The sequence below is a fragment of the Erpetoichthys calabaricus genome, chromosome 14 (assembly GCF_900747795.2).
Source record: "Erpetoichthys calabaricus chromosome 14, fErpCal1.3, whole genome shotgun sequence".
Classification (NCBI taxonomy): domain Eukaryota; kingdom Metazoa; phylum Chordata; class Cladistia; order Polypteriformes; family Polypteridae; genus Erpetoichthys; species Erpetoichthys calabaricus.
Window position 1 is genome coordinate 100,664,739 of NC_041407.2, and position 230,854 is coordinate 100,895,592.

Below are 230,854 nucleotides of genomic sequence, written 5' to 3' on the forward strand. Positions count from 1 at the left end.
ACCATAAGCACTGGTGATGTCTTACAGATGTGTTGGTAATTTGGACTTTGGAGAATTAGAAGTGAATATGGAGCACTGCATCACTCTTGGTAATGGCCACCCTTGTGCGCCATGCTATGCACTGCAATAACCCCCCCATGAAGTTGTAGTCAGTTCAAAGCAATGAAGTGGGGTGGTGGTGGTGGGCCGGGGGGGGGGGGGGGGGGTTGAGGTACTCCTCATGAATTCCCTAACTCACTTCACACCTCATCACTCTTCTTTACACATCTCATATTCAGCATGAAGGTTACAGTTCCTGTTTGTGTGGTGGGAACGCAACACATGAAAGTGGCCAGGGACCACAAGTGTCTGAGGGTCTGCATCATACAGAAACTCATTGGTTCCTGAAAGCAAAGTTCCCACGGTGGGGGAAATGAATGCTAGATATGCGACACTGGCTGACTAGAGCATCAACGCACCATTCCAACGGGATGCCACAAGTATACATTTGTGTTGGTCGGTGATCTCATGCAAGCTTCACGCGTCTATCTATCTATCTATCTATCTATCTATCTATCTATCTATCTAATCTATCTATCTATCTATCTATCTAATTCCCATTATCTGTGTAATAAGAAATAAATTGACTCCAAAACCATCAAAGAGTTGGGGTGGTTGCCCCATATAATGTCCGACGGACTTTGCTGAGAAAATTGATAAAGTTGGATAATAACCAAAACATTTGACATTTTACAGTACTGTGAAGGTGGTATGTATACATAAAAAATGGCTACAGGATGTGACGTGGCAGGAAATGACATCACTGCTGTGTGCTAGAAGTGATGTCATCATTAGGAGCCGGAAGTGATGTCACCATTGTGGGACCTGCAAGTGACGTCGTCTTTTTGAGTCGGAAGTGCAACTGACGTGGAATGGCCATTTTGAAAACCCAGAAATGGTGGATGTAAGAAAAAAGTCTTATTTGTCTTTTTTGGGTGTGATGAAAGAGAAAGAGAGATGTTAATACTCGAAATCAACCCTTCATCTCGTGGTATATCACTCACCTTAGGGCCTGTTGGCTGCCTCCTAAGCGCATGTGTGTGACATCTGTTAGGGCTCATGTCACATATATATTGTCCCGACCAGAAGAGGGGAAGGTTCCTTACCCAGATTTCCAGGTGGATGGACATGTATCCCAACCGGATGTATTCACAATACCTTCACTGGCCGGGATTAACGGGAAGGATAGGGAAAGACTGCATCTAGGGGCTGTTTATTCCCCCAAGAAGCTAGATGGCAGCAGTCCTGGATATCAATACCCGTTCAGATTCCAGCAGGGAATGCCAGGAATTGTAGTCCAGTAGCACAGCCCTGCTGGACTCTGTGGGTGCCACAAGAGGGCGCTGCAGGGAGTTACACTCCATCTGTTTGGGACTTTGCACAACCTGGAGGTGCAGCAAACAGGCGACACCCTGACACCGGAAGTATTCCTGGGTCCAGGTGAGCCGGAGCTGGGAGCGGAAAAATGGGCAACACTCAACTGGATGAGTAGCAGTGCGGTGGAGAAAGAGGGAGGGAGAAAGAAAGAGAAGGAAGAAGAGACAACACTTGTTTAATTGTTATACAAGTGACAAACTAAAGAGCTCAGTGACTCTGAATGTGGCCCTGTCATAGGAGGCCACCTGTGCCACAAGTTGCAATGTCAAATTTCTGTTCTGCTACATCTGCCTCGGTCGATATAAAGTGGAAGCATCGAGGAGCTACAACAGCTCAGCCTTGAAGAGGCAGACCACCAAACTCACAGCGCTGAAACACATAAATGATATCACCCATGTCAGAGTTCCAAAACTGGCCCCTGGAGCAGGCATCAGGGCGGAAACTGGGCACCTGGAGCTTCATGAAATGGGCGTCTGTGGTCAAGCAGCTGCACACAAGGCTATGTTCAATCTGGGCAATGCCAAGCATTGGATGGTGTGCTGGGAAGCGCTAGAGGCTGTGGAAACGTGGAGTGATGAACTACGCTTCACTATCAGGTGGTCTGTTGGACAAGTCAGGGTTTGGCAGATGCCAGGAGGGTGCCACCTTCTGGACATGTGGTACCTACTGTAAAGCTTGCTGGAGGGGGGATAATGGCAGAGTTCGGGCTCGGCCCCTCGGTCCTACTGTTGATGCTACAGCAGACAAAGACATCTGAGACAATCGTGTGCTTACAGCTTGGTGGCACCAGTGTGTGAAGGACCCTCTTCTGTTCCAGCATGACCAGGTCTATGATGACCTGGAGGAACTGCATGACCTCACACCAGAGGTGGATCTAATATCACGGGGGGTTTGGTCCTTGACGGCAAGGGGCCTTTTCACGATGCTGCATTCCCCACCCCAACACCCCCCAACCCATTGATGAAACAACTTACCATCCGCCCTACGAAATCACAAGGGGGACCCAGCAAGCTGATCAAACGATCAAGTGTCCATGTCATGAAATCGGGTTTGGGAACGAAATAATGGAGGGTCTACGCCAAATTAAGTGAAATAAACTCTCTGCTAGGGAGCTGTAATCATGTAAACACCCAGGGGTCTGTATTCTGTATGGGGTGGGGGGTCTTAACCCACCTTTGGGATGAATTGGAATGGCCAGGACTTCTCTTCCAACATCAGACCTCACAAATGCTCTTTGGGCTGAATGGGCTCAAGTTCCCACAGACAGACGCCAGACTATTGTGGTATGAAGTGTACAGGATGTTGGTGGGGTTGTGGTTTTGGAATGGGACCTCCAACAAACTCATATAGGTGTGATTGTCAGGGGTCCACAGACAGACAGTGAACGTGGGTCTGAATAAATGTAAAGTAAAATTCTCAAGCCATCATAATCCAATTCAAGGTCGCTGACTTTATTCAGTCAGGATTGGGGGTCCTGGACAGGATGACAGTCTACCGCAGGTCCTTGTCTCACACACACTCAAACGGGGCCATCACAGAGTCGCCAACTGACCTAACCAACACGCAGGGGTGACCCTACCATAAAGGGTAAGAAGGGGGTCACCTTGGGTGGCAAAGTTGACGAGGGTGGCATTTATAACCCCTAACGCTCTCCAATGTGTAACATTGTACTTGAAACACAAAGGGGGCAGCTCTGCCATATGTCATGGACACCAAGCATGGGGTGGGAATTCCAGCCAGGATGGTTCAAGGGTCCTTACCTGGTGGTCGGGAGGCTAGTTTAATGGAAGGATAGAGTTGGGGGGGCACTAATTGCATGGACTATTTGCTCCCCTGATGTAATAGGTGGTAGTCTCCCTGGCTATGGTGCCAGCATGGATACCCGCAGGGCAGGCTGGGAATTGTAGTCTTGTTAGACAGCCCTGCTGGGTTTTATAGGGGAACTGCAGGGACAAACCGTTCCAACTTTAAGGAACTTCTGCCTGACCCGAAGTGCTTCCAACCTGCAGTTGCAGTAACACCAGAAGTACTCCTGGGTCTGGCATAAAGGAAGCCAATCGACCACATCCAGATGAGTTGGAGTCGGGAGAGGAGCTGGACAACACTCTCCTGGAGGAGTGAGAGGAGAGGGAGAAGGAGATAAGGAAGAAAGAGAAAGAGAAGAAGAAATTGTGCTTGTGTCTGTGAAGGTATTTGTTAAATTATTATGTGAACCAGGACTTGTGTTAATGCAGTTGTGCTTGGGGCTTGGGGGCTCAGCGACGCCCCCTACAGGTTACACCTGCAATAAGAGATGTAAAGTAACTGCCTTCAACATGTTCACCTTCTCCTATAGGGCAGCAAATAACCCTCGAGTAGGTGCCGCCTGCACTTCTGAGGATGTAAGAGAAAAATCATCACTTCCATGAGGAGAACTTGCAGAGTCTACACAGACGATGACTGGGAGTGCAGCAGGACGAATCTGTCTTTACCAGAAGGAACCGCGGGCTTCACAAAAATCACAAGTACCAATCGGACAAGTTTCTAAGCCACTTATTTAATATCGGGGAGGCTGGTAGTCGAGTTTGAACACAACTCCAATCCATCCTAGGACACACACAAAATAAAAACCAACCGAACCTGCTCTAGAACGCCGAATCGATGATATGGCGGCGCTAACTACTGCGCCACTCTACCCGTCTGCCTCCAAACCTACGCTGGAAAGGTTACATTTATTCGGAATTAACGGCACGATTTTCCTTCATCGTGCAGCCCCTCCAGTCCTGAATCGGATTCCAAATTTTTTAGAATAAAAATGTCTTTGCTTTTTTTCCATCTCTGTTTGCCAGTTTAAGGGCATTGGATTTTTTTAAAAATATTTATTTATTTGCGCTTGTGCTTGGTTTTTCTTGATACCAAAAATAATTGAAACAGGAAATGCTCCACTTTCGGATGATCTCATCTGAGAACAAAATGAGGAACGCGACTGTACAACACTGGCGGAGCTCCTGCTATACAAGCCACACAATGCGACACCATCTTCGTCAAGTCACCTCAGACGTGGGACGGGACTGCGACGCGAGCAGCCAAGCGTGAATAAACCAACACGCTGAAAAACACGCCTCCGCCATCAGCTACACGGAAGACAATATATGCCATTGTCAAGCAAATACAGCAGCGTGGTGATGAATCGGATGGGAAAGAAAGAAAAGTAAAGTAAAAAAAAATAATTAAAGAAAAAAAAGACGCTTGCAATGTAGGACCGGAACGCAAGCAGCGAAGCTTGTGAAGAGAAGAGCCGTCAGCACGACCTGCCTTCAATTCGATCGACCAGTCAGTTATCCAGACTTCCTTTTCTATTAAAACTGCCCAGTTTCCAGTACTTAATGAGTTCACGCACGTCGAAACTCACAGGACATTCACACGCAGAAAAGCTTTTAACTCTCGGAAACGCATTACGACTCTTAGGAAGAGGACCGTTAGCTGTCACAGAGCATTCCATCCACCCATCCATTATTCAACCCGTTATATCCTAACTACAGGGTCACGGGGGTCTGCTGGAGCCAATCCCAGCCAACACAGGGCGCAAGGCAGGAACACATCCAGGGCAGGGCGCCAGCCCACCGCAGCACAGCGCGTTCACGCTTATTTATTTAAAGGTTTGGATGAAGTCCGTGCGAAGGTGGAGAGGCTGACCTGGACGGGACGAGCATTTTTCACGCGGTACACTCGCACCTCTGACTCTTAAACTGAGCCGCCTAGGGGGCGGTTATCGGAGGGGGCACAGTTTACGGAATGTAAACTGGAGAACTTTGAGGGGCGCGGTATAAAAAACTGAAGCAGCGCACTCTCCGGAACCACTCAGTTAAGCGCCTTCAGACCGCAGAGTATGCGGCTCCCTGCAGTTCGTCCATCAGCCAGCAGAGGACACCCTTGACTAACCGCAGGTTTTATTTCACTGCAACGCGGGTCTCCCATCAGCGCCTTACAGCTTTAAATAAATCAAAGGCAAAAGCGGAGCAGGGCTGCTCGGGAAAACATGAAATGATTTATTATCGCGGTGCACCGCAAACACGAGAAGGAGAAGGGGCGATGTCAGCGGGGAACTGCGGAGAGAACACAAAGGCAAAAGTTAATTCCCTTTTCTTTTTCTTTCTTTCTTTCTCTCCTTCTTTCTTTCTTTCTTTCTTTCTTTCTTTCTTTCTTTCTTTCTTTCTTTCTTTCTTTCTTTCTACAAACCTTTGTGTTTATTTTTCTGTTCAGCTTAACAATTTGGTCCTTAATGACGACCTAACTAATAAAAGAGTAAAAGAAAAGAAAAGCACAGTGACCGACATGCGACTCAAGGGGCACAGATGATCAGTGCAAGTGAATCCGAGATGAAGCGCAGAAACCGATATGACGTCAGACTACTGACCGATACACCATGCAGATTAGTGAGGGCGGAGTTACAGCCAACACGCGACTCCGTGAGGAGAGCTGAATAACAAAACGGACAGGCCACTGATGGAGGAGCGATGGGCACAGGAGCCTGAGGGAACGAAGGCCCCTCACACTAAACTCAAAGACGCATAAAACATGACTAAAAAAACAATGAACCATTATAATTTACCCGGGTCAAAGTTATTGGGCAAATTAAACATCAGCAGGTTCGTTTTATTATTTAAAGTATTTTGAGTTATTTTTACTTCATGTCTGCAAAACTCAACATCAGCAAAACCAAGTCACGGGTAATGACGTCCTTGACATCATCTACAACTCTGTGATGGCCAGTGTGGTGAGCTGGGGTGGTAACATCACTTGAAGAGGGGACCCCCAAATCAAGAAGCTGATTAAAAAGGCGAGAATGGACTGACAAGATTGAGTGTCTGATAGATAGATAGATAGATAGATAGATAGATAGATAGATAGATAGATAGATAGATAGATAGATAGATAGATAGAAAGGCACCATATAACAGATAGATTGAAAGAAAGGCACTATATGACAGACAGACAGACAGATAGATAGAAAGGCACTATATGATAGATAGATAGATAGATATGCACTATATGATAGATAGATAGATTGAAGGAAAGGCACTATATGACAGACAGACAGACAGATAGATAGATAGATAGATAGATAGATAGATAGATAGATAGATAGATAGATAGATAGAAAGGCACTATGTAATAGATAGATAGATAGATAGATAGATAGATAGATAGATAGATAGATAGATAGATAGATAGATAGATAGATAGAAAGGCACTATATGATAGATAGATAGATAGATAGATAGATAGATAGATAGATAGATAGATAGATAGATAGAAAGGTACTATATGATAGATGGATTGAAAGAAAGGCACTATATGACAGATAGATAGATAGATAGATAGATAGATAGATAGATAGATAGATAGATAGATAGATAGATAGATAGATAGATAGATAGAAAGGCACTATATGATAGATGGATTGAAAGAAAGGCACTATATGACAGACAGACAGATAGATAGATAGATAGATAGATAGATAGATAGATAGATAGATAGATAGATAGATAGATAGATAGAATGGCACTATATGATAGATAGATAGATAGATAGATAGATAGATAGATAGATAGATAGATAGATAGATAGATAGATAGATAGATAGGCACTATATGATTGATAGATAGATAGATAGATAGAAAGGCACTATATAATAGATAGATAGATAGATAGATAGATAGAAAGGCACTATATGATAGATGGATTGAAAGAAAGGCACTATATGACAGACAGACAGATAGATAGATAGATAGATAGATAGATAGATAGATAGATAGATAGATAGATAGAAAGGCACTATATGATAGATAGATAGATAGAAAGGCACTATATGATAGATAGATAGATAGATAGATAGATAGATAGATAGAAAGGCACTATATGATAGATGGATTGAAAGAAAGGCACTATATGACAGACAGATAGATAGATAGATAGATAGATAGATAGATAGATAGATAGATAGATAGATAGATAGATAGATAGATAGATAGATAGATAGAAAGGCACCATATAATAGATTATTTTAGTGTAGTTGGCAGGATAACAGATAGACAGAAAGATCTGAAAGGTACTATATACTAGCTAAAAAGGCACTATATAATAGATATATTATTTTAGTGTAGTTACCAAATTTATATGGTGAATGCCCTTCAGAGTGGTCTGACGTGTTATCCAAAATTATCCCCAGCTGGTACAGTTGGTTCTTACTTTGCCCATCTGACCAGCCACTTCACTTAGAGGGTTTTCCACGCTAAGATACATGTTGGTTATGGTTATGTTCGACAATTTGCACTAAGCGATGTCAGACAGAAGTACGCCTCCTGGTAGTTCTGATTACTTGAACTGACTACTAGGGGGCTACCTTGAGTGTTTTGAGTTATATCAGCCTGGAGTTTGGCCCCCCTGGTGGTGGTTTAAATTTATGCCATTTAGGGCAGAAGTGTCTTGGGTAACTTGGACTATGCCACACTGGAGTGGGCCCCCTCATGGAGCTCTTTACTTGGGTCAGTTACTGGGATGCTCCCTTGAGTGTCCTGAGTTATAACTAGCCTGGAGTTCGCCCCCTAGTGGTGTTGTTACCTTAGGCTGTTTACTGCAGAAATGTCTTGGGTAACTTGAGTTATGCCAGAATGGGGTGTGCCACCTAATGGTGCTTTTTTACTGAGGTTGATTGCTTGAGAGCCTCCAGAGGCTGAGTCTGAATGGCACAGGGTGTAAAGGCCTGATTGTGATTGTTCAACTGAAGTGTAAGCGCCATACCAAAAAGGTGCCAGCAGCCGTTGCCCATACCCTCCTACAGTTAGAGGGCATTTCCTCACGTAAACACTGCTGGACATTTAAGTGTGATAACAAGGCCACTGGTTTCCAAAATCCTTTTTAGAAAGTGAGTCTTTGAAGAGCAGATGGTGGAGATGTCATCCTGCCATTGGCACTTTTGCTGCCAAGCTCGCTCTCCATCGTTTCGCCACTTTTCTTTTCTTTTAACTCCTAGGCATCGAGATAGAGGAGATGGCACTGTGCTCTTGGAAGCCCTGAGCGACTGTGATGGATGGCTGAGCCCACTTCTGCCTGTGTCCCGCTGGTGTTGTCAGACCCAGAGCCGTTAGGGCTGCGTCGAGATCCATCTCCCAGTGCTGGGAAATCGTTCATCATCTGTGCCATCCGGCCTCCTGGGGGTCCGCATTGGGTAGCTGCTGTTGTGTGCCGCTCTGCAGATTGTTCCAAATCGGAGTCTATTTTAATCACACAAATGCAGCCTCAGCAAAAACAAAGTAGTTCGACTGGGAAACTGCAGACCCTCCATTTTTGCCGCAGTCATTCAGGGAAGAATATTTATGGGATAATCTGCATGTGGACTAATAAGCTGGCACAAGTGGGCACAGGATAAACCAATTATTGATTTCAGGGCAAACCCCATAACTATCAAGTTTGCTCTAAAATTCACCATGCTTGATAAGAAGACTGCAGGAGAAACATGAACTTTCAGGACCACACAGGTTAATGTGTTAGGTGTTTCATGGTGGGGGGAGGGGGTTCAGACCCCCATCTCCATCCATGTGTGGTTTATCTATGGCAGTTTCTTGATGCCACAAAGCACTTGATTTGTTCTCACACGTCGTAGGGCTCTGTATTATATTTTGGAGATCTTGAATGTAACCTTCACAGACTTTTAGGTGTTCCTTAGGAGCAGGTGCAGGGCAACCAGAACCCGTACTGTCGATGGGCTCTGAAATCTTAAGGCTAGGAGACTTTAAGAGGGTCCTGAAATATGAGGTGAAATCTTGAAATGTTGGGTGGTCTTTACTAGGAAGGGAGCAAACTGATCCATATTTTGTGAATCCAATGAAGGATGAACCTCGAACCTCTGCAGGTTGGTGTTTACCAGAGTCAAACAAATATGAATGTAACGTCATATTGAAGTCAATTAAGCACAAATTAAACACCTTGGTCGCTCATTTAACCAGGATCTGAACACCCATGTGGACAGGGTCTTATGGTCAGCTTTCTGAAATGTAAATACGAAGTTCTGAAATCTCAGGTGCTCTTTAGGAGCAGGCACAGGGTGCCCACAGCCTGTGTTGTTAATGGGACCTAAAAATATTACCGTTTAGGGTTTGCATGCCAGCCCTGGAACATTACTGTCAGGCTTTCTCAAATGGAACTTTGAAATGCTGACATTTTAAGTGTTCCTTAGGAGCAGGAAATGGGCGCCCACAATCTGTATGTTTGATTTGCTCTGAAATCATTGAATTATGAGAAGGCAAGTTGGCCACTGAGTATTACCGTCACTGTATCTGCAAATGTAAAAAATGACATCCAGACATTTTAGGTGTTTCCCCTAGGAGCAGGTGCAGGGGGTCCAAAATCGATATGCTTGATGGGATCAGAAATCTACCAGCTAAGAGACTACAAATGGGTCCTGGATAATTACAGCCAGGTTATCTGAAATGTAAAGGTGAAATCCTGAAATATTTTGGTACTCTTTAGGAGCAGGCACAGGGTGCCCATAATCCATTTGGTCAATGTTGCAATTTAGGGTTTGCCTGTCAGCCCTGGAATATTATGGTCAGGCTTTCTCAAATGGAACTTTGAAATGTTGACATTTTAGGTGCTCTTTAGGAGTAGGAGGTGGGTGTCCACAACCTGTTGTGCTAGATAGTCTCACAGATCTTAGAGCTAATTTAGTGTAAGTGGCTTCTGGAATCTTAAGAGTTGGGCCCTCTGAAATATAAAGGTGAAATTCTGACATTTTAGATTCTCCTTAGGAGCAGGCGTTGGGCGCCCATAATCTGTATGTTTGTTGTGCTGTGGAATCTATGAGCTAAGAGATGGTTAATGGGTCATTGAACATTACAGTTGCTGTATCTGACATTTAAAGGTGAAATTCTGACATTTCTGGTGCTCCTTAGGAGCAGGCGCTTGGTGCCCACAATCTCTATGCTTGATGTACTTTGAAGGCTGATGCAGAACAATTTGTTTAATCCATTTTGTTTGAAGATAGGCGCTTATTTTCCCTTTTTGGCACCAGGCATCATTTTGCCACGCTATACGGCTCTGGCAGAGACACAAGTGCAGCATGCAACACCCTTTGATTGACTGAGGGAAGACGCTTTTCTCACTCCTCAGGTCACAGCACAGTACAACACACCACAGTACAAGTCTCAGTTCTTTACTTATCTCTCTGCCCGTTTGCCTGTCTGTCTGTCTGTCTGTCTGTCTGTCTGTCTGTCTGTCTGTCTGTCTGTCCTTCAGCCTCCACTCCTCCCGACTCTGACCCCCCCGAATGGAGTGAGGCGGCTCCTTTTATTTAGCTACTTGAACTGCTCCAGGTGGCTCACCAGTCAGACCTGGAATCCCTCCCAGGTGTGGTGGAAGTCCACTGTAGGGCTCTGCAGCTCCCCCTGGAACCTAAAAGGGTTGTACCAAATTCCAAATCCCAGCATGCCCTGTGGGAATCCAGTAGGGCTGCCCTCTAGTGTTCCTTACAGATGCCCTTTCTCCCGTGGTCCTTCCATCCAGCTGGTGTCCCAGTCGGGTAATGGCCATAACCACCCATCACACCTTGAAATGCCGACAAGTGCCTTTGGGGGTGGGGAGCATGGGGATTGGGTGGGGGTCCAGAATCTGTATATTTGATGGGTTCTGAAATCGTAGAACTGAGACAGTGCAAGTGGGCCCTGGAATGTTAGAGTCAGCCATTCTGAACGGGGACATTTGAAGTCATCAACTTTTAGGTGCTCTTTAGGAGGAGGAGGAGGGCGTTCACAATCTTTTGCACTTGATATCCTCTCGAATTTTAGAGCTCGGCGACTATAAGTTGCTCCTGGAATGTGATGCTCTCTGAAGCGAAAAGAAAAGCCCTGAAATTTTAGGTGCTCTTGAGGAGCAGGTGCTGTTGTGATTCACTCACCCTAAGACATGTGAGGTCTTCAAAAGCACCACAGATTGTTATAAAGAAACTGCTAAAAACCCAGTTTCTAACTGGGAATTTTTGTAGCTACTGTACTCCTAATAAATTATACATGCACATAATTATCATGTTCTTCGTGGGTTTGCAGACATCAATAATCTCTAATTTCCGACTGATCGAGGCAGCACACAGTCACCTGTGATGCTCAAATAAAGGCGGGTGCCCCAGCCATCCATGAGACCCTCGGCGTTGAATCCTCCAGGACAGTGTTTGTCAACCACTGGGTAGCGAGTCGCTTTTGGGTCACGAGCTGCCATTGTTTATAATGGTAGAGTGTCGCCAAGTGGGTCGCACAGTATTTTGTGCCGGGTCTCCCCGCTCGGAAGATCACACTCAGCAACCCATCCAGTTCGATTTACCAAAGTGGATTCTAAAGGACACGGGTAACCAATGTAAGGACGCTAGGACTGGTGTGATGAGCTCTGATTTTCTGTTTCTGGCGAAGATTCTTGCTGCTGCATTCTGGACTCTCTGTAACCGACTGATGACTTTCTTCGGTAGACCAGTTAGGAGTGCATTTCAGTAATCTAGTCACCGAAAAACAAAACGTCAATTAAGTTCTTAACATTTTGGACTATTTTCCTTAAATGAAAAATGCAGTCCTGGTAATCTGGTCAATGTATGTGTTATGCCTGGCCGAGATGCCTCTTCTCTGGGAGGACCGGGGAAGCAAGCCTGGTCAGCACAGTACCCACCTCCAGAATGTTAGATGGTATCCCCCCCTGGGTTGCAGTGGTGCCTAGGACTCTCGCAGGGCTTCATGGGAGTTGCTGCCCTGTTGGGATTCATGGGTGCCACCAGGGGGTGCTGCAGCTGCTGCTGAGCCCTTGAGAGGAGCTCTTCTGTCACACTCAGGAAGTGCTGCCAGAAAAATGTCATCAAGTACCTGGAGCACTTCTGGGTGGGCTATAAAAGGAGCCACTACTCCGGGAGTCGAAGTCAGAATGAAGAGGAGCATGAAGCTTGCCAGGCAGAGTGGAGGAGAAAAAGAAAAGGAAAAGAATTGTGTTTTTTGGTATCGTGCTTGTGTTTGGGACTCTGGGAACAGGGAAGGTGTTGACCACAAATGAAAAAACAGAAAAGAAAAACTTGTGTGCTTTGAACCCGTGTCCATCACCTGTCCGTGTCAGGGCTGGCCTTTACAGTATGATATAAGGGTTAGGGTTAGAGTCCAGGGTTACACCTACATTCCTTACTTCAGCCTGTTCGGAATCACGTTAACGTCTAATCGGTACTTCTGGGTCAAGTCACAGTTTATATTTCTGCGTGGCGTTTCATGTGGCACATGTTGGTGGTGTTCGTAGCCACTGGCCCATTAAAATGTGGGCAGTTGTTGCCAACTAGGATCTCCGCTCCTCCTGCTACCTCATTTCTGAACGTATTTGTCCCTCACAGTCTCTTCACCCATTTGACGACCTCCAAACCGACGTTAGTCAAATGTTTCGCTCCTGGAATTGCCCGCCATTTGTGGGGTTGCAATGCAGTGTCATAAAGATGTGTGTAATTTTCACAGTTCTACTGAGAAGTCTTTTCTCAATCTGCGACCACGTTAGTTCGGAACATCGGAAAAACGAACGGAAACGCGTTACCCAAACTGGCCAAGCAGAGTTAGAGGGGTCTGCGTGGGGTCAGTTTTTGAGGAGGTGCACGTCGGGCGATGGCTAAGTATAAATCAGTCTTTAGCTCCACCCTGGGCTTAATGCACAAGTTTAACCCTTAAACTGCCACCTTGGGGGGTTAATGCACAACCAAACGAAATAATTTTTTGCTGCATTTTTTAAGGAAACGTCACAATTCACAAAGAAAAAGTGACATTTTAATGGAGCCCATATTTTTTTCATGCAAAGAGCATCACAATTACTGCAGTGCTGATCATTGTACACATTGCCAATGAACTGTAAAAACGATAAAAAAAAAAATGACTGGTACAATCTATTATGATATGTACAAGGTGCAAGTTGAACCATTGATGCCAACTGCTGGCAGGCTAGTCTAGTGCCAATCCCAGGGACAGTGAGGCTGACTCACTAGGGGGTGCCAGTGGTCACGAGCTGGCTGCTGATCAGCTCTGGGAAGCAACTATAGCCGGCGCTGGCGGTTTAAGGGTTAATCCAGACCCTCACTATTTCCACTTTTGCCAACCACTAAGATTTCAGATTTTTTTTTCCTTATTTAGCTTCAGGAAATGACGACTCCGCCCTTCAGAAATACAAGTAAGCCATTGGATCGGAGAGCCCAGAGCCGCAGGGTCATCGGGTCACTGTAGGGAAGTAAAGCTGCGTGTCGTGTGCAGAGCTCTGGTAGCCCACCCTGTGGTTTGATGTATTCTGACCTACCTGGAGAAGGCAGATTAAAAAATAAGAGCGGGTCCCAGGATGGATCCTTATGGTACCCCGTATACAAGTTGGTGGATCTCCGAGCTACGATCACCACAGCTGTGTACTGAAACCAGTTTAAGAACCACCCCCATCAGAGAGAGAGACTCACCCATTAACGAAGGCAATTAATAAGAATGCTGGGGTCTATAACGAGACAGATATGTCACTCCCATTAACCCCCAGGTCATTCACCAGTTTAACCAGTGCAGGTTCTGTGCTGTGATTGGTCCTAAGACCTGACTGAAATGTATCAAGCATAGAATTTTGTTGCAGTATAATGTTGTGAGGCTCAGGGTCCTGCCGAGGTGGGCTCATCAGCACAGTTCTGTCTCCTATAATCATGTTTTCCTATCCTGGCAGGTTGAGGTCTATTACCGTCGGTTGACCCCATGTGTGGGGTGCTTAATTCCTGCTTGGCGCTCAGTGCCACCATCAAAACTCTGCCCCCCACCCCACCCCTAAACCTCAGTGATTCTGCACTATATTAAGGGTGGTGGTGGTGGAGCCAACAGAAGGGTAGGGGTGTTAAGAGCTTGCACCCGGACCCCATCCAGATAAAGAGCCCACCAATCACCATCAACCCCCCCCACCTGAAACCATCCTTTGTAAAGAAAACACACAAACAGCCCCCAAACCATCCTCTACAAATGACTAACGCAACGCACTATAGCATAGGGTGGGCTTGAGAGTGGAGTGTGTGTGGGGGGGTCACCCCGATCAAGCTGATTGGGGGGGGTCTTGTTACCCCGCTCTTACTTTATTTCATCTCAGTCCATTTCCCCCCCTCCAAACATGGTCTCCGAGCCCCCCGATCTCCCTGACAGATGAAGCAGCGCATACAATTTTCAGGTACAATAGCTGCCTTTGTCCCCCCAATTAAAAATAATACGTTGCCATTAACAAAGAGGAGCGACGTACAAGTCGCTCCAGACAGCTGGTACTTGTAACTGTAAATGAGAGGAGCAGATGTTACAGTTTTATGGCGCTGCCGTGCAATTAAATCTGGCATTCGTTCTGATTTGAACAAGAACTGATAATTATAGCAAATATGGAAACATTTCATGGACTGACAGGACACGCACACCGAGTGAAGAAACGGCTTTCCATCTTTCTCTGCACGGGTGCGGCTTTGAGGGTCCTCGGGCGGCAGGGTGGTGCAGTGGTTAGTGTGACGTGGTGCCTTGCTTTTTGAGTTTCCGTAATTTTTTTTTTTTTTTTTTTATCTGGTTGTCCATTTCAAAGGCCGGCGTGTTAATTAACTGGCGACTTTCGAGTTCCTGTCTTGCCCTAATTCAGTTTAACTGTGAATTGGATTAAACCGGTTTGGTAAAAGTGTCACTGAGCTGTAAACTCGGCGTATACCTGGGATGAGCTTCACTACAGACAGAAGTCCAGCTTGGACGTCTGAGTGAGCCGAGTTCAGATCACACATCCCGTTTATTATCGACAGGGCTGAAGAAAGATACGTGTGGTGTCCATCCATGGCCGGCTCTACCATTTATACGAGCAAGACGGTCACCTACACTTCAAAATAAATGACGGCTCCTTCATAGAATTTGACTTTATTGTGTGGCTGTGTGACAAAAAGAAATGTGGCGTGCAGAAGTGGGCGGCAACAATTCAAAGATGGGGGCGTGGCACACTTAAGGGACAGGAAGGGGTGTGTTTAAAATTGTAGCCCCGCCTCTGATTGTGCAAGTGCAGAATCAACAGCAGAATCTGTAAAGTTAAAACTTAACTAATGTGCGTCTTTGTTTCGTAATAACGTGCTTGCTGTTTAGCAACGTATGTCCGACGTCATTTCTGGTATGAATTTTTATTTCCCGCAGACATTTTCTTCTAAATGCTGCTCAGCTATGTTTATTAAAATTGGCTCCGTCTCATTATTCATTTATTTTTAAAAGTTAGCAGCAGCGCCCCCTCTGGATCCGGGGTGTTACTACATATTTGGGAGTAGCTTGGGGGTGGGCATGCATGCTGCCATTATGATAATTCACATGTAACAAAACAAATGTTAATTACAAATATACAAAAAAAATTAAATAATAAGATGTTAGTTTACAGAATCACAAGTGAATGAGAATTGTGCCACCCACTCGGTCACATGACTCGTGTACCAATAAAATGGGTCGAGACTCCTGAGTCAAGCGGTCTTCGCTTCATGTATCCACGGGGGTCACACATGTGCGTTAGCACTGGTCCATAATGCAGCTTTGAGAGGCAGAGCTCGATGGCCGCTCCGTCCAGGGCTGCTCCAGCTGTTTGAGTTTTGACACGTAAATGTTAGGAAAGCCCCCCCAAAAAATTAAGATTATATTAAAAAACATACCTTATTATGTTTATGAAGTACATTTGATTATAATGGCTGGCAGGAGCAGATCAGGGGAGATGACAAGGGGGACCCCCCCACCAGCTCAATGAAATGTATGAATATCTGCTAGTTTAAAAAGGAGGAAGCCCCTAAACAAGCCCCTCTGAGACGATTCATCAAGGGGGACAAAGCTCAATGAAACATAGGAGTATCCTCAAGTTGAAATGATAAAGGGGGACCCCCTCTCCACATTCGATTAAACAATTGAGTATCAATGAGTCAAAATGATTTTGGGTGGCGGGGTGGCAAAGCGATCGAGTCTCACAACAAAATCAAAGTGAGAAACTCCACGCTGCATTAAACGAGCATCGGGAAAAATTATAAGGAACCAAGTCACCGAGGAGCCCGTGGTGTGTGGGGGTCTCAATCCGGCCTCGATAGCTGAAGACAGAGGAATGTGAAGGCTAAACGGTGAACCTCCATTTTGAAAAAAGGTGGATGGGTATCTCACATACCTCTCATGACATACGTGAACCGATGCATCGACACCCAGCCGTCTATCGTTACGTGACTAAATGTTTACTTATAGCGTCTGCTCAGCTCTCGTCACTCAGTCACGTGATGTGCGCCTGCTTAACACCCCCCCCCGCCCCCCCAGTGTACCTCTGTTACTGGACCACCGGACCGCATGTGAATGATGAGGCCGACTTCAGCAGCGAAACAACATCATTTTTTTTTTTTGGAGTGGTGGGTATAAGATTCCATAGTTTGGCTTTGCAAAATAAATAAATCAATAAACAAATAAATCACAAAACTGTGCCAAACCAGTAAAAGTCACATCATTAACCCCGTAAGACAAGCGCTTAGTAAACTTTAAAAACTTCTTTCTTCCTTCCTGTACTTTTAGCTCTCACAAACTTGAGGCTATGCTGACAGGGGACTACAACTCCCATCAGTCAGCAGCAGTGCGCCGGGGCTGATGGGAGGATGTTGGTATAATGTTGTCACCGGCCAATGCAGGACCCCCATCTGAGAGTGTGTTATGATTAAGGGCTGCATTTTGGGGGTCTTACAGCCTTTTTCTATAGTAGACGCCATTTAGGGGTCAGTCAGACGGGATGAAAGGTCAGCAGTTGCGCTTTATTCCGATCTGTGGAAAACTCTTTGTGTCATTGATTTTTTTTTTCATGTCTTGCCTGGTTTTCCACTTTATTCTGACTGTGATCCTTGACACACGTCTGGGTTTTAGGCGCCTCGTTTTTATTTTATTTATTTGCCGTTTTTGAACACAACTCCCGGCTATCTGTAGCTATAGCATTTTCTTGGCTAACTTGGGTCATTGTCATTGTCAGCGGAGGGAGTCCACTCAGTCCTTCAAGCCCATTTGTTCATCTAACAGCACATCTGTCTCAGTATCTCATCCAGATATTATAAATGAGACCCCAGGTAGGTGAACTCAGGGGCCCCTTCCAGCTCGTAGTCAATGATGCTGATGGACGGGTTTGGCGTGATGGAAGGGTGGGATTTGGACCACCGGACAAGGACAGTGGCGACTGCTCCACGCTGGCCACCACTGTGCTGCTTGCGGACACGTGACAATAACTCTGACTGTCCTGTTTCACCCAGCATGGCTCCACTTTCTGGGGTTCAAGGTGGTGCTCTAGTTGGTTTCCTGTTATTCTGTACCATTTATTGTCATTAAAGTTTATTTTGTTCATTATGGACATTTTACTTTGTGTTTGTAAATGAATGTGTCCCTTGGGTTTTGTGGGTGGCTCCCCAAGGGGCGGGGCCACCTGCCAATCACCACCAGAGATGGCCCTGAAGCCTATTTAAGGGAGGGCCTTCCCATGATTCCTGGCAGTTCATCCGCACTCACTAGTCAGTGGAGAGTTTTGTGAGTTTCTGTATCTTTGATATCGCCTTTTGTTTTTTCTGGATTTCGAACTTGTGCTTTGTTTCTCGACTTCGCCCACGAAGACCACGATTTTCAGCATCTGTTTTGGGACCTGCTCACTTGTGGATTGCATTCCCTATTCAGACAATTCCTTGTGCTCTACGGTGCTTTGTCATCGTGATAGCACAGGTACCATAAACACTTTCCAAAGTTGCCCACTAGAGGGGGTAAATACCATCAAAAAACCCCAACTAAATAACTAATGGGCCAAAAACAGATCTTTATTAAAATAAAAGGTTTATTTTTGTCAGAGGGTCTGCAATATACAAAGGTCATGTTTCAGCCAGCATTTTCCCGCTGGCTGTCAATCACAGTTGTGTTTCTTGTCTTTTGTGTTTAATTTCCATCCATCCATCCATTATCCAACCCGCTATATCCTAACTACAGGGTCTCGGGGGTCTGCTGGAGCCAATTGTGTTTAATTTTGTATCACTTATTTGTATTAATGTTTCTTCCTATGTGTGTGTTGGGAAAAGGGGTGTGGCCTAGGTTATGACCCTTGAGTTTTGTGGCCACCTGCCAATCACTGCCTAGGAACAGCCCTCCAGCCTAAAAGGGGCCAAGAGAATTCTGTATAAAATTAAAAGGTTTATTTTCACAGGAGCCTGTACAGACACAAAGCTCCCGAAGAGCACAAAGAATTTCCTGAAAAACAAGTAGTACAAGAGTGTTGTACCATATTGGCCATCATGGATGTACAAGAATTCAAGCAAAATGACCCCTCTTATTGGCTAACTAGAGTGATTACAATTTGCCAGCTTTTGAGGCAACCCAGGCCCCTTATTCAGGCAGGATGTCATTAACCTCAGACAATCCTCTTGTTTAATCTCAGATGACATTCAAGTGTCACAAAACCTCTAGGATCTCGTGTTGAGCCAAGAGGGGGAGCGGACCACAAAGGCCGATCCTCTTGTTTAATCTCAGTTGGCATTCAAGCGTCATGAAGCTAATAGGATCTCGTGTTGAGCTAAGGGGGGAGCGGACCACAAAAAACCTAAGATTAAATCTTGCCTGAAGAAGGGACAGCCTGAGTTGCCTCATAAGCTGAAAAGCAAGGAAAAAACGCAGTAAACAGAGTCCCAAAACAATTCAAAAATGAAGAGCAGAGATTTCAAAGTAACAATAAAAACAGTCCCAACGCAAAATCCAGAGGTGAGGTCAAAAACAGAGCAAGGGTTCAAAATCCAGAAAATCACAATGCAAGAATAAAAACACAGCACACCCCAAATGAACTGCCAGGAACTCTGGGAGGCCCACCCTTAAATGGGCTAGAGGGCTGTTCCTAGGTGGTGGTTGGCAGGTGACCCCGCCCCTTGAGGGATCCACCCACAAAACACAAGGATCATAACCTAGGCCACACCCCTTTCCCAAAACACACAAAGAACGTAACTTTAATACAAAATTAAATACAACAGACAAGAAACACAACTGAATAACATCCGGTTTGGGGTTCTGGGGTTATAGAAATGCTGGCTGAAACATGGCCTTTGTATGTTGTGTGGTCTTTGGAAAAACACATTTTTATTTCAATAAGGATTTGTTTTTGGCCCATTGGTTATCTAGTTGGGGTTTTTGTCAGTGTTTTCCCCCAACTCTGGAAAGCTTTTTCGGTACCTTGTGCTTCTGGAGGCTCCCTCAGACCACGGCACCGACGACACAACTTTTTTTTTTTTTTTTTTTTTAATCAAACCAAAACTTTACATTTTTGAAAAAGCCAACGCTGTTGTACACCTGCATATTGCCACGATGATAAAACGGAAGGAAACATTTTTTTTTAGCACATGCCAAGCTGGCAGAAGAAGAGAACGACTCAGGCTGGCGTTACTAATTTTTCCGGTTTTTTTAACATTTTTTTCAAGCCCACTTTAAGATAGATAGATAGATAGATAGATAGATAAATACTTTATTAATCCCAATTGGAAATTCACAAGGCCCCATAAATCTAATTTCAGGCCTTAAGCGCATCGAGTAGCAAGGACAGCGCTCTATAAATGTAAAGAATTGTCATTATTTGTAACAACGATAAACCAACTTTGAATCCCCTTCATGACATCATCAAATTCAGCTTCGGTCTGATAATATGGAGATGAGCCCCATCCCCCCCCCACCCCCCCACACCGCTGGTCCCCCAACTGCAGATGCTTTCTGCGCTCCATCAGCAAATTCATAAATTGCTATTTTAATTGTGGCAAGTTTTTACTTTAAATCTAACTATCTGTATTTAATTAAAAACACATTTAAACAGACTCAATTGCAACCTGTAGCCCTCCCTGACACCCCCCGTCTTGCACACCCACCTCCTTTCTCTTTGCCACTTTTGCAATTTGCGACACAATGCGTCTCCATTCAAAGCAGGCCCACCTCATTCTGCCACCACACCCCCCATCCATGGTTTAAAATACCGAGCCGAGCAGTAGCAGGATGGCGTCATTTATCTGAGCGCGGCATTCGGTGCCACCATTACCTCTGTGCCATATCAATCAGAGTAAAGTTAATTGAAGCTGGAGTCCTCACAATGCGTGTATGAAGCTCTGGGGCTCAATTAGCCCCCCTCTCTCAGGGCTGCCTTTAAATGGTTGATGTGTCCCAAGAATGACGATGATGAACGGCCGCAGCAGGCGTAGTTGCCAGTCCCAGTGTGGCAGAGGTTGCTCTTCCGTGAAGTGCCGCCTACCTGCCAGCTGCTGAAGTGATGAAGTAGTCAGTTGTGAACTCCTAGGTCTTTGGGGTCCGCTCCCCCTCCTCGACTTAACACAAGATCCTAGAAGCTTCATTAAGCTTGAGTGCCATCTGAGATTAAACAAGAGGATCGTCTGAAGTTAAACAAGAGGATCTGCAGCAGTGTCAGAGCTTCAGTCCCTGGCCTTATCTCCACTTTTACCGTACATCTAAGCTTCCTGGTGTGGCACCGTATATACAATGAAGTTTGATCTACTGCCACATCACAGGGTGCCCTATATGGCACCTCTTCTCACTTGGAATGATGCCCTGGAGGCACACACATCCAAAATTGATGCATGTAGGAGCTACTAAAGTGAGACAATCAAAGAATGAAGTTAGCAAGGGGGAAACAGAAATGGTCTTGAACCGCTGGCCACCCGGTGGAGTAGCCTCACATACTTGCCCACCAAGCACTCTCTTTCTGCTCTCATCTTTCTCGTCTTTCTCTATGTCCTTTGACTCTGGTTTCTTCTTTCTAATTTATTGCATCTTCAGGTGGCTTTCCCCCCCCCCCCCCCCCACTCTTCAGGTCAACTCACCTGGTAGCAAGGTAGATCAGTTGACGGGCCCTATTGCATGGGGGGGGGGGGGTGCAAGGAACATTTGGCAGAACCCTAAGTAGTGGAAATCTTCGATTCGCACCTCCGGATGAATTTCTCTTGCATCCCAAGAGAGATAAAGTGGCCTTATCTCATGCGCTGGGTGTTGGGCAGGGTTGTGGGGTCCGGGCAGGGTTGTGGGGTCCAGCGGCTATGGGGCATCCGTTGGTGAAGTGAGATTCACTGATCTTGACTTTGCTGATGATGATGTGATCTTCGCAGAGTCAATGGAGGCTCTGATCGGGGTTCTCAAGAGACTGAGTGAGGGGTCTGAGGGTCCTGATAAAGAGCAACATCCAGGTCTTTAATGACATCCTGGGCACAGGAGTGTGTCTGTCTGCGGAGAGTGTGTCACCTCATTGAGGGGTTTACTTACCTTGACAGTGACATTCATGTGACACCTATGAAGTCAGTAGACGGATTGGGAGAGTATGGGGGGTCCTGAGGTTGCTGGAAAGGGCTGTGTTGGATCCTGATATCTGCAAAATGACAAAGGTCCATGTCTTGAGTCCTGGGGTTCCGGTCTTGTGAGACATGAACGCTATCCAGTGATTTGAGATGAAGACTGGACTCCTTTGGTGTCTCTTCAGAGGGTCTTTGGGTCCTGCTGGTTTGATTTTGTGTTGCTCATGGAGTCCTTAATGAGGCACATGACCTGCATTGTGATGGAGCGTCAGTTACAGCACTATGGGTATGTGGCACGATTCCTCATGGGTGGTCCACCTCACAGGATCCCCATGGGTGAGGACCAAGCCAGGGGGACACTCATGTAACACCTGGCTGCAGTAGAAAGAGGGTCATTTCTGGAGGGTGGGACTGGACTGCGTGTTCATCTCGGGGGTTGGCAACTGGGATTCTGAGCCGTTTTGTTGTGTGGTGGGTGTGGCAACGTGCTGTACCAGTGCATGACCCCAACCTGCCCTGACCCGAGAGAGGTTGCAGACATTGAACTTGAATGGGCCGTGTTCCATATCTCCATGGCCGAGGTAGCTGAGCTGGGCTGTGGCTGTGAGGTTGTTGGGGCCTGTTGTGTTGGCCATCTTTGAACCCGGTGGTGGTGAATGCCAGCAATAAAGTGTGCCATCAGACCTTTTGAGCTCGGCTAGCTTGTGAGACATTGAAGGGACGGACTGACGGTTACCAACAAGCCAAGTGGAACACATCAATGGTAAATGTTGAAGCAAAAACTTAGGCATTGGAGGAGTTTGGTGAGGAGATGGATAAAGACTTCTCAATTGGCATCAAAGCGATTCTGGAAAACTGTCAGGTTAACTCAGGAGGGGAGAGGAGAGCTTCAGCCGTGCTGTTGATAGCAGGGTTGGAGTGCTGATGACCTCTTCTAGAGATATAGTTGGGCAGCGGGAAGGGGTGTACGAGAACCTCCTAAATCCCATGGATAGGTAGGTCTTCCTTAGGGTCAGAGGACTCCAAGGGTAACTCACTCACCCATCACCGGATCTGAAATCACTGAGTTAAATAGGTCGGTGGCAGGGACCCAAGGGTGGATGACATTCACCCAGAGGTCCTGAAGGCTCTGGATGTTGTTTGGTTGGCCGTTCAACACTGCGTGGAGGTCGGGGTCAGTACCTCTGGATTGGCAGACTGGGGTGGTGGTGGTGGTCAGTTTCTTTAAGAAAACAGGAACTAGGAGGGTGTGTTCCAACTTTGGGGGACCACACGTCTCAGCTTCCCTAGGAAGGCCTAAGTCAAACTTCTTAAATGGAGGATCCAAACTTTGGATTCATGAGGAGCAACGTGGATATCATCCCAGTCACAGAACACTGGACTATTTTTATATCTTTACTAGGATTCTGGGTGGAGGGGGCTGGATGGGTTGGGGGGTTCATGGAAGTAAGGTATGCACCACCAGTCTACGTGTATTTTGTGGATACCACCGTGTACCTCAGCGTATCCTGTGAGGGGTCCCAAAGGAGTGTGGGGCACTCTCGGTGGGCTTGTGACTGTCAGCGCTGTTGTCCTTTGTCGCCGATTCCATTTATAATTTTTATGGACAAAATTTCGAGGCACAACCAAGGGGGTGGACGGGGTCCTGTTTGGTGTCCTCAGGATCACATCTCTGCTTTTTTAGATAAATAAATAGGAAAGGTGCTATAGGACAGTGTGATGAATGGCCAGGACCATTACCCGGTTGGAATGCCGGCTGGTTGGAAGGGCCGAGGGAGAGACCCTCTGTGGGACAGTATCCTCCCCAAGACACTAGAGGGCAGCCCCCCCTGGGTTGGTACTGCACCACGGGTCCCCACAGAGCATGCTGGGGGTTGTGGTTTGGAGCACCCCTGTTGGGTGCCACCAGGGGGTGCTGAAGCTGCAGAATTTCAAGGCACAACCAAGGGGAGGACGGGGTCCTGTTTGGTGACCTCAGGATTGCATCTCTGCTTTTTTGCGGATGCTGTGGTCCTGCTGGCTTCATCAGGCTGTGCACTTGGAGGGGGGGGTTTGTGGTTGAGATGAGGATCGGCACCTCCAAGTCCGTGGTGGTCATGGTCCTCAGCTGGAATGAGGTGGAGCGCCCTCTCCAGGTGAGCCTCGAGTGGAGGAGTTTTAAGTATCTTGGGGGTCTTGCTCCAGAGTGAGGGAAGTTGGGAGTGAGAGATTAGTAGTAACGTCTCCAGTGATGTGGACATTGTACCAGTCAGCGGTGGAGAAGAGTGGGCCGAGCCGAAAGACCAAGCTCTCAATTTAGTGGTCAATTGACATTCCTCCCCTCACCTATGGTCACGAGCTGAAAGAAGTAGATGGGGGATAGAAGCGGCAGGAATGAGCTTCCTTCACATTGGGGGGAGGGGGTTGGGGGGGGGGGTCCAGGCTCAGCCTTAGAGAGCTCAAACTAGAGCTGCTGCTCCACCGCACCCAAAGGAGCCACTTGAAGGGGTTTGATTAGAACGCTGTTGGTTTTGGGGGGAGTTTCAGAATGAAACCCACCTACAAATTGGGAATCCTTTGCAATGGGTTTAATGATTTGGATTTGTGCCCCCCACACCAACACACACACATTCGGCTCGATATATTCAGGTAGAAAAGTGAACACAATAAAACGAGGCACAGCCAGGCTTACCAAAGTAGAGCATTTAATCGTTGTGCATGCGTCGAAGTCCGTGTGTACATTCCGCATGCCTGGGCAGCCGACTAACGAGGGCACAGGAGAGAGCCGAGAGCTGGTACTGGGGCAGACCCCCCCCCTCCACCCAACCCCAATAAACCCTGAACAGTGCTGGGGTCATCAAGAGACAGATGAGGAGGGTGGGACCGGGACAGAGTACGGTTCACAGTGGGCCGTATGTCTAGAATGACCACATGCACTTTGATTATCGTGTCCTCAAAGGTAAGGGTGGCCCCCAATTCTTAATGGCCCTACACAGGGATGCGTAGAAACACATTTATATACACGAATTACAGGAGTCATATCGGTTTTATATAAAGTGCAAAGTGAGCTAAATAACAGAAATGTACACATTTACAAATAATAATTAAAAAAAAACATGTCCGATAATACAATTCCCATTGGCGGCCCGTCCAGGGTTTGTTCCTGCCTTTGCCCCCAATGCTGCCCGATTAGTTGCTGACTTTGCACAACCCTGAAGTGGACAAGTGGGTGAGAAAATGCGTGGATGTCTGGACCCGTCCCTCACTAAACACTTGAATGCCTTTGTGTTTTAGTGGGCGCCGCCATTTTGGATATTGGTTTCTATGCTGCGATGACTTGTTGCTAGGGGGTGTGGCCTTCAAAAGTGGCCTTATTATTATTACTATTATTACCCCGACGCCCTCATCCAGGACCAATTACAACATTTGAGGTACAGCTGGTGCACAGGCAGGTGAAGTGGCTCATTCATCAGCACACAGCGTTGCTAGTTGGACTGGACCCCCACAACCTCGGGGTATGAAGTCCAAAGCCTTCACCGGGATGCCACACCGCCCGACACGTGATGACATCATAGACGTGACAGTGTAAAGGGCGCCGTCTACCAGGATTGTGGATTCACCCAGACAGCTCTAAAGGTGGTGTCATGGCGTCGGTATTCAGACGACTCGCAGTTTGGATTAGCATTCGAGCTTTGGTGCGCCTTAAGTTTGTCTTCCTGACTTTGACCCTTTGCTTCAGTTCACAAACTTTGCTTTCATCTCCTGGTCTTTTTGTCCCTTTTTTTTAGTTTTTCTGCCATTATCTTGCTGACAGAACAGCAGCAGGTCTGAGATACCACAGCATAATTGCTGGGACATCAAATTTTCGATAAGACCCCAAGTGGTGGGTGTGGCGACGTGCTGTACCAGTGCATGACCCCAACCTAACCTGACCCGAGAGAGGTTGGGGACATTGAACTTGAATGGGCTGTGTTCCATCTCTCCATGGCTGAGGTAGCTGAGCAGGGCTGTGGCGGTGAGGTTGTTGGGGCCTGTTGTGTTGGCCATCTTTGAACCCAGTGGTGGTGAATGCCAGCAGTAAAGGGAGCCATCAGACCTTTGGAGCTCGGTTAGCTTGTGGGACATCGTAGGGACCTGACCGTTACCAACAAGCCAAGTGGAACGCGTTGATGGTAAATGTTGAAGCGAAAACTTAGGCGTTAGAGGAGTTTGGTGAGGAGATGGACAAAGACTTCTCAATTGGCCTCAGAGAGATTCTGGAAAATCGTCAGGTTAACTCAGGAGGGGAGAGCAGAGCTTCAGCCGTGCTGTTTATAGCAGTGTTGGAGTGCTGATGACCTCTTCTAGAGATATAGTTGGGCAGTGGGAAGGGGTGTTACGAGAACCTCCTAAATCCCATGGACAGGTAGGTCACCCATCACCGGATCTGAAATCTCTGAGGTAGTTAAATAGCTCGGTGGCAGGGACCCAAAGGTGGATGACATTCACCCAGAGGTCCTGAAGGCTTTGGATGTCATTAGGTTGTCCTGGCCGTTCAACACTGCGTGGAGGTCGGGGTCAGTGCCTCTAGATTGGCAGACCGGGTTGGTGGTGGTCAGTTTCTTTAAGAAAAGGGAACTAGGAGGGTGTGTATCAACTTTAGGGGAACCACACGTCTCAGCTTCCCTAGGATGACCTAAGCCAAAGTTCTGGAAAGGAGGGTCCAAAGTTTGGAGTCAGGAGGAACAAGAACACAGAACACTGGACTCTCTTTATATCTTCACAAGGATTCTGGGGGTGGAGGGGGGGTTCATGGAAGTACCGTATGCCCAACCAGTCTACGTGTGTTTTGTGGATACCACCGTGTACCTCTGTGTATCCAGTGAGGGGTCCCAAAGGAGTGTGGGGCACCAGGTCTGCTGTTATGGACTATCATTGTCCCTGGTGTGCTGTGCATTGACAACAGTTAAATCAGACTTAGTCTCGCTGAACTTGCGACTTTGTCAGTGCTGTTGCCCTTTGTCGCCAATTCCATTTATAATTTTTATGGACAGAATTAAGGCACAACCAAGGGGGTGGACGGGGTCCTGTGGAGTGACCTCAGGATAACCGCTCTGCTTTTTGCGGATAATGTGGTCTTGCTGGTTTCGTCAGTCTGCGCACACCTTGGGGTTGGGTTGTGGTTGAGTGTGAAGAGATTGGGATGAGGATTGGCACCTCCAAGTCCGTGGTGGTCACGGTCCTCAGGTGGAAAGAGATGGAGCGCCCTCTCCAGGTGAGCCTTGAGTGGAGGAGTATCTTGGGGGTCTTGTTCCCGAGTGAGGGAATCTGGGAGTGGGAGATCAGTAGTCACATCTGCAGTGATATGGACATCTTACCGGTCAATTGTGGGGAACAGTGGGCCGAGCCAAAAGACCAAGCTCTCAATTTTTTAGATTAATATATAGGAATGGTGCTATAGGATAGATAGATAGATAGATAGATAGATAGATAGATAGATAGATAGATAGATAGATAGATAGATAGATAGATAGATAGATAGATAGATAGATAGATAGATAGATAGATAGATAGATAGATAGATAGATAGATAGATAGATAATGAAAGGTGCTCTATAAAGGACAGATACATAGCAAAGGTGCTATAGGATAGATAGATAGGAAAAATACAGTACTAAGACAGACAGATAGATAGAAATGAAAGGTGCTATACAAAAGACAGATAAATAGGAAGGAACTTGTGAAGGAACTTCCTGTCTGGGGACTTCTGTCACTGTCTGGACTCATCTACTGGGGTAAGAAACACAGAAAAAAAAATAAAGTTTTTGGGGCGGTGTTTCACTTTAAAAGTCCTTTTTTTTTTTTTGGGCCCGAGTAGGCCTTGAAGCCTGCTATTTGAGGTTAGAGGCCAGGCTGCTTTTGGAGCTGGTGTAAGATGTTTTGAGGCCTGCACCCCCAGTTTTGGTCATTTGTGAGAGTTAAGGAGACGTGAAGGGCCAGGAGATGATCAATTAGTTGGAGAAGGAATAGCGAGGGTCAAAAAATCCCAGGAGAACAAGCAAGAATGTGCAACCCGCACAAGAGGGCGGAAAAAAAATGAAAAGGGAATCAGAAAAGAGACACGAGCCTCAGCCTCAATTAGGGATGACGAGCACTAAAGAGAAGGGGAGATTTGAAAATGCAGATGTCGCAACATTAATATGTGATGTCACGCGACACCACAGGCAAGACTGATGTGGCTGTGCGATCGATAAGACGCACCTCGTAAATAATGAAAATCAAGATGGCAAAAACAGATTGTTAAAAATGATCTAATAGACCTGTGGTGGGTTGGCACCCTGCCTGGGATTGGTTCCCTGCCTTGTGTCCTGTGTTGGCTGGGATTGGCTCCAGCAGACCCCCGTGACCCTGTGTTCGGATTCAGCGGGTTGGAAAATGGATGGATGGATCTAACAGACTGAAACTGTATACGTATAAAAACCCAAAATGACTCAGAAATGCACTCTTGTGAAAAGGTAAGTACACCCCATGAGATGTTTGGTCTTTCCTAACATATGCGGACATAAGATTTGATCTCAAGATAAAAGTCATATAATAGACATCAGGCCTTGTGTACAATTTGAACTCCACTCTCTACTTTTAAATGAAAAGTCGCTGAAGTGGCAAAAGAAATTGGTAACCGTGCTGCTGCAACAAAATTCGATGCGCCTGAGAAACTGATGAGAGATTGGAGGAGAAAAGAAAATGTAAAACAAAATTTATAAATTTAAGTGTCGTATTTTTGAACGGGCGTATAAGTCGGGTTTTTTTGGGTTTCAAGACCCGCCTTATACGCGAGTATACACGGTATTTAAACCTTAAGAGATTTAGTTTGGTTTGCTCTTCTGTCACAGAGGTGCGTCCCATCACCGTGCTGAGATCCAAAGAGCTCTCTGAGGCCTTCCGAAAGAAGCTTCTAGACCGGTGATTCCCAACGTGGGGCGCGTGCAATTTGATTTTTTTAGGGGGGCAATTCGAGAATTTAGGTACGTTAATTTGTAAAATGAAAAAAAAACAGAAATTCACTATTAAAAATGATAGAAAAAAATAAACAATTTTTATTTTTTACAGAGACATTTATATATTTATATAAACATAGAAAGGGATGGTGAAGAACCCTTTAATTTATGATTTTACAACCGGCTTGGGTTTTTCTACTTAGAAATCGTTTTCACCATTAAAATAGCATGAATTGTAACAATGATTATAACATTTTGAAATATAACAAAAATATAAAATGATCAAAATATTACAGAAAAAGCTGTCATTAAAAGTTATTTTATATTTATAAATATCACGGCTCTTATTATATGTTGTCAAAACTGTACTTGTATACCAGCTGTATTTTTGTATTACTTCATATTATATTATTTTTTTTAACAATTTCTTAGTTAGGGCGACACGGTGGCGCAGTGGTTAGCGCTGCTGCCTCACAGTAAGGACACCCGGGTCCCTGCGTGGAGTTTGCATGTTCTCCCCGTGACTGCGTGGGTTTCCTCCCACAGTCCAAAGACATGCAGGTTAAGTGCATTGGTGATCCTAAATTGTCCCTAGTGTGTGTGTGTCCCCTGCGGTGGGCTGGCGCCCTGCCCGGGATTTGTTCCTGCCTGGCGCCCTGTGTTGGCTGGGATTGGCTCCCGTGACCCTGTGTTAGGCTATAGCGGGTTAGATAATGGATGGAATTTCTTAGTGATTTCTTCCACTATCCTTTCCCTCTTCTGTTTCCATGTTCGTTGTTTAGACCAAATGAATGACATTATGGGCTTCCTCCACGTGGGTAGGACTTCACTTTTCGAATAGGTAATAAGAAGAATAAGGTGTCTGTTACAGTGGGGGGCATCATGATTTGAGAGAGGCCTAGGTGGGCCATGGCCAAAAAAAGGTTGGGAACCACTGGTCTAGACGCTTAGGAGTCTGGGAATGGATTTTAAGAAAGATTTCCCAACAAATGCAAATCAATCATTCCACTGTCTAGAACAGGGGTCTTCAATCCCAGTCCTGGAGGGCAGCAGTGGCTGCAGGTTTTTGTTCTAATCTGGTTGCTTAATTGGTCCCAATGTGTGCTTGGTGTTTGTGGGTGTATGTGTCCTGCGGTGGGCTGCCACCCTGCCCAGGGTTTGTTTCCTGACTTGTGCCCTGTGTTGGCTGGGATTGGCTCCAGCAGACCCCCCGTGACCCTGTAGTTAGGATATAGCGGGTTGGATACTGGATGGATGGACGGTTGCTTAATTAGAAAGCAATTCTTGCCAATAATTTAATGTCATGGCTTGTTAGTGCTTTAACTCTGCCATATCAGGTCGTTCTCATATTTCCTTTCTAAGGATATCATCCAAATGATTTGAAGGGTGAAACAGAAGAGTAATTCTGAGTCCTTCACGTATTTAATTAAACCCAATAGTGCATGATATTTACACACAGGGTGCAAATGGTAACCAGCTAAATGGAGAAATGCTGGTCTCCTTTGTCATTTGCATGGTATTGCTAATTAGGAGCCATTAAAAATCAAGAATAGAGCTGTTTAAGACTAAAATACGTGATAAGTGTTCAAAATCTTAACGAGCGAGACAACTAAAGTGAAGCAGGAGTGTCACTTGAGCAATAAGGGCTTCTTATTAAGCAAAAACCTGCTGCCACTGCGGCCCTCCAGGACCGTGATGGAGGACCCCAGGTCTAGTAGATCATCATACAAGCAAAGGCGGCTGCAAACAACTTCCAGTTTGTCCAGGCCAGGCCATCCCAGCGGGCTCAGCACCCAAAGAAGAACACAAGACTCGACAAAAAAAAAGTCCCTAAGAACTCCAGAAGTTCATCACAAGACCTCCAGGTGGTAGCCATGGCCATTGTTGATATCAATGTGCATTGCGTGAACATTTAGAAAGAGGCTTCACAAATTTGATGGGCCTGGTGAAAACCAAAAAAGAACATCAGGACAAGACTAAACACCCAAGCAAAGACGGGCTCTGGACAGACCAGGCCACAGCACCAGAAGACACGTGTGGTGAAAAACCAGAGACAACCTTTGACCAGAAGAACCATCCTAGAATCCACTTGGAATTCTTCATTGTACCAGAGGGGGGGGGGACCTGAGGATCACGTGTGACCATCTGTCAGAACACCGAAGCTCAATCCAAAGTGGACACTGGGACAGGACCGTGACCCTAAACACACCAGCAAATCCACCAAGGAATGTCGGAAAAGAGAGAAATGGAGGGCTTCTGGAGTTCTGGCCAAGTCCAAACCAGGGGGTCTGAATCCAATCCAGATGCTGGGTGGGTGTGAGGGTTTGAAAACGGGTTGTGCCCGCAGGACCCTCCTCAAACATCACACAGCCGAAGGAATTCTGCACAGAGGACTGGGAACGAGTTTGTCTATCAGTCGATGTCAGACACGGCTAGAATGTGATAGGAAACGCTGATTGAAGGGGGCAATGGCAGCTATTAGAGGTGGGGTTTTAGGTTTGGTGGCATATCTGCTCATTTTTCAATGAGTAAATTATGACAAATTCAAATTTTCATTTTTTTCCCCCCAATTGCATCACCTTCTACTTCAGTGGTTCTCAAACTGTGGGGCGGGCCCCCCTAGGGGGGCATGAAGTAACAAAAAGTGGGGCGTGAAGATGTGAAAAAAAGAAAACAAGAATCGAAAATATGAAAACTACATCTATTGAAACCAAAACAAATGAACTTAAACTACATTCTGATACTAGAAAAATAAATATAGAGTTAGATAAATGTCGATAAAAGTTAAGTAGGTATAATAAAATATGCATCTATGATATATCATTAATTAAAAAAGAACAAATTGCTATTAGTGGGCTCCTTTCAAAAAATGTTGGGGGGGGGGGCGATTAAAACTGTTATGAAAACTCGGGTCGCAAATACTTAAAGGTTGAGAAACGCTGATCTACTTAAAGACGCTTTTTAAGTGAAGATCAAATCCTGGAATGTCCGCAAATGTTACAAAAAGAATAACCATGTCGTTGGGTGCACTTACTTTTTCACAGACGTGCACACATATACAGTTCGGTCCATAAATATTTGGACAGAGACAACTTTTTCCTAAATTTTGGTTCTGTACATTACCACAATAAATTTTAAATGAAACAACTCAGATGCAGTTGAAGTGCAGACTTTCAGCTTTAATTCAGTGCGGTGAACAAAACGATTGCATAAAAATGTGAGGCAACTAAAGCATTTTTTGAACACAATCCCTTCATTTCAGGGGCTCAAAAGTAATTGGACAATTGACTCAAAGGCTATTTCATGGGCAGGTGTGATCAAGTCTGTCGTTATGTCATTATCAATTAAGCAGATAAAAGGCCTGGAGTTGATTTGAGGTGTGGTGCTTGCATGTGGAAGATTTTGCTGTGAACAGACAACATGTGGTCAAAGGAGTTCTCCATGCAGGTGAAAGAAGCCATCCTTAAGCTGCGAAAACAGAAAAAAACCATCTGAGAAATTGCTACAATATTACGAGTGGCAAAATCTACAGTTTGGTCCATCCTGAGAAAGAAAGCAAGCACTGGTGAACTCAGCAACGCAAAAAGACCTGGACGTCCACGGAAGACAACAGTGGTGGATGATGGCAGATTCATTTCCATGGTGAAGAGAAACCCCTTCACAACAGCCCACCAAGTGAACAACACTCTCCAGGTGGTAGGCGTATCGATATCCAAGTCTACCATAAAGAAAAGACTGCATGAAAGTAAATACAGAGGGTGCACTGCAAGGTGCAAGCCACTCATAAGCCTCAAGAATAGAAAGGCTAGATTGGACTTTGCTAAAGAACATCTAAAAAAGCCAGCACAGTTCTGGAAGAACATTCTTTGGACAGATGACACCAAGATCAACCTCTACCAGAACGATGGCAAGAAAAAAGTATGGAGAAGGCGTGGAACAGCTCATTATCCAAAGCATCATCTGTAAAACACGTTGGAGGCAGTGTGATGGCTTGGGCGTGCATGGCTGCCAGTGGCACCGGGACACTCGTGTTTATTGATGATGTGACACAGGACAGAAGCAGCCGAATGAATTCTGAGGTGTTCAGAGACATACTGTCTGCTCAAATCCAGCTAAATACAGCAATCAAATTGATTCATGATACAGATGGACAATGGACCCAAAACATACAGCCAAAGGAACCCAGGAGTTTATTAAAGCAAAGAAGTGGAAAATTCTTGAATGGCCAAGTCAGTCACCTGATCTTAACCCAACTGAGCAGACATTTCACTTGTTGAAGACTAAACTTCAGACAGAAAGGCCCACAAACAAACAGCAACTGAGAGCCGCTGCAGTAAAGGCCTGGCAGAGCATTAAAAAGGAGGAAACCCAGCATCTGGTGATGTCCAGGAGTTCAAGACTTCATACTGTCATTGCCAGCAAAGGGTTTTCAACCAAGTATTAGAAATGAACATTTGATTTCCAGTTATTTAATTTGTCCAATTACTTTTGAGCCCCTGAAATGAAGGGATTGTGTTCAAAAAATGCTTTAGTTGCCTCACATTTTTATGCAATCGTTTTGTTCACCCCACTGAATTAAAGCTGAAAGTCTGCACTTCAACTGCATCTGAGTTGTTTCATTTCAAATTCATTGTGGTAAAGAACAGAACCAAAATTAGAAAAAAGTTGTCTCTGTCCAAATATTTATGGACCTAACTGTAGAAACGTGAATACATACTATAGATATTTGGGCTTGAAGAACTGTTTTGGCCTTCCATTTTGGTATTTTATGGCAGGACATCACAAGGCAAGTGCCAGCTGGGCAGGATTTCACCCGATGGAGTCACATGGGGTGGACAGGACAGATATGAATGGAGAAGACAAGATGGAGGAGATGCGTCGAGGCAGCCAAACCCCCTAGCTAAAGGGGGACAGTGACGGAGGAGACAACGACGACATGGTTTAATCGGAAGTGTGCCTGCTCTCTAAATGGTAAGTGACAGAGGAGTTGAAGACAACTCTAAACTGGAAGTGTGCCCCGTCTCTACCTGATAATTCTACTGACGTCTAAATCATTTTAACAAGGGGGGGTTTTGAGCCAATCACATTCGCCCACCATCTTTGTCGAGGCACTTCACTTGAAAGCGTGACTGATACAACCAGAAAAGTCTCCAAGTTTAGGGGCTGGCACGTCTTCTCTGTGACAAGCTGGGCTAGTCGGGTTCGTCCCCCTGGCACCAGCGGGACGTGGCTGACATTTCCATTGACAGAACCTCAGTCATGCGTGAGCTCCAGGGAGCCGTTAATTAAAAGTTTACGTCCAAAAGGGACCGTGCTGAGGAAGAGACCCCAGACAAGATGTGGCGCTCGTTGACATGCAGTTAAAGGACGATGTGCCAGTTTCGTTGTGGGGGGATCAGGCAGGAGTTCACATGGATGAGACTCGGCATCGCAAAAAAAAAAAAAAAACAAAAGAAAACGTATGGAACGAAACTGTTAAAGAAGTGGAACAAAAACTGAAGCCTCGCCAATTTTTCTAGGCGACGTTCTTTGGGATGCTTTAGCGTCTCTAACAAAATGGCAGTTAGGTCGCTCAGTCCGTGGTCTCCAGACTCCAGAAGATCTCGGCGTCCAGCGTCTGGGTGCCCACGCTGGAGCGCCGTGACTGGCACACCTCTCTGTCTTCTATCAAGTCCGGAGGATTGAGCAGCAGCAGCCTGTCCCATGAGCCCCGTTGTGTCAGTGGGGCTTCCTCCCCTGTCGGAGTGGCGCCCCCCAGCCCCGGTTCACAGTTTTCTGTTGAACCCTGAGAAGCCAGCGAAGTCTTAATGGTGGTCGTACTGGGGCATGGTGCAGTTCTTGGGGTCCCGGGGATGCCAGAGTTGAACGACACAGAATGGGCAGGGCTAGAGCCCACCAAGTTGTTCTGTCTGGGGCTGAGGGTCCCACACGGAGAATGTTCTTGTGAGGAAGCCGCATTTGAATATGGGTAGTGGAGAGGGGTAGACAGGTGCTGGTGGGCAGAGCTGGTGGTGATCAGTGTGGAGTGGACCGGTGTTGGCGTGCTGGATTTGGAAGGCTGGGAGAGACTGAAGTCCATAGATGTGGGCAAAGCCAGTGTGCCACCCGAGGGGCTGGTGAACACTGGCACAGCAGAGCTGGAAAAGACGGGGTAGGCTCCCGCCGGGCTCAGTATGGCTGTGTGAGTCCTGACGTGCCGCATTGAGAAAGGCGAATTTGGAACACCTCCATGAGGGTCTGCTCCCTGGCTCATGGTCTGCCCCTCTCCATAACAAGGAGCGTGAAGGCACGGCGTCCTGGGACTGGAGGGAGGCTGCAGTCCATCCGCCTCCTTGGTTGCCATAGCGGGGGCCCCGTGGTTCCACAAAGCTCCCTTTCCGCAGCTCATTGGTGGGTGGGCCGAAGTGCTGTGAGGCGGAGAGGGGACCATCTTGACACCGTACTGGTAGGACGACAGCGCTGAGGTGTAATGCTGCACAGCCAGCTGCGCCTGCACCAGGTGAATCATGTGATGAAGCTCCTTGCTCAGCTGGGAGACCTCGTTGTTGAGACGGTCCATCTGCGGGAAAGGAGCAAAAAAAGACGAGGGCGTTAGGGACAATTCGGACGAGCCCATCAATCCACGACCATGCAAAGGTCAGGAAAACCTTGGAGCGACTGGTGTTAGTTCATTTGAAGGACATCACCGCTCCCCTGTTGGACCCCCTTCAGTCTGTCGAATGAGCAAACACATCAGTGGATGATGCAAGTCAGGATGGATCTTCGCTACTCGTGTCTCATTTGTTATTTATTTTGTGGATATTAGAAGTGCCTATGCAAGAATGGCATTTGGGGGTTGGCAAGTGGGGCGACCGCACCTAAGGGGGCCCCGCTTTTGAGGTCCGCATGTCCCGTTCGAGTGGATTTGTCAAGGTGGAGTGGTGGCTCTGAGGCTAGGGATCTGCACTGGTAATCGGAAGGTTGCCGGTTCGAATCCCGTAAAATGCCAATAGGGACTCTGCTCTGTTGGGCCCTTCAGCAAGGTCCTTAACCTGCAATTGCTGAGCGCTTTGAGTAGTGAGAAAAGCGCTATATAAATGCAAAGAATTATTATTATTATATTCTGCAATAATATTTTGATAAAGTTTGCATGTTATCTTGCAAAAAATGTAGCTGAATACTGTAATGAGAAGGGCAGCATGGTGGCGCAGTGGTAGGCGCTGCTGCCTCGCAGTTAGGAGACCTGGGGTTCACTTCCTGGGTCCTCCCTATGTGGACTTTGCATGTTCTCCCCGTGTCTGCGTGGGTTTCCTCCCACAGTCCAAAGACATGCAGGTTAGGTGCATTGGCGGTCCAAAATTGTGCTTGGTGTGTGTATATGTGCCTTGAGATGGGCTGGCGCCCTGCCCAGGGTTTGTTCCTGCCTTGTGCCCTGTGTTGGCTGGGATTGGCTCCAGCATTCAACTGTATAAAACACACACACACACACACACACTGTACATAACAGAGTCGGCCTGGAATACCATTTTTACAATCAAACTTGCCAAAGTACCCTGCATTGCCCAGGTGTCAACACATATACACGTACCTATGGGGGCCCAGCAGGCTCACATAAACACACACACACACACACACACAGTAGAACAACAACACACTCACACACACCCCCAGTGACCTAGCATACACAAACAGGGTCCCACACACTCAAACGCACACACACCTGCAACCAACCGGCCCGATACACACACACACACACACACGCACACACACACACACACACACACGTCTAGGTGCCCAGCCTGCCTCTCTCTCTCTCTCACAAGCACACATTTCCCTTGGGGTCCAGCATGTCCACACACTCTCACACACAAACAGGGATCCAGCACAGTCAGACCACCTCTCTTTCAAACTCGCTTTCACACACTCACACACACACACACACACCTAAATGCCAAGCAGGCTTACACACACACAAACACACACCCCCTAGCTTTCCAGCAGCCCATCATGGTCACACCCACACACACATGTGCACCCTCTCACACATGCACTCAGTGACCAAGCAGTGTCTCTCTCTCTCTTTTTCACACACACCCACCCACCCACCTTTGCCCCCAGAGGCCCACACCACCACATACCACACCCCCCACTGGCGAGTTCTTCAGTCACACATCTCTCAATGGCTCCTCTGCATGCCGCCCTCGCCCGAAGTATTTATTTTTAGCAGGACACTGGCACACAGGTAAAAGGTGACAGGTGCGCTGTTATTTAATCTTGTAATTGGGACAGTCGGCTCCTTTTAATAGAATATCAACACCCTCAGGAGAAAAATCTCAAAAAAAGGAGTGTGTGCGCGTGTGTGTGTGTATGTGTGTGTGCATGCGTGTGTTTGTGTGTGTGTGCGCGTGTATATGAGCGCGTATGTGTGTGTGTGTGTATGTGCGTGTGTGTATGTGCATGCATGTGTGTGTCTGCGTGTGTGTGTGCGCATGTGTGCACGTGTGTGTATGTACGCATGTGTGTGTGTATGTGAGCGTGTGTGTGCACGTTTGTGTGTGTGCATGTGCGCGTGTATGTGAGTGCGTATGTGTGTGTGTGTGTATGTGCGTGTGTGTATGTGCATGCATGTGTGTGTCTGCGTGTGTGTGTGCGCATGTGTGCACGTGTGTGTATGTACGCATGTGTGTGTGTATGTGAGCGTGTGTGTGCGCGTTTGTGTGTGTGCATGTGCGTGCGTGTGTGTGCGTATGTATGTGCATATGTATGTGCGTGTGTTTGCGCGTGTGCATGTGTGTTTGTGTGTGTATGTGTGTGTGTGCGCGTGTGTGTATGTGTGTGTGTGCGCGTGTATGCATATGTATATGTGTGTGTGTATGTGTGTGTGTGTGCGAGAGAACATTTCCTGAATCGGCTGAAGTGGCTGTCAGATTTGCAGCTTAATCTGGAGCTCAAGTCCATCTGCCAAGTGGGATAATGAAAAAGAAAATAGAAGGGGAATGGAGTGTGATGTGCGCGAGTAGAAGACCTGAACAAGGACGCTCCGCAGCTTCGTGAAGTGATTTCAGGTTTAATCTCTGGCAGTTGACGGTGCCGCTCTGCTGCCATGGTAATTTACCGCTGTAATATCCGACTTTAGGCAGATCTTCGGTGTATTTGTTCGTTCTTAACACGTCTGATTTTCCTCCTCACTTTCTTTCTCTCTTTCCAAACTAAAAGCAAACGTGCAGGCTGCTCCCGAGGTCAGGCTAAACCCAAATCCCAGACGCTTAAGGCCTGCACCCGTATTCCTAGGCAGTGTAACTCGATTAGATCTCCACACACACACGAGAACACTGGCATTACACCCGAGCAGAGAAGGGTGTCATATGAGACTCAATCAGTGCGACCTCGTAGGCCTGCTGCTGCTGCTGCTGCGGAGTCTGATTCTGGTCGATCCTGCAGGCCTGCACTGGTATTTTCACCGAGGTTCATCTTGTCGCGTCTCACACAGGCCTCACAATTTACCTTAGTTGTCGACTCGAGATGACATTTCAAGTTGCGCCTTAGGAGTCTGAATTGGACTGACCAGTTGAGATCTTACTGGTGTGCAGAACTCACATATCAACTGACGTTGGGGGGGCTCCTTAGAAATCAGTTTAGATACTGGGCCACTGGGGCCCTCCAGGACCAGATTTGGACACCTTTGTGTGATTTCGCTGGATCTTGCAGGCCTGTTGCGGTGTAACGGCTCTGCGCTGGGGAGTGGAGCAGGTGTGAGTGATCCTACTGAGAAGACGGGTTGGTGTGAGGATGTCAGCCAATCTCGTGTTGCCTCGCCAGCACATGGCAATCTGCGCCACCACCGCCGGATCAAAGCACCGTGATGTCCCTACAGTGATGGATTAAAGGTCAGATGTCCACATGATCGTCATCATCAAGTTCTTCCATGAGAACTCTGAATACAATGAGGACTGACTGAGGTCATTGATGTTAGGTAGAATGCCCAGAGGGGGCTGGGTGGTCTCGGGGACCTCGGACCCCCTGCAGATTTTGTTTTTTTTTTTTTTTTCCAGCCGTCTGGAGTGTTTTTGTGTTTTCTGTCCTCCCTGGCCATCAGACCTTACTTTTATTCTATGTTAATTAGTGTTCCCTAATCTTATTTTCTTATTTATTTTGTCTTTTGTCTCTTTCTTCATCCTGTAAAGCACTTTGAGCTCCATCATCTGCATGAAAATGTGCTCTAGAAATAAATGTTGTTGTGCGGACATTCTGATTGTTTTATTATCGGCCTGGGGTGGCAATCAGGCGATCGCACCTGGCAACCGCTCCCCGGCATATAAAAGGGGAGCGCAGGACAAGAAAAGAAAAATAAAAACAAGGAGAAGAACAAAAAGGAGATCAGAGGGTCAAGCTCAAGTGTGAGACAGTGAGGCAGACAGCCATGAGGTGGAGAGCCATGGAGAGAAGGTGTGGCTGGCGCTCGGAGCTGTGGTGATGGCGGACATGTGCTGCTCACTGAATTAAATCCGGCAAGGCAGCGGGAGTGCGAGACTGAGGTTCGGATGGGGAGCCTTTCTGTGCCTATGGAAGTGAAGGATCCGAACCTGGGTGCGGATTGGGAGCCCTGCTGTTCGGGCATGGCTGTGGGATGATGGAAGGCTGTGTCTGTCCATAGCTGCATGGTGCGGTCCGGTTAAGCTGAGGAGACGTCAGTTAATGGATGGCACTGGGGCTCATGTCTTAATGGACAGCTTCCTGCACTCGTTTCTAACCTCGTTTTAATGGATTGTTTTGTAGGACTGATTTTAACCTCCACTAGCATCTCGTGTTTTATTGGATTCTTCATGTATTGGACTTTTTGAGCACTTTGCTTTAATAAAAGCACTAGAGCACTGCTACGCCATCCCCTTGCATTGAGCGTGTTTGTCCTCATCTGCCCGGCTCATCCTGATCATGACTATCGACAGGTGGCGGGTTACAGAGGCTCCTGGTGGGATCTGGTAAGCATGGGGCCTCACAGTCTGAAGCTTTATCTCCAGGGAGGTTCAATCGATCAGATCCCACACACACCTTACCATAAACTTCATTCTGTTAGGTCCTACACACGAGTCCCTACGAGCCTGAACTGACATCAAATTATAAGTAGAGGGTTACCTCCTGGCTCAGCCGGCTCAATCAAAATGAAATCTTCAGTAATGTCCTCTGACACGGGATCAGTCTGATTTCACAGGGGTAGGACTACGTTAGATCTTGCTGACCTACGGTGGCATTGCCAGGGAGTTTAATCCTATCGGATATCACGAATACCTTACGTTTACCCTGGTTATTGACTCCATTTTAAAGAAATACCTTCTGCGCCTGAATAAGCCAGAGATTTTAGAAAGACTGACCAAGTCAGGTGTTACTGGCCTGCAGAACTCACCCAAGCCTGTAACCACGATAGATAGATAGATAGATAGATAGATAGATAGATAGATAGATAGATAGATAGATAGATAGATAGATAGATAGATAGATAGATAGATAGATAGATAGATATGAAAGGCACTATATGATAGATAGATAGATAGATAGATAGATAGATAGATAGATAGATAGATAGATAGATAGATAGATAGATAGATAGATAGGAAAGGCACTATATGATAGATAGATAGATAGATAGATAGATAGATAGATAGATAGATAGATAGATAGATAGATAGATAGATAGGAAAGGCACTATATGATAGATAGATAGATAGATAGATAGATAGATAGATAGATATGAAAGGCACTATATGATAGATAGATAGATAGATAGATAGATAGATAGATAGATAGATAGGAAAGGCACTATATGATAGATAGATAGATAGATAGATAGATAGATAGATAGATAGATAGATAGATAGATAGGAAAGGCACTATATGATAGATAGATAGATAGATAGATAGATAGATAGATAGATAGATAGATAGATAGATAGATAGATAGATATGAAAGGCACTATATGATAGATAGATAGATAGATAGATAGATAGATAGATAGATAGATAGATAGATAGATAGATAGATAGATAGATAGATAGGAAAGGCACTATATGATAGATATGAAAGGCACTATATGATAGATAGATAGATAGATAGATAGATAGATAGATAGATAGATAGATAGATATGAAAGGCACTATATGATAGATAGATAGATAGATAGATAGATAGATAGATAGATAGATAGATAGATAGATAGATAGATAGATAGATAGATAGATAGGAAAGGCACTATATGATAGATAGATAGATAGATAGATAGATAGATAGATAGATAGATAGATAGATAGATAGATATGAAAGGCACTATATGATAGATAGATAGATAGATAGATAGATAGATAGATAGATAGATAGATAGATAGATAGATAGGAAAGGCACTATATGATAGATATGAAAGGCACTATATGATAGATAGATAGATAGATAGATAGATAGATAGATAGATAGATAGATAGATAGATAGATATGAAAGGCACTATATGATAGATAGATAGATAGATAGATAGATAGATAGATAGATAGATAGATAGATAGATAGATAGATAGATAGGAAAGGCACTATATGATAGATAGATAGATAGATAGATAGATAGATAGATAGATAGATAGATAGATAGATAGATAGATAGATAGATAGATATGAAAGGCACTATATGATAGATAGATAGATAGATAGATAGATAGATAGATAGATAGATAGATAGATAGATAGATAGGAAAGGCACTATATGATAGATAGATATGAAAGGCACTATATGATAGATAGATAGATAGATAAATAGATAGATAGATAGATAGATAGATAGATAGATAGATAGATAGATAGACATGAAAGGCACTATATGATAGATATGAAAGGCACTATATGATAGATAGATAGATAGATAGATAGATAGATAGATAGATAGATAGATAGATAGATAGATAGATAGATAGATAGATAGATAGATAGATAGATAGAATACTTTATTAATCCCAAGGGGAAATTCACAATAAACATGGAGTCTGACCCTGTTGAAGCTTTCGGACCTGCAGCTGTCCCTACATGGAGCTTCATTCTGTTAGGTCCTACACACGTGTCCCTACGAGCCTGAACTGACATTGTCAAATTACAAGTAGAGGGTTACCTCCTGGCTCAGCCGGCTCAATGCAAATGAAATCTTCAGTAATGTCCTCTGACACGAGATCAGTCTGATTTCACAGGGGTAGGACTACGTTAGATCTTGCTGACCTGCGGTGGCATTGCCAGGGAGTTTTACCCAGTCGGACATTGTGCATACCTTATGTTTTACCCTGGTTGCTGACTCCATTTTCAAGGAATACCTTGTGCGCCTGAATAAGCCAGAGATTTTAGAAAGACTGAGCATGTCAGGTGTTACTGGCCTGCAGAACTCACCCAAGACTGCAACCACCACATGAGTGTGGGAAGGGGCACAATGGAAATTCAAACCAGTTAGACAATGTCGACCTTCAGCTACACCAGGACGGAATCTGACCCTGTTGAAGCTTTTGGACCTGCAGCTGTTCCTACATGGAGCTTCATTCTGCGTGTGACCCTAACGAGCCTGACATCGTCACGTTACAAGAAGATGTTACCTCCTGGTTCAGCCGGCTGATGCTCTGTCTCACTTCCTCCGTCTCCGCCAGTAAGATCGAGTTCACTTTATTTGCATCTGTGGACGAAGCAACAGGACACCAGTGAGCCTTGCTGGGTGGCACATGGGGGTTGGCATCGGTTCAGGTTTAAGGTTCACTCTCATCACAACACTCAGGCACCCCCATTACCTTTGACTCCACTGTCCCCAGAGGCCTTGCTTGTGTTGTGCTCCACATTGAAGTGAAACGAGTGCATCTCAGAGGTTCTCTGGTTGTCTTCAATCCCATCCACAACTCTGGGGAAACAAAAATGGAAGGGAAAGAAAATGAGAATGCATCTTTGGAGTAGCACATGGTATTTGAAGATCAGGTAGAGTCGGATCTGTTGCTGTTGGACTATGTGCTGGATCAAGCAGGCCAGAGCGCGGGGTCACTCGGGGTCAGCTACCTTCTGAGGACTGTAAGAAAGCAGGGCAGTCAGGCTAACATACTCCTGGTTGAGGAAGAAGAGGCCATTGACCGGGATCAGTCCAGTCCAGTGACTGCAGGTACAATGTGCTCCTGATGTGGGAAACGTGTGGCCAGTGGGCAGGGTCAGTTAGGGTCAGTCTAGTAAGTGGGAGTGGTCGGCCAGAGTAGGTGCACTCCACAAACCGAGTGTGCAAGGGCACACAATGGGCACCAGCTTCAAAAAATGAAGGGCAAGCAGGCCATGGCGCAAAGCCAACCAATACTAATGTACCCCTGAATCAGGAAACGTGGGCAATGCAGGCCAATGCAGAGGATCAGTCTTTTCCAAGGAGGGCAGGACAAGCATGTTGACATGGAAAGCCAAGCAGCATCAACATGGCCCTGATTTAGGAAACATGAAACGCAGGCCCGAATGTAAGCAGAAAGAGCCCCTGCTGTGACTCTCGAGGGTGACAGTGCGATAAACACAACTCCGGGCAGCTGACCGTCTTCTCAGCTTCCCACCCCCCTGAGATGACCGGCTGATGCTGATGGTCAAGAGTGAGGCGAATCAGTAGGAGACGGGACAGAGGGGATCACAAGGGGGAGCGTGACACTGAAAAGAGGGAGCGAGAAATCCTGTGTGTGTGCGCGTTCACTGGAAACCCACACAGACAGAAAAAGGAGGGTCCAGGGTGGGAGGCAGAGGGTGCATGAGAAAGGCTTGTGTTTGTTACCCGATGACAGCTTCAATTAAACTATAACACCAAAGACAGACAGACAGATAGGCAGGTAGGTAGGTACGCCTGTGAAAGACACTGGAGAATAGAGAGAGACATGGAAGAGACCCGAAATAATAGATATGTGAAAGGCACTATATAATAGAGAAAGACAGATGTGAAAGGGTACAACAAAATAGAAAGATATGTGAAAGGCACACATAACAGAGACATGTGACAGCCATCAAATAAATGATTGTTAGATATGTGAAAGGCACTATATAACCAAAAGATAGATGTGAAAAACACATTATATAGTACAGAAAGAGGGAGTTATGAAAGTCATATAGTAGATAGAAATATGAGAAAGGCATTAAAAGATAAAGAGAGATGTGAAAAGAATTATATACAGTAAATATACACTACCTGCAAATTTAGAGAAAGAGAGAGATTTGAAAAACACTAAATCATAAAGAGAGATGTAAAATTCCTGTAAAAAGAGATGTAAAAGGCACTGTATGATAGATAGACAGACAGACAGATAGACAGACAGACAGACATGAAAGGCACTATAGATAGATAGATAGATAGATAGATAGATAGATAGATAGATAGATAGATAGATAGATAGATAGATATGAAAGGCACTATATGATAGATAGTTAGATAGATAGATAGATAGATAGACAGACAGACAGACATGAAGGGCACTATATGATAGATAGATAGATAGATAGATAGATAGATAGATAGATAGATAGATAGATAGATAGATAGATAGACATGAAAGGCACTATATGATAGATAGATAGATAGATAGATAGATAGATAGATAGATAGATAGATAGATAGACAGACATGAAAGGCACTATATGATAGATAGATAGATAGATAGATAGATAGATAGATAGATAGATAGATAGATAGATAGATAGATAGATAGATAGATATGAAAGGCACTATATGATAGATAGTTAGATAGATAGATAGATAGACAGACAGACAGACATGAAGGGCACTATATGATAGATAGATAGATAGATAGATAGATAGATAGATAGATAGATAGATAGATAGATAGATAGATAGATAGATAGACATGAAAGGCACTATATGATAGATAGATAGATAGATAGATAGATAGATAGATAGATAGATAGATAGATAGATAGACATGAAAGGCACTATATGATAGATAGATAGATAGATAGATAGATAGATAGATAGATAGACATGAAAGGCACTATATGATAGATAGATAGATAGATAGATAGATAGATAGATAGATAGATAGATAGATAGATAGATAGACAGACAGACATGAAATGCACTATATGATAGATAGATAGATAGATAGATAGATAGATAGATAGATAGATAGATAGATAGATAGATAGATAGATAGATATGAAAGGCACTATATGATAGATAGATAGATATGAAAGGCACTATATGATAGATAAATAGATAGACCGGCACCCCAGAAGCTCATGAAGTTCTCAGCCAGTGCCTACTGAGGACACACACACACTTTGGCTGCTGACACCCTTTGCTCCTCCCTCCCGGCTTTACACAAGTATATAAAATCAATAAAGAATATCCTGCAGATTCCCAACTGACTTTTCTCTCAGATTAAGAAAGCCCGCGTTTCGGGTGAGCTGGGCACTTTGGGACGCTGCGGCTGACACCACAGAGTGGCAGACTGAGGGTGATGACAGTCAGAAGTGCAGGGCTCTGACAGACACAAAAAACAAGGAGACCAAGCAAAGAGCCACAAAGAGATGCCCAAGGGGTTTGGATGCACGTTTCTAGCCAATGCCAGTAGGCCCCTCTATGAGTCTCCAGCTGCAACACCGTGCATGCCTGAGGTGCCATCCTATAAATGCCCCTTTTGTATCGCTCTCCATTTTCATGTGCTGCCTGGCACTGCAACTTTTGTCATTAGTGACAGTCACTGAGTGGATGAGTCCCCGCAGGAGGCGCAGCGTAGCGCACATCGATGGCTTGTTAAGCCGCCACTGACAGCCCTGCCAATCCATTTAGCGCTGCGGTGAGTAAGAGCCGGCAGGAACCATCAGGGGCCAATTACCAGGCATCACAGATAATAAGTTGTCAGTGGCAGGCGGTCCTGCTGCATTTGCAGTCTTTAGTAGGAGGACTAACAATCGCCAGGGTTGTAGGGTCAGGTCAACAAACCACCAACTACCGGACTCAATCTTGAAAGGTTTTGTTACCAAAAATGCCAGCCTTGAGATGAGCTCGCTAGGGATCAATGGGATTGAATGCAATTCAACATGTTTGCACCTCTAGAGGGCGCTCAAGCTCAGTCACTGTTCTTTTATTGTTATTCCTCCATTAATTTCATAAGCTGCTGCCCATTGAACAAAGTTGCTACCAACCCTGGACAAGGCAGCAGCCCATCGCATGACTTTTGACATTCACCAGTCTACCACTCTCATCTAGCTACAGCATTCAACTACCCAAAGTGAAGAACTTCATCAGTGGTCTTCCCACTTTACTACCTGGGGCTGAGGTCCGGGGGTCCAAAACAGTTCACTGAGGGAATGAGTAGCTTGGCAGGTTTGCGCCCATTGCAGGCCTCGACACAGGGGCCCAGCTCGTCTTTCTTGCTCTGCTGTGGTGAAGGGCTCCGACCGCGGTGTCCACTGACCGGTGACCGGCAGGTGCGGCGCAAGGCATTGAACTGCCTCAGCTCATCGCCTAACAGGTTGCCCAGGGAGCTGCGACGCACTGGGCTGTTCAGACTGGGCAGAAGGATCTTCCGGCGTGTTCTGCTAGAAGGCGAGAGGTGGAAAAGCTCATCATTGTCATCTTCATCCTCTACAATGGATGGCAGCTTCTTGGTGTCACCAGCACAGCTGGAATCTAGGCGTGGCTGTGGGAGAAGAGAACATGGAGAAATATGTCAGGGTGAAGGGGAGAAAAATGGAGGGGCCATCACATCTGTGCCGCTCATGGGCACCCTCACTACTCTAATGGCAAAGACCCCATCCCAGACTGACAAGAAAAAGCACTGAAGTGAAACTAAAATGAAATGGGAGACCGGGCTACGGGGGCCGAGGATCTGCTAAAGCACCATGACGCCCCCCACCCTTTAAAAAAAAAACAAACAGACAGGCAAGAAACAGGATGGAAGGACTTGAAGGAGCACAGCTTGGCCAGCATCACTGAGGTGGCACACTCAACGGGTAAGATTATGTGATACAGTATACATGGATAGAGCCTGTGACATTTAAGGTTATATATACAGACAGAGCCAGTGTTTAGAGATACGCTGATACTAAGAAAGGCGCTATATTTAAAATGGACTCAGACATACAGACATCTCTGGCAACCTTTAGAAACAGAAAGTGAGAGCGACAGGCAATGTAATGTCAGCCTCTGACCAGCTTTAAGTGGGCTACTGTTGTACTGAGCTGGACACACAGACAGATCGGAAAGGCTCTATGTAAAACAGATGTGAAAGGCACTATATGAGATAGATAGATAGATAGATAGATAGATAGATAGATAGATAGATAGATAGATAGATAGATAGATAGATAGATAGATAGATAGATAGATAGATAGATAGATAGATAGATAGATAGATAGATAGATAGATAGATAGATAGATAGATAGATAGACGCGTGAAGCTTGCGTGAGATCACCGACCAACACAAATGTATACTTATGGCATCCCGTTGGAATGGCACGTTGATGCTCTAGTCAGCCAGTGTTGCATATCTAACATTCATTTCCCCCACCGTGGGAAATTTGCTTTCAGGAACCAATGAGTTTCTGTATGATGCAGACCCTCGGCCATTTGTAGTCCCAGGCCACTTTCATGTGTTGCATTTCCACCACACAACAGGAACTGTAACCTTCATGCTGAATAGGAGATGTGTAAAGAAGAGTGATGGGGTGTGAAGTGAGTTACCCCCACTTTATTGCTTTGAACTGACTGCAACTTCACGGGGGGGTTATTGCAGTGCATAGCGTGGCGCACGAGGGTGGCCATTACCGAGAGTGATACGGTGCTCCATCTTCACTTCAAACTCTCCAAAGTCCAAATTACCAACACATCTGTAAGACATCACCAGTGCTTACAGTCAACCAATCGGCACAATTCATCGCCCGAGACACACCCACGATGATTCCTGGTTGAACAAATAGACATAGCCAGGAGGAGGAGCTACAAAAAAGGGATCAGGAAGTAGAAGTGGTCCGAGTCCATGTGGTGGGAATTCTACAAAAGTTCTTGAGTTTCTAAAAAGTTCCTGTGGTAGGAAAAGAGCCTAATAAGTGAAGACTCTGCTGATGGATGAAAAGGTGAGCCGACTATTACTGACTTTAAGAGGACAATAAAGGAGAAGGTGGGATGTCAGACTTGTTGAGCACAACCAGTAGATAGATAGATAGATAGATAGATAGATAGATAGATAGATAGATAGATAGATAGATAGATAGATAGATAGATAGATAGATAGATAGATAGATAGATAGATATTTATATAGTAGCTGAAAATGAAAGGTACTATAAAATAGATGAATGGGAAAAGCACTGTGTATGTAGATGTAAGGCACTATATAGACAGGCATGAAAGGCATTATATTTAGATAGGTAGATAGGGCAAGCAGTGTTGTAGATATGAAAGGCTCTATATAATGGATGTGAAAGGCACTATATCATAGATGGTTATCAATGGTACTGTATAACATATATATGTATATAAAACAAATTGATGTGATAAACCACAAATGACAGACAAATGAAAGGCGCTATATTTAGCTACATATAAAGTTCTTACTCTTTTTGCTCATTCTCGTATATTTTAGCATGTTTGCCCAGATTCACATTATGAGGCCATATTCATGCTCTGACCCTGTGCAGTGTACTCATGTCTCAAACTTATCGTGTTGGCTCAATGTCCAAGTCAGTCTGTGTCTAGATAAGAAAGCTTCTACAACACTTTGGGTGGTTCGCCTGTCTGTTGGGTGTCTCTCTCTGTGTGGGGTCTGCATCTGCTCCCCGTGTCTGCATTTTCTGTTCTACTCAGTCATCATAGGGGGACGTGTTATGTGAACTGGCAGTTCCAAATGGGCTCCATGTGCATGAGAGGACCTTGTAGTAGGCTGGCAGCCATGCCCAAGGTTACTTCCTGCTACACGCCTGAAGTTGCCAGGATTGCCTGTGCCCCTCAGTTGGATTGTTAAACTTCTGGACGCTGATATTATTCTCCCTTTAAAACAGGGTGCTGACGCCTTATCCAGTAAAGGCACGTCTGGTGAATCCTCCTGCCTCAGTACCAGAGAACGCCACGTGCTCTCAGTTCAGCAGAACAATAGCTTTGTCTGCGGTTCTAAATTGAGACGCTGCCACCCATCAGCACACATTCTGCCTCATCGGTAATAAGTGGAGCGGCTCGGACGTACTTCCTACGTGCTGGGCTGGAATATTCCCCGCTTAACTCTGCTGCCATTAATAAAAAGTGACAGTCGACTGCAGATGAGGTGCAGAAGTAGACAACCTTTGATATCACCTCACTGGCCACCCACACTGGATACAAAAATTACTTGGTACTAAAGGTGGACATTAAGCCGCTTGAGAAATAGTGGTGGAGAAACTTACCTGAGAGAGGCGTGGAGATCTCAAAAACCTGGACAGACCCTGAAAAATACAAAAGATAATCCTGGGCTCAGTCTCAGATACACCCTGAGGCTTTGCAAGCACTAAGAGCCACAACGGCACTCACACCCATCAATCCGCATCTCAGGCCGGTCCTTCCATCCACTCACAGACAACACACCAAGCTGACAGCCCACCTTGTGTCCCAGTCCATACCTTGATCAGTCTTTAATTCCATTCTGTGTTCAGATACACTACAGGTGAGATTATAAACTGACATTTAGCCTGGTGTACTACGCCACTCTGTCAGGAAGCTTTGAGAGACTAGATTGCAACTTATGTCCCTCAGAGATTTAAGGGAAGACCCCCAGAGTTAAACATACTGTAGGAGCTCACAGAAACCCGAGCATTTAAAAGGAATCGCTTTAATAATTCTGGGAAAGCCCCGCATTTAAGATCAGTACAGTGCCAAAGACTTCAATGCCATCTGTGAAGTAAATATGTTGCGTGACTTAATGAGTCAGAATTATTGAAATGATGCAAGTTAAACTTAACACTTAGGGAGACCCTTGACAGGAATCAGATAGGGCACCAAATAAAAATGGAGACTGAAGAGTAACGGGCCGCCTAACCAGCACAGAGGGGTCTACAAGAGCTGAGGGAGCCCTCCATGTTTAGAAACGTCTGACAGGCCTCAAGTGTAACTAAATAACACGTTGACTGGATAAGCCTTGCATCAAAATAAATCAAATTAGAGACAAAAATCCTCATCTTCAATAATTAATAATTAATTGTTTAATAATGTATAATAATTGATAATCACATCTGACAATCCTCACATTTAATATGCAACAATTAAACATGGCAATGCTCACATGATCATACTTAACTAAACAATATTCCTCATAATTGCATATACTGTGAAATAATTACATCTTGTGACCCTCACATATAATATAAAAGAATTCGACCTGGCAATCCTCATGTTTAATATGCACCAATTAAACATGGTAATGATCACATGATCATATTTAACTCTCAATATTCCTCAGATTGCATATAGTTTGAAATAATTCCATCTGGCACCCTCATATAAGCACTGCTGCCCCGCAGTAAGGAGACCCAGGTTCGCTTCCCAGGTCCTCCCTGCGTGGAGTTTGCATGTTCTCCCCGTGTCTGCGTGGGTTTCTTCCGGGTGCTTTGGTTTTCTCCCACAGTCCAAAGACATGCAGGTTAGGTGCATTGACAAATCTGAATTGTCCCTAGTGTGTGCTTGGTGTGTGTGTGGCGCCCTGCCCAGGGTTTGTTTCCTGCCTTGCGCCCTGTGTTGGCTGGGTTTGGCTCCAGCAGACCCTTGTGACTCTGTAGTTAGGATATAGCAGGTTGGATAATTAATGGATGGATGGATGGACCCTCATATATAACATAAAAGAATTCTACCTGGCAATCCTCACGTTTAATATGCACCAATTAAACAGGGCAATGCTCACATGATCATATTTAACTCACAATATTCCTCAAATTGCATAGACTGAAATAATTCCATCTGGTGACCCTCATATATAATACAAAATAATTCTACCTGGCAATCCTCATATTTAATATGCAACAATTAAACATGGCAGTGCTTGTATTTAACTGACTACATGAAAATCCTCACATTGAATGTAGAATAATTCCATCTGTTGATGCTCATACGTAATACAAAGTCATTTTAACTGACAATCTTCGTGTTGAATACATAATAATTGCATCTGATAATCCACATATTTAACATTCAATTTTATATGAGAATCCTCATGTTTAATGTGCTTTAATCATATATGGGAACACTCCTGTTTAATATACAAAAGTTATATCTCATAATCCTCATATTTAATATGAAATAATTACACCTCATAACCCTCATATATAATAGAAAATAACTGCATCTGACAGTACTCATATTTAATGTGAAATAACTGCATCTTAGAACCATCATATTTCATATAAAATGACTATATCTGACCTTACTCATACTTAAATTACATCAGAAAATCCTCATATTTAATTTATAATTACATCTAATAATCCTCATGTATAATAGACAAATTATACCAGACAGTCCTTATATTTAAAATTTTACTAAATATATCTAGAAATTCTTATATTTAATATAAAATAATATCTGACAATCCTCATATTTGATAAGAAATAGCTACATCTGATATCCCTCATATTTAATATAAAATAACTATCTGACAGCACTCATATTTAAATGCACAATAATTACATTGTATATCTGGGAATTCTCTTATTTAATGTACATCTGACAATCCTCATATTTATTATACAAAACTTATATATGGAATCCCCATAACTAACATATGATAATCATATCTGGCAATCCCCCTATTGAATGTTTGATACTCAGATTTATTTTACGGTAATTAAATCTGTGAATCCTCATATTTAATGTACAATGTAAAGTACAATAACAACATATGATAATCCTCATATTTAATATATAATCATAGGTGGCAACCATCCTTTGTATTATGCAGTATTAATGCTTTACAGTCGTCAAATTTAAATTTACAATAATCAAGATGGTGCATCACAAAACATTTTTAGTAATAAAATGCACTGGATTTGTCTTTCCAATAGATGGTGGGTCACAAATATTAACACTGCTTTTTGGGATCCCATACAAAATTGGCATTAAACGTTAACGGTGATTATTTAATATTGATTACTTAGATTTTAACCATCTTAGATGGGTCGAGAGAAAGTGCAGAGGTTGGGAGCGTGTGGAAACAGGGCATTACCGCAACCACCACACAACAAACCACCTGGATTTGGACCCTCAGCACTACACTGAAACAGTAGCACAGTTAATATTTAAATTAAAAGAATACATCTAAATTAAGTAAAAAAAAAGACTTATATTGAGCCCTTAACCCACAAATTGTTAAAGTCTCTTTAAACACCACAGCACCAAACTGGGGCAAAGCTTATCACAGTAGACAGAGGTGAGAGCCAGCAGTGACTGGCATGCCAGTCCACTAGAGGGCACCCTTCTAAGTGTTTGGGTTTATATTGGCTCATTAATATAAAAACTACTGTGGGAGGAAACCCATGGCAGCACTGGGAGAACAATCAAAATACCACAGAAAAGGCGTGTCGAGGTCCAAATTCCACAGAAGGGTATAATTTAATGCTCAGTGATCAATTATGGAAACCTAACCATAACCCTAAGTCTAACCTCTTTACAAAAATATAGCAAAACAAACCAACAAACAATGCCAGCAGGGTGAGAACAGAGTGGCCATCAGACACGCTCAGTCTCTGATGCTTTTGAAGTAGCCAATACTACAAACTGGCTTACTGGCGCAATTCAGGTTACACACCAGTGAGTTCTCATGTAATTCTGTGAGATCCGTTGAGCCCCTCAGTGCCATGAACTTTAAAAGGCAATGGCAGTAACAAATGATAAGAAAAGAGAACTCTGCCCACATCTCAGGTGCTTCAAGGGTACTAAATCAGTTTGATCCATCATAGGTGGCATGGTGGAACAGTAAGTCGCCACAACCAGTCGCTCTCTGAGAGGACATCTGCATTTTCTCCCTGTAGTCCTCCCTCAATGACCATTGTAACTTGACTCTATGTGGGGGACTTAGGATGGACTGGCACCCAGCACAGCATTGATTCCCACCTTATGCCCAATGCTGCTAGGATAGCCCCTGTCCCCCTTTACCATGAATTGGATTAAGAAAGAATTAAAATGGCAGGTTATATTATATTGTCCTGTATCACATGACCCACTCTGACTAACAGCCAATCAACATGCAGGGAAATCTAACATTAAGACACAGGGTCTCAAAGCCCAGTGGACAGAAGTTCAAGAGTCAGTGCAGTTAAACATACCACCCCGTGCCCACTCTCTCACCTCGGCCTCGCTGCCCTCACGGAGGTTGTAGGTCAGGTTGTGGTGGATGTCAGCGGTGAACTTGCTGGCATACTCTGGGTAGAGCTCAAGCACGTCACGCAGGGCCTGCACGCTGATGTACTGGAGGTCACAGTAGGTCAGGGCCTTCACGTCCGCGTTGGTCTTGATCACCTGGTCTTTGGTGGGCAGGTCAGCTCCAATTAGGTCACCTTTACCTGGATGTCACACAGAAGGTAGAGAGCATGTGACAGGAAGCAGAAAATGCAACAGTGGATGGCACAAACTGTTTAGTAACTTGCAGTGTGTGTAAAAGGCGCTATAGAAGGCAACGGGAGATTGTTCTGTGGAAACATTTGGACAAAGGCCACCGAGAAGGGTGCTATATTACTGCCCCATAAAGTATATTGTGAAAACATACTGTGATGGACGGCCGGCAGCTCATCCCACCTGACACACCCAAGATGCTAGATGGCATCTTCCCTGCAGCCTAGCAGTGCCCCGGATTCCCCAGGGCACCATGGGAGATGGTGTTTGGCTTCACAACCCTGCTGGGTACCGTGGGTGCCACTGTGTGACGCTGCAGGGAGACGCGGGGATTTTCATTTCTCATATAGCCCGGAAGAACTCCCAAGTCACGGAGACGGAAGAACAGAAGTACTTCCAGGCTGAAGAAAAATGTAATTCACCATCAAGAGAGATGTGGGGAGAGCAAACCAGATGAACAACTTCTTTAACAGGTTTGACCACCCTAACCCACTCTCACCTCGGAGTACTGCACCCTCCACACATCCTTCTGCTGATACCAGCATAGGAGAGACATCCCCACCCACAATCACAGCAGCGCAGGTGAGCAAAGAGCTGAGGAGACTTCGTGCCAGCAAAGCAGCAGGTCCAGATGGAGTATCGCCACGACTGCTGAAGGTCTGTGCGTCGGAGCTGGGGAGTCCTCTACAGCGCATCTTCAACCTGAGCCTGGAACATTGGAGAGTCCGGAGGCTTTGGAAAACATCTTGCATCACCCCAGTCCCAAATGTATCACATCCTAGTGAGCTGAATGACTTCCCACTTGTCGCCCTGACGTCACATGTGATGAAGACCATGGAGAGGCTGCTGCTTCACCACCTGAGGCCACAGGTCCGCCACACCCTCGACCCTCTGCAGTTCGCATACCAGGAGAAGGTGGGAGTGGAGGATGCCATCATCTACATGCTACACTGATCCCTCTCCCACTTGCACAGAGGCATTGGTGCTGTAAGAATTATGTTTCTGGACTTCTCTAGCGCTTTCAACACAATCCAACCTCTGTTCCTTAGGGACAAGCTGACAGAGATGGGAGTAGATTCATACCTGGTAGCATGGATTGTGGACTATCTTACAGACAGACCTCACTATGTGCGTCTTGGGAACTGCACGTCTCACATTGTGGTCAGCAACACAGGAGCGCCACAGGGGACTGTACTTTCTCCAGTCCTGTTCAGCCTATATACATCGGACTTCCAATACAACTCGGAGTCCTGCCACGTGCAAAAGTTCGCTGATGACACTGCTATCGTGGGCTGCATCAGGAGTGGGCAGGAGGAGGAGTATAGGAGTCTTATTAAGGACTTAGTTAAATGGTGCGACTCAAACCACCTACAACTGAACACCAGCAAAACCAAGGAGCTGGTGGTGGATTTTAGGAGTCCCAGGCCCCTCACGGACCCTGTGATCATCAGAGGTGACTGTGTGCAGATGGTGCAGACCTATAAATATCTGGGAGTGCAGCTGGATGATAAACTGGACTGGACTGCCAATACTGATGTTCTGTGCAAGAGAGGACAGAGCCGACTATACTTCCTTAGAAGGCTGGTGTCCTTCAACATCTGCAATAAGATGCTGGAGATGTTCTATCAGACGGTTGTGGCGAGCGCCCTCTTCTACACAGTGGTGTGCTGGGGAGGCAGCATAAAGAAGAGGGACGCCTCACGCCTGGACAAACTGGTGAGGAAGGCAAACTCTATTGTAGGCACGGAGCTGGGCAGTTTGACGTGTCTGGCGGAGCAACGGGCGCTGAGCAGACTCCTGTCAATCATGGAGAATCCACTGCATCCACTGAACAGGATCATCTCCAGACAGAGGAGCAGCTTCAGTGACAGACTGCTGTCACCGTCCTGCTCCACTGACAGACTGAGGAGATCGTTCCTCCCTCACACTATGTGACTCTTCAATTCCACCCGGGGGGGTAAACGTTAACATTATTCAAAGTTATTGTCTGTTATACCTGCCTGGCACTCTCCACCTTGCACTTTTTAACTTGCACTGTGTTTTTATCAGTATGCTGCTGCTGGAGTATGTGAATTTCCCCTTGTGGATTAATAAAGTATCTATCTATCTATCTATCTATCTATTACAAAATCAACCGGAATGTTCAAGCAAATTATAGAAAAAAACCTGATCTAAATCCGTTAAGGAGTTCTCTCATGAAAAGCAGAAAGACAGACAGACGTTGGATTATATACAGTAGAGTCTCGCTTATCCAACCTTCACTTATCCAACATTCTGTATTATCCGACGTCCCACCGCAAAAAAAAACAAAAAAAAAAACATTCGCAACAACAACTGCAAGTTGCGAGCGTAGTCTATTTTTTGTTGCCAAGTTCATTTTTTTAGTTAAATTTTTCTGTTCTTTCGCGCGTGCATCTCTCTCGTGTGTGCGTGAGTCTCTCTTGCATGTGTGTGTGCGTGTCTCTCTCTCTCTTGTGCGTGTGTCTGTCTGTGTCTCTCTCTCGCTGCACAGGGAGAGACTGAACACGTGCGGAAATCATCAGCGCGCACAAACCGAAAGGGAAACTGGCTTGTTCCTATACCGAGTGTGTGGTTGTGCACAGAGGCAAAAGTTTGGCAAACTTTTTGGTCATAACCCGATTTGTACGTGTTCAGAGATGTTCATGAACTGATGTTCCACTGTATTAGGCTCGTAATGTGTAAAATTATAACATAGTTTGACGTTTAATATGCTCTTTCTTAACACCTCCCATTATCCGACATTTTCGCTTATCCGACGTTCTGCCGGCCCATTTATGTCGGATAAGCGAGACTCTACTGTATATATACAGTGGTGTGAAAAACTATTTGCCCCCTTCCTGATTTCTTATTCTTTTGCATGTTTGTCACACAAAATGTTTCTGATCATCAAACACATTTAACCATTAGTCAAATATAACACAAGTAAACACAAAATGCAGTTTTTAAATGATGGTTTTTATTATTTAGGGAGAAAAAAAATCCAAACCTACATGGCCCTGTGTGAAAAAGTAATTGCCCCCTTGTTAAAAAATAACCTAACTGTGGTGTATCACACCTGAGTTCAATTTCCGTAGCCACCCCCAGGCCTGATTACTGCCACACCTGTTTCAATCAAGAAATCACTTAAATAGGAGCTGCCTGACACAGAGAAGTAGACCAAAAGCACCTCAAAAGCTAGACATCATGCCAAGATCCAAAGAAATTCAGGAACAAATGATAACAGAAGTAATTGAGATCTATCAGTCTGGTAAAGGTTATAAAGCCGTTTCTAAAGCTTTGGGACTCCAGCGAACCACAGTGAGAGCCATTAGCCACAAATGGCAAAAACATGGAACAGTGGTGAACCTTCCCAGGAGTGGCCGGCCGACCAAAATTACCCCAAGAGCGCAGAGACGACTCATCCGAGAGGTCACAAAAGACCCCAGGACAACGTCTAAAGAACTGCAGGCCTCACTTGCCTCAATTAAGGTCAGTGTTCACGACTCCACCATAAGAAAGAGACTGGGCAAAAACGGCCTGCATGGCAGATTTCCAAGACGCAAACCACTGTTAAGCAAAAAGAACATTAGGGCTCGTCTCAATTTTGCTAAGAAACATCTCAATGATTGCCAAGACTTTTGGGAAAATACCTTGTGGACTGATGAGACAAAAGTTGAACTTTTTGGAAGGCAAATGTCCCGTTACATCTGGCGTAAAAGGAACACAGCATTTCAGAAAAAGAACATCATACCAATAGTAAAATATGGTGGTGGTAGTGTGATGGTCTGGGGTTGTTTTGCTGCTTCAGGACCTGGAAGGCTTGCTGTGATAGATGGAACCATGAATTCTACTGTCTACCAAAAAATCCTGAAGGAGAATGTCCGGCCATCTGTTCGTCAACTCAAGCTGAAGCGATCTTGGGTGCTGCAACAGGACAATGACCCAAAACACACCAGCAAATCCACCTCTGAATGGCTGAAGAAAAACAAAATGAAGACTTTGGAGTGGCCTAGTCAAAGTCCTGACCTGAATCCAATTGAGATGCTATGGCATGACCTTAAAAAGGCGGTTCATGCTAGAAAACCCTCAAATAAAGCTGAATTACAACAATTTTGCAAAGATGAGTGGGCCAAAATTCCTCCAGAGCGCTGTAAAAGACTCATTGCAAGTTATCGCAAACGCTTGATTGCAGTTATTGCTGCTAAGGGTGGCCCAACCAGTTATTAGGTTCAGGGGGCAATTACTTTTTCACACAGGGCCATGTAGGTTTGGATTTTTTTTTCTCCCTAAATAATAAAAACCACCATTTACAAACTGCATTTTGTGTTTACTTGTGTTATATTTGACTAATGGTTAAATGTGTTTGATGATCAGAAACATTTTGTGTGACAAACATGCAAAAGAATAAGAAATCAGGAAGGGGGCAAATAGTTTTTCACACCACTGTATATATATATATATAGAAATTAACCAAATGAATCAGAAAATTTAAACAAGTAGTTTTAAAAAAATCTAATCAGTAAAGTTAACCGAAATGCCCATCACTATTCCTTAAACAGCAAGCTTCCACCTGTCGACCCCTGTGCTGTGCAGGTGACTGCTGGGAATTGAAGTCCTCTTCGCAGCTCTGCCATCGGCTCATCCTCACGTCAACACAATGTCCTCAAATAAACTTTACCACAGTCACCCGATTGCTAATTTAAGAGAATATCTTTCTTTATCTGGTCTTAATTGTTTAACTTCTTGGCAAACGTTCTTGTTTAAATGGATGGTCAGATTTTAGGTCACATGACCGTTTTGTGTAGCCAGACGTTCTCATCACCGGGCTAACCTGCTGCTGATTGGCTAATGAAAAGTCGAATCTGGAGACACAGGAGCTTTAGCACAGGGTGCTAATAGCAGGCAGACACCTGAGCTGCACAGACTTAAAATCTAAAATGGCTGCTGACCGTGTCACTAATGCGTACATTGAGATTCATTTTATAAAAAACACCTAACATTTGACAAACAAAATCACAAAACACAATTTTAAATAACTAAAATGTAATAATTTGATAAAAAGTAAGTTTTCACTTTCAAGTAAGTTTGTGTTTTTTTTTTTTTGGGTGTCCCCCACTCAGGACAAAATGCAACTACTGTATGCCAAAATATCATTGCTTTGTAGTGCCTTTCACACGGTTATCCTACTGCCAATGGCCCAAGAAGCCAATGGAACAGCTACCATAATACCACTGGCCCACAGAGTAAATGCAATGCCAATGAGGTGCCAGTGCAGCACCTATCACTGTCCTGTCAGCGATCCTTGTGTCACACCACATCCCTGTGCCAAGATGATGCCCACTTACCTAGGATGGCCAGAACCATGTTGTCTTTGAGGACCTCGAGAGAGCCGGAGCACACAAAGTAGTTGGCCTGCAGAGCGTCCCCCTGCCTGATGAGGTACTCGCCCGGGGCACAGAAGGACGTCTTGATGTGCAGGGACAGGGAGCGCAGGCAGCCGCGGCTGGCCGACTCAAACAGGGGCAGCTGCAGGATGTCCTTGTTGAGGTGCATGGCAATGTCGGCCCGCAGCTCGTCTGGGAAGTCGTGCAGGAGCTGTGCGGGAAAGGGGACAGAAGGAGAGAGATCAACCACCGACCGGGATGGTCAGCCAGAGCCCTGTGGCTACTCACCCGTCTCACCTCGTTGGCATCGATGCCATTGTTGACAGACCAGGTGGTCTGGAAGTACTCCAGCATCCTCTGTTTGAGCTGTTGGGGGAGGCGATGGACCCGGATGAAGTCTTTCAAGTCCTTCATGCGCGTGTGGTAGAGGGAGCGGCGCGAGTACATGCGCTGGATTATCGCTGTTACGTTGCCAAAGACCACGGCGTGCATCAGAGCTGGCGAGAAAAGAGGGAGGGAGGGAGGAAAGCTTAAGAGAAGCGTTGGAGTCATTAAACAAACAGGAGCTGAACCCCTCAACCCGACCCTCTGTAGTCGAAATGAATGAGGAAAGGGGCAGCAAGCCAGTGGCCCAGCCTGGCAAAATGGCATAGGTTGTGGCAACCCTAATTGTAGCTGGTATCTTGGGGTATATGCACACCAGACTATTTAGAACGTACAGTGCTGTGGAAAAGTATTTGCCCCCTTCCTGATAGCCTCAATTGTTTACGGCTGTCACAACGAATGGCTTCTGATATTTAAACGCATTGTAATATTAGATAAACAAAAAGTTACCCAATATCTGTATTATACGTGTGAAAATGTAATTGTTTCTGTAAGAGACAGTCGGCAGCTCAGACCAGCTGGGACGTCCCGAGAATGGAAGGTTTGGGGAAGGCAGCAACTTTTGGACACTGCCTCCCCCAAGACGCTAGATGGCAGCTCCCCTGGAGTGTATTGATACAGTACCCCAGATTCCCGCAGGGCACCATGGAACATGTAGTTTTATACCACAGCCCTGCTAGGTACTGTGGGTGCCGCTGCAAGAGAACCTGGGGAGTCTGATTTTCCCCACAGCCCGGAAGTACAAAGTCACGAGGATGGAAGCCCTGAAGTACTTTCGGGCTGAATAAAGAACTGGGATTCTCCATCTGACCTGGAAGTGCTGGCAAGTCATGTGGGAAGAAGAACAGAAGCACTTCTGGGTCAAGGACTATATAAAAAACTTTTAGACAAGCTTCACCCGAGACGCTAGATGGCAGCTCCTCTTGAGTGTAGCGGTACCCCGGATTCCCACAAGGCATTCTGGGACTTGGAGTTCGCTATCTCAGCCCTGTTGGGTACCGCCAGGGTGTGCTGTAGAAGGACCTGGAGAGTCACGCTTCCCTTATAGGCCAGAAGTACTAGGAAGTCACAATGACGGGAGCCCCAAAGTACTTCTTGGCTGATTAAAGAACCTGAATTCTCCATCTGACCCAGAAGTGTGGCAAGTCACATGGAAGTAAGAACAGAAGCACTTCCAGGTGAAGTACTAAATAAAGGACTGCTGAAAACCCAGCGGGTGGCACGGTGGGTAGCGCTGCTGCCTCACAGTTGGGAGACCTGGAGACCTGGGTTCGCTTCCCGGGTCCTCTCTGCGTGGAGTTTGCATGTTCTCCCCGTGTCTGCGTGGGTTTCCTCCAGGCGCTCCGGTTTCCTCCCACAGTCCAAAGACATGCAGGTTAGGTGGATTGGCGGTTCTAAATTGGCCCTAGCGTGTGCTTGGTGTGTGGGTGTGTTTGTGTGTGTCCTGCGGTGGGTTGGCACCCTGCCTGGGATTGGTTCCTGCCTTGTGCCCTGTGTTGGCTGGGATTGGCTCCAGAAGACCCCTGTGACCCTGTGTTCGGATTCAGTGGGTTGGAAAATGGATGGATGGATGAAAACCCAGCAGGCAAGCCGGAGTCAGGTGGAGGTGTGGAACAGATAGAGAACAGAGAGAATTGTGATTATGATATTTATTTACTTGTGTTATTGAGGCTGTGGTACTTGGGGAGCACTGTTTAAAGAAGAGAACTACAGTAATCCCTCCTCCATCGCGGGGGTTGCGTTCCAGAGCCACCCGCGAAATAAGAAAATCCGCGAAGTAGAAACCATATGTTTATATGGTTATTTTTATATTGTCATGCTTGGGTCACAGATTTGCGCAGAAACACAGGAGGTTGTAGAGAGACAGGAACGTTATTCAAACACTGCAAACAAACATTTGTCTCTTTTTCAAAAGTTTAAACTGTGCTCCATGACAAGACAGAGATGACAGTTCTGTCTCACAATTAAAAGAATGCAAACATATCTTCCTCTTCAAAGGAGTGCGTGTCAGGAGCACAGGCTGTCAGAAACAGAGAGGAAAGCAAACAAATCAATAGGGCTGTTTGCTTTTAAGTATGCGAAGCACCGTGTTGCATGTCGTTTCAGGAAGCAGCTGCACAAAAGATAGCAACGTGAAGATAATCTTTCAGCATTTTTAGACGAGCATCCGTATCATCTAGGTGTGCGAACAGCCCCCCTGCTCACACCCCCTACGTCAGGATCAGAGAAAGTCTGCGCAAGAGAGACAGAGAAAAGTAAGCTGGGTAGCTTCTCAGCCATCTGCCAATAGCGTCCCTTGTATGAAATCAACTGGGCAAACCAACTGAGGAAGCATGTACCAGAAATTAAAAGACCCATTGTCCGCAGAAATCCGCGAACCAGCAAAAAATCTGCGATATATATTTAAATATGCTTACATATAAAATCCGCGATGGAGTGAAGCCGCGAAAGGCGAAGCGCGATATAGCGAGGGATCACTGTATTAAAATAACTTCTTGGTGCTTTTACCTGGTGTCCTGAGTGTCTGACTGTTGGGTTTAAAGGGGTAACAGTGCCACCTAGAGTCCACACTTCCTTAGTCAAGCAGCTGTCCAAGTAACAGATAATAAGACTTAGCTGACTGAGATCATTTATTGTGTAAAATGTTCAAAAGCAGAGGATACTAGGAAGGGGGCAAATACCTTTTCACAGCACTATGACTCAATGTAAACTATGGAGTGAGTTGGAGTGAGCAATGATATGGAAGTCCCAGACACGGCGAGAAGGGTATGAGGCCTCAAAAAAGAGCCAAAAAAGCAGGCTGGTGCCCCACCCAGAACAGATGTCGGCCCAGAGCACCAGACCATAAAATCTAATGGTCAGGTTCGGCCTATACGGGCCTAAAAGAGTTTTTTTTTTTTTTTTAAGCTTCAAAAGAATAATAATAATAATAATTCTTTGCATTTATATAGCGCTTTTCTCACTACTCAAAGCGCTCAGCAATTGCAGGTTAAGGACCTTGCTGAAGGATCCAACAGAGCAGAGTCCCTATTGGCATTTACGGGACTTGAACCGGCAACCTTCCGATTGCCAGTGCAGATTCCCTAGCCTCAGAGCCACCACTCCACAAATACCCTTAAAGTCCCCAAATACCTCAGAGTCTCTGGCTTTTTAGAGACAAATTTCACCAAAAAAAATCTTTCTAAAGGAAAAATATTTATAAATGGAATGCGAAATATATTTAAAAAAAAAGAGCAAAAGGGAGTTGCGGAAAAGGCAATCCCAGGCAAAAAGTCCCAAATCACGACCCAAAAATCCAACAAACAGAGCAAAAATAATCACCAGGCCAAATACATCCAAACAGCAAACCATAATCACAAATGACTCACCAAGAAACTGAATGAACAACTGCCGAGACCCTCTTCCCTGCCAGAGGGAGGACTACAGTCATGTGACAAAGTAAATACACCCCAAGAACACAGCGAAACATTAGGTCTTCATACAAACAGTGCCAATGGATAAAGGTGATATACTTGAATAGAAACTCAAGGAACATTTACCTTTTCAACAATTTCTTCAACAGAACGTATCAATAGATGTAATGGTCCACCGGGGAAAAAAGTAAGTACACCCTTTGGCCTCAGAAGCTGGCATTGCCCTCTTTAGAAGATTCGACTTCTTGTAGGCATTTTGCATAACTGCCCACCAGTTCCTGACATCGACTCGTGATATTTTTCCGCCAAGAGCGGCGTTTGGAGGTGGCAAGTTGGGCGACCGCTCCAGGCCCCGCACCTAAAGGGGGGGCCCTGCTTTTGAGTTCGAGTGGATTTGTCAAGTTATATCCTCCAGTTTATACTGTATATATCTGAGATGCTTCTAAGAGGAACCCCCTTAAAATCCCTCTTCAAGGTCAAATTCTGTAAAATGTACATCTTTGAAAACATCACCCGAAAAGGGTCGCCAGTATAACCCCTTCCTAAAATAGGTAAAGCCTATCAGTCGCTGGGTTGGCTTCTCCTATCTATAGAAAAAGACATTGCAGATCCAGATTAGAACACGAAGATCTCATCAACGACTTTTCCAATCGGAAGGCAAGAAAAGTGGATTTTCATCTCTGAACCTGGAAACCGGTAAAGAGATTTCATGATGATACCTCTACCTTAATTTCACACTTCCTGTCGAACACACTTGTGGCAAGCGGCTGGGGGTGGTACCCAGCCGGGATGCCCAGAAGAACCCTGTAAGCCCTCCTTCCAGACCACAAGGGGGCGACCGCCCTGGTGGCTTCGGGAACCACGGGAACAGAGCTTAGAAGCTCAACCCTATAAGGGCCCATGGTCACCACCAGGGGGCACCCAGCTGCCTGAGGAGCCCTGGCCCTCAGCACTTCCGCCACACCTGGAAGTGCTGGGGGGGGGAAGAAGACCAGGGACACCCGGAGTGCTTCCGGGTGCAGAGCCGGCACTTCCATGGCACTACACCAGGGAGTGCCAGCAGTCGCTCATTGGGAGGCACCTGGAAGCACTCAGGGTGGGTTTAAAAGGGGCCGCCTCCCTCCATTCGATGGCTGGAGTCGGGTGGAAGAGGATGGAGCTCGGAGGAGAGGAGTGGAGGTGGACCAGGAGAGAGAGAGAGAGGGATTTGAAAGTCCTGGACTTGTGGGTGACTGGTGCTGGGGCACTGGGTTGTATGTTGTTTATAAACTGTAAATATGAATAAATGTGCGTGTGGTGTCAAACCTACGGTGCCTGCCTGTCTGTGTCCGGGCTGTTCCCCACACACTGAAACTCACATTTAATTTGTAGGCCATAAACAAAATATTAATGCACAAATACCCGGCTGACATGACATCAATGTGAGTTATGACTGTGACGTCCTGCAAATCGAGACTCAGCGTATTTGGGTGTTTTCCTAGAAGAGGCCCTGCTAATTTCCGTATGACACCGCATCGCATTTCACACTGTTCTATGGTATTGTCATGAATTATGAATTGCACTTTTTTTAATACGGGCTGCACGGTGGCACAGTGGGTAGCGCAGCTGCCTCGCAGTAAGGAGACCTGGGTTCACTTCCCGGGTCCTCCTTGCGTGGAGTTTGCATGTTCTCCCCCTGTCTGTGTGGGTGTCTCCCCACAGTCCAAAGACATGCAGGTTAGGTGCACTGGCGATCCGAAATTGTGCTTGGTGTGTGTGTCCTGCGGTGGTCTGGCACCCTGCCCGGGATTGGTTCCTGCCTTGTGTCCTGTGTTGGCTGCGATTGGCTCCAGTGGACCCCCGTGACCCTGTGTTAGGATATGACTGGATAATGACTGACTGCCTTTTTAAATAGATTATATCGTTATATTTTGATAAAGTCCGTGTGTTATTTTGCACAAATTTAGCTGAATACTGTAATAAAAAAATCTGGTGTATGTTAACATTATTTTTATTAAATTCGTGCGGAAGTTTATACAGTCCACACATACCGGTAACCGGCAATGCCCCGCACACCCCTAAGGCCGCCTCTGCACTCTGCCATGCAAAGTTCCTTCAGTTGCAAGAAGTGTGTGGGTTTTCTTGTGTGTTCTGCTCATTTCAAATCCCTCCCCCCCCCCACACCAAAACAATTCAAGGGTTGATTCGGTTCATCTGGACGTAGTTCTTTTCCAGGGAGATACGTTACATCACTCATCCAAGTGACTTCCTCGGTCTCAGTTGACTGCAGGTTTCTCCAACCTTATAAACAGTACCTTGGCATAATGACCGAAACTCGCACAAGTTGACTAACAATGGGCCGTGTGATCAATGACATGCAGATTGTCCATTGGTCAATGGCCATGAGTGCCATTCACAGAGAGTTGGGGAATGGCAGCAATCACAGCATTGTAAGATGGTGGAAGATGTACCCTTAGGCCCCCTCCTCGGTTCAGAGATGGTCGTTCCTTTTTCACGTAAATCAGCGTTTCTCAACCTTTAAGTATTTGCGACCCGAGTTTTCGTAACAGTTTTAATCGCGCCCCCCTAACGTTTTTTTGAAAGGAGCCCACTAATACCAATTTGTTCGTTTTAATTAATGACATACATGTATCATAGATGCATATTTTATTATACCTACTTAACTTTTATCAACCTTTATCTAACTCTATATTTATTTTTCTAGTATCAGAATGTAGTTTAAGTTAATTTGTTTTGGTTTCAGCAGATGTCTTTTTCATATTTTCGATTCTTGTTTTCTTTTGTTCACATCTTCGCGCTCCCCTAGGGGGGCCCACCCCACAGGTGGGGAGAACCACTAACGTAAATGTCCTCCTTGACTCCTCGCTCAAACCAGTGTTCCTCCCTGTCCAGGATGTGCACATCTTCATCACTGAACGAGTGACCACTGTCCTGTAGGTGTACGTAGACTGCGGAGTCCTGGCCTGACGAGGTAGCTCTTCTATGTTGTGCCAGTCGTTGTTTGGTTTCCCCGATGTATAATTCACGGCAATCCTCTTGGCATGTAACTGCGTAAACTATATTACTCTGTCTGTGCCGGGGCACCCGATCCTTGGGGTGGACCAATTTTTGTCATAGCGAGTTTCGGTCATTATGCAAAGGTTGTTTATAAGGTTGGAGAAACCTGCAGTCCACTGAGACTGAGGAAGTCACTTGGATGAGTGATGTAACGTATCTCCCTGGAAAAGAACTAGGTCCAGATGAACTGAATCAACTTTCTAGAAATTTCCTTACCTGGATAATTGATCATGCATCAAGATATACATTTCAATGGGATTCAACTCAAGGTTCTGACTTTGCCACCCCATAAACCTACAGTTCTCCTTGCTGGATTTGCTAATCTGCTTTGAATCCATTATTGTGCATATCCGGTTCAACTTCAGTCTTTGGACAGATGGCCTTATGTTCTCTTCAGGTACTATTTGACATGTTACAGGGTTCAGAGTCGACTCGGTCTGCGCAGACTGCCCAGGCCCTGACGTAGCAATGCAGCCCTCAAACCATAACATTTTCACCACCATGGTTCACAGTTGGCATGTGGTTCTTCTCCTGAAATGCTGTCTTTGGTTTACACCAAACATGTTGACTGCCTCCAAACAGCTGTATCTTTCATTCATCTATCCACAGCACTGTTCCAGAGGGCCTGGATGTTCAATGGCAAACTGAAGTCTTCCGGTCTCGGACAGCAAAGTCTTTTCCTGGTACACACACCTCACATACAGGACAGATTAATGCCATCTCTTTTTACTGACGGTAGATTCATGCACTTTGACAAATTAGATCCTGCAATTACCTTTTGGGTCACTTGGAGATTTCTTTTAGTATCAAACGGGACATTTCGTGGGCTGAATTGGCTGGGCTGGGCAGTCCTGCACAAATTAGCAGTGGTTTGAAATCTTGGTCTCCTGTGAATTATTATCCTTCTAGTGGAATGATTGATTTCAAATAAGTTGGCAATGTTTTTTTTTTTTTTTAATTCCTTAGGCATCCACAAACCTTCTTTCTGAGGGGCCGAGAGTAGATCTTGGCATGTTGACTCCACGCATGTCAATACCAAGGAGAACACCAGGATGGGTCGGCTCCACCTGCATACCCTCTGAGGAGGTTCTAATCATTGGCACCTTATCTGGAACCCCTGATTCTTTAATGAAGTTGAAGTGGTGATAAATGTAGGGGTGTACTTACTTATCCCATATGACAAATCTGCATTTTTGTAAATTTAGATCATGAGAGTGATTACACCATGTCAGTTTGATGGGTCATTTTCTTTCAAGCATATACATAAGGGGGACGTGCAGAGCTGTCGTAACTAAAGGGGGATAAAACTGATGAGCCACAGCATGAAGTTATGGGACAGAGTAGTGGAAGCTCAATTAAGAAGTGAGGTGAGGATTAGTGAGCAGCAGGATGGTGTCATGGCAGGAAAGAGCACCACAGATGAGATGTTTGCTCTAAGGGTGTTGATGGAGAAGTTTAGAGAAGGACAGGAGGAGTTGCATTGCGTCTTTGTGGACCGGGAGAAAGAATACGATGGGGGGCCTCGAGAGGAGTTGTGGTATTGAATGAGGAAGTCGGGAGTGGCAGAGAAGTACGTAAGAGTTGCACAGGATATGTACGAGGGAAGTGTGACAGTGGTGAGAGCTGTGGTAGGAGTGACGGAGGTGGGATTACAACAGGGATCGGCTCTGAGCCCTTTCTTATACCCAATGGTGATGGACAGGTTGACAGACGAGATTAGACAGGAGTCCCCATGGACTGTGATGTTTGCTGATGACATTGTGATCTGTAGAGATAGTAGGGAGCAGGTTGAGGAGACCTGGAGAGGTGGAGATATGAGAGGAGAGGAATGAAGGTCAGTAGAAACAAAACAGAATACATGTGTGTGAATGAGAGGGAGGTCAGTGGAATGGTGAGGAGGCAGGGAGCAGAGTTGGCGAAGGTGGATGAGTTTAAATATTTGGGATCAACAGTACAGAATAATGGGGATTGTGGAAGAGAAGTGAAGAAGAGAGTGCAGGCAGAGTGGAATGGGTGGAGAAGAGTGTCAGGAGTGATTTGTGACAGAAGGGTATCAGCAGTGAAAGGGAAGGTCTACAGGATGGTAGTGAGACCAGCTGTGTTATATGGGTTGGTGACGGCGGCACTGACCAGAAAGCAGGAGACAGAGCTGGAGGTGACAGAGTTAAAGATGTTGAGATTTGCATTGGGGGTGACGAGGATGGACAGGATTAGAAATGAGGACATTAGAGGGTCAGCTCAGGTGGAACTGTTGGGAGACAAAGTCAGAGAGGCGAGATTGCGTTGGTTAGGACATGTGCAGAGGAGAGATGAGGAGTATATTGGGAGAAGGGTACTAAGGATAGAGCTGCCAGGGAAGAGGAACAGAAGAAGGCCTAAGCGAAGGTTTATGGATGTGGTAAGAGAGGACACGCAGGTGATGGGTGTAACAGAACAAGATACAGAGGACAGAAAGATATGGAAGAAGATGATCCACTGTGGCAATCCCTAATGGGAGCAGCCGAAATACCTGTAGACACTGTTTGCATGAAGATCTAATGGTTTGCCTGTTCAAATATGTTAAAAAAATTCAGCAGTTTCCATGGGGTATACTTACTTTTTCATGTGACTGTAAGTGGCAGTGACATCACGGTGGTCCCGCCTCCTGGGGTGACATCCACAGAAATCACAGAATACAAGAGATTATAGGACTATATATAGTGCTGATGCCACATGGGCTGGACGGGCATCCCGGCCAGAAGAGGGGATGGTTCCTTACCCGGACTGGAGGCACCTAATAGGCAGATAGGATTAGACCCAGAAAGGATGGACGGACAGCCCACTCGAAAGGAAACACGTGATATCATGGATGTTAGGTAGAATGCCCAGTAGGGGCTGGGTGGTCTCGTGGCCTCAGAACCTCTGCAGATTTTGCTTTTTTTTTTCTCCAGCCGTCTGGAGTTTTTTTTTTTTTTGTCCGCCCTGGCCTTACTTTTATTCTATGTAAACTGGTATTGCCTAATTTTCCTATTTTTTTCTTGTTTCTTCTCTTTCTTCATCCTGTAAAGCACTTTGAACTACATCATTGGTATGAAAACGTGCTCTAGAAGTAAATATTGCTGTTGTTGTTGTTGTCCCTGGGGGCTTTTAACCCCCAAGGCTAGATGGCAGAAGCCCTGGGATATCAGTGCCCAGTGGGAAGCCAGCAGGACATGTAGTCTGGCAGAGCAGCACTGCTGGGGTCACTGGGTGCCACAAGAGGGCGCTGCAGGGAGACTAACTCCTTACTGTAATGGACTTTCATCTGACCTGGGAGTACTTCCATTAGGCAGTGGCCCTGGCACCGGAAGTACTCCCAGGTCCTTTAATAAAAGGGACTGCACTCCCTTACCCAGGCGAGTCAGACCTGAGAGGAAGAAAGGCAACACTCAACTGGAGGAGGGCAGTGCACTGGTGAGAGTACTGTGGAGATTATTGTGTACTGTGAAGAGAGAAACCTACTTGGTGGTATTGTGGAAAGAAAAAGGTGGAATAAAACATACTTTATTTGAACCCAGGACTCTGTGTGTGCTTGAGTTGGGGGTTTGGCCCATTGACACCCTGGTTTCCATCACAATAGATACTAAATAATAATGAAAAACATAACAATAAAAATACATAATTACAATAAACAGAAGAAAAATGACGATTTCAAATAAAGATGGCACTAACATCAGCTGGGTCACACATAATAAGGTGGACTGGGCATTTACCTCCAATCAGCATGGTACAGATAGAGAAGATCTTCTCAGCGTCCGTGTTGGCGCATACGTTTCCAAAACCCACGCTCGTCAGGCTGCTGAGAGTGAAGTAGAGGGACGCAATGTAGGCGCTGCGGATGGATGGCCCCCCTAATGAGTTATTGATGTACGGGGACTCCAGTCTCTTGCCCAGCTCATGTAGCCACCCTAAGAAAAGAAAGAAAGAGAAAGGAAATGAGCTTCAAAAAAAAAAAAAAACTCCACCCGTTCAAATGAAAAGCTCTGCTTCTGCACCGGTCACTTTGGTTGCGTTTCAGGGTCCAGGGTCCTCTCACCGCCTCCCCCGAGTGGGCTTTAAATGTCTATTATGTTATCAATGCGGATTGTTTAGTTCTCATGGGTCAAAGTGCGTTCTCCTATATTTTGAGGTGGGGGCCCACCTGCCCATCACTGCAGGGGTTTGCGTTTAACCCTATAAAGGGTGAGGAAAATACACAGTCCCTTGCGGTTCATTGAATGCACTTACGGTGGTGAGGAGTTCTCCTGTGTTTACTGCTTTACATAATTTGCGAATTACCGGATTTTGTACCTGATGTTCTGTTTTTGACTTGTGGAAATATTTGGACCCTGTAATTCAGAATAATAAGTTTAATGTCACTGTGCTCTGTACAAAAAATTATTTTATAAATCCACTCACATGGACAGGCCAGGCTAAAGTTAGCACACAGGGGCTCTCAGCATTTAGAAGTGCTAGGCAAGCATTTGAAGACAGAAGGGGACAACTACGAAAATGGGCATTGTACTATTTCTGTATGTCAGAGATGAAATTGAATCCTCTCCTTGCCTTGTTTGGAACCTAAGTAAGGGCCTACACGTGGAGGAACCAGTATAAAAGACTTGGACAGCAGCCACATACTTTGAAGGCAATGGACTGATGGAAGATTACGTCGTCCGTCCTGAAAACCCTTCCAGCGCAACGATGGAAACGGCAGACTGTATACATCGAGATCCCACCTTGATAAAAGTATTGTCATTTGGCTTCCTCCGTTTGTAGTGCCGCGTAAATCTCAGTAAAGAAAGCGAAGTTATTGTCTCCTATGTGATTTCTTACCACCATATCACTATGGGAGGGATATCCATCTATCCATCCATTATCCAACCCGCTATATCCTAACTACAGGGTCACGGGGGTCTGCTGGAGCCAATCCCAGCCAACACAGAGCGCAAGGCAGGAACAAACACCGGGCAGGGTACCAGCCCACTGCAGGGCACACGCACACACACACACCAAGCACACACTAGGGACAATTTAGGATCGTCTGCCTTATTACTTCTCCATTATCCCAACCATATTCACCTGGCCTAATCTCCTTCATCCAATACTCCTCTCGTTCTGGCACTGTGAAATAGAGCAGGAAAGAAAAACAGTCTGATCCATGAAACATGGAAGGTTAGGAAGAAATGTTGCCAAGCCAAAGGGTAGAACTAAAATCAAGAGCTGGGATTCGCTTGGTAGAAACTCATACCAAACTTTGACAAAGTATCCACAAACTGGCACAAGTCACTCGTAATGTTGACTTACTGTATATACGCCACCACCCTGTCATCTGGTTCATTTTTAATAATTATTGGGAAGCCATTTTATTAAAGTTATACAGTCATATGAAAGAGTTTGGGAACCCGTATTAATTCTTTGGATTTTTGTTTCTCATTGGCTGAACTTCCTTTTAATATCTGACATGCCTTATGGAAACAGTAGGATTTCAGCAGTGACATTAAGTTTATTGGATTAACAGAAAATATGCAATATGCATCATAACAGAATTAGACAGGTGCATAAATGTGGGCACCCCAACAGAGATATGACATCAATACTTAGTTGAGCCTCCTTTTGGCCTCTAGACGCTGTCCTCCTATAGCCTCTGATGAGTGTCTGATTCTGGATGGAGGTATTGTTCACCATTCTTCATACAAAATCTCTCCAGTTCAGTTCAATTTGATGGACAGCCTGCTTCAAATCATCCCATAGATTTTCGATGATATTCAAGTCAGGGGACTGTGACGGCCATTCCAGAACATTTTACTTCTCCCTCTGCATGAATGACTTTGTAGATTTCCAACTGTGTTTTGGGTCATTGTCTTGTTGGAATATCCAACCCCTGCGTAACTTCAACTTTGTGACTGATGCTTGAACATTATCCTGAAGAATTTGTTGATATTGGATTGAATTCATCCGACCCTCGACTTTAACAAGGGCCCCAGTCCCTGAACTAGCCACACAGCATGATGGAACCTCCACCAAATTTGACAGTAGGTAACAGGTGTTTTTCTTGGAATGCGGTGTTCTTCTTCCGCCATGCAAAGCACTTTTTGTTCTGACCAAATAACTCAATTTTTGTCTCCTCAGTCCAAAGCACTTTGTTCCAAATGAATCTGGCTTGTCTAAATGAGCATTGGCATACAACAAGCGACTCTGTTTGTGGCGTGAGTGCAGAAAGGGCTTCTTTCTCATCACCCTGCCATACAGATGTTCTTTGTGCAAATTGCACTGAATTGTAGAACGATGTACAGATACACCATCTGCAGTGAGATGTTCTTGCAGGTCTTTGGAGGTGATCTGTGGGTTGTCTGTAACCATTCCCACAATCCTGCTCATATGCCGCTCTTGTATTTTTCTTGGCCTGCCAGACCTGCTGGTTTAACAGCAACTGTGCCTGTGGCCTTCCATTTCCTGATTCCATTCCTTACAGTTGAAGCTCACAGTTTAAACCTCTGAGATGGCTTTTTGTAGCCTTCCCCTAAACCAGGAGACTCAACAATCTTTGTTTTCAGATCTTCGGAGAGTTGCTTTGAGGATCCCATGCTGTCACTCTTCAGAGGAGAGTCAAAGGGAAGGAAGCACAACTTGCAATTGACCACCTTAAATACCTTTATATCTCAGGATTGGACACACCTGTCTATGAAGTTCAAGGCTTGACGAGCTCATCCAACAAGTAATCAGCATTGAGCAGTGACAGGCATTCAAATCAGCACAATGACAAGGGGACCCACATTTGTGCACAGCCAGTTTTTCACATTTGATTTCATACAACTAAATACTGTGTCACTAAAAATCTTTGTTCTGAAAACACCGCAGTACTCAGATGTTCCTAGGAAATGAAACACAGACCACTGTTCTCTTTTTTGTTGAATTATTATGTAGGCAGAGAGGGGATCCCAAACTTTTTCATATGACTGTGCATCCAACTGGTGGTTCTATTACACCTGAAATCTGAAGGTGACACTTATTTTATCTTACAAGGTCTCAGTCAATGTTACGTTTTAGCCAGGGCTCCGTTCTTAGCTTATGTTTATATTTCTTTCCCTTGTCTTTACCACTTATTTCTCAGTTTGAATGATTTATTATGATTGTTTCTGTTCTTATTGTTATGATCATTTATCATTTAGTCTCATCTCATTTTCTGTTATGGTGGAGTGGTGGCTCTGAGGCTAAGGATCTGCGCTGGCAATCGGAAGGTGGAAGGGTAGAATCCCATAAACTCCCTTGAGCAAGGAAACTCCTTAACCTGCCACTGCTCCGTCCTGGGTGTGATGTTAATAGGCATCCAGTCCTGCATGTAGACCCTCCAACCTGAAGAGAAGAACCTGGGGGTTGGTGGCAGAACTCCAGCCACCAAAAAAACCTCCCACTGGTCCCATTCCATCTGAACTGGTGTGGTGCTGAGGGGTCACCCGTCACATGGCTGCACTCAGGTCCTAATCTGGGGTCCTGAGCTGGTTTGTCATGTGGTGACATGCTCATGCGCCTGCTCCTAACCTCTCCTCTCATTTTCTTATCTGCTTTTCATATTATTAGGTTTCGCTGATAGGGTTCATATATTATTGTTTTATTATTATGTATAAGAATAATTGTATACTTTTATTTTTTTAAACGTCTTTCTGTTCCTTGTGTTTTCGGGGTGGAACCTTCCAAGTGGTCGGTCCACACTGTCCATCACTGCTAGGGACAGCCCCCACCAACCCCATAAAAGGAAGGCTGGGGAGTAGAGTCCTCAAGGTTCATTGTATGCGCTTTGGTGGAGTTGTGAGTTTCACTCGTATGCAGATGACACCCAGTTATACCTTCGAATGAAGGATCAAAGATGAAGATCTTGACGAAGATCAAATGAAGTTTCTCCAATGTTGTCTTTAATTAGTTAATTAAAGGAGTGGATGGATGAGAACTACTTGTCTTTAAACAGAGATGTTAATCATTGGAGGGAATGACGCTGATCACAACAATATTCTGTCATCATTTAACTCAGTTGGAATCCCCATTAATTCTACTGAATCAGCCTGCGATCTCGGAGTTATCTTTGACTCTAGCATGTCATTTAAAGCACATACAGTTCGGTCCATAAATATTTGGACAGAGACACCTTTTTTCTCATTCCGGTTCTGTACATTACCACAATGAATTTGAAATGAAACAACTCCGATGCAGTTGAAGTGCAGACTTTCAGCTTTAATTCAGTGGGGTGAACAAAACGATTGCATAAAAATGTGAGGCAACTAAAGCATTTTTTGAACACAATCCCTTCATTTCAGGGGCTCAAAAGTAATTGGACAACTGACTCAAAGGCTATTTCATGGTCAGGTGTGATCAAGTCCATTGTTATGTCATTATCAATCTAGCAGATAAAAGGCCTGGAGTTGATTTGAGGTGTGGTGCTTGCATGTGGAAGATTTTGCTGTGAACAGACAACATGCGGTCAAAGGAGCTCTCCATGTAGGTGAAAGAAGCCATCCTTAAGCTGCGAAAACAGAAAAAACCATCTGAGAAATTGCTACAATATTACGAGTGGCAAAATCTACAGTTTGGTACATCCTGAGAAAGAAAGCAAGTACTGGTGAACTCAGCAACGCAAAAAGACCTGGACGTCCACGGAAGACAACAGTGGTGGATGATGGCAGAATCATTTCCATGGTGAAGAGAAACCCCTTCACAACAGCCAACCAAGTGAACAACACTCTCCAGGGGGTCGGCGTATCGATATCCAAGTCTACCATAAAGAGAAGACTGCATGAAAGTAAATACAGAGGGTGCACTGCAAGGTGCAAGCCACTCATAAGCCTCAAGAATAGAAAGGCGAGATTGGACTTTGCTAAAGAACATCTAAAAAAGCCAGCACAGTTCTGGAAAAACATTCTTTGGACAGATGAAACCAAGATCAACCTCTACCAGAATGATGGCAAGAAAAAAGTATGGAGAAGGCATGGAACAGCTCATTATCCAAAGCATCATCTGTAAATCACAGTGGAGGCAGTGTGATGGCTTGGGCGTGCATGGCTGCCAGTGGCACTGGGACACTAGTGTGTGTTGATGATGTGACACAGGACAGAAGCAGCCGAATGAATTCTGAGGTGTTCAGAGACATACTGTCTGCTCAGATCCAGCTCAATGCAGTCAAATTGATTCATGATACAGATGGACAATGGACCCAAAACATACAGCCAAAGCAACCCAGGAGTTTATTAAAGCAAAGAAGTGGAAAATTCTTGAATGGCCAAGTCAGTCACCTGATCTTAACCCAATTGAGCAGACATTTCACTTGTTGAAGACTAAACTTCAGACAGAAAGGCCCACAAACAAACAGCAACTGAAAGCCGCTGCAGTAAAGGCCTGGCAGAGCATTAAAAAGGAGGAAACCCAGCATCTGGTGATGTCCAGGAGTTCAAGACTTCAGGCTGTCATTGCCAGCAAAGGGTTTTCAACCAAGTATTAGAAATGAACATTTGATTTCCAGTTATTTAATTTGTTCAATTACTTTTGAGCCCCTGAAATGAAGGGATTGTGTTCAAAAAATGCTTTAGTTGCCTCACATTTTTATGCAATCATTTTGTTCACCCCACTGAATTAAAGCTGAAAGTCTGCACTTCAACTGCGTCTGAGTTGTTTCATTTAAAATTCATTGTGGTAATGTACAGAACTAAAATGAGAAAAAAGTTGTCTCTGCCCAAATATTTATGGACCTAACTGTATTACAGAGTTGTCCAAATCATGTTCTTCCAACATAAAAATATTAAGGCGCTTTCTAAATAAACAGGATTCTGAGAAACTCATTCATAGATTTATTTCTAGTAGGATTGACTACTGCAATGCGGTGTTCACTGAATGTTCAAACTGTTCTTTATACAGCCTCCAGTTAATCCAAAATGCTGCTGCAAGAATAATTACAAGAACAAGAAAATGCGAACACATAACTCCAGTTCTTAAATCCTTACATGGGCTCCCGGTTAAGTTTAGGGCAGATTTCAAAATCCTCCTTTTATCATATAAAGCATTAAATGGCTGAGGTCCGGCTTACTTGTCTGAACTTATCATGACTTACAAATCAAAGCGCACGTTAAGATCTCAAGATGCCGGTCTGCTTATGATTCAGGAATTAATAAAATAACAGTGGGAGGTCGAGCTTTTAGTTACAGGGCCCCTAAACTGTGGAATGGTCTGCCTGCTACTATAAGAGATGCCCCTTCAGTCTCAGCTTTTAAATCCCGGCTGAAGACTCATAACTTCAGTTTAGCACACCCCGAGACTGCTTCTCTGTTGTTAGTCGTTATGATAGTTAGAATTTGTTACTGACCCTCACCTATTCGGTTTCTCTTCTCAGTACTCAAATGTGCCACTTGGTGTCACGGCCCACCTGCCAAGTTGTTTTGCCTGCCTAAGGTAAAGTCATCCCTGATGGAGGATCGCAGGAATCTTGGGAAAGAGGGGTCCTTTCATCGGATTGGCTGGCCCAGCACTGACTCAGCTGTGGAATGGCCAATAGGGGGAGGCAGCTTGATGCATGAGGTCTCCAGGACTCCGAACAAATCCAAATCATATTATGTGATATCATCTACTGTTGAATTCTGGTCTGTACCTGTAATATTTTTATTTTTATATTGTATTGAGGATTACTTGTGTTTTGTTCTGTGTATTTTATTGTATTGACCCCCTTTTTTTTGACACCCGCTGCACGCCCAACCTACCTGAAAAGGGGTCTCTCTTTGAATTGCCTATCTTGAGGTTTCTTCCGTTGTTTTTCCCTACAAGGGCTTTTTTTGGGAGTTTTTCCTCGTCATCTTAGAGAGTCAAGGCTGGGGGGCTGTCAAGTGGCAGGGCCTGTTAAAGCCCATTGCGGCACTTCCTGTGTGATTTTGGGCTATACAAAAATAAATTGTATTGTATTGTGACTCTCTTCTGTAGGCATTGCTCTTTTTGCTGAAATTTTTTTCTCCACTTTATTTAGGGTTTTGAATTTTGTGTTGGGACTTGCTTGTTTTCAGATTGCCTGTTTGGCAACTCCTTTAGACTCTTTTGAGTATTCCGCTATATTTTCTGATTTTGTAAAAAAAAAAAAAAAATCCCCCTTTTATAAAGATTCTTTTGTTGCCCATTTCCCTACAAGCCAGGGGCTTTATAGTAATCCTCTCCCTTGTGAAGCACTTTTGATTATTTTTGGGGACTTTGCCTATATATTTTTGAAGTTTTGTAGTAAAATCCCATTTAGCCCACTGCCAGGCCGAAACCAGGCTGTAAAGAAGCAGCTCAGGCCGTCCTAGGGTGTGCCTCATCTGGGCAGGCTAGTTAGGATTCTGGTTACATTTTGGAGGCCTCACACCACTTTGGCTGCATGCACATCAGTAAACATTTGAAAGTGGATTTGCTGCTATATAAAGTCCAATTTTATTTCTCGCATATAATTAAGCACACAGTGCAAATGATATTGAAATGATTATTTACAGAAGCCAAGAAAAAATGAAATAGTTCATCATTAATAGCAAAGCCACAACCCCGTAAACACACACAAGAATTTCTGGCTTGGACAATTAAGAGAGCTGCTGCTGTTTTTTAAAAGGCTTGTAGGTGCCAGTGTTCAGGAAGATAATACTGACATTTTTTGAAATCACAGACTGCTTCTATTAAGTTTTAAATTTTTCTCAAATGAACTATAAAGGACCCAACACATTTTCAAATGAATTTACAGGACCCTTAAGCGTCTTACTTAACTATTTTACAAAGGGATTTACAGGACACCTGAAAGCAACTTCTATCTAAATACATCCGCTTTCCTTCTTCCTTTTGACCAATAATTATCCGTTCTGTCTTCTTGTACCAATAGTTTATAACTTTAACGCATGTGTCTTGTTATCCAAGTACTTTCTGGGGCTTTTATTTTAAAATGGTCAGACATTTAAGTTAATAGTGAAAGAAGATGACAACAACAGATCGCAGAGATACATAGAAGGATCAGAGCTACTGGGCATGGCAGGGCCTCCTGTCTCCTACAACTCCTCCTGCAGTCTCCACCTCATTCCTGATCTATTAAAGTCCTCCATTGTCCACTCTGACTCTGCCCACAGTCCCCACCATGACGCTCATCCAATCTCCATTCAGCTTCATCGCCACTCAATCCCACCCCACTTTGACACTGCTTCCTGTCTCTTCCAGCTCCTCTAACAATCTTCATCCTTGTTCTCAGTGGTGTCCATCTTAATCCTGATCCATTAGACTCCTCCCCTAATCACTATAACTGCCTTAGTCCAGCCTGACTCCACCCACATGATCCATCTTGACACTCACTCAATTTCCATCCAGCTCCGCCCCCATCTTAATCTTATTGTTGCCAGGACTTCACCCACAGTATCCACCATGACAATGAGCCCAAGTCTCCATAATCCTCCTGAGGCAGATCTTCATTGGCAGTCACTCTCCCGTCTGCACTATGACTCCCACCAGACAACAAGCTCATTCCCCATCCTGATGCTGCCCTATCCAGCCTCCTTCAACACCTACTGCAATCTCCATCTAGTCCTCAGTGGTCTCCATCTCCTTCCTGTCCCATTTAATTCCTTCCCCAATCACTAACCCCAGTCTCCCCTAACCAGTCATTGGCTTGACACACACCCAGTCACCATTCAGCTCTGCCCCTGTCTTCATCATATACTTGTTCAGGTATCTGCCCTGACTCCACCCACAATGTCCTCCTCCTCTTCATTCAACCCCACCCACCATCTCCACCCTATGTCTAATGACCACTGCACAAGATGGAGAAAGGCCACGCTAGGGGTCACTGTTGCCCCTTTAAACCCAACAGACAGAGGCACAGGACACAGGTTAAAGACAGACAGACAGACAGACAAAGACAGACAGATAGATACTTCATTAATCCCATGGGGAAATTCACATACTCCAGCAGCAGCATACTGATACAAAAAACAATATTAAATTAAAGAGTAATAAAAATGCAGGTAAAAACAGACAATAACTTTGAATAATGTTAACGTTTACCCCCCTGGCACCAAAAAGATATTTATTCAACTTTTCTTCCTATATAGTGCCCTTCAAGCACCACAGCCACAATACACAGGCAAGTAATAATAAAAATACACACTATACTTCTCTCTTTTCTCCTCCACCTCCTCCCGACTCGCTTGCTGGGTCTTCAGCAGTCCCTTATGTAACTCTTGACCTGGAAGTGCTTCTGCTCTTCCTCCCATGTGACTTGCCAGCACTTCCGGCTCAGATGGAGAATCCCAGTTCTTTAATCCATAGACATATATAGACAGACACCACATTCACGGTGTTGCCCAGTCGACATGATACGTCAGCGTGTACGCCATATTGCGAGTGGCAAAAGTGCCATTTAAACTAATACAGGTAGACGTGGAAACCGGGTTTTCTGATGAAAAAACAGTAACGTTTAAAACAGTATCGTTTACATACAACAGATTTTGGCGAATCGTTTACATGCAATTATTTATATCCATTTATACACTAATAATGGCAATTATTAAATAATAATAATTATTATTATTATTAAATAATTCCTCCCATATAAGTAACATTTCTCTGACTGCCTCCTTCCATCTCCAAAACATTTCTAGACTTTGTCCTGTTCTGATGCAGCACAGTACTGAAGTATCGGTTAATGCCAGAGTCACCTCACGTATAGATCACTGTAATGCTATTCTGTCTGGCATCCCACAAAAATGTATCCATCACTTACAACTTCTTCAAAATTCTACTTCCAGGATAATAACCTGCTGTTCTAAATCCACTGACCATATTACACCAATTCTCTCTCAACTTCACTGGCTCCCTGTTAACTACCGATTACAATACTAAATACCGCTCTTAACATTTAAAGCTCTCCGCAGTCTCGCTGATCTCCTCCAGACTTACACTCCTCTCAGTCACTCAGATCCTCATCTGCAGTTCGACTTTCTGTACCGCACATCAGACTCAGTTCTACAGGAGTTCCAGCGTCTCTCATTGAGCTCCTCAACTCGGGAATTCTCTTCCCTCTCATATCCATCAGCTCGATTCAATAACACATTTTAAAACTGCCCTCAAAACTTATCTTTTCAAACTGGCATACCAATTGTGAATTTTGCACGGTTACTGCCAGTTATCTTTGTTTGTCTTTCTTTTAACAGTGAAATGATACACTCAATGACAAAAAGAAACAATTGTATTGTATACAAATTGGCTTAATAATTTCTGAAAACATTTCACCCACTCCTCTCTCAATCTCTCTCACACACACACACACAATGTGGTTACTTAAATATATAAAGATTTGGATCTAAAATCCATGAAACAGAACTGTCTTACTTTTTCCGTGTGTTGCCACTCTGTAATTTGAGAGTATTCAGTCTGGCAATATGGTGCAGCCTTAGTTTGTGGAAGACAAACACAACTAAAGACATGAGCATAAAATGATGGTTGTCAATTTCAAACTGTGTTTCCTCGATGTGCTCCTTGAGAAAAAACACATCATCTGAACCAATCTCAGCCCGAACAAACTGACTGATCAAAGATCCACTGACAGCTTGTCCTAATGTTGACTGTCGGATAACACGCTCAGCTACTTTGACCACCTTGACTGGACCCTCAGAAGGAATCATCAGACCTCCTTTGTTTTTTAATGTCAGTGAGTGGTAGCTTTGATCATATGACGCCGGTACAGCACCTGTTACCAAACTAGCACGGCACACATCACAGGACAGCTTTCTCAAAATCCTGTCTAAGGGCTACCTGACCTCCCACTGCTTCCTGAGGGGGATTTCTTTGGGAAACTTTCAAAGTTTGAGAAACGTTAACAGCTAACAACGATCTACATAGTTAGTGACTAAATACGTTTAGCCAAAATGTTGTTTGGAGGCTCACTTGAGCACATAAATGCATAGCCTGGCGTAGCTAAAGTTAAGATTATAAAACGGGATTTTCTAATGGCCAAATATAACCGAAACAATTGTTCAGCTTTACCTATGAAATGTAATCCCTGTGATCTGGTTTGGAGCGTACAGCAGTTTGTACAATCCCAAGCAGCACATGCGTGAGGCGTCTTTATCGATTACTTCACTCCACAGTACTCGCAATATGGCGGCGACGTTGATGTACGATGCTGCTGGTCATGCGGCGTCTAGCAATTCTATGTCTATGCTTTAATCAGCCCTGAAGTACTTTGGGTCTTCCGTCCTCGTCTGACTCCCCAGGTTCTCTTGCAGTGGCACCCTCAGTACCCAGCAGGGCTCTGGTATAAAACTACATGTCCCATGGTACCCTGCAGGAATCCGGGGCATTGTTACACTGCAGGGAAGCTGCCATCTAGCGTCTTGGGGGAGGCAGTGTCCAAAAGTTGCTGCCTTCCCCCATCCTTCCATTCTCGGTGTGGCCCAGCTGGGCTGAGCTGCCGGCCGTCTCTTACAGAAGCAATTACGTTTTCAAGCACATAATACAGATATTGGGTAATTGTTTTTTGTTCTTTATTTCACCTGATACGATTTCTCGTATTAGGAATTTGTTAGTTTTCGCATACCCCTTGGGGTCAGAGCGCAGGGTCAGCCATTGTACAGCACCCCTGGAGCAATTACAGGTTAAGGGTCTTGCTCAAGGGCCCAGCAGAGTCGGATCTCTTTTGGCAGTGACGGGGATTCGAACCGGCAACCTTCAGGATACCAGCACAGATCCTTAGCCTCACAGCCAATATTACAATTTGTTTAAATATCAATATGACTTTGTACTTCCGGGTTATGGAGAAAATCTGACTCCCCAGGTTCTCTTACACCCAGAGTACCCAGCAGTGCTGTGGTATACAACTACATGTCCCATGGTGCCCTGCAGGAATCCGAGGCATTGCTACACTGCAGGGAAGCTGCCATCTAATGTCTTGGGGGAAGTATTGTCCCAAAGCGGTTGCCTTTCCCCCATCTTTCCCTTCTATGAGCGTCCCGGCCAGGTTGAGCTGCCGGCCATCTATTACACTGTATGCACCGATTGCCTGGACCGTTGGCATCTACAGTGTCCCCTGGATGCATAAGGAGTCCAAAGACCCTTAAACCAAATCGAGCGGGACAAGCGCAGCTTGGCCGCTGCGTGGCATGTGTCACTTCTCGCTCGGCTGCGTTCCGTGGGAGTCGCATCTGAGGGTGGCAGCATGTCAGAGAGTAAGCCAGCTGGCTGCAGGTATAATTAGCGCCTCTCCATGGCAGATAAACAACGAAGGGAGAAGAAGCTGCATTTAATTATCCTGTCTGACCCACATATGGAGACAGTGACAATGGGAGCCATCCAGCGGGGCCCCTCGGCACTCTGAAGCGCCTGTTTATAATTACAGAGTGCCGGATGAGTGCAGCAAGGCTGTGCAATTAGCAGCTCGGTAAACTTAAATAATTCTAAAGGTTAAGTCAGTCAATGTTAAGCTGAGAGCGAGCCAGCGAGGGGGGCTTCAGATCACAGGAATGGGGGGGGGCGGTGCAGGTGAAGGGCAGCAGTGGGCCATTTACAGATAGAAAAGGTCCCCAAGTACCCAGAGAAGTGCCCAGGTAGCAACAGATGGACAGACTGACTGGCATTTCTCTCCGGGTCTCATGTCTGTGACTTCTTTGTGTTGGCACTCTGAGTCATCTCGCTTTGGATCTGCAAAATTCCTCAAATGCCACCATCAGAAAATGTCGCTGAAATTGAACCTGAAAGTAAATGGCACACAATGTGGATGTGCGCGAGTGTGCTGCACGGTACAGTCAGAAAAACGGGGGGGGGGGGGGGGGGGGGGGGGGCAACAAAAGTGCAGGAATTATTTGGCAGGGGCCAATTTAGCATCGCCAGCCCACTTACCCCGCATGTCTTTCAAAATAGTTAACCCCGTCTGTGAACATCTGAATAATCACAGCATGTGTACATTTCTAAAAAAAAAAAGGTGTTTATTTTGCCATAATTAACATAATTGCAATAAGCAGACAACCAAAAAATATTTCTGTCATTACAATAACATTACTTATGTCATTTCAATATCTGTTCATAAATTCCACATTTTAAATCCATTATGGTATGTGAGATTTAGACCATACTGTAACTTTATATTATAAACAATAGGTGATATGTGATTTGGAATACAATGTAAATTACAATAAACTGGAATGTATGAAAAAATAACTCCAGCCTTCATGTCGTTACACTGGCTTCCAGTTACGTTTAGGGCCGATTTCAAAATCCTCCTTCTCACATCAGAACTTTAGAACATTCCGGACGAGGACAGGCCATTCAGCCCAGCAAAGCTCGCCAGTCCTAACATCAAGTTGAGTTTTGAAGGTCCCTAAAGTCCTCCTGTCTACCACACCACTTGGTCGCTTATTTCACGTGTCTCTGTGTGTAGAAAAACTTCATAACGTTTGTGTGAAATTTACCCTTAAGTTTCCAGCTGTGTCCCCGTGTTCTTGATGACCTCATTTTAAAGTCACCGTCTCGACCCACTGCACTAATTCCCTTCATCATTTTAAACACTTCACTCAGGTCTCCTCTTCATCTCCTTAAGGCTCAGCTCTTTTCATCTTCCCACATAACTCATCCCCTGTAGTCCTGAATCAGCGTCATCGCTCTTCTCTTGACCTTTTCTAGCACTGCTATGTTCTTTGGACACCAAAACTGCACCCAGGACTCCAGATGAGGCCTCACCAGTGTGTTATAAAGCTGGAGCAGAACCTCCTGTGACTTGAACTCCACACATCAAGGCGCTATATAACTTGACATTCTGTTAGCCTTCTTAATGGCTGGAAGTTGATCGTGTCGCGTCCACTATGACTCTTCTCATAAGGTATTGTCGCAGTTGAGGTATTTATCCACCTCTTGAACCCTCAGGTACGACTCCAAGCACCAGGTAAAAGTCTAAGACTTCTTTATTTTCTTATTACACAGTGCACAAAGCACCCTCCACTCCACACTACTCATATAAACCAATAAACCAAATACAAATATCAATCCTCCACTCCCAGACACTTCGCCACCCTACCTCCCAGCTCAGCTCGGTGTCTGGGCTTTCCCAGAGTCCTTTATACCCCCTGACCCGGAGGTGTTCCTGTTCCATTACCCATAAGTCCTTATTCCTTCTGGGTCAGGGTAGAAGTCCTTTTCTTCAACCTGGAAGTACGTCATCTCTCCTGTTCACGTGACCAGGACGTACTTCCAGGTTATAGGGCACATATGAGTCCACGGGCCTCCCGACAGCGACTCCCAGTGGTCCCCAAGGTATCCAGCAGGGCTGTGTATAAAAACTACATAGTCCATGAGGCCCTGCTGGAATTCGGGGCACGTCCATGCTGTCGGGAGAGTTCCTCCTGGTGGCCTGGGGGTGAGGGCCAGAATATGAAGCCGGCAATCCATCACAGTATGTTTTCAATTTTCAGACCTCTCATTGTGGATTCAAATGTAACATTTTTACTTCCTTTGTGTAATACTTAATATTAATTTACATTAAATTTCATCGGCCAAAAATCTTCCCAAGCCTGTCTGCTCTTCAAGTCCCCGTGTAATGATTCAGCAGATTCGAGATTATCTGCCGCTCCACATATCTTGCTATCATCTGCAAACTTAACCTGCTTGTTTTTTATATTTGTATCCAAATTATTTATATCTCTCTATTATATAACAAATCCTGCGATGAAACGAAACTTTTTTGAAGAGATTGTTTTCAAGTCCCACCGTCCTCTCAGTGGCCCACGCCCGCGGTCCTCTCACCTCTGATTCGTGTGAATGCTTTTGACAGACATGGTTCTTGCTCTCTCAGTTATTATAAATTTTACGTTTTCCTCACTTTAAGTTCCCAATTAAAGAAGACGTATTAAGTCCAAATCTTAATGAGTACACGGGCAATCCTAGCATCGAGAAACGATGAAGTCAAATGAATTAAAGCGAAAATTGTCGGTCGGTTACACGGCAAATTGGTTAAATGCGTATCAATAGACTATGATGGAACAGTTGGTGGTGATGGCGCAGAAGATGAAAACATCAACTTACAATATCACGAAGAATATCTACAACCATTAACAGCGTCTGGTCTTCCACCGGCCGAATTACTGTTGAAAGAAGGATCTAGTGTAATGTTATTGCGTAATTTATGTCTGAGTGATGGGCTATGCAATGGAACAAGATTAGTTGTATTCAAAACTGATCGAACAATTCTGACATGTAAAATATTAACAGGCGACAAGAACGGTGATGTAGTCCATCTTCAGAGGATAACATTAGGCACCAAAGGAGATCTTGTTATGCCATTCGTATTAAAACGTTTACAGTTTCCTGTTAGCATATCTTTTGCAAAGACAACAAGTCACAGGGGCAAACATTCGAAAAAGTCATTTTATTTAATAGAGAGAAAGAAACGAAATTCAATCACGGGCAGTTAAGTCCAAACACAGAATCAAAATTTCCATGCGATATTGACAAAAATGTAATTCAAAAAATTGTTTTTACTGAAGTTTTAAAAAGTATTTGCATGTTAATTTCAAAGCCATACAGAACGAAATCGTATTACGCAACGAATACCTCTAACACAACGTAAAACAATTTTCTTTCAATTTATTACATTTTTCTATTTTCTACTATGGTTAATTACATTTCTGTAATGTAAAATAGTTAGTTCTATTATGCATAAGTAACAACTCCCATGAAAATAACAGTCTGTTTAAATTGCACATCTGCTTCCCCATATGCAGGCAAAGAGGCCGGTGCGGAGCGCCTGCCCAGGGGTTGGTGAGTGAAGCGAGCAGGGGGCTAAGCCCCCTAGTATGTATCCATCCATCCATTATCCAACCCACGATATCCTACCTACGGGGTCACGGGGTTCTGCTGGAGCCAATCCCAGCCAACACAGGGTGCAAGGCAGGAAACAAACCCCGGGCAGGGCGCCAGCCCACCACAGAGCCCCCTAGTACTATATTAAAAATAGCAGCAGCCCCAGCACTGCCCCCTGCTGGTCACCACTCTTAACATCACCCAATTCTGATGAGGTTCCTGGCACCATCACCCCTCTGCTTGCAGTGTCTGAAGCCAATTCTGCACCCACACCCTGAACTACCACTTCTTTTAGTTTGATGCCCACCCTCTCATGTGGCACCTTATCAAACGCTTTCTGAAAGTCCAGATCTATAATATCATCTGTGCCATTTTGATCATTTCCTTTTGTTGCCTCCTCATAGAATTCCAGCATGTTGGTAAACACATGAGCTCCATCCGCTGAACCCATGCCAACTGTTCAATAAACCTCCTGCTCTTTCCCATACTAATACATTCTGCTGTAGAGGTCTGGTGCCACTCAGATTCACACCGTCGAAGGGACGGTATCTTGTTTATTTTTTTGCCGGGGATTCCAAGAACGCACCCAGCCTTGGCCTGACCCACACTCACCCACAGACAGAGATGGAAAATCCATCCATCCATCCATCCATCCATCCATCTTCTTCCGCTTATCCGATGTCGGGTCGCGGGGCAGCAGCTTCAGCAGAGATGCCCAGACTTCCCTCTCCCCAACCGCCACTTCTAGCTCTTCCGGGGGAATCCCGAGGTGTTCCCAGGCCAGCCGAAAGACATAGTCCCTCCAGCGTGTCCTGGGTCTTCCCCGGGGCCTCATCCCGGTTGGACGTGCCCGGAACACCTCACCAGGGAGGCATCCTAATCAGATGCCCGAGCCACCTCATCTGACTCCTGTCGATGCGGAGGAGCAGCGGCTCTACTCTGAGCTTCTCACCCTATCTTTAAGGGAGAGCCCAGACACCCTGCGGAGGAAACTCATTTCAGCCGCTTGTATTCGTGATCTTGTTCTTTCGGTCAGTACCCATAGCTCATGACCATAGGTGAGGGTAGGAGCGTAGATCGACTGGTAAATTAAGAGCTTTGCCTTACGGCTCAGCTCCTTTTTCACCACGACAGACCGATGCAGAGCCCGCATCACTGTGGACGCCGCACCGATCCGTCTGTCGATCTCACGCTGAATAAATAAATATTATTTTCATATAATTAAATAAATATTATTTGATCCAATAAGTCAAATAAATGAATGAATAATAATACATTAAATGGAAAGTAAATATAAACTACAAAGAATCAAATAACCCTCCCCTTCTCCCCTACGCCGATAACAAATCCAACACACAACAATAAACACCTACGACAATGTCCATGAATCATCCAACATTATCCAAAACTGATCATTTTTCATTTGTTATTCATAACACTGGTCTACAAAAAAATAATTTATTGTTTGCTACTGGTAAGGTGACCAGAATTTTATGGGCCAATCCGGGGACATGGGGGTGGCTAGAATCTACAGATCACGAGTAGGGACTGTAAACACTACAGAGTACAAAGCGAAAGCTTATCACGTGATTTCTCGCCAAAGTTGCAGGGTGCGGAGAGCATAACCTCCGTCAAAACACCGCGCACGCGCGCCGAGTTCAAATTATCGCGGTGATGAGATACATTCAAAAAAAGTGAACCAGCTGAAACCGGGGACGAAATCTTAAACTGGGGACATGTTTCTGAGTGGGGACAGTTGTCCGAAAATGGGGACTGTCTCCGGAAAACGGGGACGGATGGTCACCTTACTACTGGGAACTTCCGACCGGCTCTTTATTAAGATTTCGTATATGAAATCGGAACGACACTAGCACGTCAGGTTTTTGAGATACACATCATTGACGTTTTGACACGTTTGAATATCAATATGATATAGCAAGACGATATCTGGAGTTTGGACTGTCTCGCCAAAACTGTTTTGATTTGTTTATTCTGAAAACAAACCGGAAGACGACACCAGCAGGGTCCCCACAAGCTCAGCATTACCAAGAAAATTCTGGAAAACCCGCACGAATGAGGCTGCTGATTCAGTGGGCTTCAGTTTCCTTCCTCACAGGTGGCGCAGTGGTAGTGCTGCTGCTTTGCTGTAAGGAGATGTGGAAGTTTGTGGGTTCGTTTCCCGGTTCCTCCCTGTGTGGATAGCGCTTTGAGTACGGAGAAAAGTGCTATATAAATGTAATGAATTATTATTATTATTATTATTATTAGAACTCCTCGTCAGACATCAGTTCACGGATTTCAGGGCCAACAAAAACACCTTCCTTATAGTTTTGGCTTCACTTTTCTCGAGACCAAACTTATTTCTTAAATGCTGAAACGCATCGACGTTTCTGTCCATCGCCTTGACAACATTTTCAGCAGAGACTTTATCTCCTGACAGTCCTCATGAAAACTGCTGGTGTCCTTCTACCGCCGCTCTGTCGAGAGTATCCTGGGCTAACTGCCTCTGCGTGGCACAACAGCACAGAGGAGACACTTCGGTGGATTGTAAAGACGGCCCATCAGATCATCGGCTGCTCTTTATCCTCTCTGGATGAACTGCACAGCTCTCGCTGCCTCAGGAAAGCGGAACAAATCTTAAAAGACTCTTCACACCCCGCTCATGACATCAGGCGTTGAAACAAAGACAAACAGACTGACTGGCAGTTTCTACCCTGTTGCTATGAGGCACCGAATGCCACCTCATCACCTCCAATGCAGCAGTGCAACAGATGACATCTTGTGCAATAAGGTCTTATGCTGAATGTTTGTGTTCTACCTTATTCTTCTTATCCTTTCCTATCCTTTTGTAATTATATTTATTTATATTTTGACACCGCAGGGAATTCATCCAATTTATGACAATAAAGAGATTCTGAATCTGAATCTAATGAACAAAATATCCTGAAATGCAATGTTATGTTTAAGAGTAAAACCGAACACCTACTGCAGCGTCAAGTCTGAGTTGTGTCATTATGCTTAAGACTTGGTAATCAGTAACAAATATTTTTTCTGCTAATTAAAAACAAATAATTTTTAAATAAAATTAATAATGTGTGCAGCTGGATGATAAATTGGACTGGACTGCCAATAGATAGATAGATAGATAGATACTGATGCTCTGTGAAAGAGAGGACAGAGCCGACTATACTTCCTTAGAAGGCTGGCGTCCTTCAACATCTGCAATAAGATGCTGCTGATTTTCTATCAGACGGTTGTGGCGAGCGTCTTCTTCTACACAGTGGTGTGCTGGGGAGGCAGTATAAAGAAGAGGGACACTTCACGTCTGGACAAACTGGTGAGGAAGGCAGGCTCTATTGTAGGCACGGAGCTGGACAGTTTGACATCCGTGGCAGAGCGACGGGTGCTGAGCAGACTCCTGTCAATCATGGAGAATCCACTGATCTACTGAACAGGATCATCTCCAGACAGAGGAGCAGCTTCAGCGACAGACTGCTGTCACCGTCCTGCTCCACTGACAGACTGAGGAGATCGTTCCTCCCCCACAGTATGCGACTCTTCAATTCCACCCGGGGGGGTAAACGTTAACATTATACAAAGTTATTGTCTGTATACCTGCATTGTTATCAATCTTTAATTTAATATTGTTCTTTATCAGTATTCTGCTGCTGGAGTATGGGAATTTCCCCTTGGGATTAATAAAGTATCTATCTATCTATCTATCTATCTATCTATCTATCTATCTATCTATCTATCTATCTATCTATCTATCTATCTATCTATCTATCTATCTAATGACAATGTAAACAACTCACAGCTGTTAGTAGCGTGTGGCATCCCTAGTTTGAATTACCGGCATTTATCAAAATGGTTATCCATCTTTACTGTCCAGTCACCCTAGTTGTCCAAGACCTGGAACATCATAACTAAAAAACGGGACGTGCTGCTGAACGAAAACGGTTTTCAGATTTGCAGTCAGCAAGTGAAATTTGTTAAAAGAAGAGGTGGAAGAATCCCAGTAGCAAAATGCTTGTTGACCAGTGGAATTCCTCTGTCTCTACTGTGGCAGATGAAATTTAATGTCACTAAATGTAAAATATTACACATAGGAAGAAACAATGTTAGGTTTGAATACACAATGGGTGGTCGGAAAATCGAGAGTCCACCTTATGAGAAGGACTTAGGAGTCGTAGTGGACTCTAAGCTATCGACTTCCTGACAGTGTGCAGAAGGCGTTAAGATGGCTAACAGAATGTCAGGTTATATAGCGCCTTGATGTGTGGAGTACAAGTCGCAGTTAGGAGACACACACAAACACACCCACACACCAAGCACACACTAGGGCCAATTTAGAATCGCCAATCCACCTGACCTGCATGTCTTTGGACTGTGGGAGGAAACCCACGCAGACACGGGGAGAACATGCAAACTCCACGCAGGGAGGACCTGGGAAGCAAACCTGAGTCTCCTAACTGCGAGGCAGCAGCACTACCTATGGCGCCACCGTGCCGCCCAGAATTTTATATTATATATATATATATATATATATATATATATATATATATATATATATAGATAGATATCTATTGACTACTTTTATGTATGTAGATTGCATAATACCATACATTGTATCAATGTTCATATTTCTTACTACACGTCAATATTGCTGCCTCTTTTTTGTCGTCTTGTTTGTGTTTTAATTTTAATTGTAAATCTTAATTTTTAATTTTAATTCTATTTTAATTTTTTATTTGCACTTCATGTTGTTACACTGTGGACCCTGAGCTTTGCAATTTCGTCTATCTGTATACTTGTATATGGTTGAGATGACAATAAAGTTCACTTTGACTTTGACTGTTCTCATCCAGAATGTTCTAATTCCGTATTCGGTAATCGGTTAAATTTATACTTCAGAACTTGTCACAGAACTCTGTGCCTGTAGTCAGTGAAGAGCATTATAATAATTAGACTGAATTGAATTTAATGTAAATGTACAGCAGGACGGGTTTGAGTGTATTTTTTTATGGTGTGTCTGCCTAAATGTCAAATTCCATCCATTGTTTCAACCCAAACCCCCCCACCAGACTACCAGACAGGCCTTCATTTCCCAGCTCAATTACTCCTCTGTCCTCTTGGATGTTTACTTCAGCCTGTCCATCATCCACAAACGAGTACGGAAATGAAAGTTTGTTTCAGGACTCCAGTCAGCCCACAGATCTGCCTGCGTGATGGAGTCATTTGATACATTTGATATATCATATACTGCAGCATTACGCACAACAGGCTAAGAAAGCACCAAAATAGACAAGGAGGTGTCAGCGAGTGGCGTCTTTGTCTAACGCACAGCGTGTGCTTTATGTGGCTGACTGAGTAACGTGGGCATGAGTCACAGGATGGCGGGCTCCTCTGTGGCATTGTGCTCACTTGAGGGTCCAAATGGAGAGCAGTGAAACTTAATGTCACTGCTGAAATCCTACTGTTTCCATAAGGCATGTCAGATATTAAAAGGAAGTTGCTACTTTGAAAGCTCAGCCAATGAGAAACAAAAATCCAAAGAATTAAGAGGGGTTCCCAAACTTTTTCATATGACTGTACTTTTGAGGGCAGTGGTCTCATGAGCACCCCCCTAAATGGTCACACTGTGTTCGAACCTTTGGGTTGGCACTCCTGCAGGGCCGGCCTATAAGATGTGAGTACATCCCAGTTTTTCATATTCTTCAGGAGACCCCCTGGCTGATGTTGAAGCCACCGATCATGGTAGACACCGTAGCGAAACACTTAGCAAAATTACACACAAGAATGAATTGTTTGTGGCCTGATTAGCACAGGTCAGGTTATAGGAAGAGATGTCCGGCCAATATGAAGCCGCCAGACATGGAGTGTCCAGTGTCCAGCTAACATACAAAAAAATCATCAGATGTTGTGGTCACTTCATGGGCCATCAAGTCAATCACTATACAATGAATGAATTTGTTACCTACCGATATCCCAAGTCACTGGATCGTTGTTCTCCATTTCCTTTCGACCAATCACGTACCAGATACAGGCCATCCAGTGGGCCAGCAGGGCAAACATGGACATGAGCAATGTGAGCACCATGGCACTATACTGAGAGTAACGGTCCAGCTTCTGGAGGAGGCGCAGCAGGCGCAAGAGCCGCACCGTCTTCAGTAAATGCACTAGTGAGGTCTGTGTACAGAAAAAAGGAAGAGAAGGGCTGGTCAAGCAGGGACATGGAGGGTCAGGGTGGCCACAGAAACAAGAGGATTGTGACGAAGGGCACCCACCACCGTGATGTTGAATGCATACAGTAGGTCAAAGGGCAGAGCAGCAATCAGGTCCACAAAGAACCAGGTGGCGGCGTAGTGGATGCAGATGGACCGCGGCTCATAGACCACCTGGCCTGACTGGCTCACATAAGTGGTGCGAAAGTTCAGTGCAATATCTGAAGGACAGAAATAAAAAAGATTATTTTCTAGGGACAGAGATTCTTCCATGACTTAGCCTTCCCGGAGGTAAACAGAAGAGATTATTGTCGAAGGGTGTCATCTCCCAAGACTGCCATTACTTGACTGGCATCCTACCAGCTCACCCAAGCATACTGACCCAGGATGAAGAGCATCTCCACAGCGATGTCGCTGACAATGGTGCTCCGAGAAGCAGACTCGCAGTCATCATAGGCGGTGAAGCAGACGTTGTAGGGCACCGTTACGGCCACATAAAACGTGGCCAGGAGGATCAGCCAATCCCAGAGCGCCTTGCAGATGCTGTAATGAAGCAAGATGAAGCGAGATTTCTGCACGGCTGCCACTTTGTACTCCGGAACGGACGGCTTGTTGTCAAACATGCTCTGGAAAAAGAGAAAAGACAGGGGTTAGCAGCAGGCCTGATGGTGACTGACCTCACACTCCTCAACCCTTTTAGAAGTTTCGCACATGCAGTCAGTCCTCTTAACTCTCAGAGGTCCCAGGTGTACCGTCTTTGGCCTCCTTCCATTCCTTTCATACTGCCATTGGAGGGTGACACTGGATAGAAAATTCTACCAGATGGGCAGGAATGAATGTCCACCACATCTAAGACAAGACTGTGGACAGTTAGGTCCAGTGCTTGGTATAAGGTTTAGGTTCATCGGCCCTCGTCATCCGCAATGATCCTGTCTTTATTTTATAGGATACTTCCTTACCATACAAGTCTGTATGTGACATTTCTGCCTTTACACATCTGACCCTGTCAACTGTTACTGTTATTTCTGAGAAGTGGAAATGTTGAGGACCAACATCTGCTTAGTCATGATGCTGTTGACCGAGGAAACTCACACAGCAGGGCCGTCGAGTGCTGAAGCGCATATAAAAATGGCCTATCCTGTGTGGCATCACTCACAACAGAGTTCTAAACTGCCTCAGGAAGCAACAGTAGCACAAGAACTGAAGGTCAGGAGCTTCATGAAATGGGTTTCCATCACCGAGCAGCTGAACACAAACCCAAGAGCACTACGTGAAATGCCAGGCATCAGCTTGAGTGACGTATGGCACACCAGAGCAGTGGAAACGTGGAGTGACGGATCACACTTCACTATCCGGCGGTCTGAGGGGTGAATCTGGGTTTGGAGGATGCCAGGATAGTGCTGCCTTCCAGACTGCCTAGTGGCTGCTGTAAAGTTCGGTGGAGTCTGGCTTCAGTCAAGGGTCCTGTTAATGCTACAGAAGACAAAGAGCTATTGAGACAATTGTGCGCCTAAAGTTTGACGGTGGCACTTCTGTGTTCACGGTAGTGAAATAATAATAAATAAAAAATTATTATTATAAAGATATATTTATTTATAATTAAATACATATATAAATATATAATTACAAAGATACAAAGATGCCCTAAAAGGAAGAGGATAACCGTAAACCTCTGGCTTGTTAATAAAAGGCAACATGGAATCTTTATAAAAACGAAGATTTGCTTAACTGTAATACAAAAATGCAAGAAAATGCTGCTTTTATTATATTTTATACACACAGACACACACACACATTATATATATATATATATATATATATATATATATATATATATATATATATATATATATATATATATATTATTGTCACATGCGTGTGCTTGGGGAACAGCTTACAAGTTGATGACAATATTAACCTGGGACACCTGGGGGCAGTGTGCTATAATGGCATCTCTTCTTCTCTACCCTCTGTAGAAAGAAAGATTGACGGGCCAACATCCATGACGTCACTTCTGGGTACTGACCAACTATACCCACCTTTTCCTCCGAGAAACCATCAAAGCCAAAGATACCGCCCATCTTGGGACAGACACGATTTTCCACACAGAGACCGTCTATGAAATAGCGCTGTACCACATGTTTTCTTTTGCACCTTTTGTGCACATTTCAATATATGGAGTTTGCCTTTGGGTGCCCCAGACCCTTTGAGGATCTTGTGTGTTTCCCTTACAATTGTGTATGTATATATATATATATATATATATATATATATATATACTGTCACACACGTGCGTTTAAGAGACAGCTAAAGGGCCTGGGGAACTGTAATACTACACCAGACAAGGGGGTGGCAGAGTTTGCGGACTGTCTCTCTCATTTTCTTGCAGACCATTCCCGGGAAATCTCACCAGGTTCCAACGCCTCTGATGATGCCACTTCCGGTTCCCGGCTAGATGACATTGTTTCCTTCCCCAGCCCTTAAAACCGCCATGTTACCTGCAAATATTCAGTTCTGTTTTGGACTCTGTTCTATGCACATCGTGCTTCAAGAATGTAACTTTTGCAGCTGGGAAAACAATATACGGGTGGCTGCCCCAAACCTTTCTGATGTCTGAAGATATACTGTATATGTGTGTATACATTGTAAGACGCTAGAGGTCGCTGTTGCCACATTCAACCCAACAGACAGACACACTGCACACAGGGTAAAATCACCAAGAAGATCTTTAATGTTTTTTCTTCTCGATGCAGTGCCCAAAAGCACTTCTGCCACCAGACACAAGCAAAAATAATAACAACTATACACAAATCTCTCCTCCACTCCTCCCTGTGTCCTGCTCCCTCCCAACTTTGACCTGGAAGTGCTTCTGTCCTTCTAGCCACATGACTTGTATGCACCTCTGGGTCAGATGGAGACTCGGACATACTTCTGTCCCCGTGACTCAGGAGTGCTTCCGGGCTATACAGGAAATATAAACTCTTGAGCCTCCCTGCAGCGTGTCCTGGTGGCACCCATGACACCCAGCAGGGCTGTGAAGCCCAACTCCAACTCCCATGGTGCCCTGCAGGAATCTGGGGTGCCGCTGTGCTGCAGGGGCATCTCCTCTAGCATTCTGGGGGAGGCAGTGTCCCTCTTTAACTGCTTTCTCCCATGTTTGAGCAGCCAGCCAGGATATAGCAGGTTGGATAATGGATGGATATATATATATATATATATATATATATATATATATATATATATGTGTGTGTGTATATATATGTGTATATACAAATATATATGTATGTTTTTATCTTTGAAATTATATATAGTACATGTACATAATTGTAGCATATCTCTGTAATTAGACATTAGCTTACTTTACTTTAATATATTTTACAATTATTAATATAAAATATATTTATGTATATACTGTATTATATACAGTATATATATACAATATATTATAACTATAATTTATTTTTCTATTATTATTATAATTATACTATATCGTAGTAAAATCTGTTTTTATCTTAACAATTATATTTATTTTTATATATATATATATATATATATATATATATATATATATATATATATATATATATATATATATATATACGGGGCGGCATGGTGGCGCAGTGGGTAGCGCTGCTGCCTCGCAGTTGGGAGATCTGGGGACCTGGGTTCGCTTCCCGGGTCCTCCCTGCGTGGAGTTTGCATGTTCTGCCCATGTCTGCGTGGGTTTCCTCCGGGCGCTCTGGTTTCCTCCCACAGTCCAAAGACATGCAGGTTAGGTGGATTGGCGATTCTAAATTGGCCCTAGTGTGTGCTTGGTGTGTGGGTGTGCTTGTGTGTGTCCTGCAGTGGGTTGGCACCCTGCCCGGGATTGGTCCCTGCCTTGTGCCCTGTGTTGGCTGGGATTGGCTCCAGCAGACCCCCATGACCCTGTGTTCGGATTCAGCGGGTTGGGAAATGGATGGATGGACATATATACACACACAGTATATATATCAATTATAATAAAAAAATCTTGGAAGGAGATAAGACGTGACTTTTTCTGAGAGATTCTTTCACGTACAGCAAGGCAAGAGATTTAACCAGGCCCGGGACCGGAAATAAAAGATGAAGAGTAGATGACAAAGTAGAACATCGTAAAGAATTCAAAAACGTTTGCGCGATACTCAGGTTAGAGATAATGGAAGTACGAAAATTCGAAAGTCTCAAAAGAATGAGAGTAAAGATCGCATTAGTGTAAACAAAGGGAAATTATTACTGAGTGAAACAACAGAACAGCAAAAAGAGATTGAATATATTGTTCAAATTTAAACTTTAAGTTGGAGACTTGTGGATCATCTAATTTGTGTTGCCATCAGGGATAAGTAGTGTTTCTTCCCAATGAAGAGGCGTATCTGCGAGAATTAAAAGATTTGTTATTTGGTGAAAGTGAAATCCACGTACGCGAGTGGCAGAGATGTGAAGTGGCTGGCACGTAGCGCAGGCTGGGGGTTGGCGAGTGTATATATAAATGTTGCATCTGAATTAAAAATGTGTTTGTAATTATATATAAACTGCATATATACAATGTATTTAATTATATTAACTAAAAATGTCTTTTAAATAAATCTTTAATTTATTATTTTAGCAACATATTTTAGTAAGATGCTTTCATCTTTCTAAATGTATATCTTATTAAATCTCTCTATAATGATATACTGCGTATATACTTTTTTACAATTATATATATATATATATATATATATATATACACTGTATACACACAATATATTTAATTAGAAGTAAATACACCTTTCTTATTGTCACAGGAGGCTGGGGGACAGACTCAGCCGAGACACCTGGAAGGACTGGGAGGTGACGTATTCGTCCTCCGGGCCACAAGGGGGCAACCACCCTGGATCAGGAGAGGATCACAGGAGAGGAGCAAGGAGGCTGAAGCCCGTTGGGGCCTGTGGCCACCATCAGGGGACGCCCCGAGCCTCAGAGAGCCCGGGAGGCATTCACTTACGCCACACCCGGGAAGATGGAAGAAGAGCCTTCCAGGGATGACCGGAATGTTTCCGGGTGCAAGGGCAGCACTTCCGCCACACCAGGAAATGCTTCAGGAAAAACACCGTCAAGCACCTGGAGCACATCCGGGTGAGAATAAAAGGGGCCGCCTCCCTACGATCAGGGAGCAGCAGTCGGGAGTGGGAGCAGGACGAAGCTCCCGTGGAGAGAGGAAAGGCGGCCCACGGACAGTGAGAGAGAGGCCCGTATTAGGGGTGATTGGTGCTGGGAGCACTGTGTGCTGTGCGGGACAGTGTTGTGTTGAGAAAAATAAACGCGTGTTTTATGAAGATGTGGCCTTGGTGTGATGGCATCCGGGCATGTCTCACATTAATTTATTTATTTCTGTATTGTTTTTATTTTTATGTCTTCTTTCACAGGCCCTGTTTTCCCAGCCAGATGATTTCCAAAGGCTCCAAAGATGTCAGGAAGGCCTGGGAGGCAATGAGCTGACGGGTTTAGCAAAAGAGCAGTTGAGAGGACCAGCTGGGCTGTGAACCAAAAGCCGTTGGTCAGAAAGTGTGGTGAGCTGGTCCTGCCGTAACTGAAAAATCCCCTCCCTCACTAAATTTGATGCGCTCATCTCTCATGGATTGTTTTAAATCATCTAAAAGTTTGGAGCCCACAAACTGCACGTCAGTAACTTGAGTGTGATGGTGACACGTGTGTTTGGTCAACATTAACAAGAAGACTGAGACTACTGGATGGCAACCAAAATGGTTGAAATCTCAAAAAAAAAAAAGTAAAAATAGGTAAACCAACCATCCATCCATCCATTTTCCAACCCGCTGAATCCGAACACAGGGTCACGGGGGTCTGCCGGAGCCAATCCCAGCCAATACAGGGCACAAGGCAGGAACCAATCCCGGGCAGGGTGCCAACCCACCGCAGGACACACACAAACACACCAAGCACACACTAGGGCCAATTTAGAATCGCCAATCCACCTAACCTGCATGTCTTTGGACTGTGGGAGGAAACCGGAGCGCCCGGAGGAAACCCACGCAGACACGGGGAGAACATGCAAACTCGAGCAGGGAGGACCCAAAATAGGTAAACAATATGGAAAAAAATGAATAAAAATAAATAAAACGTAGCAATGATTATTAAATACAACAGACACCTAACTGAAATGGCCAGAAGCATTCCGGTCAGATTTAGGGTTTTGGGGCTGTAAAAAGCAGGCTTGGCACACAAACCGCTGCTGACTGAACCCCACTGATCACGCAGGATGTTTTTCGGTCCTTAATCAATTAATTGTGTCAGTTTATCATGACAAGTGCCATCGCCCAGCACTCTGCTATTCATCAGATTGCCCGATGAAGATCTTATGCATGCTAATAACGCCGTTCTTACATGAATATAGCAGTGGAGTGATAAGATATGATGATGATGATGATCGAATTGCCCATCTAAACGGCTCCTGTTTGAGTTTTAACGGCTGGCTACGTTTGGGGCCAGGCTGGGCGGATGCCAATCATCAGGAGGGCCTTCCATGACACAACTGCAGAAGCGTAAAGGCATCGATGAAGCAGATCTACCAGAACTCTCTCAACTTAAAAGTGAATCACATACTTGAGGACACCATCGGAAATGAAGGGGAAGTGCATTTCGGATGCACTCCTTTCTGCACAGAGTTGTGGGAATCTGCAATAAACTTCCGAGACGTGGAGCTGAAGCAGAAACCTGGACATTGGGACAGCTCAGCTAAACTAACGAGTTTGATAGACTGAATGGTCTCCTTTTCGTTTGTCAGATTTCTTATATTCTTAGTTACAAACTAAAACAAAGAACGTAATGAATACTTTTTAAAATGAAGATTAACTAAACTCTGCGGTGGGCTGGCACCCTGCCCGGGGTTTGTTTCCTGCCTTGCGCCCTGTGTTGGCTTGGATTGGCTCCAGCAGACCCCCCGTGACCCTGTGTTCGGATTCAGCGGGTTGGATAATGGATGGATGGATGGATGGATGGATAATATAATATCTCTGGTGGGCTGGCACCCTGCCTGGGATTTGTTCCTGCCCTGTGCCCTGTGTTGGCTGGGATTGGCTCCAATTGGCTCCAGCAGACCCCTGTGACCCTGTAGTTAGGATATAGCGGGTTGGATAATGGATGGATGGATGGAGGGATTAACTAAACTCGGTCAGGATGGATCTAAGTGGAGAAAAGGAAATTGGAGGCCTACCAGTGTGAAACAGACGGACTAATTAGACCAGCGTTGGACCAAGACCCATTTTTGATGAGAAAAACTCTGAGGTGCGTCATCTGATTGGTCGATTGTGTTTTTTTTTTTTTTTGATTTGGCTTGATCAGAAGAGACGCCTTGCAGCTTCCTCAGGCCATCACTGCAGAGCCAGAGCTTGATCTTCTCACATCATTAAGGAGCTGCTGGAGCTCGGCAGCCCAATTAGGAACTGAAAGATCAAATATTGACATGAAACTTTCTGACGTGGCTTCCGTGACAATTAGGATGAGGAGACCCCATTCCTCCATTCTGGCAGGGCTCTTTATGTTCATCTGAAAATTAAAGGGTTACATTTGAGTTGGGACACGGCAAACACGCAAGACGGGACATCCTTCATGAGATTGTCTCGCAGATCCTCAGTCAGAACAACTTGGGCCTCAAATTGGGATCAGGCGGAGCGGGTGAAACTACCAGCCGGTGGAGTCTAACAGGGGTCAGGGAGGAACGTTAGACATTTAGTGAGGGGGAAAAGTAAAACTACAGAGCCCAGCGCTAACAAAGCAGGGTGTAGGCCGACAGGATCAGACTGGGAAAGAAGCAATGGAGGATAGCAAAGTCTGGGAAAGTAGTCCTACATTACAGTGGGGAACTGGTAAGGAAAACTGCAGAACACCAGCAGCTGGCAGAATCAAACTGGGAAAGAAAAGCTACAGGACAACAGGTACTGCCAGGATCAAATAGTGGGTCTGTGTCAGGCTTTGGCAATTAAGCTAAGAGAGAAGTGCGATTGAGCTGTGTAGGGATCTACCAGAATTTAAAAAAGAAAAAAAAGATACGGTACTAGGATAGTAGAGCCTGGCAGGACCAGGCTGGGAAGAGAAAAAACGGATATGGAGAATCAGACTGGAAAAGTAACACTGCAGGAGAAGAAGGAATTGCAGGATCAGGCAAAGAATGTGAATTTGTATTAAAGTGGCTGGTATCAGGATTTGACAACTACAGTAAAGTTGTACAATAATTTGGTTGAGCTGTATAGCTGCATTATAACAGAGGTGAACCGGACTGGGAATGTGAAGCTGCAGGAGAACATCGGAATTAAAAAGATATACCGTAGCGCAAAGACAGCAGAGTCTGTCAGCATCCAACTGGTAAGGAAGCTGTGGAGGAGAGGAGAACCAGGCTGGATCAGACTGTGGGAAAATACGGGCATGGAGAGTCAGTAAGAGTGCAGGACAACAAGGAATTTCAGGATCAAACAGGGGAATGTAAAGGTCACTAAGAAAGTGAAGCTACAGGTGGATCAGGCTGGGAGATAATGCTGCAGTGCAAAAGCGTGGCGCAGAACCTGGCGAAACACGCAGTACAGTAGGGAGAATGGGAGAGGAAAACCACATAACAATGAAGACCAACAAGATCAGACTGGAAAAGTGAAGCTACAGGAGAGTAGGCACTGTCAGGATTACACTGGAAAAAAAAAAAGGCTCCTATCAGTTATGGAGAATCCACTGACCAGGATCATCTCCAGACAGAAGAGCAGCTTCAGCCACAGACTGCTGTCACCGTCCTGTTCCACTGACAGACTGAGGAGATCGTTCCTCCACCACACTATGTGACTCTTCAATTCCACCCGGGGGGTAAACGGTAACATTATACAAAGTTATTGAGTGTTATACCTGCATTGTTATCACTCTTTAATTTAATATTGTTATAATCAGTATGCTGCTGCTGGAGTATGGGAATTTCCCCTTGAGATTAATGAAGTATCTTTCTATCTATTATATAGTGCCTTTCATTATCTATCTATCTATCTACAGTGCATCCAGAAAGTATTCACAGCACATCACTTTTTCCACATTTTGTTATGTTCCTGCCTTATTCCAAAATGGATTCAATTCATTTTTTTCCTCAGAATTCTACACACAACACCCCATAATGACAACGTGAAAAAAGTTTACTTGAGGTTTTTGCAAATTTATTAAAAATAAAAAAACTGAGAAATCCCATGTACAGAAGTAATCACAGCCTTTGCTCAATACTTTGTCGATGCCCCTTTGGCAGCAATTCCAGCCTCAAGTCTTGTTGAATATGATGCCACAAGCTTGGCACACCTATCCTTGGCCAGTGTCGCCCATTCCTCTTTGCAGCACCTCTCAAGCTCCATCAGGTTGGATGGGAAGCGTCGGTGCACAGCCATTTTAAGATCTCTCCAGAGATGTTCAATCAGATTCAAGTCTGGGCTCCGGCTGGGCCACTCAAGGACATTCACAGAGTTGTCCTGAAGCCACTCCTTTGATATCTTGGCTGTGTGCTTAGGGTCGTTGTCCTGCTGAAAGATGAACCGTCGCCCCAGTCTGAGGTCAAGAGCGCTCTGGAGCAGGTTTTCATCCAGGATGTCTCTGTACATTGCTGCAGTCATCTTTTCCTTTATCCTGACTAGTCTCCCAGTCCCTGCCGCTGAAAAACATCCCCACAGCATGATGCTGCCACCACCATGCTTCACTGTAAGGATGGTATTGGCCTGGTGATGAGTGGTGCCTGGTTTCCTCCAAACGTGACACCTGGCATTCACACCAAAGAGTTCAATCTCTGTCTCATCAGACCAGAGAATTTTCTTTCTCATGGTCTGAGAGCAGGAGGCACGGTGGCGCAGTGGGTAGCGCTGCTGCCTCGCAGTTGGGAGACCTGGGGACCTGGGTTCGCTTCCCGGGTCCTCCCTGCGTGGAGTTTGCATGTTCTCCCCGTGAATGCGTGGGTTTCCTCCCACAGTCCAAAGACATGCAGGTTTGGTGGATTGGTGATTCTAAATTGGCCTTAGTGTGTGCTTGGTGTGTTTGTGTGTGTCCTGCGGTGGGTTGACACCCTGCCCAGGATTGTTTCCTGCCTTGTGCCCTGTGTTGGCTGGGATTGGCTCCAGCACACCCCCGTGACCCTGTGTTCGGATTCAGCAGGTTGAAAAATGGATGGATGGGATGGTCTGAGAGTCCTTCAGGTGCCTTTTGGCAAACTCCAGGCGGGCTGCCATGTGCCTTTTACTAAGCAGTGGCTTCTGTCTGGTCACTCTACCATACAGGCCTGATTGGTGGATTGCTGCAGAGATGGTTGTCCTTCTGGAAGGTTCTCCTCTCTCCACAGAGGACCTCTGGAGCTCTGACAGAGTGACCATTGGGTTCTTGGTCACCTCCCTGATTAAGGCCCTTCTCCCCCAATCGCTCAGTTTAGATGGCCGGCCAGCTCTAGGAAGAGTCCTGGTGGTTTTGAATTTCTTCCACTTACGGATGATGGAGGCCACTGTGCTCATTGGGACCTTCAAAGCAGCAGAAATGTTTCTGTAACCTTCCCCAGATTTGTGCCTCGAGACAATCCTGTCTCGGAGGTCTACAGACAATTCCTTTGACTTCATGCTTGGTTTGTGCTCTGACATGAACTGTCAACTGTGGGACCTTCTATAGACAGGTGTGTGCCTTTCCAAATCAGGTCCAGTCAACTGAATTTACCACAAGGTGGACTCCAATGAAGCTGCAGAAACATCTCAAGGATGATCAGGGGAAACAGGAGGCACCTGAGCTCAATTTGGAGCTTCATGGCAAAGGCTGTGAATACTTATGTACATGTGCTTTCTCAATTTTTTTATTTTTAATAAATTTGCAGAAATCTCAAGTAAACATTTTTCACGTTGTCAGTATGGGGTGCTGTGTGTAGAATTCTGAGGAAAAAAAATGAATTGAATCCATTTTGGAATAAGGCCGTAACATAACAAAATGTGGAAAAAGTGATGCGCTGTGAATACTTTCCGGATGCACTGTATCTAAAGCTGTGGGACAGGAGGGACTGGCAGGATCAAGCTGGAAAACTACAGAACACGCGCTGATTACCACATAGAAATCTCCATACAATCCAACAACAGGGTCACGGTAAGACGTGAAATAACTGCACTAACTAGGAGATGACAGCCAACCTTAAATTAAAAGTTAGGATGAGGTTTTCCAATTTAGTAAAACCCTAAAGAAATTCTAAAAAAATGCCAAAACAGACACAAGAAAACACAGTAAAAGTTAGTAAAGGATAAAATCACAAAGGAAAATCAGTGGGTGTCTTTCAGGGGCTCACGGGTGTTCATAGACTGCATTTGTAAAAGTTTCTTGGGTTGATGTGCTATGTTCTTGGTATTTGACTGCTGGAGTACACATTAGGACTTGTTTGACTTGGGTTGCCTTTAAGGCAGACTCTCTTTGCCTTTCACCTTTGTGTGCTTTGTTTGTAACTTACAAGTAAATGTCTTTATCTACAAAGATTCTGCACTGGCCTTTTCCTTCCAAGACAGATGTGCCTTTAGCTCTCCTTGAGAATTGTTTTATCCAGTGAGGAAAAAGGAACAGTGTAATCAGCGGCCTATTTCTACGACGACCTCCAGCGAGATCATCACTGTGACCACAAAATCTGAAACAAACATTAGAAAGTGAATCTGTACGTATGGAAACGGTAAAATAAGGTAAAAAATACACAGTATGTAGAATTCTGATCAAATTACAGAAGTTAAGGATGGGACTGATGGAGGGTGAGGCCATTCAGCACTGAAGACGGATGACAAAGGACAGTCAAGAGGACAGCTGTAGGTTAAGCCATGACAGTTTATAGATCAGTGGAACTTCTCTGCCCTCCATCAAAGACACGCAAAGCCTACAGTGCTCTGGTGGTCCGCTCCCACCCCTCCCATGGTCGCTTTGCTCCATTCTGCAGCAGGTGAATCAATTCTGGAAAGTTCTTCAAGATCTTCTACCCCTCTGGGCTCTAAACTCTGTGCTGCCCCCCCCCCCGGACCCCCTCCCTAATCTAGTGCAGAATGCAGCTACCAGAATCTTAGCTAGGAAAAGAAAATCCGAGCACATCACGCCAGTCTTAGCGTCGTTACACTGGTTACCGGTGTCATTTAGAATTGACTTTAAAATCCTGCTTATGGTTTATAAAGCCTTCAATAATCTGCTCCATCCTATATCTCAGAAGGCCTCTCACCTTACACTCCAAATCGTAACCTTAGATCTTCAAATGAGGGTCTGCTTAGAATGCCAAGGGGTAAACTTAAAAGAAGTGGTGAGGCAGGCGGCCTTCTGCTGTTCTGCACCCAAAATCTGGAATAGCTGACTGGTAGAAACTCGCCAGGCTAATATGGTGGAGCACTTTAAAGAACTGCTCACAACCCGTTAGTTTAACATGGCTTTCTCACAGCTTCATTTTAGTGTAACCCTGATACTCTGTACTGTATATGAATTGAATTATCATCATCATTCATGGTGGCTCCAAAATCTGTACTAACCCCTACTTCTTCTGATGTTCTTTTTCTGGTTTTCTGCGGTTGGTGATCTGTGCCACCACCACCTGATCAAAGCACCGTGATGTTCCTCCATTGATGGATTGAAGGACAGAGGTCCACATGACCATCATTATCAAGTTCTTCTACATGAAGTCTGAAAGCCACGAGGACTGATGGAGATCATTGATGTCAGGTAGAATGTCCAGTGGGGTGCTGGGTGGTCTCGTGGCCTCGGAACCCCTGCAGATTTTGGTTTTTCTTTCCCTTTCTCCAGCCCTCTAGAGTCTGTTTGTGTTTTCTGTCCTTCTGGCCATCAGACCTTACTTTGTTCTTTGTTAATTAGTATTGCCTAATTATATTTTAATGTTTTTTCTTAGTCCTTTCTTCATCTTGTAAAGCACTTTGAGAGACACCATTTGTATGAAAACGCACTCTAGTACTAGGGTGCTGTACCGTGTTAGCCTTTATGAATGGAGTGAGAAGTCAAGCAAAATGGCCCCTTTTATTGGCTAACTAAAAAGATTATAATATGCAAGCATGGGGGCGGAGTTGCTTGGAAAGCTTGAATATTGTAATCTTTTTAGTTAGCCAATAAAAGGTGTCATTTTGCTTGACGGGCGGCATGGTGGCGCAGTGGTAGCGCTGCTGCCTCGCGGTTAAGAGACCTCGGTTCGCTTTCCAGGTCCTCCCTGTGTGGAGTTTGCATGTTCTCCTGGTGTCTGTGTGGGTTTCCTCCCACAGTCCAAAGACGTGCATGTTAGGTGCATTGGCTTGTCCCTAGTGTGTGCTCTGTGTGTGTGTGTGCCCTGTGGTGGACTGGCACCCTGCCCGGGGTTTGTTCCCTGCCTTGCGCCCTGTGTTGGCTGTGTAGTTAGGATACTGCGGGTTGGATAATGGATGGATTTTGCTTGACTTCTCAAAACGTGCTATAGAAATAAATGTTGTTGTTATAGTCTTAGTAGTTAATTTATATGCAGTATAATTGTTACATTTGTTACTTCTGCTGTTTTTATTATGTACTAGCCGTCCTCCGCAGCTCCGCCTGCAAACTATAAAAATCAATAAACAAACAGGCGTCGCTAGCTAAGCGTAAGTGAGGAGGACCGCCCCGCTCCCCTCGGCACGCAGCCTCTGTCTTGGAATAGTGCGAATTATTTTCTCTTGCAAGCGAACTATGATTCTTAGTGCAATGAGAAAAGTCGCAAAATCAACCGGAATGTTCAAGAAAATTATAGAAAAAAAAAACCAATCTAACTCCATTAAGTAGTTCTTTCGTTCGCTGGCTAAGCAAGAGGTAAAGTATGCGCCCCGAGGCTAGCACGTGAGTGAAGAGGACTCCACCCCCCTCCAATCGGTTCGCTGCGTCTCTCTCGGATGCGCGCAAATAAATCGGTCCTGCAAGAGAACTATGATTCTTAGCGCGATGAGAAAAGTCGCAAAATCAACCGGAATATTCAAGTAAATTATAGAAAAAAAAAACCCGACGTAAGCCCGTTAAGTCATTCTCTCGTTCGCTAGCTAAACAGAAGTTAAGGTACCCGCCCCGAAGCCTAAGCGTGAGTGAGGAGGGCCCTGTCCGGCTCCCTACTCCTGACGTCACGCTTTCCCCTCCCCTTATCCTCTGTCTCGGATGCGCGCAAATAAATCGCTCCTGTAAGCGAACTATGGTACACAGCGCAATACAGTAATCCCTCACCTATCGCGGGGGTTACGTTCCAGAGCCCCCCGCGATAGGTGAAAATCTGCAAAGTAGCGACCTATATTTATTTTATTATTTATACATATTTTAAGGCTTTATAAACCCTTCCCACACTCTTATAAACCTTTCTCACTCTCTTGTTAACCTTTCCCACACTCTTATAAACACTTCCTATGCTCTTAAACACTTTCTACATTCTTAAACACCGCAGACCAACACTGCACACTGCACGCAGCGATCAGACGTCAATGTGTCTGCACTCGCTTTGTGAAGGGGGGCAGCTGAACTGACTTTGTGCTGCTTCTGCCAAAATGCCTGCTTGTCGCTCTGCGCGTTTGGAAGGAGGAGTGTGTGTGTGTGTGTGTGTGTGTGTGTGTGTGAGAGCTGAACGCACCTTTGCTCAAACCCCCCCTCCCCTTCCCGGAAGCGCAGTACGCTCCTGCCACTTCGCATTGTCAAGGTGGTGGGGAGCTGAATGAACGCTAAGGAGAAGTGGACTTTGTGCTGGCTTTGTGCTGCTTGTCGCTCTGCGTGTCAATAATTTAAAAGCCTGTACATCACCAATTTTCCTGTCTCACTGTCTTGTCTTGCGTGAAGTTAAAATGTTTTATAATAGTGAGATGTTACTCATATCCTTAGCCCGACATCCACATATCATATGTGTTAACAAAGTGTGTTTTATAAGTTTACATGTGTTTAAAGCATGCGGGATGGGTATTTTAAGGCTTAAACTATAAAAATGTTTATTTATATGGTCTTTCTATATCGCGGATTTTCTCCTGTTGCTGATGGGTCTGGAACATAACTTCTGCGATAGGCGGGCAATCACTTTTATTTAAAAACCCGCGAAGTCGTGAATCCGCGAAAAGTGAACCGCGAAGTAGCGAGGGATTACTGTAAGTCATAAAATCAACCGGAATATTCAAGCAAATTAAACTAAAAAAACTATCTAAATCCATTAAGTAGTTCTCTCGTTCGCTAGCTAAGCAAGCGACAAGGTACACGCCCCAAGGCTAGCGCGCGATTGAGGAGGACTTCACTCCCCTCGGTCCGCTGCGCGCAAATAAATCGCTCCTGCAAGAGAACTATGATTCTTAGTGAGATGAGAGATGTCGCAAAATCAACCGGAATATTCAAGTTAATTCTAGAAAAAAAAAAAACGATCTAAATCCATTAAGTAGTTCTCTCGTTCGCTTGCTAATCGGAAGGTAAGGTACACGCCCCGAAGCTGGAGTGTGAGTGAGGAGGGCCCCGCCCCGTCTCTCTCAGTTTAGTGTGAAGCGAACTGTGATTCTTAGCGCGATGAGAGAAGTCGCAAAAATCAACCGGAGTGTTCAAGCAAATTATAGAAAAAAACCTGATCAAAATCTGCTAAGTAGTCCTCTCGTGAAAAGCAGACAGACGCACATACAGACGTTGGATTTGTTATATATATATATATATATATATATATATATATATATATATATATATATATATATATATATATATACACAGTGGTGTGAAAAACTATTTGCCCCCTTCCTGATTTCTTATTCTTTTGCATGTTTGTCACACAAAATGTTTCTGATCATCAAACACATTTAACCATTAGTCAAATATAACACAAGTAAACACAAAATGCAGTTTGTAAATGGTGGTTTTTATTATTTAGGGAGAAAAAAAAATCCAAACCTACATGGCCCTGTGTGAAAAAGTAATTGCCCCCTGAACCTAATAACTGGTTGGGCCACCCTTAGCAGCAATAACTGCAATCAAGCGTTTGCGATAACTTGCAATGAGTCTTTTAAAGCGCTCTGGAGGAATTTTGGCCCACTCATCTTTGCAAAATTGTTGTAATTCAGCTTTATTTGAGGGTTTTCTAGCATGAACCGCCTTTTTAAGGTCATGCCATAGCATCTCAATTGGATTCAGGTCAGGACTTTGACTAGGCCACTCCAAAGTCTTCATTTTGTTTTTCTTCAGCCATTCAGAGGTGGATTTGCTGGTGTGTTTTGGGTCATTGTCCTGTTGCAGCACCCAAGATCACTTCAGCTTGAGTTGACGAACAGATGGCCGGACATTCTCCTTCAGGATTTTTTGGTAGACAGTAGAATTCATGGTTCCATCTATCACAGCAAGCCTTCCAGGTCCTGAAGCAGCAAAACAACCCCAGACCATCACACTACCACCACCATATTTTACTGTTGGTATGATGTTCTTTTTCTGAAATGCTGTGTTCCTTTTACGCCAGATGTAACGGGACATTTGCCTTCCAAAAAGTTCAACTTTTGTCTCATCAGTCCACAAGGTATTTTCCCAAAAGTCTTGGCAATCATTGAGATGTTTCTTAGCAAAATTGAGACGAGCCCTAATGTTCTTTTTGCTTAACAGTGGTTTGCGTCTTGGACATCTGCCATGCAGGCCGTTTTTGCCCAGTCTCTTTCTTATGGTGGAGTCGTGAACACTGACCTGAATTGAGGCAAGTGAGGCCTGCAGTTCTTTAGACGTTGTCCTGGGGTCTTTTGTGACCTCTCGGATGAGTCGTCTCTGCGCTCTTGGGGTAATTTTGGTCGGCCGGCCACTCCTGGGAAGGTTCACCACTGTTCCATGTTTTTGCCATTTGTGGATAATGGCTCTCACTGTGGTTCGCTGGAGTCCCAAAGCTTTAGAAATGGCTTTAAAACCTTTACCAGACTGATAGATCTCAATTACTTCTGTTCTCATTTGTTCCTGAATTTCTTTGGATCTTGGCATGATGTCTGGCTTTTGAGGTGCTTTTGGTCTACTTCTCTGTGTCAGGCAGCTCCTATTTAAGTGATTTCTTGATTGAAAAAGGTGTGGCAGTAATCAGGCCTGGGGGTGGCTACGGAAATTGAACTCAGGTGTGATACACCACAGTTAGGTTATTTTTTAACAAGGGGGCAATTACTTTTTCACACAGGGCCATGTAGGTTTGGATTTTTTTTCTCCCTAAATAATAAAAACCATCATTTAAAAACTGCATTTTGTGTTTACTTGTGTTATATTTGACTAATGGTTAAATGTGTTTGATGATCAGAAACATTTTGTGTGACAAACATGCAAAAGAATAAGAAATCAGGAAGGGGGCAAATAGTTTTCACACCACTGTATATATATATATATATATATACTGATTTATTTCGATTTATTACTGTCGACTCATGTATTTATTCATAGTAAAGTTCTTCACTTGTGTTGCACTTCTCCTGTATTTGTGTATGCGTTGTGTTGAACGTCATGTCGTGCCACTGCATGCTGCAATAAGGTGTACTGCTGGTAGCACAATAAAGCCGCTGGACTGGAATTTTCTCGACTTGATTACAGGTCACCAGTAGGATCAAATGCCATGAGTGTGCCGTCTCTAAGGAGTTAAGGGTCACATCAAGGATCTGTGAGGTTCTAGACTGGAACCGAATGAAACTCAGATCACAGAACAGGCTGAAGCGGGCATGGTGAATGCGGCAGCTCCGACTCTACAGAACAGCTCCCCGTTCTGGTCAGCCATTTTCTGTCTAGCCGAGTCTTTTGTATTCCTCTGCTTTCATTTTTTTTGTTGTAATTTAATGAACATTCAGCCAAGGAGCTCAGATCTCTACAGCAAGCAGCTGAGGACCCGAGGGCACTTACGAGACAGTGGCACATCATGACAACACTTGGGAGCCTGGCTGTGGTCCAGCATGCTGAGCACGTGGCAATTACCTTGGAATGAGACAATGGCTCCTAAGCACAGCAGCCCAAAGTGAGTCAATTACCCGGAGCTGCTAATTGCTTTGTTGAGCCTGACCTCCTTCATCTTGTAGGTTTTAAGAGGAGGCGAGTCGTTTGATCAGTCGCTCATGCTGGAGAGGCTTTGGCAGCCAGGTGGTCAACCCACTTAGGTGCAGAAGACGCTGTCTGTTCTGTTAGATCCTCATTAATGAGGGAGCACTTAAAGGGGGGGGGGGTTCAAGACTAGGTGGTGGTTTACAGAGCTGGACTGCAGGATCCAACAGGCAGACCTCCAAAAATAAAAATCACACCAAGAGGACATCCAGAAGAAGACACGAATTGGGCGGCGTTCTGCCAAAAGGAAAAAGCCGAAAGAAGGAATTCTCGTAAATGCCAGGAGAAAAATCAAGCTGCTCGGCCGGGTTGCAGTACAGGCAAACACCCACCTGCTATTTAAATCCCAAATTTCCAACAACTAGGGAACCAGAACCAAAAATTGCAGACAAAAGTATGTAAGGAGGAGAGCAAAAGTCCTCATCGTAACTAAGAATTCTTTAATTTGCCTGAAAAAATGTTGTGGGGTATTTTTACAAGTCCAAGAGCTTTAATGCTGTGTGGTGCGAGTGCCATGGGAGTGCCAGGGTTTCACCCCCTGCTTCAATGTCTGTTCTTATTGTTCATCTATTTTACTGCCCTTTGTATATTTTGTGATTTATGTTTTTGCTTTCTTTCTGTTCTGTGCATCTTATTTGTTTTTTATTGTTAACTGTTTTGTATTATCAGTCCTCCGTTATCACATGTACAGAGTCCGGTGAAACTCTGATTTGATTGTGGTAGTCAACACTTTTTTTTTTATTTAATACTGAGGGGATCTTGTCTTTTCGCATGACCTTTGAGGGTCTGATACAATACAGAGCTACTATCCAGTGCAATCATGATTCATATTAGATAGTGTGAGTGCCATGCAGGATGGACGGGCATTCCATCAGGGATGGAGGGAGCCTCTTTGCCCAGCTGGAAGGCCGTAATGGAAGGACTACATAGATGGAGGCATAACCCAGCCGGGACCTCTTAAGATGCTCAACCCTGTGGGGATAAAAGAATAATGGATGACTGGGTTACGCTAGATACCAGGAGCAGTTCATTCCCCGTACACAAGGTGGCGGTGTTGCTCTCGGTTGATCCCAGTTAGGACATTCACAGGGTTGCACGGGACTTAAGAGTACGGAAGCGTAGCCGTGTCGGGGTCTTTGGGTGCCGCCAGAAAGGAAAGACAGCCCTGGTTTTCATTTGACCACATAAGTACTCCATACAGGCAATGCTGTAATACCTGAAGCATTCCAGGTCAGCCTGCTTGAAAAGGAGGCAGCGGGTGACACTTAACTGAAGGAAGGAAGGAAGGAAGGAGGGCAAATGATCTCTTTTGGCTCATAATTATATTGATATTGGGTGTAATCACTAGAAGGGTGGTGGTGGCAAATTAAAATCCTTTAGTTTAACCCAGGACTGTTTAGACTGAGGTTTGGGGCTCAGTGGCACCCCCTTGTAGTTAAATATGAAAGACAAAGAAATGAAAGGTGCTATATAATAAATAGATTGTCATATCTATTTGTCTATCATATAGTGCCTTTCCAGACACTATATGATAGATAGATGATAGATAGATGGATAGATATGAGAGATACTATATAATAGATAGATGTGAAAGGCACAATATTAGATATACTGTAGATATGAAAGGTACTATATGATACATAGTTAGATATGAAAGGTGCTATATAACAGATTGGAAAGACACTACATGATAGATAGATAGATAGATAGATAGATAGATAGATAGATAGATAGATAGATAGATAGATAGATAGATAGATAGATAGATAGATAGATAGATAGACATTTAGTTTAGTAGGCACGACAGATGGATGTGAAAGGCACTATATGATAGATAGATAGGAAAGACACTATAGACAGATGGATAGATAGATATATAGATATTAAGTTTAGTGTAGTAGGCAGGATAGATTTGAAAGGCACTATATGATAGATATGAAAGGCACTATATGATAGATAGACTGATGTGAAAGGCACTATATAAAAGATAGATATAGATATTAAGTTTAGTGTAGTAGGCAGGATAGATAGATGTGAAAGGCACTATATGATAGATAGATATAGATAGATAGGAAAGGCACTATATGATTGATTGATAGATAGATTGTTGTGAAAGACACTATATAAAAGATAGATATTAAGTTTAGTGTAGTAGGCAGGATAGATAGATGTGAAAGGCACTATATAATAGATAGATATGAAAGGCACTATATAAAGTCATGACAGACAGGTAGTAGTTGTTTTTCACATGGATAGATATAGATATTAAGTTTAGTGTAGTAGGCAGGATAGATAGGTGTGAAAGGCACTATATAATAGATAGATATGAAAGGCACTATATAAAGTCATGACAGACAGGTAGTAGTTGTTTTTCACATGGATAGATATAGATATTAAGTTTAGTGTAGTAGGCAGGATAGATAGGTGTGAAAGGCACTATATAATAGATAGATATGAAAGGCACTATATAAAGTCATGACAGACAGGTAGTAGTTGTTTTTCACATGGATAGATATAGATATTAAGTTTAGTGTAGTAGGCAGGATAGATAGGTGTGAAAGGCACTATATAATAGATAGATAGATAGATAGATGTGAAAGGCACTATATAAAGTCATGACAGACAGGTAGTAGTTGTTTTTCACATGGATAGATATAGATATTAAGTTTAGTGTAGTAGGCAGGGTAGATAGGTGTGAAAGGCACTATATAATAGATAGATAGATAGATGTGAAAGGCACTATATAAAGTCATGATAGATAGACAGGTAGTAGTTGTTTTTCACGTTTCTACTGCTGTATGAATTTCTATGTCCCCTTGGGATTATTAAAGTTTTTCTAATTTAATCTAAATAACAAACAGGCAACATACTGCGCATCTCCAGTGCCATCACTAGGTCATATTACGTCAAGTATAAATTTATTTCTTCACTAACTTTTGTGTTTTTTGTATATTAAACCCAAAGGGGTGGGAGATTGGGGGGGGGGCATTTAATGCTGTGGCTGAGGACCCCCCTCACCTCAATTTAAGAACCAACAGATCTGGTACTGAGATGTCAGTTTTTCACTTTTGGTGATCACCTTCCACCCATCATGATCTGACTGTCATTTTTAACTTTTATTATTATATTTCATTTTGTGTTTTATTTTTCAGACATCTTATGTTTGTTACTTTTTGCATTTTACCCCTGTGCCATTTTTGTTTTCCCGATGACCACCGTAATGTTAGGACTTTAGTGTTGACAGTTGCCATGTGGGTGTTTGGGGTGACATTAGGGGGTCACGGATAACGTGCCATCACATCCAAGTTTGGATTCTCAAAAATGACCCAGCAGTCTGTTTGTTTCTCTTCATGGCTTTCTGGGGTTTCTTCAGGTTCTCTGCTTTTCCTCCCAAATCTAGAAAGGCATGAAGATTGAACTAACTGAGTTTTTAGATGGGCACTGTGAGGTTGTGGACGTGCAGGCTCTTTAATGGATAGGCACCCTTGTCCAAGATGGTTTTCTGCCTTGTGCCTGGTGCTGCCAGGTAAGACAGTGTCCAAATTGTCCATGTGGGTTTGTTCCGGGTGCCCTGGTTTCCTTCCCATAATCTAGACTTTTTAGACTGGGTGCACTGGCATTGCTAAATTGGCTCTGTGTTATGTGCGTTTGTTCTGCGATGGACTGGTGCCCAGGTCCAGGTGTTATTCCTGTCTTGTCCTCAATGCTTTCTAGGATCGGCTCCGGCTTCCCTACACTGCTCAGGATTAGTGGGTTTGGAAAATGGGTGGAAAGACATTGTGCCAAGGCAGACAACAATAATAAAATATGAAACATAAGATGAGAATGCAGAAGCGAGGGGCGAGGGGCTATTCAGCCCACCCGTCGTTGGCCCCTCATTTTAAGTGAGGCTGCAAGTTCTTCATATTTGGAGAAAAAAAAAGAGCAATGAAAATGCAGCTACCATCTGAATGGGGTAGAAAGTCCTGTTACCACGGCAACGGCAGTCAATTACTTTATTTTATTTTCATTTTTCATAAAGGTACAAAATGAGAGTTGGGGTCAGGCTGCCACAAAACTGCAAGGCAAACAACATGGGTGGGAAGGAGGGGTGGGGGGCACGCTGCCACCGCCAACATAAGTGGGGTGGGCTGGGACAATTCAATCCAAACGCCCAAGCAGGACTGAACTGAACTGAGAACATATGGGAGATGCCAGCAGTGAACAGCGATGCCCACCTGTAGTGGGTGGGGGTGTCCGGCTAACCCCATTATTCGGTCTGAAACGGAGACGGTCTGAGAAAAGCCAAGTATGCAGCTCCACAAGTCCTACATCGTCAAGCCCTTTGAAGCTATAGAGCGCCTTTCATGCTGGAAAGGGTTTTAGAGGCACAGACCCCAATGTCCATGACATGGCTACCCGGCGAGTCGGAAATGGTCACAAATCAGGATTAAAGTCTCCACGAGTGACTCCCCAAATTTATGGACCCTGTTCAACACAGGGCATGTCCACAAGACTGACTGAGTCCAGAAATGCCAAAGCGATCGATCGATATCTACAGTATTTAAAGTGAAGCACTGGCTATAACAACTGGACTTTGAAGGGATGACCACCATAGTAGGAGTGACGCTGCCTCCTGAAACATTGACCAGCAGATGGAGGATGACCTAAAATTAATGGACATTCTACCATGAGATGATGACCATTCCGGTAAGAGATACTGCAGTACACTGACCAATCTGATATGAGTGACCAGTAGAGTAAGAGTGACCCATTGACACCCTGAGAGACTGACTGGTGCAGTAAGAATGACCCATTGACTATGGACACTGTACTATAACACAAGGACTGTAATAAGTATATAAGTTTAATATGTCACTGTGCGCTGTACAAAACATATTTTATAAATCCACTCAGACGTACAGCTAAGACAAGGCCAGACTGAGCACTCAGGGGCTCATCATTTAGAATTGATAGGCAAGCATCTTAAGACAAGACGAGTTAAGGACCACTGCGAAATGGGCAACGTGCACTCTGTCTGTGTGTCAGAGTCAGCATGCCATTGGATCTTCTTTTCCTTGTTTGGAATGACATGATTGACCTACGTGTGTTAGGGTGGGTGTTGGGGTGGCTGCACATGAAGAAAGACTGTAAAGCCTTGGAACATTGCCCGGCACATCTTTGAAGCCGACGGACAGATGGGAGATACCATCATCCAAGCCGGAAAATCCTTCCAACGCAGTGACAAAAATGTCAGACTCTACCTGAAGGTCTTGTCATGGCTGTTATGCCGCGTAAACCGTCATTAAAGAAAGCGAAGTTATTTCTCCTATGTGATTTCTTACCGCCATATCACTAAGGGAGGGGTATCGCCTTTTTATATTATATCTATTCGGGTCATGTAACACGCAGCAACTACAAAAGAACTCATTATAACGAGGGAGCTAGCGCCCCCTGCTGGATTCAAGAACCTAAACAGTTAAAAAAGACCCATTTACTTTAAACTGTATTACCAGTGGTTCTCAAACTGTGGGGCAGGCCCCCCGGGGGGGGTGCGTGAAAATGTGAAAAAAAGAAAACAAGAGTCGAAAATATGAAAAATACTATTGAAACCAAAACAAATTAACTTAAACTACATTCTGATACTAGAAAAATAAATATAGAGTTAGATAAATGTCCATAAAAGTTCAGTAGGTATAATAAAATATGCATCTACTAGGCAACCCGCGGCGTAGCATACGCCGCATAATTATGTATTGATGGGTGAACACTTCCTGAAAGACACAGTTGTCCAAATGGGGTGGGTTTGAGGATACGACTGTAAGTGAATGAAAAGATGGAACTCTGGAGAGAGGGCGGTGAAGCTGGCCCAAGAGGTTTCGGGTCCTAACCGTCCAATGGCCAGTAACGATCCTTCTGCAGGTTCACCTACGGAACCCGTGTTAGGACATTTACATCCTCTAGATAGGCTAGTTCAATCGTCTGACGCCCATTCCGCCCCCGCCATTCTAGTCTGCCGATTTCTTAAGTCATCTCTTAGTCATCGTTCAGTACTCACGGCCTGCTCATGTGTCTGCCCCCCAACTCCTCACCTGAATTGCTTTCGTCTGTGTACAGTCCACACGCACTTGTGAGTCACGTTGACTGTTCATTTTCCACACATCACCTCAGTCGCATGCACCTGTGAGCCACTTTCGGGCCGGGTGAGGTTTCCCATGTTGAATCAAATTAAGCTAAAGGCTCCACACTTGGTGGTGCCTTTCCGTCAATTCCTTTCAGTTTCAGCTTTGCAACCATACTCCCCCCCCGGAACCCAAAGACTTTGGTGTTATCCGGTTGGCTGCCCGGCGGGTCATGGGAATAACGCTGCCGGATCGCCAGTTGGAATCGTGTAAGGTCGGAACTACGACGGTATGTGATCTTCTTTGAACCTCCGACTTTCTTTCTTGATTAATGAACACATTCTTGGAAAATGCTTTCGCTCTCGCGCCATGGTCGGCTGTTTAGTGAATTGTTGGCGGGCGTGGCTCTGAGTTGGCGGGCGTGGCTGTCTTGCATGCGTCTTGCTTGCCATGGACTTAGTGAATTATATATATATATATAGATGATATATTATTAATTGAAAAAGAACAAATTGGTATTAGATAGATAGATAGATAGATAGATAGATAGATAGATAGATAGATAGATAGATAGATAGATAGATAGATAGATAGATAGATAGATAGTGTGAAAGGCACTATATAATAAGATAGATAGATAGATAGATAGTGTGAAAGGCACTATATAATAAGATAGATAGATAGATAGTGTGAAAGGCACTATATAATAAGATAGATAGATAGATAGTGTGAAAGGCACTATATAATAAGATAGATAGATAGATAGATAGATAGATAGATAGATAGATAGATAGATAGATAGATAGATAGATAGATAGATAGTGTGAAAGGCACTATATAATAAGATAGATAGATAGATAGTGTGAAAGGCACTATATAATAAGATAGATAGATAGATAGATAGTGTGAAAGGCACTATATAATAAGATAGATAGATAGATAGTGTGAAAGGCACTATATAATAAGATAGATAGATAGATAGATAGATAGATAGATAGATAGATAGATAGATAGATAGATAGATAGATAGATAGATAGATAGATAGATAGATAGATAGATAGATAGATAGATAGATACTTTATTAATCCCAAGGGGAAATTCACAGGAGCTGCTGAAAAGGCTGCCACTCTCGGCAGCACCTGAGTCACAAATTATTGAGCCTTAAGGAGATGAAGAGGAGACCCACACAAATATTAGTGGTCTCCTTTCAAAAAAAACGTTAGGGGGGCGCGATTAAAACTTATGAAAACTTGGGTCGCAAATACTTAAAGGCTGAGAAACGCTGCGGTATACTTTGATAAAATGACCAAAACAGTACAAGTGACCCAGTGACTGGACATATTGTGCCTCAAGACACTGGCCAGCACAGTAAGAGTGACCCATTGACCAGAGTCATCCTTAGACATTGACCAGTGTAGTAAGAGTCACCAAAACGTGATGGACACTGGGCTCCAATTCAATTACCAGTATGTTTAAATCCAGTGAGCGTGGCCACTGTACCCTGAACTGATGACCAGGACGGTAGGAGTTGCCCAGCAAATGAGGTGCTGCACCCTGAAACACTGACCAGCAGAGTAAGGATGTGCTAAAAACTCCAGACATCGAAACCTGAGATGTTGGCCACTCCAGTAAGAGTGACCCAATGACTACAGAGACCAAGAGACGCAGACCAGATGATTAATAGGCAGATATCAGTCAACCCAGAGATGATGACCATGGCTGGTTGCTTAGATGACACCCCCACCCGTCAGCGTGCTGACCCTCGGCCCCTCACACCTTCTCACGTCTCTGATGTCCTGGGCACAGGAGTCGGTCCTGACTTGTTTAGAAGACACAGTGCATGGCAACTGGTATCCTAGCAACAGTAAACAACTCCTCTTAGAAAGGGAGTCAAACTGCCCAACTCCTCGTGCTTCACAGTAATTAGTATTTCTTATAACAACTGCAGCATGGTGTGAGCTCTCAGTTGGGCGTGTCAGCCCTGGCACTAGTTGGCAGTTGGCATTTGAACAGTTTTATTGTGAGTGCATCACCCCCCTGGCCCATTAACCCCTGATCAGGTGGGAAAAAAGTGCATTATGAGTATACAGAAGCCCCTCCCCCAAAGAATCACACACACACATTCACTACCCCTCCTGGTCCCGTGGACACTCACGTTGTGGAGCTTGACCTCGCTCTTGTTCCGGCTGGTGAACTGGCTGGTCAGGTGGTGGAGCACCGTACGGCCACGCTTCCGGGCGGCAGAGAAGTGTGAAGCCCCGCCCTTTTTATTCCGATATTCCTTTCGGCCCTCTGTGGGAACAAGAATTGAAAAAAGAAATGTCACGGCTTGGCAATGACCACAGGGAGGGAACACTCCCTCGTGTGTGGTGTAGAGTTTACAGCAGGAAGATGGCTACCATGGACGGGTCATCCTTATGCAAATTAGCAATCACAGAGAGGATTGTGGTGTGCGACGTCCTGGCAATGGAGGTATTGAATGGGAGAGGCTGAAAGTCATACAACTGTCCAAAACAAGGCTATCAACAAAGTACCCAAGACCTGTACGTGATGGAGGGGGGGACACAGCAGAACCATTGTCCTTTGCTGCACACGAGAATGTCATTAGCCTGATGTGCCTGAAGGTGTCCTACATTACCAGTAGCTTGGGGAATACCACTTGGCTATGTGAGCTTTGATAGCCTGCACTGCACACCAGGGGGCAGCTATTAGATCTACCCATGTGACCAGCGGGGTCCTGTTGTGCTAGAATATGTCACATAGGAGGTGCCAGTGACAGAGTATGTCCAGAGATGTCAGGCAGTGGTGCAATGACAGAATCCATGTGGAGGTGTTACCCAACAGTGCTAGTGACTCGTTATGTCCAGAGGTGTCACCTGACAGTGTCAGGGAATGTATATGACCAAAAGTGTCACCTAATGGTGCTAGTAACTGGATATGTCCAGAGCTGTCATCCAATGGTTCTACTGACTGGCTACATCCAGTGTATCCTCTAATTGTGCTAGTGGTAGAATATGTCCAGAGGTGTCACCTGATAGTGCTAGTGACTGGATATGTCCAGAGGTGTCATCCAATGGTTCTACTGAGTGACTATGTCCAATGTATCACCTGATGGTGCTATTAGTGGAATGTGACCAGAGGTGTCACCTGACAGTGTTAGGAAATGTATATGTCCAAAAGTGTCACCTAATGGTGCTAGTAACTGGGTATGTCCAAAGCTGTCATCCAATGGTGCAGTGAAAGAATCCATCAGGAGGTGTTACCCAACCGTGGTAGTGACTAGATATGTCCAGAGCTGTCATCCAATGGTTCTACTGACTGGCTACGTCCAGTGTATCCTCCAATTGTGCTAGTGGTAGAATATGTCCAGAGGTGTCACTTGATAGTGCTAGTGACTAAATATGTCCAGAGCTGTCATCCAATGGTACTACTGACTGGCTACGTTCAGTGGATCCTCCAATTGTGCTAGTGGTAGAATACGTACAGAGGTGTCACCTGATAGTGCTAGTGACCGGATATGTCCAGAGGTGTCAGTCAAGGATGCTATTATGTGTTGTGAATTTCCCATTGGGATTAATAAAGTATCTATCTATTAACTGGAGAAGTCTTGAGATATCATCTAGTGGTGCTAGTAACCATGTGTCCAGAACGCACCTTAAGATCTCAAGATGCTGGTCTGCTTACGATTCCAAGGATTAATAAAACAACAATGGGAGGTCGAGCTTTTATTTATGGGGCCCCCAAACCGTGGAATGGTCTGCCTGCTACTATAAGAGATGCCTCTTTGGTCTCAGCTTTCAAAGACCCACGATTTCAGTTTGGCACACCCTGACTAGAGCTGCTGATTAGCTGTACAGACTACATCTCTGTTGTTAGTTGTTAGCACTAAAACATAAGTAATATGATAGTTAGAATTTGTTACTAACCCTCACCTATTCTGTTTCTCTTCTTGGTACTCAAATGTGGCACTTGGTGCCACTGCCCACCTGCCAAGTTGTTTTGCCTGCCTAAGGTAAAGTCATCTCTGATGGAGGGTCGCAGGAATCATCGGGTAGAGGGGTCCTTTCATTGGATTGGCTGGCCCAACGCTGTCTCAGCTGTGGAATGGCCAATAGGGGGAGGCAGCTTGATGGCTGAAGTTTCCAGGATTCTGAACAAATCCAATTCCTATGATGCGATATCATCTACTGTTACATTCTGCTGTGTGTGTGCACTTCAATGTTTATGGTGGATTAGAGGGCTCTCACCTTCCTTGCAGCCATTCTGGTGACTCTTCCCATGGCTCTCAGTGATGTCCTTGAAGGAAAAGAGAAAGAGGACCACTTCTCCTTTCTCGTTCTTAATAGGAACGATGTCCAGTAAGCACCAGAAGGGGACACCTGTGGTAGAACAAAATAGTTAAGTTACTCAGATGGCAGGCTAAACACCACTGTGTCTCCTCTAACTCGCCTGACTAGGCATTTAAGATGATGACGTCACTTGTCGTATGAACAGAGACACCTCAATGAGATCGGGAATAGTCATATGAGGGGCTTCGGTCTAAGACTAGGAGCAGCGGGCCTGGTAACTGCAGCACAAGGTGCAAGAGCCCCCTGGAAACAATCCATATGCTGTGAGTGTGGTGTAGGTGTCGTGGAGCGGCAGTGGGTTTAATAACCTTGCACTCCATTGTCTAAGGCGGAACATAAGAATGGAGGATCACAAAACACACACGACGCAGAAAACGGGGAGAACATACAGGCAGCCTTAACTTGATCTAGCGCCTCTCAATATCAAGCAGTGTCTCACAGCACTTTACAAGCACAAGGGCTGACATCGTTGCTATTGGAGAATGGAATCAGTGTGGCAGAGTAAGTGAGCAGTTATTTGTTTGGCCAGCAGAGGGAGCTTTCACACAAGCAGCTGATGACAGCAGTTGAACGGGATTATGTGATTGGCTAACACTAGAATTACCAAAGCCTACGAAAAAACTTGTAATCCCAGCCCACCTTAAATCCGTTCGCACCTCTCCGTCAGCGTCTTTTGTGTTGTAAATGTGTTGATCAGCTCAAGCAGCCTGCTATCCCATCCTCCCACCACTGCAAGAAGGGCAAAAATCGCTTTCCCAGCTCAAGCCTTGTTTATCTGGGAGTGAGGTACCCAGAGCTGTATAGTTTAAATAATATATTGTGATTTGGCATTTCATGTGTTTTCCGTGTCTACAAAGATCTATGTAAGTGTAGCATTACAGAATCCATCCATCATCCAACCCACTGAATTCGAACACAGGGTCTGCTGGAGCCAATCTCAGCCAACACAGGGCGCAAGGCAGGAACCAATCCTGGGCAGGGCGCCAACCCACCGCAGGACACACACACCCACACACCAAGCACACACTAGGGCCAATTTAGAACTGCCAATCCACCTAACCTTCATGTCTTTGGACTGTGGGAGGAAACCGGAGCGCCTGGAGGAAACCCACGCAGACACGAGGAGAACATGCAAACTCCATGCAGGGAGGACCCAGGAAGTGAAGCCGGGCCTCCTAACTGTGAGGCAGCAGCGCTACCACTGCGCCACCATGCCGCCCGCATGACAGAATAATAATAATAATAATAATTCTTTGCATTTATATTGCGCTTTTCTCACTACTCAAAGCGCTCAGCAATTGCAGGTTAAGGGTCTTGCTCAAGGGCCCAACAGAGCAGAGTCCACCCATCCATCCATTATCCAACCCGCTATATCCTAACTACAGGGTCACAGGGGGTCTGCTGGAGCCAATGCCAGGGCGCAAGGCAGGAAACAAACCCCGGGCAGGGTGCCAGCCCACTACAGACAGAGCAGAGTCCCTATTGGCATTTACGGGATTCTAACCGGCAACCTTCCGATTGCCAGTGCAGATCCCTAGCCTCAGAGCCACCACATACCTAAAAGACAAACTTTTTTCCTTTTTTAGTACCTAACAACAAAATTCTGACATGAAGTGTCTAATGTGTGAAGACTGAAGTCCAAATATCAAATTAGCACTTTCACAAAAGGTACAGATATAACGGAACAAGTACGCTTTTATTCAAGACTATAACCAAAGAAAAAGAAATCGGGTTAGTGTGCTTCTTTGTCACGACTGCTTTGGTAGTACAGCGGTAAGAACTGCTGACTCATAATCAAGAGGCCGTGGGTTCGAACCTTGCCACATCACAAAATGAACGTTTTTTTTTTTATTATTAATGTTATTGTAATCATTCCGTACAAATAGATCAATTTTTACAAAAAATAGGATTGAAAAACAAATCAAACCCAACCCCACAAAATGAATGTTTTGAGTAGTGAGCCGCTCTTATTGTTAATATCTTATATATAATTTGCCAGTCTCCTCACTCAGTCACTCACTCACGTCCGTCCGAAGCCGAATGCGCAATCGCCTTCTACGCAGCTGGCGAAAAATCTTACGAGACCGACATTGTGGCAGGCGGCGGATTTACGGCCGCGAAAATTCAAAAAGAAAGGCGACTTCGATTGAAGCTCTAGAGGCCTGAAAGGCGATTTCGACTACAGCTCCAGGCCTAATTATGCATTCATTCAATACACCTATAATCAGGTTTGTGGTGCTTATACTTATTACTTACTACAGTAATCCCTCGCTACTTCGCGGTTCACTTTTCACGGATTCACGACTTCGCGGATTTTATATGTAAGCATATCTTAATATATAACACGGATTTTTCGCTGCTTCGCAGGTTTCTGCGGACAATGGGTCTTTTTACTTCTGGTACTTGCTTCCTCAGTTGGTTTGCCCAGTTGATTTCATACAAGAGATGCTATTGGCGGATGGCTGAGAAGCTACCCAATCAGTTAAGTTCCTGTGTGCTGCTGATTGGCTCAGCGACGGAGTGCTGCATTAACCAGGAAGTCTCATCTCACTCATTCAGCATTAACGTGCTACTGCTTCAGGGGCCGTGTCCAAGCGCCAACAGAAGATGCAAATGATTGCAGAAAAGGTAAAAGTTTTGGATATGTTGAAGGAAGGGAACAGCTACACCGCTGCAGGACACCATTACAGCATCAATGAGTCCACGATTCTTTTTATTTAAAAAGGAGGAAAAGCATATAAGATCTACAGCCTTCAACCAGGGCGCAAAACGAGTTGCAAGTGGACGTGATAAGGCAGTAGTCTGGATGGAATCTGCTTTAGGAATCTTTGCAACAAGGTCGACGACATCATGACCGCCTACAAGCTGCTCTTCGACCGGAAAAAGCAGCAGCGGCAGCAACTGCCGATCACAATGTTTTTGCAACCTCGCGAAAAAGAGCCAGTTCCTACTACTACTACTACTACTATGGATACACCTTCGGAAACCGTGGAGGAGATGCCCCAGGAAATGGCACCGCCGTCTGAAGAGACGTTAAATACAGTCATCGGCTGCGCAGTAAAAGTCATCATCACCTTCATCGTCATCATTTTTACTGTGCAGCATATTCATCACCATCATCACGTCATATATATAGCTACGTGTACTTCGCTATACAGTAAGTGTAAACTTATCTACCGATTTCATATTGCTTAGCAGTTGTCCCTGTTATTAATAGAGTAAAGGGTGGGTTGTAAACAATACAGGGAGGGTTTAAAAACGTCCAAATACACGTTAATTAAATAAATATGGTGTCCCTACTTCGCGGAAATTCAGTTATCGCGATCGGCCTTGGAACCTATCTCCCGCGATAAGTGAGGGATTACTGTATTCCACTCGTGCCCGTTTCATCTTACATTGTCGAAACGGGCTCTTTGTCTAGTTATACAATAAAAACACACATTTGATTTGAGTCTGTAACTGCCGCTGTAAATGTATGGTACTTGTAAAGGTTTTTTTATTCAGTTTTATTCTCTCAGTCGCATTCATGCTCACCCCGATCTGACATCGGTGAAAAGGAACAGAGGTGACAACGGATTTAAGGTGGGCCGGATTGACACATTTTTTTCGTAGGCTTTGGTAATTCTAGTGTGAATCTAGTGAGTCGTGTCCAGCTGCACCCTGGGGCGTGGAATCCATTGGCATTCACAGTGTGGTCAAGTCAGGAACGCTTCTTCCACTGTCCCCTCAAATAAGGCTGAGCGCACCGCTGCAACATACACAGCTAGAGGGTTCAGTTCTATAGCAACGGCCATCCCAAGGTACTTCTACAGTTGCAGAATCTTTTATATGAATGTAATTGACGTGCTTACATTAGATATGATTTATTCTCAATTATACAGAATGGGAACTGAGTTTACAATCTTACGATTTAATATAGCGTCTTTCTATAGGCAACATCATGCCAAAGTGCTTTGCTTTTATAGTACGACTGTCTGCCAATTTCTAGAAGAGATGCACCAAGCAGGGCTTGTAAGTTGTGTGAGTAGCACAGCATATGGACAGGCGCCCCAGAAAGGGGATGGAGAACGATTCCTTTCCTGGCCAGGACACTGTCTTCTTATATGATACGCTACCGTGGCTCGCTGTCTGTCTGTCCGTCCAGAATTTCAAATCACCTGTAGCTGGCAAACCGTTTGGCCTATTGACCTGAAATTTGGTACACATATACTACATGACGTCTACAATCCGCTTTCAGGATGATCATTTTTATTATATTTTATTGTAGAATCAACTATTGGCAGTGGCCAGCAGGGCGGCGCATGTGTATGGGCGCCATTCTCATTCCCTACCACCTTTGCCGTAAACCATTATCACAAACACTGGCACCCCACAGGGATGCGTCCTCAGCCCTCATCCTCTACACCCTGTTCACCCACAACTGTGTCGCCTCCCACAAAGATAACATCCTCCTAAAGTTCGCAGAGGACACCGCAGTGATTGGACGTATCACTGGAGTGGACGAGGTGGCCTACAGGAGGGAGGTGGACAGTCTGGTGTCACGGTGTGAGGATAACAATCTCACCCTCGACACAGACAAGACGAAGGAGATGATAGTGGACATGAGGAAGGAGAGGAGAGGAGACATCACCAGCCACTGTTCATCAGAGGGCTTGAAGTGGAGAGGGTGAGCAGCATTAGATACCTGGGCGTCTACATCAGTGAGGACCTCACTTGGACACTTAACGCTGCACAGCTGATCAAGAGGGCCCAGCAGCGTCTGTACTTTCTGAGGAGGCTGAGGAAGTTTGATATGTCGACTAAGATCCTCGGCAACTTTTACAGCTGCATTGTTGAGAGCATCTTGACCAGCTGCATCACCGTGTGGTACGGCAACTCTACTGCTATGGAGCGCAAATGCCGGCAGAGAGCGGTGAAGACTGCTGAGATGATCACCAGGACCCCACTGCCCTCTCTGCAGAGCATCTACAACTGCAGAGTCCGCAGGAGAACTGCCTTGATCTCCAAACACAAACTGTTCACACTTTGACCCTCAGGCAGGAGGTACAGACGTATGAAATGCAGGACTTCCAGGCTAAAGACCTCTTTCTTTCCCAAGGCCATTAGACTCCTAAATAACTGACTGGAGTCTATAACCGTGGGCCACCTCATTCTATCGACCTCACACAACTGTAACTGCATTTGACTTGTCCATCACACACCTACCTGCACATTACACTTTATATTTCTATTCTGTTTTTATACTTTATGCTGCCTCTGTTACTTTTTATCTATCTGCTACTTATTATTTATGTTTATCTTTATATGTTGGTTTTATCATTTGGCGCAGACAGCAAAGAAAGAATTTAATTGTACAGGGAAACGTGTTTCCTTACTGTGCATGACAATAAACTTTGAACTTGAACTTCCCCTAACTCTTCATATCTTAAATCATTCCTGAGGCAGATTGAAGACTTACTGTAAGTGCCAGCTTAAGTGAAAAATTATGGAAACCGTATTAAGTAATTGCAACACAAACACTGACTTGATTAGTTTTAACGTGAAAAGATGCCAACGAAAGAAGAGAAGAAGTGGGCCGCTAGGGTGGAGAAAAGAAGAACCGCTCAGGAAGCAGCAAGCGCATCAACCTCTGAGCAAACGAATGCTAAACATACAGAGAAAGAGGATGAAGACTGTAAGTCGCGTGTATTCACTGCTCAGTCCGCCGTTACTGGTATTGAAATAAAACGGATTGATGGGCTTTCCAGCCAGAAGGGAACAGGAACGCTTACCTAGCCAGGAGGCCAATATAATGGAAGGGCCAGGGGAGACAACAATGACGGGTTTCATATACCACCTTTCGACAGGCAAAATCATGCCAGGGTGCTTTAGTTTTTATGGTTACAATTGTCTACATATTTTTGTACTGGACAAGGGATGTTACCTGTTCAGACTCGTACAGGGAAGTCAGCAATGGGGACTGAATTTACGATCTTGTCATTTTATATAGCAAACACCGTGCCAAAGGGCTTTACTTTTCTACAGGGTGTTAGTGATTGGCACCAAGTTTATGATTTCATGTAGCGCCTTTCTAGCGATCGCCAATCAATTTGACATACCGACACTGGCACATTTGGTGACGTGCTCAGAGATGTCAAGTTGAACTTGTATCCCTGAGACTTTACAGAGCACCTTTCTGTGGTCACCACCAGTGTAGGCCATGAGCTCTGATAGGTGAGGGGGCTTGTCCTGAATCATATAGGTACTTGGGGTAGGGGGGCTACATTTGTGACCTTGTCATGTTATAGAGCACCTGTCTGAGTGGTCTGACGGATATGTAGCAGGTCAGTGAGGATTCCAAAGTGGCCCTTTGACAAGTGTGGTTGAGTGTGAGTGGGCCGTGTAAAGGACTGCCACCCCGTATAGAGCTGGTTTCTGATCTGAAACAGATGGGTTTGAGCAAGTCCTGTCATGTGACCTGTGGTGAGGGAGTCAGAGGTGGGGTCTGATTTATTGGGGGCTTTCTATTCTAAATGCCTTCCCGATGTACAGTGCACTTGATTCCAAGAGTTCCTGGGTTCAAATGAGGACAGGGTCATTCCTCCCACACGCCAAAGATGTGCAGAATAGGATGATTCAGAATCTCTAAATGGAGTGTAGGGGTGTACCCCACAATGGACTGGCACCTGGTTCATCACTGGACTAGCTAGGCTCAAAAAATGGATGGATGAGAAGAAACAGAACTCGAGAGCCCAGTCCTCTCACCACATTGCCTGTCCTAAACATTCACAAGACAAATGACATGACAGGACAATACAAGCGCCTCACCCCCCACCCTACGGCGGCCGCGTCACGGGACTCACCGCTCTTCTTGTAGAAGCACACCTCGGCCTGGTGCTCCTGACGGCTCTCCAGCGCCTTCTCGATCTGCTGAGACACGAGCTCGCTGGTCTCCACCCCGTAGAGGAAGCGGCAGGTGCAGTTCTTCTGCATGACCTCGGTGCGAGCGAAGCCCGTGAGGTCACAGAAGCCATCCGAGCAGTAGACGATGGGAAAGCCGCGGTGCACCTGCCCGTTACCCAGCAGGAAGTTGCTATCTGTGGCAAGATGGAGGAAAAAAAAAGCAGCAATGAATGGTGGGCATCCATCTGAAACAAAAATAAATTAATAAATGAAGGAAACAGCCTAAGTGCCATCACCCCCTTGTGCCATCTAATAGGGTACAGCCCCTGGTAAGTTCAAATTTGTTCTGACTGCAGAACCTTGCCCAACTTAGCCAGCTGACATCTTTCAAAATGGAAGCCCCCCTAAACTAAACCAAAACTAAAAGAAGCAGAAGGTTTGGATGAAGCACACTTTACTGTGAACCCGCTTGGGTGACCCCAGCCTTTATGCACATGGCATCTTTAATAAATTTTGCACTTAATCACACTAGAATATGCTAGAAGAATTAAAGGCCTTCCAATACTAGAAGTGGCCTGTAGGAGGCACTGTCATCAAAAGCAATAAGGAGAAGAAAAGGACCTGGGAGGTCTAACAAGGTGGGCACACACAAGAGCAGCAGATAAAACGTCCTGAGTTACCAGAATATGCTTGTTATTATAATCACTTGTGATCCTTTGATTATTATTATTATTATTAATTTTGAAAAGGCACGGACACTGCCAGTCTGGGATGCTTTATGCCCTGAGAAACGGCATCATGATAGATAGATAGATAGATAGATAGATAGATAGATAGATAGATAGATAGATAGATAGATAGATAGATAGATAGATAGATAGATAGATAGATATGAAAGGCACTATTAGATAGATAGATAGATAGATAGATAGATAGATAGATAGATAGATAGATAGATAGATAGATAGATAGATAGATAGATAGATAGATAGATAGATAGATAGATAGATACTTTATTAATCCCAATGGGAAATTCACATGGTCAAGGTGTAGCCAGCCTTTAACTCTGGTTCATGCTTATGTTCTTTTGATTCATCCATTTTGTTGTCTATTTCTATTTTCTTTTTGTTTTATTATTGGTTTGTTTATTAATTAATTTGAATTAATGTTTAATGCCGATTATGCATTCATTATTATTTTTTTTTTGTTTCTTCGGTGCCTTATAACAGAGTTGTTGAACCCAATGGGGAGGGGCCTCTTAACATTTACAACTAACGGACCACCTTTATAACGGGCCAAGAGACCCCAGGACTTTAAAGAGATGTTCGTTTTCATACTCGTGTTGTCCGAGTCCCATCTTTAACTTTTCTAGAATTTTCTTTTGGTTTTTGACTTTTCTCCCTTCTCATTTCCTGTATTTTATATTTAGAATGAGCTGAGAGGCCTCAGTAATTTGCCAAGACCTTAGTTTTCATACTTATATTGTGCAGCTTGCAAATTTGGATTTTTGGTAATTTTTGGTTTTTAATTTTCTGACTTTGATTATTTAGCATTTTTAAATGTCTGGATTGTGCTTTTATAATGGGACTAGCCATGTGCGGCCAACTACGTTGCGCGTGTTAAAGTTGTCTGTGAAGGGCTCCCTGTTTAAACGCGGCTGCCAGTCGTGAACTGGGCCCTTCGTCGCACAGCATTATGATTTTTTTATAAGGGAAACAAAATTACAAAAGAAAACCCTTGGACATTGATCCGATAGGAACGGCCTACTCGGAATCACTGTCCGAATAGTAATTATGTGGTGGTGGAGGAGCATTTCTGCTTCTCTCCGTTCACAGTCCGTCTCGTTTTCACGACGCTGTCGATTCCTCTCACAATCTCTTCTCAACCTTTCTCCAATCTCGCAGGTTGCTTTGTGGCAATCCAAAGAGTAAGGAAGAACCAATGCTTCTTTCTTGAACTCCAAATGCCAACTGATGGAAAATCACAGAAGTGTGTCCGACTTATATACTCTGACTGCCGACTCCAAGAAGCAGGTGAACATTCGATTTGGACGAAGTGCTGCCAACGACGGTCGATAGAAACACAAAAAACCACAGTCTCGACAACGAAGCAGGTGTCGACGCCAGATCTAAACACAAAGAGTGCTATCGACAGTGTTTGTAAAGAAAAGTAACAAACCAAGGCAGTGTCAGGGGAACATGAATTCACGGACAAACAAAGATCAAGATCCAAATGAAGATTATATATAAAGATTAGTTAATTTAAAGCACAACAATTTGTTTAGTTTGAATGTCTACAGTCTTCAGTAGTATAAGTCTGGAGGAGATTCTTAATGCAATGCCTATGTTTTAGCTGTCTCTCTACTGCCATCTAGTGCTTCTTCTTCTAAATCATTCACGAACAAACAAAGATCAAGATCCAAATGAAGATTATATATAGAGATGACATTCCTCATGACATTGCTGAGGCATTAGTTCTCATAATTGTGTCGTTCAACTCCCACTTTTTCATTTTCTGTAAGTTCTCCAGTTTTGAATATTCTCACCTCTCATTTCTTGTGTTTGATATTTAGGTTGTTCCTTTAGAATGAGCTGAGGGGCCTCAGTAATTTGCCAAGGCGTTAATTTTCATACTCGTGTTGTTTGAGTCCCATCTTTAAATTTTCTAGAATTTTGACTTTCTGACCTTTCATTTCCTTTATTTGATATTTGCATTGTGTCGTTAGAATGAGCAGAGAGGCCTCAATAATTTACCAAGGCATTAGTTTTCATACTTATGTTGTGCATCTTGCATATTTGGATTTTTGGTGATTTCTCGTTTTTGATTTTGTGACTTTTGATCATTTAGCCTTTTTTAATGTTTGGTTTGTGTTTTTATAATGGGCTGACATTCCTCAGGACTTTGTTGAGGTGTTAGTTCTCATAACTGTGCTGTTTAGTTCTTATCTTTCATTTTCTGTAAGTTCTCGCCTCTCATTTCTTGTGTCCGATACTTGGCTTGTTCCTTTCTAATGGGCTGAGGGACTTCATTAATTTGTCGAGGCACCAGTTTTCATAATCGTGTTGTTTGGCTTCAGTCTTTGATTGATTTTTCTGTTTGTTCTCTTGGTTTTGATTGTCTGGCTTTTTCTCATTTAGCTCTCATTTTGGGTGTTTGATGTTTCACGTGCGCCTTTATACAATGTCGAGAATCGTCGTTGCTTAGCTGAGGTGTTAGTTTTCATACTCGTGTTGTTTGAGTCCCATCTTTAAATTTTCTAGAATTTTCTTGTTTTGACTTTCTGCCCTCTCATTTCCTTTACTTGATATTTGCTTTGTGTCGTTAGAATGAGCGGAGAGGCCTCAGTAATTTGCCAAGGCATTAGTTTTCATACTTAAGTTGTGCAGCTTGCATATTTGGATTTTCGGTAATTTCTCGTTTATGATTTTCTGACTTTTGACTTTTCTCATAACTGTGTTGTTTAGTTCTTATCTTTTCATGTTCTGTAAGTTCTCGCCTCGCATTTTTTGGTCTGATATTTGGCTTATTCCTTTCTAATGAGCTGAGGGCCTTCAGTAATTTGTCGAGGCACAATTGTGTTGTTTGGCTTCAATCGTTGATTTTTCTGTTAGTTCTCTTGGTTTTGCACATTTAGCTCTCATGTTGGGTGTTTGAGGTTTCATTTGCGCCTTCATATTAGGTTGAGAAGCCTCGTTGCTTAGCTGAGGTGTTAGTTTTCATACTCATGTTGTTTGAGTCCCATCTTTAAACTTCCTAGAATTTTCTTTCGTTTTTGACTTTCTGACCTCTCATGTCTTGTGTTTTGCGTTTGGATTGTTCTTTTCGAGTGGGCCGAGAGGCCTCAGTGCTTTTCTTGAGCCATTTGTTGTTTGTTTTGTGTTGTTTCGCTTGTGTCATTGCATCTCCATAAGTTTCTTTTTCTTTTGATTTTGTAGCTCTTGCTTCTGGTGTTTGACTTAAATGTAATTTGTTGAGTAATACCTCAGTAATTTGTTGAGGTGCTACTTTTCATACTTGAGTTGTGTGGCATCCATTTTTGGATTTTCTGGCCTATCATCGCTGGTGTTTGATATTTGGACGGCGCTTTTATACTGGGCTGAGGGGGCCTCAGGATTTGGCTAAAGCCTCAGTTATCATACTTGTGCTGTTTGGTTTCCATCCTTGGATTTTCTGTAAATTCTCTTGTTTTTTTTTATTACCGTTTTAACTTCACCTGTTTGTTGTCTGGTACAAATCTCGTAATCGATATTTAACCCACTTCCTATTGCTCAGTGACTTGAAACTTTGCACACTTTCTCACTTCTGATGACAATACACGAATCAATAATCTGTTTCACTAATTGATCAATTAATCCATGTTAATTAAGAAATTAAATTTTCATATGAGGAATGGTTCAAGATTTCAACAATAGATGGCGCTAGTAATGGATAGAAATATTAAAAGTGTTAAAATATTGATTACAAAATTATACTAAAACAAACCCAAGACTACAAAGTTGAAAATAATATATATAAATACTTTTTAAAAAAACATGCTTATATTAAGTTAAAAAGTGTACTAAGTAAAAAATAAGTCTCTCATACATCACTTGTAAAAAAAACAGCGTGGGTGCTTTTCATCAATCGACATTCAAAAAACACTTCTTCAAATTTTAGCAAAAAGCACCCACCTTTTATTTTACGAGTGATGTATGAGAGTTATTTTTTTACTTTTTAGTACACTTTTTAACTTAATATAAGCATTGTTTTTAAAAAGTATATATATTTTTTTTTTTTGTAGGTCCTCTGCACAGCGTCACCCAAGTTTGTGGAAAACATGTATAGCCAAACAACATGAGCGGAGACTGAGGGCTTGTCAAATGGCTGGAGGTACCACTGGGCTTTAAATCAGCCCAGACAAGCAAGCACAGCGACAGGCTCAGGAAACAAAGGGCTCAACATATGAAAACAAGGACCATAATGACAAAATGACTGAAACCTGGAACATCACTCCTAGGAAAAGCACTGAAGTTCTGATGAAGTGTCCTACACCTGCTCCCAGGAAAGAGCAGCTCCTCACATAGAGAGAATGAATGATCTTATGGCTGCAAATTGGCACTCATGATGATGTTTGGTAGTTTTCTAGGAAATCATAAGGACACTTTGTAGTATTCTGAGGCTTCAAGATAATAATAAAAGAAGAAGATATTGCGCTAAACTGCATGTAATTGTTGCCACTTTGCAAGAACATCAAGAATAATTATGTAACCGAGCACAAAGATGGAAAGATGGAGACACACACCAAACAAGATTAAACCCTGATAACAGTCACATTTATTTAACTATCAAAGATCCACAGCCGTAGTTTCAGAAGAACCGCCTTCCTGAACTGATGTTCATGTAACATTTAGATTACACTTTATTAATCCCATAGGCAAATACAAGTGCATACAGTAGGAGAATTAGATAGATAGATAGATAGATAGATAGATAGATAGATAGATAGATAGATAGATAGATAGATAGATAGATAGATAGATAGATAGATAGATAGATAGATAGATAGATAGATAGATAGATGTGAAATGCACTATATAATAAATAGATAGATGTGAAAGGCACTATATATCTATTATATAGTGCCTTTCACATCTATCTATCTATCTATCTATCTATCTCCTTTCACATCTATCTATCTATCAGATAGATATGAAAGGAGATAGATAGATAGATAGATAGATGTGAAAGGCACTATATAATAAATAGATAGATAGATGTGAAAGGCACTATATATATCTATTATATAGTGCCTTTCACATCTATCTAATAGATAGATAGATAGATAGATAGATAGATAGATAGATAGATAGATAGATAGATAGATAGATAGATAGATAGGAAAGGCACTACATAATAGATAAATGTGAAAGGCACTATATAATAAATAGATAGATGTGAAAGGCACTATATATATCTATTATACAGTGCCTTTCACATCTATCTATTATATAGTGCCTTTCACATCTATCTATCTATCTATCTATTAGATAGATGTGAAAGGCACTGTATAATAGATATATATAGTGCCTTTCACATCTATCTATCTATAGTGCCTTTCACATCTATGTATTAGATAGATAGATAGATAGATAGATAGATAGATAGATAGATAGATAGATGTGAAAGGCACTATATAATAGATAAATGTTTAAGGCACTATATATAGGAAAGGCACTACATAATAGATAGATAGATGTGAAAGGCACTATATAATAGATATATAGTGCCTTTCACATCTATCTATTATATAATGCCTTTCACATCTATCTAATAGATAGATAGATAGATCTCCTATATCCTGGTGACATCAAGAGTGATTTTCTAAATTTGGGTATCTAATAAAATGCTATCACTCCTACCCCAAAGAGACAGACCACTGTGAGATTTTTGATCCACTCAGGAGTGTTTTCCTGTTCTAGCTGCTTGATAATTACGGGCCCTGGTTAAACCTGACCAACCAACCTAAACTCATCATGCCCTAACCAAAATGAAATTGCTGAATTTTTATGAAACTTTGACACAAAACCTTGGACAGCCATCATGGCCCATAGTTGTGTGATTCTTGATGGTGCTGATGTGTTAGATCTTCTTTTGAATTCATTTTAATTGACCTGCTCTTGCAGACTCAGACCCCTTAATTGTTTCTTTCTCTTTAGTTAGCCGCCAAACAAAAACAAGATACAAAATGAGCCAAAACACGACCAGCAAGCAGTGACCATCATACAATAATATGAAAATAAAGAAATATGAGGGTCTCGGGAATGTTGATCTGCTCAGGACCCCAAACATTTCATCAGAGCTCTTAGAAAAGAGAAAATCGAAATGTCTGCTGTTGCACAATTGAGAGCAGCGACAAGCCATGGAATTAAAGAACGAGTTTAATTTACAAGAAGAATCGGCGCCTGATTGAGCAACTGGTTGGAATGAAATGGATTGGACTTTGTGGCCCTGACTTACTGTAGTTGGTCTTCTGTCGGCTCACTCACTTCACATTTCATTTCTGTTTGGGTGCCATTTAAGGAAAGAAATGAAGCAACTCAGAGGAGCAAATCTCAAAAAACAAGTCAATTAAAATGAAAGGAATAGGAGTTAATTAGCAGGAAAAACAGGTCACCAATTAAGAAAAGGGTTAGAATGAAAACCTGCAGCCACTACGGCCCTCCAGGACCGGAGTTGGAGACAATGGCGGTCTTTCCTGACAAACACTACGGTCAAGACCACAAACTAATGTGTCTCCAAATAGCAGGTTCCAAAAAAATGAAACGTCACATAATGAGGGCAAAAAAAAAAAAAAAAAACACCAAAAATAAATAAATACGTAATAAAGAACATAAAACAACAACTCAATAACTCATGACTTTGAATTGGTTACAATTCTTCTCATTGTAACGTCTGCTCTTCAGCCCGGAGAGGGACACGTGGCTCTGGTTGTCATGGACATTCGATGACGGGGTGGCCATTAAAGCAAGCCAGATCCTTTTAAGAGCTACCCACACTCAAAGCTGTCAAAAGTGAAAAGTTCATTGGTCGTTAAGAATATTCAGCCCGTCAGTCAGTGTCCAACCCGCTATATCCTAACACAGGGTCACGGGGGGGGTCTGCTGGAGCCAATGCCAGCCAGCACAGGGCGCAAGGCAGGGAACAAACACTGGGCAGGGCGCCAGCCCACCGCAGGGCACACACACCAAGGACAATTTAGAATCGCCGGCGCACCTAACCTGCATGTCTTTGGACTGTGGGAGGAAACCCACGCAGACACGGGGAGAACATGCAAACTCCACATAGGGAGGACCCGGGAAGTGAACCAGGGTCTCCTAACTGCGAGTGCTGCCCTCTCTGTTATGTTTGGGACATCAAGGTGGTGGGAGGTTATCTGACATGGAAGTGAAGACGACCATCAAGTGGGCGTGTCTTTTAGTGGGCGTGTCTCATAGGGTTGTCAGCTGTAGCCACACCCTCCTCAGAGTTTTTGCTGAGTAAGTCAGATGACATAAATATACAATCTGATTGGCTATTCTGGTAAAGGCTTCTTCTCACTACCCACTGCACCACCGTGCCACCCTCATTAAGAACATGTTGTAATATTATATAGTGCCCTGCACAGAGTACCCCGTAATGATAGACATTACAAAGGCAAAGAGAGAACCTGAAGATGCAAGACAGCCCTTTACAACTTGAAATGAGCCGACACCATGGGAGCAGAGTGACGGTATGAGGCGACATCACCAAAGAATGAGGGTCTTTCAACATGGAGCACTAAAAACAATCAAATCCTAATGAGTGGCACGTGGCACTACACATGGGCGACATGCCCTGTCAGATACACACACACTTGAGACGTATCAACCTCCACCCACAGGGCTCCACTAACACCGAGCTCCACGTTGGCAGTTCAGTACACTGGGCATCGTGGACAGCATGGCACAGATTTACCAGGAAACCGTAGCAGATGTTAATCTGCTTGCCCATCATTTAGTAAAGATCTGCTCTTCCAGTCTCCGTCGCGCTGCAGATCTGTGCTTTAGACATCATGAGAGCTCTATTTTTATCCTGTGGCACTGTGATTCTCACGCCCAGGGGACAAACGCACACAAAGGAAATAAAAAAAAAAAAAGAAAAATAGGCTTTAATGAAATCCGCAGTCGCTGTAATTCATCTTTGTGAAGCGAGACTCGAAAAAAATTAAAACGGCAATCTAAATCGAACAAAAGGACTCCTCGTGGAGGAACTCGACTGCCAGCCGCCCATGTGTCATGAAACATCTGCTTCACTGCCCCTTACCCTGGGCCTGCAACAAATGCCGAGAGCCCCCTTAGGTGCCTCGCAAGCCATAATGCAAGGTGTCTCCCCCCCGCCACCTCCCAAGAAAATGCCAACTGCAGGGCAGATTAGGAGGAGCCGCCTTAACGTTCCAATTCCACCCTGATGACCCAGTGGGCTCAGACAGTAAGAAGAGTCAGGGCAGACCTGGTAGGGCAGTCAGGGCAGGTGGAGACGAGCGGCAGCTCGTGTGACAAAGAGTCACACATGACATCAGCAGGCTTGGCTTGTTTGCTTTCTTCTAGATTAGTCTCTGGAGGACACTTTCCATTGAGCTTGCAACGTTTACTTCTGCACAGCTTGGTGCCACCCAAAGGCGCCACTTTGTTTGTGTCACGCTTTTCTGTCTCTCTTTCAACCTATTGATCCATTTATTTGATGTATTTCCTTTCACTGCTACTTTTATTTAATGCGTCCCACAATTAATGACTTTATCTATCTTATCTTTCTATTATATAGCACCTTTCAATATCTTGCGGTGGACGGCCAGCAGCTCAACCCGGCCGGGACCCCCCCTGGAATGGAAGGATGAGGAAAGGCAGCTACCTGCCGACATTGCTTCCCCCAAAACGCTAGATGGCAGCTCCCTTGGAGTGCAGCAGTACCCCGGGATTCCCGCAGAGCACTATGGGACATGGAGTTCGGACACACAGCCCTGTTGGGTGCCGCCAGGGGGAGCTGTGAAAGGACCTGGGGAGTCGCAAGTGCTTGGAAGTCATGAGGACGGAAGCCCCACAGTACGTCCGGGCTGATTAAAGAGTTGGGATTCGCCATCTGACCCGGAAGTGCTGGCAAGTCACAGGGACAGAAGAACGGAAGCACTTCCGGGTCAAGGACTATATAAAGGACTGTTGGGAACCCAGCAAGCGAGCCAGAGTTGGGAGGGAGTAGGACAGAGCTTGCTGGGAGCAGTGGAGGAGAGATTTGTGGGCTTTACGACCCTTTTTGTAGTTGTTGCCCGTTTATTGTGGTGGAGGTGCATTGGGGCACCATAGAAGAAAATGAAACAACTTCTTGGTGTTTTGTATCCCGTGTCCTGCGTCTGTCTGTTGGGAAAAGGTGAGCTCTGTCCCGTCAGAGCTGAACACGATCAGATACAGTGCCAGCATTTGATGCTGCAGCATACCTTCCTACTAATTTGTTCAGAATTACATTATTTTTTGTGTTTTTTTAATTATAAAATTTGCCCTATTTCACTACTAACCCAGCCACAGGGGATGCACAAACCAGTGTGTTTCTTCGTGCCGGTGCCAAGCCTGGATAAATAGGGAGGGTTACGTCAGGAAGGGCATCCGGTGTAAAATTTTGCCAAATCAACATGTGGACAACAACACAGAAGCCACTGTGTCGACCCCTAATGGGAGCAGCTGAAAGAAGAAGAGGACGAAGAAGAAGAAGAAGAAGAAGTCCTCTTTCACTACTACTGGGTGGAGCCACGGGGGGCAGCTAGTCTATCATATAGTAACTTTCAAATGTATGTTCCGTTTATATACTGCTATTATTGCGATAGATAGATAGATAGATAGATAGATAGATAGATAGATAGATAGATAGATAGATAGATAGATAGATAGATAGATAGACATCTATCTATCTATTATATAGTGCCTTTCACATCTATCTATTATATAGTGCCTTTCACATCTATCTAATAGATAGATCTCCTAAATCCTGGTGACATCAAGAGCGATTTTCTAAATTTGGGTATCTATAGATAGATAGATAGACTTTATTAATCCCAAGGGGAAATTCCCATACTCCAGCAGCAGCATACTGATAATAACAATATTAAATTGAAGAGTTATAACAATGCAGGTATAACAGACAATACCTTTCTATAATGTTAATGTTTACCCATCCAGAGTGGAATTGAAGAGTCGCATAGTGTGATGGATGAACGATCTCCTCAGTCTGTCAGTGGAGCAGGATGGTGACAGCAGTCTGTCGCTGAAGCTGCTCCTCTGTCTGGAGATGATCCTGTTCAGTGAATGCAGTGGATTCTCCATGATTGACAGGAGTCTGCTCAGCGCCCGTTGCTCTGGCACAGATGTCAGACTGTCCAGCTCCATGCCTACAATAGAGCCTGCCTTCCTCACCAGTTTGTCCAGGCGTGAGGCGTCCCTCTTCTTTATGCTGCCTCCCCAGCACACCACCACATAGAAGAAGGCGCTCGCCACAACCGTCTGATAGAACATCTGCAGCATCTTATTGATGTTGATGTTGAAGGACGCCAGCCTTCTAAGGAAGTATAGTCGGCTCTGTCCTCTCTTACACAGAGCATCAGTATTGGCAGTCCAGTCCAGTTTATCATCCTTCTGCACTCCCAGGTATTTATAGGTCTGCACCCTCTGCACACAGTCACCTCTGATGATCACGTGGTCCATGAAGGGCCTGGGCCTCCTACAATCCACCACCAGCTCCTTGGTTTTGCTGGTGTTCAGTTGTAGGTGGTTTGAGTCGCACCATTTAACAAAGTCCTTGATTAGGTTCCTATACTCCTCCTCCTGCCCACTCCTGATACAGCCCACCATAGCAGTGTCATCAGTTGCAATTCTCCGAGTTGTATTGGAAGTCTGATGTATATAGGCTGAACAGGACCGGAGAAAGTACAGTCCCCTGCGGCGCTCCTGTGCTGCTGACCACAATGTCAGACCTGCAGTCCCCGAGACGCACATACTGAGGTCTGTCTGTAAGATAGTCCACGATCCATGCTACCAGGTATGAATCTACACCCATCTCTGTCAGCTTGTCCCTAAGGAGCAGAGGTTCATATCTATTGTATAGTGTACAGTATGTCTGTCTTCCTACAGTATCATACACAGTCTTTCCTATCTACCTATTATATCTGCCTGTCTATCCATGTATCAACTTGGACTGTTGCTCCGGCTCTTTGGATGAGGATTCACATGTCATCTCGTCACACGCCAGCCATATTCCTCTGATGGTCCCCCGAGTTATACTGATGCAGGCCAACCTGCCCCTAACGCTTTCCAGCAGCTTCCTTCTTCACACTTTCTAGAATGTTGGCACACAAGAGGTCGAGTCTCGAGTGATTCACTCCTTCCTTCTCTCCCTCCCTCCCTCACCCAAACCCTACCCCCCTCCCCCCGCTTCGCTCCCACAAGCCACCTGCTCTTTCCTAGAAATAACTCTGAGCTGCTCTGGCATCCAAAGAGCCAGATGGGAAGGATGCGCTACTCCATGGAGCTCCGGCTACCCACCTTGGCAGAGGCACCTCACGCACAGGAGGTGCACAGGCAGGTTTGTAGTGACTGCCAGAGGAGCCCACCGTCTGCGGCTGGCAGGTCACTTTAATGTTACTGTGCTATACTTCCAGCCCCAAAGGAACCCGCAGATCCTGCTTGAACCCAAACACCACCTACAAGATGGTGTTCTTTGAATCTCAGGTTTGCACGTTCCGTGTTTTCCATTTTTAACTTGAATTTCTTCCCAGTTTGGCACAGCTTTCCCAGATCACTGCTGTGACTCGACTGTCTCTCATTTCAACACCCCCCCACACACTCTGTTGTTTGTTTTTTTCTTCCATTCCACTCCTCCTCACTCTTTATCCCTCATTTGTGTTCATATAGTGACAATGAATATCAAACTGGACTAACAGAGTTGTGAACAAGAATTCTGCAATGAAAGCATTCGCCATTTCAGACATTCTCAATAGAAAACCAATGCAGGACCCCAACGTTCAGTCCCCCTTCTACCCAAAACCATGCAACCATCTTCTCAGATGTACAAAGAATAATTAATTATGTTTATATAGCACTTTTCAAGAGAGGAGAGGAATGAAGGTCAGTAGGACCACCTTGATGGAATACATGTGTGTGAATGAGAGGAAGATTAGAAGAATGGTGAGGATGCTGGGAGTAAAGTTGGCGAAGGTGGAGGACTTTAAATACTTGGGATCAACAGTACAGAGTAACAGGGAGTGTGGAAGAGAAGTGAAGAAGAGAGTCCAGGCAGGGAGGAGAAGAGTGTCAGGAGTGATTTGTGACAGACGGGTACCAACAAGAGTGAAAGGGAAGGTCTACAGGATGGTAGTGAGACCAGCTATGTTATATGGGCTGGAGGCAGTGGCACAGGTGACAGAGTTGGAGGTGGCAGAGTTAAAGATGTTAAGATTTGCATTGGTTGTGATGAGGAATGGACAGGATTAGAAGTCAGAGGGGCGAGATTGTGTTGGTTTAGAGCTGTGCAGAGAAGAGATGCTGGGTATATTGGGAGAAGGGTACTAAGGATAGAGCTGCCAGGTAAGGGGAACAGAGAAAGGCCTAAGAGAAGGTTTATGGATGTGGCGAGTGACACTGTGATCTGTAGTGAGAGTAGGAAGCAGGTCGAGGAGACCCTGGAGAGGTGGAGATGTGCTCTTGAGAGGAGAGAAATGAAGGTCAGTAGGACCACCATGACGGAATACATGTGTGTGAATGAGAGGGAGGTCAGTGGAATGGTGAGGATGATGGGAGTAGAGTTGGCGAAGGTGGAGGAGTTTAAATACTTGGGATCAACAGTACAGAGTAATGGGCATTGTGGAAGAGAAGTGAAGAAGAGAGTCCAGGCAGTGTGGAGAGGAGTGTCAGGAGTGATTTGTGACAAACGGGTACCAGCAAGAGTGAAAGGGAAGGTCTACAGGACGGTAGTGAGACCAGTTATGTTATATGGGCTGGAGACGGTGGCACAGGAGACAGAGCTGGAGGTAGAAGATGTTAAGATTGGCATTGGGTGTGACGAGGATGGACAGGATTAGAAATAAGGACATTAGAGGGTCAGTTCAAGTTGGACAGTTGGAAGACAAAGTCAGAGAGGGGAGATGGCGTTGGGAAAGCACACTAATAAAGGTACAGGCTACCATTGTGTTCAGGAGCCTGACTGCCTGTGGGGAGAAGATGTCATTCAGTCTGGCAATGTTACTTCACAAACGGCGACACCTTCTGCTGGATGAAGCCAGGGAAAAGATACAGTGGGAGGGCTCTCCCACAATGCTTTGAGGCATGACGGACGCAGCACTTTATGAACATGTCTATGATAAAAGGGAGAGAAGTCCCGATGGTGGTCCCCACAGCATGCACTGTCCGTCATAGAGACTTGCGATCAGATGCATTACAGATCCCATACCAAACGGTGATGCAGCAGGTGTTCTTGTAAAATGTGTTGATGATACACGTGGTGGAATGCTTGCCTTTTTCAGCCACTGCAGAAAATGGAGTTGCTGCTGTGCTTTCTAGGTCAAGGAGGAGACATTGATAGACTACATGAGGTCCTCCACCAGGTGCACCCAGCAAGGTATGTGGTGCTTTTTACACATTCTGTCACAGAACTCTTGATGTAAACGTGGGATGTGGGCAGGATGGGTCTCATTAGATTTATCAACCTCAACATACAGATTGTCGCACATGCACCAGGCTACCAGCTGCTCAACTTCCATTCTGCGCTTTGTTTCGTCATCAGGGGTGATGAGGCCCACTACCAGCTTGATAATGCTGTCTGAGCCGTACGTCAGAGTACAGTCATGAGTTAGTAAGGTCAGCAGAAATGGGCTGAGCACACATTCCAAGAGGTCCAGGGATAAAGGACAGAAGGCTGATGGTTGTTTTTTTTAGGAAAACTTTAAAAAGTACATTTCTCAGAAAAAGTTCCAGATGAAAATGAAGGGGAGAAAAATGTCTTATGGAAATTCAACATTGTTTAAAGACAACCCATGATTAGACAAACTAATGTACTCTTAAACAAAATCTGTAATCCACCAAGACCATGAAATTGTTATCCAAATTAGTTGATAAGAAAACACCATACCATGATGAGACCCCACTTTAGCCAGTTGGAAAATTGTGTGCATGCAAATATAAGCACCCTCCCATCAGACCTAGAGCACTCCTACTGCCTGATGGGAGTTGTAGTCCTTCTGTCAGTAGTGGGAAAAGGTTATAGAGGAGATAAAAATATAGGGAAAGTAGAACTTTATAGATACACATTTTTTTTTATATATATGTACTCGCTTTGCTCGACCTAAACCTAAGGGGTGCACTACGCGCCAGTCACTTCACATCTTTGCTGCTCACGTTGTGAAGGGGTGGGGGGGGGGGGGGGCTGAACGCACGCTAAGGAGATGTGGACGGATCAGCTGCTGCCGAGCTGCGTGTTCTGCTTGTCGTGCTGCACGTCGATCATTTAAAAGCCTGTACAGCAGCTTTGTCTCACTGCCTTGTCTCGCGGGACGTCAAAGTGTCTTCCGAGAAGATCACATCTCGACCCAAGATTTTTTTATTATAATAGAGATATATATCTATATACCTAATGTAGATATAAAATCCAATGTTTGACTGTATGTATGTGTGGCAGCGTTTCACAACAGAACTACTTAATGGATTTAGATCTTTTCTTTTTTTCTATCATTTGTTTGAACATTTTCAGTTGATGTTGCGACTTCTGTCATCGCACTGAGTATCATAGTTCACTTGCAGGAGTGATTTATTTGCCCAAATTAGGGTTACGGATGCTGCGGACCGAGGGGAGGAGGGCAGGGCCCTCACGCGTCAGCCTCTGTTTCGAGTTGTTCTGCCTCTTGCCACGTGTTGGAGCGCACCTCACCTCGAGATTGTTAAGGAGTAACGTTTGACGTTTTTGAAAGAGAGGTCAGCACTATGTGTTTTAGAGGGTACCTGCTGATTTCCAAAGACATGTGCTCTTCTTCCCACGCGGGGAACGCTCTCCCGTCAGAGCTGAACACGATCAGATACAGTGGCAATGTTTGACCTACCTTCCGCTTGGCCAGAATTACATTTTTTTTTAATTTTTGTATTGATTTTTAAAGTTTATCCTGTTTCACTACTACATGGACAGAGCCGCGGGGAACAGCTAGTATGTATGTGTGTGTATATATATATTATATATAGTGGCACCCAGGACGGGACACCCCTTTGCTATATGTTCAGGGGGAGCAGCCATGGATTGAAAGAAAGAAAGAAAGAAAGAAAGAAAGAAAGAAAGAAAGAAAGAAAGAAAGAAAGAAAGAAAGAAAGAAAGAAAGAAAGAAAGAAAGAAAGAAAGAAAGAAAGAAAGAAAGAAAGAAAGAAAGAAAGAAAGAAAGAAAGAAAGAAAAGAAAAACTATATGATAGATTGATAGATAGATTGATAGATAGATGGCCGTCCCCTTGGGTTGGAACAGTTTCCCGCAGGGCTCCATGGGAATTGGAGTTGGGTGCAGCCCTGTTGGGTCCCGCAGGCGCCGCCAGGGGGTGCTACAGCTGCGACTCTTGAGCCCGTATGGGCAGCGTATTCGCCACAACCGGAAGTGCAGCCGGAACTTGGCAGTCAACCACCTGGAGCACTTTTGGGTGGACTATCAAAGGGGCCAGCGGCCACCACTCAATGGCCAGAGTCAGGAGGAGAAGGACAAAGCTTGGAGGAGGAGTGGTGGTGTCAAAGGAGAGTGTTTTGCTTTATTGCTTTGTGTTTTGGGACTGTGTTGTGCCTGTGGGGGGTCATGGGGTCTTGTGCCCCACAGGTGAAGAAAAATTAAAGTTCTTTGTTTTTATAAGTGCCTCCGGTGTGAGTCTGTATCGGGTCAGGCACCTATATAGTGCCTTTTACAATATATATATCGCCTCTGGCGCGGACGTCCGAGGTTCGATTTCTGAGAGGGAGTGCAGCGAGTGTGTACGCCTGATGAGCCCAGAATTAGGGCGAAACACGTGTCGCATACTCTTTGTATTATTTGACAGTAAACTATTTCAACCATTCTATGATCTGCTTCTCACAACTGAGGGCACCGTGGCGGATGTTAGCAGACTTGCTGGCCAACCACAAGCGTTACCTGGTAGGTAACCACCCAAATAATCAGATTGTGACACAGACTACGAATGCCGTGAATGCAATTACCCCGATCTACATGCTGTCAAATAAACGAACCACACGCCGTGGCGCAACGTTAGGGGCATCGCCTCTGGCACTGACGTCCGAGGTTCGATTCCAAGAGGGAGTGCATTAGAGTGTGTACGCCTGATGAGCCCAGAATGAGGGCAAAACACGTGTCGCGTACTCTTTGCATTATTTGACAGTAAACTATTTCAACCATATATATATATATATTTATGAGCACCTTTGTACCATGAAATGCCTTTTGTTTTTTTTTTGTTTTTTTTTTTAACAATGCGAAATATAAAGTTTCGCTGCACATCACTTGAATCACTGGCTCGTGATTAATTCTGGTGTGATAGGGCATGGGATTTGCCTTGTACGATGATGAATAAATAAATAATGTCATTGCTACTACATTTAATAAGTAGAGAATATCATTACTAGCAACAATCAATACATACAGATCTAAAGTCCTACCTTCTTTATATGGCAACACTTGGGCATCCAGCTCTTGCCCATCATGGGTACTGCAATGACGTATCCTTAGATGATGTTCTTCTTTGCCGTTTACTTCCCTGGCCCTACTTTTAGCTCTGCCTTCGTGAGGTATTGGGTGCGTTTAGAAATATCATATTCACTGCATGACCCAGACCCCTCACGGACCCCCGTGATCATCAGAGGTGACTGTGTGCAGAGGGTGCAGACCTATAAATACCTGGGAGTGCAGCTGGATGATAAACTGGACTGGACTGCCAATACTGATGCTCTGTGCAAGAGAGGACAGAGCCGACTATACTTCCTTAGAAGACTGGCGTCCTTCAACATCTGCAATAAGATGCTGCAGATGTTCTACCAGACAGTTATGGTGAGCGCCCTCTTCTACGCGGTGGTGTGCTGGGGAGGCAGTATTAAGAAGGAGGACGCCTCACGCCTGGACAAACTGGTGAGTAAGGCAGGCTCTATTGTTGGCATGGAGCTGGGCAGTTTGACATCTGTGGCAGAGCGACGGGCGCTGAGCAGGCTCCTGTCAATCATGGAGAATCCACTGCATCCACTGAACAGGATCATCTCCAGACAGAGGAGTAGCTTCAGCGACAGACTGCTGTCACCGTCCTGCTCCACTGACAGACTGAGGAGATCGTTCCTCCACCACACTATGCGACTCTTCAGTTCCACTCAGGGGGTAAACGTTAACATTATACAAAGTTATTGTCTGTATACCTGCATTGTTATCACTCTTTAATTTAATATTGTCTTTATCAGTATGTTGCTGCTGGAATATGTGAATTTTTTCTTGGGATTAATAAAGTATCTATCTATCTATCTATCTATATTATTCTATTCTCCCACATTTACTTGACATTTATTGCTGGTTATTTCCTGCGAGACTGAAGTCTGCCTAACTAACTGAGGTGTAATCAACCTGTTAAACAAGAGTGCAGTGTAAACGCTTCACAGCCGACCAATGACAGGCCATGAAATTTGCATAGCACAACGTGAGTTTTAATATTCTGAAAGCCACGGAGTGAACTTTTCCTTTGTGGACACAGTACATTTAGTTTTTTTAGTGTCACCGAAACTAAACTAAGACCATTATGCGTAGGCGTGTATTGAAATTGCAAAGGCTTTTATCCATAAATCCTGTTTATTTTCAAAGCTGAGCATGAATGCATCACTCCTCAGACCAGAGTGTAATTAGCTCGCAATCCCTTTTTTTTTTTTTAATTGCTACATGAGGTAACACATATTAACAGTTCTTATTATCCAGCTCGAGAGGCAGCAATAATGAAGCAATCTCTCTCGAGCAGAGCTCAATTAGCTGGGTCCCCAGAATTACTGTGAGCTCCCCTGGTGCCCAATCCAGTAACCGTTACTCGCTTTGTAGACAGTTTGACGATTCAGATTTTGGGCAAGGCATCATCTGTAAAGCCCACATCAACAGCCTTTACTATAGAAGTCCATGGTAGCCTGTCTGGAAGGATATTTTATTATTTTTAGCCTTAAAACCTGACACCTGTTGGCTAAGTTGGAGTTTTTCTGGCACCACTTTCATCCATCCATCCATTATCCAACCCGCTATATCCTAACATACAGGTTCATGGGGGTCCGCTGGAGCCAATCCCAGCCAACATAGGGCACAAGGCAGGAAACAAACCTTGGGCAGGGTGCCAGCCCACTGCAGGGCGCGCGCACACACACACACCAAGCACAATTTAGGATCGCCATTTCAACTAACCTGCATGTCTTTGGACAGTGGGATGAAACCTGAACACCCGGAGGAAATCCATACAGACACAGGGAGAACTCCATGCAGGAAGCGAACCTGGGTCTCCTAACTGCGAGGCAGCAGCACTACCAACTGCGCCACCGTGCCACCACTTTCATCAGAGATTATTTTTTACTTTTTAAAGGCGAGCCTTATTACATAAAAGAACAAGTATCTTGCTTGTACTTTTTGAAGCAGCAATAGGTGTAGTAGGGTAGGAAGCAGGCCGAGTGGTTTCACAAGTCCACCACACAGCATGTGTACAATACACATGCACAATTCGGCAAGTGCCATGATGTTTACTGTCTCCATTATTGATTATTCTGTGTAAAGGAATAGCACAAACACACCAAGGGATACTACAGGGCATCCCTTCTTAATAGCCATTGCGGAGACTAAAGCACAAATACAGTGGAACCTCGGTCTGCAAGCATAATATGTTCTGGAAATGCGCTCGCAGTCCAAAGCACTCATATATCAAAGTGAATTTCCCCTTAAGAAATAATGGAAACTCAGATGATTCGTTCCACAACCCAAAACTATTCATATAAAAATGATTAGATAGATAGATAGATAGATAGATACTTTATTAATCCGAAGGGGAAATTCACATTCTCCAGCACCAGCATACTGATAATAACAATATTAAATTAAAGATTGATAATAATGCAGGTAAAAACAGACAATAACTTTGTATAATGTTACCGTTTATACCCCCCGGGTGGAATTGAAGAGTCACATAGTGTGGTGGAGGAACGATCTCCTCAGTCTGTCAGTGGAGCAGGACGGTGACAGCAGTCTGTCGCTGAAGCTGCTCCTCTGTCTGGAGATGATCCTGTTCAGTGGATGCAGTGGATTCTCCATGATTGACAGGAGTCTGCTCAGCACCCGTCGCTCTGCCACAGATGTCAGACTGTCCAGCTCCGTGCCTACAATAGAGTCTGCCTTCCTCACCAGTTTGTCCAGGCGTGAGGCGTCCCTCTTCTTTATGCTATGCTGCCTCTCCAGTTCACCACCGCGTAGAAGAGGGCGCTCACCACAACCGTCTGATAGAACATCTGCAGCATCTTATTGCAGATGTTGAAGGACGCCAGCCTTCTAAGGAAGTATAGTCGGCTCTGTTCTTTCTTACACAGAGCATCAGTATTGGCAATCCAGTCCAGTTTATCATCCAGCTGCACTCCCAGGTATTTATAGGTCTGCACCCTCTGCACACAGTCACCTCTGATGATCACAGGGTCCGTGAGGGGTCTGGGCCTCCTAAAATCCACCACCAGCTCCTTGGTTTTGCTGGTGTTCAGTTGTAGGTGATTTGAGTCGCACCATTTAACAAAGTCATTGATTAGGTCCCTATACTCCCACTCCTGATGCAGCCCACGATAGCAGTGTCGTCAGCGAACTTTTGCACGTGGCAGGACTCCGAGTTGTATTGGAAGTCCGATATATATATATATATATATAATACACTCCTATATACATATATATATATATATATATATATATATATATATATATATATATATATATATATATATATATATATAGTATATATGTATATAAAAATTATTAATACAAAATATAAAGTAAAAATACATAAAACAAATTAACCTGCACTTTACCTTTGAAAAGAATCATGGTTGGTGTGAGTGAGTTTCTAAACTCTTGTGGGATTCCGCCCAACAGGACAACACGTGGAAGAGCGTCCCAAAGCAATTGCAGCCTCCCACTGAGTAGTGAGGACTCAGCTTCGTGTTTTGTGGTGCAAGACAGAGACTCACACGTCACAGCACACACACGTGGTCACAATGCTGTAGTAAACCGTATACGCTCGTTGACTATATGAGTGAGGCACGCCGACTCAGTTGGAGAATAGGAGACGATTACCCACAATCCCGCAGTGAGAGAGAGAGAACCACCATCAGCTCAGTTGTGATCACATGGCGCTCAGCAGACAAAGCGTATACATACTACTCGTATTGCAAGACCTCACTCATTTATCAAGTCAAAATTTATTAGAAATTTTAGCTCGTCTTACAAAACACTCGTAAACCAAGTTACTCGCAAACCAAGGATCCATTGTAATAGAAAACCCCGTGTCAGTCCACTGTGTTTCTGCGTTTTTAGATCCTGAGGCAGGAGGAGGTGGGGCTTGAGATGACATTGTTGGTCTGTTTCTGTGTCTCTTCTCGGTATCCTCGTATGGCAGTTGGTGCCACTGCTCTACTGCCAAATTCTTCGCCTGCCTATGGAAAAGTCGTCTTAGATAAAGGAGCAATAGAATCATCAGGTAGAAGGGTCCTTTCATCTGATTGGCCGGCCCAGCTCTGACTAAGCTGTAGAATAGCCAATAGGGTGAAGGCGGCTTGTTGGCCAAGGTCTCCAGGACTCCGGCTGTGGCTCTACAGTTAACTGATGGGCAGTTATGGTTGTTTTTCCATTTATGTTAATTAATTTCTACTTTGTTTTTGATATATTTGAACAAATCTGTGTCCTCATATGTATTTAGTGACTGGTATCATCTATTCTTGCATTCTGCCCTAAGAGTTGACGCAGCAGTCTGTATCTGCAATTAGTGAGGAGTGCTGTGCAGGGACAAAGTCATTTGTATTACTGTATTGTATTTTTGAGATGTGGGGTACAACATCTGTACATTTTGGTTTAATTTTCCATTTTATTTTGTTCAAGACAAGACAACAGATGAACTACATTCAGGACAAATCAAAGCAGGTTTTTCTTCCCTTACACCACACTTTTAAAACAGCTGTTCCAACATAGAAAGGAAGACATGCTGGTGGCTCAATTACTTTATAACCTGGGAAAGGAAGACTGAGCCGATGCCTCTAATTATTTTAGCTCCTGGGAAAGGAAGATCTGCCGACACCTCAGAGAACATAAAAGGTTTTATTGTTTGGGAAAATGGACAGTGAATTAATTCTTCAAATTGACAGCCAGCCAATCAGAATATCTATCAATCACATCTTGCAAAACCACCACGGGTAGAATTTTAGAATAAATATGCCTCGTCTGAGTGAGTGAGTAGGGGAAGTAAGGACGGAGGGAGGAAGAAGAACGGACGAAGACGTCACTGGTCGTCAGAAAAGCATTATGAATATAGATTACTAAATCAAACGCCGTCCTGCGACATTCATCCTTGTCATCTCTACTTTTTTTCGTAAGCTTTTTCTAAAAAGACTATATATATTCAGACTTTCCTTTCAGTACCTGTTTTCCATTATTCTTTGTTCCAGTGGTATTATAATTCTTGTAATAAATATCATGCTGCTTTTAACTTTCTATGCTTTGTCTTGATGTCTGTAGAGTGATTGAAATAATAAGTTAGATTTCTTTGAGCACCTGGTGCAGCCGGAGGTATGCCATACGCTTTGTGCAGCGAGGTTTATTAAGGCTGAGGGTGAGAGCTCCACCCAATAGTAGGGAACAGGACGTAAAGTAAGGCATTCTTGGTTGATAAATGGCCTATAGTCAAGAGTGCTGAGCCTTTGTATGTTTAAATGTATTCTTATAGACAAAAAGTAATATTTAGGTCTGAGATATCATTAAAACACCGTATGTTGTTTGAGCCGATAAGTAAGTAAGTCTCTTGAAGTGCTGAGAGAGTGACAGGTGGTGTTATACCTGAAGCACTTGTGTGGTTTAAAGTGCTAAAGGTTAATCAGTGTGTGTGTGTCATTCATGGGGCACTGTTGTGGTTAGGGTCTGTGTATATCTACGTATGTGTGTGTTCATCTTAGAGTGCAACAGTAGACCAACCCGATAACGAACTTGACGAGTACACTTACCCTTGAGGGAAAAGAGGTAATGGGTAAGTAGAGTGAAATACTATGATAATGCACCCCATTTTTTGGCACCCATTGTACGCCTAACCTACCTGGAAGTGTCGCTCTTTTTCATTTTTTTATCCCCCTATAAGAGGGTGGGCTAGGGGGTGGTTTCTCGTCTTCTTATGGAGTCAAGGCTGGGGAAGGGGGGTGGGGGCGTGTTCTGTCAGAAAAGAGTGCCTGTTAAAGCCCATTGAGGTATTCCTTGTGTGACTTTGGACTATAGAAGAAATACATTTTTATTGTTGTCTTTTCTCTTCAGAGTCTCTTTTATACGACTTTGCAGGGATTAGAGTGTGAAAATATGCACACGCCAAAAAATGGCAAAATGGCTATGCCAAAATAAAAATCTGATTTCTAAAACCCGGCGTGTGCACATTCCTATGCAATTTACCCTTCTAAATCTCAATCGTCTTGTGCATTTGCATATGGGAACACGCCTCTGACTCCACCCAGTTGCCACATTGAACCAACCATATACTGTATGGACTATGCTAATCAAGCTCTTACATCCTCCATTGGCTGGCAGAGCAGCCTCCTTCCTGACAGGTCGTGCTGCACTCCGCCACTGGGTCAAGAGCATATGACATCCAAATCCTATTATGGGATATCATCTACTGTTACATTCTGCTCTGTACTTGTAATATTTTTTATTTTACTCTTATATTATATTGAGGATTACTTGTGTTCTGTTCTGTGTATTGTATTGTATTGACCCCCACTGCACGCCCAGCCTACCTAGGAAGGGGTCTCTCTTTGAACTGCCTTTCCCGAGGTTTCTTCCATTTTTTCCCTACTAGGGTTTTTTTCTTGTCGTCTTTGAGAGTCAAGGCTGGGGGGCTGTCAAAAAGCAGGGCCTGTTAAAGCCCATTGCAGCACTTCTGGTGTGATTTTGGGCTTTACAAAAATAAATTGTATTTTATAGATGTGTAGAGAGGTGTCTGTCACCTCAAGTTGCCAATAACTGAATATACCCAGGGGTGTCACCCAATACTGCTAGTGATTGGCCACTACCCCTTGTGTTACCCGGTGTACTATTGCCTGGCTATGTCCAGAGATTGTATTGTATATGCAGAACTGCAGCACCTTTCCTCTGCGCTCTGGGAGTCGGAAAGGCATAAGGCGCCAGCCTCTGAGCGGGTACCCACTATCACCCAGTACATATAACGACATGATTGATGTGACAGTGAATAGTACAGGCCATATGATAAATGGAGGGTTACCATACTAACAAGCCAGCCACCATGTAAAGAACCGTCATGTCCGCCAAAGCTACTTTAGCTCAAAATAAATGACTCATGGGCTGACCCAGGCCACCAAGCTACAACATTTGTGTGTCTCATCTTGGCATCACAGGTGACTTGTGCATTAATGGAGTGTCACTGCTCACGGTTAATAAAAGCAGCTTCATTCTCTCTAGGTGCCCTTACAACAATAGGAGTGCACTACGTTGCTCCGATTACATTAGGAGACCCAGCATGGCTGCAAGATGGCGCTTTACTTTCTCATGTATACAAAGTATTCTAATCGTCCAAAACTTCAACCTCAAGATTTTGATGAATCTCGATGTTTTAGACCTCCCTGAGTCTGATTTACTTTCTTGTAGGGAAAGTATTGTAATTGTCCAAAAATTTGATTTCAAGATTTTGATGAATCTTGAACGTTTTAGACCTCCCTGAGTCCGAAAATACCATTTTTGGAATTATGTCTATGTCTCTGTGTGTGTGTGCGTGAACACGATAACTTGAGTACGCTTTCACTTGGGTCAACCAAATTTTGCATACAAGTATTAGGTACAAAATGTAGATTTGTATCAACTGTTGGGCTATTTCCGCTAACCGGAAGTGGTACTTCACCTGAAATGTTTCCCCAAAAATAGTACAAATTTGATCATTTCACATCATATTATGGTAAAGCACTACATTCTAAACTTTTTTTGTCTCTTTGCATTTTTTTTCAAGATACAACCAGTTTTCAAGATAATCGCAATTTTCCATTTGACGTTCAAATGGTAATATATACATATTTGAGAATGTTTTTGCTTTACGTGGACCACTGTCGGGCAACCGGTGCGCCGCGGAATTTTCTAGGGGCAACGTGAAAACTTTTGTAAAATATTTAAAATTGTTAGTGTTTTTGAACTTTTGGTTGATTAAAAAGATAATGTTTAAAAAAAATATTTTATGTTGGAAAAACACAACGGTTAATCAGATTGTCGAATAAACGAATGTATTTATTTTGAATGCAAGTTAAAATTTTCGCTGTTCACCATTCATCATAATATCAACACCAGCGATGTCAAAAACAAATCTCGTGAGACTTAAAAAGTCTCGTTGTTAGAAGATCTCGCTCACTGTACGGATAGAAGAAGGTGGAGCAAATATAGAACGAGAAAATACGAACGCTATTACGAGTATCGCTGTACAGAAATGAAGTCTAAGAAACGCGAGAGACTTCAAATGATCGACGAGGAAATGCGCGTCTGTCTTTCGAAAATTGATCCTCGCATCAATCTCATATGTGGTGAAAAACAATCTCAACATTCACATTAATTAAATTTAAGATTTATCCTTTGATTCCTTTATTAATAAAATGTCTTTCAAACTTGTAAAATTAACTGTTTTTATTGGCGAATGTCCATAGATTGTGTCGTCATGACTTTATTTATGGGCAGTCATGTGCGCCGCGAAAGAAAATCTTTGGACTTAGTGTGCCGCAACTCGAAAAAGGTTGCCTTTCATTGACGTAAACAAATTTTTCTGTACAAGTATTACATTACACAAATGATTAAAGTTTACTCCTACTTCCGCTTACGGAAAGTGGTAATTTACCTGCGAACTTACTTATAATGAGTGCTGACGTGACAAACCCATTTGAGCTCAAACGTGATGTCCAGACTTTATTTTATTTCCCTTTTAAGAGGACCAGTCCTGCGTATTTGCACTGAAGAACTTTCTTGTCGGTTTATATCGGATATCTATTGTCACTTTTCTGGGAACTGGCTGACAGGTCACGAATACCCCGGCCAAGCTTCACTCCATCATGCCTGCTGTGCTGGAAGCCATTAACCAATCGGCAAAGCACTCCATTCACGCGGTGTGGCTGCACATACGTAAATCGGGAGTGGTCTCCCCTCGACTTTCTTGTAAGACAAGGATTTTTATATTATGTACATTAAAGAACCATCAACAACAAACCAAATCAAATTAATAATATATTGAACAATTATTATAAAAGAAAAGTTGAACAAATCAGACTCTGCAGCTGCATGAATAAAAGATTTGCAGTGATAGTTTTATTTTAGCAAACAATTCAGGTTAAAGTAACAAGTAACGTAATGCAATACTTACTTGTCCAAAGTTAAAAAATCTGCATTGCTTTAAGCCCCCCACACTATGTCAATAAATTTTAAACTTTATATCTTAAATACATTTCATTATCTTTTAGAGCCACGTACTGTAAAATTGATATTTCTCTACCTTCAAAATATGCTACGTACCGTTTACTGATACATTACAGTTACACTGAAAAAAAAAATGCTGTTGATTTGACAGTCAAGTCAAGTTGGGGAGCCTGCACTGGTACAGCGCGTTGCCACACACACTACACGATGAAACAACTCTGATTCCGGGTTGGCAACCCCCCCAGGCAGACACGCAGTCCAGTCCCACCCTTCAGAAATGACCCTCTATCTGCCACAGCCAGGTGTTACATGGGCCTGGTCCAGCCACTCAGGTCCCCAACAATGAGGATCTTATGAGCTGGATCACCCTCGGGTAATCGCGCCACATGGTTGTAGTGCCGTAACTGACGCTCCCTCACAATGCAGGTCATGTGCCTCATTCGGGACTCCGTGAGCAACACAAAATCAAACCAGCAGTACCCAAGGATTTTCTGGAGAGACACACATGAAGGAGTCCAGTCTTCATCTCAGGTCACTGGATAGCGTCGATGTCTCACAATTATATAGCAGGACAGGAAGCACCAGGACACTAAAGACTTGGACCTTCGTCCTTTTGCAGAGATATCAGGAGCGCCACATACCCCTTTCCAGCGACCTCATGACCCCTCCATGCTCTCCTAATCCGTCTACTGACTTCACAGAGAAAGTCACCAGAGACATGAATGTCACTGCCAAGGTAAGTAAACCCTCCTCGACGAGGTGACACTCTCTCCGCAGACAGACACACTGCTGATGGCCGTGCCCAAGACATCATTAAAGGCCTGGATGTTGGTTTTTATCAGGACCCTCGCAAGCCCAGACACTCAGAGCAGATGTGACAAAGTCTAAGGAGGATAGACTGCGATAAGCTTTTAAGTGTGGAGACAGTTGAAAAGAAGGTTTAAAAACGTTTTACATGTAATGCAGGACAGATACAGACCTAAATTTGGAATTAATAAAAAAAAACTCCACAGTGGATTTATAAAGATTTAGAAAACGAGCTGCAAAAGAAAAAAACTGCTTTATAAAGGCATATAAGACTAATAACTGCAAAGTGAATCGTATTGCGTATGAGAACATGATGACAACCAAGAAGGATATCAGGGAGGCTAAAAGACAGTTGGAGATGAATATAGCAGATAAGGCGAAAGACGACCCTAAGAGATTCTTTCAGTATTTTAGTAGTTAAAGAACAGTCAAGGAGGAGGTCAAGTGCATCAGAAATAGTAAAGGGGAATTAAAAGATAGGGACAATGAAATAGCAGACCCTCTAAACTTACAGTACATTATTCCGGGGTCTTCACAAGTGAGCAAGTGGATAACCGCCGAGTGGTAACAGGGACTACTAAGGAGGTGCTGAAGGATTTGGAAATTGTAGAGAGAGAGAAGAGCTGCTCAGATTAAATAAGCTGAAATCAAACAAATCACCTGGGGCCTCATGTATAAACAGTGTGTACACACAAAAATGTTGCGTACGCCCGTTTCCACGCTCAAATCGCGATGTATAAAACCTAAACTTGGCGTAAAGCCATGCACATTTTCACGCTAGCTAAAACTCTGGTGTATGCATTTTCTCCGCTTGATTTTGCAGAAAGGTGTCACCCAGCGTCAAAGCAGTGCTACTGTTCCTGTGTGGTTACTCTTTCTTTTTCAGATCCACATCCCTGACGCGGCTTTATAAATACACTGAAATTAACCGCATATTGTTTATTAGTTTAAGGCATCTGATTGTAATTAACCAGTAACAATATAATGGTCCACGGAATGGTCAAACTATTCCAAATACCATAACTGCTTTAGCGCTGTTCCTCTCACTGCACCTTCTTCTTCTTTCAGCTGCTCCCGTTAAGGGTTGCCACAGCGGATCATCTTTTCCATATTATCCACTGCACCACTCGGAATATTTATATCACTGTATCTGAGTGGGGAATCGCAGCAGCAGCTGATCGGAAAGAGAATTATCGGTATACAGCATCAAGCACACACTGCCTTAGCCATGTGCACAGTCTATTTGAACTGATCTCATACGGCAAATGCTTCAGAGTCTTTCTTGTACGGACCTCGCGGTTCACAAACAGTTTCATCCCAAGAACTCTAAACGCGCTCAATCAGTCCATCAAGTGCTCCTTGTACAACTGTTTGTACCTATTAGTACAGTTACCTCACCGTAAACTTGTGATACAGTCATAATATTGCACAACCTAAACCACTTTATAAAGCGCGTATTTACATATGATGATATCATTTTTAAGATGAAATGCAGCAAAATATGTTTATTACATTATACAGATAAAACTTCAATTAAATAATCTATATTGTTAATAATGAAACATGTGAGGACACGGTGTCGCAGTGCTAAGCAAGGAGCAGGCGCCCCGTTGTTCTTGCCTTGCGCTGTATGCTTTCTGGTGCTGACGCAAAACTGGAAGGATAGATGGATAGAATAATTAAAGACGTACTATGAAGATATTTCAATGTTCCTTAAACGTTTTGAAGAATCAGCGTTCCAAGCTTACAGATGGCTCAACGTCTATTACAAAGCTGATGAGGATTTGGGAGTTGTAGAGGACTCTAAGCTATCGACTTCCCGACGGTGTTCAGAAGCCATTAAGAAGGCTAACAGAATATCAGGTTATATAGCGCCTTGATGTGTGGAGTACAAGTCACAGGAGGTTCTGCTCCAGCTTTATAACACACTGGTGAGGCCTCATCTGGAGTCCTGGGTGCAGTTTTGGTGTCCAAAGGACACAGCAGCACGAGAAAAGGTCCAAGGAAGAGCGATGAGGCTGATTCAGGGCTACAGGGGATGAGTTAGGAGGAAAGATTAAAAGAGCTGAGCTGAGAAATTCGCCAGGCTAATACAGTGGAGCACTTTAAAAAACTGCTAAAAACACATTACCTTAACATGGCTTTCTCACAGCTTCATTTTAGTTTAATCCTGATATTCTGTATATGCATTTATTTATCATTATCATTCATGGTGGCTCCCTAATCCATACTAACTCCTACTTTCTCTGCTGGCGATCTGTGCCCCCACCTCCTGATCAGAGCATCATGATGTCCCTCCTTTGATGGATTGAAGGCCAGAGCTCCACATGACCCTCATCATTAAATTATTGCCTGAAAACCATGAGGACTGATTGAGATCACTTATATTAGGGGGGCTTGTTGGTCTCGTGGCCTTGGTACCCCTGCAGATTTTGTTTGTACTTCTCCAGCCGTCTGGAGTTTTTTTTTTGCTTTCTCTGTCCTCCCTGGCCATCGGACCTTACTTTAATTATATGTTAATTAGTGTTTCCTAATTTTATATTTTATATTTTGTCACTTTCTTCATCACGTAAAGCACTTTGATCTTCATCATTTATATGAAAATGTGCTTCAGAAATAAATGTTGTTGCTGTAAAGAGTGAGCTAAAATGAAGTACCACATTTCTCAAGGCGATTGCACGAGGTAGAGGCGGCCGAGTGGTTTTACCTTTGATAGGCGGCCCCTTGTCGTTTTCAGTCGGCCACATGTCTTGGTCCGGTGCACACCGTGCTTTCACTGTCAAAGTCTTCTTCAAAATCAATGAATCCATCATCACTATGCAATGCACCTTCCAAACGTACTTCAGCATTCCTCCTAACGGTGACATCCCAAATCGAAACACAGTTCTTCAGTGGGTGTCTGAATTTACACAGACGGGTAACAACATTGAACAGAAAACCTCCAGGCCGCCCTCGGACTGAACGAACGCCTGAAAACATCCAAGCTGTAAGGGCATCCATTTTGCAGTCTCCTAGACGTTCAGCGCGCTTCTGTCTTCGGCATTTCCAGCACGTCTTTGATTTTGCATGAGGACCTTAATATCCATTCATACAGAATGATGGCAGTGCAGGAACTCACTGAGAGAGACAGGGAGAGCCATAGAGAGTTGTGCGCCAACATTCTGCAAACCGTTCATCATGATGCCATCGTCATGTGCGGCGACGAGGCTCAATAACATTTGAATGGTTGCATAAATAAGCAAAACTTTTGCAATTGGGCTGAAACCAACCCTCATGAACTTCATCACAGATCTCCATACAGTGAGCACCTTGTTACAGTTTGGTGCGCCTTACAGAATTTGGCATTGTAGGCCAAATTGAGGATGGGGGGGGGGGGGGGGGGTTGGGGGACAACAGTCACCCTTCTCTTCAGAACGTTACATTGAATTGCTAGAGAAGTTTTTGGGGCCCCAACTGGAAGAAGTGGATGTGGTGGATATCTAGTGTCAACAGGATGGAGCAACAGCTCACACGGTGCAGAGATCCATATAAGTTTTGCAGAAGATGTTTCCGGGGAACCTGATCTCCCTGCGTGGTGATGTCGGGTGTCCTTCACGTTCGCCTGATCTCGCTCCGTGCGATTTCTTATCTGAAGAAGAAGGGATACACACCGACTTCAAAACCTTGAACCCCCTCAAGGACGCTATTCCCCTTGAAATGGCCAAACGAGTCATACAAGCATTCAGAAATCGTCTTGAAGCATGAATCACTAATGATGGCCACCACCTTGAAGACATCATTTTTAAAACACAGTGAAAGAAAATCTATATTTTGTATCCCTTTTCTTGTGTCGTAATGAAATTTATTTAATCCTGTAGAGCACGGGTGTCGAACTCCGGGCCTGGAGGGCCGCAGTGGCTGCAGGTTTTCATTCTCACCCTTTTCCTAATCAGTGCCCGGTTTTCACTGCTAATGAACTCCTTTTCCCTTCATTTTCATAGCCCTGGTTTTAAGGATTCACTCCTCTGAATTGATTCGTTTCTTCATTCAATGGCAGCCAAACAGTAAATGAGATGTGAAAGGAGCCAACAGATAAGTAATTAAATTGGGGCTTCAAATGCCAACCAGTTTCACTCCAACTAGTTTCTTAATGAGAAGCCAATTCTTGTCGTTAATTAAGCCCGTTATTTAATTCCATGGCTTGTTGCTGCTCTCATTCTGCCACAGTAGACATTTCCAAAACTGTTGATTTTCCGCTTTTTCTAAGACCTTAACCTTTCTTTATTTTCAGATATTGTATGATGGGCACAGGTAAGCTGGTCATATGGCGGCCTGTTTTGTGTCTCATTATTGTTTGGCTGCTAATTAAGGACAAAGAAACAACTAAGGGGCCCGAGTCAAGCTAATTAAAAGAAGTAATCAGCAGCAAAAAGTGGTCACTAATTAAGAAGATGGTGAGAATGAAAACCTGCAGCCACAGTGGTCCTCCAGGACTGGAGTTTGACACCCCTGCTCTAAGCTGAGCGCGTAACCAATCGCTCACACGAATTCAGAGCGTCGCTCATACTTCCTGCACGATCGCTCATTCCGACGGCGTCGCTCGTACTTATTGCACAATCGCTCACTCCGACTGTCGGAGTTGGTGCTCATAAATTTTTGGCTTAAACAAAACGTCGCTCATAAACAATGTTTTTTGCTCACTATATGCTACTCCTTAGAGGGAACATTGGTCAGGAGTATGGTGGGTTAGGAAGTGGCAACAGCAGATAGAGAGAGAGAGAGCGAGAGCTTAGGGGGGGTCAAGGGTCAGCCCTGTAACAGGCCTAAGGGTCCACACACAACGCCTTACTGAGGGAAGTTGTGCTTGTGCCCCCTTGTGGGCATCGCTGGTGGTTACTGTACCCTCGTCTATAGACCTGAGGTGTCTGAAATTCTGGGAGGAGTTCAAAATTCTTCCTGCAGTATTAAGAAAATGGCGCAGAAAAAAACAAAGACCCTTCACATTTGAGGGTGGGGGCACATTCGCCCTCCACACCACCTTGTACTTAGTATTCCTTTGGTCTTCCGGCATTAACATCCTAAGAAAAAGATTAAAGGCTCAAAAGAAATATTTAGGAGACACAGCTGTCTGACGGGTAGGGGATCTCTATGCAGGACAACAACTGTCAGCCATCTGTTGTATACTGCGACAAAGAACAAGGCGGTCTGAGGCAGAATGTGGAAGAAGTGGAGAAATAGGCAGAACTAAGAAAGGCACTATATGACAGACAGACAGACACAGAAAGGCATGATAGATATAAAGCACAGTAGACAGTATAATAGATATGTGGATAGAGAGAGAGAAAGGTGGGAAAGAAAAGGCTCTATATAATAGAAGATAAAGAAACAAATAGGAAGATAGATACAGTAGATGTGAAAAGTGGTATGGAATAGAAAATAATTCCCAGTGAAGGGCACTATACAACAGACAGATGGTTGGATACGTAGACAAATTTTGAAAGGCATTACTCAGTAGAAAACAGGTGTACAAGAAGCGATAGAATAGATAAATATAAAAGGCAATACGTAACAGATACAGGAATAGACAGAAAGATAGATAGGAAAGGCTTAATATAATACAGAAGAGATAGAGAGAGGAGGACTGATAAATATACAAGTAGATATACAATAGACAGATGGAGGGATACAGAGATAGACAGATGGGACAGGTGCCATACAGTAGAGAATAATCAGATGACAGACAGGCACTACATACAGTAATAGATGGATGAGAGGCAGTACATTATAGACAGACAAGAGGAATTATATACAGCAGTAGACAGATGAAAGGCACTATATACAGTAATAGATAGATGAGAGGCAGTACATTATAGACAGACGAGAGGAATTATATACAGCAGCAGACAGACGAAAGGCACTATATACTAGGCAATTATTTACAATTATGCCACACACAACCCAGTGCCGCAGCACCAATCACCCCAAAGTCCAGGCCCTCAACAATACCTCTCTTTTCAGGTCCGCCTCCACTCCTCTGCTCTGAGCTCTTGTCTTCTTCCTCCCGACTCCAGCCATCGAATGGAGGGAGGCGGCCCCTTTTATACACACCTGGACGTGTTCCAGGTGTCTCCCGATGAGCTTCCGCCGCCCTTTCATGTATCCCTGGTCGTCTTCCCCCCAGTACTTCCAGGAGTGGCGGCAGAGCCGAGGACCAGGGCTCTCCAGGCATTGGGGCGCCCCCTGGTGGTGACCACAGGCCCCTATAGGGTTGAGCTTCCAAGCTCAGTTCCCATGGTCCCCAAAGACACCAGGGCGGTCGCCCCCTCATGGTCTGGAGGAGGTGTAAGCCCTCCTCTGGTCCCACTGGGTGTCACGGCTGGGTACCAAGTCCAGCCGCTTGCCACAATATATATCCAGTACTGTGCAAAAGTTTTAGGCAGGTGTGAAAAAAATGCTGTAAACAAAGAATGCTTTCAAAAATGGAAGTGTTAATTATTTATTTTCATCAATCAACAAAATGCAGTGAATGAACAAAAGAGAAATCTAAATCAAATCAATATTTGGTGTGACCACCCTTTGCCTTCAAAACAGCATCAATTCTTCTAAGTATACTTGCACACAGTTTTTGAAGGAACTCAGCTGGTAGGTTGTTCCAAACATCTTGGAGAACTAACCCCAGATCTTCTGTGGATGTAGGCTTCCTCACATCCTTCTGTCTCTTCATGTAATCCCAGACACACTCGATGATGTTGAGATCAGGGCTCTGTGGGGGCCATACCATCACTTCCAGGACTTCTTGTTCTTCTTTACGCTGAAGATAGTTCTTAATGGACTTTGGCTGTATGTTTGGGGTCTTTGTCCTGCTGCAGAATAAATTTGAGGGCCAATCATACGCCTCCCTGATGGTATTGCATGATGGATAAGTATCTGCCTGTATTTCTCAGCATTGAGAACACTATTAATCCTGACCAAATCTCCAACTTCATTTGCAGAAATGCAGCCCCAAGCGTTCAAGGAACCTCCACCATGCTTCACTGTTGCCTGCAGACACTCATTATTGTACCGCTCTCCAGCCCTTCGATGAACAAACTGCCTTCTGCTACAGCCAACTATTTCAAATTTTGACTCCTCAGTCCAGAGCACCTGCTGCCATTTTTCTGCACCCCAGTTCCTATGTTTTCGAGCATACTTGAGTCACTTGGCCTTGTTTCCACGTCGGAGGTATGGCTTTTTGGCTGCAACTCTTCCATGAAGACCACTTCTGGCCAGACTTCTCCTGTCTGTAGATGGGTGTACCTGGGTCTCACTGGTTTCTGCCAGTTCTGAGCTGATGGCACTGCTGGACATCTTCCGATTTCGAAGGGTAATAAGCTTGATGTGTCTTTCATCTGCTGCACTAAGTTTCCTTGGCCTACCACTGCATCTATGATCCTCAGCGTTGCCCGTTTCTTTGTGCTTCTTCAAAAGAGCTTGGACAGCACATCTTGAAACCCCAATCTGCTTTGAAATCTTTGTCTGGGAGAGACCTTGCTGATGCAGTAGAACTACCTTGTGTCTTGTTGCTGTGCTCAATCTTGCCATGACATGAAACTGTCTTCCATAACCTCACCTTGGTAGCAGAGTTTGGCTGTTCCTCACCCAGTTTTAAGCCTCCTACACAGCTGTTTTTGTTTCAGTTAATGACTGTGTTTCAACCTACGTGTGACATTGATGATCATTAGCACCTGTTTGGTAGAATTGGTTGATCAAACATCTGACTAGAATCCTACAAAATCCCTGACTTTGTGCAAGTGGACCTCTAAGAATTGATGCTGGTTTGAAGGTAAAAGGTAGTAACACCAAATATTGATATGATTTAGATTTTTCTTTTGTTCGCTCACTTTGCATTTTGTAAATTGATAACAATAAACAATCATTATTTATATTTCTGAAAGCATTCTTTGTTTACAGCATTTTTTCACACCTGCCTAAAACTTTTGTACAGTACTGTATATATATATATATATATATATATATATAGAGAGAGAGAGAGAGAGAGAGAGAGAGATGAGAGTCACTATATGCAGTAATGGATGAGGGGCACTATGTACAGTAACTGATGGCACTATAGCACTATACAATAGATAAAAACAGATAATAGATGTGAAAGGCTCTAGTTAATATATATGAAATGGAGAAATGTGAAAGGAACTATATACAGTAATAGGTAGATGAGTCGCTGCGTATAGTAAAATAAGTGATAAACATGATGAGACACCATATACAGTAATAGACAAAGTGTTATATACAGTCAAATGAAATGACAGATGAGAGGCACCATATACAGTAATAGATAAGGTACTATGTACAATAAAATGATTGTATTGTACGAATGATTGGACGGATTGTCAAATTGGATGGAAACTGTCTGGTTTGGTGAAACAGGGAATGGACGTCCTGCCTAAATGTCTCCAGTCCCAGTGATCGGAGCATTGCAGCCCACTTCCATCTCAGTGGTCTCTTTCTGAGGATGGCCACCCTGTAGTTGCAACAGGCTACTGGTCTTCAGAAATCTGTCAGGGACCACATAGAAAGTGGAAGAAACCCTGTCCACCACTAGTGTGCCCTCTTCAGACTGGTGGTCTCACCCACAGAGGGGTGGTGGGGGGCAGTCCAGAACAAACAGAGAGTGACTGTGCAGAGTTGAGCACTCTCTAGTGACAAGGAGGGCATCGTCTTTTCAGTCTCTCCTAAATACGCTTTCCCATTCCTTTATCTTTCCCACCCTAACCAGCCAGTGGACCTCCCAATTGCCAAAGGAGATACGAGCTCTGAGAGGCCATTCCTCTCCCCACAGTATGACGAATTACAGCGATGACATATTCCAAGAGGACAAACCCACCGTTTGCCGCTGCCTCAAGTGCCTGGCATACCGTTTTTATTTCATTTCAGCAAAATCTAATCAGCAAAGCCATTATCTCTAATTGCTTATTAAAGTGTGAAAGACGTCTGTTTGGAGGTAATTGTCATTCGAGACCCCCGCAGGCACACAGCAGGTTATCACATCCCATTTCTTCAGAAGACATTACGAGCAACACAAGCCAGTGCCGACCAGAAAGCCTGTGACCAAACTGAACCCTCAGCCCACCCCGCCATCCGACATTCATAGAGATGTCAGCCAAGACGACAGCTTCGCTTTGAGAGTGTTGAGTTCTGGACTGGGACCCATTAAATATTATTAGTTATTTATTTATATATTTATTTATTTTAATGGGGGCTTGTCATTGCAAATTTGAGCTTGACTTCAACACCCTGGGCATTTTGTAGGGAAGCATTTGAATCTCTGAGTCAACGAGGATTCCTAGTGGAGACTCAGCACTGTGTTTGGTTCCCTTACCCTCTTGGCACAGGGCATGACCTTCACCTTCCTTAGTCACCACCAGGTGCCCTCACTGACTCAAAAGATGTGCGTCCATTCCATGTGCTCTGAGGGTGGAGCCCCAGGAGGCGGGGCCACCCTGATGTCACCGCTACTGGGACCTCCCTCTGCCAGCAGGATCCCAGCAGTGGGTCATTGAGTCTGTAAGAGTGTTATCAGAAGTACTGCTGATTTATTGGATTCATTCCCTCCATTGTTTGATGTTTCATTGGATTTGGTTTCTTTGGATTGCATTCTTTTTGTCCTTTATTTGCCTTTGATGTTATTTTCCAGTTTTTGTTACGTTATAAAGGTTCCTTGTTTGGATTGCCTTTGCCAGCTAGCTTTTTACAGCTTTCTTTCCCTCTTGAGACATGTTTGATATTTTCTGGGACTTTCTTTCCATTCTTTCCAACTTTTAAAAGCAGCTCTACCAGTTTTAAGAACTCATTACTAAAAAAGGAATACACTTCTTCAAGCAAGGGATTATGGGAACCTGGAATAATAAAAATTGTAAAAGACGATCACTCTAGAAATGTGGAGACAACAGACAAGAATGTCCAACAAATAACTTGAGGACCACCCTGTGGAGACCAAGGGATGTGCACTCAAGTCTAAAAGGAATGCATGTCTTCCGGCAAGGAGTAACAGGAATCTACCCTGATAATGAAAAAGAGAAAGACACTCCATCTAAAAATGAGGGGCAACTGCCTGACCAAACAGAAAAGATACAACTGGCAGTGCAGCAGCTAAGTGCAGCCCAGGACTGAAGGGCCCATTCTACCAAAACAGAGTAAGAGAGAGATAGAAGGAGGAGGAGGAGGAAGAGGAGCTCATTCTGAGCATCACAATTAAAAAAAAAAAAACGCGATCCTGCCAAATTCTCTCAGTTCAATTGTGAATGAAGAAACTTCAGGACACCTACTGGAGACTAAGGGAAGTGCACTCAAGGCTAAAAGGAACACACGTCTTCAGGCAAGGGATAACAGGGATCCACGATAATGAAAAAGTGAAAGACAATGTGGTGCAACTGCCTGACCAGAAAACAGACAACAATGAGCAAAAAAATCAATAAATAAGTTGAGGACACCCTGTGGAGACCAAGGGAAGTGCAACTCAAGTCTAAAAGGAACGCATGTCTTCAAACAAGGGGTAACAGGAATCTACGATAATGAAAAAGTGAAAGACACTCCATCTTAAAATGTGGGGCAACTGCCTGACCAGACAACAGAAAAGATACAACTGGCAGTGCAGCAGCCAATTGCAGCCCTGGACTGAAGGGCCCATTCTACCAAAACAGAATAAGAGAGATAGAAAGAGGAGGAGGAGGAAGAGGAGGAGGCTGCATGAGGACCTCATTCTGAGCATCGCAATTAAAAAAAGCAGATCCTGCCAAATACTCTCAGCTCCAATTTCTCTCAGTTTAATTGTGAATGAAGAAACTTGAGGACATCTACAGGAGACTAAGGGAAGTGCACTCAAGGCTAAAAGGAACACACGTCTTCAGGCAAGGGATAACAGGGATCTACGATAATGAAAAAGTGAAACACACTCAGTCTAAAAAATGGGGGGCAACTGCCTGAGCAAACAATATGCCAAAATACAACTGGCAGTGCAGCAGCCAATTGCAGCCCTGGACTGAAGGGCACATTCTACCAAAGCAGAATAAGAGAGATACAGTGGAACTTTGGGTCACGACCGCAATTCGTTCCAAAACTCTGGTCACAACCCAATTTGGTTGTGACCCAAAGCAATTTTCCCCCCATAGGATTGTATGTAAATACAATTAATCCGTTCCGGACTGTACGAGCTGAATGTAAATATATATATTTTTTTAAAGATTTTTAAGCACAAAAATAGTTAATTATACCATAGAATGCACAGCGTAATAGTAAATTTAACGTAAAAACATTGAATAACACTGAGAAAACCTTGAACAACAGAGAAAACTAACATTGGATTTTAGGAGGCCCAGACCCCCTCATGGACCCCGTGATCATCAGAGGTGACTGTGTGCAGATGGTGCAGACCTGTAAATACCTGGGAGTGCAGCTGGATGATAAACTGGACTGGACTGCCAATACTGATGCTCTGTGCAAGAGAGGACAGAGCTGACTATACTTCCTTAGAAGGCTGGCGTCCTTCAACATCTGCAATAAGATGCTGCAGATGTTCTATCAGACGGTTGTGGTGAGCGCCCTCTCCTACGCGGTGGTGTGCTGGGGAGGCAGCATAAAGAAGAGGGACGCCTCACGCCTGGACAAACTGGTGAGGAAGGCAGGCTCTATTGTAGGCACGGAGCTGGACAGTTTGACATCTGTGGCAGAGCGACGGGCGCTGAGCAGACTCCTGTCAATCATGGAGAATCCACCGCATCCACTGAACAGGATCATCTCCAGACAGAGGAGCAGCTTCAGCGACAGACTGCTGTCACCGTCCTGCTCCACTGACAGACTGAGGAGATCGTTCCTCCGACATTCTATGCGACTCTTCAATTCAACGTTAACATTATACAGTGGAACCTCTAGATACGAGTTTAATTCGTTCCAGCACTGAGCTTGTATAGCGAATTTCTCGTATCTAGAACAAACTTCCCCATTGAAAATAATGGAAATCCAGTTAATCCGTTCTGCACCCCAAATATATTAACATAAAAATCAATTTTCCTAACAAATAACACTGATAAATTATATATACTGTAGTCTACCTTTAATAAATAACACTGGTAAATAATATAACTGATTATTAAAAGAATCAAAACAGGTGTCCAAAGTGCAGTAGAGCATTCAATAAATCTTTAAATAAATAATCCTTAAAACAGTTGTGAAGTGGAGGTTTAAAATACACAAGAATAACAATCCTTTAACACGAGGTTAAAACGTCAAAAGGATGCCGTCTTTAAAAAACAGATGACAATCCCCGGTGCTTCTTCTCTGTTAGCGTCTCACCTGCGGGCTCTGCAACAGGCGAGACACTCTTAATGCAGCTGACCTTCTCTACACCGTCCTGCTTCAGCTGTTTGGCTCGCCTGTTCAGCTACACGTGAGCCTGCACTCGCTCGCTCGCTCTCCCGCACCGCCTGCCTGCCTGCCTGCGCGCGCGTGCTCTCTCTCTCTCTCTCTCTCTCTTTTCTTTTACTTTTTCTCCCCCTTAACCGGCTCGCGCTTCTCTATATATGCGGGGAGGACATGGCAGCTGCAGCCCATCAGCCACAGGAACAATCATGGATGTGGGCAGTTTCCCACCAGTGCACTTAAGTGAGAAACGCAGACACCGCAGATCACGGCTTGCAACTGCTACCACGCCCCCTTGCTAAGCCGCGAGCTATACCCACAGCCTGGCTCGTGGCTCGTTACGCGAGCCAATGCTCGTATTTAGATCTGAATTTTTCGTTCATACTTTCCTCGTATTTTGAATTTCTCGTATACAGAGGTGATCGTATCTCGAGGTTCAGCTGTACAAAGTTATTGTCTGTTTTTACCTGCGTTATTATAAATCTTTAATATACTGAGCCCTTATTTGGTGCTCTTCCACCACACCCGGAAGTGGGTTAATGAGCACCTGGAGCACTTCCAGGTGCCTTATAAAAGTAAGCCAGCGGCCACGACTCCCAAAAGCCAGAGTCGGATGGCAGTAGACAAAGCTTACCTGGAGAAGTGGAGAAGGAAAGAGAAGGAGAGGAAGAAGAAAAAGATTTGCTGCTGTTGTGTTTGAGACTGTGCTGCACTGGTGGGAAACGGGGGAAGGCGTTTCCCACGGGGAAGAAGAAAGAAAAATAAAAAGTGTGTGTGCTTATCTTGTGTCCTCTGTCTGTCTGTGTCAGGTTTGGGTGGCTGGAGTGCCCTCTGCAGGCCACAGAATTAAAATTTCCTTCATAGGTGTGTAGAAACCCAAACAGGAAAGGGACCAAGTATCGCCTACTCCAAACCACAAGTGTGCGGACATTGATCCCAAAAACTGCTAATGATAACCTACTCTGATAGGATAAAGCCAGCTAATTTAACAGGGCATTTGGTACCACAGTAACTTAAAAATTGCAACCTCTGTGAAGGGTATGTCTGGGGATGGTAAACGTTTATTTTATTTTTTTTACTAATTCCAGTAAGAAAGTTCAGAGGAGCATCTGTCACATGCATACACACAGGAGCTATGAAGGGGTAGACCAGTACAGACCAGCTGTGAGTAAATCAAAGGCCCCTAAAGGGTGCAGGCAGGAGGACCTTAATATCATGCCATTCATTTTGAACACATGAACTGAAAGATCAGAATTTATAAGTCATGTGCCTTTCTCTTTATTAGAGAAAACGTTCAAGTAAGCTCACGCAATTTTATGTTTTGTGTTGCTTGCCATTGTCCATCTCTAGATATCTATATACACATATCAATACATATGCTGGCATGTGTATCCATTTTACATTATCCTTATGTTATAAATGGATTGTAGTGTTTGGTTTATTGCATCTTCGATGAGTAAAAGTGACACTTTTATATTTACGCTTTATCTGATATTGCATTTGGAGGATAATTATGGACAAAATGAAATAAATCTAAATAAGCCACAAAAGACATTTCATAAAGCCTTTATTTATTACTGGTCTTTTGTCTCTTTTATGGTCACATTTCACAGTACTTTGACTAATTTGTGTATTTATTTAATTTTGTCTGAAATGTTCCTCCATACAAAGGCAATACTGAAAATGAATTAACGAATTAACATCAACGAATCTATTTGTCATCTCATACCATACAGCATTTCCTATCACACCCCTCACGACAATTGCCAGCACAATGCCACATGTGACGCCTCCATATTCTGCTGACCAGCGTGGCCACCCTTTGACTTCACGTGTCCACCTGGCTGGAATATGAAAACGAGGATCCCCTCAAAGTGAGCGGCAACATAAGACACCAAGCAGGAGGTCTGTGCTCCAACCATAGAGCCAAGTGTTCATTAAAATGAAAAATTCAAAAGCCCGGGTGTGAAGGGGAGGGGGGGGGGGGGGGTTTTGAGCGGGGGTCTCACCGAACACGCGCTGTTCAAAGTGGGCTCGGCTGGCGGCTTTACAGGAATCTGCTTAATGAGCCTTGTTTATGTGTCTGCAAAATATTAATGAGGCTCTGGACAGATTGGCGGTGCCCGGCAGAGCTTGTTAGCCGTCCCCTAAGCTCCAAGGACTGAGGATCGCGACACAAAGTTGTACGGAAATGTGCTTTAAAAAGAAATATCACAAAATGTATTAATTGTTAATTGGAATATTTCAGATAAAATTAAATACATAAATAAATAAACACTTAAATAAATACATTGTTTTGTAAATTTGACAATAAATCTCTATAATGAGTGTCTAAATATGTAAATCTATACTGTATATAGACACACTATTTATATAGATATAGAGTATATTGATTTACTGTCACATTTCACTATAAAATATGCAAGGCACTACATTATAGATAGATAGATAGATAGATAGATAGATAGATAGATAGATAGATAGATAGATAGATAGATGTGAAAGGCACTATATAATTGATAGAATAGAATAGAAATATAGATATGCAAGGCACTATATAATTGATAGAATAGAAATATAGATATGCAAGGCACTATATACAGTAATTGATAGAATAGAATAGAAATATAGATATGCAAGGCACTATATAATTGATAGAATAGAAATATAGATATGCAAGGCACTATATACAGTAATTGATAGAATAGAATAGAAATATAGATATGCAAGGCACTATATACAGTAATTGATAGAATAGAATAGAAATATAGATATGCAAGGCACTATATACAATAATTGATAGAACAGAATAGAAATATAGATATGCAAGGCACTATATAATTGACAGAATAGAATAGAAATATAGATATGCAAGGCACTATATAATGGACAGAATAGAATAGAAATATAGATATGCAAGGCACTATATAATTGATAGAATAGAAATATACATATGCAAGGCACTATACACAGTAATTGATAGAATAGAATAGAAATATAGATATGCAAGGCACTATATAATTGACAGAATAGAATAGAAATATAGATATGCAAGGCACTATATAATTGACAGAATAGAATAGAAATATAGATATGCAAGGCACTATATAATAGATAGATAGATAGATAGATAGATAGATAGATAGATAGATAGATAGATAGATAGATAGATAGATAGATAGATAAAACCTTATTTGTCCCTATTCTGTCAGTGTCTTCTTACTCTATACAATGCGGTACAAAATGTGCACAGATTTCATGGCAGATTGCATTGCTGATTGCACTTATAATTCAAAGACGCGAGGGCTTTTCTTGGTGGCAGAATGCACAGTATGTAGTATTGTGGAAAACTGAGATGTCCTCTTCGATGTCAGACCATGATGTGCTGCCACTTTCTGGTTCACAAATCAGAGAGAGAGAAGTGGTGTCCCTCTTCAAACCCTGGGCACAGCACCCGCCAGGAGCAGTGGCACACCTTGGTCAGTTTAAACGAATGTGCAGGTCAGTAAAGGGGTCCACCACAGACTGAACACAGAGGAGGTCTCGGCTCTCTCAGAGTCACTCCTAGAAGGTTATGACCAAAGAGTCAGGCTTCAGACCTCCATAGCTCCGCTCCATCGATGAGCCAATCAAATTGCTCACAACCAGTGACACTTACTGTGGGTCGCTTTTCAACACACGTCAGTCGTGTTTACATGAAATGGCCATTTTAAGGCAAACCTCATGGGTCGTTCTCATAAAACGTCAGTCAGTCATTTTCCAACCTGCTATATCCTAACACAGGGTCACGAGGGTCTGCTGGAGCCAATCCCAGCCAGCACAGGGCACAAGTACACCACAGGGTGTACACACTCCCACACACCAAGCACACACTAGGGACAATTTAGGACAGCCAATGCACCTAACATGCATGCCATTGGACTGCGGGAGGAAACCCACGCAGACACGGGGAGAACATGCAAACTCCACATAGGGAGGACCGGGGAAGCGAACCTGGGTCTCCTAACTGCGAGTGCTGCCCTCTCTGTTATGTTTGGGACATCAAGGTGGTGGGAGGTTATCTGACATGGAAGTGAAGACGACCATCAAGTGGGCGTGTCTTCTAGTGGGCGCGTCTCATAGGGTTGTCAACTGTAGCCACACCCTCCTCAGAGTTTTTGCTGAGTAAGTCCATCCATCCATCCATCCATCCATCCATTATCCAACCCGCTGAATCTGAACACAGGGTCACGGGGGTCTGCTGGAGCCAATCCCAGCCAACACAGGGCACAAGGCAGGGAACCAATCCTGGGCAGGGTGCCAACCCACCGCAGGACACACACAAATACAACCACACACACCAAGCACACACTAGGGCCAATTTAGAATCACCAATCCACCTAACCTGCATGTCTTTGGACTGTGGGAGGAAACCGGAGCGCCCGGAGGAAACCCACGCAGACACGGGGAGAACATGCAAACTCCACGCAGGGAGGACCCGGGAAGCGAACCCGGGTCTCCTAACTGCGAGGCAGCAGCGCTACCCACTGCGCCACCGTGCCGCCCATGCTGAGTAAGTCAGATGACATAAATATACAATCTGATTGGCTGTTCTGGTAAAGGCTTCTTCTGAAAGATGACAGCACCTTAATCTGTTTGCCTAATTTTAGGGAGGAAAAACTGCTTTATGCTTCGTGGTTTTTGTGAAGATTTCTTTTCGCTTCCTGATTCTGATTAACAGTTTCAATATTTCGGACTTCCCTGTGTTGTCTCTGTCCAGTCCCTTCTAGTTCTCCATCTCCTGGCCTTACATGTTTTACAGCTCAGCCTCCCAGCACCGGCAAGTCTATAAGACTTGGACTCGTCTAAGAGAAGAACACCAAGGAGGAGAAAGTCCCGGGGCGTGTTGACTGAATCAATTACAGGCGACCTTCCTGTCAGACCTACATTCACACACCCGAGGATCCTCCTCCGCTCTCGCAGATTTGAAGCCGGCAGCTCGGTGAATTGCGTCACAGTCCTACCTGACCCAGTTTGGAGATTTTTTATTAGACTTGAGGTTAATTCTGAGCATCCCGGTGCTGGAGACACAATTTTAGCAAAAATGAGCCCAACGAGTGCGTTGTCGAAAAACTGATGGCTTAACGGATTGGAAGGGGTGTGGATAACAAAAATTAAAATCCTGTACTGATGCTTCAATTTCATGGAACCACAGGAATTCTCAAAGTAACATGGAGACCCTTAAGGCTTCTGTCTCCCCTAGGATGGTCTGTGAGGCCCTGGCAGTCATGATATTCAAATGGGCCTTGAGCTCCGCCCCCTGGCCTACTGCATTTGAATCACATCGCCGCACCTTCTGCCCGCACTTGCCACCTGTACCAGGGACATGCGGTGAGGTTCATGGCTGAACCCAGTAGAGTCGCTTATTCACTATTTAGTTGGCAGCCAGCACATTGACTACTGGTTAGGTTTCATATCTCATCAGCATTCTTTACACGCACACATAGGTGAGGTGCATATTGGGCTAACAAAGAACGTTACATTAATAGCGGCGGGAGAGAGCGCATTTGCTCCTCACCCTCCATGTGTTCTAAATTTGCCGTTGCAATTCCACAATTCACACTCATTCAATACAAATGAAAGTATAGAGCGGTGTACACACAAACAAAAAAACGGATTTCAATTTTGACTTCAAATGAAATATTTAGTTGGGGAGCCTGCACTGGTACAGCACACTGCCGCACTCACTACACAACAAAACAACCGGGGATCCCGGTTGGCAACTCCCCAGGCAGACACGCGGTCCAGTCCCAACCTCCGGAAATGACCCTCTATCTGCCGCAGCCAGGTGTTACGTGGGCAACCCCCTTGGCCTGGTCCAGCCACTCTGGTCCCCAACAATGAGGATCTTATGAGCCGGATCACCCTCGGGTAATCACTCCACATGGCCGTAGTGCCGTAACTTACACTCCCTCACAATGCAGGTCATGTGACTCATTCGGAACTCCGTGAGCAACACAAGGATTCTCTGACGAGACACCAAAGGAGTCCAGTCTTCATCTCAGGTCACTGGATAGTGTCCATGTCTCACAACCATATAGCAAGACAGGGAGCCCCAAGACTCAAGACTTGGACCTTTGGTCCTTTTGCAGATACCAGGAGCACCACATACCTCTTTCCAGTGACCTCATGCCCCCCCCCCCCCCCCCCCATGCTCTCCCAATCCATCTACTGACTTCACAGAGAAAGTCACCAGAGACGTGAATGTCACTGCCGAGGTAAGTAAACCTCTCGATGAGGTGACACTCTCTCCGCAGACAGACACGCTGCTGATGGCCGTGTCCAAGAGGTCATTAAAGGCCTGGATCTTTGGTTTTTATCAGGACCCTCGCAAGCCCGGACACTCAGACCCCTCGCTCAGTCTCTCGAGTGCACCAATCAGAGCCTCCATTGACTCCGCGAAGATCACAGCATCGTTAGCAAAGTCAAGATCTGTGAACCTTTCTTCACCAACAGATGCCCCACAGTTGTTTTTAAAAGCTTATAATTCCGATGCTTTAACCGATTTTAATACAGACTGTTCAACAAATGATAACAAGAAAAACAAACAAATACTTCATTTAAGGTCAAAATTTAGTTTTTAAATATTGGATTTTTTTTTCTTATCTGATCCCATTTTTTATAAAATTGAAAACCGTTTATGGTCTTACCTTTATTTGTAAATGAAGTCAATGTGCCTATCCTTCTCCGTCACTTTCTTGTAAAAGTCCTCCTTATTTTCCTTCAGTTTTAAAAATCTTAATCTTCCATTTTGGCAGTCAGTCTGAACAAAAAATAAAAATAAATGGACCACTGCAGTGCCCTTGACTTTCTGATATCGCCAACTTATTGGCGCCTCTGCGAAGAACAGCAGAAATGAGCACCAGTTGGGCTCACATGCGCCCCCTTCAGGGCGGTACAGTACTGTCCCTTCACCCTGTGCCTTTTCACTGCGGTTTTATGTCCGATCAGCAAGACTAAATATGTCACACACATTCATTAAAGATATTAGAAAGTCAGGGTGTATAATAAACGTGTCTGCACACCTTATATTGGCGACATACAGAGAGACAGCGACAGGCACGCAACAACCCTGTGAGTGAGGAGAGTGCAGTTCGAGGTGAGGGGAGGCTCGTTGCTGCCACACCTCACATTCTCTCCTGTATTTGAACAGGAAATGTGCCAATTCAGAGACTTTGACTATAAAATGATCAAAATTATTAGAATCATACAGAAAACAAACTTATAGCACAGACCAGTGGACACACTTATTGTATGTTATCATTAGTAGTTTTTTTTTTTTTTTTTTAAACTTTCAGAGCCAAATCGGCCTCCCCTGACCACTCGTCCCTGACCTGTACCAACCGCAAACCTCAAAGAGGTGTCTCACACACACACACACACACACCCTGTGACAAAATATTTCAGAGACAGAATTGTGTCTTCGATGAACTATGACGTAAATAAAAAAGTGGAATACAGTGGAACCTTGGATTATGAGCATAATTCTTTCCGGAAATGTACTTGTAATCCAAAGCACTCGTACAGTGCATCCAGAAAGTATTCCCAGCGCATCACTTTTTCCACACTTTATGTTACAGCCGTATTCCAAAATGGATTAAATTCATTTTTTTTCCTCAGAATTCTACACACAACACCCCATAATGACAATGTGAAAAAAAGTTTACTTGAGGTTTTTGCAAATTTATTAAAAATAAAAAAACTGAGAAATCCCATGTCCATAAGTATTCACAGCCTTTGCTCAATACTTTGTCGATGTCCCTTTGGCAGCAATTACAGCCTCAAGTCTTTTTGAATATGATGCCACAAGCTTGGCACACCTATCCTTGGCCAGTTTCGCCCATTCCTCTTTGCAGCACCTCTCAAGCTCCATCAGGTTGGATGGGAAGCGCTGGTGCACAGCCATTTTAAGATCTCTCCAGAGATGTTCAATCGGATTCAAGTCTGGGCTCTGGCTGGGCCACTCAAGGACATTCACAGAGTTGTCCTGAAGCCACTCCTTTGATATCTTGGCTGTGTGCTTAGGGTCGTTGTCCTGCTGAAAGATGAACCGTCGCCCCAGTCTGAGGTCAAGAGCGCTCTGGAGCAGGTTTTCATCCAGAATGTCTCTGTACATTGCTGCAGTCATCTTTCCCTTTATCCTGACTAGTCTCCCAGTCCCTGCCGCTGAAAAACATCTCCACAGCATGATGCTGCCACCACCATGCTTCACTGTAGGGATGGTATTGGCCTGGTGATGAGCGGTGCCTGGTTTCCTCCAAACGTGACGCCTGCCATTCACACCAAAGAGTTCAATCTTTGTCTCATCAGACCAGAGAATTTTCTTTCTCATGGTCTGAGAGTCCTTCAGGTGCCTTTTGGCAAACTCCAGGCGGGCTGCCATGTGCCTTTTACTAAGGAGTGGCTTCCGTCTGGCCACTCTACCATACAGGCCTGATTGGTGGGTTGCTGCAGAGATGGTTGTCCTTCTGGAAGGTTCTCCTCTCTCCACAGAGGACCCCTGGAGGTCTGACAGAGTGACCATCGGGTTCTTGGTCACCTCCCTGACTAAGGCCCTTCTCCCCCGATCGCTCAGTTTAGATGGCCAGCCAGCTCTAGGAAGAGTCCTGGTGGTTTCAAACTTCTTCCACTTACGGATGCAGCAGAAATGTTTCTGTAACCTTCCCCAGATTTGTGTCTCAAGACAATCCTGACTTGGAGGTCTACAGACAATTCCTTTGACTTCATGCTTGGTTTGTGCTCTGACATGAACTGTCAACTGTGGGACCTTCTATAGACAGGTGTGTGCCTTTCCAAATCATGTCCAGTCAACTGAATTTACCACAGGTGGACTCCAATGAAGCTGCAGAAACATCTCAAGGATGATCAGGGGGAACAGGATGCACCGGAGCTCAATTTGGAGCTTCATGGCAAAGGCTGTGAATACTTATGTACATGTGATTTCTCAATTTTTTATTTTTAATAAATTTGCAAAAATCTCAAACTTTTTTCACGTTGTCATTAAGGGGTGTTGTGTGTAGAATTCTGAGGAAAAAAATGAATTTAATCCATTTTGGAATAAGGCCGTAACATAACAAAATGTGGAAAAAGTGATGCACTGTGAATACTTTCTAGATGCACTGTAAGAAGATAGCAATTACAGTAATATACTGTACACACTATGAAAATATGCAATTCAACAAATGCCTTGGTGTTAATGTGTATGCTGACCGGTTTAGACATGAAACCCAACTGCAAACTTTTTGTTCCTCAAACAACCTTCTTATAAAACGTCTAACAATGGCAATGTATTGTGTCTGCGAAGTAAAGAATGAAGTGGATAAAATCCACATGTGTACGATAAATCTTCACTCCTCATGGACTCCATTCCTGCGCATTCACTTTTCTGCTGTTAGCCCATTCTGCAGCACCCATTTGCCGCCATATGCAAGAGAAAATACAAATTTCGAGAGGCCTGTTGCACAGAAGTGGAGCATGAGCTTGAGCAGTAACACGTCTGTGAGGCCCCTAGATATCCGGGGGGCTGCGTGTGTGAAACAGTAAATGGATCGCTGATAGGCCTGGCTAAGCCGTGGAGCAGTTATTCAGGATGGGGACTGTGGCTGCAATTGTTCCCCACGAATGACGAATGACGATGTGGGTCATGTGATCAGACTGATTAATTTGCTGCCCTTTGTACACTCCGCCCATCACTACTGCCAACGGTGGAGTCCTTAGGTCGGCCCTGCTGTGGTCACTTTACTGCCACTGGTGGAGCAGCTAGAACAGCATTTCTCAACCTTTAAGTGTTTGTGACCTGAGTTTTCATAACAGTTTTAATCACGCCCCCCTAACGTTTTTTCGAAACCCTAATAAAATTTATTCCTATATTTTTTGCTGCCGAATTACGCCACATATGGCAACATTCGTGCTCCCTTTTTTGTTACTTCGCGCCGCCCTAGGGGGGCGTGCCCCACAGTTTGAGAACCGCTGAGCTACAAGATGATCAAACTTGATGATACAGGAACTAAAATTCACACCAAGGTGTTCTGCAGGTGAAGGATCATTGCTGAGCCTCGAGCAGCGAGAACAGAGGGCTGATGCGTCTGTCCAACCCCATCTACCCCTGCAGGTCCTTGTACCGACCCGGTGGAACCTAACTCCATTTCTCAGGAAAATATATCCCCCACGGACAACAAGAATTGACTGTAATGTAAAACCTGCATTAATGAAACGGAGGAATAAGGACAGAACACGAGACGCAAAACAAACCTGAAGAAAGGTAAAGAATAACTGACACAAAAGTACAAACCTCCAGCAGAGGACTTACTTTGGGCCATGCAGGATGACAGCGTTGGGGATGGAAATTATGACTTTTGTACCTTTCAAATAAAATGTGTAAATTCTCAAGAGAGATGAAGGAACTCCTTTGGGTTCACACAGTGTTGGGGGCTCTGCCATTTAACATAGCAGCTCTCAAGATGAACACCAAGGGATCTCAGGGTTGGTGACGATCGATAGATAGAGACAATAAGAGGCACTGTCGACCCCTTGAACCCTCAGACCAGACGTCAGACACCAGATAAAAGTCCAATACAGTATTTATTATTATAAATAAGTGCACAAAGCACCCTCCTCTCCACAATATTCAATAAATCCGCAAACAACCAATAAACAATCCTCCACTCCCAGACGCTTAGCCACCCTGCCTCCCAACTCAGCTCATCGTCTGGGATTTCCCATAGTCCTTTTATATTCCCTGACCCAGAAGTGTTTCTAATCACTCAGTCCATGTGATCTCCTCTCACTTCCGGGTCAGATACAAATCCTCTTCTTCATCCCGGAAGCACGTCATTTCCCTTATAGGGCATATTGAATAGGTTATAGGGCATGTAGAATTCCCTGAGCCTCCCTACAGCATCTCCTGGAGGTCCCCATGGTATCAAGCAGGGCTGGTTGTAAAAACTACAAGGTCCATGAGGCCCTGCTGGAATTCGGGGAACCTCTATGCCGCAGGGAGAGCTCCATCTGGTGGCCTGGGGGTGTTGGCCGGGATGACAGGCCGGCCATCCCTCACAATAGATAGATAGATATGAAATGCACTATATTATAGATAGATAGATAGATGCACTATATAATGTATAATGGATGGATGAATAGATAGGTCATTATTTGTCCCCATGGGGTAATTTGGCTTTTTACAGAAGCTCTATAAATAAATAAATAAAATAAGCAGATCAGTAAATACATTTAAAAACACACACACACACACACACACACACACACACACACACACACTTTGGTCCGAACACACACTGGAATGTCTATAAAGCAAAAAATAAAAAAGAAAGAAGTTCTGACTTGGCTGTCCCAGTTACAGTGAGGCGTTATGCAGATGTATTGCTGTTGCTATAAAGCCCCCTGTCCCCCCCCCCCCCCAGCCCACCCCATGATGTTTCCTGACCCACTCCTGTTAATAATTCATTAGCTGAAAGTCCTCAGTGTTGGTGTGGCACAGAGAGGGTGTGCAGCATTGTTCATAATGGCACTCGTTTTTGTTTTCATTCTCTCCTTTGCTTCAACCTCCAGGGGGTCCAGAATGCATCCAATAACTGAGCCTGCCCCTGTGAGTTGGCTTGTTGATTCGGTGGTCCTCTCTTCAAGTGATGTTACGAGGCCAGCACACCACAACATAAAAAAAAAAAATTGCACTGACCATCACAAGAGTTATAATTCTTTGCATTTATATAGCGCTTTTCTCACTACTCAAAGCGCTCAGCAATTGCAGGTTAAGGGCCTTGCTCAAGGGCCCAACAGAGCAGAGTCCCTATTGGCATTTACGGGATTCGAACCCACAACCTTCCGAATGCCAGTGCAGATCCCTAGCCTCAGAGCCACCACTCTGCCCACTTCCCACATTAAACGAGCCCGCTGTGCCTTTTCTTTTGTAGTTCCTTTGTGTCCCCAGGCCACTCCAAAGACCACTTAGGGCTGCTAACTCACAGCTCTAAGGTCCAGGGCTGAAATGTGGGGCTCATTACTTTCTGTGTGCACCTGGTATGTTCTCCCTGGGTCAAAGCAGTTTTTCTCTGTGGACTCAGGCTTAGCCCTCGTATCCTCAAGATGTGAAAGGTCTGCTTAATTAATTAAGGACTCAGTATGTTTGTGTGCGTTTGCCATCTCCTGAGCAGATACCTCATCCAAAGACGGTTCTTGCTTTTAGCTTAAGGCTGCCTGGAAAGATTCAGTTCTGTGGACCCCTCAACGAGACTGAAACATGTATCGAGGTTTAGCCACATTAAAAGGTGAAGATCAGATGAAAGTCACCACCCGCATTGCCTTTTCACAGGATATCTGATGAGGTTGTGGTGTGGAGAAACCAGGCTGACCGACTTTGATCTTTTTATTCTCTTATGGAAGGTTGATTCAAACTGAATTACGGACGGATACGTAAAATCCATCCCAGTGAACCTCCTTGCAGCCCATGCAGCTGAAGTGGCATCGTCAGGGTGCAGGAGACTGAAGTGCCAGGCTTGTTTACATTTTGTCAGGTTTCTCGAGGCACCAGAGAGTTTTAGTCAAAACACAACCAGGCGTCTCTCTTTGGAAAGCGTTGTGGGAATATGAGACGAGAAAGTCTGCTGGTAGTGATGCTTATCCATCCGTCCATCCATATGCAAAACCTGCTTATCCATGTGCAGCATGGGCATGGCGGGATGCAAGGCAGGACCCATCTCTGGACAGGGCTGCCAATTCAAGGCAGGGCATATTTATGAACAACACATTGGGCGATACCCATTCTACTTAACCTGCACGTGCCTGGGATGTGAGGGGGAATAAAAAAAATGAAGGAAAACGGGGAGAACATGCAAACCCCACACAAATGATGAGCGGGCACAGCATGCAAACCAAGGTACCCACAATACCTTTCATTTCAGACATTTAAATAGAAATATACTAATAAAACGATCACTTAAAAGAAATTTCAGTCATTCGTGGGAACAACGCCCTACAGACGCATTGCCAACTTGTGAAGCTGCGCTTATTGATGGCAGGACAGTGCAGTCTGGGCAATGGGGTCACTTGAGACGAATTTTCAAGCAAAGCTCTTGCACGGCACGATGTGAGCAACAGACTGCCTGCCGTTTAGCTCCCAGGGGGCATTTGCCTTTGCCGCCTTGGCTCCCAGGTGGCATCTCCCAGGTGGCAGAGCGCAAATCTTTCCTAATCACCTGCAGGCTGACTGGCACACTGGGTTTCGGGAAATGGCTGATTAGCCAATGTGCTAAACGTCATCCCGTTCCCCCCCGCCCCCTGCCCGCAGATGACCCCGGAAAGAAGAGAGTCCTCAAGGAGTTGGGCTGTTCCTGTTACATTTAGCGTGGTGGTTTTGCTAGGGCTGTAGAGAAGGTGGTCAGCATTGGTGCTACATGAAGATATTTAGGAAGAGAAGGATTAGAACAATGGATGGCTGCATTTTAATTTATTTCGGGCAAGGTGATAGGCATCTCACATAGAAATACAGGCTACTATTACTGTAGTGGCTACTGGTGAGCTGTGCCACCCAAAAGAGTGTGCCCTCACCCAATGAAAAATCAGTTTAAAATCAGTTTTAGTTTATTTTTGCATTACCTACATATACTGATACCCACCCCAGGATGTACTGTAATCCTTTATGCAGTATTGTAATGGTGCCAATGTGTTGCATCAGCCTAACTGTGAGTCTCCACCACTATCAGCTGGCATTCCATAATGTGAATGAGCAACTTCAGCTACTCTTGCAGGGGAGCCTATAAAAATGGCAACCTGTGCAGCAACAGCGACCTTAAAAAGAGCAACGTAAAGACCAAAGTATCCATTTGGCACTTGGTGCCACTGCTGCATTGGTGTCAGGAGTGGAGACAAGGAGATCACCAACAATCTGACTTACCAACGTGCCAAACAAGTTGGACTTTTCGGACTCTTCTGAGATTTTGCAGGGGAGTCTCGAAGCCGTTAGCAACATCAGTTCGGGAAGGGAGACGGCGGAGTGACGGCTACCTCTGCAACTCCACCGCCGCTTGTTCTCGTGCAAAGTTCCCATCGGCCTGGGAGTGCGGTCACTGGTGGGGCTTTGAGCTCTTGGAGATGGCCACTGACCCCACACCAGGTGAGCTCTATGAGGTCGAGCTTTTGGTACAAAAGCCTTGAATAATCTCGTCCCATCCTGTATTTTGGAGTGTTTGTCCCCTTACACTCCCGGTTGTGACACCTCAGCACCACACTGGGACAGTTTGAGGCTTTCTACGGTGGCTGGAGTGGTCTGCTTATAATTCTAAGCGGCAGCCTTAAAAGAAGTGGTGAGGCGGCCCTTTGTTGTTACGCACCTAAAATTTGGAATACTTTACCAATAGAAATCCGCCAGGCTAATGATAGATAGATAAACTTTATTAATCCCAAGGGGAAATTCACAATATTGTAGAACAATAAAAAAAAAAAAACTGCTATAAACCCATTATTTTAAAATGGCTTTGTCGTAGCTACACTTTAGCTGTATCCCTATTAGACTAAGTGGGCACTGAATTATCATTCTCCTCTGGGGTCTGCGATTCCCTACTAATCTCTACCATTCTCTGCTGTCTTTTCCGGTTCTTCTGCACCAACACCACCACCTGAACCCCCCCGGGGCGTTACTGGATTGAATGGTGGGTGTCCCAGATGTCCACATGATCATCATCATCATCATCAAATTCTTCCATTTGAACCCTGAATACCATGAGCACTCATTTAGATAATCTGTGTTAGGTGGAATGCCCAGTTGGGGCTGGGTGGTCTTTTGGCCTTGGGACCCCTGCAGATTTTTTTTTCTGCAGTCTAACTGGAGTTTTTTTTTTATTGTTATTATTATTATTATTTTCCTGGCCAGCCGACCTTACCTTTTTTTCTTTGTTATATACTGTGGAATATTATTGCCCATTTTTTTTTATGTTTTATATTAACTTCTCTTTTCTTTCATACTGTAAAGCATTTTTTGACCTGCTCGGTTTGTATGAAAATGTGCCATAGAAAGAAATGTTGCTGTAAGACTGTGCAGGAGAAGGAGGAGACAGACCATAGAGGCGTTACAGAGCAGCAATGAAGAGAGGGTGGTCTCAAAGCGGAGATCCAGACCTGGCATGTGGAGCTGTGTGACTCGTACGCATGGGACTCCCACATTAGGTGGCTTGTCTGGCCCACGTATGATACAACTTAATGAACTCCATTTCCCAGCTGCCCCGAGGGTATTGCACTGATTGGATGTCTGCAATGGGCGCAGGGGCTTCTGGGGACGAAAAGGGCTGGTGGAAACCTTAAAAGGGAGTCCGCTAAATAGAGAAAAGAGCGCCGTTGTTTGTTTGTCAGCACTGTGGCCGCTTTGCCTGTGTGGACGTTATGTGGCTGTCCTGCATTGCTGTCCTATTGGATTCGAGTTTTGTCTCGTGCCGGTCTGCTTCCTGTTTGTTGGAGGGACGTGCGGTCAGGGAGACCTGTCATTATGAAAAGTAAAAAAAACTAATAATGATAACATAAAATGAAATTGTCCACTGGTCTGTCCTATAAATTTGTTTTCTGTGTGATACCAATAATTTTTATAGTCAAAATCGCTGAATTTGCACATTTTCTGTTCAAATACAGGGGAGAAACACGAGGTGCGTTAGCGACGAGCCTCAGCTCACCTCAGACTGCAGGGTTGATGCGTGTAATTGGCGCATGCCTGTCGCGGTCTCTCTCCATGTCGCCAATATACGGTGTGCAGACACGTTTATTATACACCCTGACTTTCAAATATCTTTAATGAATGTGTGTAACATATTTAGTCTTGCTGATCAGACATAAAGCCGCAGTGAAAAGGCGCAAGGTGAGCAGACAGTACCGTACCGCCCTGAAGGGGGCGCATGTGAGCCCAACACGTGCTCGTCGCTGCCGTTCTTCTTGGCGAAAACCTCCACTGAGGCGGAGAGACTTTTAAAACTAAAGGAAAATAAGGAGGACTTTTACAAGAAAGTGATGGAGAAGGATAGGCGCATTGACTTCATTTACAAATAAAGGTAAGACCATAAATGGCTTTCAATTTTGTAAAGAATGGAATCAGACTAAGAAAAAAAATCCAATATTTAAAAACTCAATTTTGACCTTAAAGTATCTTTTGTTTTTCTTGTTATTCTTTTGTTGAACAGTCTGTATTAAAATTGATTCAAGCATCAGAATTAAAAGCTTTTAAAATACAAATATTTCAATTGAGATCAAAATTGAAATCCATTTTTTATTTGTACACCACTCTATACTCCATTTGTATTGAAGGAGTATGAATTGTGGAATTGCAACAGCAAATTTAGAACACATGGAGGGTGAGGAGCAAATGCGCTCTCTCCTGCCGCTATAAATGTAACGTTCTCAGTCAGTTAGTGATGGGTCGTTCTTGAACGATTCGTTCATTTTGAACGAATCTTTAATGTGACTCGGGAAGAACGAGTCGTCTCGTGGGAGTGATTCGTTCAGTCACGCATGCGCATTTGCGCAACTTTCTATAGTTTTTTTGAGTCTTCGGGTTTTTCGAGTCGTTCGTTCATCACGTGACAGCCCCATAAGCTTAACCTATGCAGTCTGAGCCGGAAAGAGAATTGATTAGTTCATTCCTCGAGTCTTTCGAGTCGTTTGTTCTTTTGTTACGTGACCGCTTACCGGCTCAGTAGTAGCGAATCATAGACTAAAGACCCAGGTAAACAATGAATTAGTATTTTCTGTTTCTTATAGCATTATAGTTTTGTCTTGTTTGTAGTGTGGTCAACATTTGTGTAAGCAGTAGATGTGTTAGGGAGGTAACAGGTAACATTTTAATTATATTTTGCTAAAATGAACGAAATGACTCGAAAAAGGATTCGTTCATTTTGCTGAATGAGACTCAAAGGTCCGAGTCGGTAAAATGATCCGAACTTCCCATCACTACAGTCAGTCAGTCAGTCATTATCCAACCCATTATATCCTAACTACAGCGTCACGGGGGTCTGCTGGAGCCAATCCCAGCCAGCATAGGGCGCAAGGCAGGAACAAATCCCTGGACAGGGCGCCAGCCCACCGCAGGACACACATACACACCAAGCACACACACCAGGGACAATTCAGGATCGCCAATGCACCTAACCTGCATGTCTTTTGGACTGTGGGAGGAAACCTGAACACCCGGAGGAAATCCATACAGACACGGGGAGAACATGCAAACTCCATGCAGGAAGCGAACCTGGGTTTCCAAACTGCGAGGCAGCAGCACTACCCACTGCGCCACCGTGCCACCACTTTCATCACGGATTATTTTTTATTTTTTAAAGGCAAGCCTTATTACATAAAAGAACAAGTATCTTGCTTGTACTTTTTGAAGCAGCAATAGGTGTAGTAGGGTAGGAAGCAGGCCGAGTGGTTTCACAAGTCCACCACACAGCATGTGTACAATACACATGCACAATTGCGCTAGTGCCATGACGTTTACTGTCTCCATTATTGATTATTCTGTGTAAAGGAATAGCACAAACACACCAAGGGATAATACAGGGCATCCCTGCTTAATAGCCATTGCGGAGACTAAAGCACAAATACAGTGGAACCTCGGTCTGCAAGCATAATTCGTTCCGGAAATGCGCTCACAGTCCAAAGCACTCGTATATCAAAGTGAATTTCCGTAGCACCTGGAGGAAACCCACACAGACACGGGGAGAACATGCAAACTCCACGTATTTGGGGAGGTTGGGTGACAGCTTTATCAAGAGACTCTCTGCGGAGGAAGAGACGGAAGGTTAGCAAGCGTAAAAGTGATAGACGTGGGATTACCAAAACGTGACCTGCTGAGGAAGTCACAATGGACTCGTCACTATCCTCATCCAGACAAGGAAAGAAAGCCAACGAGAATGTTAATGGGACATTGGGATATATAGCGCTCACATCGTGTGGAATTTATTGTGCCTTATATCTTACTTTACAATATTAGGAGCCAATCTGGTCTTCACATTCTAAGAGATAGTCCAGGGGACGAATTCTAGGATTGTGGCATGGGGGCTAGGGTGCTATAGTTTAAGAGAAAAAAATTAAAGGAGATGAATCATTGCAGATTACGCCAAGGGGGATTAAGCACAGGATAACAGTGGAGCTTACAATGACACGTAACAAGTATGCTGTTTAGAGAAGATCCGACACGAGCAGAATAAAGCACTTAAATCACAGCCTGTCATGTGATCTCCATGTTATGTCACCAGCTATGGGGAGACCACCCGTAAACGGCAGGAGCGGACTGGGTCTCAATCCTTCAACGAGTGAGGTGACGAGGTCGACCCCCTCGGCCCGTTATTCATTGTAATTTTCTTCAAATCTGTGATGAGTACGCAGCTGGCTACTTGCTATGAGCCCATGATATGAACTGTCGCCAAACTTAATCTGTACACTGTTGTTTAGACACGACTTAAAATTTGACGACATGCTTAGAAATAAAATTTAATGAAAAATAAAAATGTAGTAATATGGTTTTAACGTTATTAGAGTACATGTCAAATGTCACGTTCAAGTGCCAGTACCCTAGTAGGTGAGTAGCTGCCCATTTACAATGGAGTAAGGTCAGAATGAAAACCTCACACAATTGAAATGTTCCATTAAAGTAACGATAAACTATAAATGTTGCTTCATAATATGAAAAACAAGTAAGCCCGCGATTCGCTAGCGAATCGGAAATCCAAGAATGGCAATCAGTTTCTGTTCCGTCCGATATCTGGATGGATGACATATCATGGAGGGTGGGTGCGTCTGGGGAAATGTCATTTAATTACATAAGCATATCTGTACTAAAGCGGTTTCGTTTTGTGGAGACGTGATTCCATTGCCTTTGCTGACACCGACTGCTGGCAGAGTGGAGCACAGCAAGTTTAGTGTACAGGTTGTGGTGTTCGTGTGCCAGCCACTGTTTACAGGTTGTGTTGTTTGGGCGCCACCTACTGACTCTGGGAAGCCGCTGCGTTTGACTCTGGGGCATGCGCCACGGCACAGTACGTATGCGCCTCGGTGGGAAGCCGCTGCGTGATGAAATATCATGGAGGGTGGGTGCGTCCTGGGACAGTTCATTTCAACGCGCTTCTGTTACTGGTTTTCTTCATGCAGTCTCGTTTTTGTTTTTTTATGGCTGCGTCATCGTATATGCGGTGGTGTGGGCGGTCGCGTCCGGGTGGCTGTACAACCTGGCGTGCATGCTTTACCTCAGGTTTAGTTCACAGGTCGTAGGCATGGTAAAGTTTCCATTTAATTCAATAACCCTATTGGGCGCCTTCGTTCATTGTTTTTATCCATACGGGCTCGTTTACAGGTCGTAGCCATACGGGCTCGTGTTTGTATTACCAATCGTTGAGCTCCCTCCATTTGGATACGTGCCTCCTTTGCCTGTGCGGTGTCAGAAGCACGTTATGGGCGTCTTGCATTGTGGAGCCGTGATGTCTTTGGTTCCGGTGTGTCTGAAGCACGTTGTGGGAGCCTCCGTGTATTGTTTGTATCCATGCGGACTTGCGTGTGGTGGTTTTGAAGCGCGTTGTAGGAGCCTCCGTTTATTGTGTTTATCTATGAGGTCTCGTCTTTGTTGTTCTGTGGCTGTGCCGTTAGGTAGATTGAACATGCCACACAGACTGCTGGCACAGTGGAGTAGAGCAAGTCTAGTTTACAGATTGTGTTGTTTGGGCGCCACCTACTGACTCTGGGAAGCCGCTGCGTTTGACACTGGGGCGCCGCACCGCAGTGCGCATGCGCTTCAGTGCGTCCGCCGTGCATAAATTAACTGTCGTTTAGTAATATAGATTCCTATCCTGTGCTTTATAACTCACTGTAAAAAAATATTTGGACTTTTTGTTGCCATAACTCTTAATGTTTTGTGAAGTCAATTTAGAATCACCAGTGCTGTTAAGATAACCTAATAATGTGTGTTTTTGTCTTGAAAACTAACATTACGTTTTTAATTAATTGAAACAAATTATTATTTTATGTTGGCTCCATAACAGGCGTTCGCTGATTGTGTGTTTGCGTCATCACGTTGCCGCATGTGCAGGTGGACTGCTAAAAACCATTTCATGTTTAAGGAGGAGGCGCCATTTTATTTCAAAGTCAATAATCCAAATAGACAGCATCCTGGTTTAATAGTAAGTAGAATGTCGCATTTATTATTTTTGGATCAGTTTCAGTTTTTATTCCATAGTGAAGAAAATAAAAAAGTTGGGTCATCTTTAGAATTATTAACACTAGAACTGCCAAACATTCTTTTATTTTTCCCCCAATGGTAAAACCGCCATGGCGTCGCAGGGTAGAGAACTGCTTCAGTATTTATTAGTAAAACGCCAACACATTTTATTTCAGCAGGGCTCATAAAAGAATATTTCATCACTAGCCGAAGTCTGTCGTAGCATACGGCGGTGTAAGAATAGGAACGGAAAACGGTGAGAAAGGAATTCAGAAATCAAGAAGAAATAAATACTTCTTGAAAGATGCAGTTGTGACTCAGATAATGAGTCGAAAGATCTACTCGTACTACAATATCAGGTCTGTGCTCTGGTCTTCGGGTATCCGACAGTCAGGGCCGGATTTATATGAAAAGAGGCCCTAGGCTATTCTTCTTATGAGGCCCTCTCACCTTCCATTTTTAAGTTTGTAAATTACATGAGAGATAATAAAATATGTAATACGCGTTGATCTTAACCAATACATTTTTATGTTTGTTTATTAGTCATATGCGTAGAATTTCTCCTTATTTTCGGTTCAGTGTTTTAGTGTTCACTGTTTTTAGAATAGTGTAATTTTAATTTTGCTAACAATTTGAATGAAGGCCCCTCTTGATCTTGAGGCCCTAGGCTGAAGCCTAGTTAGCCTATAGGAAAATCCAGCCCTGCCGACAGTGCATGCAGAATTTCTGGCCAAGCAGGATTAGATGTGAAAGTGATAAATAAATCAGGCTTTCTGAATTTATGTACTATGGCCATGGCATCCTGATAGTTTTGTTGCATGTATCTTGAACTTCCTGGAAACGTGGACAGTAATATGATCATTTTGCCTACAAGTACGTTATTTTCAGTGTTTGCTTGCAGTGGCGTCTGATAGTCCTTTGTATTGTTCCACAAGCAGATCTTGTTGATGTAATCTGAGATAGTTGAGACACGCGCCCTCAGTTTTAACATACGCATCTACGACGTACTATTGGAATAGTTTGCCTCTGGAGTGCAAAATACTAAATGTATTCCTCATTGATAATCTGTACGCGTGAAATTGGCATTGACTAAACCTTATTCACTTGGCGGTTCTTTTATCGGGAACATGTTGTAAAACTTTGTGCCAGCCAATGTCTCCGTAAGGGAATAAAGTGGGTAAACCATAGGATCGCAATTCATATTGAGCGTGGAAATCTGTTTACAGGAGTTGCCTATGGGATAGATGCAAATGTCCCTTTCAGCAGGCGGTTTGCCATCTTCTCCGATGAAAATCGCTGCAACATTGGTGTGACATGTCAGGGCATTGTATCGTAGTAAATCCTGCCTAGGGTTTTCCTTGAAAACCATTCGTACAGATGCTGTTGGATCAGACTGAGCGATTTCATGCATGTGTTTGTATGATTTAGCGAAGTGGTTGATAGTTCTGAGCATGGAATCTAGCTGGAAAAGTACATTTTTGCTGCATGCAGAGTTTGTTTTATTCTGTTAGTGTACTTCAGTAGCTTGCACTGTGTCAAATACATACAACTGTCCATATCCTGGGGAGGTAGAAGTGTTAGCGTATAGTGGAGAGATTTGGTGATAAAATTGGCTGTGTATTTTAAAACAGTATGGTCCGTGGCCAGGAGGTTGAGTTATCTGTGCACCCATGGAAGCAAACGCTAGAGAAGAGTTGTATTCTCAAATGTGTTCACGATAATTTTTAGCTTCTGATGTTTGCTGTGTAAGAAGCTGTTGTAAAGACACAGGTGGCTCCCGCAAAGGTGATAAAACTACTTTACCATTGTGGCAGCACCTCGAGTACTTGTTGGATGTATTACGCTCAGCAGGCCAGTATAGTGCATGACAATGTTTGCACTGCTGGTTTGGAGTCCCAATGTTGTACTCTTGAACAGGAAGACAGGAATTAGGTGAAGAAGTAAGTACCTTTGGTAACGGGAAGAGGATTGTGTGTATGTCTGCTGAGACGGCATTGGTTTGGAAATGTTGCTTTGCAGATGTCGCATTGCAAGAGTTGTGAATGAGTTTTGTTGTGTTTAGTCAGACAATCCTGTGTAGTGAACTTCTTATTGCATTTCTGGCACTCATATAGTTGTTGGGAAGAATGCCTTTTCTTGTGTTTAGCAAGTGAGGTTCACATTTGAAAAGTTTTGTTGCAGGAATCGCACCTGAAGAATGTGGGGAAGGGTTTGGAGGAGGATGAATAGGAATTGAGAAATGTCGTGTCGGCTACGTGTGGGCGGGACCGGTTTTGAAGAAGAGCTACAGGCAGCGTGGGGAAGGGTTTGGAAGAGGACGAATAGGAATCGAGAAATGCCGTGTCTGCGTGTGGGCGTGACCGGTTTTGAAGAGGAAGCAGGACGAACCAGAAGAGAAATATATATAAGAGATACTAATAATCGCAGCTGAAAACCACTAATTATCGTTCACGCCGATGACCCGAGAACAATAGAATGCATAACACATAATCTAATTATTAGTACCAAAGAATTTAAATACTAGATATGAGATAAAAAAAATTGCAATAATGTATATGCTAACTGAAATTTAGTGGAATCCAAACAGAAATCGTCAAAAGGCGGTTTTGAACAAATTTTCCACTGCAACGTTGTGTACTGACAACTAAAACAACTTGATGACATAATACGGTATATTATATAGGACTACATAAATCGCAGTACCAGACAGATAATGTTTAGTAGTTTAGAAAATGAATTTTAATGTCAAACAGTAACCAGAACATAAAACTTATTTCATGAAACGGCCGGCCTATGACCAGACCAGAGTCCGCGGCCCGCTGGGCATTGCCCAAGTGCCCTAATGGCCAGTCTGCCCCTGGCATAAGCACAGCCCCTGGACAGACAGTCAGAAAATGGCAGCGCCCATAAAAACCCATAAAATCGCATAACCAAAGTGACATAATAAAATGCATAAGCAGGTTCCTATTCACATACAGACATTTCAAAAGTGAAGCAGACTCTGAGGAAGCCACGGCAAAGATTTCTTAGGGAGACTTTCCTACTGCTAAAGTCAAGTGAACAGAGATTGACAGGCCACACCAGGATGACCTGGCTCTTCTTATCAAGCGTTTTCTAATATTCTTGTCTTATATTGAGAAATGGATGTATAGAATATGGATGAAGTAAACTGACCTTTAAACCGTAGCGTAGTAGGCAGGATTACATGGTGTGTTACCAGATTGTTAACACACACTATGGATTGTCATACCATACAAGAATGAATGGCCACTCCTCTGCAAGATATTTATTACATTTTCATGTTATGTTGGGAAATGAATGCATAGCAAATGGATGGAGCAACCTGACCATTAAACTGTAGCGTAGTCGGCAGGATTACATTGAGTGTCAATTTACTAACATTGACTAGGGATTGACATACCGCACGGGGATGAATGGCCTCTTCTCAACAAGATATTTCTTAGAATCTTTGGGAAATGGATGCATAGTTTATGGATGGAGCAACCTGACCATCAAACTGTAGCGTAGTCGGCAGGATTACATGATCAAACTGCTAACACTAAGTGACTGGGGATTGACATACCGCACAGGGATGAATGGCCTCTTCTCATCAAGATATTTCGTTTATTCTTATTTTATGTTGGGGAATGGATACATGGAATATCAATAACCAACCTGGCCAACAAGTGGTAACATAATAGGTAGGATTATTTTGAGGGGATCTTCAGATTGCTAAAATTAATTAAATAAGAATAGTCATTCCACAATGGGCTGAATGGCTTCTTCTCATCAAAACCTTTTCTTATATTCTAATGTTTGTTCTGACACAGCTGCTCATATACAAAATGTTGAAGCCTCTCATCCCCCTTTAGCCTCACCTTGTCAAGTTCTTATGCTGACTCCTTTGTTACCTGGATAGCCCCAAGTCTGGATATTTGGGTTAGAAAATGGATGGACAGAATAGATGTAGTTGGAGTAGCTTGTCTTGTGCCTTGTAGTGTAGTAGGCAGGATACTTTAAGGGACCTTTAAGTTGCTAAAACTCAGTCACTTGTATGCTGGGCGGAAGGGCATCTGCTTTTCAATGGTTTCTTGTATTATGTTTGAACAGACATGACTGCACAAATAGAAGCTGCCCATTGCCCTTTAGCCTCAACCCCTTATGTCATCTTTACTTTTTTGCAAATAAGGTGGTGCCTGAGAGCCTACGCCTAGAAAACTGTGAGAAAATGGATGGATGAATGGAATGTGGTCAGAGCAATCGGCCCTCTGACTTCTAAACTGGGTTACTTCACTTTCAACCTCTAATCAGTAGTTCACACCCAACGTTTACTCATTCCAGTCTTTGAAGATCTCAGGAGCAGGCACTGGACTGCTGGCAACCCATCCAGGGCTGGTTCCTACTTCTCAAAATCTAAAAAAAGGACTGAAAGGGTCCAGATAGACAGGTAGTCCTGAAAGGCACTATATAAAAATTGGCAGAAATATATGAAAGGTACTATATAACAGATGGATAGATAGATATGAAAGGCACCATATAATACATAGATAGATAAATAGACAGAAAGGAAAGGCACTATATGAGAGATAGATATTAAAGATAAACACACAATGTATACTATATAATAGAGATGAAAGGAACTATATAATAGATTTGAAAGTCACTATATAATAAAATAAAAATACAGACAGGTAGAAAGGGCACTATATAAAAGACAAATATGAAAGGTACAATAGATATGGATGACATGTACCATATAATAAATAAATAGATGTGAAAGGCACTATATAATACATAAATATGAAAGACACCATATAATAGACAGACAGACAGACAGGGAAGGCATTATATACGAAAGATAAAATATGAAAGATATGAAAGCTACTATATAATAGAGATAAAAGTCAAGCTATAATAAGTTGATACAGATGAAAGGCGCTATATGATAGACAGACATGTGGCCCATTTGGACATGTGTGGGCAGGAGTGTCACTTTTTAGGAATCTGAAGAGCAGGAACGTGTAACGTATGACAAGTGAAGTGGTCCCAATGTGATCTGAGGGCTGAAGGATCCATCGCGTTTGTTTCTGGCCAGTCTGCCAGGACATTGATTGGCAAGGTGAGCTCTTCGCCCCAGCTGCCAGCTTGTAAACTGCCTTGTTTACCTCAGGCTTGAACATCGTGGGTACCGTGACCATGCCACCCGCCATTCTTTACCTATGAAGATCTCGGAGGACAAGCTGCGAGCAGCAGAGCAAGTGACTACACAGAGCACAATTAGCAGAGGATTAGGTGATATGAAGGGTCTCATTTGCATGTGTTTGCGCTCTCCGCAGATATAAGGGTGGCTAATTTCTGTCGGCACTTGGGTACCTTTAGAGAGACGGTTTCCAAGGTAACCAGAAAAACTATTTTGAGCCTGTTTAGAAACAACCAAAGAGGCAGGCATAGGGAAGGAGGGAGGGAGAGAGGCAGACGGAGGGCCCGACAGGAGGACAGATGGACGACCACCCCACCCAACGGCTGCCATGGTGGAGTACATTGGCCGAGTGAAGTGATTTGTGTCCCACCGGATGAGTGAGCGCTCTAACAAGTTTGAAGAGTCTCAGGCTGTCCATACCTGGGGTGTTGGGTAAGCATTTTCGGTGAAACACCAGCGGCCCACCCTGCTCCTTGGTGTCCACCTGTAAGTGGATTGAGAAACTGTGAGAAAGAGGGGAGTAGACTTTTACAGAAACATTTGCACCCTGTCACACACGGATGATTTGTGACAAATGACATTGGTGTCCTTCCTCACCTTTCCAAGCTACACTTCATCAGTGGATCAATCAAACTCATATGTAGTGCCTTTCATAGCGAATATAAATAATCATCAGAGCCATTTAATTAGATCCATGGCCGTGGGGAGCTGGAGCCTATCCCACCAGCACGGGACCATATCCAGACCACCACAGGAGCGATTTTACCTAACGTGTACGTTTGTGGGGGTTAAACTGAGGAAACCCCTCAAGACACGGGGAGAACGTGCCAGGTGCACACAGCCAGGTATGGGATTTTAATTTCAGGATGATGGGTTCATGAGGCGGCAGCAAAGCCCACTGTGCCACCCAGTGCTGAGCACGCCAGTGCCTTTTAACATATGGGACAGTTTACAGAGTTAAAACAATCATTTACTTCATATAGTGCCTTACAACATAAGCAATACAAAAGTACTGTGAACACACATTATGACACACGAGCAAGGTAAGCACTTTCAGTCTGTCAGGTGAACCATTTTTATTATTTATATGGTGAACACCCTAAAAGTGTGTGTCATGTCTCACACCAAGTTATCCCACTTTTTTGTACAGGTTAATGGACTGCCAAATTTAATCAATCCATTTTAAAATGTGTATAGCGCCTTTCATGATGTACAGCCAGTGCTTGTGTCATTATCCTACACGTGCAGGTTAAATGACTTCAATATGTTTTTATTCTATATAGCGCCTTTCACGATACCACCTGAAGAACCACACACATCTCTGAGCAGTTTACTACACATGTGCGTTCAGTTTAAGCAACTTCATGATAACATCACCCCTACCCCAAAAACAAGGCAAGCACACTAGAGCAGAAATCACCCGATGGCAGCAAACATAAGGAAAGATGTGAAGCCCCTTCAGCGTACCCACAATAACTCTGGGTGGCATATTGGGGAGTCCCAGGTCATCTTAGGGGCCCTCAGCTGCCATTGAGGCTCCCAGAAAAATCTGAAAGGTCACAAGTGGGGCTGGGCAGGTTTGACCAGCAGCCATAAAGGCAGCCCCCCCACCTTATCTCTTAATCAAGCGGAACTCGAAATACGCAGAAGAACTAATCAGGCAGTCAAGCAGTTGGGGATTTCAGTTCAATGCCAGTACACCCCACTCACGCATCACAATCACGTCAACGTTCAGAAACTAATGTGAATCATCAGCCTCAGCCCGAGCCACCGAGATACGGGAAACATCTCAGGGTTGTGAAGGGAGATCAACAAATATATGACACATACAGGGATATGAAAGGCACTATATCACAGATAGATAGATAGGAGATATGAAGGGCACTGTATAATAGATAGATAGATATGAACCTATTATCTATTGTTTCCACTACTGTATATAGTGGTCTTATTATATAGTGTATTTCATTATCTATCACTTCACTATATTATGCCTTATCATTTCATGTTATCAAATATAGTGCCTTTTCTATTTATCATTTCATTTTTCTGCTTATAGTGTCTAATCTATCATTTCATTGTATTGTCTACAGTGGCCTAAACTATTATAAAGTTTTTCATTATTGATATTTCATGTTACTGTATATAGTGCCTTAAATGTCTAACATTTCATTTTACTGTATATAGTGCCTTGTTTGTAATTTCAGTTTATCATAAATAGTAGCCATATTGATTATAGTGTCTTTCATTATTAATATATCATCATTTTACTGTATACAGTGCCCTATCTGTGTAACATTTCATTTTACTGTACAGTATATACTGTCTTATCTATTATTTTGTTTTATCATAAATAGTGGCATTATCTATATTATGGTATCTTTCATTATTGATATCATTTCATTTGACTGTATATGGCCTTATCGGTTATATCGTGCCTTTCATTGTCTATATATAAATAATTTTACTGTATACAGTGCCTCATAGAACATTCATTCTATCATATATCGTGCGTTTTCTATCTATGCTTATTTATTATATCATTTTGACATATACAGTATATTGGCCTTATCTATTATATTGTGTCTTTCATTAACAATATCATTTCATCTTATTGTATGTAGTGCCTTATCTAGCATTTTAGCATACACTGTGCTTTTCCTATCTATTATTTTATGGTATTCAGTGTGTATATATATCTATTGTATATCTATCTATCTATCTATCTATATATATATATCTTTAATTTCATTTTATTGTATATAGTGGAATTGGATGATTATAAAATGACAAATCGGCTTGAAGAATTTCAAGAAATATGATGAATTAGTGAGGTAAAACCTTCATGAAAAATACCTGTAACAGTTGTTTATAAGAAAATGTTACATAACATTTAATAAGGGATTCTTTAATATTAAAAAAATGGAATTGTCTATTATATAGCACCTTTCATTTCTATCTGTCTAGTTCGGTCTATTTTGTCATCCTGCACTCTTTCTATATTTTATAGCGCCTTTCACGTTTATCTATTATATTGCACCTTTCATTTGTATTTGTCGTCTTTAATTCAGCATCACCCTCACACCTCCCTGTCACATTCGTATCAAGTGTCGCCTTTCCTGCTTCTCTCCCTCGCTGCTGTATTAACCCTTTCTATGTCTTTATTCCTATTTTATGTACACATTAGACACTATCTTTCATTTCTATCTGCCTCAGTCTTTATTTTATTTAGTCGCCCTTCACATCTACTCATCCTGCACCGTCTTTCTATATACAGTATGTATATTTTATAGTGCCTTTCATTTTTATTTGTCGACCTCAGTCTTTATTGAATTTAGCATCACCCTCACCCCTCCCTGTCACCTGCTGTCTTTTTCTGTAGATTTATTTCTTCTAAAGTGCAGCATATCTCTTGCCTTTCCTTTCTATAGGTCTCTATCCTAAACTGCCTATTCCATGCACACATTAGTCCAGGCCTTTCATTTCCGCCTGTCCCACTCTGTATATAGCGCCTTTCACGCCCACCTATCCATTGATCCCTTTGAGTCATTTCGCTGGATCTCGTCACGGTTCACCAGCCCAGTCTGTCACGTCAGGCTGATTTGCTCGGAGGTGTTGAGAAGCCTCGGCCAGGACTGCTGCCGTTGCAACAATCGTTTACTTCTCTTCGGGGATTTTCATATCAAGAAATGTGCAGTCATCAAAAAGGCCCTCGGAGCTATAAATACTCGGACCTGCCGGAGCTTAAAATACGCGTCTCAGGGGAAAGAGGAGGCAAAAAAAACAGCACGATTCAGGGAAAACAATGAAAGAATAAGAAGAAACAGTGCGGCGAAGTGAACTACAAGTACAAGAGGTGAACTTTCAAAAGCTGCTATAGACGAGACACCAAAGTCCCCCCCACTGTCCAGTGCCCAGTCAAGGCAGGGAGAGGAAAAGGAACTCCAGAGATTCTGGGGCAGACCACATCCGCGATGCCTTTTGGTCCCGTCTCGTGTTTCTATTCCTAAGCACAATGAAGAACTCACAGACATCCGAAGAGATCATCCAGTGTCCAAACCAGCGGCGCGACTCGCGAAGACGAGAGAAATCCAAGGAAGACCCCCGAGCCGTCCGTCTGTTGCGGCTGACCGCGAGTCCCGCCGGCTGTTTGTTTGAACCCGCGTCTGAATATACACACCCGAGGAGGACTTCTTCAACCTCCCAGGGAAAACTTCAGTTGATGAGTACCTCATAAGGTAACCATCATATACCCCTGAATATTCTTATCTTCAGATTTGCCCATCGTGCTCTTGTACTGTACAGCTCAGCGCGTGGTGTGCAATATGGCAGAACACCAAGTGGAGAAAGATGGGCACAGGAATGACAGCCACATATCAGTCGGGAGGGTTTGCTGCTTTTACTGTGGCTCGTTATCGGAGTATTCAAGTGTGCTCTCAAATTCAAAAGATGCGCGTTTAAAATGGACTGTGGAGGACTAAAGGGTCCTGTGATAGCCTGGCATTGTGTCCAAGGTGGGCTCCTACCTGAGATCTATCGTCTGTTCATTTCATTTCTAGCTATCTATTATATAGTGCCTTTCAGATCTACATAGCTGTCCATGTAGTGCCTTAAACATCTGTCTATCAATCAGTCTCTTTTATAATGCCTTTCTATTATCTATTTATACATAATCACATATAGTGACTTTTCTTTGTATCCTATCAGATAGAAAGGAGAGGCACTATATAAGACAGATAAATACCATATGAAAGACACTTTGATAGATAGATTTGATAGATATGCAAAGCACTATATAATAGATACATAGATGTAAAAAGGCACTATGTAATAGATAAATAGATCGATAAATAGCTAGATATATGTGAGGCGCTAGACAGACAGACAGATATGAAAGGCACTTTATAATAGACAGAAAGACCAGACAGATTTGAAAGACACTTTATAATAGATATAGATGTGAAAGGCACTATATAATAAAAGTAGACAGATGTAATAAGGCGCCAATAGATAAATAGATCGATAAATAGCTAGATATATGTGAGAGGCGCTAGACAGACAGAAAGACAGGCAGATTTGAAAGACACTTTATTATATAGTGCCTTTCACATCTATATCTATTATAAAAGTAGACAGATGTAAGAAGGCACTAATAGATAAATAGATCGATAAATAGCTAGATATATGTGAGGCGCTAGACAGACAGACAGATAGATATGAAAGGCACTTTATAATAGACAGAAAGACCAGACAGATTTGAAAGACACTTTATAATAGATATAGATGTGAAAGGCATTATATAATAAAAGTAGACAGATGTAATAAGGCGCCAATAGATAAATAGATCGATAAATAGCTAGATATATGTGAGAGGCGCTAGACAGACAGAAAGACAGGCAGATTTGAAAGACACTTTATTATATAGTGCCTTTCACATCTATATCTATTATAAAAGTAGACAGATGTAAGAAGGCACTAATAGATAAATAGATCGATAAATAGCTAGATATATGTGAGGCGCTAGACAGACAGACAGATAGATATGAAAGGCACTTTATAATAGACAGAAAGACCAGACAGATTTGAAAGACACTTTATAATAGATATAGATATGAAAGGCACTATATAATAAAAGTAGACAGATGTAATAAGGCGCCAATAGATAAATAGATCGATAAATAGCTAGATATATGTGAGAGGCGCTAGACAGACAGAAAGACAGGCAGATTTGAAAGACACTTTATTATATAGTGCCTTTCACATCTATATTATAAAAGTAGACAGATGTAAGAAGGCACTAATAGATAAATAGATCGATAAATAGCTAGATATATGTGAGAGGCGCTAGACAGACAGAAAGACAGGCAGATTTGAAAGACACTATTATATAGTGCCTTTCACATCTATATCTATTATAAAAGTAGACAGATGTAAGAAGGCACTAATAGATAAATAGATCGATAAATAGCTAGATATATGTGAGGGGCTAGACAGACAGACAGATAGATATGAAAGGCACTTTATAATAGACAGAAAGACAGGCAGATTTGAAAGACACTATATAATTGATAGATTCGAAAGGCATGATAGATAGATAGATAGATAGATAGATAGATAGATAGATAGATAGATAGATAGATAGATAGATAGATAGATAGATAGATAGATAGATAGATATGAAAGGCACTATATGATAGATAGATAGATATCCATTCCTGTGTCATTTTTCCTTGCGGCACATTCATATTGCGACACCGTAAATGTCCAGGCACCGATGACTTATTAAATTTCGGCGCCTGCATTCCAGCCCGGTACGTTTTGATGAAATGTTTAGTCTCCGTTTTACGAGCTCCCTGCTGATTTGTTTCAGTATATGGGATAATAAAGAACATTTCGAAAGAAGAGCAAGTCGGTAAGCCGCATACGCCGCCTAACTTGTGATGCGCCGCTCTCAGTTTTTTTTTTTTTTTTCCGTTCCAGGTCGACCAAGTGAGCCGCGTGCCCGGCGCTGCTGCTGCTGCTCTCCACGGTGCGCCGAGTTCCCGGTCCTCGGGGCCCGCGGTTGCTGCTCTATTAGCGTGTTAATTCATTCCAGGGAGACTCGCTGGAGATTCAAAACAACCGGCAACTCTTTTTTTTTTTTTTTTTTATACATATACCGCACAAAGTATACGGGCCGTTAAGACCACACATAAATAAAACTAAGAGAATCCTCAAAAATGTATTATTGTAAAGAAAAAGTGAGACTTTCTAAACATAGTGCTCAATGTGAACACACAACCTGCGGAAGAATTCTTCTCGCCCTGGCCCACGAATACTATAGTGATGTTCATCTGTGCCACCACACCTCGAAGAAGCGGGACTCGAGAACTTGTTCCGTTCCGCCTTACCGCTGTGATGACTTCAGCGACAACACCAAAACGGACGGTTCTGAACAATAAGCGCTCGATGACGGCGTTACTTTATAAAAGTAGACAGATGTAAGAAGGCACTAATAGATAAATAGATCGATAAATAGCTAGATATATGTGAGGGGCTAGACAGACAGACAGATAGATATGAAAGGCACTTTATAATAGACAGTGGCGTTGTTGTTTTCATTACTAGACAAGCTTGTTGTAGATCATCCGCGTAGGTGACTTGTAAAATGTGACAAACAATTCCTTAAAAATAGTGTCGCAAAAGCGACGATGAAACTGCCACACGGATTCGTCAAGTAGAGTTGACGTGGGGCTCATCAGATTACTTGAGGACGTTTCTCATTTTTAAAAGTCTCGTTTGCCCCTATGAAACAGCATGGATTAATTAAATGCGGTGCAAATGAGAAGTGGGAGGAATGAGACACGTCATTATTTATCTGCCTAAGTGTGCACTGGATGTTGGCGACCACCGAGCAGTTGTAACTCAAATACAAAAACTGCGCTCGCTTGCCCGCCGAATGTCCAAACCCTACGAGTGCCGCACTTGTTTCGTTGCATAACGCCTGAGCAGTCAGGTGCAGGACACACCTGAGAGGATCAAACTTGTCCCCATAATGCCACCCCCCCACCTGCCCGCCTCAAAAATGTGACTGAAAAGAAGGGTTGGAATAGTTACTTACGGGTCCCATCAAACCTCGTTGCTATGGTGTCCAGAAAGGTGTTCTGCGGAGCCAACAATCCCTTCATAACAGGCATCCTCCTTCGGTTCAAAATAATCCCTTAGCAACTATTCCATTCGACTTCGGGGGTTTATGTGGCAACAACAGCCGTAGCCGTCGTGCGGGGCAGCTCGGGGGGTCCCAAACAAATGTTTTTAAAAGAAGGAAAATCCCCAAAAAGAGCTGCCCCGGTGTGGCATCGGAATCGTAACGCATTTCTTCCTCAAGTTCCTCTCGAAGTCACTCGCACCCCTTCTCCCCCATGAAGCGCTATGTCAGGGCGCCATGTGCACTTTGGGAAGTTGTGCAGAGGGGGTCCGTTTCGCTCGCATTCTAGCGGCCGCGGGCATTGCGCCTGTCCCACCGGCTCGACGTTTGACAGTGGCAGCGCTGCCTTGCCAACACCTCTCTCTCTCTCTCTCCCTCGCTCGCTCGCTCACTCTCTCTCTCTGTTTCGCTAGATGCCGTTTATAATCCCTACGTCCTCTGAGCGAGGCCGCGCGCATTGGAACAACCAAAAAAGCGAGCTTCAGAAGGACCCTGCAGGGCGATGCGTACACTTAAAGGAGTCTTCAACCAAGTACTCTGCATTTCCAAACGCCCTTATCTTAACGGGCGAAAAAAAAACCTCATTCATCCATCCATCGCTGTTTTATATAGCGCCCTCAACAGCAAGTACAACTCGACTCACAAGCGCCACTTCATTAACTCGAGTTTTTTTTCCCCTTCTATTTCCGTATCTTTTTATTCATTTACAGGGTCACGGAGCATTTTCGCAGAAGCACACTCACATTTACACAACTGTGCGCACGTGCATCGCGCCCTGAGGAGTTGTGAACGCGCATGTACAGTACACCACCCGCGCGCGTTATCGTGAACCTTTCAATACGCCACCCGATCGACGTTATTAATGCTCATCATCCCCACAAGAATTAGCCAGCAGGAATACCGCTGAGCCCATCAGATTCAGCAGGTTAATTATCTGCGATAATAATAAATGATAATAAAGTCTGTGCGCACTGATACTGAGAGCTTGGAGCACACAAGGGCCTTACTCGCTGAATGCTTGGGAGTACATGAATCACTTCCAAAAATCAATGAATACACAAATCAGCTTTCTCAGGAGCTTAACTGCTTTTTCTAAAGCGGAGACAATGGTGATGTGTCGTGGGGTTATGGCATTTCACAGATTGTATTTGGATCAAGTGACCCCTCTTTTGCAGATAGTTCGGGATTTCTGTGAATACCAACCAGAAAACTTACAGGCTCAGTATGAATGCTAAGACAAGTGCGCTCCAACGCAAACGACATCTACTGAAAGGCGCGGGGGTGGGGCGGGGTCTGGGGGGCCCATAAAGTGCCTAATTCATTCATTACGTGTTCGCGGCTGCTTCAAGGGTCGCAGCAGACAAAATGTCTTCAATGGGTGGGGGCACAAAGTCACTGCATAAATCTCCACCTTCGGTCTCGGCGGACGAAATGACTTCGTGGTGTCTTCAATTAGGTCACATCGTTTATCAAAGGAAGAATGGCCGCAGTACCCCGTTAATTGATGTACATCAAAATGTTGCATACACTTTAAAACAGCTTGTTCCATGCAGACTAAAATGTCCCAGTCGCATTAAAGGAAATATAAGGGGGCTTCGCTCACCAACCCCAATTCCCCCGCCCCCAAGCGCATGCGCTATGGTGCCAGCCTCTTCGCGTCTGTGGAGTTCATTTTCACCAAACAACAAATCTTTTATTTCTCGCGGATAGGCCTCTTCATTGGGAAGAAACACTACTTTTCCCTGATGGCAACACGAATTAGAAGATCTACAAGTCTCCGACTTAAACTTTAAGACCAAACGATATCTACATACTTCTGTCATATCACCCATGTCCATATATTCGATCTCTTTTCGCTGTTCCGTTATTTCACCGAGTAATAATTTCCGTTTGTTTGCATTAATGCAATCTTTACTATCATTTTTTTTGAGACTTTCGCATTTTCATACTTCCAATATCTCTAACCTACTCTGCATGTGTATCACACCAACGTGTTTGAATTCTTTACGAAGTTTTACTTTGTTATCTACTCTTTCGTCTTTTATTTCTGGCCCCGGGCGTGGTTAAATCTCTTAGCACAAAGTGTCTCTCTGAAAAAGTCACGTATCATTCCAGGATTTTTTTTTTATTATAATAGAGAAAATGAATAAATTAACAGAAATAAATAAACGCACGCATGCGCACACTCTTACTGGCTTTTATCTATCAAGCTGTTGTGACTGCAGGCCTGGTGTTCGCAATTCCTCCTTGCGGTGCTCGAGTGGTCTTGCTCTATGTCGACTACCACAGACCTGGCTCTAGGGGGTCGTTAAGCAGCTGGAGCCCCCCCTCCCATATTATATCAAGCACCCCCAATCTATTGGGTGTGGTCCCAGCAGGGATATTCAGCTTCGGCCCTGGAGGTTTGCAGTGGCTGCTGGTTTTCATTACAGAACGTTTCTTAATTAGAAGCCATTAATGAAACTTAATTCTATGACTTGTTAGCACTTTCATTCTTCCCATACAAATTGTGATCACATTGTAGACTAACTTTTCTGAGAACACAGTGGTCCGGAATGGATTTGTATCTCATGGTCCTTCCCTTCTCTCTCGATTATTCCGACACAGATACTTCATTATTCACTGCATTGGACTGGCCTCCTGCCTTGTGTCCTATGCTAGCTAGGATAGGCTCCAGCAGACCCCCACGACTCTGTTCAGTACTAAGCGGGTTAGAAAATGACGGACTGAAGGTTTAATGGAAGCACGTTAGCTGGAGAGCTGGTGGCTCTTTTGTCATTTGCACCATCAAATTCTGAGATGTATGGTTACATCTACTCTCTATAAAAGCTAAGCCTAAATGTGCAATGATTTTGTGCAACGTTTTTATGTCACGTTTTTTGTCACGCTTTAAATCGGACTTATTTTAAAACCAATATTATATATGTTTGGTATCATTCTTTTCAGAATCTATTGAACTTTAATGTGATGTTAGATTTTCAGATTCTTATTCCGTTTTTAAATTGTAAACTAAAATATCAAGAATGTCGTTTTTAATGAGATTGTCTGATGTTGAACACGCAGACTGGCTATTAGATGTCGGCAACAGCATTACGAGACTTTAGAAATTCCACAGAGTTGGAAATCTTCAAACATCCATCCATCCATTTTCCAACCCGCTGAATCCGAACACAGGGTCACGGGGGTCTGCTGGAGCCAATCCCAGCCAACACAGGGCACAAGGCAGGAACCAATCCCGGGCAGGGTCAAACATCATTCGAGATATTTATAATGAATCGATTTCATCAAAGGCCCAACTGAAGTGGCCTACCAGGGCCAACCAGACCGCAACTGGGGGTTGGGCGTCAAAGCAGCCAGGGGGCTTGGCCCCCCTAGTTTAAAAATAAAATTGTAGTAATCTACTGGGGAGCAACCCCACTGAAGAAGATAACAGTGGCTACCCTGGCCTCGCTGCTTGTTGCAAAGGGGCTGCCATAACAGTTTAAGCTTCAGGGCCCCAAATGTTTTAGAAGAGCACATGGGGCTTAGGAAGCTGGTACAGAAATCAGACCTGCCCAGCACCCAAAGTTTTGATTCTAAATTGAAGGGACACTAAAAGAGAATAAACAGACGACATCTGCATTATTCACAGGAGAGAAGAGGCAGCTCTTTTAATAGACACCGTGGCGTAGTGGTTAAGGCTTTGGCCTCCAATTCATGAGGATGTGTGTTCAAATCCCACTACTGACACCATACGACTATGAGCGAGTCCCTTCACCTGCCTGTGCTCCGATTGGAAAAACCAAAAGAAATGCCACCAACTGCAATGTCAGATGTTGTAATCCAACATAATTTAACAGTTAAAGGATTCACCAAACCGTCAGAATCACAGAGCAGGGTATTATGGTATGTCTCAGGAAAATCAATGAAGTCAGCAATTCTTATTCTGGCTTCATTAATATTAAACTTAACTGTTTAATTCTGGTTTTAAATTTACACATTTACACCTTACAATTTCCAGGGTACCTGCAGGGCTCGTGGCCCAGGTCCTTCCTGCATGGAGTTAGCATGTTCTCCCCGTGTCGGTGTGGGTTTCCTACAGGTGCTCTCACTGTCCAAAGAGGTGCAGGCTAGATGAACAGCCATCATTAAATTCACCTAAGGGTGTGTGTTTGCCCTGCCATGTAAGACAGGTTTATTCCATGCTAGATGGGATTCATTGCAGCCCCCCCAGCACGATTCACTAAAGGCCCAGCCTCCCGGCAACCCTGGTCTGGAAAAAGCAAATTAAAAAATGATATGACTTAATACTCTGAGTATTAACTGCACTTAAATTTTACTACCACACAAAATAATGCTAACCAACAGTAATTTAGCATAATCCGCCTTCTGTTGTCCAGTGGTTGCTTTTTCGATGAAAGGACAAAAAGTATCGAAAGTAACTCGGCATAAATCAGCATTCCATAACCAAAACAAAAAAATTCAGAACACACTAAATTGTTTAGCTAACCATCACTAAGTTTTTATTTCTCACAGTGCAGAAATGTCGGGGGTTAGTAGGAAGAAATTTGCAATTGCGCTGCAAAGGGGGCGTTTCCTTTTGTAAATATGCTAACTTTATGCAAATTTAAACTTCTGTGCCGCTGTGAGTTTACGGCCGTGCATCAGGTGTTCATAAAATAGTCGGCAATCCTCCGAATACCGGTCCCAAATTATTTAACAACTCTTTTCCTATCGAGTGGACAATACTACACTGAAAGCCGCGAAAAAACATTTATTGCAAGACAATAACATGTATTTCCAATATTTTGTATTAATTCCAGCACAACAGCTGCAACGTCTCTTAGTGGTAACGGTTCAACACGGAGCAACTAAATGTTGTAGTTATCGCTGAGCAAATGCATATAATTGCCGAAAAGATTGCGTTTGTGGCAGTTGCGCCACTGAAAGGTCGACAAGTAACTGGCGAACAGTCCATGATGCAACCTATATTTTTAAACAAGTAAGCTGGTTATAACTAACCTTATTGCTCCCGCTCCTAAATATTGTCCACTCGATAGGAAAAGAGTTGTTAAATAATTTGGGACCGGTATTCGGAGGATTGCCAAATAGTCTCGCATAATAAAACAATGAACCGTTATTTTAACGGTTAATTCTACTACAGTACAGGTATATGGTTAATTTCTTCCATTTATTTTATACACGTCGCGTATTTGACATTAGTTAAATGAAATGACAAGAGAGGTGTCCGAGCGGAATGTAGTGGTTTAGGGCGCAATCACCCGTCGATATTGAATAGAACTCCTTTAACTCTCGGCCATCCCACCACCCACGCTCGACGTCTTTTCTCGCCCCGAAAATCATAATATCGCATAAGAACGGGAATCTGCGGATACAGAAGAAACAGAGGCAGCCGGGTCTGACAGAGCCTGTCATTGTGGAGATGAAGTCTTGTAAAGCGCCGGAATTATCTCAGGATGAGAAATGGGCTTCCAGGGTGGGCACGACACGGTGTGTAAAATTGTAAGTCAATATGCTCGCCTTGATGTGAACTTTCTAAACGCCGTGCATGGTGGATTCTTTTTTTTTTTTTCCCCCTAACACTTTATTTTATTGGTCCGGTTGTATCTGAGGGGAATGGTTTGATCTAACGTTACACGAAAGATGGGAAGAAGACAGTAAGGGTCTACAAGGTGGGGCGGGCAAAAAAAAAAAAAAAGACTGGCGCCCAGCTGACTACGCAGTCTGGACATCGAGGAAGAAGAAGAAAGCACCATTTTAATCATTGTCTACACCTCGCCCACAGCTTTTTATTATTATGTTCATGCTGCCCGACTTTCTGATGGGGTCGAATCTGACGACCGTTACATGAACTGACGTTACCGCAGCGCATTCTAACACGGGGGGCTTCTCTGACAGGCCGCTGCCTTCTCTTTACGGGGCGCTGCGCTTGTCACCCTGATTGTTTCACCTCACGGATTTCTTGACGTGTTCACGTGATTGAGTCTAGAAATGCGGCCATGGGGGGCCATCGCAAAGAGCCAACGATAGGAAGGCGCAGAAAATGCTCATTCGAACGAGCAGTACATGAAACAATTACGGCCATGCTGTGATATTATTACCTGTCGTTTTGGTAACGTGTATGCAACCAGAATGCTGCGAAAATGTAGGATGTGATTTTTTCCTTTTGGGATCAATACGTATATCTCAATTGTATAGTGTCTTGTATAGTGCCTTTCATATCTATCACACCGTCTTTATTGAACTCCTTTCATGTGGGTCTATTGATTGTTAGTTATCATTCCTCTACCTTAAAAAGGCCATATCAGGTCAGTGTTGAGAAACTCTCTTAGCTCCTCATTTATTCCATCATATATTTTATACTGCATTCCATAGCTATCCATTATATAGTGCCTTTCACATTTACCCGTCTGTGTTCAGAAGAAAAACGTACTGCACGAAACCCCAGAACCTCATCCCTATGGTGGAGAGAGTCAGGCTTTAGGGTGCCATTGGATGGTGCACTGAGACGGAGAGCTGAAACACAGGAGGGAACCAACAAGAAAGAGAAGGACACTCGCATCCTGGAATGGCCAAGTCAGAGACCCGACGTCAGCCCACTGGAGATGGCGTGGCCTGAGCTGCAAAGAATCCCAGAAACACCTCAATGAATTGAAACCCTCTGGTGGTAAGGAGGAGCAGCCACGGGAAGCGTGGTGGAGGTCCATGCTTCTAAAAAATGGATCTGCCAGCTACTGAATACAAGGGGACCCCGGCGGTGACCATTTAAACGATACGCTCTGCATCGGCAAGAAGAAGTCCTGTTGTGTTAATTTGTTTTAGTTCAGTCAGATTGTCGGCACAGCATAGGCACTTAGTAGGTGAAGGTCAGATGAAATCAGTGCTGAAGTCCAAAGAATTCCAAAGAGTTCACAAACCTTTTCTATTATATAGTGCCTTGCATATCTATTAGATACTGCTTTCACGTTTATGTCTATTATATAGCATCTCTCACACTTATCTATAATACAAAGACTTCCATAGCAGTCTGTCTCTCTGTTACATATTACATCTATCAATCATATATAGTGATATTACATACACTGCCTTTTACATCTGTTATACTGCGTCTCTCATGATAGAAATGCATCTGACCCACCACACTTGGGGGAGCCATACTCTGTAGATATTGGGATTGTATGTTGTCCCTGTGATCCTCCTACAGGCTAAGTGGACTGCTGAAGGTAAATTGAAATGAAAAATATAAATGAGTGTGTGTGTGTGTGTGTGTGTGTGTCCCCAGTAGTGGACACTGCCAGAGGATGGTCCTGCCATGAGCCTGTTGCTGCCAGCATAGACACAGACTCTCCACAAGCCTTCAGTGGAGAAGCCAGGCTTGGAAGACATAACAGTATTATTATTATTAGTATTAGTAGTAGTAGTACAAGTATTATTATTACAATTGCTATTACTATTATTAGTACTGTAGTAGTAATACTCCTACTCCTACTATTATTGCCATTCTTATTATCATGCTATTACAAGAATTACTAAGACCATTTCTATTACTATCATTATCATCATCATTAGTAGTAGTTGAAGTAGGAGTAGAAGTATTACAAGTATTGTTAATACTATTGCTATTAATATTATTACTATAACTAGCATTACTAATACTATTGTTATTACTATAGTTGTATTAACAGTCCTACAATTACTAGTATTAATAATATTGCTGTTATTTATTATTATTAGTTGTATTATATATTATTTTTATATCTAGCATTGCTAATACTATTGTTATTACTATTAGTTGCATTAATAGTCCTACTATTACTACTATAATGATACTATTGCTACTATTACTATTAGTAGTAGTATTACTATTTTTATCATCATCATTAGTAGTAGTACTACCGGTACTACTACTACTACTAATATTACTAGAATTAATACTATTGTTATTACTATTATTAGTTGTATTAATAGTCCTACTATTACTAGCATTATTCATACTATTGCTATTATCATTACTAGCAGTAGTAGTACTACTAATACTACTGCAATTATTAGCAGCAGTAATAGTAGCATTTGCAGTATTATTACTATTATTATCATGATCATTAGTAGCAGTAGTGCTAATACAAGTATAATTATCACTAATAATGTAATTACTATCATTAATCTTATAATTAGTAGTAGTAGTATCGGTAGTCATACTATTACTTTTACCACTAACAGTAGTAGTAGTACTACTATTACTCTTGACTATTATTATTAGCAGTAGTAATAGCAGCAGTTGCAGTACTGACACTATTAGTAGTAGTAATGGTCGTAGTATCAGTAGCAGATACTATTGCTGTTATTATCAGCAGCAGTAGTAATTGTTGTTGCTGCAGTATTATTATTGTTATTCTACTAAACTATTCATGGCGATGATTTGCTCACATATGTCATCAACGGAAGTCCGAGTTATGGTGGGGGTGACACACATGGAGTGAAGGGGGTACCAAGCAAAGCAAAGAATGGTCTGAGTTACGTGAACAATGGGGAGCCCTCAGCACGAGTGTTTGGAGCGACTTGTTTCTGCTGCTTCTTTTTCAGGCTGTTGCTTTTTCTGCCATTTGTGATGACTCCCCCCTTGGGCCCCCAGCTGGACTCCTCACACCGACGTCTGTAACGCGAGCTGTCAGGTCCCTTTCTAAAGGTTTGTTTGGCGCACCGGGGCCTTCACTGTCTGTGTGAGCGCCGAGTCTCAGTCGCCACAAGAACAGGACCAGCTGGAATTAGCAAATAGCTGAACCATCGAGTATAAAGATACGCAGCTAACAGCGTTTACAATTGCGAGTTAATCATCGTGAATAATCCGCATGCTTCACTTAAATCAAACAAGACAAATTATTACACGTGAAGCATTAATGCAGATAAAGCCCAGCAGATACAATATCATCGATAAGAAACAAATCTCCTCTAGAAAATAAATTCACTCTGAGGGCGGCCGCATCGTAAATTTCGAAATCAAGTTCTCTCTCCTGACCCGAATGTTTATTCAGCCGGAAAACCCGACTACTGGCTAACAGGCTTACAGTTTCAGATGGGTGGTGGAGGGGTTTGCTGTCTTAGGAGCGGGTATCACATGAAGGGTAGAGTTGAATATACAGTGTAATACAATACGTATTGTGCAAAGACTTGTCAATGTACGTCTGTGCAGGAGGCTTTGTAGGAAATGCAAGCCAAAGTGTAACCAAGTTTGAAGCTTAGTCCTTCCACAATATTCATATTTGGTCGTCACTGTCATACTTGTCTGTCTACTGTACAGCTCCATTCTTAGCTGTTTGTCTATGTATTGTATGTCGTATTTCATATCTCTCTCTCTCTCCAGTGTCTTACACATCTGTCAAGCTGTACACTGCGTCTCTCCAGCATATAGCGCCTTTCACATCTGCCAGCTTACAGACTGTGCCACACACGTGCACTAAGGGGGGCAGCCAAAAGGTCCAAATGAGAGCAAAAGTACAATATGAGGGTTGGAAATGAGTACTAACGCCTTTTTCCCCTTTTTCAGCAGACCTACAGAAGAATAACGATTCTTTCTCACCCCAACCAGATGACGGAAGCTTCACTACCCAGTTGACAACATCACTTCTGGCCCCAAGCAAAAACGTCACTTCCTGTTCCCTCACGATGACTTCACTTTCCATCCTCATCTGATGACATCACCTCCAGTCCCCGGACGAGGACATCACCTCCATCTTCATCGGATGATGTCACTTTCCGATCTCAACATGATGACACCACTTTCCGTCCCCTTCTGATGACATTACTTCTGTCCTCATTTAATAACACCACTCCTGTCCTCATCTGATGACGTCACTTGCCAGTTCCCTTATGATGACATCGCTTTCCATCCTCATCTGAATACGTCACTTCCAGTCTCCACATGATGATGTCACTTGCAGTCCCCAAACAATGGCATCACTTCCATCCTCAACTAATAGCAACAATTTCTGGTTCCCTTCTGATGACATCACTTTTGGTCCCCACATGACGACACCACTTCAGATGAGGACGGAAGTGACATTATTAGACGAGGACTGATGATGTCACTTTCTGGTCTCAACATGACGACACCACTTTCCGTCCCCTTCTGATGACGTCACTTCTGGTCTCCATATGATGACGTCACTTTCAGTCCCCAAACAATGACATCACTTCCATCCTCATCTAATAGCAACACTTTCTGGATCCCTTATGATGACGTCACTTCCGTCTTCATTTGATGATGTCACTTTCCATCCCCTTCTGATGCCATCACTTCTGGTCTCCACATGACGACACCACTTCAGTCCTCATCTAATAATGTCACTTCTGTCCTCATCTGATGATGTCACTTTCTGGTCTCAACATGATGACACCACTTTCCGTCCCCTTCTGAGGACGTCACTTCTGGTCCCCACATGATGACATCACTTTTGTCCTCATCTAATAACGCTACTTCCATCCTCATCTGTTGATGTCACTTTCCATCCTCATTTAATAGTGACACTTTCCAGTTCCTTTATCTTGATGTCACTTCCGTCCTCATCTAGTAACGTCACTTCCGTCACCTCTTGAGAACCTTACTTCCTATTTCTATTTTGCTTTGCCATTTCCTCTTCCTCGTTGTAACTTCCTCCATGATGATATTAAAGACCACTGTCTACTGTACACATCTGTCAACTGTATCTCATACAAGTGACCAACAAATCCATCTTTATTGACTACTCTTCTTTCAAGGGATTATATGGGGAGTTCCCCCAAACCTTTATGCTCGTTTGTGTCTTTTATATTTTGACCACTGCGAGATGACCTGTTAGACAGACATATCTCTTACTCTTTAGTCTGATTTCATTTGACCTGCTGTGCCTCGGTGCTAGCAGACGCAAGGCAGGAATAAACCCCTGGATATGGCGCCAGCCCACCACAAGACCCACTCACACAGCCTCAATTTAATTAACTTAACTCGTCGTTTTATGACGATGCGTGAGGCGCACTAGAGGCGTGGCTTCAAGTGGGCGGGGCGTGTCACCTCGGGCCGTGAGGCGCACTAGAGGAGTGGCCTCAAGTGGGCGGGGCGTGTCACCTCTGGCCACATAAAGACAGATCTGTAAAAAATAAAGTTTCATTATTATGACTTATTATAGTTGTCCTCAACTATACATTTAAGATGAAATAAAGTAACACCACAGCCCAGTGGGAAAGAAAATGCCAACGTGAGGAGAAATGGGCACAGTCATGTGGACGATGGCGACTACCAAGAAAGAGAAATCACCAACCTAGTGAAGTTTTGATAAGACTTTTCCAGCGATTTTCAGTCGGAGACTTCATTTACATAATCCTAGAAAGTCGGAGACAGTCCAGGAACCCCGAGCCATGAAGTCCGACACACCCAGCCACTCCATCGGGCAGGGCGTTATTGGCTGTTGGCTAAAGGGGCGAGCAGGACTGTGCTAGAAAGTCGTCACACAGTCGTGAAATTTAACAGGCCCAGCAATTTCAAGTCGTGTAAGTTGACACGGTCTGGTGACGAGATCAGGAACTGCAGTGGGCAACTCTGCCATACCCCATCGGATTTTAGGAAGCTCCTTTAGTGTCCTATTGATCGGTTGAGAATTATCCTCCATTTTCTTGTTTATAATAATCTTTCATTTATAAAGATTCTTTGTTGCACTTTTTTGTCCACAAGCCAGGGGTTGGCGGTTATCCTCCCTCTTGTGAGGCCTTTTGGTATATTTGTGGACATCTTGTCTTGTTTTGGGGGCCCATTCCAGGTGAAGTCATTGAGGTATCATTTTTGACCACTTCTGGGCAGGTTAGTCGCGGTCCTGGCAGCCATCTTAGCAGCCCACTCACCCCTATTGCCTTATTTGAAGACTTCATGTCATAACCAGTTTTTCATAACCATTCTTTTTTTTTATGAAAGTGCCACTTTCTGATGTCACCTTTTAGAAAAGGCCATCAATTCCGAATTCTGAAGCAATCTTAGCCCCCCCCCCACCATTCACCTTAGTTTCTCATATCAACTGAGCAGTGAGAATCTGACAGCACCCCACTTTGTCTTCTGTAATCTATCTTTTTCTTCACCTCCCCAGACAGACAACGCAGTCCTTTGAAATTTTCCGCAATCCGTGGGAACAATTCTCACTTTAATAGAGTCGGAGAGAAAAAACACGTTTTGTTTCAGAGCTGCAGAATGAGCTGACACCCAGGCTGAAGTTTCCGACCGATCTTATCTCAGATGGAGTCCTATTTTTGTCTCAAGGTGCGTCGGCTGTGCAGATGTTGAGTGTGGGGCTCTTAAAAATAATGAAATGTGAGACACCCCCGGTGCCCGCAACCCTGGCACAACTGCCTTGTTGGGGCACCTGGTATTTTATAGCCGAGGACGGATATGTTTTCAAGTGCAAAAATGTGCACAATGCATGCTTTTATTGACTCTTTCAGGGCTGATGTCGACTCCTGATGTCAAAAGGAGAAGCTGACGATGGTAATCAACTGTGACAAAACCAACCGTTACGTTTTAGTTGGACTCTCGTTGGTAGAAGGAAAGTTAGCTTCATTGGTTCGACTGAGATTTCCTGCGCTCGTGTGAGCAGCAAGGCGCAAACAACGGCAAAAATGGCCCCGACACCTAGCGAGAGACCAAAGCAGATGTGTAAAGCAAAATACTCCGTGGATGACGTGCTGCCTGTTATCTCTGAACTGCGCTATGACTTATCGAACTCCGATTGATACAAAACGAATGTCAGGTTCCAGCTTCAGCTGATTGGTCCCCGGTTAAATCATGGAACTGACAATGTTTGCCAGGGAGGACCACCACTTACTGATAAGAAGTAGAAACCAGAATGCAGTGCACTACGACCGTGACCGCTGCTGCTGCTGCCCCAGCCACACGAAGACAGCCTGGCAGTAAGCCTGCCACACATTCTTGGCAAACTGGCAGCCACAGCATACAGCATCAGACGTTTTATGTTGATTTCTGTGTGAAACCATTGCTTTTCAGAAACTTTAAAAAAAAAAAAAATATTCAGCCCTCAAACAGTTAAAAGTACAGTGCATCCAGAAAGTATTCCCAGCACATCACTTTTTCCACATTTTGTTATGTTACAGCCTTATTCCAAAATTGATTAAATTCATTTTGTTCCTCAGAATTCTACACACAACACCCCATAATGACAATGTGAAAAAAGTTTACTTGAGGTTTCTGCAAATTTATTAAAAATAAAAAAACTGAGAAATCCCATGTCCATAAGTATTCACAGCCTTTGCTCAATACTTTGTCGATCACCTTTGGCAGCAATTACAGCCTCAAGTCTTTTTGAATATGATGCCACAAGCTTGGCACACCTATCCTTGGCCAGTGTCGCCCATTCCTCTTTGCAGCACCTCTCGAGCTCCATCAGGTTGGATGGGAAGCGTCGGTGCACAGCCATTTTAAGATCTCTCCAGAGATGTTCAATCGGATTCAAGTCTGGGCTCCGGCTGGGCCACTCAAGGACATTCACAGAGTTGTCCTGAAGCCACTCCTTTGATATCTTGGCTGTGTGCTTAGGGTCGTTGTCCTGCTGAAAGATGAACCGTCGCCCCAGTCTGAGGTCAAGAGCGCTCTGGAGCAGGTTTTCATCCAGGATGTCTCTGTACATTGCTGCAGTCATCTTTCCCTTTATCCTGACTAGTCTCCCAGTTCCTGCCGCTGAAAAACATCCGCACAGCATGATGCTGCCACCACCATGCTTCACTGTAGGGATGGTATTGGCCTGGTGATGAGTGGTGCCTGGTTTCCTCCAAACGTGACGCCTGGCATTCACACCAAAGAGTTCAATCTTTGTCTCATCAGACCAGAGAATTTTCTTTCTCATGGTCCGAGAGTCCTTCAGGTGCTTTTTGACAAACTCCAGGCGGGCTGCCATGTGCCTTTTACTAAGGAGTGGCTTCCGTCTGGCCACTCTACCATACAGGCCTGATTGGTGGATTGCTGCAGAGATGGTTGTCCTTCTGGAAGGTTCTTCTCTCTCCACAGAGGACCTCTGGAGCTCTGACAGAGTGATCATCAGGTTCTTGGTCACCTCCCTGACTAAGGCCCTTCTCCCCCGATCTCTCAGTTTAGATGGCCGGCCAGCTCTAGGAAGAGTCCTGGTGGTTTCGAACTTCTTCCAGTTACGGATGATGGAGGCCACTGTGCTCATTGGGACCTTCAAAGCATCAGACATTTTTCTGTAACCTTCCCCAGATTTGTGCCTCGAAACAATCCTGTCTCAGAGGTCTACAGACAATTCCTTTGACTTCATGCTTGGTTTGTGCTCTGACATGAACTGTCAACTGTGGGACCTTCTATAGACAGGTGTGTGCCTTTCCAAATCATGTCCAGTCAAGTGAATTTGCCACAGGTGGACTCCAATGAAGCTGCAGAAACATCTCAAGGATGATCAGGGGAAACAGGAAGCACCCGAGCTCAATTTCGAGCTTCATGGCTAAGGCTGTGAATACTTCTGTACATGTGATTTCTCATTTTTTTTTTTTTTAATAAAAATTTGCAAAAACCTCAAGTAAACTTTTTTCACGTTGTCATTATGGGGTGTTGTGTGTAGAATTCTGAGGAAAAAAATTAATGTAATCCATTTTGGAATAAGGCTGTAACATAAAATGTGGAAAAAGTGATGTGCTGTGAATACTTTCCGGATGCACTGTAAAAAGGTCCGTATGCAGAAATGAAATTCTGAATTAGCGTAAGCCACCCAAAAATATCCAGGTGGTCCTCAGGAAGGTAACGGTCAGTTTCATTTGTTAGAAGTATACAACAAACAAGAATAGTTGCGTCAGATATTTGAAATATTAAAATGTGTGTTTTGATTTCAAATTCGAAGTATTCTCGATTGTAATAGAAACGGGTCACTTGTCATCCTTTGGGGCTCATTTACACTTCACGCCCAGAATCATGGCTGCCACGCGTTCCCAGCGTTCATTTGACCTCTGAGCAGGTCCTCAGAAATTAACGCGACGGGTGTGCAAGTTGCAGCACCAGCAAAAAGTCGGGAGTCGCAGGGGGATTAAAGTCAGAAGGTGACGTCAGAGTCTCCGTTTACTATCTACATGTGACAGAAAGCCGAGTCTATGCGGATCCTACGAGATCGATGTGCGCACTTCAATGTTTGATGAATGGTTTGATGTGGTGAAGCAAAATGCCGACATACAGATGCATTCGTGGTGCTTTGATATTCAAGCGTGGCATATTCCCCAAAGTAATCACACCATACATTTTAAAGGTCTCACATACCATCTTCTGTGCCATCTTTTTTTTTTGCAGCTTCACAACAGCAACAGAATGTACAACACTGTGTTTGAGCCACAGAGAAAAAAAAATTAAGGACACGGTGAAAAGCTGTATTTTGTGATTAAAGTGGAAATTTCGGCTTTAATCTCAAAATGTCCACTTTAACCTCGTAGTTTACTTTATCATTAAAGCAGACCGTCGTAAATGTCATCCCAGTTTTTAATCGCTATGAGCTTCTTGGACCCGACAGCAGTGGCAAACAGCAATAGATCAGCACACAGAACACATTAAATGTATGATATGCCAACACTCTGAACATTTAGAATCCTTAGATTTACAGGTGCTGGTCATAAAATTAGAACATCATGACAAAGTTGATTTATTTCAGTAATTCCATTCAAAAAGTTAAACTTGTATATTAGATTCATTCATTACACACAGACTGATGTATTTCAAATGTTTATTTCTTTTAATGTTGATGATTATAACTGACAACTAATGAAAGTCCCAAATTCAGTATCTCGGAAAATTAGAATATCAATTAAGACCAATGCAAAAAAAGGATTTTTAGAAATGTTGGCCAACAAAGGTATGAACATGAAAAGTATGAGCATGTACAGCACTCAATATTTAGTTGGGGCTCCTTTGGCCTGGATTACTGCAGCAATGCAGCGTGGCATGGAGTCGATCAGTCTGTGGCACTGCTCAGGTGTTATGAGAGCCCATGTTGCTCTGATAGTGGCCTTCAGCTCTTCTGAATTGTTGGGTCTGGCGTATTGCATCTTCCTCTTCACAATACCCCATAGATTTTCTATGGGGTTAAGGTCAGGCGAGTTTGCTGGCCAATCAAGAACAGGGATACCATGGTCCTTAAACCAGGTACTGGTAGCTTTGGCACTGTCTGCAGGTGCCAGGTCCTGTTGGAAAATGAAATCTGCATCTCCATAAAGTTCGTCAGCAGCTGGAAGCATGAAGTGCTCTAAAACTTCCTGGTAGATGGCTGCGTTGACCTTGGACCTCAGAAAACACAATGAACCAACACCAGCAGATGACATGGCACCCCAAACCATCACTGACTGTGGAAACTTTACACTGGACCTCACGCAACGTGGATTCTGTGCCTCTCCTCTCTTCCTCCAGACTCTGGGACCTTGATTTCCAAAGGAAATGCAAAATTTACTTTCATCAGCGAACATAACTTTGGACCACTCAGCAGCAGTCCAAAGGCGAGACGCTTCTGACGCTGTCTCTTGTTCAAGAGTGGCTTGACACAAGGAATGTGACAGCTGAAACCCATGTCTTGCATACGTCTGTGTGTGGTGGTTCTTGAAGCACTGACTCCAGCTGCAGTCCACTCTTTGTGAATCTCCCCCACATTTTTGAATGGGTTTTGTTTCACAATCCTCTCCAGGGTGTGGTTATCCCTATTGCTTGTCCACTTTTTTCTACCACATCTTGTCCTTCCCTTCGCCTCTCTATTAATGTGCTTGGACATAGAGCTCTGTGAACAGCCAGCCTCTTTAGCAATGACCTTTTGTGTCTTGCCCTTCTTGTGCAAGGTGTCAATGGTCGTCTTTTGGACAACTGTCAAGTCAGCAGTCTTCCCCATGATTGTGTAGCCTACAGAACTCGACTGAGAGACCATTTAAAGACTTTTGAGTTAATTAGCTGATTAGAGTGTGGCACCAGGTGTCTTCAATATTGAACCTTATCACAATATTCTAATTTTCCGAGAAAGTCCAAGGACTTTCATTAGTTGTCAGTTATAATCATCAACATTAAAAGAAATAAACATTTGATTAAACATCAGTCTGTGTGTAATGAATGAATCTAATATACAAGTTTCACTTTTTGAATGGAATTACTGAAATAAATCAACTTTGTCATGATATTCTAATTTTATGACCAGCACCTGTATACTTTCTATCTATCTATCATGAAAGTGATATAGATAGATAGATAGATAGATAGATAGATAGATAGATAGATAGATAGATAGATAGATAGATAGATAGATAGATAGATAAAGGCACTATATAATAGATAGATACTTTATTAATACCAAGGGGAAATTCACATACTCCAGCAGCAGCATACGGATAAAAAAACAATATTAAAGAGTAATAAAAATGCAGGTAAAAACAGACAATAACTTTGAATAATGTTAACGTTTACCCCCCTGGGTGGAATTGAAGACTCACATAGTGTGTCGGAGGAACGATCTCCTCAGTCTGTCAGTGTAGCAGGACAGTGACAGCAGTATGTATGTTACATTTTACAAATAAATCGTTAATTTCGTTTAAATACTGAATACTGTTAATAATGACACACGCGGGGGGACACACATGGGGGTGACACGGTGGCGGAGCGTTACCACTGCTGTCACGCAGGGAGTCGCATCGCTGGTATTCTCTGCATGTTTTTCCTGCTGGGTTTCCACCATGTGCTCCGGTTTCCTTCCAAAGATACGTAGAATTGGTGCTGCTAAAATGACGCCAGTGTGTATGTGTGTGCTTGTATTCACCTTGCGAAGAGCTGATGCCCGTCCAGGGATTGTTTCAGCCTCGTGCCCAATGCTAGCTGGAATGGACACATTCCTGGTTTGATGGATTTAATCACTAAACATCCTTTTCAGAGTTATTGCGGCAAGGTGTCATCGGTATTTAATGGGTGTTCCAGGCAATTCACAACACAGAGAAGCCGAGCCTGTTCTCACCGTGATGATATCTCGCACTGCCACCTGCTGGATTCCTCCAGAATTACGTAAAGTACGAGCGCAAGTATAAAACAGCAGGAGCATCTGCTGCAGCATGCGGCACGTCGTGTGAAGTATAAAACCAGGCCTTAGATGGCTAGCAAAGGATCAAAAATAACCCCTGTGAACAGTAGGGGTCACTGTTGCTTCTTTAAACCCAATAGACCAGGGGTCTCCAACTCCAGTCCTGGAGAGCTACTGTGGCTGCGGCAGGTTTTCATTCTAACCCTTTTCTTAATTAGTGAGCAGATTTTGCTGCTAATTAACTCTTTGCTTTAATTTTAATTGATGCACAACTCAGGCCCCTTAATTATTTATTTTTTCCTTAATTAGCAACCAAACAATATTAAGATGCAAAATGAACCAATACATCAACAACCACCTGCGTCCATCACACAATAACTGAAAATAAAGAACGGTGAAGGCCTCAGTAATGTCGATCTGCTCACAAAACATTTTGAGAGCCAGCGCTCTTAAAAAAGAAAATCAACAGTTTTGGAAATGTCTGCCATGGCAGAATGAGCGAGCGCCATGGAATTAAATAACGGGTTTAATTAGCAACGACAATTGGCTTCAAATTAAGAAACTGAATGAAGGTTGGAGTTTGAGGCCGTGACTTGGTTGCTCATCTGTCGGCTCACTTCACATCAAATTTATGTTTAGGTGTCGTTTAAGGAAAAAAGAATCAATTCAGCGGTCAGAGTCTCAAAAGTCAATTAAAATAAAGGGAAATAGTTCATTAGCAGCAAAAACTGGTCACTAATTAAGAAAACAGTTAGAATGAAAACTTGCAGCCACAGTAGCTCTCCAGGACTGGAGTTGGAGACCCCTGGTATAGTCAGACACTCCGGGCACAAAGCACTGAGAAGTATTTTTATTTTTCTTCTCAAAAACGTTGCCCTAAGCACCACAGCCACAATAAACAGCAAAGTATAGAAGCACAATACACAAATCTTCTCTCTCTCTGTTTCCTCCTTCACACCTCCCAGTGAGCTTTGTCCTCCTCCACCCGACTCCGACTCGCTTGCTGGCTCTCCAGAAGTCCCTCATGTAGTCTTTCACCTTGAAATACTCTAAAACGACACCCCACATGCTTATGTTTGAAATTTGTCCCGATTAACCTTCTGCGAGTGGCTTTTAGTAGGCTAGGACCACCGGTAAGGGCTCAGATATCAAGAATATGATCATATTCACAATGGACAACCTTGGAAAAAGCGTAAAATGACACTCCGCATGTTTCTATTATTGGCTCCAAGTCATGTGAATAGGGGTACGTCTGACCTTTTATAACCCATCTGGACCACCGGGGAAGTAATAACAGGTTAAGGGCCCAACAGAGGAGAGTCCCTATTGGCATTCACGGGATTCGAACCGGCAACCTTCCGATTGCCAGTGCAGATCCCTAGCCTCAGAGCCTTAGGCAGACAAAAACAATTTGGCAGGTGGGCAGTGGCACCAAGTGCCACATTTGAGTACCGAGAAGACTAACAGAATAGGTGAGGGTTAGTAACAAATTCTAACTATCATATTCCTTATGTTTTAGTGCTAATGACTAACAACAGAGATGCAGTCTGTACAGTTAATCAGCAGCTCTAGTCAGGGTGTGCCAAACTGAAATCGTGAGTCTTCAGCTGGGATTTGAAAGCCGAGACTGAAGGGGCATCTCTTATAGTAGCAGGGCAGACCATATCCCATGTGGACCACCTTGGGGGGAGGGGAGGGAGGATGGGGGGGACTGCTCCCCAAATCCCGACCCAGACAGGCTGAGACACCAGTTCAATACAACAAACTTTTACTCTTCAGTGGGAGAGCGTTTTCTGTTGCTCCCACCTTTACAGCTCTGTCCCAGTCCTCGTCTCTTTCTCTCTCAATTCTCCACTCCTCCTCCCACAAGCTCTGCACACCTCCACCCGACTCGGGCTCGTTTTGTGAGGCCGGTCCCGTCCTCCTATATTTGTCAACCCGGATGTGCTTCCGCTCTTCCGCCCCATGTGTTCTGCAAGCACTTCTGGGTCTGGCAGAAATGTCGTATCATACGAGGAACATTCACAAAGCTTCAACATTTTTATATATTCGTTGGAGACGGTGAAGGTCAGAAAGTTGGTAGGACAGAAAAATGCATCGCAAAGGAAGGCAACTATGTAGAAAAGTGACGTCATTTGTTTTTGAAATCTATTCTATACATAAAATCCTAAGCCTAAAAGTGCAATGATTTTCTGTCACGCTTTAAATCAGGCTTATTTTAAAACCTACATATATATGTTTGCTATCATTCTTTTCAGAATTCATCGAACTTTAATGTGATGTTGTTAGATTTTCAGATCCATCCATCCGTTTTCCAACCCGCTGAATCCGAACACAGGGTTATGGGGGTCTGCTGGAGCCAATCCCAGCCAACACAGGGCACAAGGCAGGAAACAATCCTAGGCAGGGTGCCAACCCACTGCAGATTTTCAGATTCTTACTCCATTTTTAAATTATAAACTAAAAAAATATCAAGAACTCACCTCCCGCGAGAGGAGACTTTGTACCAAGAGATTTAACCACACCTGGGGCCGGAAATAAAAGACAAAGAGTAGGACAGCAGTAATCAGAATATAAGTTTAATATGTCACTGTGCAAATATTTTTAAATCTGCTCTATTTTCTTGTCACATGTACAGCTAACACAAAGCCAGATTTAGGACAGGGGCTCATCATTTAGAATTGCTAGGCAGGCATCTTAAGACAAGGCAACTGCAGATGGGCAACGTGCACAATGTCTGTGTGTCACAGTCAGCATGAAATTGTATCCTCTCTCTGCCTTGTTTGCAATTGTATTATTCACCTAAATGAGGTCCTGCACATGGAGAAAGCCTTGGAACATTGCCCGGCACACCTCTGAAGCCGACGGACGGATGGGAGATACCGTCATCCGAGCCGGAAAATCCTTCCAGTGCAGCGACAAAAATGGCAGACTGTATACATTGAGCTCCCACTTCGGTAAGAGTCTTGTCATGGCTTCCTCGTCTGTTATGCCGTGTAAATCGTCACAGGTATTTTCTCTTTTGTGATTTCTTACCGCCATATCACTAATGGAGGGATATCGCCCGTTTATCCATCCATCCATTATCCAACCCGCTATATCCTTACTACAGGGTCACAGGGGTCTGCTGGAGCCAATCCCAGTCAACACAGGGTGCAAGGCAGGAAACAAACCCCGGGCAGGGCGTCAGCCCACCGCAGTCGCTGGTTTATAATATATCTACTATTTAGGTTCAGGTTACTTAAGACGCCACAATTGCAAAATAAACGTATTTCCAGGGATTTAGCGCCTCCTAGAGGTAAACAACAGCTGCTGCACAGGCTCTTAAATGTTCAAAGCGCTGCACGAAGTTCAGATCACACAGCACGGCAGCAGCTGATCGAGCAAAGAGGAGGTCAAATAAAAACTGTGCTTGTTTCCTATTGTATCACCGTTTAAGAGAGAATTTTGGAGGAGCGACCGCCTCTCCTTGGGGTGCATTCACCCCCCCACCTTCACAACGCGACTGGCAGACTGGCTGTAACACTGGGAGTTGGGTGCCAAAGGCCACCCAGTTCTTAATAGAGTTAAAAACAAAAGGGCAGAGACTTTTTGAAGGCCCCTCATATGTCTCCCTGGCAATGCTGAAATATCGAACTCCAAGTCCCATGATGCCCTGTGGGAACCCGGGGCGCCACTGTAAGCCAAGGAGGCTGCCATCTAGCATTTTGGGGGAGGCAGCACACTAAAGCAGCCACCTTCCCCCATCCTTCATTCTTTTGGGCATCCTGTACCCCCCTATAATAACAAATTTTATTTATATTGCACTTTATATTTTAGCAATCTCAAAGTGCTACGGAGTAAAAATAAAAATAAAACAAGAAAATCTGTTTATACTTTAACAAAATATCTTTCTAAAAAGATGAGTTTTTAGATAAATCCTACTAGGAGGTGAACCCCACGGGCTGGTTGATGTGACCTGCACAACTTCACACCCTTCGGATTTTTTTTGATGAAGACCCCCCTATTGGTTTATTCTGTAATTTACTGCAACAAAACGTGGTACAAAAATGGCCTAAAAATGAGGGACGTTCACTGTCTAGAGGGCCAAAAATAAAGAGGAGAACCCCAAAAAGCTGGACGTCAGGTTGCAGGTTTTTTCTTCTACTGAAAGAATCAGGAGGCACCGGGTGTAAAAAAAACAAAAAATCTGAAGTGATTTCAAAGAATTCAGAAATAAAACCTATGAACATAAAACATAAATGTTTTAAACTTTGCTCTATAAAACTGTATGAGATGGCCAGATTGGGAAGTGCACAGGTTGCCCTCTAGGGGGCGCAAATATATTGAAGTTATGGCACAAGGTGTAATGAACTTGAAGTCCCAAAGCAAATACAGATGTGGACGAGTGTGTTGGTCCCCCTTACACCTCATCAGAAAAGTGCTGTGTGCCCCCCGCCCCAAACCGAAAATGCATGACGTGAACAGAGCTGCATGCCTTTGATGTGCCATCGAATAAACCGAAGCAAGTGTGACAAGAGATCAAGAGGGGCTATATTCTACCAAGATCTTCTAAAATGCCCTGCACACATTTGTTGGGACCCCCAGAAAAGACCCAAAATTACAGGATTCAAGTGACTCTTGACACTCTTAGTTTTCAGGAATTCATATCACACCCGGCTCCAATGGTGCAATCAGTCACTCTGCCCATTCCAAAGGGGACAAGTCGTCACTCTGCTGTTTGGTGTCACCGTGTGTCCCACACTCAATGTGGGAGAGACTTGACGGTGGAGATCAGAAAATAAAAATGACAAGCATGTGAAAGGCAAAGGCGAGAAGACCACCGTCTCCAAGCAGCTTGACGTTCCTGTGACAACACCTACAAATATTATTATTAAGAGGTTTAAGGTCCATGGGACTGTAGCCCACCCCAGAACGGGCAAAAGGGTAGTGAGGATGGCAGACCAAGAGCCAAGGACAACTTCCAAAGAGATATAAGCTGAGCTCCAAGGTCAGGGTCCACCAGTGTCTGATTGTGTATTCGTCACCTTTTGACAGTGGACTCGGTGGAAGACCACCCAGGAGGACTCCACTGTTGAAAGAGAGGTCAGAGTGGAATTTGCTAAGATGGATATTGGAGAACTTGGGGTTGGTGACAGGATTGGCACTCCAGCCCCTGGAAAAAAACCTCCTGCTGTTCAGTGTGGTGCTGAGGTGTCGCCCATTGCACGGCTGCACTCGCATCCCAATCCGGGTGGGCTGTCGTGTGGTGGGTGTGGCAACACACTGTAATCAGCGCACACCCCAACCTCCTCCTCCTCTTCCTCCTCCATATTGACAAGCCACAATGGCCTTTAGACGAAGGAAACAAAAAAGGAGCTTCTTGGCAAGTCACATCAGCTCAATGTCCACCGACGACAAAATGAAGCTTTCAAAGATAAGACCACCAGACCTACTGAGAGACATGAAGGAGGCTCGCTTATGTTTTGAGGCTGCTTTGCTATGTCTGGCATGGGGGGGCTTGGGTCTGTGCAGGGGAACAATGAAATCTCAAGACCAGCAAGACATTCTGAAGTGAAACGTCCTGCCCAGTGTCCGAGAGCTCCGTCACAGTCACAGGTCACGGACCCCCTAACAGGATAAGGAGCCAAAACACACGGCTAAAAGCACCAAGAATGGCGAAGAGCAAAACACTGCACTTATCTGAAGTGGCCTTCTATGAGCCCTGATATTGAATCCTATGGAACAATAATGGAAACATGGCATTCTGAGAAGACCCCCTTCACATCTGACGCCGCTGGAGCAGTTTGCTCAGGACGAGTGGGCCAAACGACCAGCGGACAGGTGCAGATGACTCACTGAGACCTCCGGGAACCACTTGCTTGTGTGCAGTGATGGCCTCTAAAGGTTGTGCAACAAAATATTAGTTCCAGGGACCCATCGTTTTTGTCCATGTCATGTTCATTTGTGTTATTACTTGAAATATTCTGTTGAATCAAAACTCAAAAAGCAAAGTCTGATTTGTGTTAAACACGGAATAAACGATGATGGCTGACAGTTATTTTGGTCAGTTTCAGGTTAATTTAGAGACAGTTGGGGGTTCTTCTGTATTTTATTTCCCCTTTCCATGAAGGGGTCCCAACAAATGTGTCCATGTCTGTTAATCCCAATAAGTTCCAAAAGCAGTTTCAAAAATACCCACTAGAGGGGGACATAACCCTCAAACCCCGGCAAGTAATAAGGACCAGTACTGTATCTTTTATAAGACAAAATAAGCAATCACTAATAAGTTCCATGGAGCACAAAGGCAAAATGGAATTGCCCGAGAATATTACAGCAATCCAGGCTAACAACGTCCCATTGCAGAAATCCAGAGCAAACGGATCAAAAAAATCTGGAAATTCACAAAATCTCAGAACAAGAAGTAGAAGGAAACTCACCAACTGCCAGGCACGTTCGAAATGAGCCAACAGAAAGTGTAGCAGAACCTCCAAAAATAGAGGGCGGGAACTTGTGGTGATTGGCAGGTGACCCCGCCCCTTGGGGAACCACCCACAAAATACATTGTACAGAACACAGGCAGATTATAGACAAGATCAGAAACGAAGAACAATGCACATATTTAACAAAAGCAACATTAATATAAATAAATGGCACAAAAATAGACATGAAGACAGATTGTGAGCCCCAGTCAGGCGAGGACCCTCGACTGAAAGCTGCCACGATGTTGAGCACCACTTCATTTATCCATAGACGAGGGAAGCCATTGACGCCTAAAGCCGTAGTGTCCACGATGGCGGACAGAACAAGGAGATCGGCTGCCAAATCAGTTCGGCTTTTTCTTTTCTTTTAAAAGTAACATACTGAACAAATAAAAGTCCACCAGTAATATCTTTATCGAAAAAAGATAAACGTTTTAATATGAAAGACGCTATAGCACACACACAAAAAAAATCAATGTTTGCCTTATTTTGTAAATAACGAAAGATCACACTTTACAAAAACAACAGTAGTTTGGCCGAGAGAGCCCTCTCCCCAAACCCGAACACAGCTCGGTATTTGGAATGAATTGTGTCAAGTTAAAGAAAGAATCAAAGCCAACATGCGCCACTTCAGTCTCACAATCCACTGGAGAAGCCAACTGGCGACTGCGTGAAATCAAACTAAGAATGGACTAATACTGCCACCCGGCGGCTGTTTGAAAAATTACAAAAACCACAAGACTTACAAACGTGAGCCGCGCCGACATTCTAAATAAAATAAAATTAAATTAAATAAACGGATCATCAGAACGATAGAACAATGAACAGATATCAACAGATTCGTGTAACAACAATGCATTCGAGATTTGAGAAGTACTCTCGCATACGGCCACACAGACTAACTTTAGGCTTTCTCGATTCGTTTGTATCCCGCTTAGATGCCTATACTAAGACATTAAAAGTTTCTGCTTTGCCCACATATTTGGGAAACCCAAAGGCCCTGATTTTTATACAAAGGATATCTTCCCAGAATGAAATGGATCTTTGTCAAGGAATGGGTCTACAGTACAATTAAGCACACAACCCAGTAAAGGGCCGTTTAGGAAGCAGTGGTGTCATAAGGGGCGGGGACTTCATTTTTACATTTAGTTACGGCAACTTACCACATTTATGATACAATTAGTTACATTTCTTTTTGTTTTTTCAAGTTGAAGCAAAAGCAAGTCAAGTGACTTTTGCTCAGGGTCACACAGTGTTGTCAGTATTGGGATGTGAACTCACAACCTCAGGGGTTTTGGAATCCAGATCCTTAACCACTGCGCCACCCTGAGGTGTTAAAGGTCTTATATCTGGCGTTCTGCCCATAATCGTTGTGAGACCCCCCCCCCCCCCCATATGCATAATAGCCCCAGCCTCGTCGACATGACATAAACCATCATGAACGACTCTCATGAGATCCCAAGGAGGAAAGCTCTTCGATTTTATATCTAAATAAAAAGACCCCGATATCTGCAAATCATAACGGTGTCCTCATCTTTTACTTTTAAGTGTTAACGTGTCATAGCGAAGGTCCCGATCATCGTTTCATCTCTCATTACCATCCCACTGTAACCAGAAAGTGTCAAACGCGCACAGATAGTCTGGAAAGGCAATGTGGATAAACTATACACATTAAATATTATATAGTGCCTTTCTCTACCGATCTCTAATGTTCTCCTTCAAATGACCACCCAAAAATACTTTACAGGTCACCATTAACCTCCTATATGGTAACTGTGATATCTGTCCAGTTCTTTGGAGGTGAAAACTTTTTTCAGTTTTAAATCCGAGTAAAGCGCAGAGCTCAGCAGCTACCCTGACGTCTGCACCACGCAACTCTGACGAGTCTGTGATCTGGAAATTGACTTCGGTAAAAAAAAAAAAGGCTAACTTTGCTGTCTTCCCATTTATATTTAGCCGTGTGCATATACTTAATAATATAACATTATCCAGTCGGAGTACAGTTGATTACACGGATCGTAGTAAACATCTACAGTATGGGCCGGGGTCAGGGCGGATTGGTACAGACATCGCTGCAGCTCTCCTGATGCAGGACACAGTAGCCACCATGTTATATATAACAAAAAAGTAGAACCTCCATTCAACTTAAAATAATGAAGGTAATGATTCACACTTAATTATTTCAATCTGAAGCAATAAAATTCTTTTTATCTTATTGAACCCACAATTTTTAAGTTGATCATTTAGAGTGATTGGTTGTAATTCACTTGTTTTATACTGAAGTAAATCTATTTTTTAAGTTGTTACAATTTAAAATGGTTTATTGGTCGTAACTTGTTTTTATGCTATTAGAAATATTATGAACATAACACATTCCAATGCTGTATTTTTTACATTTATTTAAAAATCTAGTGCAAATACACAAGCATTTTGCAGTGTAAATCTTAAATATACAACAAAAAATTATTAAACGTTTCTACAGCTTTCTTGAAAGTGTGTTTTATTATGAGTTCTTATACTTAAAATTAACAGTTGAGAAACAGGGTTACTTACCAGAAATCCTCCGTTATAAAATCTGCTGTTGCTGAAAATGACCAGACCTGTATAGCCAAGTCCACTCCACTCGGGAAAGTGCTCTTCTTTTTTGGCAGTTGGAAAGTTCTACTGGAAGAAAATACAAACAGCCCCTCCCACACAGCGCACGAACAACCTGAAATATTAAGTTAACTGAAATAGGATTTTTACGTTTATTCTCTCCACCATAACTTACTTTGGTACAAACATTTTTTTTTTACTTTGATTGAGATCTGAAACCAAATATTTCAAGCTACAACACTAAATGACCAATCAACTTGCTTGAAAGAGAAAATTTACGTTGAATGAGCAACATCAATGTTATACTTTTTTCAGTGTAGAGGTGATTCACATTGCTACAAAATCACTACGCTGCATTAGCGTGAGAGCCTAGAGATGGCTCGTCATAAATAGGAAACCCTAAAAGTCACTATTGTCTTCCTCCTCAGCCACTATCTTTCTACTTTATTCTATTATTATATATGTAGAAGTCAAAAAAATCGCGCTTCACTCTGTTTTAACGGCGAGATGCAGGTGAACACTCGATAGACCCCCCCGGGTACCGTTATGAACAATGTGGTGACACACCAATACTATGGACTTTCAGCCAACAAATTATTCAGCAGACGTGTGACAAGAAACGCGACTTGGGGGGGCCTTTATACCAACAGCCTGTGTAGCGCCTCACTAGGACTGCCAAGTGATAGATAGATAGATAGATACTTTATTAATCCCAAGGGGAAATTCCCATACTCCAGCAGCAGCATACTGAAAAACAATATTAAATTAAAGATTGATAACAATGCAGGTAAAAACAGACGATAACTTTGTATAATGTTATCGTTTCCCCAAAGGGGTGGAATTGAAGAGTAGCATAGTGTGGGGGAGGAACGATCTCCTCAGTCTGTCAGTGGAGCAGGACGGTGACAGCAATCTGTCGCTGAAGCTGCTCTTCTGTCTGGAGATGATCCTGTTTAGTGGATGCAGTGGATTCTCCATAATTAAGTCATTCTGGTGTGTTTGTGAATATTTATCAATATTTATCAATAATTGGCTTCTGTAAAAAAAATCCCCATGGGGACAAATAAACTCCTGTCTACCTATTATATAGTGCCTTTCTCATGTAACAGCATTGGCTTTTTCAAAAATGTAATGCATTGCTTTGGTAAAAATGTCGTGTCATCAGTTCATCTCAGAGTCATTGGCACGCATTCACACGGACATTGTGGCATAATGAGTTCAAACACTGAGGTTGTGGGTTCAAATCGCGATATACTAACTCTGTGTGTCCCTGAGCGAGTCACTTCACCTGCCTGTGTTCCAATTGGAAAAAAAAAAACAAAAGAAGTGGAACCAATTGTATCTCAGATGTTGTAAGTAGTTTTTGATAAATGCAGCAGCCGTAAATGAGCAATGAAATTCCTACTTAAGTAACAACAGTTTTACAAAATTGACGCTAAACAGTGAAAATCAATATAAACAGTTTTTTGAGTTAACTTTTTGTTATGGTACAAAAATGAATACACTTTTCCTTTAGGGTAGCCCTACACCACCAGATGAAAACAAACGGAGGAAAACTTCCTTTCATTCAACATGACTAAGTACTGTTCACGATTACACATAACATTCGCTTACTCTTACAAAAACCAACACAATGTACTTCTTTCTATATTTCTTACACAAAATATACAATTCAATAAGATAATGAAACTGTTATCCAGATTAATTGATGAGAAAACGCCCCACCTGCAGTCTGGCATCCCGCTTTAGACGCTTACAAAACTTCGCGCTCGTTGATAACGTTGGCCTCCCATCAACCCCAGAGAACTCCTGCTGCATGATGGGAGTTGTATTTCAACAGCCAGAACTGGCCCCGTTGTTGGTGACGATATGAAAACAGAACTTATGTATGTAATGTTTTTTATCCCGGGTCAATAGCCCAAATTTCACTGGTCATAAGACGACATAGTTTCCTGATTTTTATTTATTTATTTTTTCAAAGCGAAATACAGCGAATTTCACTTTGATCCAACTGTCACTCGGTACTAATCATAGCCTAAAAGTAGCCCGGGCTCTGGTTCTCAGGTCTTTATTTGAGTAATGCAAATCGTCACTGTTCATGGTCATGTGTCTCTCTGTCGAGATTGTCAGTCTTATAAAAAGAGACGTTTTTCACATTATTCAGTAATTAACTCTTGGGTTTGTTTTGATTGAGTTTGATATAATGGAAATTACCCTAGAATTGCCTTCGGAACGAGGTTAGGAGCCTCAAGTCTTACACGGTGCGCTGACCGACTGACAGCTAATAAGACATCAGGATACTGCGTTGAGGTTTTTAGTGTAGAGTGCGTTTACACTCTTTACATTTATTGGGCAGTTATCCGGGATTGTCCTTATTTATTTTTTAAGAATTTCCAACACCTTTGATGCTGAGTTATAAGGAAAGAATGCAGTTCTTGCATACTAAATTTTATGTGAAAGTTTATTCTCAACCGTGACTGCTATTCAAAACGATGTAATAAACTATATTGTGTACATTTTTGTTGTTCTCAAGTAAGGTTTCTAGTGGAGTATAGCGAATCAAAGTGTGTGTGTTTTAATGTATAGATATGGTGCCAGGTAAGTAGCCGTGCACCGCAATTTACCAAGAGAGTCGCGCTTCGATAGCGCTGATTAAAAACTTTTTCGCAAAGATTTCCACTCTCCCAGGAGCCGACGGGGCACTTGAAGTGTCACAAACAGTGCGAGATGAGAGGACGCTGCCCGAAACTGCGAAGCTGTTAACCCGGAGGAAAAGCCCGACATTCCGCGGATCGCAGCGTCCACTTTGATCTTACGACCCCTCGCCGGTGAAGGCGGTCTCGTCTTCACATTGTTTACAGCTCGGCGCAGTTAAAAAGTAGAAAGACGCAAAGCTGTTTTCTTCATCTCTCTTACTATCAAGGTGTAGCGCGTTCCGTTAAGTTGAAAGAGGAGCCCAGCACACACAAAAATCTCCTACTCTTAGGAAAATTAATTCTATTAAGTACGGAGCCCAACCGAATCTTAGCCCCAATTTGATATCCTCATCTGGAGTTGTCTTTTATGAATTTATACAAAGGAAATAATCACCTCAACAATTCTTTAAACAATCAAAAAAGAATATATTATAAAGCAAACAAAACAATAAACACCCTTTAAATCCTTGTCAAATGTATAATAACTACACAAACCCTAATTAATATGCCAGCCCCTTAAACACTATAATATAGTCCCCAGAAAACGGCGAAACAGCAAACAAAAAAAGCAAGCAAGGAAAAGAAACGGAAAATTACCTTATTTACAAACAGCACAAATATATTCACAGTACTTAAACCTATATTACATCTATATACAAATATAAATTAGACACACACACACAATCCCCACACGTTCCCCAGTCTCTTTTATATTATTAACTTTGTTTTAAAGTCTAAATTCACACGGCCTGGGAAATCTGCAATGAATCCAGTGATCAAGTCAGATACGTTCCGCTGACTCGTATACTGAATTTAAATGTAAAAAGCGATCTCACCTGCCAGGCGACGATTCCTTTGTTGAAGGAAGAAATCCGTCTCACCCGGGTGTCTCGGCGTTAGCGTCCGTCCATAAAAGCAAAGTAAAGCCGCGTGCTCCGAAGGTCCTTCTGGGTTAGCCGGCACTCCTTCTCCCTGCACCCAACAGTCTTCATTACGGAGTCTCACTTGCTTTACCGCTGGCTTCTTCTTTACATTCACCTTCCCAGCTCCTTATTTAAACAGTCTTTTTTCTTCTTTTCAATATCAGCAAAATAACTCTCACACAAATAATAAGTTCCTATATTATAATATGTTCTGTGGTCATACGTAATTTCCGTTACCCGTAGTCATACGTCATTTCCGTTTCAAACACGAAAATAATTGTATTTATATATATATATATATATATATATATATATATATATATATATATATATATATATATATATTCACGTCATTCGTAGTCTGTGTCACAATCTGATTGTATGGGTGGTTACCTACCAGGTAACGCTTGTGGTTGGCCAGCAAGTCTGCTAACATCCGCCACGGTGCCCTCAGTTGTGAGAAGCAGATCATAGAATGGTTGAAATAGTTTACTGTCAAATAATGCCCATACAATCAGATTGTGACACAGACTATGAATGCCGTGAATGTAATTACCCCGATCT

General features: G+C 43.9%; 1 protein-coding gene across 1 annotated transcript; it reads right to left on the reverse strand.

The window, feature by feature from the left end:
• Positions 1 to 34,225: 34,225 nt before the first annotated feature.
• kcnh4a (potassium voltage-gated channel, subfamily H (eag-related), member 4a) lies at positions 34,226 to 200,133 on the reverse strand. Its single transcript, XM_051918830.1, has 16 exons — positions 199,461 to 200,133; positions 126,957 to 127,190; positions 120,013 to 120,144; positions 117,921 to 118,057; positions 91,983 to 92,226; positions 91,664 to 91,821; positions 91,358 to 91,565; positions 69,290 to 69,484; positions 59,002 to 59,201; positions 58,666 to 58,915; positions 53,057 to 53,271; positions 49,132 to 49,170; positions 46,021 to 46,394; positions 42,519 to 42,625; positions 42,330 to 42,406; positions 34,226 to 35,296 (listed from the first exon to the last, which is right to left on the reverse strand). Exons 1-16 carry the CDS (start codon positions 199,534 to 199,536, stop codon positions 34,310 to 34,312), a joined length of 3,633 nt encoding a protein of 1,210 aa, XP_051774790.1. The 5' UTR covers positions 199,537 to 200,133; the 3' UTR covers positions 34,226 to 34,309.
• Between the last annotated feature and the right edge of the window lie 30,721 nt (positions 200,134 to 230,854).

Coding starts and splice junctions, on each gene's coding strand:
- kcnh4a (XM_051918830.1), bottom strand. CDS start 199,536: ATGCCTGTTATGAAGGGATTGTTGGCTCCGCAGAACACCTTTCTGGAC. Junction 118,058..120,012: donor CCAGAATGGCTGCAAGGAAG/GTGAGAGCCCTC, acceptor TTGTTCCCACAG/AGGGCCGAAAGGAATATCGG. Junction 46,395..49,131: donor GATCTCCACGCCTCTCTCAG/GTAAGTTTCTCC, acceptor CTTCTCCCACAG/CCACGCCTAGATTCCAGCTG.